The 288,358-nt window shown below is 44.8% G+C and overlaps 2 protein-coding genes across 13 annotated transcripts; one reads left to right on the top strand and one right to left on the bottom strand.

Annotated features, from left to right (window-relative positions):
* Positions 1 to 13,490: 13,490 nt before the first annotated feature.
* On the top strand, positions 13,491 to 185,929 carry TSPAN18 (tetraspanin 18). Of its 11 annotated transcripts, none has more exons than XM_080396768.1 (10): positions 13,491 to 19,094; positions 125,054 to 125,181; positions 160,064 to 160,151; positions 166,207 to 166,301; positions 167,076 to 167,270; positions 171,199 to 171,273; positions 177,202 to 177,300; positions 178,581 to 178,760; positions 181,269 to 181,352; positions 182,377 to 185,929. In XM_080396768.1, exons 4-10 carry the CDS (start codon positions 166,239 to 166,241, stop codon positions 182,422 to 182,424), a joined length of 744 nt encoding a protein of 247 aa, XP_080252894.1. In that variant the 5' UTR covers positions 13,491 to 19,094; positions 125,054 to 125,181; positions 160,064 to 160,151; positions 166,207 to 166,238; the 3' UTR covers positions 182,425 to 185,929. The 11 variants fall into 11 exon arrangements, with proteins under 11 accessions (XP_080252894.1, XP_080252896.1, XP_080252889.1 ...); XM_080396763.1 differs by lacking the exon at positions 13,491 to 19,094 and adding an exon at positions 49,888 to 52,308; XM_080396765.1 differs by lacking the exon at positions 13,491 to 19,094 and adding an exon at positions 52,344 to 61,403.
* Positions 185,830 to 212,240, bottom strand: TP53I11 (tumor protein p53 inducible protein 11). 2 transcript variants are annotated; one of them, XM_080396774.1, is made up of 7 exons: positions 212,027 to 212,240; positions 194,182 to 194,379; positions 193,013 to 193,071; positions 192,424 to 192,472; positions 191,894 to 191,993; positions 190,965 to 191,066; positions 185,830 to 189,780 (listed from the first exon to the last, which is right to left on the bottom strand). In XM_080396774.1, exons 2-7 carry the CDS (start codon positions 194,308 to 194,310, stop codon positions 189,647 to 189,649), a joined length of 573 nt encoding a protein of 190 aa, XP_080252900.1. In that variant the 5' UTR covers positions 194,311 to 194,379; positions 212,027 to 212,240; the 3' UTR covers positions 185,830 to 189,646. The 2 variants fall into 2 exon arrangements, with proteins under 2 accessions (XP_080252900.1, XP_080252901.1); XM_080396775.1 differs by having other exon boundaries at positions 194,182 to 194,554; positions 212,027 to 212,236.
* Between the last annotated feature and the right edge of the window lie 76,118 nt (positions 212,241 to 288,358).

Raw genomic sequence — 288,358 nt, forward strand, 5'->3', positions numbered from 1 at the left:
CCTAAATTAATAGCCTAGTCACAGCTGAAAAACCGGTCTAAACTGGGAGCTGAGCCCTTCAGTAGCTGCTGAAGAGAGGCTCAGGTTATAGATTAGGGGCACTACTACAGGGCTATTCATATCTCTTCATCCATTGCCTGTGGAACCCGAACATGGGCAACTCTTTTATACTTAGCATGCACAGTTACCCTGCCCTTTGATTAATCTCAAACTTAACTGATTCTTTCAAGCTTCAACTCTTGAGTAAGATCTGGAATGTCTCTTGGGCTATGCTTATTGCAAACACATGTTGGGGTGTAGACCACATCTGTGGTGGGGATGGGGGGAAAAAATGGTATGTGGAAACTTCTCTCTCCACTCCACCCTCTTTGTCACTGATCCATCTCCATGGTTTAACATTTGTGAGCTGAAGAATCTGTTCCCCAGGCCCTATTTCTGGCTCACTCTGCAAGTTATTCCATTTAACAGGCCTTGCCAAAAGTGGTTGATGCTAGCATGAGGGAAAAGTCTAATGGCTTTCAGCTACAGTATTCACATTAAATGCCTGCTATGGAGCTGACATTCAGTGTAATGATGGCTGAACTGGGATGTTCTCATCTCATTCAGTAGAGCCTGCTCTTACTGAGGTGTCACATCCTTCCCACAGTGGCAACACATACCATGAAAGGGTTGAAGATCTGCAGATCTTCCCTATTTACAGGATTATCTGGCAAATGATTTTGCTTTGCTGACTATACTAGAGACGTGCTGTTTCCACTTCACTGAAACCAGCAGATCCCAGACTACTAGGGTTTTTTTTTGTTTTATTTTGCATTATGGTTGGCTTGGATGTAGGAAATTCAGGTAAAATATCAATCATGTTGTCTGTGATGCCTGACACCGGACAGGCAAGGCTATTTCAAGCACTATCAAGTAACAATTGTGAAGAGACTCCAGAATTCCTTGCTGACAGCAGGCCGTTGGCCATGTTGGTTAAAATCAGGTAAGTGTGTTAGAAAGCCATGAGAATTCATTGCTGTGAAGCAGAAAGATAGGGGTGGGAACAAGTTCACATAAGCACCACTAATGTCTCAGTTTCCAAACTCTTGAAAGCCTGGGCACTCATAGTGGAAATCCAAGAGGCAGTTTCAGTGATAATACATAAGGTGGGAGTGGTAGGTGGCTCTGCCATGCCACTGCTCTCCACATCACTAAGGTGAGCACAGTGTCAGCATGCGATGGTGAAAGAGGGATGAATGTTACAGCTATTGTAGGTTCTATAAATGTAACTAGTTCATGATTACTTCATAAACACATAGTTAGTTCCCACCTAAATCAACAACTAAACACATTTGTTCAGCTCCTTCCCCACTGTGCATTACAGTAGCTTTCTGAGCATCTGATTTCTGGAAACTGCACTTTTCCCAGCAACCCTGGGACAAAGGTGAGCAATTCTGCTGCTCTGGTAGGGTCTAGATCTCTTTTCCTAGCTGCTGGCCCATGAAAGGGCAGAAGAGTCAAGCTTTGCTTCTGAGATCATTAGCAGACCACAATTCTGATCAGTTGTGGCTGGACAATAATGCCAGACTTCATTAGAGATTTCATCCTTTCAAAATTCCCCAGGAGCCAAGCAAGGATAAAAAAAGAGTATCTACCAGAGTCAATAATCAACATGTAGGCTTCTGGCAACAACATGCAGAATGAGGTACATCCTGGTGCTGCTCCCTAATATTCCCCATTAACAGCCCACAGGCATCCTGTGGAAGGAAATACAGCAGACCAAAGGCCAGGGAACAGACAAAACAGGAAAGGGACAAGCACTCAAGACCCCTTGCAAATGAACCTGATTTATTAAAATGCATCCCACCTTCAGTCAGAAGCTTTATCAAGTGCCCTCCTGACCCTTTGTCCCTCTGCCTCTGTGCTTTGAGCCTGTTTGCCCTGTATGCTGCCCAGCTGTGAGTGCTGCCTTAGCGTTTGTAACCATCACCATCCCATTTTATCCAAATTGCTTGCTCTTTGACTGAATCTTTTTCTTATGCTCCTTCAATTGAGCCAGCTGAATTTTGCTAGGTCTCCTGTAACAACTACTTTTTTCTGCTCTCAGTGAGTTAGGGAATGGAGGAGTTTGCCTTCTTTTTGTCATTTCTCTAACTCCTTCCAAGCAGCTGGAATTTATTTTAATAAAGTTCATTTCAATAGAGCCTGGAGCCATAATACATGAGGCTGTGATCTCAGAAGTGCTCATAAATTAAGTAGGGTCAGCTCTGGTCGATGCATGCATAGGAGATCTCCAAGGACACCCTGTGTGCTGATCGGCCCATGCCAATGATAGAGCAACTGCCAGACACTGTCTGCCCAGTAGGCTGTCTCTTTCAGTATGCAATCTCTAGCCACTGCCAAATACTTCAGACGAAGACGTATTATCCCTGTGGTGGGCAAGTTATTCTTGACTGATCATAATTTCCTTCTAGGCCTTTGCGGCGTGAAGCTGTTGCTCTGCTGTCTCACATGTGCAAGGGTAATTGTGGGGCACTGGACCCTAGCTGCTTACACAATGCCTGGACCACTCTCTGACACTCAGACCAAAGGTGTTCTTGTAGGCTGCCAGGCGATCAGCCCCATTCAAACTTCACTGCCTGTCCTGAAGGATGCATGTACCACAGAGATATCTCGACTTCATGAGGGAAGTAGCCAGCTTGAACATACCCTCTGCAATCTAGATAGGTAGATAGATAGACAGATACCCTGAATCTAGATGGTAAGTGTGCTTTTAAAAGATATACAGTCTTATCATAAAGACTCCAAAAGATGGTGACCTCCACCATTATGCTGTTGTGCTTCTAGCTGCCCAGAAATTACATCTTATTTAAATAGGATGGAATTTGTCTTGTTGAACTTCCAACTATTGCTCACATTATGTCTTTGTCAGAAAGACTGAAACGCCTGCCTGCTTCGCCTGCCTGCTTGCCTCCTCCCTCCTGTTAAATGCTCTTCTGTGTGTAAATCTCTATATTCAGCAATTATGTCACCTCTAAAACTTCCCTTCTGTAAGCTGAATTAATTGAATAGAATTAGCTTTACATTCAAAGTCTTGTCTTCCAGTTCCTGTGGTCCCTACTATAGATAGTCTCACTCAGCAATAAAGCCCGTGTGCTTTGAAATCCAGCAGTGTGTTTTTAATTCTGATTACAATAAAATCCACTGATTAACAGTAAAATAATCCTTTAGGCTATGTTTGACAGTAGTAGTTCTTCATTAGTGAACCTACTATTTTAACCTTTCCCCTCCCAAGTCAAGGAAGCTTCTGAAAATACTAAGCATTTTTTTCTAGTAAATGTTAACTGCTTTCCTACTACCTTGACCTTGACTTGGTGGTTGAAGTCAACGATGAGGCATGATCTCTTTTCTGGAATAACACAATGTGGAAAGAGTGCCCCTGAAAGAGCAGGAAGGTCTCCAGGTCAGTAACTTTCAAAAGCTGTCCTGTGACCTTCCCACTGTAGAGGGATCTACCAAGCTCAGAGGAACCCTCTTCCCTTCTTTTATAGTCTCCGGTGGTGTTGAGTGAGATAGGACTATTTGTTTTCTTTCTCTTGTTTTTCTAGTCCCTTTTCCTCTTGCCATAATGTGTTACTTCACCAGCCATGGAATTAGAGTTTGCACAGAGCTATTATTCACTGAAAGATTACATTCTTACATTCTTAGCACTGCTCTCTCTGCTTCCCACTTCTCTTTCTTTCAATTTCTTGATGCCTTTTCTTTTTATTTTTCTTTTTTTCCTTTTTTCCTTTTTTTTTTTTTTTTTTTTTTGCTTTGTTTCAGGATGATCTCAATACAATTCTAAAGCAGAAGCAGCAAGCTAGAGCCAAATGCCTGTTACAGCAGGCATTAGGTGGGCTTTTCCCATTGACAAAACTGCTAACATTTCTCATTTCTGACCAGGGGTTCTTTTTGCTTAGGTGTTTTTTTTTTTTTCAGCCTAGAGTGAGAATCTGCTACCTGGCTGAACTGCTGAGTGTTTCAGGTTTTATTGTTTTGAATGTGGAACACGTCAACAATAGCTTCTAGATAACAAACAGGCAGATGATAATCTCCAAGTCTCACTTGACTATGGGTTTGTTGGGTATCTGAACCTGAGTCTTTAAACAGGCCGTGACAAAACACACCATTTGTTGGTGTCATCAGTTAGCTTCATCATCTTCTGACTGTCTATGATTGTCATCATCTGAGTAATGTTGCTTGCGTGGCATAGTAGGAGTGACAAATAGTTTGGGTCTGGACACCGGTGATGATGCGTGCTCCTGAAGTTTTGGCTGAGCAATGACAAAAATCCAGCCAGATTTTTTTGTTTGTTTGTTTTGCTTGTTGCTGACTGGATTTACTCTGTAAGGGCTGTGCTTTATTTTCTTCCTGCAACAAAGAAGATACTCCTCAGCATACAGCCTGTGTTTCATTTATAATTTTTCCCAAGTTCAGTTTCCAGGGCCTGCTGCACACACCTGTATATCCAGTATCTCTTGTATTTTGTGCTGTCCAGTATCAGGAGGCTGTCACTGAGGTTTCCAAGGCAGCCTTATCTGATTTCAGGTATGCTACAGGAGCCTTCTCAGTAGCTATTAGGTGCAATGGATGACTGGGTTAAAGCGGCAGAGACTGTTACACTATTTAAATGGTTGATATAGGAGAAAGGTATACTTCATTGAGTTAAACCAAATGGAGAGCGGGGAGAAATTTAATCAGAAGTTCTAGACATGCAGTGAGAAGGAAATTTCAAACATTTTTTCTTTCTCTTTTGCAGAAACGAATATAATTCTGTGATAACATGTGATGTGTTGTGTGAATGGGTATGGATGTGAGTGTCTCTGCTTCAGAGTGTATCTCCATAATGTTCTACAGATATTTTTTTTGTTTCCTTGTTTGCTCTGGCCATTTCATTCCATTATTCTGCTGAGCCAGTAAATAGTAATCCGTGTGTTGTTTTCCAGACCACAATAAAATAGCTTATCCTGGATCACTGGACACTGCTTGATGGAGGTGTAGCATCCACTGTTTTGAGATTTACCACCTCTTGAGATTAGGAAGAGCTGGAAAAGGAAGAAAGAATGTGGTATCAGTACTAATAACATAAATGATAGTTTTGGGGTGATACAGAAAAGTCATTGGCATAAACTAGATCTAGGGGCCTCCCCTATGCCAGAGTGCACCAACAGGGTCTGCAACCTTCCCCCCCTTCCCAGCAAGAGCTTTGGCTGCCTGTGGCCCTGGCTAGCTCTGATATGTGCAGCTGTAAACTGGGGTTAGGCTGCTGTGAAACCAGCAGTGTGAGATCTGTGCGGAGCCTTGTCAGGGGTCTCCCATCTGGAGAGACCTGGAAGAGTGTTTGGGAGCCACTTTTAAACTCATGCTCCTCGTCCTTACTTGAGCTACACTACCAATACAGCTGTGCCTGACCATACTCCATGGTCCCTGGCCCAGTGGCTTGAACTGACAGCTTGACTTCACACCCAGCTTGCTTTTGTGGACTTGTCTGGTAACTGCTGGACTGAGGCTGACCCTGGTTAGAGTCACTGGACCTGCTCCGCTTCCTTGCTCGTGTACTGTAGGCCTGCAGTCTTGTGGGTGAGGGCACTGCCCTGCCTGCCCTGCTGTCACCCTCAGCCCCTTGCAGAGCAGTCCTCCCTTGCTGCTCTGACACCCTGCATCTGGCAAAGATACAAGTGAGATATGCAGGGCATCCGTGGCTTGTACTACTAAAACCTTTACAGCATCACATACCACAAAGCATTTTTGGAATGCATCAGAGTCGTTAAATGCTTGATTTGGAATAGTAATCACCTCCTTTCTATAAAGGCAAGATATTTTGGTACTATCAATTTAGCTGTTCAAGGTTGAAGGAGAAGGAAGAGCCTACATAATAGATGTGAGGAAACTTTTAAAGACAAGATAGGCTTTACATACATAATATCACAACTTCAGAGTCCACTAGCTAGCACTAGTAGCACATGATTTATTCCAAAATAGTTCAGTGTGCTAATGTATTTCAAAACATCATCTGTGCCTTTTGTGGGATCTTGAAATATATTAGGTTTATGGAAAGTTAGTTAACAGCAGTCCCAGCCTCAACGGATTAATGAACTACAGACTACATTTACACAGGTCCAAACTATACAAGAGGTACAGTGTCTCACACCGCCCTGGACATGTATCACGGGGTTCTGCACCACACACAGTTTTCAAATAGGACATCCTTATATTTTTTGTTTCCAGTCTAATCAAAGGTGCTGACAGCACTTCAGAGATCTTGCAGTTCATCTGAGAGAAGCCTTTACCACATTCCAGCAAGCAATAGGAATTACTCTGGTCATATTCCATGTGTGCTGGGCTAAGCTTATTTTACCATAGCCTTTAGGCAAGTGTTTTCCAGCTGCTCCTTTGTTTTCTGACCAAAGAGACTGAAAACAGGGTGAAATAAAAACATCTTACAGACCACTGGAGGAGATACAGGGAGGCTGTGTGAGGAAGGATTTTCTGGCTGTGATTCTATTTCTTGCTTCTAAAGCCCTTGCCACATTCTGCATTCCACCCAATTGCCCAGATGCAGATGCTAGCACTGCTGGGGCAGTCTGTGGGTCCTTTTCCAATCAGCAAATGGAGCAGCTTGCTGGCTGGGGATGACTGACTCATTGCCTAGAGATTCTCTTGGCTGCAAAGAGTTCCCACCGCACTGACTGAATGGACTTTGCTCACAGTAACAGGTCCTGACTTCTAAGATGAAGACAGTAAGGAAGGCAGAGTACAACCAACCAGATGGACCCCAGACTTCCCAACATGTAAGTATCCTAAACTATGGGAAAAACTCATCCATGCTTCTTGAAGTCTCCACAATCCATTCTTTGTGTCCTCTTCCAAGGCAGAACAGACAGTAACTAAATGAGACAACAATCAGCCTGTATATTTAATTAGCACAATGTCCCTTGAGTAGCCTGTTGCTTTTAGGCATAGATGTAATGTGCTGTGTATGACATCCGTGTCTTCTGTTTCTGTACGTTATTTCATCCATTCTCCTTTGGTCATTGGGAGATTATCCTCTAGATTAAAACAGGACTGGGGAAAAGTACTGATGGGATTTCAAAGGTACAGCCTAATAAATCTTGCTAATGCTTGGGGAAAGACACAGCATTTTGTCTGCCTCTTTGCCCCGCCCCCCCCATGCAGCAGAAGCTGGGTGAATTGTTCCAGGTGACTGCAATTAGAAGGTCCATGCTTGTGTCTACAAAGTAGGTCTAAGTACCAAGAACGTGAGCTTAGAAGTTTTAAATTCCCTACAGAAGCTGTAGGACTAGCAACTCAAGAAGCAGTTAGAAGTGCATCACTGAAGAAGAAAATTCATTATGTAGTGAGTATTGCACTTGTGCAACATTGTCAACAGAGCCATAGTAAGATATCCAGGCACTTGAGATACCTTCCAGTTCACCAAACCTGCTTGTCTTACTACATCTGCACTGCTACAGAACCTCAGCTGTTCCCCAGGGCAGTAGCATTAGTTAGCAGAGCATGAACATGTATGTTCCCTACTTGGTGCCTCCTTGCCCTGGCCTTGTAATTTGTCCTGGCCTTGTAATATGAGCCTCATATCAAAGGCCTTCGGGATTTCCTTGCTTTTTCTTTGTTCCTCTTGAAAAGATGGCACCCATTGAACTTTGCGCAATGCCTGCAGTAGGTACATAGCTATATTCTAACTTGTTTTCTGATAATCTCCCTCTTAGCTGTTGGGACTGCTTAAGAGTGGGGTCATCTGTCTGTGGGACAGTATTCCACGCGTCTTAAGAGAGAACTCATATTATTAAAATAATTTTACTATGCCATGTTCTGATCCCCATCTACAGGGCAATCACACCAGGCTCTTTTGTCTTCAAGTCTAATGATCTGGGATCAAAGCAGCTCAGATTCATCCTGCTCCTGTAAATTACCTACACTCAGCCAATGCTCAGCAGTCTAGTTCATTCCGTCAAACTTCATTTGGACATGGGGGTAGCACAGCAGCTCCTGATTCAAACATAGCTGTACTCTAATATGGTCTACATATCCACCTATCAGCAATGGCCCGTCCTATAATATGGTGTAAATTGCTCCACTACTTTTCTTATCTAGTTCCTTTGTTCCTGGTCACATTTCAAAAACACGGTTTCTTAAACTCTGATCCCACTTCTCAGTTACTGCCATTTCTGTTTCAGGGAGTAGCCTGCATTGACATAAGGAGGTGCTGATAACTCAAGGGGAAGCTTACTCAAAACTTTCGTTTAGAAACCAGTAAAATACGATTGATAGTTTTGCTTCCCCTGTGTATGAGGAAGAGTTAACAATTTCAGGACAGTAAAAACTGTTTCTAACTGAGACTGCAGCCCTTTCAGATTGAATGTTCTTCCTTGACAGGTATTTGGATGGGAGGACTTAAAGAGGCTTCCAAGCAGTAATTTGGAGGTAAGTGTTAACTAGTGGTTAATACTTTATTACAGTGCTAGAGGGCACTGTACTGTTGAAGGTGCTGTTTATGGATCAAATATAATAGCTAGGAGCTAGACAGTTCAATGGCTTGAGATTCCTTTGCACTTTTTGTTAGAGAGACATGTTAATCCTGACAGTGTTGTAACTCATAATAATTACACTCTTCCTGTCTCAGATATGCTGTGTTTAATTCTTTGTTGCCCTGACCTGTGGATTGCTTTCTTCTGAAGATGTGCAAGAAAATGTAAACTGCTGCCATTCTGGATTGAAAAACATTCTGCATGCAGTTTACACGAGGGCAAATGCCTACATGTTGTTCAGGCAACATAAATTCTGTTATGTCTGGAAGACCATTAGCATTTGCTTGTATAAGTACAACTGTAGGCAGCAGCGCTCCATAAAAATGGTCTTCTATCCAGTTACATCAGCTTTACAGTTCATAGATAAGGATGAAATGTACTTCTACCTGCTGTCAGTTCAGATAAACAGAACTTAAACCCCTTTTTACAGAATGCCACCAGTTGTCTTCTAACACTGTCACAAAGCTGGTGTCCATCTCTGTGACTTTAAATAGTTGTCACTGTGTGCACTTCACTGTTTTATGTTTCTCTGGGAAAAATTGCTTGTTTCATCTCTGCTGCTGGACTTTTAAACTGAAAATAAGAAATAGTGTCACTATCTGAAAAATTCATACCTTATCTACAAAGTTCTTACTTTTTGCATGTTTTGTTCACAGGCTTTTCATTAAGACGCTTCATACACAAAACATCTGTATGTTTTTCTAAAATATTATGATAGTTTTGTTTTTGAATCAGAATTCAATTTCAAAGTTAAACATTAATTTTCACTTCTGAAAATCTGTTCTGATTTTTTTTTATTCTCACTTTCTTTTTTTCTTACTAGAAAGGGAAAAAAGGAAGCTGGGAATTTTACCTGCTTTTTGAAAATATTTGTAATTATTAAATTTCCTACAAGTATTTTTATTCTTCAAGTTTTGAAACCCCATGTTTTCACTTAGAACTGTCTCTTAAAGTAACTTGACTAGTTCTTTTTTTGAACTTCAATCACTGTTTATAATGTAAGTTCTTCCTGTATATACAAAACGTGAGGAAAACTAAGTTATTGCTGTTTCTGGCTGATTCCATTACCTGAAATATCAGTCCCAGACGGTGATATCATGACAGCAAGCAAGTCTTGAATGATGAACAGTCTGTGTTTTTACATGACCCCAATTAGAAATGCACATGCTTAACAGATCTGTGAAATCTACTGTCCAGATCTGTTTCAATGGGAGAAAGTGCCCTGGGAAAGCGCTTTCTGACAGTAAGTAGGCTGTGGGTTTGGACTTGGGTTACTATCCAAGTGCAGTGAAGGGACAGCATGCAACTGATGGTCAAGGAGAATTGAAACTGAGGGTAGGCACCAACAGAGTAGATGCTGCTATAAAAATAACCAAATTTCATTGCAATTTTCTTTTTTACTCTCCAAATTGTAGGAATTAACTCTGAAGAGGGAAGATCACGCTGGATACCCGAGCTCTTTTCAGTGTCCTTTCCTGCCCTACAGAATATGGCTTCTTTTCCCACCTTGCATATATGTGCCTGCAATTCCCATCTTACATGTTCCCAGATGCCTGTTTCGAGTGCAATTTCTGCTTGACAGTGAACTGCTATTTTTCCTGCTTCACCTCCCATCCCCCAGCTCATGTTCTGAGCAGCTGTGAGGTGGGTTGATCCTTCCTGGAAAAATATCTAGCTGTTGGCCTGTCCTAGGAAGAGAGTTATCTATCCATGCTGCTCTGCATCCCATGCTTCTTTCTTCTTCCTTCCCTTTCCTTTCCCATCTCAGCTTCCCTTTTTTACTCCCCTGCTGCTGCCTCACAAATTATAGTTCTCTCATTTTAATCTCCACCCCACCCCACCCCTGCCTCCATCTTAATGGATTGAAGACATCAGAATTATGTAGCAAATTATTCTGAGCCCTAAGAATTCTTTTGAGAAGTGGCTGGGAATTTTTGACACATTGGAGTCTTCTGGGGATATTTTATGAGTGTACTGGGTTTGATTAAAATGGCAGTTCATATCAGGATAGAAAGAAAGACTCCAGCACTGTCTGACAGTCACCTGGAAGGTAGAAAAGGAACTTGAAGCTAGATTTACAACATTTCAGGAAGTTTCTTCCAGGCTGCATGCATCTCCATCTCCAAAATATGAGAAATTTTAAAGATGTCCACATACCAGAAAATGTTTACCTTACTAGCCTTTGCACATCTGCGATTAGTTTATAAGGGTTTAATTTTGATCTTAGCTCCTTTTCCTACAGTATGATGAAGTATTTGAGTTGGGTTGGTTCTTTTTGTTTTGTTTTGTGACACTGTCAGTGGCTAAAATCTTAATGCACAAAATCTTTCTTATAGGAGATCTTATCATTTTGTATTGCAGCAGAAAGGACAGACTTGGGTGCTACAAGATCTTGCAAAGCTGCAAAACTACTGGACTAAGTTAGCGAAGTTTTTTGCTCATAAGAAAGCCTTAGGTAAGAGTGACTGCAAATGCTCCTCATTAATGGATATGTGTTCCTGCTTTTCTGGCTTACTCAGTCCCCTTACAGCACAGTCACATGCTCCTGGGTGCCATTTCTGGTCTAGGCTTTACCCTTTTTTCAAAATGTTGATTAAGTATGGGATGGTGGCCAGGGCTGAAAGTGGGAAACAGCCAATTAAAGGATCAAAGTCAGGGAAATTAAGCCTTGAGAGGAAAGGGCACAAACTGGGCGGGGCTGGGAAGAGCAAGATGATAGTGGCCCTCAGGGGAGACACCAGAGTAGGAAACGGGACTAAAGTCAAAGAAGTGGAGGGCAAAACACAACTGCTCTCCCTTGAAGGGATTGTCTAAGATGGCAAAGAAGCAGCACAGGAAGAGAGAAAGGGAATAACTGTAATACATACAATGATTTGTTTAGCTACTACACTCTCAGTGGGGCCTACCTATAAGCAGGGCTGTGCAAAAAGACCTTCTAGTGTGGTTGGCAGCTGAGTAAGCTGCCAGTGAGCACTCCCACTTTGCTTCTCAGCAGCCTCCTGGCACCACTGCACTGCTACTCTCTCATCCTCCTTGCTGCCAGCGCCTGGGTCATTCCTTCCCCTAGTTCCTCAAAAGCCCCTGCCATCTGACCTCTACTCCTGAACTAATTCTTACGAATAGTCTTACAAACAGACCTGCTTTTGACAAGCTAGACCCTTGTTTTTAATGCCTTGACTATATGTAGTTTGTGACCCTGTCTAACTAAACCAAGTATACTTAACTTGGTGCAGCACAGCAGTAAGAACTTTCATACTTCGAACTACACTTACTCTGCTTAAGTCAACACGAGGTGACTTGAACAGCACTGAAATAGGACATTCTAAAGATAAAATAGAAGTGTCCTTCCTGCTTGAGCCTTACTAAGCCTTTTATTTTAGGAATGAGCTCATATCGTGCATAGACTGAAGTTGCCCAAGAGACACTTCTGTTGTAATAGGTTTTTAATGAAAAATGAGATGTTTACAAAACAGAGAAAATACTGAAATGTTTGTTTGCGTTGATTTTTCCCCCTGATTCATTTTAAATGGCAATATGCAAAGCAAAGTAATTTTTCTTGTATGTCACACTGTTTCATTAAGGCACTAACAGAAGACACTTGATCTAGAAATGAAGATAAGTTGCTTCAATCAGTACTAAGTAGCAGGTGCCCTTAGTGATTAAATGTAATAGAGTATTTCCATTATTCTATTAAGCTTTATGTCAGCAGTTGTCATAGTTCCTCTCATATCCTGAAATACTGTGAAAACATGTTCAGAACAACATTTCAGAATCTTGGAATGAATGCTTTCTTTAAGTAAGGAATATGAGGATTTTCACTTCATAAAAAAATCTATAAAATTTGTGTTTGGTCTATACCAGATTAAAATCCAGGAATTTTCATATTTCCTTTTCCTGTGAAGGATAAAATATTAGGTTTGATAGTATGATGTATTGCTGACACAGTGTAGGTGCTGCTCTGCTTCTTATTGCATTATTTGTGAAGAGCACAAAAGCACCTTTCTGCTGAGTAGTGTGCTCTTCCCTGCCCTTTGGTGCTTCTCACATGTATTAAGGGTGTTGGGGAAAAAACTCAATGCCATAAACCCATTACACAGCAAGCGAATTTATTACAGAATCATAGAATCATTTAGGTTGGAGAAGACCTTTAAGAACATCAAGTTCAACTGTTAACCCAGGATTGCCAAGTCCATCACTAAACCGTGTCCCTAAGTGCCACATCTCCATGTCTTTTAAATACCTCCAGAGATGGTGATGCCGCCACCTCTCTGGGCAGCTTGTTCCAATGCTTGACCATCCTTTCAGTGAAAAAAAATTCTCTAATATCCAATCTAAACCTCCCCTGGCACAACTTGAGTCTGTTTCCTGTTGTCCTATTCTTGTCACTTGGGAGAAGAGATTGATACCCACCTTGCTACAACCTCCTTTCAGGTAGTTGTGGAGAGCAATAATGTCTCCCCTCAGCCTCCTTTCCTCCACACTAAACAACCCCAGTTCCCTCAGCTGATTCTCATTAGACTTGTGCTCCAGACCCTTCACCAGCCTCATTGCCCTTCTCTTGACACGCTGCAGCACCTCTACGTCCTGCTGCAGTGAGGGGCCCAAAACTGAACAAAGCAGTCAAGGTGCGGCCTCACCAGTGCTGAGTACAGGGGGGACAATCACTGCCCTTGTCCTGCTGGCCACACTGTTTTGGATACAAGCCAGGATGCTGTTGGCCTTCTTGGCCACCTGGGCACACTGCTGGCCCATGTTCAGTCAGCTGTCAGCCAGCACCCCCAGGTCCTTTTCCCCCAGACAGCTCTCCAGCTGCTCTGCCCCCAGCCCGTAGCACTGTGTGGGGCTGGTGTGACCCATGTGAAGGACCCACTCTGCCCCCAGCCCGTAGCGCTATGTGGGGCTGGTGTGACCCACGTGAAGGACCCGGCACTTCTTGTTGAACCTTATACAATCAGCCTCAGCCCATTGGTCCAGCCTGTCCAGATCCCTCTACAGAGTCTTCCCATGCTCGAGTGGATCAACATTCCCACCCAGCTTGGTGTCATCTGCAAACTTATTGAGGGCGCACTTGATGCCCTCGCCCAGGTCATTGATAAAGGTATTAAACAGCACTGGTCCCAGTACTGAGCCCTGGGGAACACCACTTGTGACTGACACCCAGCTGGATGTAACTCCATTCACCACCACTGTTTGGACTTGGCCATCCAGCCAGTTTTTTACCCAGTGAAGACTACACCCATCCAAGCCATGAGCAGCCAGTTTGTTTCTCCAGGAGAATGCTCTAGGAAATGTTGTTAAACATTTTACTGAAGTCTAGGCAGACAACATCTACAGCCTTTCCCTCATCCCCTAAGCGGGTCACCTGGTTATAGAAGGAGATCAGGTTAGTCAAGCAGGACCTGCCTTATAGCAGCAGATACAGAAAGAGAAAAGCAATGGAAAAAATACTTGACTAATGATTAGGTCAGTACCCTGGGCTTTTAGCTGCCATTTAAATTTAAATATGCACTGCAACATGAGGTAAATAGGCCAAATGAGTCTACAGAGCCTTGGTAACGTGCAGCCTGAGACACTCATAGTAACATACCTTTACAAATGACTATGGCCTGGCTTCTTGTGGACAGCTGCTGGGAGTGACTAGCCTATATCACACACTCCTGCACAAAGCGTTGTGTGGAACAAAGTAAAACTGTAAAAGCTGATATAACTGTAAATACCTTAACGTGGGTTATTAAGGCAACAGCAAGGGGGCTCATGCTTAATGCATTGAGCTCTCTCGGTCCTCTCATTCACATAATTTCTGTATTTAGGTTTGACAGTATCTTTTCTGAGTGTATATTACATTACAGAAGTTGACAACTGTAGAATTCCAAGTCTGACAACCTTGTAAGTTAATAATGGACTTTTTTTCTCAAAGTAACCAGGAAGGCGGCATACACAATGACTTATCTACTTAATTGAAATCTGAGCAGTTAAGTTCTGTTTTTATTTCTGTCAGCACAATCCCAGTGAAGTCAATCATATGGAACCAAGTGTGCAATTCAATTCTAAATTGTTTGTTATATTCAATATGCCTGTTTCCACACGGGGTGGGATCCTACCAATCCAAACTGAAATAATTTAACTTCTTTCTCAGCCAAGCTTTCACTGATTTAAAAAAAAAAAAAACACATATTTTTCCTGACAACTGGTGCAAGATGGGTGAGATTGCAATTGTGTAGGAAACAGGGGTGGGGTATGTACCCTCTCCCACAGCCTAGCCTCTTGCAAAGTGGCAAAGAAGTGGGGAAGGCTTGTGATAAGCCATGGAACTCCTTTTGATTCATCTGCTACCAAAATAGTAATGTGAGTCTGTTAATTTAGATATATATCTAAGGGCCTGGTTCTGGTTTGGCTCACATCAACTGTTTGTTATACTAATGTGTAATATATACATTGCCAATTTTGAGATAACAAACAGCTCTAGTTCAACGTCCATTCTGGCTGCATTACTGTTCTGAGAGACACACTCTTTGCCCAGAAATAGTGAAAGAAACCCACAGGCTGTGGGCAGGAAAAATGGCATTCTTCTCAAATCTCCAGCTAGACCCATGGTCACTGAGAGCAAATAGATATGCTGGTGGGATCCTGCTGCTGTTCCACGTATTCAAAACAAAAAGGCAAATTTAGTGGCCATCTGGTGTCAGGAATAAGCCCAGCTCCTTACATTCTGCCTGGCCCCATCTGAGGATCCTGGCCCACATGCTGTCAGGCAAGTCCTGACTTACCTGCAGTACTGAGGAGTCCTCAGGGTACATTCTGCCGGCATCAAGTGTCAGCATTCATCTCTGGCAGTGAGTTTTGATTTATGCAGTCTGTGGCAGAAAAAGCTCCATAAGCAAACCAAAGGTATACCTCACCTTCCTAAGTCTGATGAAAGCCTCATGGATGCATGAGCCTCTCAGGCCACAAAACAGGGAAAGAAACTTAAGCCAGATTCCCATATTCTCAGGAGGTGGCTTTCCTGGTGAACCATCAGGAAGAAGGTAGTACTATGGAAGGTCTAGTCTCAAAACACAGGTATGCTTCTGGCCTGAATGCAGGATGATGAAGACCATGCTTTTTGAAAAAAGTCATACACCAGCTAAGGTCAAAAGGGACATCTGGATGTCATCCAGTCCAGTGCCCCCAGCCCCCCCCCCCCCCCCCAGACAAAGAAGAGTCAACTTTATTTAGCTTACTCAGGGCTTTGTATCCACTCTCATGTTGAATATCTCCGAGAATGGAGATTCCTTTGCTTCTTGGTGAACCTATGCCAGTGTTTAACTCCCCCATTACGTATTTTTTTACCCTGATAAGTAGCAGGAATTTCTCATTTTGCAACTTGTTTCCTTCACCTCTCAGACTGTCCCTGTGTACCTATGAGGGAAGTCTAGCTCAGTTTCATCTATGGATTCCCGTATATAATCAAAGACAGCAATAATATTTTCCCCTAACCTCCTATTATGGTGAAAAAACCCAGCTCTTCCAGCCTTTGCTTGGTTGTCAAGTGCTCTGGCTCTCCTCTCGGTTAATGTGGCCTCTGTTGGACTTGCAGCAGTATGTCAATATCCCTCTTATGCTGGAGTCCCAAAACTGACACAGTACTGCAAGTGTAGTCGCATTAGTGCTGAAGAGAAGTCAATAATAACCCCTGACTAGCTGGCTCCACTCTTTCTGATACAGCACAGTACATGGTTGGTTGCATGCGAAGGTATGTTGGTGGCTCATACTAGATTTGTCATCCATTAGAACCCCTAGGGCCTTTTCTGCAAAGTTGATTTCTATCCAGCTGGTGCTCACCGGGTAAAAAAATTCCCTGGCTGTGGTCAGGAGAAATGGCATTGACTGAAATATAGATTCTTAAACTGCTTCTCTTGCATGGGATTATCCTGTAACAGCTCCAGGACTTCAAATTTGTCTTTCTTGAAACTCCTTCAGGTTCATCTCAACCCATTTTTCCAGCCTGTTAGTGTCCCCAGTATTGATCACTAGGTGCCACTAGTCACCACGCACAACAATTTGAGCCTGGAGGTTCCTCCTGTTTTCCAATTACTTCATAGTCTACTTGTTCAAACCAAATCTCATCACTTTGACAATGAGGATATGATGGGAGACTGTATCAAAGACACTTCTGTGCTCAAGGTAAAACAATATTCCCCACTGTCCTCTCATCCACAAGCAAAGTATAGAATTTGCTAAAAAATGGTCACTTCATGATGAAATCCAGACACCAGTCCTCAGGGAGAAGTGCTGAGCATGTTCTCAGTGTTCCCCAGCTTCTGCCTTCCCTCCAGAGGTCTTCCATGCATAAGATCAGTTCCAGTTCATAACTTCATTCTTCCAGGACCCAAAGCTATACACTAGTTTCCCATGCAAAGCTCAGCTTCCACATGCTTTCCTTCTCATGACATTAAGAAAGACGCCAAGTACTTGGGAAAGTGTGTCCCAAACCACAGTTGCACGTAGGAAGTCTCCTTTTGGCCTCACTTGATAGGGCTTCGTTTCCATCCAGTATCTGCACATAATGTGAAGATGATAATGACCTTCAGTGGGGAAAGCATAAATGCTCTGTGTCAACCTGATAATCCCAGTTTATCTTGCACACACTACTAGAGGTGTTTATCCCTCCACCTATTTATGCCCTAGCATCCTGATGTCTCTCTTCTATTTGTCTCTAATGTACTAATCAGTGTGATCTTTGGAAAACACATTCAATTATCATTATTACCAAAGTGTCTGGAGATGCTGATGAAGTTCATGGTGCTGCTATAGCAGATGGTATCCAAGCATACTTTACCCAGACATTTTTTAGCTAAATAAGACAAAGGAAAGGCAAGATGAAAATAGAGAGTAGTGAAGAAACTTGCACAATATTGTTCAAATCACGACCAGACCCAGGATCCAGGGATTTAAAAATCTATCTGATCACATGCTAGACCACAGTTTCTGTAAACACACCATGGTTGTTGTCCACATACCTGTGTTGCTAGTCCATGCCATAGAATGCCTTTTTTATTCCTTTAATTCCTCATCAGTGCCCCAAAGTTACCCAGCTCTTCCTAACAGCTACCAAACATAAGATCAAATAAATCATCTCACAGGAACACAGAGGTTGTGTGAATAAATCTTAATCCTTGCTTTTGCAGGCATTTCTAGAACCCAGGTCCTATGCATATCAAACTTTCTCTGAGTCCTTTTGTTTGCCTCCCTAGACTTCCAAGTTAAGATTCAGTGCTGTGTATCTCCATGCTATAAATATCATAATTGTCCACTGGTCTCAGGAGAAGCCGATTGTGAAAATGCATGGAGTCTCCAATTTTTGACAGGCCAAATCTTCCTTCATTACCTGCAGAAGAATAGCTTCTCTTGCTGGTCTTGCAGGTTCATTTTTCTTCCCTTTCAAAATTTAAATTACAATATTCTGCCAAAATTTCCCTCAAGAAAAGATTAAAATATTTCTGGCACAGTTTATTAATCTGAGGAGTTTTGCTAAGGCGTGCCCTCCAGATATCTTTCTATTTCCCCTGCACGATCACCCTGGATGTGGCAATAAATACAGCCTGTGTTCAGCCACCGAATTAGTGCCCATGAAACCCTGGGTAAGGGGAGCTGGAGTGCTGGTGCTGCGTGTTTACTCTGAGTTGTGGGTTTGGATTCTGCAGGACCTGGAGGTGGACCCTGGCTGGAGAAAAAATGACCCAAGAACATGCTTCTGCTGCTGCCACAACCTTAAGGGGCAGGAAAACAAAAGCAAGGAGGAGCCCAGGCTGGCCTTGAAATGCTGAGTGGGCCTTTCGGAAGGAAAGGAGAGGATGAGGTGATTGGATTGTTTAAACAGCTGCAGTGAATCAGCAGCTCTCTTCCCCTGCCCTCCCCTTGCTGCACAGCAGCCCCCTCTGTGCCAAGTAAAACAGAGTAATCCCAGAAAGTGCAATCTACCACCGTGCAGCCGAATGGCGTTGCAGGACAGAACCAGCCCACAAACTCGAGAGAAAGGAAAGAGGTGTTTTCAGATGAGGTATGAAGCTGATGTGACAGTAGATCTCTTAACAGGAGCTGCAAAGAAGATTTGTACCAGCAGCAATGGAAAACAGGAGAAAAAATAGAGAGGGCAACACAGAAAAAGGAAAGGGCCAAACTTAACTTTGGCTTAAGGAGACACAACTGAGCATTATAATCACAGCGAAAGCTCCTTTCAGTTACAGCAGGATGAAATGTGCCGTGGCTACTGCTGCCATCTGGAACTTGTGGTTCCTGCTTTAGCTGGTTAGCCTGACCAGCTAACAAGCTGCTGCTAGCTAATGTGGCAGCTTCTTTGTCCTGAGTCAGTAGAGCTCTCTAGGAACTTGCAGCCTCTGGAGCCTCAGGCCACAGCCAGAAAGTTCGGAAGCTTGTAAGAATCACATAAAGAGGGAGCTTGTGGGCTGCTGTCCCATGTAGATCAAAGCCGTGTTTTGAGGAGAACCCCGAATACAAGGATCCATAGGAAATCGGTGCGAGAAACAGGTGAGTGAACATTGCTAATACTCAATATACAGTAGCACTCAGTTTATTGCCACAAAGTATCTAATCTTCACCCTGCCCCCCTTCCCAGCCGCTCAGCTCAGCTTTTTGTCTGGCTGCTGCAAAATCTGTTAGGCCAGTGCCCACTTAAGGATGGTTATTGCAGGGAGTGCAGTTAGAGTCTTTGTAATTGCTCAGCTGATGGTGTAATGGCCTCTCTGAGGATTCAGCCCAGCAACAGTAATGATACAGCTGGCCTGTCTTGCCTGATGGGATCATTTCCACTTTATTATAACTGTGATTTTCAGCTCAATAATTTCAGAGTATTTTTAGACCCTTTGAGATGCAAAAAATGTGCTGAATTTGCAGTGTCAGCTTTTTTTGTTTTGTTTTTGTTCCCTTTTAACTGGTGACCAGGAGAAAAATAAATTTTTGAGCAAAGTCAGGCAGGGATCCCCCACTTCAGCTTTCTTACTGCACCCGTTCCAGAAGAGAAGGGAGCTCTCAGCAAACTGCTGAAAGAGGTCAGTATGATTTTGGGGATAAACTGGTGCCCAAGCATAAAAGTGGAGTGTCAGCAGAGACCACCTACCATTCTGTCACCTTATGGAAAAAATGTCCCACAGAGAGGTGAGGGGTGAACTTGTTCATTTAAAACCAGACCGTGAGAATCTCTGACTAGAAAACTGTAGGAAACAACATAGTCCTAATTGTCACCACCAGCAGTCATCCTTTGCAACCTCCAGTTGCTAGAACCACCTCAACAGCCCTGTCCTTCTTCAGGTAATTTGTCTCCCATGAGTCCCCAAAAGAAAAAGCAAATGATTGCCCCTTGGCAGCTCCCAGAAGACATGTCCTCCTTCTGGCACATGATAGAGCATGACAGCTCTAACCTGTTTCTCTTGCACCTGTTTGACATGGGATAAAACCATGCCCTGCTACATCTAGGGGAGGGGGATGCAGCTCTGAAAGGCTGCTTCTCCTTTGACATGTACAGATCAGCAAGGGCTACCCTGTCAATGCCATTTCTGTGTATGTCTGCTTTGTGCTCTGGTATTAAAGCCCAGAACCTCAGGCATCTATTGGATTTTGTTCAAATGCTTTATTGGATTTTATGAACCTCATATACACCAGATAAACCATAGGAGACATGTCCTGGTGATATCCACAATAACCAATTAAAATCCCAGCCGTGATTTAACTCCATTTTCAATGAACTATGGAGACACCACTCTCTTTTCTATAGGGTGAGCAGAGATCTCATTAACTACATTTAATTGAGAGTGGCAGCTAGTGGATTTTATACATTAGGGAGCACTTCTTTAGACATCGCATCTTTCAAATGCATACACTGAAAAATTATAATGAATCCCATGATCGATACAGAATCATCTTTCTTGTTTCTAGTGTTGCTTCAGTTCCAAGGTTCCTTGAATAAATGGGCTTCAGTTAATAAAATTCAAATTTTCTTCACCCTACAATATTTTTTCCAAATTGACTCTTACTCTTTCCTCTTTCTTTTGGCATCATCATCATAATCAATTGGCCCTTCACAATTACCTAAATTTTTTTTTTTTTCCCTGTGCTTCATTTTGTGGATTTCAAAGCTTTCAGGAGCTGCAGGCAGTAGTTTTTAAGTGTATGATATTATTTCTGTTTTAGAGAGAGAATTTAAAGGAAAGCATGGTTAGGTGTTTGTCATGCTGTATGGCATACAGGAAGGCAGTGGTTAGGCTGTGAACCAAGCTTTGAAGCCACAGGACACAGAGCATAACACTAACAATAAAACATCTTTCCTCCATAATTCATGGAGATTCCAGAGAAGGTGTGTGAGCTCCTTCATGTTATTGAGTGAGAGAACCCACCAAGAATGTCATTTGAGGTCAATAATCCACAGAACGCAATAAAAAGGTAGTGGGAAGAGCAGCCATATGGCACATGCGCTCATACACATGCGTACACATACACGCACCCACATACACAAGTTTTCCCGTACTCTACTGTGACTTAACTCCTTACACCACCTTCCCTTGAAAACTGTATGAATGGGAAAGTGTGTGAGAAGACAGTATGTTAGAGACGGTTTAAGGTGGTGACAGCCTTTCTTCAATGAGCTGTGGTAACCCAGTTAATTCTACAAGAGTCAATCACTGTTTTGGTCACTTAGTACACAGTCTTTAGAGAATCATATTCATCATTGTAGGTCAGCTTCACCCTGTGGAATATCTCTTCTTAGGGATGTTAATTCCCTTTTGAGCATTGATAGCTTTGTAAAGGTAGTTACATACTTCTTCAGGACTTTAAGTCCTATTTTGATGTATGTTCAGAGCTTTGAGAACATCTGCTTTCTGACTGAAATGCTTCAGGCTTGGTCAGTGTTTAAAGTTCAATTGTTTTGGAAAGTTTGAAGAAATTATTTTGTTTGTGGTTTTGGGTCAGAAGCAAATGATTATGTCTGCTTGAGTCTAGCGACAGTAATAACAGTATCCCACTGGAGATGTGCAGGTAGCAGATTCTACCTAGCAGGGAAAGGGTTAAGAGCAGGAGGGCCAAGTTGCCCCTTCTGCCTCTTTGACTGGTTCTCTCTGTCCTCACTTCTTGCCACCTCAGATCAGTGACAGAATGTGCAGCTTGTGCTTTTGAGAGGCTAGAGACAGGGTGACTCACTGGCAGGAGAGAGGTGTGAAGCAGCTGCCAGGCTTTAATGCCATCAGCTCAGAGGCTAATTGTTTGCATAGCTTTGCCTTTCCCAGTGATCTTCCCCTGTGTCTTGTGTTCCTCATGTGGTTTCCATTAAGGTCAGGGTGGGGGAAGGGAAGCATGTGAATTATTGCAGTATTTACTCTCACTTATCATGTCAAAGCTTGGAGTGCTCTGTCCTACAGAGGCTGCAGAGAGTTGCAAGCAATGCACAAGGGTGGTGCTTGAGTGTTAACTGCACTGACTGAAAGGCAGAAATCTCCCTCTCCTAATCCTTCACAAGACCCTGACTATCTCCTTTTCTTACTGCAAGCTGCACAATAAGGAACACAAAGTTGACTCAAAAGTGTGTGAGAACTAGATCCTCCATCCAGCTGAAAAGAGCATGACAATTTGAACAAAGTGATAATCCATGGAATATAGCTACCATTTCCAGGTGGGAGGGATTGGGACTGCCAGCACAGCCAGCATGAGCTCATCCACAACAGGGCAAGGGACTGATCTCCCTCTGTTTCCCCCTCTTTGTGTGTGTTCTGTGGCTTGTCTAAGAACCAAACTGCTCAGTCTCTCTCCTGAGAGACTTTCTCTGGCAATTGGTCAACCTCTCGGAGTATCTCAGTTGTCATCTGGTCCCTTCTTTTGCATTCTATAAAATCAACAAACTCTCCACATGTAAAATTACTTTCAGGTAGTCCAAGTAAGGTTTTATTTCTCCCCCTTTTCCTTTTTTCCTTTCTGTGGGTGGGTATTCCTTGCCTTTAACACCCGTGGTAAGGGTAACTGGCAAAGCAAGTTGAAGTGTGGCACTATGTCCCTGCTGATTGGTCTCTTTTTTACTGGAGATGCAGCAGTTGCTGGAGTTGGGAGGATAGTCCTCTCTTAGGATGGGGTCCGATGATCCTTTTCTTATATGTGGCTCCAAAGTGTGCACCTCTTCTGGTGTTTTGAATATCCTCTTCTGCTAAGTAGATTCCGTATTAGGAAAGGGTAATGGATATAGGTCAGAGACCCAGAGCAGCTTGATACTGATAGGTGTTAAGAACAGAAAAGCTTGAAAGGGAGATGGTTACAGCTTGACCGCTCCTGCCAGGGTTTCCCTAGACAAATGCCCCATCCTCCTCATGCTTTGTCTTTTCTTTGATGGATGAAAGGGCAACATTACATGTATGGAGTAATTTTCTTTCTGTTACATGAATAGGTTTCTGTTGGGGGCTCAACAACTTGCATGAAAGAAAAAGCTGTCCAGAGTAAAGATGATAACAAGAAGGAAAAAGCACATCAAGTGAAAACTCTCCCCTTTGACAGAGACACCTGAAGAAGTGGTCTTACACAGTCTTTGTGTATATTACAAACCTCTGTAACACAGGGGTTGTTCCTAAAGAGGAGGCTATTTGTCTCACTCCAGCTTCCTCAGGGGATAGTTTACAATGGGGCAGTTCATAAACTGGCCTATCTCTATACAGGCCAAGAAGGAGAGAGAAGGAAAATCAAGGAGTGGAAGGCAGAAAAGTTCAACTTCTAGAATCTGCACAGACTAGAAATGAATCATGAGGCAGGCACAGCTCCAGCACTAGCCTATAAATTGACAGCTTTGTATCATGAACTGCACCTTGTGATGGCAGGAACATCCTGACATTTCCTTTGGAGACTGTTAGGCAAGTCTTCACACTCTAAAGCTAGAGTGGTGCAGTCCTCTGTACAAAGATTAACCTAGAAGCTATTTACAAAAACAGCAGCAAGCCCAGAGCAAACTGGGGCTACAGGTCTGGAGTGCACCTGGGACTGGGCACACCAGTGGTTGTATGTTGTGCAATGGTTGTATGCTGGGATATGAGTACAGGTGGGGTCAGAAGCAGGTGTATCACCTATAGATTGTACCTGTAGGTGTCAAAGCCAGCTGGAAGGTAAAACTATCAGCATTTTCAGCCTGTTCATGGTGTTGGTTTCCAACTGGACTGATCTCATATTCTTAATGTTTTCAGTAGAACTATGATCCTCAAGGCAATAGCACCCACATGCCCTGTTTTGCTTGGTGAAAATAAGCATGTGTGTAAAAAGCAATCTGCTGTAAACAGCTTTAGCTGTAAAGGAGAGCAGGCTGATCACCAACAGGCAGCAGGACAGTGCAGAGTACTGAAGGGGTAGAAGCCAGGATGCCTAGGTCCCAGTCTCAGGTCTGATTGTGTGAAATTGCTTGGTTTTTTCAAATAAAGACGCTTACATGCTTCCCTAATAGCCTAACATCAGTCATACCTCATAAAAACCATTGCTAAAAATACATAATTCTGTGAAAATCTGTTTTCAGTTAACATTACAGCTCTGAAAAGCAATTTAATGAAACAAACTAATTGCCACATTGGACTGGTGATGCGGGGCTTTCTGCAATTCTCTCAAGATTGACAGGGTTCTCTGATGTATGATAAGATGTAAGCAGCTTTCAAAGATTTTCTTACAGTGGGAGCATTTATAACAATATTATCTCCCATGGAGTATCTGGTATCTGCTAAGTCCCAAGCTCACACTGCAGTTTTACTTCATCACAAGATGGATGCACTTGGAAGGTTTTCTCTCCTATACCAGCCACTGATTTTTTCTGAACTTGTACAAGCTGCATAATTTGGGGCTAGAAACCCCTCTTCCGTTTGGTTTAAACTGGCTGGCAGACTCCAAGTTTTGCTGGGATGGTAAAGGGACAAAAGGAGAACTGGGTTTCTTATGCCTTGTTTCCTTAGTCAACCAGGCTAAAAACAGCTTTCAATGAAAAATTCCAACCAGCTCCAGTCACTACTTGGCATACCATCAAAAGTTGCTCCCTTGCTGTAGAGAAATAGGGCTTCATGAAGCTTAAAGAATGGGCTGTAGTCTATACTGTTATGTAGGCTGTGTTGTCTCAGATTTCTATCTGTCAGGGTCACCAACGGTAGGATAAAATGACAATAACTAGTAACGGGATTTTCTGAGAATATTTCTGAGTCTGTATTAGTGTGCTGGGGTGGAAGTGGGAGGGCATGAAAGGGGCAATTTTAGGGATTTTAATCTTCCTGAATACATAGAAAAACACCTGCAATTTGTTAGCAAGTCAGAAAAGGTGGACTAGCAGTTCTGACATTTCCAGGAAGGTTAGGAATGAAACCCATAACTAATCCAGTTTGCGAGGAGGATGTGGTGATGGTTTGACATGGGCTGGGCATGTGCGTTTCAGTATGAGATTCTGCAGCAATCCCAAATTCCAGCAGCAAAGCCTTGCATGTGTCTCACACATGATGCGCCTTCCTCCTGCATCTCCTGATGAAGATTTACTTGGTAAAGGAGAATCTCAGAGATGAGATGTTTGCTTGCAGGTACAAGCTTTTGTAGGAAAGAGTTCTCTGCACATCATTAGTCTGTGGTGAGCTGAGTGAGCTAACCCTACTGGCATCTCAGTCCTTTTCCAGTAACCACTCAATACATAGATGGGATTATTTTGCCATTCACCGAAGTTTCTTGTATGTCTTCTTCTTGTATGTGGAAGCAGAGTTAGTGCATTTTAAGGGGCAGTCTAGCATTATCCCCAGACCAGGCTCCCTGACTAAATACTGATCAGGCCAGGAGGGGCTCTGGTGCAGAGACAGCTGCTCTGGAGAACATGTTGCAGCCTCTTCCCAGTACCTTCGAGAAAGCACCGGTCAGGCAGATTGGAGGCTGCTGGGGGGCTCTAATAGGGATGGAAGATCACTGGCTTGCTGCAAATCAATTACATGCAGATATAGCCACCATTTCTAGGTGGTAGGCATGCTTGAAGAGATCCTACAACTTAGTCCTACTTAAGAAGAAATATAAAACCTTATGCTTAAGTGAGGAGTTTTCCATTTAATGATAGACCATTGATTTCTGAGGGAAACACTCTAGTTGTTCCTCACTAAATCTTTTCTCTTTCATGCATACTGGAATTTTCAAAGATAGTGAACCTCTCAATGAATTTAGAGATCATCATTACAAGACATAGATCTGTATGGCATAACCTGCCCAAGTAGACATCAGGCAAATTTCTTCCATCCCAGTCTTTACCACCACATGCTACATAGGGTTTTGAGTGACTCTTGTGGGATGTTGAAAGCTTGATCAACTTCTCTGGGTCACTTTAAGTCTGTGAGACTGCCACTATGCCAGTAAGTTTTAGCTGTAGTTTTTTAAGTTGTTCTTTCTGTTTTCTAGAATTAGGAAATCTATCCACATTTTTGTTAAAGGGACTCCTCCCTGTCTTTTTTAGCCAATAGAACTCAGATTCACATTGTCCTTAGGAAAGGCTAACTATTCTATTCCTTCCTTTTGGAGCAATGCACTCTCACTGGAATCCAGTCTATATGCAATGTCTCTGAATTATAATTTAGGATTTTTCTTGTGCAAGGTTCCTGTGTTATAAACTTGCTTCGAAGAGAAACATTGTGTGTTAAGGCAAAAATGAGATAAGCATCTATAGCCAGGGAAAACTGAAAGAATTTTGGATGGAGAAAAATACTATTTTTCTGTGAATCTCTAAAGCTTTCCTGAAAAAATTTCAAGCCATTCCAATGCCACTTTAATCTGTCGGTCCTGGAGAATTGTGCCGTCAGCTGCTTTATAAGTTGTTCGAAGCAAGGAAGACTGTATCTTTCTCTGTGCTTCAGAGACGCTCGTGCCAGCTCTCTCCCATCTTCTTGTTACAGTTGTATATGGGCTCAAACAGAGTCTGTGTACTCACTAGCTATCAGAAACAGAAGTTTCAAGCCTCCTGTTGCCAAATCCAAGATGTCGTGAAACATTCAGCAGCCAGGGAGGCAGTGGAAGCGTGAAACAGCATTTCGCCTCTAGGGCTTTGGGATTAGGTTTTGACAAGGTCATGCCAGTCCCAGAACAGGGTCAGTCTGTGTGCATTGGCTGAACTGAGGCACTGTGCACAGGGGGTTTTGGGGCTCTGAACTATAGCAGTGAAACTTGTAGGGACCTGAAATGCCTAAGCTGAGCTGAAGAAGGAATGATTAGTCTCTGATTCAGATGGGCACCACATTGAAACCACCCTTCCCTTTCTTTCATTTGCAATGATGAGAAGTTTTAAATGAGAGTCCAGGGCGCCCCAGCTCCCGGGTGGACTTACAGCAGGTGATGGCTCAATTCTGCATGCACTTTACAGTATTCTGGCCCAAGAAACAGTTTTGCTGTTTGGATACTAATCTGATGTCTTGGCCATCTGAGTGCTTCATGAACAGTTACCGGCAAGGCTCACAGGCTTTGGTCTATGAGCACAGCCTGTGGAGGCACTGCCTTCTTTCCTGGGTTCAGTTCCCTGCTGCTTCCTCCAGGCCTCCCTCGACAATCCTACTGTGGCTTCCATAGGGAATCTCATTGCTCCCAACCTGTTTTGCTGCAGCTCCCATTAGAATAAATATTCTAAAGGCACTTCCTACAGAGAAGCCTTCTCCTTTGCAGTTGCTCTCAGCACTTGCAAAGTCTCCCCTCCTCATGCATACTCACAGGACTTCCTTTTCATTCATTTCCTTTATTTGAGGGAACAGCTGGACAACTCCAGCTGCTTCCCTCCACGAGCAGTTTTGGAAATGAGGTGATAACCTCAGTCCTTCTTGAGCCTTGAGGTTAGCTGGGGGAGGGTTGCAGACTGAATTAAGAGTCTGCAAAATATTTGAGGTTAAGGGCAGAGAGGTTGAGAACCAGTGGAATTTTCCATCTCGCCTGGGCTGTATCCCTTTCACCCTGTGCTGCTTGTCAAGCCTCAAGGGCACACAGCTTGCCTACTTTTTTCCAATTATTGTAATCCTTTGGTAGTGTTAAAATGGGAAGCCTTCTAATTAAATCTGGAGTCTTGCACATGAATTATCCCTTAAGGGCCAGCAGGAAGCACTGTCAGAGGAGCAGCACATGCCGAGGCAGGGCAGGGGCATTACTGAAAGATGATTTTACTCAAGTACAACTCCTTTGGACTTCTCTCAGAGCACTGGTTTTGAGGAAAGGATTTGCAGGGCTACTTGCAGTGGAGCATAGGAAGGTTAAAAGAGGTTTCTTTCCTTGTGTATGTCCAAATGGGAAATAAAATTCACAGCCACGGAAATGAGCAATGTGCATCTGATCTACACTTAGAAAAGACGAAGAGCAGTCAACAGCCTTATTAAAGCATTGGGTCTTCTGCTTTGATTCTTGTTCTGTATGTGAAGAGGCAGTGATTAGCAAGGTTCAAAGAAAACTGTAGTAAGGATGAAGTAAGTAGTTTTGAAGACACCTTAAATATATATATTTAAGATGTCACCAAATATAGAGGAAGAATGTGATTTGCTGTGTGTTTGGATGTTTCTGACAGCTGTCAAAAATGTATTTCATCTTCTAGAAGTGTAAGGGGTGGCATCATCTGTCAGGTAATATCCTGCAGCTCTCCCATATACACTCATTTCTGGAGCAGCATGAGATCTGGAAGCTGTTTTGCACAATCTAATGCCCTGCCCCTTCTTAAGGCTACGGTCACTACAGTTGCTGTCAGGTTTCAGATGCTGTGGTAGCATTCTGTTGTCCCCAATGCCTTGAGCAGCAGCCACCCCATCTGTCCAGGCTGTTCTCTTTTGGGAGCCAGCCTCCAGATGACTAGCGATAGCAAGAATCTGCCTGGAGGAACTTCAGCCAAGCTGAAAGTAGCCTGCTTTTTTCCATGACTGTGGAGATGTGTGAGGGAGGTCTACCCTGGTTACTTACTTGTCAAAAAAAGGTATAACAAATGGCAGCATTGACTGCCCTTTATGAGGGCAGTGAGTGACTAGACAATATTTTCCTGTGGTACATCACCATTGGATTGTTACTCTTAAGTGGTCAATGAAAAGTAACTGAGAAAGCAAGCCATCTACATTTGCAATGTGGGGAAATTAGATAGTGGGCTGCAAATTAAAATATCCCTTTCTGTGGCTTTCTGGAATGTTCCTCAGCAAACATTAAGGGGAGGACAGTCTGTCTGTTTTGTCACCCCTCTTACCCCATTTTTTGAGAATCTGGGATAAATGTTTGTGTTCGTACAGCAGAAGAGTACAGGATTTAAGAGTGGTGCTAACCATGATCATGTGGAACTGCAACACACTTCTGTTGAATGCTCCCAAAAGGGCTCTGACACAATTTATTGAGAGTATGACTTCTTAATGGCTTTATGATTAGGAACCTGACTTTGAGCCCGAGCACCAACTGTTTACTTGCAACTGGAAGTTCCCAAGGTGTTGGCCACCACAGACATGGGAGAAGAAAGGCAGGTTAGTGAATCCAGACCCACAAAGAAAGACAGCAGAGGGTTTTTTTGCTGAATCATTGAGAAAAACCCTGCATTAATTAATGACAATGCTTCTTTCAGGCCAGTATTATCATTACGTGAGATCAATTTCAGAATTTATTAATGAGGGTGATCAGCAGGAGGCAGGAGAGCAGAGGAGATTGGCAAGTTTTTTATTTGTAAATTGCCATTTCAAATCCAGTTCAGCTCAGCAGTGATTTGTAGTTATTAGTGTCTGATATTTCTTGGTAGGCCCTGCATGAAATAAATTGGCAAATCTTTCATTCAGTTCACCCTCAGAAAAACATCAACCATAACTGACATTAATTGGATGCCTCATTGGCAGTCTTGCAGGGAGAGTGAAAACTGATGGAGATCATACTCTCATTTTTCCCCTCAGTTATCAACACATCCAGAGAAAAGGTCCTTGCAGGTCAGGTTCAGTGTATAGTGGTGACCTGAGCAGCAGACTAGAAAAACTTATCCTGATGTAGAATTAAATGAGATTTTGATACCCTGTGCTCCAGGGAGTGTAGTATTGCTTGTAATACACCAAAGTTTTTGTTTGGCTCGAGAGCTGGCAAGATCCCACCGCAGACACCTACTATTGGTGCCAGCTCTCTGGCAGTCTGAACTGTTATTCCAAGAGTAACTATGTAGATGGAGCATCTGTTTCTTCTCCAGGAACCCAGCTGGCTCAGAGTCCCAGCCAGACCAAGAGACAACTGAATATTTGTTCCATGGATGACAGTCAGGCAGTTTCTAAAGAAGAAAAGGATTTCCTATCAGGGACCATGTGTACAGCCTCAGAGGCTGATAAGAATGTTGTTTGTTTTTTATTCTTGAACTGGTTATTGGATGAAGAATGGGAGAGTTCTTCACCTCATAATCAGAAAAGGTAGAAGTTTGGAATTAGCTACCAGCAAGGGAAGACCACTTTTTTCTTCCTTATAAACACATTCCTCCTTCTACTCTAGCATGGTGGTTTGTTTATTTCTTTGGCACCTTTTTGGTGCAATTGTAGGACCCCTTGGAAATTCTCCCACTTACACACCTTTTCCCTAGGATATGAGTCCCTGGGGGAGGCTTCCTGCAGGCTGTTTGCTTAGACACCGGTGCACTATAATGTATGTCTAATTGAAATTGCATTAATGGTATGATTCCATTACAAGTGAGGAAGATGCTTGCTGCAAGAACACTCCCAGCGGGCCCTGAATCGGCTGCAATAGATAATTTATAAAGTGCTGTGGATCTGCTCAAAGCTCCAGTGTTAAGTACAGGAGACACAGGGCTATTCATTATTAACAAGACATTATGCTTTTTGCTCAGGAAGATGTGTGGGTCTAGGATGAGCTAAGCTCTATCAAAGGTGAGATTTGAGACTGCCAGTTTGGCTGAGCTATTCTTCAGGCACTGCCTCTAAGTCTTCACCAGTTTTTGAACTCTCTTTGAAAGATAAAGTTCACATCTCTGTTCTGACCAAGAGTTTCCTAGGTTCTCTTTGGATTTGCTTGCTTTGCATTGTAAGTTTTATGAAAAGACCAGGAGCGAAAAGAGCTAACAGCTGCTTTGAGGTAGGCCTGTTGTAAAGCAGCAAGTCAAGCTTCTCTGAGCCCAGCCTTCTCTTATCGCAAACCGCATTTCTCCCCTCACTTCCACTTTCTGCATGTTATTTCCTAGTCCACATCTTCAACAAGATTTTGCTATCTCGAGCATAGGCTTCCAGTGTTCTGACAGGAAGAAAGGTGTGGAGTAGAAGGAAGGTTTTGTGGTGTGACTGTAGGGTAGTGAAAGGGTATTCATCTTAGGAATAGATATCCAGACTAAACTATAGTCTTACACTGCAGAAGTGCCCAAGTGGGAGGAAGGGAGAAAGAAGACATGAAGGATAGAGGATACCGTCTGCTTCTAAATCTGCAGCTCCCTGCTCCTCTTGCTGTCATTCTCCATCCCCAGAGCCTGCTGCCACACCTGCCTGGGCAACGCTGCTCCCTTTGGCAGTTCCCATCTCTGAAGCAAAGCCCCAGCTTCTGCCTTCGGGGGAAGTTCAAAAACACAGACACGGACAGCACTTGCTGAAGAATCTGTGTCAGCAGAGAGCATGAAAGGAAGACACGCGCAAGAAAAAACTAGATGCAGATTTGTCCTCTCTGATTCTTGCCTCCCGAGTCCCCAGAACTCTGCTAGTGTACCTCTTCCACTGCATTTTCTGATATTATTCGTGCTAGTGTCCTGTCCTCCCGCAACAGAGCACCAGGAAGGTGACTTACCCATCTGCTCTTAGCTCTGCCTCAGGTGGCTGCACTTTACTGAAGCATATAAAGGTATGTTAGCAAATGAAGCTGCTTCAGTTTGGAAATTAAAGCAAAAATCAGTGAAAGCTGAAGACTTTACAGAAATGTTTTGCATGATTTTGCAAGGATGCTCCAGGTTATTTATCCTCTTCTCAATAGACTGTAGGAAACATTAAATGTTTTAATCTTCTAAAGAGAGAGAACATTCTTTGCAAAATTATCACCCTCTTGGTCTAATTGTAATTAGCTCTACTAGCAAGTAATTAACAATTGTTATTACAACAAAATTTGAAGGCAGAGGTGGAGAATCAGTATGACCTCCTTATTCTTCACCCGTCTCTCTCCACTCCACTCCACATATGTAGTCAGAGCTACCACCAATGTTTGCAGTAATATTGTAACTTTAACTGTGCATTTGAGAAGAAAGAACGGGAGGTTCTTTTGGCACTGAATCTTCCAAGTCTACACAGAGCTTTGGGTCTTTTGGCAGGAAGATGTGCATTTTTAAGGGGTCACACATTGAAATTGTCAGTAGAAAGTTTGCCCTCTAAAAGAAGAAACTTAGAAAAAATTTTGCATTTGGTTGTTTGTTTAGGTTTTTTTTAATGCTTTTTTATTTAAAAACAGAAGGGAAGTACATGGCTCAGAGCTTGAGAACCGACATTAGACAGCAGGGAGTGTGGCCTTTTCAGTTACTTTTTGGGTTGTATTTTTAGAGCTTGATGGTTGATCTTTATGAACGCCTTCCTCTCCTTCCACTGTCTTTTCTTCATCTCTCCTTTACACATCTTGAATACCTGTGGGAGCAGCTGGATTAACACCCCTAGAGACTTGCAGAGAGAAATTTTATGGGTCTGGCAACTCAGAATCTGATGCAGACCCTACCGAAAGTCATGGAAGAGAAGAATCAAAGTAGGGACATAGGCACAACTGCATTTCCTATCAGGTGCATCTGAACATATAGCTGTACCTGCAGAAACCCTTCTGCTGTCCTCCTGACTCCCTAGAGAGATCACTAGGGAGTGTGGCTCTATCATATTGGCTGTCTAATGTTGTACGCTGCTTAGCTTGCCAGTTTGCTGCTTATCACTGGATTTTTTTTAAAAGTAATTGGTGGCTTTTTACATGCTGTTTTGGTTCTCACACAATCTATTAACACCAGCGGACTAAGCAATCAAAAATCTCTGATAAGGTCAGTGTGGCTTCCCCTTACCACCTGTCCTTGAAAAAAGCCCAGATGGGCTGCTGTCGGCACAAACATGTTCAGAGATTCTTTCTTTTCTGCTGAACTGTTCTTGTTTCCTTCCTGGCTTCCAGGTATGCAGCCCAGAACCCCACCCTGGGAAAAAGTTTAAGAGCAAAACTCTTTGTCTTCCTGAAACCAAAAGCTGTAAATTCTAGTGGTTCAATTTGAAAAATGTATCTAAATGCTTTGAGTTTCTTAAATGAATTAGACTTGTTCAAATGGCTCAAAAGTCCTGTCATTTTCCTTTCAGGCTTGCTGCCACACAGCTGGGATCCTAGCAGTCCTGGCTGCCCAGGCTCAAATAGGGCTCCTTGGCTTCCAGGCTTCTTGCCAGGAAAATCTTTAGTATCCCAGCTGGAACTAGGTTTGCCAGGCTCTCAATTCTGCTCACTGATCAGGTACACAAGAGAACCTGTGAGGAAATGGGCAGATTTCTGCCAGAAAATTCAATTAAGCAAGTACATTCCCATGAAATAGTTTGATTCTGTTAAACTGGCATTTTTCAAATGGAAAACTGTTCTATCAGAAAGCTTATGTCTAGCTCTGCTCGTTAGTGCATCCATCCATGAACAAAAGGTAGGTTGTGCTGGAGACCAATAATTGAAATGCTTAAATCCCTTCTATCAAGAGCAGAGCACAGAGTAACGCTTCGGTGTCTGGTTTCATTTTAACCCTTTAATGTTTTCTGCAGATATTAAATCTTACAAGACCCCTGTTAGATAGGGATTACTATCCCGATTAACACTTAGATACAGGGCTGAGATAGGGCAGGGAATAACTTGGTCCTATAGTGAGTCAGCAGAGACTCTGCAAGAGCTCCCAGTCCTGACCAAGCTTTCTGCATCAGCTATACCAGCTTATACAAACCATTGCAAAAGCTGAAAGAATCAGTATTGTACAGAGTTCATGTTAAAGATACAGATCAGGTTCAATTATAACACTTTTAGAATAAATTAATTCCTAATTTTAACCTCAAAAATAGCAGCATCAGAAGACCACAGGGTAGCAGGCAGCCCTACAAAACAGTATCGACACCACCGGCTTCAGCCATGTGACATCACTCCACAGTCCAGACAGCAAAAACTACTAGGAAGCAATCTGCAATGTTCCCAGCTCTGTATGTATTGGGTAGAAGTACCTGTAAGTCTGTGCTGAACAGACAGTAACACACACTGACCATTTAACCATTGCTTTCCACTTGCAGCCTGCTTTCTTATGGCTAAAATGTTTATATAATTGTTTGTTCTGATACCATTTGAACCAATTTCAGTGAAATTTTTCAGAAGCAGCAGTATCAGAGATTATTAGGCTACTACAGATATTTTTTTGGAAGTAGAACAGTTAGGAAGAGGTAAGTGTCCTTTCAAGAAGAATGGCAATATTAGTTCACCTGCTATTAGACATCAGAAAATCCATATGAAGGGAGAGAGGCAGAGAAATAAAAAGCGTTAATTAAAACTCTAATTGTGGGACAAACTCCAACTGGATTTTGAACCATAGACATGAAAGCCAATCAACCCTAAGTCACCAAGCTTCTTCATTTATGGTGCCTGTGAGGAAGGCTTCAGCAAGGTAAAACTGCTGGCATGAAATAGTGGATATGAGTCTTCTGAAAATCAGAGGAGCTTTTATTAATAACAAGCATCTCTAGAACAAGAACCACTTTTCTTTGAAGGTTCTTCAGACTTCTCATGGCACTAAGATTTAAATTTTTTTTTACAGTAGTATTCAGAAACAGTCTTGCCTCATCCCCTTTACTAAGGGCTGAAATTGTTTGTCACAGACCTTCCATCCGAATCACATTTCTGTGCTAACTCTCCTGCCTGATTCTTTCAGCAGCCTCTGTCATTGTTTGCTGCCTTTATACCCCCAGTGGAACTGGATCACACACTCGCTTGTGCTGGGTCCAGGGCAAGAATTTGAATAGGAAGACTGAGCCTGTAGCCCCTGCTGACATCCCCCTCAGCACTTCTATCACTGGTTGATTTACATGCTTCTTGTTGGTAACCACTACCTTTCAGATTACAACTCAGAGATTTCTTGACCTCTTCTCCCATTTTATCCTGTTTGATGGACCCTTGCAGCTGAAGTAGATACAAGCCATGGGAGGAGGGGTTTATGAAAAGGTCCGCAAACTAAATTGCATTATATAATGAGACTGTTTTTATTCTTCTGCTCAGTTTTGTGCCGGATCAGTTAACAGCGGCATATGAATTCCTCATGGGTGCAGAGAAACGAGAGACTTTAGTGTTAAAAGCACCGAGACCCAGCAATGTCAAAGATATAATTTAACAGGCTCAAAGGTAAAAGGCAAATTCTTAGCTGGGATTCCAAGCAGAGATGAGGAGTGGGAGTTGCATTATTAAACACCTTGTGATTTTTGCATTGATGCAAACTGCTACCATTGTTATTTAGTATCATCTTACAGTCACTTTGCAACTGATGTAAATGACTGCTGGCAACTGATAGTTACAAAAGGCATCCAAGTATGAGATTAGGAAGAGTGTGCAAACAAGGAACACAGGATTCCCTTCATTTCCTCCTAGCTGGAGGAGAGAAGAATAAGGGCAGAAACACCTGAGCTAAGAAAAATTCAGTCCCATTGTCCATTAGATATTGCTCATTGAGGACAAAAATGAAAATGTGTTTTGGTTAGTGTAAGGCTGATCATTTCTAAATAAGATTTATTGGATGGTTACTAACCTGCTGCTAGAAATGAAGACATTTAGTTTGCTACAATTTTATTTTGATTGATTTTTGTTGCATTTTTATGTGGGCTTTAAGTGGTGTATAAGCCTTGAGTTAGGTTAAATTTCCTAAGTAGCGTATATCAGCTCAATGCATTTTAGCAACAAAGCAAAGTTTCTGTTTAGGGAACAGGGCCCTGCAATGTGTTCGTAAAGCTTTGTTATCCCTTCTACAGAGAATGAATAACCTTCCTTCCCACTTGCTGGTGTTCTTATACCAAAGATTGGTATGAAATGTGAAACATTTTTCCTGCTTTTCCCTTCTCCTGCTTACCTTCTAGGGAACTCGCTTTATAAACAATAATAGAATAGAGCTGGGAGTCCTTCCACACACAGAGAAGCAGGCCCAGTGAAGATTCTCTCTTCCATATGGCAGCATATGTTTCTGTGCATTTTCTGATAGAGCAGCCATCTCCCTGTGGCATTTGTGCATGGTATAATTAGCTGTGAACAGAAGTAGAGTGTTGATAACATTTTGCTGGAAGAATGCCATCAGCATGACTGTTCTTGGTATTGGTTTTCCGTAAGTAACACTGTCTTTAGAGAACAGTCATTGGAAATCTGTGGGCTGCTCTTGCACATCCTGAGCTCTTTTGTGATTTTATCATTAGTGGTCCCTAGAGAGCAGTCCTTTGAGTTTTGAATGTTTAACATGAGAGAAGTTCTAGCCTGTTTGTTTATCTGCTGCGTATCTTCTTGATTGCAAAGCCCAGCTGCAGATTGGCATCACAACTGGATATACAGACCACTCTCCGTTCTGACATACTTGCTCAGTTTTCTCCCAGTTTCTGTTGTCAGTACAGAATGTGGCAAAAAAAGAGGGGAAAACAAATCCAGGGATATTTCTCCTTAAAAAGCTCAGTCCCCTGCAGGGTCTCCTCCCTGCCTTCCCTATAACAAAATCTCCCTGCCTTTTTGCCATCCCATGCAGACAGAATCTAGTGACTACAGTGGACCACGCAAGAACTACCCAGAATGACATATGAAAATATGGTATACATATATGAAAATAAGTCTGTCTCAGAGAGTACCCAACAGCAGAGCTTCAGAGAGGAATGCAGAAAATGTAGGGTCACCACTGATGAGTAGGCCAGGGCAAATTCCATCTTCCTGTAGGCAATTATAGATTGGTTTATGGGATTATAAATTTTTTATCCATTTTACACTGTTTACGGTAACCTTGCATGTCCCATTATCCATGCAAGCATCCTATAACATTTTGAATACTTTTAATGTGTTGACTTCTGTGCTAATTGTAGAAGCGAGTCCCAACAGTTAATAACATGATGGTCAAAGTATTTTCTGATCATAAATGCACTGCTTTTGGCTTCCTCTTCTCGATTTGTAAACTCTCCTTCTGTGCTTACACAATGTTCGGTTTTCAGCAGAGCTGCTGAGGCATGTCTATAACATCTGTGGGGAAAGAGGGGAAGAACTAGTCCTCAGTTCTGAACCCATAAGCCTATGCAACTCAGCACAGCTCCATGACGGCTTCCCTGTTTATTTGCTCACCACAGCACTGAGTGATGTGGCTATGTTCCTCCTGAACCCAGGCTATTTCACAGCTTTGATGCCTCAGTATGATGCACTCTAGTGTTTTCAGCTTCAAGAACATCATGCAAGGTGTAGGCTTGGGGTCACAGTGCCTACAGTACATTTTTATCCTGCTGGTGGCTGCTCTGTGGCCATGACAGGTGGCCAAACACAGCACCAGCTCCTCTAGCTGGATATTCTTTAGCAACAGAAGTAATATCAGTTATTTTATTCTGCATATAGTAGGACTATATGGTCTCTCACACGCAGTCAGAGCAGGGACCCTACTCAACAGATGTTCTTGTGTACTATGCTGTCATTGAATAATGCAAACAGATTTTCAAAAGGAACAAAAGGATCCAAAATTTTAGACTGGGAAAGGAATCCTCTGTATTTCCCTGCCTTTACTTAGGATATGTCAGGGTGCCCCGAAGAAAGGTAAAGACTCAAACTGGCAGTTTCAACTCAGAAGGACTGACTGAGGTTGGAGAAAGGAAGGGTGAGTCCTTAAGACATGTTACAGTTACACAGCCAAGAAGATTTTAGAGCACAGAGTCTTCAAATGTATTTTGCTGAGGTACTACTGGCAAAGACAACAGCAGCTCTTGCTTCTACACAAGTAGGTTTTTTATGCTCAGCAGGTGTTCTTATGCCAGTTTAAAGCAACCTGTGTATCACACCAGAGCTTGAAAGCCCAGATATTCTAGACTGCATATGGAAAGTGAGAGTGGCAGGGAGCATATGCCTACTTCTCTGTATTTATCTGATTCGGGTATGAAGTCTAATCCTTGGGGCAGCATTTATTTTGTTAGGTGTGAATTTGGAGAAGCTATCAGGTCAAAGTAATGGGTGCATTTTTTAGATTTGTTCTCTGTTGCTTAACACCTGACTGCCCCAGTAGAGCAAAACTTACCAGATATTTTGTCCATAGTTGCAGGTAGATGCAGAGAAATTTGTCCTGACCTTTTGTGTTTCTGCAATATTAATAATGGTTTCTTCTTTGCTGTGTGTGCGAATCTGAGTTTGGCTGCCTCTTTGTTCTTTGTGGTAGGTACATTTGCTGGTGCTGTGTGATAATCCTAGAGTTTGTGTAATGTTTTTCACTTTATTCCCCAGCCCTCTTGTAACTCTAGAAGCCGAGCAAATTAATTTTTGGAGAAACTATGGCTGCAATCTCAATAACAACAGAACAAAAAAAAGTTGGAAAGTATAAAACCCTTCATTTTCTCAGAGCTTGTCAGTTCCTCAAAAAAAAAAAACCAAACCAACCAGGGGCACATAAAATTCTGCCTTTTCCTAGAAAAATCACTTAAAGAGATGCCTGGGATTTGTGAAGCCAGAACAGAGAAAAATAATGTTTTGGGGTTTTCTGCTGGACATTGACTGGAAGGCTCAGGAAAAACAAGGTCAGGTCCTCCATGTGTCCTGTGGCTGTGAAGCAGGAATGCTAGCTTATTTGAAGTAATTGGAAAAGCAGCCTGTAGCCCAGCTCCCACCCTCACCTGTGTTTGAACTACTGGTGAAAAAAAAACAGCTGTGTGTGCCCAGTCACACTTATGGTATATTCTCTTCCCCACACGATAGCACACCAAAGCGCAGCGGCTGTGGGGCTCCATCTGAGGTACGTTTCTTGCTCAGAATTCGGCAGTCACAGGGGTACAGAGATTTCCGGCTTTTCTGACCTGCAGTCTTGACAGGAAATACAGTGGAGGGAAAGATAAAAACAAGAAGGGAGCAAATGAGGTTTTCTCAGGCCAGAGCTTCTCTGCCTTGAATTGGTGTAGACAGAAGAATGGGAGGAAGCAGCCTTTGAGGGCTGCTTGAGAGGCGGGCTTCTATTAATAACCTTGTTTATGTGATCCCAAGGCATTGTTAGAGGAATTTCTGCAGACTGCAAATTTCTTCTCTTCTTGCTTGGGATTTACCCACCTCATTTCTTTATTTTACTCTAAACAGATAATTTTTAGAGAATGCTTGTTTGGAGGAGACTGCCTTTATACCTCCTTTCTCCCCCAACCTTTGGTGTCCTCTAAATGGGCAAAATAAGTGAGGAAAAATCGTCACCTTGCCTTATACTCACACTTAAAAGATCCTCCTTTTTAGCAACAGTCTCAGTTGAGGAGAAGATTCCCTCCTTTCTGCTGCAAAGCAAAGAATGCTGGCTTGTAATTGCAAAAGCCTTTCCGTGCCAGTTCTCCTCTCACCTGTGCTATTCACAATTAGCATTTCCTTTAAGCTCTCCCTATTTGTTCCCACCATAGCAAACACTCAGAAAGGAATCCTGGTTGTTTGTTCCACATCCTCATGAACAGCCATTGTTTGAAGCAGCAGTGGACAAAGGCCTGGAGAGTTAAAAAAAGACCATTCGACAGTAATCTTCAGCAGTATAGCAGAGTTGGAAAGTATGCTTTTAGGCAGTGATGTGTACTGTTTATTGGGATATATTGTAAAGTAGTGAGTTAGGGCCCACTTTAGCCTTCTCAAAAGAAGGCAACTAAACTCTCCTGCTATCCCTTTATTTCTCTTTTTCTGCTCCTCCCCCTTCCCAGAACATTGCTAGCTTCAGGTGTTTTCTGGTGATGATTATATGCAAAAACCCTTTCAGTGATACGAAGGGATGTTCTCAGCAAGTAACAGGGTGTCTCCGGGTCACAATTCCTGAGGAGCCTGGGAGTGTCCTTTATATCTGCTGCTACCACACCAAAGTTTCCACACCAAAACAAAAGGAGTTTTAACCCTTCCCAGTGAAAGCCTGAGGGGATGTGGAGGAGCACAGCAGATCTTGAAATTCAGCATCTGAGTTTGGTAATAGGACTGCAGCGTTCAAGCTGTTGCTGAAGAACTTTGAACACAGCTGGAGCAGATGGAAAAGACATTTACCTTGGTGCTGTTAGGATAGGAGAGCTTTTCTGCAGGGTTTGGGTTTTGTGTGGTTTTGTTTTTTTAAAAAAAAATCTTTGCTTTATATTTTATTGAGATACTTTCTATATTAAATCAAATGGGCAACTAAATTAATTCAGGCATGCAGCTTCCAGCAACAGTCCCATATTCACAGGGGTTTCTCTCTGCATTAACATATCATTGTTTAAAGCCAGGCCATCTCAGCAACTTATAGAGCAATGTATTGTATAATTTAACAGAGAACAGATATGGCACAAAACAAAGAACTATGGTATGTGAGAGAAGGGAAGGAAAGTGTATCAAGAAAACCCCTTAAAATATTACCTTTTCCCCAAAGTTTACCACAACCCCTACAGTCTGCCTATAGCCCCCAACACCCAGCAACCATGAAAATCTGTGTCACTTTGAGGTCTACTGGCAGCAACTTCCATTCAGTTTTGAAAAATTCAGAAATCCAAAGGCTGATACAACTGTCTGAGAACTGAGGCAGGAGCACACTTATACAGACAAACATCCTATATAAAGTATATCTTTAAGGTTTGGTGACCAGGCTTGTTATCTGTAGTTTTGGTATAGTGTGAAAGGTGAAGTCCATGCAATGTGAACTGAAGCAGACGTACAAAGTTAAAATCATCTTGTAAAGCAATTTTTTTTTGCCAGCTGCCTCCAGCTGCAGCTAATACAAAAAATTTTCAAATGAAGACAAATATGTCTGAAAGCTGCCCTTGACTCAGTGTAGTGGGTGGGTGGCTGATATCTCAGGAATTCTTCCATGGTGATATTTAAGTTTATTTTAGAGTGCACCTGTAAAGATCTGGGATATCAGAAGCCTCAGGTGCGTCCTCCCACGTGCCTCCCAGGAATCCCCCACATCCTAAAGGAATTGGTTGGCTGAAAGATTTACAAAAGATCCCATTCCGTACAGCCTTTGCTGTCCTCAGCCACAGCAACTGTTCTGCTGGTATCCCCTGTGCCTGAGCCCACTGGGAACCTATAGGAAAATCCTGCCTTCCCCCAGCTAGTAATCAGTAAGTGCTGGAGGCACTTTCCTGTATGTATTGACGCTATGTCTTTTGAAGCTTAAGTTCCCACAGTGTATAAAGGCTGTATCCCTCCCTTTGATACCAAATGAAGGCTAGGGTCACTGTATTTGACCTCAGTAACTCAAGGTTTGAAATGGAACAAAAAGAGTCAGTAACCACTAGAAGTGGCCCATGAGGTCTGATCTTGTGTAACACAATACTCCATGACAAGAGCTTCCACTGTTGCCAGAGCAAAAAGAATGTGACGTACAGCATGGGCAATCTCAATTCTTCACAACAGAGAATTGGGGCAAGCATATCTGTAGAGAGAGCCAGCGATAAACATTTCCTTTTACCCCATCTGTAAACCCCTCCAGTTTGATGAAATTGCCACTACTTGTCTAGTAACAGAATGTCTAAAGCCATCTGACAAAATTAAAATGAGTAGGATTTGCTCATTTTTGCGAAGAAATGTCCATGCACCAAACCAAATAGTTTAGTGTTTCTAAACTATTTTACGTGGGAGAGGCCTGTAAAGGGCTCCCTTTTCCAGCTTCTGGTAACCAGCAATGCTGACTTTCATTTCTTGGATCAATCGTTTTCATCTGGGTGATGATGCTTCCCTGGGCTGTGGCATTATGCCATCCCATATTTCATAAGCCAGTGTGCAGACACAAGGAGTCTGGATTGCTGGCCAAGTGTTGAAGAAGAAAATCAGCAGGTCTAATGTTGAAATTATTGATACTGTTTTAAAGTGGTCTAGTAAATACAGTGGAATCAGCCCTGTCATCTCAGTCAGAGCAATCAAAACAGTCATTAAAGCTTAATAAAGTTGAGTGATTCATCTCTTGCTGTAATATTTTCAATTACCCTACTTCAGATTTAACCTCCTTGAGAGTGTAAATTCTAGGCAGAAATGAGAAGGGCTGAGTCTGAATCCAGTGCTGTTTCCTGCCCCTACTCTCTTCTAAACTTTGTACCTTGTATTCCTTCTAGTACTGCTTTGCAGTACCGAGAGCGTCAAGCTCATTCTTGGTGAATACTGTAGATGTTCAAGCAGCTGCAAAACCCGGGTGGATGCTTGGCCCAGATAGTCTAGGATCTCATCTCCAACAATCCCCCATCAAACCATGCATCCTTGTATCATGCCAGTGGCAAATGTCCAATATCCAGTGCTGCTGGGGAACATGACAGCTCTGTCACACACACAGTGACACAAGGCACAATGCTACACAGAGACATGCAAATGTGGAAGCTAGCCAAGTGCCAACAACAGTGTAGACTAATGCAGATCTTCTCATTTATTCTGTCTGGCAGGTGTTTACTTCCAAATGTTGATTAAAACTTGGAACAGCTTTCTGCCCAGAAGAGAATATAGTTGTGTACCTTGAGTCTCTGGTACAGCAGATGGTAACAGCGACTGTTGTGGTGTGTTCAATGGTTAGATGTTTCCAGAGCCTCAGGTTGTTGCTTTGCTTGGCTGAATCCCTTTTCATGAATATTCCCTTTTGAAAGAGATTTGTTTCAAAAGGAGAAAAATATGGCACAGATAACTGTGGTCACCAGAAGAAAGAGCTTAAAGGCAGGTCCTTATTTCTATCTGCAATAGCAACAATAAAAAGACTGAGCAGGTTAGCTATTACATCTATGTATTAAATAAAAGGCATTCGCTGTAAGCAGAGAGTGTGCAGTTACTTCAGTTCAGCTGATATATCCTCATTAAGCTGTAGTAGCCAATTTACTTGCAATTGTTTCTCCAAGCCCTAAATCAGTGCCTTTCAAAGTGTGTTACTGCCATACCTTCCTTTCCCTCTCATAGAAGGAAGGGCTAAGACACTAATTTACCAAAGGCCAGAAAAACAATATTGACTAAAACATGAACAGTTAAAAAGTATACTTTAGAGTCCAACTGGACATTTTAGCTTTTTCTCAGCCCAAACAGGAATTGAGTTCATAAGAAATTTGGGACATGGGGTCAAAATATACTTTCCAAGTTTTTCTCTCAGTGTTATGTATTATCCTTGGTGATAATGTCCCTATATTTTTCTCACTCTCATGGAGACTTCCACCAGAAGGGATCGTATGTGCTTTCTTTGTGCGCAGGCTGAAACTATATTTCTGGTAAGGAATCTCTTGGTAAGATGAGCTTTTTAACAGTGGAATTCTGCACAGTGTTTACCAAGCAGTGGGACCAGGCATGTTGATTAAGTCCATCCAGTTTATCTGCTCCACAGCACCCCAGAGTGGGCAAGAACACACAAGGGTGTATGTCCAGACCCTGGAGTACGAATCAGCATTGTAGTAATGAGTCTAGATACTTTGATAATACCTGTAACACAAAAGGGCTAAGAAGTGACTGAAGAGCACATTGAGTGGCTCATTCAGACCTCATCTAAACCTTTTTGCTGTCTCCTGTCACTGAGGCACCAGCCTGACTGGGTATTATTAACCACTTAAAGCGCTTTCCTCGCGCTGATGGGAAGTGATTCAGAACTGCGCTGCTCTCCTCTGGGTGAAGTGGAGAAAGTATGTGGAGAAAACAGGCACCGCCTTGTTTTATTTCCTGATGGCTTCACAAAAATTGAACTGCCTGTGAAAAATGGCTTACTAAGAATGAGAGAAGATGTGGCTTTAAATCACCTTGGTAAGGTGCTTTAAATCCCCAGACCAGACAGTCAGATGTATCTTTCTTAACAGGGGCAATCAGACTCAGCTATGAGGGATCTTTCTTTGAGAGCTGTGCATACATTCTGCCATTCCATGATTATCTCATGTTTGTGGTATTGGCCTGATAATGCAGAAAAACACTGTTCTCTCACAGGGAGCATGTACTCCTTGACCCTCGCCAGAGAACCTTGCTTTTCACCAGGGAGATGGCATCTTTATGGGTAGGATGGAATATCCCTTTCTGGGGAAAACTGGTGCCTGAAATTTGAGACTGTTTTGTTAAGACAAAACTAAAATACATCCATTTACTTTGTACAGGAAATTAAGCAGCATTTAAATGAACTGTATTTATCCAGATTTCCAGTGATGAGTTATGTTCATTTTTGGAAAGCGCTGCATTCAGGGTGGAAACCTTTTAAGCCAGACTCCAAATGCATGCATTTCTGCATTTTCAGTGCCTAAATATTTGCCATTTCCTGCACAGGGATGCTGACATGGCATTAACTTTCTGTAAACATTCCCTGAAATGGCAGTCTGGGGATATTGAGCAAAAGGCTTAGTCTGGGTTATAGAACTGAGCATGACTGTGCTCTGGTGTTTGATTCAGCAAGAGAAAGATTTAGGTCCATTGTCCCCACACAATTATTATTTTTTACTTTGTATGGCATGTGACTCTGCCAACTAGTTGCAGAGTAAAAGCTGTTCTAGAGCAGTATTAGGGTTTGCTCTTCATTTTCAAATGTAGGGAAAGGCAGCAAAATCAGCTGAAGAAGGTAGTCCAAGATTAGAGTTTAGGATCAGCTTCTGAGCTCATATTCAGTGACAGAATTTGTGGGTGGCTTGTATGCTTGTACCTTGATTTTCTCCATATGATGGGAGAAATACCTAGCAGCTTCCATAGTTCTGACTTTGATGCTATCCCAGCACACTTTGCTTTCTGTTTTCTCACCAGGAGACAGAACATCTTGTCAAATGGAGATAGCTATGCTGGTTTGTTTACCTCCATTGGGGGTGGGTAAAAACTGCAGAGTTGGGAGATTCAGCAGGAACAGCAGACACAACCACCTTCCTCCATGATAACCAACATGGAAATAATCTTGACCCCATAGATGAGTGACTGCATCATGCAAAGTGCCTGGAAATCCTTGGCTAAGCAACAACACAAAGGTAGCATAGAAGCATTCCTGCTGTTCACTCAGAACTGCCCCCTGTGAGTTTATCTGTTTTTTTTTTCAAAAAGCAGAGGCAGCATTGTGTGGTGCCAGAGAATTTACCCAGACAATTCCACAAGAATAGAGGCAATTGCACTAGGAATTGCATGGCCAATATTTATATTCCAGAAAGAGATGAGGAGAGACCTTAGCAGTGCTCCCCATCCCTGCCTCTTCCTGTATCCTGAGCTTCTATATAGTGGTGGCTGTTTATTTGACACAATCCAGAAAATGTAAACAGTTAGTTTAAAATTAGATAGAAAACCTCTAGGGGAATGATGAAATAGAAACATCTTAGATGGCTGTGCTTATGATGTATGTTCACTTAGTAAAGGAGGAACAAGGAAGAATGCAGTGGCTTGTTTATCACTCATTAAGCGTATGTGAATGACTTGATGAAGTTACATGAGCATGATGTGCCACTTGCCAGTGGTCTGCAGAGACTGCGCACTCCACTGTGCCACGAAACCAGTTATTTTCATCAAAGGAGCATGTTGCGCTTGCATTATGCGGTCTATGAAAGCTGTACTTCTGTATTGTGGTGGCTTGGCCTCAGCTAACAGCCAAACTCCCACCCAGCTGCTTGCTCACTCCCTCCCCCAGCAGGACAAGGGGAGAAAATAGGAAGAACAAGAACAAGAAAGCTCATGGGCTGAGATACAGACAGGGGGATCACTTACCGATTGCTGTCACGGACAGAACAGACTTGACATGAGACCCCACCTGGAGTACTGCATTTGAGTCTGAGGCCCATAAGAAGGACATGGACCTGTTGGAATGAGTCTAGAGGAGGGCCATAAAGATAATGAGAAGGCTGGAGCACCTCTCCTATGAGGACAGGCTGAGGCAGTTGGGGTTGTTCAACTTGCAGAAGAGAAAGCTCTGGAAAGACCTTACAGCAGCCTTCTGGTAATTAAAGGGGCCAACAAGAAAGCTGGAGAGGGGCATTTTACAAGGGCATGTAAGTGATAGGACAAGGGGGAATGGCTTTTAATGTGAAGAGGGTGGATTTAGTTTAGATATAAGACAGAAATTCTTTACTGTGGAGGTGGTGAGACACTGGAACAGGTTGCCCAGAGAAGTTGTGGATGCCCCAAAGGAAAAGTACAAGAAGAAATGAGCAGCAGAGAGAAATCACTACATGCTGACCATAACCTCCCATCCCCTCCCATCCTCCCTGTGCTGCCTGGGCAGGATAGAGGAGTCTGAAATGAGGGAGTGAAGCTGAGCCTGAGCAAGAGGGTGTGAAAGGTATTGTTTTAATGTTTTTGCGTCTTTTGTTTCCCACTACCCAAATTATAGTTACATTTTTATTTTAATTGGCAATAAATTAACTTTCCAAAGTCACAGAATCATAGAATCATAGAATGGTTTGAATTGGAAGAGACCTTAAAGATCATCTAGCTCCAACCCCACTGCCGTGGGCAGGGACACCTTGCACCAGACCAGGTTGCCCAAAGCCCCATCCAACCACCATGATTTCCTTGTCATGATGTATCATGCTCATGTCTTGGCTGGTGCTTCAGCTGTAAGATCTTTGTGGTAAGGGGAAGTTGTCCTGATCAGTGTAATGCAGAGAAGGGATTTGCAGTTCACAACTTAAGACTTCTAGAGGATGCAGCATTATAAGGAAGAGATGAATCCAAACTCCTGTCACTCTGCATCCCTTTATACAGACACTGGGATCTACCACATTGGTCCCAAAGACCTCGTCACCTTTAACTGCCAATTCATAAGAAGAGAAACGCAAATGTAGTTTCTAAACTGAATGCACATGGAAAAGCAACACTCGCAAAAAAAAAAGACAGCCTGCCAGGCTGTGGCTGTACAGGTAATGAGGGAAGTGAACCTGGCTCCTTTGGAATTCCCTTATGCGCTTCTCCCCGCCCAAACCCCACAAATGCAATGGCGTGTTAGTGGCAAGGAAACAGTAAATCACATTTTTTCCACCCTGAGCTACAAGCTGCGGCAATCAGACCCATGGGAATTCAGACTTCTTCTCCAGCTCAGCTGGAAGGATTAATGCAACAGACTTGAGGGGGTTCCGCTTCAAATCCCAGCTCCCTTGCCTCCCTAATTACTTCCATGTGTATTTGTGCAAGGCTGCATGTTGTCGGGGGTCTGCAGGTGGCATAGTGACCTTTGGGCTATAGGTGGGTTTTCCATGCCTCACCATATGTTACATGAATGAGCCAAGCAGTTAGAAGGCAATTGTAAGCATCCACAGCCAAGCAATCTCTCTCTGCACAGTGACTGATGGATTCTGTTTCTCTACCCTCACTTTTCCCTTTATGCTTTCTCCAGCTGTGAAAGAAGAAGGAATTTCTGGCCTTAGTTTATAATGTTTAATTAAAAAGAAAAACCTTCATGCAAAGATAGCTTGTTTCCACAGCTTTGATGTTGGTGCCTGTGGGAAAGAGATGAGTTGGAAGTGCATTCTGGGTAACAAAATGTAAATGAGCAACTTCAAGCATTCTTGTGACTTCCTCAAATCTCAACATCAGTACAGCCAGATCAATATATTTTCCCAGTGAATTCTGCTGTGCTCAGTGTGCTTGTGCTGCTGATTGTACTGCTTTCTCCAGCTCCCTTAGGCGGCCTTTCCAAAAGTCTCCTCAGATATTTTTTAGCTTGTTCTCAGTGAGGCAGCTGCATTGTTGTGTGAGTGCTCTACAGGGAGTGTTGTGTCTGCAGAAAAAAGAAGCAGCAGTGGGTGCAAAAAACTGCCCATCAGTGCTCCTAGGGAGCACCCTGCCACTGGGGCAGAGCCTAGCTTTGCAACAGCTTCTAATGGTTCCTTACTTTGAATGTAATTGGGTAGTGCAACAGAAATTCCTCTTTGTTTTTTGCCCTTTATCTTCTTGGTGGGGGTTTCTGACAGAAAAAAAGAAAATGAGATCATGTCCGGTACTTTAGAGAATATGGAAAACCTGTCAAGGGCTTTTGGGGCAAAGGAAGTGGCTGAAAAGAATGGCTCACCTCAGAAGTTTGGAGTGCTGGCTACTGGTTCAGTGGGATAATTCACATCCACCACTCAGGGTATGTATGTCCTGCCTTATATTTCAGGCAGCCTGGAATAGAAAACATACTAATGTATGTTTTTCAGCAATTTCTTCAAACATGTTCTGCTAAGATTTCTGATCTAATTTCACAGGATTTCTTTTTTCACACTTTTGTTAAACTCACCTAAGATGTGTTATACACTGAAAACAGATGTATAAAGGCTGTATAAAGGGAATAGATTCACTGGCTTTGAATCTTCCTAGAACGAATATTTGCCCCTGGCTCTTGCCTTCTTCCTGCTGTTAGATTGTCACCAGGAGGGATAAGGCTGAATGAGAAGTCACTGCCCACTGTGGCAGCAGAGACTAGCCTCAGTGGGCATTGCCACAGGAGACTTGGCTCAAATGCCCTGCTGTCTGAATGACCATGTGGAGGAAGCCTTCTGGGATGGGTTGTGCTAGGGAGGACTAGTTTTGTTTATTGGTCTTTGCAGCCCTCATGGCTACCCAGCTGCATAGCCCAGGATTGAAATTCCTGTATGTGTCACTGGTCCTTCGGTGTATCTCTAAATGCTCACGACTATACAGAGCTCTCTTCAGGCAAGTCACGATCCTTCCAGATCTTGTGGCAGTGTTTTCAAGTCCTGTCACAGTTGTGCTGTCTCTGATCTTTTACCAGGTTTTTCTTGTGAACCACCAGAAAGTCTACCGAAGATGTGCTGCCTGACATGCTATTCTCCATCTGTGCCCCAAAGCAAAAGGGAGTCAGGATCTCTGTTTGGCCTTTTCCACTGCTCCTCCAGCACATCTCTGCCTGGGCCTGTTGGACAGGGCACCCTCTCTGGCTTTCCACTGTCTCACAGAATCACAGAACTGTCGGGGTTGGAAGGGACCTCTGGAGATCATCTAGTCCAGCCCCCTGCTAAAGCAGGTTCTCCTAGAACAGGTTGCAGAATTGTGTCCTGGCAGGTTTTGAATGTCTCCAGAGAAGGAGACTCCACAACCTCTCTGGGCAGCCTGTCCCAGTGCTCTGGCACCCTCAGGGTAAAGAAGTTTTTCCTCATATTCAGATGGAATTTCTTGTGTTGCAGTTTGTGCCCGTTGCCCCTTGTCTGGTCACTGGGCACCACTGGACGGAGCCTGGTCCCATCCTCTTGTCTCCCGCTCCTAAGATATTTGTATACATTGATAAGGTAAGGTGGCCTGCATGGTGGCAGAGGTTGTTCCCAGTCTCCGCTGGGTAAGAGAAGATGAGGCATGCGAGAGGTGTCTGAATAGATGTCAGGAGTGTCCAGCAATTTCTGACAACCTCAACTCACTGCTTGGTGCACTGTCTTAGAGGAGGATTCCCAAACAAGTCTGTGCTGGCTATGATGGCAATCATAGGTGCAGCATCTGTGGCTGTACCTATCTGCCAGCAAGATGGTTCTCATCTCCTCCTTGTAGCTGCGTTCTTTTGGGCAAGTCAGGCAGGAAATCTCCCTTTGACATGGCATGCAACCTAGGACAGATGTAACTGATCAGTGGGCCCCATAAATGGAGGCACTGACAACTTTTCTGTGGTATAAAGGAAAAATCTTCATGTATGAAGATGAAGATGGCTGAAGTGATTCAGAGCCCTCCAGGCAAGGTGCTGTGGTTTCTGCAGTGGTGGCTTACAGAAGTGCTTTAGCTAGTGTGGTTTGTCCAGACTGCATGTGATGGTACTGTGCATAGGGAAAATGGTATGAGTCAAGGTCACACAAGCTTTCTTCCCTAGAACCCCAGCTGAGGCACGCCCCAGCTTTCCCTAAGGGCTCAACAGTGGGGACAGTCAGAAAACTGGCCCAAAAAGCACTGTCAAGGCACTGTAATGGTCTGTTTGATACAGACCCCAGTCACTGGTGCTCTTTGTTCTGCAGGGTGTCAAGACTCCCCTCTCCTCTCACAAACCAGAAGGGACCCCCATTGATTCCCTGATTGTGTTTGTGGATAGGCTGAATCGGAGGGAACATATGCAGAGGACAGTGTCTGAGTAGATTAAGGCCATTTCAATCCATTTGTTTTCAAATATACCATGTTTGGTTTGGGCCATGTGGAGTTTGTTTGATAAAGGAAGAACCATACTAATTGAATTCTCTGGGTCAATGGCAGTTCACCGGGGGGGGGGTGGGTGGGGGGGGGGTGGGGGGTGGGGGTGGTGGTGGTGGTGTGGGGGGGGGTGGGCCAGGGCAAGGACTCTGCTATTAGGCAGGAAACTGCAAGAGTGTGGCTTTTCATCCTGGCAAAACTCACAGGTCCTGGTCCCTTGTGAGCCTCACTTGACAGTGGGAAGTCCACTGCCTAAGAAACTCACTGCATTGTAAAGATTTTTGCTTGATGCAGGAAGATAAATTGAGCTCAGGATGTGTTTCTGAGTTGCTAGTCCAATTTGTTGGCTGTGAGGGAAGGACAAAAGCTAGCTGAAGAAAACTGCTTCACTGTTTCAGAGCCAGTCCCTTCTCCTTGCAAACCTTATCAAAAGGAGCTTGGTGAGCAGCAGCACCTCCCCTTCCAGACTCCCTAGGCACAAGGGCTCTGTATCCCTGTGCTAATTGTAGAGAGAGTGAGCCAGCGAATGGAAAAAATTAGGCAAATATGGAAGATAGAAAACGGAATGAATGTCTCTACCGCAGACTGGAGATGGGACCACTATGACTAGAAGCAAGAGACGATGCAAATAATTATTAAAAAAAAAATCAATGAGAATAGCAGCTTTCATTTATCTGCTGGAAATTGCCACAGGCTATGTTCAAGGGCAAAATCTATAGCTCTGTATGTACATTCTAGTGGGAATATTCCATCTGCCCCAGTAACCTCTCTTAATAGTCCCCACTGGCTTCAGGAGAGGCTGGCAACATTGACTGAGCACGACTCTCATCTGATGTAATTGCCCTACAAATGGTAGGCGAGTGGAGGAGCAACGGGGAGTCCCTAATTACTTCCACAGAATATAAATCCATGATGGCTTTGACAGCTTCTGGAATTGAGAGCAGCATCCCACTGCCTGGCACACCTCATATCAGAGAACAGTTCACTGTAGTCCCACTTCCATCACCACCACCATCAGCTCTCTGGGAGGAAAGGGAGAAGCAGGAACATGTGAACAGTGTGACACTTGATGGAGAAATTGCCTATTAGCTACAGCAGGGCTGGCCTTGCAGATCCCGAGGCTCTGACACTACCTGAATTTCTGTGAATAGTTATGCCTTTGCTCCTTGGTCTGTGATTTGTGCTCTGTACCTAATACTCCTGTGAAAGACACAGCCTTACATGTGTAGAGAGGATGTCTTGTTATTGTAACGTCACATTAGAATGTGAAGAATTTGGTCCCCCATTCAGTGGGGACTCATCCTCATTAAAGTGGTGCATTCAATTAATCTTCAGGACAAATCCTGGAAGATGGCAAGTCATAAGTCTGTACTCCTTTTCCTCCTCCATAATTGCCCTTTATAGTGATCCCGCTAAAGGAAGCAAGCTTTAATGAACATGCCTGATTGATGAGGAAACCCATTGTGAACAGAAAAACAACACTTCCTCCTGCCTACTCTGAGAGCTGTTCCATCTTCCTCAGGTATGTAGGTATATATTCCAGCACAAATATACAGGTAGGGGTAAATTGCTTTGGTGTAGTTTCATCTTGTGTTAAAGTAATATGTTATGACAAAACATTTGTATCACCTGATGGTGTCTGAAAGGTGTTGAGGCAGAACTGCAATATGTGCAGCAAATGTTGGTGTAGACATGGCCCAGTAGCTATCATGATGAAAGATAGTGGACATTGTGGTGCTTGCCGTTTGGAGAGCACTTCAGTGCAGTCTTGAAGAGCAGTAGTTGTTTCCAGGTGATAGGATTAGTGGCGTCTGGAATCCAAGATCAGGGTGCTACAGGAAGAGGGTCTCGCTATTGTTCGGAATAATACAAACAGGAATGCCTGGGTCATCCGGGTATTTAACCAGCTTTTCCTACAATAAAGGATTATTGCTAATTTCACTGACCCAAATTAAACTAAACCACTGAATTCATGCAGCCTCTTGAATATGTATATATGTCTATAAACCTCATTCTGAATCTCACAGTTTGGATGCATCTGTAATGTAGTGGAGTTACTTTAGTCTTTACTGAAATGCAGCTTCCTTTGAGTGAATCACGGTAGGCTGGCAAAGCAGTGTTAAATGACACTCTGGCAGGAAGTAGAAAGGATAATATTTCAATGAAGGAGAATTGCAGGAAGTCAGTAGAATGTCTGTTATCTTAGCTGGAGCTGGCATTTGGCCTGGTTACTAAAGATAACACCTTTTTTTTCCTTCAAGACTTGTCACTAGCTGCTTTATGACCACGTATCTTGATTTACATCTCACTCAGAACACCTCCAGCTGCAGAGCATCATCAGTGCCTGGGGGTAACTCAAGGCTTCTGAACAGCATAGACAAAGTCCAATTTTTCAGCCCCCAAAATGAGGGACTGCTGCAAGACTGCTTTTTCCAGCAGGCAAGAGAAGAGTAGTGGGAAGGGGTGCAATTGTAACTGTGGGCTGAAGAGGAGAGCACCGGGGGACTGGACTTGCTATGACTACTGCTGCCAGACACCTGAGAGAGATCAGGTAAGTGACTGCTGCATCTGTTCCGAATAACCCTGACTCCTTCCTGAGCAGCAGCAGCCACAGCCAGCCTGCCCTTCCACAGCTCCCGCAGAGACTAAGGCAGCACGCTGTCCCTGAGCACACTGCTGGCCAAGGCAGCTCTCCGTTTTCATTATTTCTGTGACTGGCATCACACTGAAGTTGTGAATTCTCATCTGGCATAGAAGAAGAAAATCACATCTGACTCATAGGAATTGTTGAGATCTGGATTTATTTTCCAAGGCCTAGTCAGTGCTGGCAGTTGCTTAATTTCCAGGGCCTAACGGGACCGCTGTCCCAAAAAGATAAGTGCAAAATGTGCACAATGATCAGTTGGATGCTTCTGATATTTTTTTCAGGAAGAGGAAATAGTTAATTTTAGAAATTGTTGATTATGGATGGAGGTGTACTTTGTGAATTGCACACTGCCTGTCATGCTGAGCACTAAGGAAATACCACTCTGGCTTCATAAATGGTTGATGGGGTTACCAAGGGAAGTTACTTGTCAAGGGACATGTATTTACACTACATCTTGAAAAGCAGAAAGGTTATATCTCCAGCTGATATTCTTGTAAATCAATTTATGACTGAGTCCCTGCTGCCTTTGACAGGCTGCAATGTGAGCTTACAACTTCTCTTGGTGTCTGAGGAAAGTTGCTTTATTTCTACCACAAAGATTTCTTGTGATCTTGATAGCAGCTCATCTTGGGTGCCTGATTCCAAAGGGTTTAGAACTAGACATTTTGCTGCTTTGGTATTTTTGTTCACACTCCTCTTCAACACTTGTTTCCTAGTTTCCTTGAACTTCTCTTTCTCTGTGCTGCCAAAATGTCATGTGTGCGCCTGGAAGGCATTCCAGCTTCCAGTTGCAGAAGTGGGTCACTCCTCATACACTTACATTTACAGTCTTTTGCAGATGCCCAGGCTCTAAGCACAGGACTAGGAGAACCTAAGAAGTGTTGTCATAGCCTGTTGCTTTCAAAGATTCACAGTATTGCCAGCCATAATTAACTCTTATATTTGTTCTCTATGACTTCTACAAAAAGAGCTCTTGTAATGATTGCCCAGCTAAGGATGAATTATTAATTTGAGATGCTGAAGGAGATTTGTGTCAGAGCCCAGTTTTGGATGGGTGACTTGCACAGAGCTTAAAAGCATCTCTAGCTCATCGCCCTGCCTCATTCTGTATTCTGTGCCATTTCTCTCACTGCCTCAGGGCAGAATGTTTCAGAAAGTTGGAGTGGGAATATTTTTATTCATCCTGTTACATGAAGTTAATCTCATGTAGCAAAGCAGCTGTGTAATGTTTTGTATTAAATCTCATGTCTTCCCTTGGGTGTGATTAAAATTCAGGTGAAGGGTTTTTTTAATTTTATTTTATTTCCCCACTCCCAATGCTCTCAAGGGGCCATTAGGCTTCATTCTTAATAGCTTGCCATCCTCTTGCCTCTGCCGGTCCTGCTGCACACGCAACTGCACTTCTCTGACTGGTGAAGGGTGAAGGCTTTTTAGTGACTTGTGCACATGCTGCACATTATTGAAGCCATTTCTAGCTCAGGTGAAGGGACGACTGTGCTCCCTGGCGCATTGAATAAAGCCTTGGTTGGCAAATTCTGTATTTGCCTGATTATAGCCCTGGAACACAGCAAGTCCCAATTGGAAGGAGACCAGTTCTTCTATCAATCCCCTGGGCTTCCCAAAACTATTGCTTCATTTCAGTGGCTGTTTCCAAGGAAGCCAGAGTTTCCATTCTCATCCTTTCTAACATGTCATTGCTTCTGCTTGCAACAGATGTATTTGCCCCCATTTTGTCAGGTTAAAGAGGAAAAACCCTTCTGTCTGACTTTGACCCTTCTTTCCCTGCTCTGCTTTGTGTCTTTATCTGTAAAACTGAAATAAGATCGCCTGGAAGACAACATAGAAAGCTGATAGTGACTGAGGGAGGGAGGGGTTTACCTCAGGGATCCTTGGGGGAAAGTAAAGAATTTGAGTCAAAGTCCTGCAGAGAACACAACAGGGCTGGAGGCAGTGTGAGAAAACGTGCCTAGAGAAAAGGAGATGAAAGCAGGAGAGAGGCTGTGGACATGTACTGAGAAAGAGGAAGATGGAAATGTACAGACTGGATTGCAGACTGCACAGAAGAAGCTAACCTGAAGACTTGCACTGCTTCTGCACCTCTACTGGAGTGATTAAAACTGTCTTAAAAGCGGTGCTGCCGAAGTAGTTAGGGCAAACCCCTGTTCCCCTTTAAACTCCTTAGTCTTGACTCAGCCGTACATTTCATGAATTCAGAGAAGTCCAGTTAACATTTTCTTTTTAATGTCTTTTAACTTTCACAACCACTTCTGCAATTTGTTATCACAGCCAAGATCACAAGAGCTAAAACATGGCATGGAAGGCTGTGCAAAGTTGCTTGGTTACAAGAGGGAAGAGCAGAAAGCTTCAGAGCCTTTGCCAGGCTTCCCATATTTCTCAGATTTCAAGGGTTTGCTGGATTCAACCTTCTAGTAGACTGGAAGAGTGTCTTGGGGATCTTTCAGACAGAATCTAGATTCTGGATCCTTCTCTGATGGCAGCTTAGAAAAACAGGAAACAAGGAGATGCTGCTTTTCTCTTGCTTTGTAAGCTTTTGTGATGTGTGTACAATATGTTAATCTCAGTAGGTGGCTAAGGGCTACTTAGCTAAGAGAATGTGTCCTTGGCATTATTTCACTGAAATCAGTCTAGTAAAACCAGGGGTGGGGTTGGCTCCAACCTTTAATAAATTCACAGTTTATCTCTTCCTGATAGGAAACAGCAGCTGGTAACACAATGGTGTTTAATATATTCACAGCAGGAATCAGTCAGATAAGGGACTCACATAGTTCCAACCTGTGTTCCACAGTGGCCTACAAGAATCCATATTTTTCATCTGTAAAATAACCATATTTGTACAACAGTCATTCTGACTAATGAGTGTCCAGCCAGTGAAGGGGTTTTCATCTTCAGGTAAAGAAGCATCATGCCTGAATTAGCTGATAGGGGTGCAATCATGTGGTTTGATCACAGTTTAGAAGCCCTAAATTCTAATCCTGATGCCCACCTGATGAAATCCCTGCATATTCCTGGCATTCATTTGCTCTCACTTGTAAAAGTGGGAGGCTGATTAATTAGTGCCTGGTGAAGGGTTCACAAGGACCATTCATTTTATTCCTACATTTTAAAAAACAACTGATCTTAACATAGCACCAAGTCTGCCTCAATCCCACTGTGCAGCATTCAGCAATTTCACAGCTCCTATACCCAGCATGGATGCTCTATTCACTTACAAGTTCCCTTTTGCTGACAGAAGAGCAGGGCTGCCTCATGCACACATGCATAGAAGGATTCCTGAGACTGAGGAAAAAGAAGCAAAACTTGTGCAGTTTTATTTCTGCCCTGGCTGTGTGCGTGCTTGGAAGGGGGATGAATGGCGAGTGAAAAGACGTCTGCAGAAAAGTACTATGTTACAGAAAGTAACATAACTGAGAAAAAACAGAGAAGCTTCTGGGAACAAAAGAAAGCTGAGTACTTTTTGACACTTATCCCAATGAGGTTATAGTAGCATCACCATCCAATCGTTACTTCATGGACTTGTTAGGATAGGACATCTCCACCTGTCACTGGAGATCGGTCCACATCTTAAAAGTTACACCCTGCAAATTCACACTGAATTTGATCATGAAAAATTCTGGGTTCATTTGTGATGTCCAGCGACCTTTACACCACGCAAACTGAGGGTCAGTGATAATGCTGCAAGTCATTGACACTGTTGTTGCATTTTACAGCTTTCTTGTGGTCATTTTACACAGCCATGAGTATTTATCCTGGTGTTTAGGTAGTAGACAGTCCAACTTTCTGGATTTAATAAAATTCTATTTTATGTGATACCAGGAAAAACTTTAGATCCTTCCATGCCAAAGGTCATAATTCCAGAAATCTCCCAGCTGACCTAGTAGTGCCCATGTAAACCAACTTCTGCAGAATGGGGAATAGTTTTGCCATAGGACACCATGTTACCACCTTTCACCTAAGGGCCCAGTGGGATGACTGATTCGGAGTTCTGATGATGTGCTGTTTTGTTTTTCTCCTTAACCATGTTACATGTGCTTCAGAAGAATTTGCTTGGATGGCACCTTCTCCCAGGTTCAAGGGGAGCTATCACCACTTTTCTGGTTAGGGATCCCTTTCTACATATAGACATTAGAATCCTTTGCTTCAGTTGCCTCTCTGGAGGGAGTCATCTGGGGAGAAGGGAAGCAGTGAAATAATTTGATGAATGGTATCAATGTACATCCCCCAGGAGGCTTCCATATGTTTTTAGCAGATGTTTAACAAGTTATGGCAACACAACTGGCTGTGTTGAAACAAATTGCAGGGTGACCATCTAACTGTTGTCAGAAGTGAAGTTTTCAACACTTCCATCTGCCCCCTGGCAGTTATGGCTTTTCTCTGTAGATATCTGTGAACTACATAACATATCTTTGTCAGAAAAATAATAACTTATAACTGTCCAATAAAGTGTTATTTAATTAGAACACCTCAAGGAACAGTAAACCCTGAAGCTATGTTTGTTAGCTTTCTTTTTTTTTTTTAAGGAGAGAGGTGCTTTATAAAATCTTAGGAGAACGAAAATACCTTCAGGATTTTAGTACCAGCTGGAGTTTTAAAAATTCGTTTGAGCCTCCTCCCTTTGTATTACAAAAGGAACGCAAATGCAAATGCCTAGAGGCATCAAAACATAGATGTTTGGATGAGTAAAGCACCTCTCTGGGATCCAGGATCTCCTAGCTGATGTCATGTAGCTGCCACAGACCTCCAGTACTCCTTCAGCATTCATTTTTTATGCCTCAACTTCCTATTTGTAAATGCGGGTAACTGTTCCTCTGTATTTGTCTCTCTTGTATTTAAATGTGTAGGGGAAAGGGACTGGGCGGTTCCTGGTACAATGGGGGCCTCCATTTTGCTTGTCCTTAGTGCAAATTATTAAAAAGATTGTGGAAAACAAGGTTTGTTTCCATATAGGGTTCAAGAAGTACAGAAAAAGCTCACCTGCAAATTTCAGAAGAAATATGAACGTTGAGAACTTTCTCAAAGGGTGTGCAGTTAGAAATCTTGAGGGTTTGGCATAAGCTCCGTTTTAGGAAACTTAAAAAAGCAAACAGCCAACAGGATATTTTCTGTTTCTGATTTTTTTTTTCAGTTCAATAATATACAGTTTTACCTGTTGTTAGCAGTGGAGATGGCTACCATTTTAAATATGTTCATTTTGCTTTAAAATTATTCCTTCAATGCTGAATATTAAAATTGTTACAACGAATTCTCTTAATTGAGATTTTTCTGGGCAGAGTCCAAGGGTTCATTCAATTGTTGTTTCTGCAATTTTGGTTTTAGACACCACTGCCAGTTCTTTTGTGTAATCTTGCAAGTTCAAAGACGAGGAAGGAGGGAGGTGGGCAGGAAAGCAGTTAGGAAAATTATGTCTATTTGAGTATCCCAATGAGCATGAAGTGTTGTTCATGGATTGGATAATCTCAATAGGTGCATGTCTTTTGCCCTAGAAGCCTGCTTCCCATATTGTGGTCTGTGGGTCTGAGAGACATTGAGAAGTTGAGGTCAGATGTGAAAGAATGACAAAAACATGCTTTTTCACTTCAGAAAAACATACATGTATGTTACCATGTGATCAAATAAATATGAAAACAAAGTTGGGAAAAATAAATGTGTAAACAAATATTCAAAATGCAGCTTAGCTCTTGATTAAAAAAAAAATAGTATTACCATGGCAAAGCTGTATGAGGGGCTGTGATATTTTTTTCTCCAAAATGTCAGTTGTTGCTTGCATGAAAATGATTGGGAAATGCTGATATTGACAAAGAAACCAACTCATAAATGATTTAGCTTCAGTTTTCCCAACTGAGCCTGGGAAAGCAAAAGTGGGTTGAAAAATACACTGGCAAGTTTTTAATTATGATTTTAATAATGAAGCTTGAACAAGCTTCTCACTATCAGTGCATCAACTGCCCCCTCTCATGCTGTTTTCCCAGGCCTGATGGAGGGGCCCCGGGAAAGCAAGTCTGATGCAGATGAGAGAGCATACTGATCAGTGTAACTTCGGTTAGCACTACAAGTGATTGACATTTTGGAAAAACAAGATTGCTTACCTTGCTGTCTTTGTCCAGGAGCAGGTGATAAGGTTCAGACAGTCAGTTTGTCATCTTAAGCTCTTTGTGGCTAAGACCTTGTTTGTTTTGTGCTCTCAGAAGTGCCACTCAGTCTCATAGCAGAGTTAGTAACATGGTGTGATTTCTACTGAGCACAGATTGCTCCAGGAATGTGCCTTGGTTAGCTGGAAACAGTCTGATACTCAGGTTCCAGCACACAGATGCCAGAGAGTTTCCTTCTGCCCATCTGCCTAGACAATGAGTTGTGCTGTGTGCCAGTCCAGTGCTAGGAACCACAGCCAAGCTGGACTGTAGTTGGATTCCTGCTTTATCCACCTTCACCTTAAATTGGGAAAGATGTTAGTAGAACTGAGAGAAAATAATAAGAAAGGAAAGGGAGCAGTCTGAAGGCAAAGGAAGTGGGAGGAGAGGTGGGGAGGCCAGGGAAGGAAGCAATAGGGAAACTGTGAAGTTGAGAACTGAGATGTGAAACACAGACAGGAAAGGGTTCCTAACTAATGGGTTAGCTGTATGGAGTGAAATTCAATTATCTCACAATCCATACAGTTACACTGGTGAGGAACCTGCCCCAATTTGTTCACGGCTTCCCAACATTGTAGTTTCTGCTTCTGAAAACTCAAGCCTACCAGAATTGTAATGGAGAGACTATTTGGATTATGATAAATAAGATGTAACTTTTAAGGGACAGTTGGAGGGCTGCAGCTCTAGGCACTTCTGAAAAGGAAAAAGTAGCTTTAGTGTTATGGGCTAAACCATGGAACTATTTCCTTGTTCTGATTTCAGTTTTGTGATGTATTTTTCAGAAATGAAGTAAAAAAGCCCTCTCACAAGTTTATCTATCATAAAATTGGTTTTAATCAAGGTTGTTATGCTTTAAGTTCATAGAGGATATACTATATCCTTTACACATAACAAAGAATGTAAATCCCAGCTTTAAATGCAAAACTCAGTTCAGTGCTGGCTGGGATTCACAAAGCTGTTCCTTCATGACAGTGAAAGCACTATAAACTCGGGAAGCTAATTTTCAATAGCGGCCCCTTAAATTGCACAGTTGAGCATGTAAGAGCACTATTGTGTCTATGCGAGCATGTGGAAGATTTGAAAGCTGGGGTCACATATAGTTGACTTTTGTTCATTTACAAAACAGTTTCATAGAATCAGGATGGAAAACAGAAAACACATATAAGTCTTAGGGTACATTGCCCTGTACTTTTTTCCAAAATATTAGAATAATGTCGTCACTGGAAGGGGGTGGGGGTGGGGCAGTTGTAAAAATGCCAAGTGTCCCTGATAGGGACGGTGTCTTATCTATAGAATCTGGAGCTGTTTAAAACTGTGGTGTTTTGGGCAGGACTAAGACCACTGAGTTTCCTAGAAACCGTCCGCATAAGATCTGTGCATTAGGCCACAAAACAGGGGTAGGAGTTGGGCAGCTAGGCATATACACATTTTTGTGTTCTGTTCACCAGGTACACAGCAAAATTGCTTGGCATGTGGGGTCCTGAAATGGTCCTGTGACAGTGCAGGGGTAAATGTGTGAGATTGTTACAGGGGATTGCGGAGAGAGAACCAACAGAGCCCAGTTTGACAGGTCTGCAGAGCACAAATGTAATCTCCGCCTGCAAGAACCATGATCTGCTGCTCAAGGGGTATGACAAGCCAGTCTGCTGGAAAATAGCACTCTGAGTCCTTTGCAAAGGAATCAAATGAGGAACATGACTATTACCTCGTGTCAAACTGTGTCTAATAAAGAAATGGAAATCCCCTACTCTGCCACAAAGACCAAGGAGAGGTAGGATCATGCTGTGACACAAATAAATGAATAGTGAAAGAGAAATGGAAAAACATGGGCACAAACATTACAAGAAAATATCAGACCTTGAAATGATTGCCTGTCTTAAGCAATAGACTATAACAAAACATATATTACAAATACAATCTGGTTGTGTAATCTAGTTTTGCTGTTACACAGAAATAGATTTGGGACCATAACTGTTAAATTCTATGTCTATCTCCCTATTTTTATATCAGGTTAGGAAAAAAAAGAAAGCCAACACCAACAAATATCTGCACCTGGGGAGCCTTATAACTGTTCATTACCAGATACATGAGGCATTAGCAGAGATTTAAAGAGAGACGCTAGCACAACTTTTCTCCTTTGTGCTGCACCGTTAGACATTCCTGTTGTCTCTTGTTCTTCTAATAAGCTTTGGGGGTCCAGATCTGCACCCCTCATCTTGCAGAGCATCGTGAAATAAACAGGACTTCTTATCAGCACAAGGACACATCTGCATAGGGCTACTTGCAGGATCTGGCCCTTGTAGGATTGCTCTCTCAGTTGTTATATGTGAGTACAACGCCCGATGTACTAACCCATGCCCTTGCTCCTGAGCTAATGATTGTAACTGAGAGTAACAGCCTTACATCTGCACACTTTTTCCTCCCTCAATTTCTTTCCCTCCAACCCAGCAAGTACTTTTTTGGGCATCAGGATTAGTGAAGTGGGGGTTCCATAGGGGTTAGCTGAGTTGAACCCCCTCTGTAGAGTACCTGGTGTCTGTTGAAGGCTGTTGGACTTGGGATACAGCTGTCCTATGTGCAAGAGGCATTGAAGAGATAACCTCTTCTACGAAGTTACCTATTTTTCTGAAGTTTGTAGTTGTCAAACAGTTAAAATTGTTTAACTGGATCAGAAGTTATTGGCACGCACAGAGACGTATTTCCCTAGGAAACCGGACTTAGGAGGGTTGGCTTTTCCCGTGTCACAAATATGGGATCTTCATTCGCTTTGGCACACGTTTTTGAAAGCCTTTTTCTCCGACAGATCTTTGCATGCGTTTAGGCAGCTGGTACCTTAAGGCAGCTGCCACTAAGGTACCGGTCACAAGTGACCTCCCACCTTCCCGGTTTCTTTTTCTTTTGCACCCCGGGGATCGCCCCGGCGCCTCAGCAGCCCGTGGGGTGTTAGGGGGGCACCCCGCAGGCGGGGAGCCGGCAGCGCCCCTTCCCTCGGTGCCTCCTGCACGCCGGGCGGGCTCAGGCCTCATCGCCGGCGCGGGGGTCCCAGGCTGGCCGCCCCGGGACAGCCCTCCTCGGGCTGCCGCACCCCCGAAACGGCCGAGCCTCCGCGGCGGCACGCCGAGCGAGGAACCCGTGCCCAGGCTGCCTGCGGCGGCGCCGGCCCAGCCACCCGGGAGCTTCCCCGGCGAGGGCCGGGGCAGGCGGCGACGCGGGAGGCGCGGGGGGCGGCGGACCCCGGGCAGGGGCGCGCCCAGGCGCCGGGGCCGGGCCGAGCCGAGGCGGGCGGGGCTGCGCTGAGCCGGGCCGGGCCGGGCCGGGCCGGGCCGGGCCGGGCCGGGCCGGGCGGGGGCGGGGAAGGGGGCACGGCCGGGAGGTGGAGCCGGCTGCGCTGGCGGCTCGGGCGCTCCGCGGCTGCCGGGCACGGGGCGCGCACGGCAGTGGGAGCCCAGCGCCGCCGGGAGCCGCCCGCCCGCCCGCTCGGTCTGTCCCCGGGGAGCCGCCGCCGCGGGAGCCTGCTGCGGTCGCCGGCAGGTAACAGGCCGAGGTTCGCTTCTCGGTGCCCCGGCAGCGCGGCAGCCTTTCCTTGGGCAGCCCTGCCGAAGGTCCCGTTCCCCCGCCAGGGGTGCCGGCTCCGGCTTGGCACGGCGCCGCCCTCCCGGTGCCTTGGGGCGAGCGGGTATGCCGGCTGGGTTCACCCCCGGGAGGGGGCTCGCCGCCCCCGCCGCCGCGTTGTCTCACGGGGGGTGCGGGAGCGCCGCGGCTCCGCGTGGTGCTGGGAGTGCGAATCTGCCGGGGCTGAGGTGCCAGCCCGCCTGACAGCGGCTGCCGGGTCGCTCCCCGGCAAGAGGGCTGGCGGGGACGCGCCCCCGCAGTCCGAGCCAGCAGAACTCGCTCCGCTGGTAGCACGTCTCCGGGATCGGGCCCCGGGGAGCCTCTCGTGGTCGGTGCTCGGGTGGCTCAGAGCTTGCCCTCGGTTTTTCTGCCTTTTATAAACCCACCCCGCACCCCGGGAGCCCTCATACTGTAAAGGCAAGTGGAGGAGCCGCGGGGTGCCCGGGGCTGTGCCTGGGAGCGCTCCGCCTTATGTTTGTAGCGTTTCGGGGTGTGCCACCCACCTCTCCCCCCGCGCCCCGAAGTTTGGATGAGGAAGGTGGGAGAGCAGCCCATGCTTCTGACTTTGGTCCGGTAGGAATTTTCTCTTTCGCACTTGGCTGATAGGGAAACTGCAGTCCTGCCACCCTGGGCCAGTCCCCGCTTTCTAATCGAGATTTACAGCTGCAACAACACGTTAGTGAGGTACCAGCCCACAGAGATGTGTGGGTTTTATAAACTCTGCAGCTGGGCACTTAAAAGTTTTATCATAACTTTTGTATTGAAATGTTCTAGTGAGTGAGCAAACAGCATTTCCAGATGCATTGTACTTGGGTGGTTTTCTGTGAAGTCTGAGAATAGTAATTTCCTTTTTTTCTTTAGCACTTCTCTCAGCAGTTACTAAGCTCAGCCTGATTACTGCCTGTATTTCTATAGTAAAAGAAGATCTGAACACAATTAATAGATTCTAGGCACGTATTTCACTGAATAGCCAGTGGCTACCAAAGCTACTTGGGCAGAAGCGTGTTGGAGATGGCTCTGTGCCTGGCTGGGAATATGTAGCAAACTGTGAGTGCAGGCTCGCCCTGGATTTTTATTAGTGGGTTAAAAGTGTGTAGAGTTATTAAAGAGTTGTCTTAATTCAACAGGGTGTATCCAAGTGTCTGATGGATTCTACCAGTCAAGCACCTATTTTGGTATTTAGTGCTTTTGTGAACGAGCAGCAGTTGTTCTGTCTCAGAAGTGTACAAATTGAGAGCACGATAGCAAAGTCAATGGGAGAAATAGGCACGTTCTGGATCTTTTTCATAGTTTGGGGGGAATCTTTCAAATTTGACTGTAGCGTAATGTGCAGATGTGCTTCATTATCATCTGCTTTTGCTGAAGTGTTTGTGTAGTATGTTAAAATGATTCAAATGTTTGACCCTCCCTAGAAGGCAGTTAATGTTTCTGTATTTGTTGTGGCTGAGGTACAGCTTTTGTTGGCTTAAGCTAAAATATCATGCAATACAGTTGCCATGAATTTAAGCATAGCAGGGTGAGAGGAAGAAAGGAAGAGCTTGAACTTTTCTGAGATGTTGCAGACTGCCAGCAAAACCAAGGTAAAATTTCTACTGATTGTCCCACCCTTTCTGCAAAGCAGACCTTTGCCACAAAGGGCTTAGCCACCTGAGTCGTGGGTTTCGACCTGCGAGGGATGCAGGGACACCCTCGGGGCAGGGCTGGATGGAGATGGACCACCCGTTCAGATCCCCTGGGTGACGGGGAGCCGGGGGTGCGCGCGGGGGCTGCCCGGGCCGGGCCAGGGGGGCGAGGGCTCGGTGGGTGATGCTGGCAGTTTCCACGAGGGGGCTTTCTTGCCGTGCGGTGTCAGCCTGGCTCCAGCCCGGCTTCTGTAGCGCCGGCCGCCCCTCCGCTTGCCTCGCAGGTACCGGAGGAGCAAAATGAACTTGGGGGTGGCTTTCGCGCACAGGGTAAGTATTTCAGATTTCCTTTGTAAATTATGGGGAAATCCCTTTATTCCCCCTGAGGTGTAAGGGTAAGACATCCTGGGAAGAACACCAGTCTTCCGTTTCCAGGCTTGCTTAAAACTTAGAACGGATCCCAGCAACTTGATTTACCCACAGTGGAAATGAAGAAGAGGAGGCTGAGTGTGTTTTTTCACAAGAGAAGTGGTCTGAGTGTTTGCATCCTCTCCTCAGCTGATGGCAACGAATGACTGTATCTTGGTGTGATCTCATTTTTGGCTGCTTTAACATGTATTCTACTTCTCAGGGTGGGGCTGGGCAAAAGGGGAACGGGAATCATTGTGTGTGTATGAAAATGCTGAGCTATCCTTAAGTCCTTTGCCAAGTTGCCTGTGTATTGTTTAATTCAAATAATTTCATGCATGCAGCCTTGCAGGTCTGTTTTAAAAGGCAGAAACTGTATCTGTAACCAGGAATAATATTGCAGTTCATAAAACATGAGAAACATCTGTTACTGTGACTTCAATTTGTTCCTGTCTCCTTGGAATAACCAAGCTGACAGCTCAGACAGTCAGGTTTAATGTCCTGTGCTAAACCTTTGGTCCTGTGTCCCATGGCTAATTGTGACTCACAGAATCAATAAACCCAGCTCCTGCTCTGCTGCAGCAGCTCAACGGGGGAGCAGGAAGGGCTTCAAGCCACCTCACTGTGTGGAGCTAGTCCACACCAGCAGACAATGGTGGACAGATTGGGGTTTCTGTAAAACTAGGTCTACCGTGTGCGTTTGTTGTTTTCAGCACAACAGAGCTGGCTGGAATCTTGGTGTTCTCTGGGCATTAGTGCTGAGCAAGTGGGAGGGAGGGTCTGCACTGCTGTAGGGGTAGTATTTTCCCTCTTAACACCTTTTATCTTGCCTTAATCTATCCCAGGTTGAATACTGTAGGCAGTTGAAGTAAAGCCATCTCATGCTTTGATGTGTGTTTATTGGCTCTAGCATCTTGTTCTCCTGTCCTCTTTTTTTTTTTTTTTTTTTTTTTTATTTTCTTTTTCAGTTAGGATGCTCTCTTCCCACTCCACCTCCCTGGACAAAAAGAATTAAAGCACAGGAGGCAAAAAGTTAATTAAGTGACTGTATTTTTGTGAATAGGTTTTCTTACTTTGCCTCTGCCTTTCTTGCTGCCTTCTGTAAGGTCCCTTCATAATTAAAATATTATGACTATCCTTATGGTAGCCCTCCACTTGTGGCAAGGATCCTAATTTGACGTCAGTACAAAAACACTAGTTTCTGGCATAAGGGCAGATGACATTTCATCAGCTAGTGCATACCCTTTTTTTTTTTTAAAAAAAAGTGCTAAGACCATATGGGCAGATAATGAGTTTAAGCTGATAAACAGCTTACAGATTTGCCCAAATAAAGGACTTTCTTCCTAGAAAACATGTTTTCCTTTAAAATAAATAATGCAGTTCCTGTGTTTTTATTTAATTATCTTGAGCCCTGTCTGTTCTCACCAGGCTGCAGGAAAACAGACACCACTGCTCTGGGAACAGAAGCTACTGGATTTATGAGACCGTGGGTCTTAGATGAGGAAGGACTTGAAAAGAGAAGTTCAGATGCTACAAAATTGAGGCTTAAGGTATCTAAATAAGCAGATGGTGGTCCAACTTGTATTCGGAGACTTTTGTGAGGTAGTGCATAGTTCTTGACATCTTGAAGATGAGTCATTGCATGAGGTGGTAGTAGGTCCAAGGTCTGTTTGAGAGCTATAATAAAAACAGATAAATATCTATACTCCTTGCTAATCCTGTAAGGCTAAGGCTGCAGATGCAGTCCTTGTTTGGGGGTGTTGTTGCAAGATAATCCCTACTTTTGCTTTTTCAAGAGTTTGTGACTAATGTTAGCATGATTATTTTGTTTGTTTGTTTAGCTTAAACTGACTTACCAATGAAATGCAAGGGACAGATTTTTGGATCCATTTTGCTTGTATTTTTTGAGAGAAAAGCACAAGTAGTACAGTGAGGGTTGGAAAGTAACTTGCTTTCAGAAGTGGCGGTCTTTAGTTTTCACTTTAAAATAGTGACTCAAAACCAAAACCAAGTAGTGCATTTGCATGAAAGGACAAAGCCTGTGTATTTCTCCCCCAAGATGAATAGGAATGAGCTGTTTGAGATATGAAATCGCTCATTCCCTTTTAAGTTTTTTATTAGGAGTTCTCTCTCCCCCCCTCTTTTTTTTTTTTTTTTTTTTTTTTTTTTTTTCTTAGGAATGATTGTTAATCTTAAATGGAAGTAGCAAATGAAGGAAGAAAAGTCATTCCAGACATTTCTGTTCTTCCCAAAGATGCTTATTCCTTTTAAAACTTCCTTAAATGTTTTGTGTTGTCCCCTCCTGTCCCATCACTTCTCAGCACTGGGAAGACTACTGGACTTTAATTGTATTTCATATGAACATATGTTCCAGATGTCTAGAGCTTTGCTTTCCAATGGTCGCTGCTATCTCATTTGTAATTGATGTGACAGCTGCGTTGCATTTGGTCCTACTATTGCTCATGACTGCACAGTTCAGCATTCCCCTTGTGTCTGTTCCTTCCCCTACACCATTTCTTATTTTCTTTTCATGGCTCTTACAGTCTTGAGTTTCAAAAATGGTGCATGAGTTATCCTATCCCATAGTTCCAGAGGATTCAGGTGAATTCAGTGCCCACCAATTAGTTGATGGAACATATTTTTTTTTTTCCTTCCTCTTCCACCTCTCTAATGTCTTGCCTTGGAGTGTTTAGTAGCTGCTTTGCTGTTTATCGTTTCTGCATTGGTAAAGGTCTGTCATGCGCTGATTTAGTATAAATTGTCTGAGACTGAAAAAAAGTGGCTATAGGAAAGTGTTGTGTTGATCTTCTTTTGTTAACCACACCAGCAGTAAACCAGTTCGTCAGTGTGTTTTTATTCATTTTTGCACAGAAAAGATTTAAAGAAACAAATGATAAAAATATTTTACTCTTACAAAATGACCCCAAATGGGATTTGCTTCTGCACCTCTGCGACCTCCTGTTCTCTATTAATGGGCTTGAAGTATTTCCATTTTCCCAGAGTTTGTAAGAAGCAACGTGTACTCTTCCAGGGCAGCGGAGCTGTGCTGGAGGTGCTGTACTTCTTTGGTCTTCCTCAGGCTAGAGGGAGAGAGGCTCGGTATCCTGGTGAGTTGTATATGTGTGACTTTTCCCCCCATCTGAATTGCCTCTGCACATTTTTTGATACAAGAAGCTTTGGATGACCACATGCCTAATGTGAATGCTTCATATTTGGTGGGCTAATACACAGTGCATATTACATGACAGTTGAGGGTATTCATGTGGTGTCAGTTTACCAAATTCAGTCAAAAGAAAACCAAAACCAGTATCTTGTCATTGTCCTTGGAGATGGTGGAAGTGGGGTTTTGACTATCGCAGGATTTTAGTACGAGTCTTGTTCTGCGCAGCATTCCTCCTGTCTGTGTAGTCCCTCCAACAAGGATTCCAAGGATTAGTGAGTCCCTGGGGGTTCTTGTCCTTTGGGGCTTCTTTTGGCATCAGGATGTTCCCTTTGCTATATACTTACTAAATAAACCTGGTCTAAAATGGAAGTTTCCAACTACTTGAGAAATAAATTGTAAGGTCACTGTAGAAGAGTGAGTTCTTAAACCCAAATGAAGTTCACATTTTTTTAGAACAGTGTATCACTTCAGGAAGAAACAGAGGATGCTTTTGACTAAATGAACAGTGCTGATACAGAATCTCATCCATGTGCCTGGTTTTGTGAATATTAAAGGGGCTGCATGAATTTGTGGATTAGGGCTTAGGTCTGAGTTTGCTCTGCTCAGCTGTTGATTGACTGTGTTGAATTCATCTCTGTTCCTGCCCTTCCGTCTCCCTCATTTAGTTGGTGCATAGCCATGTTAGAGAGGGACTTTCTTGGAGTGTCTGTGGTGGCTAGTGCGATCTGGAGTCTGCCCTAGTTAGTCTTCTGGAAGCAGTATAGCCAGTATCCTCTTTACTTCTGACATCTGTGAAGTTAGTGTCAGGACAAAATCTTACAGTGGTGGTTGATCCTGGGAAAGTGGAACTGAATCAAGCTGCTAATGTGAAAATTCACGTAGTATAACAGAGATAATAATAGCTCATATTCTTTCAGACTTTTCACTTGAGTCATAAAGAGACTTAAATACATTTTGTGCCACCCCAGATGTCTGGAAAGCCATCAACAGATGAACGGAATGGGGTATGGGACTGTATGGTGACTTGTTGATTGTGGGTCAGAGGCACAGCCTGGCAGGCGCTCAGGGGCTCAGAGGCCCTGGCTGCACCTCGGATTGTCTATATTGTGCACGGATACAGTGCTGACTGTTTCTGCAGCTTTATGCTTCTCATAAGGCTCAGCAATAAAACTGTAATGCTAGCAGCTTTTTTTCATGGCTAAATGCCCAGTTTGAGGAAGGGTGATGTTGGTCATGTTGCTAGACATACATATTTATGGCCCTGTTTCATCTGTTGAATTTAATCTGTTGGGGTATTTTTAATGTTATTATGGAAACAGTTACTATATTTACTCCTTGTGAAAAGCTTGGTGTATGAGAGTCTATGAGGAGGGAGTTTTAGAGTAATAAGGATTGCACTAAATAAGTGTCTACACTTCTTCAGGAAAAAATGCTCTAAATGAACTGCCTGGCATCTTGCCTGTTCTTGAGACGTGGACCTCACAGGGCACTGAACTGGAACACGCTATGCTGGGAAAGCAATGACAGGGTTTGTTCTTGGCTCACTTGATGGCACATCTCGTTTTCTTGTGGAGCGAAGAGAACCAGATCTTCTCGTACAGAGGATGCTTATGCCTGTACTGGGCTGGTTTCTCAGACCCACTGAGAACCTGTTTCTCATGGAAGTCTCCGGGACCTGTGGGTACCTTTCAGATGAACTTCTCAAAACCCGTTGCCAAGGTAAATGAGATAGTGGTATGGAAATTCAATGGATTTGGAATGGGAGTCACTGTCACTGTTGTTGATGTGCTTATTTCTGTAACTATTTGAAAACAGAATGTTTTTTGATATCAGTCTTGCTGATAATAATTGGTCGGGCTTAGTAGGGGTAATAATGTGGTGGGTCCACAATGGACATGTGTAAGGAGTAATTGAGAATAAAGGATTGAATGTCTCAAAATGTTCTAAAGAGGGGTGGACTTTGTGTCCGATGTATTTCTTAACTGCTTCTGACTGCTCTTTGTTCTTGTTAATGTCAGAGGGGATTCTCGGAGCTGCTTAGAATGAGGCACTCATTTTTTGTTGATCAACAAAGCCTTTGCTTCTGATGGGAATATGGCAGAAGCACAGACATGTAACAGGGATCTTAGAGTTGCACCGAGATGTTTTTCAGAATAAGATACCGGAAAAGCTGAGAGCTAGTTCTGGAAATGCCTGAGGCACAATGCTGGAAGCACCAGTACATCTCTTTGACCTACGTTTTGCTTTGGCAGCCTGAGAATTGACAATGTAATACCTTGCTGATGTGATGAATGACTCTGGGTTCACAGCCTTGAAAAAAACCCTTCCAAACTGATAAGAATTTCAGTTTACATTGATGCTTTGCCAATTAAAACCAGATTCTCTTCTTTTGTTATGGGGATGTTAAGGGGAAGCATCAGTCAGGAATAACAGTCTGATGTGATTAAGAAAGAATAGGGTTTCCCCGGAGAGTGGCTGGATTAAGAGTTAGGGGGTTTTTGCTCTGTGTCTCCCCCCCCAAATGGAGAAGGTTTGATGCTTTGCATTTCGTGTGTTCATATTTTGATACTGCAGCAGGGACAGCTTGGCAGGAGAAGTGGCAGAGTTTAGTCTAAAAACATTAATTTTCTTTGTTAATGCTGCTGCAGACAGTTCCAAGTTTCAGTTGGTAGTGGATTTCTTGTAGTATTTCTGTAACATGATGCTCTTTGGGAACAGCTTTGAAGCTCTGTGCTGGCCTTGGGGAGCAGAGGGCGTTGGGAGGGGGGACTGGACTCTCACTCCCAAGTCCTATCACTGATTTTACTGTTCAGAACAGAGGTGTGCAATTGCCAGCATCACTGCCATCGGCCTGCTGTAGAGCCTCTCTGGCTCTGGGAAAGCGCATTTCTGAGCATCTGTTTCACCAGCTGTGAAAATGAAGACAGTACCCTCAGCATGTGGGTATGATGAACATTCTTGTTAGCTAATCTCGGTAAAGTGCATTGGAACTGTGAAGCATCATGGGCTGTTGTTTGAAAGTGTGAAGGTTTCAAGTGGTGTAAGCCAAAAGCTTACATCTTTACATGTTAGGGAAGAGAAGTACCAACTGTGAGTCCTTCTAGGGCAGCAGAGGCAAAGGGTTTGTGGGAAAGAAGAGGAATTTGCCTATAATGGAGGACCTGGATTTACTTGGAACTTTGTAAAGTGTCTGTCCAGGGCTGGATTTTGCCCTCATACCACAGGGTGATGCAGTTGCATTTCCTTTTGTTGTTTTTCCATCCCCCCTCACCACATACTTGCTTTTTATGATCAAAGCTCCAGTCTTTAAAGATATGCCAATGCCTTGTAATAATGCTGAGAAGATCCCCTATGGGGAACGGTTCTGATTAGACACTGAGGAATTCTTTAATTCTCTTCATACTTCGTACTATTAGGAACATCTTGTTGATAAAAGGTGTGGCTTTTTTCCCTTGCTGTTACTACTTCTTTGGCTCCCCTTCTCCCCAGACACTCATGCTTTATGCTCTCCCGTTGTGTCATCTTATATGAACTTTATTCCTTGGTTCTTGCTTTCGGTTTGTTCTTTTATCTTCTACAGCACTCAGTGAACACTTAAAAATAATAAATATTAATAATAGAGCTCTTTGAACCAGCAAGTTCTTTGCTGCTTAAACTCACCTTTTCCTGCTGCTTATCCCCTATTAAAAGTTGCTATAATCTGCAGATTGTAGCTGTAATAACTTCTGCAGCAGTGACTGGGTTTGTGACAAGCACAGGATTATAGCTCCAGGTAGGGAAGTGGCAGCAGGAGCAGAGATCCTCAAAGGCACAAAGATGTTGTTTCAATTGAAATATTCTTAGCAATAAAGGAACAGAAGCCAAAAAAATTAATGTGGGAATAGAGCTACCTATCTAAATAGCCCTTCTTACACAGGTTTCCACAGAGTGTTAGTGACCTATATAGGATAATCCTGTATCGAATCTAAAATCCTGTGTTTAGAGGGGGAAAAGCATTTTTTCTGGAGAACATAGTTTAAGAAGGCTGTACTTTTGGAGATGCTTTCAAGCCAATTCATAGGAAGTGTCTTAAATCAGCAAGACAAACTGTGAGAGACATCTGTGATATTACTATATGTTTTCTTTTAATTCCCTCTTCAGACAGATTTACCTCTCCTTAGAGTTACAGAAGAAAAAGATACTGTCTGCCCCAGTGCGTGAAGTTGTCCACATAAAGTACAGGTTAGCCTTTGAAGCTTATATTGCACATGTTCTTTTGGACATCAGCAACATTTTTACTGTCTCAAATCACAGCCTAAGGAATGAATACAGCAAACAGGAATTCAGTGTGTGAGGCTTTCCCACCACATCTCCTTTCCTCTGTTTAACAATACAAGCTACTAATTTAGTAGAAGAAGAGAGAATCTGAAGTGTCAGGGCAAACTTCAGGAAGCCTTATTTGTTTCTTCTACACGGTTTTGGCTTGGCCCTACTTAGGGGAGACAAGATGTTCCTAAGCAGAACCTCTCTGCTGGATGTGGGTTGCTTCCAGGCTTGTATCTTCAGCAGAAACCGCACTACTTACTACTTGAGGCTAGGACTGGCTGGGAGTTTTTCAAGGAAAAAATTTGCCTGCAGAAAATGCTGATTTGTTGAAACCAGTATGGCCTTGTGGGAAAGGGTTGGTCTTCACTCAGTTCTCCTTGGGTGAATTTCTCACATTTGGGATAGAATCTCTTAGTCAAAGCAGAGATGCTGGTTAGCAGCCAAGTGGTTTGGGTTTTTCACCTATGCTGTCACAAATCCAGAACAGGGTCCTGAAAGCAGGTTTCCTACCTGCCAGAAATGCATGACCAAGCCACAGGACTGCAGTTCTAGGGCACATGGGGTTTTGCATGAAGGATTCCAAGGTGGATTCCAAACCTTCATCCCTATGTGAAACGAAAAAATATTTTAAGTCTCAGAAAACATGGTGGGATGAGAAATTTAAGCTAAGGTGTCCTTACGTCTTTAGTGGCCTTGCTGTCTTGGCAAAATAATCAGCATGTCAGTCACAGAAGAGCAACTGACCCTGAAGCACTGCTGGTGTATTTTGGCAGGGTCAAGGTTGTACAAGGCTGTATAGCCCTTGAGTCCCTGCTTTCTCTGAGGAATATTATTAGAAAAGCACCTTAAGCAGCCAAGCAAAATAAGGCTGAGCGCTGCTGGTATGTTTGTGCCTGGGACATTATTGTTGGGCAGGTTAGGAAAAATAATGCTTAGGGCAAGAGAGGAGCTTCTTGGAACAGGATGAAACACTCTCCTGCTGGTTTGATTGCAGCGAGATCAGCAAAGGCAGGGGTAACCCATGGTTTCAGTAATAGATCTCTTTCTTCCCATTTCTTCTCTCCCCCTGTTTTATGGAGAGGAGAGGAAAGTGGTCCTCTCTTCAGCCTTTCTTAACTCCCCTTGGAGAGTGAGGCGATAACAGGAAAAAAGCCAGGATAAGTGAGGTGTGTGCTTAGCCAGGGCATTTGTTCTCTGTGGGTTCTCTCTGCACCACCAAAGCCCCTGGCTCTGCTTGTTCCAGAGCGGCTCAGCCTCCTGAATCCTGCTGTGCTGTGTGCTGCTTGGCTGCTGAGGGAGCTTTCGGGGGCTCCCTCTGTTGTAAAAGGTGGGATTGCAAAATTGAGGTACACACGCCAGTTATGATCATATAAGAATGCCGCTCTGCCTTTCCTTTGTATTTTGTTCCCCCTGCTTTTAAAACCGGGGGGGTGGCAGGAAGGCTGGGGTTTGAAACTTCATCATTGCGTAGAGAAAGACAAACCACTCCTCTTAAAGGCAAAACATTCCAGGCCCTTGCTGTGTATTTGAGGTTTAAATAACGGGAATTTCCTGTTTCCAAGAAGCCAAGTGCATCCTCAGATAGTCTGCTAACCTGTTTTAAGAAGGCTTTTGTTCATCTTGTGGTACATGAGGAGTCTGAGCTTGCCTTTTTGGTTTCACCCCTCCTTCTTCAAGTTAAAGTAGGAGGCATAAGGTGTGTTTATAGCACACAAAAGCATGGGGCGGCAGAAGGGCTGAGCTAGTGGGAACCAGAACCAGGATCTTTAATGGGTGCAGCACAGAGGAATCCACTACACACAGTCAGCTCTGGAAATAGTATAATGTCAAAGCACTCCTGGATGTGAGATGAGCTCCAGTGTGCCTGCCCCCCGGGCAGAGATGCAGACCCCAGATACGGAACATTGGAAAGAACAAATAAAGACGCTCTAAGCCTTGCTTTTATGGTGGCTTTTGGTGATAGCAAGGCGATACTTATTGTCAAATATTAGCTGACATTAATCTCTCAATACGTTTTCACAAAAAATTGATCTAAGAAAAAATATTTCTCTTAAATCTATCAAGTCTAAGTCTTCTGTCTTTGGTTGAAATATCAGTAGATTTCTGCCTCTTGCTTCTTCTGGCTACAGTCATTAAAGGAACATCTAAAGGAACCTCTAAGATGCTGATTGCTAAGGTTCCTTAGATCCCCAGGAGGATGAAGGTAAGCTGCTGCTTTTCGCTAGAGGCTTAGACTGTGCTGTTAATGATAGCTGACATTTGGGAATTATGCGAGACCTTTTTAAGGACTAGACTGCCCACAAAAGTCAGTTTGCATCTTCTGTATCAGTGAATAACCAGACTTCTTTGCATCCATTTCATGTCTATATTCTGTACATTTAATTATATTTATTGAGAAAAGAAAGCTATTGATTTAAGACTTCACACTTTTCTTCTTCTGAATCAGGGATGGAGAACTGAAGAACATCAGGGTAGTGTGAAAATAGTTCCAGAAAGTTGAGAACTTAGATGTTTGATTGAGCTGTGCTGCAAAGTCCTCCTGTTGAAGGGTCAGACTGCACTAGGCTAGCATTGTGGAGGGTTTGCCATAACCCAGACCAAGGCTGCATGCCCAGGTATTCCCTGAGACTGACTTGCAAAATCCTTTCTGTGGCTGGAGCTGTATTCTTGTGGTCTTCAATGCTGCAGTCTAGGACTGGTCACTTAAAGCTGAAGGAGCCCAGAAGAAGCCATGTAGTGGATCTGTTTCCCTTAGTATCCTACAAGATCACTCCTGTAGACTATCCTTTAGCATGAAGCTGCAATCTCCAGCTGTAATCTTTGATTCTTTATGAAAGTGCAAGGGTATGGAGTGGGACCAAACATTGATTTTTTTTAAATGGAATATGATTAAATGTAAGAGTGTCTGAGTCTGGCTATCTTGCAGCTTTGTAGGTAACTCTGCAGGGAGAAGATTTGTCACTTCCTTCCCCTTTCCTGTTCTACTCTCTCTGAGCTTTTTTCCCTGTCATGAATTCTGTCTAGTAAAGCAAGGATTTGTTCTGATACACTGTTGTTTAGCAAGGAGGTTGTGAAACAGATGCAGTTGTAGAAACTGGTGATAAGGTAATTTTCTCACCCTTCCAATAGCTGTAAATGCATTCAAAAGAGGATTCGTGTTGCTAGTAGCATTTGTTACAGTATGTGTACTCCCAGACATGAATCAGAGATTGACTGGTGGATAATGATCCAGTGCAGTGTGCTTGAGTGAACAGATTGGGCAGGCATCTGAACTAGCCTACCAGAATGAGTCCAGTGCTCAGAATTTTTCTGGCAGATAATCACTGTGACACAAAATAGAAACTATCTGCCACTTGTTGATCGAGTTCACGTGGTCCATGTTATCTGAACATCTCAGGGTTGCAAAAGGATTGTATCTCTGTAGTACTTTTTTGAGGCAGAGAATCCTGTTTACCAATTCCCATTGTACTGATGTAAGGGAAATCCAAATGATTTGTTGAGGGTATCACTGGAAATCTGTAACAGACTAGAAAATAAGACATCTTGTTTTTAAGGAAGAGCCAGTGACTCTTCCTTCATAGCACCTATCAAAATTTTGCTCCTTTAAAATATATCTCAGGTTTAAAAAATGGGAAGGGAATATTTCCAGTGTTATTGGAAGATTTTTCTTAGCTAAATAAATGGCTGGCTTTGCTGTTCTCTTGTACCCAAATGTCCTGTATTGCTCAGTGATATGTTGCAAAGGCTTTCTCTTCTTCTGACTGTGTTAATTGTGCTTTTACTAAATTTGGATAGAACGCCTTTTTCTCTGTAAATTAAATTCTGTTTGTAGTTGTTTTTTTTTTTGGGGGGGGGGGGCGCAGGAAGCAGGGGAGGGTTGTGTAGTTGTTTCTCATACAGAAACAAAGATCTTCTGAAGTTTTGGAAGGACTAGGGGGGTCAGTGGGAATTCTTACCTCTGCCAAAATAGTCAATATTTTGTGGTTTGGGATATGCATGAGAGTATGAGAGACTAGAGGTTGTGGTCCTGGGATCTGAACCTCTTTTTTTTCCACATTGTACTGCAGTGCACTTACTACTTTTGCCTTCTGAATGTCAACTTTTGACCTGTTAAATTCTCTTAGAAGTGTGCACAGGTTTGTAACAAGTATTTTTCTTTGAATAGACTGGCTTTTTCAGACTGTTTACCCCCAAAAAGGTGTTTGTTGAGAGGTTCTAGTCAAGCCTAATAGTCCTTAACAAGTTAGTGACTCCTCCAGTCCTGCCATGTAGCAGTATTTGAGCAGTGATGTGGTCCTGAAACATTTGCCTGTTTCCACTGCAGCAATCCTAATCAAAGCCACAAAGTGAGATGGCTGCTTTCTCTACCCTGAGGCACTCCTGGGTGCTTCCTTGAGAAAGTGATTTGCTCTGGAGATGTTAAAAAGGCACGCACTGTAAAAAAAAAAAAAAAAAAAAAACAAACAAAAAAAAAACAAACCACCATAAAACACCCCAAACCCAACCAAACAACAAAACACCAACAAAACAAAACCCAACAAAACCCAAAAACCCCAAAACTTCCCAGGCACAGGTGTGGAGCTGCTGAGTATTAACGCCAATTGTGCAGTTAAAAATCACAGCTTTGTTCTTGAGACTGTAATAGTGTTAAAAAATTCAGCCTTGATCTTGATGAGCGCTCAAGTCCCTGAGCTTGTGTTGAATCAGGGTCAAGGTTTTTAATTTGTTCATTCTTCAGAGATGGTGCGTACCTTCTGTGGCAGCTGAAATTCGGGGGGGGGGGGGGGAGGGCGGGGGGGGCGCTGTGTGTGCTCAGCGTTTTGGAAGGAAAACAGTGTGTGCATGTGTTGTGAGCTGTGATCTACAGAAGTCAGGATCTCTAGGGTGGCTGCAGTATCTAAGTTGATGCCCCTATAGTTGTTTCTTAATTAAACCCCAGACACTTTACATGATTTCTCTTGAACTTCAGGACTCTGCTTTTCTTCAGCATATTTGAGACTTCTAGCCTGGAACTCCTTGGAGCTTTATATTAAGGTATTAAAGGGAGGAAAACCAGTTGGTTGCCTCGAGCTGAGGAGGAAATGCTAGACTTGAAGGATTATTTCAATGCAATGAATTTTAAAGACTTTTTGCTATATGTGTGTGGAAAGCTATCAAAATGCTAATGGTTCTGCTGTCTTTTTTAACCCTTTCAACATATGAAGCTGTCGGAGGGGCGGTGAGAATAATGTTGCTCAATGGCAAAAGGACAGTCCAGCCAGAAATTAAGTTTAAAGTAGCTTTTCATCTGTTAACTACAACTTCTCCCAGTAATAAGGAAGAATGATGCACCCATCATCACCCATCAGAATAGACTCATTCGGTTATTTATATTAATTATATAAATAATTTTTTTATATTTATATAAGATATTTATTTTATATAAATACACACATATATAAATATCATTCATTTATTTATATTAAATATAATATATTCATTCAGTTGAGCTCATCTGCAGGTGTGGTGTAGGTCAGCCAGGTAACCAACATCCTACAGAAAAGGCTAGCACAGGGCTAAGGAGCTCCCTTCACCCAAAAAACCCAAAGTGAAGTTGGAACCAGGTTGCTCTGGCTGGATGACTCTTGCAGCCCCTTTCTGGGGTGACTCAGGAAGCTGTGTGGAGGTTTGGTCCTTCCCCACCTGGTTTTTGGGATGGGCACCTTGCCCCCAGAGTTGTGGATGCCTCTGTTGTGCAAGAGGTCTGTGTGGCTGCCAGGGCACAAGGAGTTCTGCCACTGACAAAGCAACTTATCCAGTCAAGAACATACCTGAGGGGCCCTGGGAGACAGGATGGATCATCCTGCCTGTGGCAGGTTGAATGCAAGTCTCCTACAGTAGTGCAGATGTTCTCTGTTTGCTTACCCTAGTTTTTCATCAAGGAGATTCTGATTCTCCTGGCTATCTTGCCTCACCATCCTAAGCAAGGGAAGGGGTGGGCTTTAGGTGGGCGCACATCTCGGAGTGTTTTCTATGTTTGCTATGTGGCAGCTGTGACCTGGGCAGCAAGATGAGATGCTGAGGTGATATTCTCAGATGCTGAGCAGATACTGTATTTGAAGTAGCTCTGTGTCGCTCTGGCTAAGCTGCTGTTGCTGCCCAAAGCAGCTGGGTTGGTTTGGTCTGCACAGGAGGCAAGCAGGAGTTGTCCTCTGGGGATGCTATGTGTATCTGTGAGGAACTTCTATTCCATTTATTTAGGTTTGGGGCTGAGGTTTTCGACATGCTAGGAATATCTCATTCAACTCTTACAGAGATTCTGTTCATGTTCTGCTTTGGAGCCAGGTAAATACTTGGATAACTGGCGACACAAATAACTGAAATTGTGAGTGTTATTAAACCCATGAGACTCGGTCATTCCTTTAGCTGGTCTGAAATATCTTAGAGCAATGGGTCTGTCTGTGCTTATCTTTTTAATCAGGACTAGCCAGGCAATTTCAGCTCCCTGGAGAGCCCAAATCACTGAGCTGTGGGGTTATCTTTGCCATTAGGGTTGTGGCTTTCAGGTTTCAGTGAACTTTCAATGTTTTGTTTTTTATTTTTTTTTTAAGGCATATTTACTGTTAAATATTAGCTGCCAGCTTATTTCATATCTTAAAAGCATCAGTGTTTTCCATTTTATAGCCAAGACTTACCACCTGGGGTCAAGAGCAAGGGCAGGCAGTATAAAAGGGATTGCTGCAGGGATCTGTTTGGGGTTGGTACTGGGAGGACGCTGGATGAAGCAAGGTAAAAGGATTGGATAGCAGTGAGACTGTGGAATAGGGTTTTCCTTTCTCATTCGGCATGGGTATGAAGAGGTATTGCTTTGCTTGGGGCATCCTAAACTAGATTGGATAGGATGCTGGGGAAATTGATTTTGGGGAAAACTGTTTTGACTTGGATTGTTCTAAATGATATGAAGATATAGCTGGTGAATAATACAGTAAGCACTGGGGTGTGTGAGTTTTCTAGTATGTGTGTTGACCATGATTTCCTGTGTGGCTTTTAGCAAACGTATTATTTTGAGACACTGTGTGTATATTTATATACTTGGGAGAAGGAAGAGATATTCTCACCCCACCCCCTGTATTTTTCCCAGCACGGACAGTTGCAATCTGCTTGTCGATCTCATGTATACTTAAAGGCTGTTTTCACCGGACTCATCCCTCTCAGATTCTTACATTTCTTAATGGATGGCTTTAGGTATTGCAAACAATACCTTTTAATAAGAAATTATTCCCCCCTGAAATGTTTGTGATTACTGGGGGAGAAAAAATGTAACTCGGAGGTTCTTTAATTTAGTTTCTTGTTTTCTTGTATATTTACTTAATATTTTAAGTATTAATATTTAAGTATATTAATTATATGTATTATATAGATAAAATTTTATTAATATTTAAGTATATTTTGGTTAATCGTGAAAAATTAGGACTGTATGCATAGATAGATGGCTTTTATTGTGTCCGTAGTTGTTTTACAGACAAAAATCTTAAACTGTGCAACTGTTTTGCAGTTCCTGTTTGGTTTTTTGTATGTGTGAAGAGAAGGGAGCCTGCGCTGCATACTTCCACCACAACCCCTTATTCCATGCTAGAAGAAGAAGGTATTGGCAGTGGGAAAAGTAGAATTTACAGAGGAATGCATGTACAAGACATATCAATGTCGCTTCTGTGATTAAGTATGCAGTTAATCTCTGCAGATTAAATATTAAACACAAATGCAAAACAAAATCCTCTACTATTTCTGAAGGAACATGCCATTTAGAGTTGGGCTTTTGGATGAGCCTGTGAAGCAGGTTGCTGGGCTGGCCAAAGGGTTAGCGGGATATGCAGGCATGGTCCATGAAGGGTATTTTTGGAAGGGGTTCGGTTCGGTCACCCTCCTTGATAGGCAGCAGTGCAGGTGTTTGTTTTATTTAGGGTTGCCTTGGGAGAGTAATTCTCATGCAGAATAGAACAGGAATCTCTGGCTTCTTCCTTTTATTTTTTTTAATTACCTGCATAATTTAAAAGCCCTAATTCTCCTTTCTGTTGGTTGAGTGAGGAAAGGAGGAGTGCTGAAATGCTTATTGTCAGAAACCACAGTCTAAAACTTGCAAGTTGCTATCTCACAGCTGTTGCCTTGTTTGCACGTACTAGTCTATGTTTCTGAGGTGAGAAGGGTCTTAAGAGATCCAGCCCATGACAGTAAATAGGGAAAGTTCCCTGTTTGCTCAGACTAGATATATGTGTGCTTTCCTATCCAAGAAATAGTGATTTGGTGTGTTGGAGGTGTTATGCTCTGAGATTTCAGTCTTCGTTGTAGCAGCAATTATTTCCACCAATAATATTTGTATTTCCAGATTCCCAGGACTGAAGACACCTTGCCCCAGGATATGCACCAGCATGATAGGCAGGACACCTTCTGGGAAAGGGAAAGTGCTTCGTTCAAATATTGGCTTAAAGTTAGGCAAAAAGGGTATATGAACCAGTCTGCAGTATTCCAGAAGCCAGGCAGTCAGTCAAATTACCAGCTGTTGGATGAGCTGTGGTTATTGTCCATGTGTGTGGTCTTAGCCCATGGCAAATGAAAGGTAATACAATTTAGCTGAACTCTATCATTGCTAAATCAAATTACCTTGCATCAGCTGCAGGAGATGAGCATGCACACATCTCGGGGAGCTACCATGGCTCAGTTGATATACAGCCTCCTGTTACTCCAGTGTACCATGACTTTATTGGGGCCTTTACGTGGGTGTCCTGGTGACCAAGCAATAGGTAATACCGAGTTGCAAGCAGACAGAAGATCTAGTTATGCCTCCAGTTAAAGAATATTGCCCCTAAATCTCATAACATTTTTAGTTTGGGGAGTTCAAGCTGCTGATTTGGAGTTGATGGAAATAGAGTTTTTCAGCAATTATTGTACCTACTTTAAAAAAAAAAAAAATTGCCTTTTCCAGCAGATGTTGACTCCCTTGCCAGTAGGGAGGTCCTCTTGTCTGTAAGAGGCAGTGGTGCCAAACACGTTTTTGTTCTCTTAGGAGTGTGTTTCCTGAAAGGTTCCTTTCATCTACAGTGAATCTGTGTGCTTTAAACACAGGAAACATTACTGAGGTCTTTCTAAATATGTGAGAACTTTTTTTTTTTTAAACTGAATTATAATTGTCCCATTTAATAGTAGACCAAGCAGCAGTCTGTTCTCATCTTCAGCTGCTTTGTTTCTAGGATCGGTACCTTGCCTAGGAATGCCAGGAGGTACTGAATGGCCTGATCTTGCCCATGGACAATTTGGCAAGCCTTGGAAGGCTGAAGACATGCCTAATCTGGCTGCCATAAATGGGGTTTGAAAGGCAGTTGGTGTAAAATAATGTTGGAAAGGACACAGGATGGCACTTTGGCTCCCCTGCATTTACAATAGGAAGAGCTAGCTGTTAGCAAAAGCTTTTGTAGTGATTCTGTGTCAGTGCAACTTGGACATGAAGAATTGCAGGACGTGCCTTTGCTCTGGTGGGCAGTAGGAAGGTCTTGCCTTGGTCTGACCCCATCCCCAGGGGCTCAGCAGCTGAGGCTGGCAAGATGGGGCATGCTGGCTTGGGAAGGTCTAGGAGGAGAAAGGAACGAGGGCTTGCTCAGAGGAAATGTTGAATCTTTTGCCCTCAGAAACTGATCCTGGCAAAGTGAATGTGACCATGGTGATGGGCAGTGCTTTGTGCAGTCCTAGTGGTTATCATCCAATCAGTTTGGTACTGGGGATGTGACACTGGCAGCACTGCTGCAGCATTATGGGGTCAGGGTCACAGATGCTTCTATGTCCTTGTGATTTGACCACACATCCTGTTTTCTTCCAAACCAGGGTTGAAATCTCCTGTTATTGGCTGCTAAAAGTTTTAGGCTGGAAATATTCCCATTCCCATCATCTCCTGGAAATAATTCCAGCTTGGCCCATTCTTTTCGCCAGCTCCAGTCTTTCTCCTTTACTGGGATTTTCTGGAAACCAAGGTCAGAATGTGTTTCTTAAACATACATGAGGTTTAGCATCTGTTATTTCTGACACAGATTATTGCACATGGAAGAATGCATGTGCAAGTTCATGCACAGCGGGCTTTCACTGTACAATGAAGATGTGGTTAAGTGGGAATTAGGATTAATACTGGATTTAAGATTCTCATAGTTGGCTGGTAATAACCTAATCTCCGCAAAGGCTGCAGGCAGGCTGGCAGCATTCAGCTCAAGGCTGTTGTTCGCAAAACCTGAAATAAATCCAGTTTTGATACTAGGAGTGCTTTAATCAGAGCCTTTCAAAATAGGGATGGGAAGATAGCATATACTGTGTCAAATGTAGCCTTTTAATTTCTTTAATGTATGACAGTCACCTAGGCTTCTAGGTCTGATGGGTGATTGGCAGTAATATTTTTGGTTTCCTTCTGTAAGAGCTTAGGGATTCTGATTGATTTTAAAAACGTATGAACTGCATTCTAAAAGTTGATATACCAGAGTCTCTGTATAGGCAGAGTGAGATACATCCGTGTAGGGCAGCAAGCACTTGCCAGTTTAGAGTGTTTAATGCTAGATGTCCTTCAGGTAAGGAGGAGTCACAAGAGGCCACAGAAGTGTGGAGCTCCTCGGTGCGATGTGGTCAGTTCAGTCCAGCCTGGTTCAATTGTTGCTGTGGTAGAGATGACTGGTGAGAAATGGGTTGGTGAGCCTGTGCAGGTCACAAAATGAACTGCTGCATTTGACATTAAGGCCCGTGTGGAAGACAAAATGTTTTAACATGTTCTTGCTTCTCCTGTTTACTGTGGCTGCTGTGCCATTTTCAGTGCACCTGGTCTTTACTGAAAGTCGGACATTTAGTTATCTACATAACTTGTATCCTCAGTTAAGTGTTGATTAAGGTAGAGTTTATGCAGGCTCAGCCCTGCATTTTCAAGCAGGACAGAGGTATAAAGTTTACCTATAGACCTATTTCTGATTCCTTGCTTCCAGCCTTCTCTTGCATAGCAGTTCTGGTTCTGCCTAAACTCAGAGCTGTCCTTTCCAAAATGCATTTCTATTTGCATCACTGCGAGTGATAGCCTGGCAGTGTCGTGCTTACTCTGTCTGCTTTTCCTTTGTTTTAAATCAACAACCCATCCTGTGGATGAGTCTCCTTTGCAGTGGGTACCAAAGGTCACTATAGTATGATGATGTATGCCACTGTCAGTCAAAGTTTCTGACTGGGCTGTTGAGGCTGGAAAGAGCAGAGACATACCAAATAGATCTGAGTGGAAAGCTGGTCCTGATGCTGTTGATACAATTCAGTATTCATGTTGCCAAGAGGAAAATGACTCATCTGCAGAGGTGATGATGAAGCGTCTTTATCTAGTCCTGAATCCACTCTGTCACTTTGTTTTTTCTTAAGCCTACTTATTCAGCCCTTACCTTGATGGATTTGATTGGTTTTCTGCTGCTTTTGTGTTGGTCCTCCTTGCTAAGGTTGCCTTTCCTCTCACTGTTGCCTTGTGTAGAACATGTTATCAAATAATCCTATTAATCTTCTTAGATAATCTTTAAAACGCTTATCATCAAGCAAGACATTTTTTCTGAGGTATGAAATTTTCTTGCATATCTAAAGTCACTGGCTCTTAGGATGTTAAATTGAGAAACGCGCTGAAGTTTGCCTTTCCGAGGCTTAGGGCCCACATGATGACTTAAGATATGAAAGACAACGTCTTTATTTAATTTATTATTGCAGATGTCTCTGCCCCGATTGTGTTCCGAGAATAAGAGAGCATCAGAAACATTAGGTCAGTTTGAATTCTCTGCAGGGGGTCACAAGTCCCTTAAAGCACAAGTTGGAGACAGGTTAATGGGAAAGTTTCTAGTTTAGTTTATATTTTGTTTTTAAAAACCATAAACCAGGCAAATCTTTGGTCTTTCAGCTCCATTTCTTCTTCTCTTCCACAGAGATTAATGGTAAGGAAAAAGTGGATAGAAAGGGAACCCAGATGAGCCCAGCACCCAGCAGTGAAGGTTAGCGGGGACGTGCATGAACTGTGCCAGCACGAGGTTTGTTTTGGTTAGTGAAAAGCATCCAACTTACACTGAGTCTAAGAGACCTTAACCCTCTGCAGGAGCCAAACAGCTTGGTTCAAGGCATGCAAAAATTCATGGAAGTGCCTTGTGAGCATCTTAAAACTCTTGCTTTGTTCAGTATTACTGCTGGCTGGAGTGTTTGGTCTGTGGCTTTTCTGGTGTGTGGTAGGAGGTGGCAAAGACTGCTTACACCACCGCTGTGTAATGAGACAGTGCCATGCTGGGTGAGGCCAGGGGCGGTGTGAAGCTCAGTGATTTCTAAGCCTGTAAAAATCCAGGAGAGCATGCATTAATGCTATCGCTCACTGTTCTAGCCTCTAGCAAGCAGATAGGGAGCTATTAAACCACTCTGAACAGAATTAGGAGTGAGGGGGAATATCTGTGTTACTGAGCTTGCATCAGTTGTACAAATAACTTGACAAAGAACAAGCACAATGATAGTGTTTAAAAAAACAAACAAGCAACAACCAACAATCAAAAAGCCCACACCAACAGCAACAACAACAAAACTCTGTCACACATCAGCAGGTGTGTACCCTAAACGTGACATTTCAAGAGGACTCAAGTTCTCATGATGGCTGGTTTGAACTGTGCAAAAATTGGGGGTGGTGGTGTGTGCAAGCTTACCTGGGCAGTAGCTAGTACGTGTATCCTGCTACTTAGGCACTCCTTGAAGATGAGGAATTTATGTTGGCTGGTTTGGCCAAAGCCTTGTTATTACAAGAAGGAAATTGTGCCGTGTCTCTTTTGTAATAGCGGGTAGAGATATATGGATGTGAGTAAACTGCTGTCTTGCACATAGTACCTTAGAGCTCAGGGTGATGGAAAAGCTCAACATGGCCCAACAATATGTGCTTGTAGCCCAGAAAGCCAATCAGATCCTGGGCTGCATCAAAAGAAGCAGGGCCAGCAGGCTGAAGGAGAGTGATTCTACCCCTCTACTTCACTCTGGTGAGACCCCACCTGGAGTACTATGTCCAGCTCTGAAGCCCGTAACAGTAGAAGGACATGGATATCTTGGGACAAGTAGAGGAGAGCCACAAAGATGATCAGAAGGCTGGATCCCCTCTCCTGTGAAGACAGGCTGAGAGAGTTGGGATTCTTCAGCCTGGAGAAGAGAAGGGCCCTCAGGGAGACCTTACAGCAGCTTTCCAGTATCTAAAGGGGTCGACAAGAAAGCTGGAGAGGGATGTTTTACAAGGGCATGTAGCAATAGGACAAGGGGCAATGGCTTTAAGCTGAAAGAGGGTGGATTTAGATTAGATATTAGGAAGAAATTCTTGACTGTGAGGGTGCTGAGGCACTGGCACAGGCTGCCCAGAGCAGCTGTGGATGCCCCATCCCTGGCGGTGTTCAAGGCCAGGCTGGATGGGGCTTTGAGCAACCTGGTCTAGTGGAAGGTGTCCCTGCCCATGGTGGGGGGAGTTGGAGCTAAATGATCTTTAAGGTCCCTTCCAATGCAAACCATCCTATGATTCTATGAGAATGTGTCTTATGAATGCTCAGTGACAATTTCTTGTTCTTTAAATTGAGTCAACTCTGTGCTCACCAGTGAGTCTGAGAGAGGCCCTTAACAGCACTTGAAGCTGTAACTCAAAGCTAACTGTTCAGAGCAGATCTAACTGACAATGGTGTGCTTTTCAGAGCATTTGTAGTCTTGACTGTGGAAGGCCAGCCAGTGTCACCACAGCTAGTACAGCTCTACCAACACTTTTTCTTTCAAGATTTCCCAACTGTGGCTAGGAATGCACAGCTCCTGCGCTCCGCTGTGCCCTGGCCAGCTCCATGTTTTGTTGCAGATGAATGTGGTGGGATGATCTGTAAACATTGCTGTGTGTTCTGATGGTGAACGTATGCAAGCTGCTTGCACAGTGTTACTCTTTTATCCCCGCCCCACACCCCCCCACGCCCCCACTGCCGATGCCTCCTGCAAGCTCAGCTGCTGCTTTATCACTCCTGATAAGTGGGTGTGTGATTTGAGGCAGAGCCATCAGCCAGAACTGAAGGCAGGCAGGAGTCCCATGTGCATAGTTTGGGGGCAGCTTGGTTGGTTTGTTTTTTTTTTTTTTTGATAAGCCTGTGCCTCTTGCGGCAATACAGTGCACACTTCTTTTAAACCATAATCATAATCCTCTTTGCAGCCGGCACTGCTATCCCCACAGGAAGCATTAGCAATATCACAAAGTGCGGAGACTTCATTGTTTTCCCCTAATCTGCAAAGGGAGCTGAGACAAGACAGAGGAAACTTTAACCTATTATGTGCCTCAGTGGTAAATAATTAGTTTTTTACTGAGTGGGAGAATGGGGAAGCCTCTTGGTTAAGATAAAGTAAGCACAAGGCTCACAGGCTTATCTTGCTCTGTGGAATTCGGGAAAGGACATGTCCTTGAATTTGCTTGTCTGGTGTGCCCTGTTTTTGTGTTTGGGGGAAATGAGTCTGCTAGAGCTGCCCTAAGTGACTGCTGGGTATAAGACATCTCTTGCCAGGAAATGTGGTAGCTGTGCTTTTGTTTAAGGACCTTGAACAAAAGGTTCTGGATGCTTAATAATGTGCAAATTTGGGTGGGTGGGGTATGGAGAAGGTTAATAGGGCAGACTAATAGAGGAGGAGCTGAGCTTGGGAGAGGAGAACAACACTGAGGACATGGCAGCAGACAGAGGGAGGTAAAACAGGAAAAGCTGCCCCTTTTTGCCATGTTCCAGTTAACTTGGTCACCTCTGACAATTCTGGGGTAAGTGCAAGCTGTGTCTGCTGAAATAATGGTATTTCCAGCCACGGTGGCGTGAGAGGCCACGGCACAACTCCAAGGGGTGTTGATGTGCAAGGCTGTGTGCTGTTAGAGTGCTGTCTAGACCCCAACCCATCATGAGGGAGGACTTGCTGTGGGAGTGCTTGTGGGTGGGAATTCATGTTGGGTCAATGCTTTACATTCGCAAAACTTCTCTTTGCAAGCTGCCTGCCGTAAAATCTTTCTTGTCACACTTGGTTCTGCAGCTGCAGCTGTGCTGCGCTTTCCCTGAAAAGGAAAAGCTGAAGTGGGACTGAAGCTTGGGGGGGCTGCCCTGGCACAGGGGGCACAAATCCAGTATGGCAAATGGTCTGCTTGCACGTGTGCCATGTCTCTGGAAGTCTTTTAATCTAATACATGACGAGAGCAAAGGAACAAAACAAAAGCGTCTCAAAAATAGCGTGAGATAAGGATCTGGAGAATTTGCTTTTTATTTCTCACAAGAGTCCCTGGAGACTTCTTCTTTTAAGGGAAGAAATTTAGCTTTCAAGGTCGAGTTTTCCCCCCACCCCCCTTTTCTTCAGACTTCAAAGGCAGTCAGCTGAGAGCTTCTTAGGAATGTTACATCTGTTCAGAGTAAATGTGGATCAGAGGGAAGGCACTTTTTTTCTCTTTCAAATTGTCTGAAATTTGTACACAAATTTTCTTGAGAGTGTGGTAAACAAGACACAACCTCAGTGGGGATGGATGGTGCGATATAGTGAAGGGTGGAAAGCCAGCAAGTGGGAGTAGTCCTCTGCAGAGACATGTAGTCGAAACACAAGTTTTATTTTCCTGATGCCTTAATAGAAAACATTTTAATGTCTGTGTCTTTAAATAAGATGTATTTGGAAATTGAAATAGAACAAATGGACCAAAACATGCCTAATGCCTGCCTGCTCCTCCTCAAACTCTTAGCTTGTGCTAGCTTTGTACCAGCTGACACGTTGTCTTTTCTTTTTATTAAATAGCTTGTCCTTTTGCTTTCAGTCTTAATCTACATGTATCAAACTGAGATCCATCAGTTTGGCTTTTTCACTCTTGACTACTGTTCCTTCACCAACTGACTGAAAGCCTATTCGCAGTGGAGGGGCTTTGGATCAGACATTGGATGTGCCACAGAAAAACGGCACAGCAAGCTTGGGGGATAGAGCAGGTGGGCTCAGAACTGGACCTAATTTAACACTGCGCTGCCTGTAATGGGTGGGAATTTATTGCTGATTTTGATGAAAGCTGATGTGTGGCATTGCTGAGAACATTTGGAAATCCTCTGCATGGTAGGACTTACGGACATGATCAGGTCTCAGACAGCCTTGTGCATAACTGCCTCTTCACATCTCAAAAGTGTAACTGAGCTCCAAATGGTTTTCACACCAATTATTTCCCTCTTGCTTTTGAATAGAACCAGGAGGGGGGTTGTTTATCCCATTTCCCTGGTGCAGCTGAAACTCAGAGCAGCAAGCTTGTGTTGGAGCTGTTGTTTCCTCTGCACGTTTCCCATAAGGAGGCCAAGGAGTGTGAGATTTGTGTTTCAGTGTGGGGCTTTGTCACATGCTTACCCAGGCTGAAGATGATAGAAATCTTGGTGCTGTCTCACTCCGGGTTGGATAAGTATGTTACATTTGTTGCTTTCATGGGGTTTTCTTTCAAACTAGGCTTCTTAACTAAAGAAGAGCAATATTTAAGCTTCTGAGTAAATTAGCAGAGAACTCTGGCTTCATCTTGACTAATCTGTTTAACCTTCATCAGCCCAAATATTTACTCTAGGCATTGAATATCCAGGCAGTGTAATTCTGATGCTAAAATTCATGCACTGAGAATGCTGCAGATTGACTAATCCTACAGAATTCCAGAAATCCCTGTCTGTATAAATAAACTTCCTGTATGAAGGATTATAACTAAAATGCTGTGATTTCAGATCAGCAAAGCAGACATATAGCAGTTGTGCTGGTCGCTTATGTATTTTTTTAAGGATGTGTAAAGAAAACTGAAAATAATGAAGCACAATGTTGTCATATACTGCAGGAAGGAAATTTACCTCTACCTTTTTGCTACAACTTCTCTTTTATCAATTTTCAAATTGCCATCAGCTTGATTTACCCAGGCTGTTGAAACTGTTACTGGTTTCAGGTATGGCATTTCTGGTGAATCTGTGTTTCCCAGGTCTTTGTCCCCTTACTTAAGCAACTGGGCAATGTAAAGTGTTCATGAAACTGCTGTATGTGAGTTAGTTTGTAGTTCAGTCACTGAAGATCCCCCAGCCCCCATACACACACAGATTCCCCTCCAGCTTCACAGCAGAGCCTACAGCATCTGGATTTACCAGAAACTAAGTTGACATCTCAAGTCTGGTCTGTCGTGTCCATTGCAGGGAATACTTACAAGCCCCCAGTGTAACACTGTTGGTATAGGTATGGTGTAAGCAACCTTCTGAGCAGTTGTCCTGTTACTATAGTAATTATTCTGTCTTTGTGAGATTTAAGTGCAGGCTTATCTGGGATCCTTATCTCAGAGAAGTTCTGCTAATATCCCTTGATCTTGCCCTTTCTGTTACTGTACTGTTCCAGAGATGTGAAGGCTGTAAACACCCGGGGAGAGGGGTTAGTTTGGCTGTTGTAAAGGGAATAACTAAAAAGAATGGGGTCAAGTTCGAGAAATAAAATCAAAACTGTCTGAGGAGGACTTGCCAACAGCATTGTTCATTAGGTTCATGGAAAACTAATGTGTGCTCTGCCATCTGATAATTTTGAGAGTAGACTGCAAAAATGAAATGGTAGGAAGGACAGTGGGATGGAATTGTTCCCTATCAGCGGGGAAGGATCCCTGCCGATCTCACTCACCGCTTTTTTGCATGTAAGATTCTGTGTATCAGTAGAAAACTAGAAGGAAGAAATTGCTGAGCCGTTGCATTGTCAGGAGGACATCTAGCCCAGAACCTGCGCTGTTCATGGCCACTTGATCCTAACCGATAATTCTCCCTGCTTGAAAGGGACCAGGAGAGGAAGAACTGCGCCTTGCTTTACTTGCCTGGTGCTCTGTAGGGAAATTCCTTCTCTGTTCCGTGCTGGGTTAGTCAGTCCTTTTAGCACTATATCTGAGGAAGAATCACTGCAGCTAGGCAGCTAATCTCACTTCTGTCTTCAGATAAGATTGTTATCAGAGTAATTGTCTGTTTGCTCCCCCTCCCGAGTCTAATCAGGGTGGGTTGTGCCAATACCTCCTGGGGCAGAGGAGCTCCGATGTTGGTTGCCCTCAAAAGAAAGAGAAAATCCTCAGCGTATATTTAATGTAAACTTCAGTTTTGTTAGATGTTCACGGGAAAATCACCTGGAAATAACTTGCTCAGACATGTCTCACGTGTTTCACAGTAATATGTTTGTTCTGGTTTAAAATCTAGGTCCAGGCAGGCAAGTTTCTGTAGAGCATACCGCAGTGGGGCTCTCAACGGGTAGTGCTGTGCCCTAGTGAAGCTGGTACTTTCCCAAGCCCTGGGATAGAGCAAGTTCATGACTGCAGAGAATGCATACTTTCAGATGTTGGCGTTTCAGACAGCAAATAATTCTGAACAATTAGTGCTTTTTCCCTTATTTCAAAGCAAATTACAGGATGGGTGGTTTCCTGATGGGGATAAAGGAGGCTTAGATATTAATTTTTCATATATCCTTCAAGCTGGGACTAGAGCTTGTCTCTTGATGTGTTTACCTGAGGAAGTGCACTGTGTTGTCTCTGTTGGTGAGCAAACTATAGGTAGTGCAATGCTCCAGTGAGATACAAAAATGCTCTGTGGCTTCCCCTGTTACATGGATGAGAAGACTGAGACACAGAAGTATGATGGGCCGCCATGGGAGTTGCCAAAGCAGGGTTGCATGGATAAGATCTGTGCTAGAGCCAGCATCGTTAGTGGCTGCTCCTGATTCCTGGTCTGTGTTACCATCTCCCAGCTCCAACAGCCAGCCCGGTATGAAAAGCAAAGTGTGACCCTGCCCTTAGTGGTGTTGCTGCTGTAGAGATGTTGTCTAGCTCAATCAGACCTGCATGCCTGGATAGCTTAATGAAGCTCTAGCTTTCCAGTGTGATACCTAAAGCAAGCTTAAAGGGCAAGGGCATACGACTGAAGAGAGTGCTCATAGCTGCTGAACTAGCTTGCCTCATATGTGAGAACCGCTAAGACTGTCTGATTCAATCAGGCTTAAAAGGTGTTGAATAAAGCAGGTTCTTTCAGGCACATGTAAAAGTCATCTTGGGGACCTTGAAATTGGTATGGCCACAGCTGCTTCTAGCCTAATGTGTGCTTGATGTGCTTAGTGTGGATATTCTCTAAAACTTTTATTGCATAGTTTGCTGCTTCCTGCTTCATTAGACTTCAAATCACTAATTGCAGTGGTAGCTTCATGGCTGTAGTGTCCTTTTTAGCAGGAGCTATAACCATTTTACGTTTGCTGGATGACTTAACTGATGTTGCTCTCCTCTTCACAAGGAGAGAAACAGAACTGCAGAGAGGAAGAGAAATAGAAAGAGGTGTAAAAGCTATTTTTGCCCTTGACTATACTGCACTGAAGAGATGCCAGAGGTAGTACTGTTTAGAAAAGTGCTTCTGGAATTGGAAGTAATACAACTACATCAGTGCAACTAGTAAACCGAGCCTTAAATAGGTAGGATGCAGTGCCCACAGTGCTGATGGAACTTGAAATTGCATCTCCACACAGCACTACTGTGTCACCTTACCCAGACATAGCTGCAGTGTGTTTGATTTGGGTCTGCTGAATGTGCCACAGATGTGAATGTCCAGCAGTAGACCATGTGATCCTGAAGGCCCCTTTGTATGGTTTGTGGCCTCGCACACAGGAGGCCACAAATTATTATTTTACTCCTCCTCCATTGCATCTGTGGCTTTGTGTGGTTTTTGTTGTGGTTATGTTTTGTTTTTTTTCCACTTGAAGTGTATTTTTGGCAGCCTTTGGCCCTTCAATAAGCTTTCATGCTATCAGGACCACAGCTATACATACATTAAATGTGCTTTGTTATCTGGATTAGAGTATGGTGTTCGCTTTCTTTGTAAGCAATTCATATTCTAGAATCTTGTCTCCAGTTATTCTTCTTCTGTAATGGCACTGAGAACAAGTGTTGTAATTTACTTTGTTACTTCTGCTGGTGTAGCACTTTGGAGCCATCCCTGATGAGATGCATCGCTCCCCATGTTGTGTTGATGGTGAGGTTGTACATTAAGGAGCTGTTGGCTGATTTACAAAAAGCTCTCTTTTGGAGGCTGGGAGCAGATTTTTCCAGAGAGCCTAATAAGCTGTAGTCACTGCCTGCTCCCCTTCCCCAACGTTAGACCTGTGCAGTGCCTGCAGAACATGATACAACCATGAGTCTACTCCCTTATTCAGTATGTTCTTCAGCTTATGGTTGCATCTGCCCTGTTTAATGCTACCCTCCAGTCTGTCACCCATAATACTGCTTATTCAGTGTGTAATAACTATTTTGAAGCTATAACTTAAGTATCTGTTTAGTATCCATTCATGCTGTACCTTGGACTGATATCCACCAGAGTGGTGAGTCACATACTCCTTAGCAGAATTACCAGGTAGGCCTTTGAATCCTTAAAGGTAGCTGTCCTGGGATTAATCTGAGTGTTCCCTGGTGAGTGGGGTCCACCTTGAAAATTTATGAAAGTACACCGATAAACCAAACACTAGCAAAGTAAATGTAGCAGGAACATACCTCAAGTTACTATTATTGCTTCGGCCAGCTACCATAAAAAGCTTTTCTAGACTTTATTAGCAAGTGAACAGAAACTGTTACAGAGCTGTCGGTCCCAGACTGTCAGCCTGGTCTTGCCACACTCGGGAGTACGTGACATGAACGAGGTGTTCCTGTAGCAGAGTTGGTCTAAGGACAGGTCTGTCCCTTGCTGCCTCTGACTACAATGCCTCCTGTCAGTAGCAGTTGGAGATATTGGGATAATTGAATATTCTCCATAAAGTAGTTCTACTCAGCCATAAGAATGGCCATGCATAATGTGAACAGATGTAACCAGTTTTGCTAAACAGTAGTTTTAAGAGAGACTATGTGGAGAGGTTTATAGTTGAGGCCAACAACCAATCCATGTGGGAAGCACGGTGTCAAAATAGCAAGAAATAGAAGAATAAGATGAAATATTTTACTTGTAACATTTTAGGCATGTTGCAAGGAGATTTGTCTCATTTTTATGGGTCTCCAACTGTCTGTGACAACGATCCTTATTTGGTTGGATTAATCCACAGAGGTTCTGTGCAAGCTATCAACAAACTTTACATATATACACACCATTTCAGTTGACTCCAGCTTGGAACTTGGTAGAAGAAATCTAACTGATCTCAGTGGGAGCTGAGCAAGGCATTAGCCTGCTTTTGAAAGAAAAATTAAACAGAAATAGTTTTGTGTAGATAGGCACTTGTGCAAGTGCCTGTGAGACACTTCCATCACAGAAGCTGCCCTTTACCTGGAAGGTGTGAAAGTCAGGAGAAAGGAAATAATCTTTTAACTAACTGCAAGGAGGCATCACCAGCACATGGGAAAGCACAGGGAACAGAAAACTGTTCAGGTGATGTGGGGAGTCAAGATCACTTTGAAGTGAAGCCAAATGTGATTAGTGTGAAGTTTCTGGTTACAATGCCTCATGGCCTTTCTAGGGTAGAGGGCTTGTTTCTAACCTTGCTTCCTAGTAAAGCACATCATGTTGTGTGTATTTAAGGCTGGCTTGTGCCTTTGGGTATTTCTAAGATGACAGATCTCCAGACCCCCTCTTTTCTTCTGTTGAATACTAAGGGGCCCAGTTTCTCTTGTTTTTTCAGATTTATTTCTCTTCCATTGCTTCCAGTCGTTCAAGTGTGTTAGTAGTATCACAGTGGCAGTGAATCACAGCAATGGCAGTATTTTAAGCACTGTAGTTCATGGCTTGCTTGTAGTGAAAGTCCTGTCCACTTGCACTCTGTTCCAAGACACTTCTGGTAGAGAGAGTCCTGTGTATAGAGGCCTGTCTTCCTATCTATACCCTTTTGCAAGTGGGAGCATGATGGCTATGATCATAGTTAGTACTGGGGTCTCCATGGGTTAAAACAAATCTAAATGTCACAAGTTAAGCTCTGGCCTACAGATGGTCCCAAATTGCTGGAAGTGCTCTCACCTCACTGGGGGTGTCACAGGAGGTGGGGACTAGCCCTGTTTCTGGGTTGGGGAGTGCTGCTGTAGCTGTAGCTGTGTGCCTTCCCAGAGGCCATAGTGCCAGATAAGTGTGGTTGTGGCTCCCAAAAGCATTCAGCCTTGCCTTGGATACAGCTTGTGGTAGAATTCTTTGGGAGTGGGGAGAAGGGAGAAGACTGATGCTCTCCTAGCCCTGTGAATTAGACACATTGGACTAGAAGTTCCCTGAGAACCTTTTGGTAAGGAACCCTGGTCATTCCTGATCATTCCTCTGCTTTTGTTGTGGTCTGTATTCAGCTCTCATTACCTTTGATGCTTGTACCTGAATAAGGAATTTGGTTGCTTCATTCAATAATAAAAATTGAAAGCTAGTTTCCTGATAGCTTTTTGCTTCATGTTTGCTGCTGCTTCCCATCATTAACAGCAGTAAAGTGGCATGGGGTGAAAATCAGCTCTAATTTGGGAGCTTGATTGCCTGTGTAATAAGCTTCTCTGTTATTCTTTGGCAGGAGCAACAGCTAATATAATTTTTTTTTGCTGTCACTTCTGCATGGGCCATGTACCAGCGTCAAAGTTAATCCCTCAAAATTATGTTCCATTATAAATCTCTCTTCACAGATGAAGTGGGTGCAATTAGGCAGAGAGGTCCAGAACCATTAAAAAAAAAAAAAAAAAAAGCTTGGAAGGACAAAAGCAGTCTGCCTGTGCATCACGAAGTGGTGTATCATATTGCCAGTCACCTCCATAAGACAGAAGCTCCTTGGTCACAGTGTACTTAGGGCTTATTTGGCAGTGACAGCATGTTCTGAGTTGACCAAGTCGAAGTTCCACATTTTTGTAAATGTAAGGTGTAAGATCTTAAGAGTAATCTTAAGCTATTTGTGTCAGTTCTCCCTCATTTCTTTTCTTCCAAGTACATACAGAATATTTAATGTCGTTATTCCTGCCTGAGCCCTGGGAAATCAGAAGAGATAATCAAGACCCTGGTAATAGGCTGACAAAATCCCCAGCATATTTAATTAGAGATTATTCTTTTGATGTTTGAGTTGATTTTTTGATGCTTGTTTTTTATCAGGTTACTCTTGGGTAACCTTCTGTATACTGAACACTGTCCCTGCTTTTGTCAAAGACCCTCAAGGTTTAAATGTACTAGCGTGGTTAAATTAGTTTCATTTTTTTAAAGTTTAGTATTAAATTCTTTTTGGCTAGGGAAAATGGAAATACTACCTCTGTGGCTGTAACATTCTGACTATTCTGTGCAGGGCTGTATAATGACTAATTTTCTACATCCCATTTAGAAAACTAGCTTGAAACTGGTGCCTGCTGAAAGTTCATTCTTGCCCCTTCCTAAAAGGGAATGATAGCAAGTGACTTAGTTCCTGGGGGTGGGGTTTGGTGGTGTCATGTCCACGCCGTCTTCTCACCCCCTTTTCTAGAATAAATCTTAAATATACCAAACTAAGGTGCATTTCTATTCTTATGGATCACAAGCTCTCTTTTCATCCCTGCCTTTTTCTTCAGGATGCTAAGCAAATGCTGTCAAGTCTGCACCAAGAATTGCATGGTCTGTGCAGAGAAATGAAAAGTTTGTTGCCAGAATCTCCTATTGAAAGTCCCATTAAAGATATGAATTATGTGGCTGCATATATTGAGGTTTTATCTACCTGTTTCAGAGCATAAAGCTTTAGAGACATTGAAAATCCATTCTAAAGTCCTCATTCAACTAAACTTTACTCAGGTCAGACTTCTTTGATCAAAGATTTTGCTTTACTTTCTGTTCACTGTCTTCAGATATTCTGAAAGGTTTTACTTTCAGAAATATTTAGTATTCAGTACTTCAGTTTGAATTTGATAGGATCCATTTAAGAAAATCAGCAAGAATTTCACATAAATGTCTCTTGGCTTATGTGGCAGTCAAACATGAGTTACAATCACAAGGACAGGGATGAGGTGAACATGAGAAGCTGCATCCAGTTTCTATCATAAATAGCTCAATGTAGCAATATGGCTTGCTATAAAAGCCACTTGATTTTGTTCAGATCTAGCCTGTTGAGCAAAGGGGGAAAATATATTTATAAAGAAGAGCTGTTCACATTAAGTACTACTATTCTGCACATCAGTCATTTGTCACCTTGTTAAATTCAGCTGTCCTCTAAAGGTAAATGGCTACTTGGCATGCTGTTGGCTCTCTTTGATCCTGTGCCGTGACAAGAGGATGTGTGTGTTCTCTAATTTATGTAACTTCAGTGGGCTTGAGTCTCCTTCAGGCTGCTGTGTTCTCTGAACCGTGCAAGCAATCATGACTTATTGCTGGTAGACCCAACAGACCTGCTTCTTGAGAATTCAGTGGCTGCTGACTCCAAAGGAGCCTCCTAGACTCCTCTTGCAATGTTTTGCCAAGTAGCAGTGGGACCTTACAGCACACAATTAGACGGCTGCATGTGGTGTTCTCCAGTATTCCTACTTCTCTTCTCCAAGTGTATTCTCCCAGCATGCTAAAATGTCTAAGGAGGGGGTCAAAGTGCTTTATATGTTAAACAGGGCTGAGGTCAGCACCCAGTTCTTAGTATTGTCAGTAATGAGTTATTGTATCACTTGTCAGCTATGTGTGAGAAAAATGTAGGAAAAAATCCCGAGGCTTTTCTAGACGATAGAATCTCCAACTGTGGCACTGAACCATGGAGTAGAACACAGGATAACAATGCACTGATGTTAAGCTATCTTGATGTGACCAGGAGAGTTTGTTTTCCTCTGTGAATACAAATACTGGAATAAATCACTAACGGGGATTTAACCACCATGGTTGTTTTGGCCTGGTTTCTGAACTTGGAGATAGGCAAAGAACGCAATAGCATCTCATTTTCAAATGCGTGACCAACAGCAACAGGGTCCTACGTGTGCTTGAGTCTACCGAGATAGAAGTCTTGACAAGCTCCAAACGATGAATGACAGTTGATAGCCGATGCTGGAACATGGGCCGTGTTAACCACAGGAATGGTTTCCTCTTCCTGCTGTACCAGAACAACTTCAGGCTGCTGTTTGGGGTGGCAGAGAGAATTCAGCTGCTTTGCACACCAACAGCTTGAGCAGTCAATAGCTATCATAAGCAGAACCCATCGTGTCTTGTGAGGGATGTGACTGTGAAGTAGCTGACTTCTGAAAACAAGCTTTCTGCAGATACTTTTTCCCATCTAACAACAAAGGTCTTGTTTGGGAATGCTTTTTGGCTGCAGTCCTGGTGACCCCCCTGGGAAATGCACTGTGCATTTGACTTGCACTCACCAAAGGAAAAAGCAAAAGTAACACAGCTGTAGTGATTTACTACGAAGTTTTGAGGCTAATTGCCTCGTATGTTTAATTAATAACTGACACATTCTGTCCCTCAAAGAGCTTGGAGAACTTCCATCTGGACCCCTAGTGATTACAGCCTGGAAGCCATCCCTGTAATTAAGGAGCAGGCTGTAGGAGGCCTGTTCCCATTATGGGCAATTATTGTGCTTACTACTTTTCCCCTCCTTTCTTATGAAAAGGCTGAGAAAATAGGGCTCAGAGACTAATCGGACATAAAACCCTGACTAAAGAGGTGCTTTGTGCTACCCTGTGGTAGAATGATGGGGTTATGTTTTGGTGCCAGCACTCTTTCTTTCTACAGGCTTCAGGAGGCAGGTTCCCCAAACGGCAAAATGCGTCTTACACCAAATTGAAGTATTTGTTGGTCAATATTAATTGCCAATGCAAGAAGTGCATTTTTGCAAAGAACTGGGCAAATGAATATTTCTACTGTTACTTCTTGGTCTCTCCCTCCCAACTTCAGACTTTCCCTAGGTTTGACAGCTGCTCATCTGTGAAGACTCTGGCTGGCTCAGAAGCCCTCAGAGCAGAGGATGCTGTGTCTTTAAGCCTTCCATACAGTGCTGAAATGTTATGACAGAGCATCTCACAGGGGGATGCGGTTTCCATGGCAACCCCACACTGTAAGATAAGCAAACTGGAATATTTTTTTTTTCTGAGAGGTTCAAGAGCAAGGAAGGAATGAGGCGATCTGTCAGCAGGCGAGACTTGAAAAGAGGAAACCATGTCCATTAATCCTGCAGCCCTGGCTGCTTTGTGTTTTAATTAGTGAATGTTACTATGGCAGAGAGCATGGGCGCCTCACCCTGTTGTGGGGTTTTGTGGGTTTTTTGTTTGTTTCTCTTTTTATATTTCCAATTAAAAAAAAAAAAATGGGGTGGGGGGGAGAAGCTTTACTAGGGCATTAAATGAAGGTCTGAAAGAGCCTCAGGATTTCTGTTCCAAAGCTTGTATACCAGGCCTGGAATGGGAAGTGGGGCTTGCCTGGTGGGAATGAATCTGCCATTCTCAAATTGAGAGTACATCTTAAATTTGTCTGTCTTGCCAGTGATGTTTAGCAAATATGGAAATCTCCCATACCCTTGAGTCCTTCGTATGTACCCATGGCGATGTGAAATAAGCAGGGGAGTTGTGACTTGCTTTTGTCCTCCCCAGTCTGCCCAGAGGCACTACCTGTTACAGAGCTATACTGCCTACAGAGCCATACTGCCTCCCCGTGCCATTGTTCTGGGGTAGTGGATACCTTTGGGATCAGTAGTTACCCTTAAGTGAGAAATCCTCAACTACTCAAATGCCACCACTTGTGAGAACGCAGGATACTGTACATGCTAAGAGAGTCAACAACGCGATGACAAGGACAGGGAATGTTCAGCCAGTAGTGAGAAGGCAAGCTCCCACCCAAGCTGAGATGGCATCTTAGTAATTGTAGAATCTCCTGGTAGCAGCTAGTGCACCAGCTGGGTAGGAAACTGTGCTGGCCTTGTAAATATGCTGCGTGTAGGAGATTATTATGGAAAATATTTTGACAACCTTTATTATTTTCAAACACTTCTATGTGTCACTAGAAAATTAGAGTTAAAGTAAATGTTATTCCAATAGCAGTCTTTGTCTGCATGGTTTCCATGTCCATCCTTCATGCAGTACTGCCTGCTCCTTTGGAGGAATTAAAGCCCACTGTAAATCTTCATGTGGAATGAAAAGAAAATTATCCTAATCCTTTGCAAAAGGAATACACCGAAGGCATTCTTCACTACTTTCCTATAAGCAGCAGTATCTCAGCCTAATTTTCAGGTGCTGGAGCTTACAAGGAATTCTCAAAAATGTAGTTCCTCTTACTTTCCTGCTATGTCTTCTTCAATGCCTTTCCACTATGATTTGTCTCTTTTGGGTTGTGTGGTGGTGTTGGGTTTTTTTCCATTTGTTTGGTTTGGGTTTTTTCCTCCCAATTAGGGTGCAAAGTTGAAATGCCATAGTGGGTATGTAGTACTCTGCCAGTTTGAATTTTTTCCACAATACATGGGCTGGAGGACGAACTTTCTGTTCCTGTACTAGGTATGAGGTTTATTCTTAAGGGGGAAAGGAGATGTCTGTGTCCACTTCACACGCTAGCTTTTTACCCCTCAAATATTACATTTGTTTGGTCTTAGGTCTTACCTCTTTGTTTGCTCTGCCATTAGCTTTTCTGGGGATTTCACAATTCATAAGCTCAGCAGATGGCATGGTGTTGCTATTCTTTATCAGGTGCATAAAAAGGTTTGGGGATTTCCTTTCCCTGCAGTTTTGCCCCTGTTGTTCCCTCCTGTTCCTCTCCTCTTGTGCCCAGGACAAAACAGGTGCCAGTATATTGCATAAGGCAGGAGATAAGTTTCATAGCTAAATACGATGCTTTGCGAAGTATATTTTTAAACATCATTTGAGTATCTTACAAATGGAAGAGAATCAGTAGTAAAGGTTTGAAAGTCAGCAGTGACAGCTGGAGCAAGTCAGTGCTTGTACTAACATACCTTTCAGCCAAGAAGTTTGGGGCTTGCACTTTCTCTGTAGAAGTTGTGCTTTCACATGTCTTTACTATCAATGGCTGCTATTCCAGAAGAAATCTGACCAACCAAGGAGTAAATGATAGAAGACACTGCTGGTAATATGTTCCTTTGTGTGGGAGCTCTCCCATCTGGTTCAGTTTGGACAGCCTCCATCTTTTTCAATCCTCTTTCACCCACCCTGGTTTTCAGTTTAGCCATGCAGCACTTGGTGGGATTTGCAAGCCTTCGTGCAGTAGGGCAGGGACTTTATTCCCAGGGGAAGAAGCCCAGGGAGGTGACTTATTTGAATAAAATTTGGATCTGTGGTAAAGCAGGGTTTGAAACAAGTTGTCTCACAGGTTCCACTCCTAACTACAAACCACTGGACTCTTCCTCTGCACTAACATCACGTTCTAATGCAGATCAGTGAGAACTAATATTGCCAGAGAGGGAAACCCTCTGGTGCTGAGGTGTTGCATGGTACTGCAAATTGACTCTTGCAGAGCTGAGATCTCTCCTGTTCTGTTTGAGGTTGCTGTAGTTATCATTTCTGCCAAATGAGCCCAAGCTCTTGAAGAAGCGTTCAGCAAAACACACTGCAGATTGAAAACCCTCAGAACCACTGTTCTGGTTTTGAGTACTTTCTCCTGAAGATTGTTTTCTCCTGTGGGTGCAATCCATGTAGCAGGAATAGCTGTTAGCAGTTTGAAGTCAGGGGCTAAAGAAGATTTATACCTTATGTGGGAATTCAGGGCTAGGGCAGAGTGGTATTTAGCCCCTTGTTGAGTAAGCCATCAAAAGCTGTAATTGACAATAAGCAGGGTTAGAGGCAGCTTAATTTCTTTGGAGACTGTTCTTTTTATTCTTTCTTTTGGCTGTATTGACGAATTCAACACTCTGATGAAGATCAGCTTTATTTAATGTTTTGAGTTAAGCTGCCTCCATGCCCAAGGATGATTTTTGCCTGTATTGGTAAAGAAACTGCTTTTAACAGCTTAGCTCTGTTGTACCTGTGCTGGCTGGAACTGTGGCAGGCAGGGTTTGTGATCCTGATGGCTGAGGCAGAGCAGATCAGCACAGCTTTCACTGCCCACTGCCCTGTGAGCAGGGCTTGCTCATGGTTGCTTTCTACCCTGGATTTCTCAATTCATGGCATTCTGGCATCTTCATAATTTGGCTTGGCCCGAGTACCATTAAACCCTTGTACGTTGCTTGGGTTTGTTGTCCCTCAAGGTACTGCCAGCTTGGAATCCTTGCCAAGCAAAATTAGACTGCTTGCTTCTTGGCTCTAAGCACCTAGTCATCCCAGCCCAGCAGAGCTTTGTTTAAAGAACAGAAATAATTGCGGTGCCACACAGATTCCCAGCAAGCATGGGCAGTGTTCGTGTCACAGGGTGAATTGGGGAGTGAAGAAGAGCCCAGGAGTAGCTGCGTGCCTCATTCAGTTTGTTTTTCATAGGAGGGGGTGTTTAATCTTTCAGCGAGCAGGAAGACTATCCTGTGTCTGCCCTGGCCTTTTTGGTTGAATTTGGTGCCCTGAGCTTAGGAAAAAGAGCAGCTGGAGAGTATTAGGCTCTGCTCCAATTATGATTTCCAGAGGGCCAGTGTTCCACAGCTAAAGTTAGATGTTTTAGCTGATTACTTGCTGACTCATCATTTCACATGGTTTCTTTCCCACACCATTTTTAACCCCACCCCTCCTCCTGGAGATAACAAATCACTTGTGCATCTGAGTAGTTTATTTTTAGATAATTCTTCTAGCCATTGCTGTTTCACACTTTTCCCGGTTTAGCAGTTGTGCCCAGCACCCAGGTGGTAAGCACATTTCTGACCATGAAGACATTGAAATACAAAGACTTCTAAATCAACTAATGTCATCCATATAAAATTCTGCTTCCCTCACCTGCTTACCAGTCAAACTTCCTTAAACTCTTTAGGAAAAACCACGAGTGATTAGGTTCTTAAACTCTCCTTACCTGTGTTGGTGATCCTGAGTTGAGTCGGTGTGTCTGCGAGCAGCAAGGAGCACAGAGCTTACCCAGGGTCTATCACAGCTGATTTGGAGGAATTTTGCTTGCTACTACAGTTGCATACTAGCTTAGCCTGGAAGTCATTTAGACTTAAAACCGGAGATGTGCTGCTACTAATGAGGAGCTGCCTTTGAGTGGCTTGTTAGTGGGACTGTTGGCAGGCATGACCCTGGTAACACAGGGACCAAGTGTGTGCAGCTTGGATGTGCCCTGCAGAGTCCAGCATGAGTAGAAGTGCATGGACTTCTGGGCAGGCAGGTGCCTCTGAGCACTCCAGCTCTCTGTAGCATCTAGACTTTTCCTGGTTCGTAAAAGCATTGCAGGGAGAAAATACACATAAGACACCATGGTCCTGGTGTTGTAAGGGAGTGCACAATCTTGAAGCAAAATTCTTTCATTTATCTTTGTATTTAATTTGCTGGTTCAGCACAGACCATGCTGGTGCATCCTGTTTACGTTCAGCTCTGTTTGGACATCCAGCTTAATGAAAGAACACTGTAACTGTGAATGCTTGCAATAAAAAATGTTTTCATAGTGTTTTCTACAGAATAACCCTTGGGCCTGGAGTTTTCCAGTTTGAGTAACTTCAAGGCTTTTCCTAGTGTACAGAATTTTTTGAAAAATTAAAAATGACTGGGAGCTGTATTTGTGTTCTACAAATCTGGGTAATAAAATAGCATTAATTTATTTAAACCTCTTCAGGCAATTTCCCACAAAACTTCCCTGTTCAAAACCTGTTTGTTGAAGCATGTGTGAATGTATGTATGCTCTTTAAAAAAATGCCAAAGAAATATTTTGGTGCTATGACACCCCAGGACCACAAATCAAATTCAATGAAAAAAATCCATAGGTCAATGTGTTTCATGACATAAATGAAAGATGCTTTGGAAAAAAAACAGAAAGAGGAGCCAGTATTCCTTCTGGATAAGGCCTCAGCCTGAAAACATGAACAGCAAATGAGTTTATTATTGAAGCCATGTACATCAAAGCCAAGTTGACTAAGAAACTCTCTGACCTAACCTACAGTTGTTGTCTTTGTTATTATTAAATGTCATGTGGTGGTGTGCAGCTAAGAGACAGGGTTATTTTTCTGATCAAGAGTTTTATAAATCTGATGAAAATAGTCTTCACAAACCCCTTGATCTTTGCATTATGCCTGTGTGACTTAGGTGAACCACAGACCTTGGTTGTCCTCTGGTGTGATTTTTCACTCTTAAAAAGATGGTGCAGAACCACAGAAAGTGGGGAGACACCAGCTTGGGTAGATAATGACCTCGGGGTATTTGGCTCGTAGGCCAGAGGAAAAGGAATGGAGCGCTTCTGCAAGACAAATATTTTCTTTTGACTATTCCAGATGATGTTATTTGTGGGGGGAAAAGGCTTCTTCAGAAAGAGCAGATACTGAGCATATGTCTCCATTGTCTTCAAACTTGCATAGGACCATGAAAGTTTTAAGGAAAGCTAGTTTTCTGAAATAGAAACAAAAAATGTTGGGATCTGATCTTGATTTCCCTGCTGCTAAGACCTGGCTAGAGCCAGGACGAAGTTTTTAAATTTTGAAAAATTCAGAGAACTTTCTTTTCCCAAGATCAGTTAAACTAGGATTTCTATTTATTTGGGAGGTGGGGTGGGGAAGGAAGCCTGCCCAGTTTCATGCACATTCATTGATTACCATGCTGTAGTGTCAGCTCTTCCCAGACCTCTAAAATCACTGTAAGTAATTGGGTTAAAGTCAGCATTTATCATACTTAGTTAGCCTAGATCTAATCGTTCTTTGCACAATTGTTTGCTGAATTGCTTGGCATGTCTAACCTTATCGGCCCTGTTAACTTCTTATCCCCATTTGACAAATCTAATCTCTATCTTTCCTTCTGCAAGGAGAGAGACAGGCATCCTTAGAGGCTCCTGTTACTTGCTGTGCAGATAGCTAACAGGCATCCCAGAAACTTTCAGAAGGATGCTTGCAGCTGCTAGAGAAGATTGGAAAAGGTTTCAGGTTTAATGGGCATGGAAAGTAGGATTTCTTGTCAGGATGGTGTGTGCATTTACTCAGTCTTATCTGTTGTAAGGACTTCAATTTTGCTGTTTTAAAAACAGAGTTAGGAAGTCTGCTAAAATTAACAGATGTCGGCAGTCAGAGATTGCTACAAGCCTAGGGTAAAGGGTATATATGCTGTTTCGTGCCTTTCACAACCTATGCTGTGGTGTCTTGCTTAAGACACTTTCCTCTAAGCTCATAAAATCACTCTTGGCTCTAGTTATTTTCTGAGAGTATGACTGAGCCACTTTACAAGAAAACACTTACAGTGTGGTGCTGGAGTTGCACACCAGGGACCTGATTTTTCCCTCCTTCATAAACCAGGAGTGACACCACCAAAGCAAATGGAGTCACGGGGCTGTGAGAGTGAAGTAAGCAGAAAATCCAGCCTATATTCTGTATCATATGCTCATTTAAGGCTATCTTTGCTGTGAGAAATTTTCATTAAAAGGAGGGCAGGGGGAGATATTTTCTGGCCTTGCACATCCCTTCCTTTGGGGGTATCAGGGAGTCTGCAGGCACGCACTGAAGAGCTAATGTCTGCCACAACTGAGAGAAGTTTGATTCCCCCGCCCTGTGTGTCCGCATGCATAATTTTACAGAATTCATTTTCTGATGCATAATGCTGTTATTTGCCACCCTGACTTCCAGTGTGCTTGGCACAGCTCAGGAGTGAGAGGATTTTTTTTTTGTTACCCTTAGATGGAAAGGAGACTCATCCTCAGTGCACACGTGGAGCAGGGACCTTTAGAGAGTACCTTCTCTTGCACTGGGCATGATGATCCATAAGTGACTAGCCTGCTATGCTGGCAGCTGGGACTTTAACTGTTTGTATACTTCAGTCTGTTCAGAGAGGGAAGGGCTTATTTATTTATTTATTTGATTTTTCAAAGGGGATGTTTCCTCAGATGTGTTTCCCCTGAGATCTGTCGTTCACAATGGGACTCTGCATTGGAGCTGGGGCATGAAGACCCCGGCAGGATGCTTGGCCCTTCCCTCCTATCATCTCCAGCTTTCCATGTAGTACTTGGCAGTCTGGTGACTGTGTGTATATGCTGTCCCCACATGTAAACCTTAAATTACAATTTGAATATAAATATCATCTTTTAGATCTTATGTTTAAGGCCTCTAGCCTTTAAATTCAGCTCTGTGCTGATGGCTCTGCTGGTGACTGCCTCTGGCTCATGCTGCAGCTGGGCTCAGGCAGAGCCCGAGGTGTTTCCTCTGTGGAGGGAGGTATGCAAGGGGCACAGGCCCCAAAGTCTCTTCTTTTGCTGCCTTGAGGAGGGCAGAAATAGGGGATCCAGTGTGTACCTGCTCAGCTACCCCCTTGCTATGCTCTGCGGAGCATGCCATGCTCAGCTGCTGCCGAACTCCTCCTTGGAAGCTGGTTGCCCCTGCAGAACATGCCAGGGCTGGGCTGTGTCTCACTTTACCTGTTTAAATTGGCAAGTCCTGCTGGCTGGAGGCCAGACCAGTGCTGTGCTGTGTTGATATGGCTGCTCACTACAGCTGGCTACCCAGAGGCTCGGAGGGGCGGACTTGTCTTCCAGAAGATGCTGATGGGGATAACAGCCAGTCTCCCCAGCCTCCCTGGAGGCACTCCTTGAATGCCGGACAGCATCCGCTATGCTTGTGCTAGGAGGGGAGGCACCAAACTCAACTTGGTCCTACTGAAGCTGGCTGGGGTGAAGTGGCATAAAACTGCAGAAGGGGTCAGGCAGTCAGTCTCTCAAACCCCGTGGCAACACATGGGGTGAAAGAGATGAAAGGAGGAACTGCCTCCTGAGTAAACCCAGTGTTTTACAAGAGAATAAAAACTCCAGGCTTCCCAGTGGACTTAATTCAGAATTATGTCTCTCCCTTTTCTTTGATCTGGACTCTCCTTCATACTAGGTATCTGAACAAAGACCAAGGAGTGATAGAAATCTCCTTGCACTGCAGAATGCTTTTCTTTTAGTTATCCTTCTTCTATCCCTTTCTGCTCTCTTCTCAATGAAATAAAGGCATTAGATAGCATGCCTTAGAAACTGAGGAATTAAAATACATGGGGTTTACAGCCATGTTACCTGAATGATGATTTCAGAGTATGGGAGAAAGACCTGGAGTAGAAAGACTTTGTGTTCAGGAGCAACAGAGGTTGGTTGTGTTCTACCAGCACTAGTATTGATGGATGTTTGTAGCTGTGGCCTGGACATCCAAAAGTTACATGCACAGAGGGCAAATTTGACAGTCAGGCCCAGGGAAGCTTTGGAAAAAATAGTAGTAACATAGTTAGCTGCTGTGGCTGCATGTGTGGATGAATCTCTGCTTCCTCCAGCTCCCTTCAGTGGGAATTGAGGCAGGCTTCCTTCCAGTAATGCTTAGAGCACTATCCTGGGGGATAGATTCCCCCACTACTTTCATTCTGGTGTGCAGTGGGTGTGACACATTATTATGGAACTAACAGCTTGGAAAAAAACCCAGGTCTGTTCATTCCTATCTATGGTCTCAGACAAAGGCTTTCGTTCATCATCATCTGTGGCCGAGAAGCATGAAGTTTGCTTTTGCAGGATGGATTGGCACTAGTGTGGTTGGCACGGTGGAGCAAGCCACTGCAATAGCTGGCTGCCATACAGGACTGATATCTAGCAGGTGGCTATCAATTGGATATGAGGCTGCTATATTGCATGATGCAGGCTGAGCTACCTGACAGAAAGCCGCTCCCCTGTCTGTCAGTGCAAAGTTCCTTTTCAATTACCTGATTATCCTAGTAAATTAAGATACATTTGCAACTAGATCTCCAAAGTTTGGAGTGCCTGGTGGCAGCCCTGCAGAGGGGTTCCTATCTCTGCTTTTGGGGCAATCACATTAAAACCAGCACCTCCTTACCAAGGGAGAATCTGGGTACTTCAAGCTCTGCTGGTTCCTTATAAGCTGTGTTCTTTTAGCCCCAAATATTCTTTGAACACTATCTTCTTCAAAGCTGCTTTTCAAGTAGAGTGATTTAAAAACCAGGAGAGATTACCATGGAGTGTTCTCTCTCTTTTTTTTTTTTTCTTTTTTTTTTTTTTCCCTCTTTCATTGTGGTTGAGAAAGTTTGAATTCAAAATGTTTTGACCAGCTTTGTTTCCAGAAAAGAGTCACCAAATATAGCCGTGTTCTCTTCAGTATAAGAAAGGTAAAAAAGATGTAGTGCTTTCACAGTGATCCATCTGCTGATTGCTACGTGTACCAATTGTCAGTTTGAGATTGATGGCCTTAGAATATAAATCCACTGAGGCTGGAAGAGTGCCTTCCTTTGCTTTTTTACAGGGCAAAGTGTGTGTATTGTCTGTGCTGAGCCAGTGGTGAATAATGATGAGTGACTGCAGTTAGCATCAGAGCTGGGGGAAGCCAGGACTCACCAGCCAGCCTGGGTTTAGTAGCGCTCGCTCATGATTAATCAGCTCACTTTGAGCCAGTGACGTTTCGCCTAAATGCCATAGTCTTTTTTTCTTCGCAATTATTTTGAGGTCTAGGAAGGTATGCTCTTTTCTGTGGAAATTCTGTGAAGTTGGTATTTAAAACCTGTAAGATCTGAGCTCTAATGTTTTGGGTTTGTTATTTTTTTTTTAATCTGAGAAGAACTTTTGGCTAGAAAGCACATTAGGGTTTTGTTTTGGGGAAAAAAATATCACTAAAACAAGCAAATAACCTCTCCTTCTCCTTCCAACTTGCTTTGTTCTGAAGAGGATGAAGTGTGACAGGATTTTTACTCTCTTCAGTGTCTGAAAATCAGAAAATGAAGGGAACTTGCCATGCCTTGTTCCCTATTGAAGTGTGCCTGGATTTTTCCCAGCCCATCCAAGTCCTTCTGTTGTGCCTGGTCCATCTCGGAGATGGCAGTGAATCTGCAGTCTGTCACCTGAGGAGGTGATCAGGGTAAAGGCAGTAGTAATACCACCTCTCAGTTACATCTCATTTTAGACTTCCTTAAAACTGTATGTGCGGCAGTCCAGGACCTGACAGGAGTGGATGGAGGAAAAGGATTAGGGATTCTGCCTAATCCAGCTCAGAACTCTTGACAGCACCCAACAGAAATTATACCCCGCCTGCTTTTGCAGTCTGTTCCTTACCGAAAGCAAAGATTTGTCCTTGGTGGCTACTATGAAGTAGAGAGCTGGAAGTCTGACTGTATCACTGAACAGCTCTGCATTTCATGGGTATCTGGAGTTTTGTTTATTATCAGCTGTGTTTCATTTTGGAAACACTGTTGAATCCCTGAAATATAAGGCCCCTGTTTCCTTTGGGGAGGAGAGATTTGTAACTGTACATGTGGTGGCAGGTGGTTTCTGGCAGCATGTTTTCCTTTCAGATGTTTATGATTCTGACCAGGTTCATCACTGCTATTTGTAAAATCCTCCTCTCATTAGGCTAAAGCACTTCAGAATTTTAGGATCTGCTGCCTTTTTCTGTTTTCCCGTATTCCTTTTCCTCCCCAGCCACCTCCTGTTGTCTCTGTGCCGTGCTGAATGAGCCCCGCTGCTCTTGCCTGCACCTGGCTGTTGCAGGTTACCAGCGCAGAAGCCTCTGCAGAACAGTGCTGAGGAAAGCAAGTGTCAAAGAGGTGATGGCGATGCTTCGCCGGGAGACTGACCTGGGTCACTTAGCCTTGCTTGGGGGAGTGAGGTGCTGGTTTCTACTCCCTGCCTTGCTGATACCTCAAGCGAGTTTTTGCTGCTTTGGTTCATGGGGGAGGCTGCTGCTCTGAGGGTATCCTGGCTTGGGCAGAACAAGCTGTGCTTGCAGAGCTGTTAGGTGCTGTTTTCAGGAAGGAACCACAGGAGAGAGAAACCGCCTACCTTTCGTTAAGAATCCAAACTCCTATTTAGAGCTTACTCTTCTATCTTGTGTTGAGGATTTTATAAGTTTAGATGAGTTTGGGTGCCTGTTGAAGCTTGAAAATATGGTATTTTGTTCTAAAGGCAATATGGAGAAAATGCAGTACTTCGAAATACATTTTTGAGGGCTGAATTTCTTAAGGGAAACAAATTGTTTTTGCTTGTTTGCTACTGTTTCTTCTGGACTAGGAAGACAAATCAAAGTGAGACTAGACTACTAGAATTACAGTGTGAGGAAATGAGAAAACGCTTTTTGATCTCAAATGCTCAATAGAGAAGCACTTGCCAGCAGCACCAAATGGCATTTATTTGTCAAGTCCTAGGCAGAGGCCAGCAGGGCCTGGAAACAAACACAGGGAAGAGGTACCATCCTATAAACTTAGATTCAACATCTTCGCTATCAGTCTTCTTTTACCTATGTAATATGAAGGTTATTAACTTGACTGCAAAAGGACCTACTGGGGAGCCAAGTGTCACGTGGAGGGCATTATTGCATTTTGAAAAGAGTTTGTGCTGGTGACTAACTTAATAAATGTATTAGGTGCCTCTTTAGATCTTAAGTGGTAAAGAAGCATTGATCACCTGGGGCGATGGGGTTTGGGGAGCTTGTTTTTGATGTTTTAATACGAAGTCAGAAATCAGAGCTCAGAGTTGTTAATGAAAGGAGCACATACATTTATTATTATTATTATTAATTTTTCTGTCTTAAAGAGACCAAGAGGGAGTTGATACAGAGGGCTGAGAAATAAATCATTAGCATCTTCACATTTTCACTGAAGATTAATCTAGGGAAATGAGGCTGGTAGTTGTTAAGCCCCTTGCATATTTGCCTTGTGAACTTTTTAACTTGATCCCGCCTTATACTTTTTTTCTAACCAAAAAAATTTCCACTTATGGACTTAAAAGGTCACAAGGTTAAGCAGAAGTCAGAAGCTGATTTATTGTGTAAGTACCCTTAGTAGGCATTTTGGCCAATGCTGTATGAAAGTTATTTTAAAGTTATTCTATTTTTTTTCCTTCCACTAGGCCTGTGAAGAGATGTGATTTTATTATTTTTTTTTCTTTCTTTTCTTATATGCCCACTCAACTTGCCCCGTGCTTGCTTTGCTGAACCTCACAAGGTTCGAAGTGTAAGAATGATTTTCTGATTGTATTCAAGTAAATGTCTGGCTTGGGGGGGTTGGGTGGTGGCAGGTCTGATAATATTTTATGCTGACCTCAGTATTCACGTTTCGTTTCTCTTGCTGGTCAGTACTAACAGGAATCTTGTGGTTGTCAGGAGCAGATGGCAGACGGGAGCAGGGCTGTGCTGTGCGAGGGAAAGGAAAACTATGGCTGTTGCAATACAACACAGAGTGAGAGCTCTGGCTGAGGGGGCTGTGTCAGGTATTTAGAAATGCTTCTTTAGTGGAGACACAAAACAGAGATCATGACTGCTTATGAGCACTAGAGATCCCTCAACATGTGTTGCCACAGCAAGTGCCTTGGCCAGAGTATCTGAGGTAATTAGTCAGTCTGCCTGCATTCCTCCTGCAACCTCAATTAATTATGAGGTTCTCTTTGACTTCTGGTCAAAATCATTCTGCAATGGTGTTATAGGATGTTAACCAGCTGCCACCTACTGCTTCCATTGATACTTTATAAATACTGTACAAAGGACTTAAAAGCAAGGTCTCTTGCTTGTGAGTGTAAGCTCTACTCCTGATCTCTTCCTCCCTAAGCACTTGGTCTAAGAAAAGGACGGCACGATCCTGCCTGTACTGGTAGCAAATACAAACGCTACAGCAAGCAAATGCCTTTGTATGCAAGGGGAAAGCTGTTGCTTTTAGTGTTTCATCCTTTATCAGCTGAAGTACAAACACAGGTCAGCAAAGAGTCGTATAAGAAGAATCAGTGGGAAGAGCTCTACTGAAGTACAATTTCTTGGGCAAGGCTGACAGGGAAAGTAGGTTGTATTTTATTAGACCTATTGATATTGTTGGGGGGGGGTGTGTAATCTTTTAGACTTGCAAATGTGGTTTCGCATGTCTGAAATACAAGGATCAGCCTTCAAAACTACATAAATATATGTTGAGAACACTTTACTAAACTCAAGGAATGTTAATCACTTAGACCATCTGTTGGAGAAAATGTGAAGCTGGGACAGGTTAGGGTATGTTAGTGAGAGAAGAGGTAATAAAGTTATCTCTTTAGGACAGGGTCAAGTGACCATTGTAAAACTCTTTGGAGAAACAAGTTTTAACGGCTTGTTTTTCCTAGCGATATTACAGTTCCTTTTTAAAAATGAAGGGTTTTTTTTAAAATGTATTTTTTTCAAGATACATTTTCTGTGAGGCCCAAAAACTGACGTGTTGGCTCAGTATCCTCATGACAGCAAAGTTCCTCAATGTATTAGGAGGACGAGGCTGGGGGCTTCCTTGGCTGCCCCCCTGCCTGAGCTGGGAGAGCTCCAAGGTGTCCCGGGCAGACTCTGCCCAGCCTCTGCAGCTGGGGCATGTGAGACAGTCACACTGCAACTTTAACCTGAGAGGAAAGCAGGGCAAGAAATATGAAGAAAAACAGTTAAAGTCAGTCACCCCCAGATGTCTGTCTGGTTCCTAATAGCCAGCTGGCTGAGCTTTTCAGCCTGACAGCATCTCTTCCCCTTAAACATGTTTTGAAATGTTGAAAAATGGTTTGTATGTCATTATGACACTGGCATTTCTTCAGGAGGAGCTCTCTGTTTGTTTAAATAAAGCCCCAAAGGAGGTGCTTGTTGTCTTAAGACTTCCTTTGACTGGTGACCCAAACAGGAGAACAGAGTGTCCAGGGAAGGGACATCACAGAAGCATGGCTGAGTGCTGGCAGAAATGTGATTAATCTTGACTAGACAACCGTGCCAGAGCCACTTCCAAATTGTTGGACTCCATGCTTAACACGTAGTATATTTGTGACCAGTCTCCTGTCCTTTTCAATTACCTTCTCTCTCCCTCTCAATTTCAAAGGCATTAGTCTTGTTTGAATGCTTCATTATACCACAGTGATGTGCTAATGCCAGTTGTAATCTACCCTTGTTACAGCGTGTACTGCCAGTGAATCTCATGCAAGACAAGGGGAGGTACAATTAAGGGAAAAGCAGTATTTAGCAAAAAAAGTAACCATCTGCTTAGGTTACCCTATGGCTTTTTGGGAGAAGATACACCTGAGGGCAAGTTTTTCATCTGTTCTTGTACCTGATCTGAAGAAAACAGTACAAGTGTTTGAGACCATCTGTAAAATATACAGGAAGTATGTTAAGTCTCTTGCTTGTTAACATTTCCCCAAATGTGTAATTTATGGAAGGCTGTGGAGATGAGATGTTGTACTGCTGAAGTGCAACAAGCAGGGAGCTGTAAACCTTTTAGGAGAGGCAGGTGGCAGAACCTCAAATGAATGAAGATACGTGACCCAATGAAGAGTAAGAGAACCCTCAAATTGCTTGGGAGGGAGGTTGTTCTCCCCCTTCTGCTGCTCTGGTTTCTGTGATTTGACAAACTTGGTTGTTTAGTCAATGTGGCTAGTGCCTCCCAGATCATCTACTGCAGTGCTCTAATCTCAGGTCAATAGGAAAGGAATAAAGGTTCCTGTGTGACACAAAGGATATCGCTCACCATTCTACATTGATATGCCAATAGAAGAACTGATAAAGCAAATGAAACTCAAAATTGATGACAGAAGTAGAACCATGAAATTGTTAAATCTTGCAAAATCTCTGCAGCAATGTTGGCTCCTACCATTCTATTACTGAGGTCAAGGAAACCTAATGCTTTTACAAGACCTGTGGCTCTGGGAATTCTCTCCTCCAGAATAAGACCCTTCTAAAAATGTGTTTCCTGTTGCTGTTGGAGTAGATCTCATCACAGTTGAACAGGGACAGCTTTCCTTGTGTCCCATAACCTGTTGTTTTCATCATGAACTGGAAGGCTCACAAAGTTTCCATCAGGAACTGCTGGTGTGAAACTAGGGGACTGAGACTTCTTGGCGGCTGCTTCCTGCTTCTCCATGTAGTACTGGGGTAAATCCAACAAAAAATTGACTTACAAGTGTAGACAGGTCACCAATCTTACTTTTCCAAGTGTCATGTCAAGCTTGGGATCCCTGCCCTGCAGTTCTTGGAAAGCGCTTAGGGTTTATTGGAAAATCCAGCTCTAGGAAGGCTTTTATCTATCTATCTATCTATCTATTTATTTATTTTTCAATTGGACAATAGTAGCAAATCGGGTGCTTTACATTTTTAAAGAATTGAAGAGGATTATGCTGCATTGAATTGAAGGTGTCACTGCTCTTCTGCAAATCAAGAGAATGAAATTATTATCTGCTATGACCATCTGTGGGAATGAGATTGAATAATGGCATTAGTGCATTCAAGTACGGAGTCATTGACGTCAGATTTTGCTCAGACTTTGTGAGAGCGAATCAGACTACTTAGCCATCAGGTTCAATCATCTTGCCTCCATCACTCATTAATGGTTATGCCTTGGGGATAAGCAGAATTATAACTAAAAATATTATCCTAATACACCTGATCAGTTACGCGGTGTAATACAAGAAAGAAAATGCCTTTTCAACCCCCGGAATACTTACTTATGTCTCTTCATGATGAATCATACATGTTTTTGTGATAGCTACATGATAATTTGTAGCAATTTGAAAATATAATTTTCTATGTAAGTTCTTCTGTTGACAAATTGTCTACAAATAGCTTATTGACTCTTCTCAATTGCATGAGTTATTTGGAATATTTCGTAGGTTGTTTCTTGGTTTGCCGGTTCTTTACAAGCAATTCCTTTTTAGTATTCAGTGGCTGTTATTCAAGTGCTCAGCTTCCAGCTGCACAATTTAGTTTGTATTTTGACATATAGGTCACACAGTAGTATTTCTGCTCCTCGTATTTCATAGGATCTAGCTTCTTGCACAAATATTTGCATTGAATTACAAAATTCTTATTCTGCAGCCATTCTTTACCATTTGTTTTAAAAGGAATGTTTCAGTTTCTGCTGGTAATCTTATTTACAAAAGTATTTATGGAAATACTAATACACAGTGGACATTACCATAAATGAACAAATTTGCTATACAGCTTCAGCTATGCACTCAGCTGCATTTTTATTATTTTGATGATGTTTGCCCATCTTTCTATGATATTAATATTTTAATCTTTATAATACTTTTTGCCCCTAAGTGAAATTAAGCAATTATATGAATCCACATATGTATTGTTAACAGTTATAAGCATTTCCTGTGGAAACTGCATGTAGTCACCTGCATCCTCAGCACTAGCTGCCCCCTGCCTTATGTGTGTCTTTCCATCTGATCTGAAAAAGTTTCTAACATTTAACATTAGTTAAATGTTCCTAGAACCCAACAGCTCTGTTTAAAACCACAGTGCCATGTCTATAAAATCAACAGATAAGTAAAATTCAATGCTCTGACTGGACAAGCCAAAGCTATTAAATGAGCAATAGCTGGCTGCTCTCCCAAGTCCCAATGTTTGTTCTGTGGTCTCACAGATCCCTTTCTTCCTTGCCCTCCCCAACTGCCTCCCCACACACACTCTAAAGACTGAAGATTAAAAGATTGCAAGTGTGGAGACATTTCTGTCCAAGAACTGCATTGCAAAGCAATGCAGAGAGCATGTTTGAAATTCTTTTATACATTTCTAAAATAACAGTGAGAAGCATGCTCTCTTGCTGTTCAGAGAGAAGGGAAAACTAACTGCCCTTGAAGAACTGAAGTATCCAAAATATACAATTTCTTTTAATTTTTTCTTAGCACAAGGACCATTTTGAAAACACTTCTTTTTTCTTTTTTTTTTTTTTTTTTTTTAAAAATATATTTTTTTTCTTCACATATTCAAGTAACCACAGTGCAAGGCATTGTGAGTCTGACCTCTCTGGATTTTGTTTGCTGTGCTTCCCTACACCTCTCACTGGTCCCTGGGGCCTGGGAGGGTGTTTATTACAAATGAATGTTTAATGTCTGCCTTGAAGAGCTACTTGTCTGGCTTGGATTTTCTGGTTGCAGTGCTCTGGAAACAGCCGCACACAGAGAAGGACCCTGTTGAGCATTATCTAGGCACAGGGAGATGCTCTTGCATCTTGTGCCTGTTCTTGTCTGGCTGGTTGGCAGTTTAAGAGCTTGGTGAGGAGATTATACTGATTATTTTGTTTGACATTCTTCATTGCCAGTTAACACCTGGTACAGGAGTGTGAGCTGCGGGGACAGGACAGCTGGAGGAGTCCTGACTCCCTTGGCCCTGGGTAGGAACAGGACAGCATGGAGGAGAAGCTCATGGTGAGCCAAATGCTTCCTCCACCTCTCTTGCTCCTGAAGCTAGGCCCAAAGGGGAAGGATGCCTCTGCTTTTAGGCAGTTGTGCTGTAACGTTGCTCTGACCACTTCCATCTGGGTTGGCAGCTGATGCCTGAACCTCAGTTTGTCTACCTCACCTGCCTTTCATTTAAATGCAGCTGGCTTATGTCATAGCTAGGAGATAGGGTGGGCTGAATGCTTTAGCGACATGTATTTTCGAAGCTCTGGCAAATTCACTCTGGGGTGTACTTCAGTGAGGGACATGCATGCTACATGTCTCTGTCATTACTGTTTTGAGACTGTTGCTTCTATCTCAGAAGAGGTGTCTGAGGCTTTCCCTGGATGGACTGGAGCTGTTGTGAGTGTTGGGAAACCTCTCAAAGGCTGAAACCAATCAGTACTACTTGATTGCACCATCAACGCAAAGCAGCTGTTTCACAGCCTCCTAAGGCTTTGTCCTTTCTCCCAGTTGCTGGACTCACGTTCCCATGTGCTGGAAAACATTTTTCAGCTGGTGGGAATTATTTATTCATGGTCCTAGCTTGATCTGTCTGCAGGCTGCTGTATCTTGCCAACTGGTAGCCAGACATTAGAGCTGACTAATCATGGATTATAAGCAGCAACTTTCACAAGGTGAGTCAAAGGGAGCAAAGGTTTCCCTTTGGAGGAGCTCTCTCCAGCTTATCGCATCTAGGAGCAGCTTTCTGAGGGCCTTTAAACACCTAACTCCATCCAAAATGGAATACAGCTGTCCAGAGCAGGTAATTCTCTCTTAGCAGCTACCTTGTAACTGTGCTGGGAGCCTTTTTTTGTGCCCAAGAGTCCAAAACAAATAATGCAGCAGAGTTTTTGTGCAGTTGATAGTTTCCTTGTCAGGGTTTCCTGACTGCAATCCCTGCCTAATTAGCTGGAATGCGTCTCCTTTAGGCTCATGTGGAATGGTGCAGTAAAAATCAAAGTGCTAGTAAAAGCTCCTGTGGTTGATAGTAAGGCCAATAGACTATTTTTAGTTCACGCCCTGTCTTAGTCAAACACTTTTACAAATAGCATTGCTTTTGTCTTTTTCCCTGTCTCTCAATCTCACTATTTCCAGTCTGGTGCAAAATGCTGAAGTGCAGATGTGCCATTTATTGAAATGCTGGAAAAAAAACCCCAACCCTGAAGCCAGGGGGTTGGGAAGCATGGGTAAGGTCAGGTGAAAGGTAAGGCCAAGTCCATTTTCAAGACATGACTTTGCAGGCAGCTGTGTAGTAGAAAAGCTGAATGCACGTGCACGGTCCTGGCTGGAAGCAGTAGCCCATGCAGTGGCAAAGAGTATTTGCAGTCCCATCGTCAGGAGGACACCTAGGAGTCAGGAGTCCTCTCTATTGCACAGGCTGAATAAAAAGTTGCATTTTGGCTTCCACAGCCTATTACATGACCAAGCTCTGAAAGCAACATAGTAATGTCAGCATGTCCAGTATTTTGGAAACACTTTTAAAATTGTGGGATAATGAGCAAGGCAGAAGTCTCACCATTTGTTTCAATGTAATCAAAAAGTTTTGGGAATGGGTTAGATTTTTTTGCTTTACTTGAAACACTTCCAAATTGCCAGATTTCCAAAACCAGTGAAGCATTTTTCACCTGAGGTCTCTTGGATACTGAACTTGATACACTTGTGTAGATGCGTTCCCAAACCACTGATCACTTCTGAAAGCTTTGTCCTTCCCAGCGAAGCTTCTCCCTATCCATCTGTTTGGGGTCTGGTTGTGCCTCTGTTGCAGACACAGTTTTGCTCTCTGTTTCAATGGAATTGCTGTTTCCATTGGCTGTCTCTCCTCCTCTTGTGTTCAGCAGGCTCAGAAGTGCTCCTTCACTAATCGCTTAGCGGAGTCCTCCAAAAGGGTATTCTCTGACAATACCGTGTTTTTACAACAGAAAACTTTTTCCTCACATTTTAATAACTGTATTAATAACTGGGAAAACAAGGAAGCAATGTTCCTTTGCTGGCACACTATGACAGTGAGCTGAAGAGCTAGCTTTCTGTGGCTCTCAGAGGGGTGGCATCCCATTTCTCCAGTTCTGGGACATTCTTTGGGAACTTGGTTCATTCAGCATTGTTGCAGAACCTGCAGGGGATTTTGTTCTGCCTATGCCCTGTAATAACAACAATAGTCCTTGAACTAAACTGCCTGACCAGCTCCATACTTGCAGCTTCCATTACGCTACTTTGCTTTCAATTGCTAGTTGTTGAAAGCTGTTGAATGAGAGGGTAGAAGAGAAAGCCAGTGTGATGGACTGGGGGAAAAGCAGCTGATGAAAAAGTTTGCGAATAAATGGGGCATGTGCCCTAGTAACAAAAGCTGGTATGAGTACTCAAAAGCACCATCATGAGAAAACACCAGCTAGAAGTAAATAGCTGACTTCTCCCTAGTCAGTCCATTCTGATGTAGTATAATTTTGCTGAATGCCACGCAGTACAAAATGGCTTTAAGGTGCTTGTACAACTGACCCTTAGCTAAGGAAAAAATTACCTCACCTCTACATTTCTGTCATGTGTTGGAATTGCTGATACATTTACTGGTAGTCATTTTTCTTTTGGACCATTGAAAAGTTTTGACCATTTTTGATATTGCATTCCAGAAAAAAGTACATTAGACTTGCTCCTCCTGAAGAATTTGTGATCAGAATTTTTTTGGTTTATGTGGTGTGGGGTTTTTTTGGTGGTTTTTTTGTTTGTTTGTTTGTTTTAAACATACAGGGAGTAGAATGTAAAAAGAAAAGCATAGCTTTTACAATATCACAATTTTCTTTTTTTTATTTTCTGGGAGAATAAAAGAATGGATGTATCTGTTTGCCTTGTGCTAACTTGGATTTCTTCCTTTTCTTCTTCTGCTGTTTTGCTGACTCTGTATGTTCTTCATCCCTTCCAGTTACTGGCTTTCTGTGATGAATTGGTGCGTTTCTATAGTGCAGACAGAGTAAACCCTTTTGAGGCCTTCAAGGGTTATGTTGTTAATAGTTTTTACATTCTGGCATCTGATTCTTCATACGTGAAAATCTAGTAGATAATTTCTGTAGGGCTCAGCTCTTCATTTACTACACTTCCCTACTGTGAACAACCCTATGGCACAATGACAACATAATTTCCAACCAGGTCAGTTAAACTGTACTTCCATGTGTGGTATGTGTCATTGCTGGCTTGTTCCAATAAATTTTTCTTACTGATAATCTTTAAAGCTGCTTTAATTGACTGACTTGGGAATTTTATTTGCACTGTACCCTTCTATGGTAGCCTTTATTCAGAGGTTAAGTTTGGTAATTTGCAAAAATCATATCTTGATTTGTGGTCTATTTCCACCTATGCACAGCTAGGGCCACCTCAAATTTTATGAAGAAAGCAGTTAAGAGGAGCAGAAGGTTGGGCACTGAGTGACAGAACTTAGGGCACAGTAGCACATAGGTAAGGATACCTGACTTGCTCGGTGGGGAGAATAAAGGAGGTCATGAGAGAGGTGGTGGTTTTCTCTGTATCTTGGAAAATAACTTTCCTTTTCTCTTTGCACTGAACAATCTGATTTCATGTGCTGCTCACAAGATTCATTAGTCTGAAGGGCTGAAACCTTTGAGCCATGTGCTGGATGTTTGCAACATGATGAAAATGCCAAGATATTGGTATGTAATAGCTTTGTTGCTTGGTCAGGAGGATTTAGGCAGGTCTGCAGACACTGGGGTGGAATTTTGCAAGCTTTTACTCTTCATTTCAAGAGGATAATAGAACAGCATTGCATGCCCTTTTCCATAACTGGCTGCGGCTTTCTCCTTGGCCTTTACCATTTGATTATTGGTTTTTGTGTGTTTTTTCCTCTTGAAATACTACTGCTAAGCCCTTTAAAATTATTGTGTCTTTCAAGAAAAACAATCAAGTCTTAAGAAGCATTTTTGGGGGGATGGGGGGGAACCTGGAGTTTGTTTAAAGAAAAGGGATCTGAAGAAGATAAAGCAGAGATATCAGCTATGCAGAACTAATGACGCATTCCAAAAGAGAATTGAAGAGCTATACAACTCCATGAAGTGCTCTGCTCTATACTAGCTTTTTCACTGAGAAACCTTTTGAAGGACAGAATCACACACACATGTATTATACATTAAAATCTGTAATGCATGAGAGTATATTTGGATCTAATGCTGTATGAGGAAGCCCATGGCACTCTCGTGGAGCAAGCAAATGACACTGAATTCCCTAGGTGGGAATCAAAGCCTTTCCAGACTAAGCTCACTACTGGCAGATGTTTGAATTGCTAGTAACAGACATACACCCTTGTTGCCCATACAGCGTGGGCTGCCTTGAATGTCTGTTTTCTTTCCACCCTTGGATGCCTCTGTAATTCTGGGAACATACTGCCCAAAGGTGTCAATGTGTCTGCTCAGGTGAATCTGGGGAAAGAGATACAAGAGGCAGATGAGAGCCTTAGAAAGGTATAGGATACACAATGGCCAGATTGTCAGAGCTAATAGAATGACAGCTTGAGTGTGAAAACCCAGGTGCTGTGACAGTACCCCAGGGATCAGCCAGCCCTTTATTCAAGGGAAGGGGAAAGAGCAGCAACCCGAAACCTAAATTAACAGTTCAAGCTGATAGAAAGCATTATTTGAGTCAAACAATAAAGAATAACTTGAAAAAACGCTTAGACTAACTGTTGTTTGTGCACCACAGATTCTTCAAACACAAGAGAAACTAAGGAAGTAGTGGTGCTTGTTAAAAGATGATGTAAAATTATTTGAAATACCTATTAATAATGCAAATGCTTCTGTTAGGCATCCTGCTTCCTTGGAGTAGGCAATTTAATCCTATTGCTCAGGAAGTTCCAGTGGCTTCTTTTTCCAATAGATTTAGGGCATGGAGGACATTTGGATTAATGAAAGGCAGAGATGGTGGGAAATTACTCTGTTGTTATTAGCCTTTGGTAAACCTGGGCAATTAGTGAAGCCTTTGCAAGAAGTATCTTTCATTTCAATGTCATTGCAAAATAATTGTCTCATCTGGTATCATCTGTGTTGATTGGTAACACACAGGTGATACATGGCACATCTACTTCGGAAGCACATGCACTACTGTGGTTCTGAGTTGCTCAGCTGAAGGCCTCATGATTAAGTATAATAAAAAAGAATACGAAACAGCATATGCCAGCATTTGTTGTTCATTTAAGGGGGGAAATTGGCCTCTTTGGGGCAGTTTTTGGGTGCCAGCTGAGAATCCCTAAGCTCCCTCCCCCTGAAAATGAAAAGCACACCAGTAGGCTGTGGACTTTGCTTTTAGGGATGAACTTTACAAGCTGTGAAAGAAAGAACTCTCAAGGAAAGATAGAAGAACAAGAAGGGAAGAAACAGTGATCTCCATACTGAAGGAACAGGCTTGAGACTGAAGATGTTCTCTTCTCAGTTCTGTCATTGGCTTTCTGTTTGACCTTTAACACCATTAACTTCTACTTTCCATCTATAACAAGGGAAATATTAGTATTTCCTTTCTTTCCCTGCTTTTTGTCTGTTCAGGCAGCAAGTGCTTTGGGCAGGGGGCTCCTTTGTGCTGCACATAGTAAAAAGCTTGGTTTTGCAGGGGCTTATAGGACTCTTGTGATACAAATAACAACCAAGAGGCAGGAAGATGTCCAAGGGTGTGTTTTTGGAAATGGGACAGTAGTTTACTTGTTTTTCCTTTTTTTTTTTTTCTCTTTTTTTCTAATTTTCTTTTATTTTTTTTTTTGGCAGGGGCAAACTCCTTTGTCTTGGTAGCCAGGGAAGTGAAGTTAATGCATTTCTGAAACGTTGCTTTTAGTAGCTTGGCACAGTTTGGTGTGATGCTTAGTAGGCTCGGTGGCTTCTTTGTGGCAGCGAGTCCCCTCTTGCAGTGGTTACCATGAGTGCATCGCTGTTTGCCATTCTTGTCATTGACCACAAATTGGGCAGTTTTTCCATTGCAGGGAACAGGAGAGAATCTACGTTATTTTGTTAGAACTGAATAGCACTTGTGTGTGTTAACAGTCAAGCAGCCAGCAGTGCTGGTGGGGAAATCAGTAGGGTAAAGGAGGTGGATTTGGTCAGTGCCTGACCGTGACATTTGATGTGCACCCAGACGTGTGCTGGCTGTTCATGTTCCCCACTGAATAAACCTCTGTCTCCATCCCCATCCTTAATATGTCTGAACACAGGTTTCAGAGGTGTGTCAGATCAACCTGGGGCACTGGGTGTAGTGGCCTACAATCTCCCTGGGCATAATTTCTGTGGAGAGAAAGTTATTCTGCTAGACAGGTATGCGCCTTTCATTCTTAGGCATCGTGGCAATGGTTTTCAGCAGGGCAAACTGTGGTTTGCCCAGTCTGGTCTGTAACTGGAGCTGCATCTGCTGCTCCTGGGAATCCCAAGCCTCGCATCTGATCTGGAATGCCAATGAGCCCATATAAAGCTGTTAATGTCTGTGTGAGGTTTTTTAGTCCTCATTACCAACCTGATAGAAAGATAATTCCTCAGCTGCTGTTCCAACCTGTGGGATTTTACCCACTTAATTAATTTTCTTTCTTGTTAAAGAAGATCTCTTTATGCACAAGAATCTGTGCTTGACTTGCTTTTGAGGGACTCTTCTCATGCCTATATCAAAGGCGCACAGAGGCCCCAGCGGCTGGAGGGTGAGCCCTGGGGGCAGCATGCTTGTGGAGGCTGAACTGGGAAGCACTGCCTTGTGTGCTGAGGGCAGGCTTCTGGAGGGAAGCCAAGTCTGCACAGTGGAGGGGACCCTGCTTCCCTTCCCTGCTCCCTGCTTTTGCCACCACTCAGCAACAAAATGGAAACTTGTGACATGACCAAAGGATAGCAAACTGCACGCTGGATGCCTACCGAGAGTTAAAAATGCCAGCCTACACCACCCTCCCCAGCGTTTCATCGTGTCAGCAAGCTGTCTATGTAAATAAATAAACATATCAAACAATAAGCAGATGCCTTTTTAACATGCACTGTTTCAGGCTGAGATATCCTTTCTGGTGCAGCTCATCTCAGCATCTGTCAAGCTAATGCCAGCTCCACAGCTCCCTTTCAGTTGTATTTAATGCACAAAGATTTTGTTGTGGTAAATGTAAAATATAATGAGGAATTGCTTGTTTTACATCTGTTTTGATGTTACTTGTGATGTTGTATAAAATAAATGGGAATGCTTTGTGTTCCTCCTGATCTCTGTGTCAGTATATAGGGTAAACTCTTGTTACTTACGCTTGATGAAGTGGATGTGTAAGATCGTGGAAGTATACACAGAGGAAAAACAAAAAGTCGTTTGCAAAATACACCACCACTGGGGCCCCAAACCAAACAAACATTAAAGTGGGGAGGAAGCTGTGATGAGGGTTGGATTTAAAATAAAAATAAAAGAGCTTATTTCTAGCAGAGTCTCTTGGACACCTTAAATCAAACCAAACTCAGGAGCCAGAATCTAAGGCCCCAAGGGTGTATCTTAGTGCAGTGTTGTGGAAGGGGCAGCTAGGTTGGGCTGGACCTTGTCTAACCCAGGGTCTTGTCTCTGATAGCAACCAGCAGTGATTAAAGAGAGTGTAAGACCAGGGCAACTAACCAGGAGAAATTCTATGTTAAGCTTTTGTTTATTTTTGTTTTCATATTAAAAATCTGTTAAGTCCAGATGACCTGTAGTCTACTGGCTCTACTCCTCTTTTGAAAATTCACCTATAGGGCTAAAGGAGTGTTGGATCCCATGGTGCTGCTGTCCCTCTCTGTCCCTCTGCATCAGCCTTGGAGAAAGTACCTGGGTTTTATTGTCCTTATTCACGTTTCACACATGCTACTGCTTTTGCTCTAGTCAGATACAAAGGAATCACACTAAAAAACCCCACAAAACAAGAGAGTGTTTATGCAGGTAAAAAGTCTAGAAGACTGCTCTCTGTCAGGCTTTTCTGCGATCTGCTGAGAGAGAGAATATTCCTGCTGCTTGAGACGCTCAATTGGATTAGGAGAGGAGGATTTAGATGACCTGAGATATATTCTGTTTCTTAATATTCCTTGAATAGAAGATGATTGAAATCTCTCATGTGGACAAGTACACACAGAAGACAATGCTATATTAGTGACTCTAAACGTATTAGAGCTCTCTGCTTCTGATCACAGTGGTACATCAGCTGGAATAGTAATAGGGAATGAATGGTTTTTACCGAGACGGACAGCACTGTTCTTCCATAATGGAAAGGGAAAATTGGTACTGAAAATGCCATTGACTCAAATTTTTGACTGTCAGTACACCTGCGTGTGATGCTTCCCATCTGGTGGTTTCAGAGCACTTTACAAACCTGAATACATTTAATTTTTTTCCTCACTGCTTCCAAAGATTGGGGGTTACTATCCAATATTGCATGTTTGAAAGGACTAGGACCATGTTCACTAGGGTATATTCCTGTCAGGCAGCAGACACTTTGTCCTGTGCAGAAGTAGATGGATATGTGCAATTTTTGCACGTGGGCACTTACACCGCTCAGGTACTTGCCCTTCCTCTTTAAAGAAACCAGAATGTGATCGATGTGCGTGTATTTGAAATGTCAGGTTGTACAGAGCAGGGAAGAGGCTTGTAAACAAACGTCCACAGGGGGACACTCAGCTGAAGGTGGAGTCCACTAGAGATGCGGGCAAGAGTTTCTTGCCCTGCTCACTAGACCGCACTGCTCCTCTAGTGCGTGTAAGATGAATGCCCAGGGTGCAGCATGCTCCTCTGTCTCTGGCTGAATGTGTGGTGCTGCTGTGTCCCACAGAGCCCTCACCCTTGTCCTGGGGAAGTGTGAAATAGCACGTCTGTGGAGAGGGACAGGGGACTGCTGGCAGAGGTCTGATACCCACATGCATGGCAGGAATTCCTTTTCGTGTGGTCTGGTGTGACATTAGCACTTCCCAGCTGGCTTATCAGTGGTTTTGTAATCTACTGGATTGACAAATAAATGCTACTTCAGCCCAGTACGGCTGTCTGCTCCAGAGAGCATGACAGAGAAGGGGAGCTTGAGATGTTTGGCTGCAGCCCCATTTCAGTCTCTTACAGGGCTGCTGGAGGGACTTGCTGCAAAAGCACCTTCTCTGCCAGCTTCTCATGACCCTGGAGGAGCTGCTAAGTGCTTTAGTGCAGGGGGAACACGGATGCTCCCTGATGCTGCACATGGACAGTTGGCCTTGGCTTTGGGCTGCTGGAGGGACTGGGCAAGGTGGAGGGTTGGGGTCTTAAAAGAGAGTGAAGAAGCAAGGTAGACTGGGGAGGAGAGAAGTAATACTATCAAATGGATTTGTGTGGCGCCAGCTTCATATCTGAATTGGAGCTGTCAGGGAGAATGAGATCCAGACTCTGTGCTGTTCTCCAGAGAGAAGCCGTTACAGAGCGATTGCTCTGTTAAGTGCTGGCTCCACCCCTGTGCCCCAGGTTTGGCTGACTTTTGCAAGGAGAAAACCAACAAGATCTGGCATGATCCTTTCTCCTTTCCGACTGGCTTTTCCTGCCTTTCTGCACGCTTTGATTTACTTTCTTTCCCTTGTTTATTGTTTTTATCACCTGAGCATCTCCCACTGAATGCTTCTCCTGGCTCTGTTGGGATCTTCAGCCCACCCTTACCTGCCTCTCAGCTCCATCACCTTGCCCTGTTTTTCCTCCTCAATCTTTTCTGGCTCCCTCCTTTCAGCATACAGTTGTACTCTAACATCTACCCAGTAAGTGAACATGTGTGTGCGTGTATTTGTTGCATACAGTACAGGAAGGCATGGGGTGTGTGTCTTAAACATTTAACTACCTTTGGTTTTTCATGTACTGCTCCATCCTCTGTTCTGGGACTTGCCTTTGGGGGACTCACAGCATCTCTTGCTGGTGTTCTTGTCCTCTTCTATTTCCCTGGTGACTCTCCCTGGCTGCATAGGGGAGCAGGAGGGGAAGATGCAGAGTGACTCTGTGGCTCCTTTCTTATTCTGCTGGAAATAGTCCTGTCCTCCTCCTACCTTCTGGTCAGAGCCCTTTTCGGGCCAGTCTAAATGGACTGGAAGGTAAGGAGGAGGATTTGGCCTTCAGTTCAGCCTGCCAGGGTCTTCAGGGACACTGCCAGGTGTTTTCCCTCACCTCCTTGAGAAGGAGCTGCTCTTTACTTAAGTAGGAAGAAGTAATTAAAGCAAGGTCATGGTCCTCTCCTCAGTCCCAGTACAGAGGTACGAGTCAGGTATTTTTCATTGCTGTTTCTGACAGGTTGACCAGCCTGGATCACGGTGCTAGGGACCTGAAGCAAGGATCCTGACTGATGCATGTTTAGTACGACCTGACTTCTTGAGAACAAGTATTTCTTTGAAGGCCTGTCCCCTCAAAGCAGCACGCAGGTAAGGCAGATGGTGCTCCTAATGCTCAGGTTCAGCTGCTGCTGGGCTCAGGGCATGCCGCAGTGGGCTGAGCAGAGGATTTTTTCAATTCATTTGGCTCAAGGGGGGCTTTGTTGCCTCTGCCTGCAATGAAAGGGTGAAACCTTGCGTTGTATTTTCGGCACAGGGAATGTTTTCCAGCAAAAATGTACTTTTGGAGGGTCAAGACTGTTCATGTGATTAAGATAAATATAGGCTAAAAGTGTGGGAGGAGTATGCTGAAAGAAGAAAAACGTTACATGTGATGTATTAATAAAACAATACTTAAACCTCGTGTTCTAAAATAATTTTATATTGAAAATTACCTTAATTTAAACAGTTTTTTTGAAGAAAAGGAATAAAGTAGTATTTGTTAGGGGGAAGGGATTAAGTAAGAAATTAATTTAATCATTTAGTTTTCAACTGGACAAGATGTTTCAGGTCATCCAAAAGTGGAAAAAAACCAAAAACCAACAAACAGAAAAGCCTTGCAGTTCTAATTGCTATGCCTCATGGAAACCAGATCTAGAAAAGATGAGGCCATTTAGTCCAAACCCTTAATCCCCTACTAGTATGTAACATCGTTCCCAGCAGCTTCTACGAGTCCTGTTTTAAATGACGGGATTTTCCCTTGTCCCCTTGGGATACTATTGCACGGTCTAATAGAATTAATCTGCTTACTTCTCTTTCAACCCCTGACCACTGCAGATGCAATTAGTAGTAGGCGATGGGAGGATTCTGTTTCCTATGCTGTATTATGAAGGCTTAGGGCTGCATTGTGTTAAACCAGACATCAGTTGCAAGCATGTATGCATGAGTGTGGCTTATCTGTCAGTACTCATTACAGCCCCATAAGCATCTCTGAACTTTCTACAGTCCTAATTCAGGATCTGATAAGGCACAGACTAATGTATTTGAATGCCTCTGAGAAAGATAGCATGATTAGAAACTGAAATGAAATGCAAAGGTACATGCTGCTTGTGCTAGAGTCTCTCAGAGGCAATTTACTTTCTGCAGCATTCTCTGGCCTCATTTTTGATTTTTTTTTTTCAGACAGTTTGGTAGGAACTGTATGAAGTAGCTTTTTGCTGTGCATGGTGCTGCTGGAGGTACCACTGCACCTTTCCATCTGTGAATTTCAGGCTTGTCTTAGATGAATGTTATGGGCTTCTGCTGATGTCTGCTGATGTTTACTGGAAGGCTCCAGTCAAATAACCAGTTGAATATAAAGACAAAAAAAAAATGGAGCAGGAAAATCATATCTGGTCTCAAACTGTGCCAGAGGAGGTTTAGATTGGATATTAGGGAAAAATTCTTCACTGAAAGGGTGGTCAAGCATTGGAACAGGCTGTCCAGGGAGGTAGTGGAGTCACCATCATTGGAAACTTTCAAAACACAGGTAGATGCAATGCTTACGGATGTGGTTTGGAGGTGGACTTGGCAGTCCTGGGTTAACAGTTAGACTTTATGATCTCAAAGGTCTTTTCCAACCTAAATGATTTTATCAGTCTATGATTATTTAGTGTGTCTCCACTTAACACAGTACAGCTTCCTTCTGTTTTGCTCCTCGAATTTGGAACAGTTTTGGTAATGAGAACTGTTAATCAGTTTCTAAAACACATGGATGGAGTTTCAACCTGTTTGTACCTGGAGACTACAGCAACAGCTGTTTTTTAAAAACTCTTTGTATTGACACTTGGATTTATCCATTTCCAAAATGAATTAAAAAATGCTTCCTAATACAGAAAGTGACTACAGTATAATTGCTGTTGGATTTTTGAATGAGACTACAATGTGAAGCGGGGCCAGGGGTCCTGAAAAACTGCATGTGCCAGCCTTCCACATGGGCCACGTCTGATGGCACTAAAGGAGAAGGTTATAACCCTGTTCCTCCTCCCTCCCAGTAAATCCCTGACTCTAACATGTCATAGCTTTCCCAGAGCATTTCAGCAAATAGAAAGCCTAAATGTAAACCTAGCCACTGGTCCAGTGTTCCATTATCAAGATAAGTTAATTAAGCATATTAAAATTGACTAGATTGCCTGTGTTTTTCAGATCAGAATTTCTTAAACGCTGATTGAGTTGCAAAGCTTTGATGTGTTCAATGAGTCTGGTGCTAATTTGCCCGTTGTTTTTAATTGGTTGAAATTCTTTTCTAGCATGGTGCCTGGCTGCTTCATGTGGGTTTGTAGGGTACTTTAAAGGATGGGGAGGTGGTGACTGAAGCAAGGTGTAATGATTCGTAGCACTTGAGATCATCTGCAGCTTATGTTCCCTGTCCCTGCTTTGCCAGTCAAGCTTTATTCCAGTGGAAGTGTCAGTAAACCCAAGGCAGATGGGTATGTTTCTCCTCTGTTTTATCCTTTTCCCTGGAAGCTGGTCTTGCTTTTGGCTTGCTTTTTTTTTTATTTTTATTTTTTTGTCCTTTCAAAAGCTGCATTTTTCAAGCAGAGAGCTATTGACCCCTTTCAGTGCAGTCACAAAGAAATCCAAGATGAAATGGAGGCTGAGGGCCTGCAGGGAATGAATGAATATATATATATATATATATATACACACACACATATATATATATTCTTCCCCCCCCCCCCCCCCCAAGTCATCATCTTACTGCATCCCCTGCCAGGCTGGCTATTGTTTGAGACTCCACATGGGATACTAGTTGCCATATTAGGAAAATGGCATCATGCTACATTCTTTCAAAAAATTGATTTTTTACAGTTGCCTTTTTTTTTCCTTGCTGAAAATTGTTTTGGCTTTTGTGGAAGCTCTAGGCAAAAGGAGGGTGGTAGCCTATGGTATGCATGTATACAGTCTTGGTCTGTGCAAAAGAATTTGCTTTGGCTCTTTTGCTACGGTTTAGGTGATTAGGCAAAGCAGCAATAGCAAATGAGGTTCAGCTACTGTGATAGGAGCAGAGGATGTTGATCTGCATTTTCCCACATCTTGAACTCAGTAATAATCCTCCTCGCCTTTTGTTTTTTCTTGCTTAAGTAGATGCTCAGGCAGTGGTGCAGAGGCATGGAATTACAGAAACATAGAATCATTTAGGTTGGAAAAGACCTTCAAGATTATCACATCCAACTGTTAACCCAGGACTGCCAAGTCCATCACTAAACCATGTCCCTAAGCACCGCATCTACACATTTTGAACTCTTCCAGGGATGGTGATTTCACCACCTCCCTGGGCAGCCTGTTCCAACGTTCAGTGAATAAATCTTTCCTAAAGAACAGTGTGCCCCTCTGTGTTGCTCTTCATTCACAACCTACCATTTAATCAGTGTGTGCCTCTGGTCCTGATGCAAGGACACTTGGACTCTTACAGGGGGATCCTGCCTTTTGCTCCCAAGGTGCTCCCCTCCAAATTGTCCCCGTTTCAGTGCTTGAAAGTTTTAGGTGAAAATCCACCAGAATTTTATGATTTGTGGTTGAGAACTGGGACAAAAACAGTACTGCTGAACTGGGGCTTCTGTTCCTCCCCATTGCCTGAAAACATGGTTTGTGAAATGGCGCTAATCCTCATTTTGCTGTGTTAGATGAGGACATGGGGCTGCACAAACCTGAACCTCCTGCTCCCCTTTTGTGCTTTGTTCATTCCTGGTGATGTGCTGAGTGATGCGCACCAGTTTGGGCCACCAGCTTCCTCTGCTCTGCTTGATGTCCAAGTCCACTGCTGGGGACGACCATAGCTTCATTATCCCCAAAGGCAGCTGTAACATTTGAGCCTGTAGGAAGCAAGGCTGCATGCAGCGATACTTTAGAGGCTGAGATGCTTCTGCAGGCAGCAGGCTTGGGTCAGAACATGAGCCAGCTCAGGAAAAGGACTGAAAATGTCCCTGAGGTTTCATTTTTGTTTTGTGTTGCAGCCATCACTTGATGAACAGAAACTGCCCACTTCTTGGAAATAAGTCTGAACTCCAAAGAAATCCACTCAGTGACTTGTGCAAAGGAACAGCTGGAGCAACATGAGCATAAATAAGGCTCAATCTCCTGGCTCCAGAAAGCAGAGGCAGAGTCTAGAGTGGGAAAAGCATAGGTCTGGGAGCTGGGAACACAGCCAACTCTTGGAGGGGAGTGAGCATCTGCTTGTGTGTGTGCACGTAAGAGTTGGGCACTCTGGTATCAGTAATTGGGATACAGTCTTCAGCGACGCTCCCTATGCTTGCCATCGCTTCTGACTCCCTGTGATACCCTGTCGATTCCTATAAAAATCTGTTCGGTGACTGGTAGTGTTGCAGAGTTCTTAAAAATAAAAGCAGACAAAACCCCACTCCTTCTTAGAAATAGCAGCAACAAATTTTTGGGTTCATTTGCCACAGTCATGTCATAACACTCAATCTGTGTTATGCTGAGGTGTGATCATGGGAGTATAAACAAGGAGAATACTTTCTATGAACATTATTTTTTTCAGAAAAGTAATGGTTTGATATTGTTATTATTATTATACCTGTGTATGCATTGGCAATACACGCTTTTTGCTTTTCAACATGTTGAGTAATTGGACAACTTGTAAAGAAATTGCAATTTTGTGAAAATGGAGTAAGGGCTTTTTAAAGGCTCAGTATTTTTTGTAAAAGCCTGGAAATGGAGTCTGCATTGACCAAAGGAAGCAGATATCATATTGAGAAAGTTCTAGTTTTCTTTAATTTTTCTTTAGGCTATGAGTTAAATTGTTTGAAGAAGCTGTGCTACTCTTGCATCTCTTCAAAATGAGTCTCCAAGAGAATCTTCCGGTACGATAAACTGTGCTTATACTAGAAATACAATTGTGGAAGCCTCCTGGGCTTTACTGAGATCCTTGAGTTTGTATCAGTATGGCAGGGGAATGTCCTCATGTAGCTTTTGCTTTATGAAAGGTAATTTGGTGCCTCCCAAATGCTGTCTGCTGTGGTATTAAGAGGAGGTATCACTCACAGCAGGCAGTGTGAGACACGATGCCCCATGTGCTTGGTTCTCAAATTACTAGTGAAGCGGCTAATGACTGTTGACATGTACATGGCTGTTGTTGGACATCTGAGTTAACATTGTGCAGATAAATGGGACGCTCCTCACCTCAGCTATTGTTTCAAGCTCTCTGCAAACTCCTATGCATCGCGTCCTGGTTACAGTCTGCTTGCATTTATAACTGGCCTGATAACTGTCATGGCCAACAATGATATGTGTGTTGTATGCATGCTTATAAGTGAAAGATGAGCGTAAAGGGTGAGTGTCAGGTCAGCGATGCATCCAGAGGTACTGGGAACAGGGTCACATTGCCCCTTTCAGTCTTGCTCCAAGCGTGCCCGGCCAGCTGCGAGCCTCTGGCCCTGAGGAGCACTGCTTGGGACCTTGGCTGCGGCAGCAGGAGGTTTCAGCTCTTAATTTCTGCTGTTGAAGGTGCTGTAAGGTAACGTGTCAGGCTGTAAGTGGCTGCTGACAATGTGGCACGTGTTTACCGCTTCTGTCTCTTAAGAGTCTAGAGGTGACACAAATAGCCAGAGGGCTCCAGCGTCTACAGCTGACTCTGCCAGAGGCTGACTGACCTTCTTTCGGAGAGGTACTGCCCCAGAGACTTGGAGCTGGGGCTTCCGATGTTAACCGTGAGGACCGGTTTTGGCTGTGTGCGTTTTCCTATGGAGTCGGGAGCGCGTGTGACTTGTAAATGATAATGAAGGAGGAGGAAACAAACTGTCATTAGAAAAATATATCTGTTAGTTCCTGTCACGGAGTTCTAATGCCAGTGGTAATTTAAATCTTTTTTTGACTGACTATATCATAGGTAAAGTGCTTTGTCAAGGGAAAATGGGGTTTACCTGATTTGACAGGGCAGGAAAGCAAATCTGCCTTTCATCGCTGTGCTTAGCCTTGGGTGGAGCAGCTGAGATACGGTATCACTCAGAATGGCAGCAAAGGCTTTGCATCGCTTATTGTGAGACCTACAGAAGTACATTTGCTTTTGATTTGTGAATTTTAAAAAATATTGAGTGAAGCTGGGGACTTAGTTTAAGAGCTGCTAGAGCTATTCTCTCACTGTAGAGATTTCTGGGGAAGCAGATGTATGAGGGGTATATGTGTGTGTATGTGAAGCTTTTTTTCCTTGAAGCTTATGAGTAAAAGCTGGGATCAGTGAAAGGCGATAACTGTTAAAATCAGTAATAAGGAATAGTATTACCCTATAAGTAGTGAAGTGGGTTTGGAGAGTTTTGCATTCAATTACTAGCTCTGTGCCTAGCCTGCATTTTGACAGTGTGAAGTAGCTTGATTCCTGTCTGCCTGCCTTCCCCATCTGTATGAGGACAGTAATACAGCTGGTAAGTTTTGTCTTGTAGAAAAAGGTGACAGAAGTATTTTATTTTGTGTAGAAACCGGCTTTTGTAGAAACTTTGCATTCCTTTTCAGGGAAACCTGAAGATGAAGAAGTTTTCATTCTGGAGGGTTTAGCTTTTTTTTTTTTTTTCTCCTCCTATTGCTCCTCCTTTCTGTGATAAAGCACAAATGGGGAAGGGAAGAAAAAAAGGAAAGAGGTAATCCAGAAATTAGGTTCATGTAAAAAACTGCCCATCAAAAAATGTCAGTACGTCTTGAATTAAAAAAATAAATTGAAAAACACTTGAATTTTAAACTTGCAGAATATAAGAAATGTTATTATTACTCTTGAATGCCCTGACCTTTTTTTAAAAGCTGAGATTTCTTGCTTGTATTGCTGTGTTTATTTAATGCAAAATCTTGAGAGCTTTTTTGCTTGAGAGTAGCTTACATGTAGGTCAGCTCCTGGACAGGCTTGTGGACAGTGAAGATCATGATAATCTAATGGCTGATTTGTCCTTTGTGAAATGACTCATTCTCCAGTTAGCTTCTAGTGGATGTGGGGTGCATCCTTGGCAGACAGTACATTTGTTGACAGTACTGGTAGATAAGAAACTAGGGATTGAACAGCCTTGGACATGCTTGTGCTGGACACTCGGTGCTGTGTGGCAGGAACTGTAAGGTAGACATAATGTTTTGTGACGAGATGACATGGGGGATATAATGGCAGTGCTCTGCCTGTATTTTAGCTTCAGTGTCCAGCTCGTGGAAGTCTTGAGCTGACCAGCACTGTCTGCAGCTGTTACTTTTCTGAAAAAAGTGAAGCACAGCACATGTGTGAGTGGACCAGCCCCCCTAGCAGCATGTGCAAAAATAAATAAATTCCAAAGAAGTATGTTTAAGCAACATAAACTTCCTTTTTTAGTAATTTGTGGAAGGTTTATTTTCAAATCCCCAACACTCACCAGGTGCTAATTTTCAGATGGACTGTAGCGCTGGCTGGAAGTTTTAAAGTATGTTGGAGCTGTAACAGGCTCAGTCACTGCCTGCTGCATGGCACGAGCCAGCCCCTCAGCTCAGGAGGGCAGGAGGGAGCTTTTCCTGGGAACTGGCTCTCTGTAATTGCCATCTCAAACTGTTTCTGGCAGCTTTCCCTGGTGACTGTTGATGGCAGGATATTAGTTTACAGCTACCTGACCCACTGGTTTCCCCTTGTTCTGCAGTAGGGGTGTTTATTGGGCTTGGCCATTTCTGCCTGCTGTCAAGGTAGCCCTTGCTGATGCTAGAGACAGGCAGACAGACACCCAGTGCAATACAGATGACATGTATGTTGAGGTAGAATTTGTCAGTTACTCTTCAGACTGAGCTGGACCATTCATGACCTTTGTGGCTGCAAAGTACATCCAAGAATACATTCCAAGGAGGCTAAAAATAATATCCTCAATTTTAATTTATTTCTCCCACAAGTATTCAGTCAACAAGATGGAAAGCAATCAGTTTGTCCTTTTTTTCCCATGCTTAAGTGTTCAGATCTCACAAAGAAGTTACAAGTTTATCGCAAGTTATTGGCTTGTTAGTTGAGTTGGCTTAGTGTATAGATCACGTTACTGGAAAGTGGGATCACTTGCCAGAACTGCCTTTGTGTTTCCATTTCCCTTTCCATCTCCCAATTTTGCATGTTATCTGGTAGCAGCACTGAAGGCCAAACTCTCACTGAACTGATTGGAACCAGGAGTTGGCATTCCACTATTCCACCTCCTTCTGCCAAAATCCAGTGTTCAAAATAAAGACTGTACGTTCAGGCTATTTACATGAATACAATTTATGGTCATTTAAAATACCTGAAGATCAGTACAGCAAAGCTCTGATCCTCCTAGTGACTCAGTATGACCACACAGTGGTTAAAGTTGAGTATACTCAACAAGTTTTCTTAGGAAAAGTGGGTAAGTGATGGTGGCTTTTAAAAAGGAGTAACGAAATTTTTGTTGTTGTTGTTATTTTGTGGGTTTTTTAAGATACAGTTAGATATGACTCATTTGGAAAACCTCAGACTAGCTAGACGTAAGTGTAAACTGGAATCTAGACGTTTAGGACTAGCAATACAAATCCCTAGGGGTACTCAGTAGTCCTGAGTATTAGGTGTACAAAGCTAAAAGTGCTGCCTTAGCTGCTTGAGATCTTGGTCTTTTGCTATATGTTTTTTATATTGACCAAGAGTAATCGTAATTGATGGAAAGTGTAGTGACCTGATGTTTCTTCTCCTATGGATAGAAAATCAGCTGTGTGTATCAACTCTGTGAATCACATCTCTGTGCTAGATCATTTATACAAAAAGCAGAAATTACACAAACCTTTTTCCAAAATCTTGACAGAGACCATAAATCTTCATAAATTCAAGTTGAAATTAAGCAAATAGTTTCAGTCAAAAAAAGGGTTATGTATGTATTTGTAAACATCAAAATATTTACAGATTTTTTTAATGAAACATTTTTTTTAGAAATGCCAAAGTTGATAATTTCAACATTTAAAAATGAAAACCACATTTTCCTATTAAAAATTGATCCAAACATTTTATAAAAAGAGGTCTTGGTTTGTTTGGTGCGGTGTTTTAGGGGAGGGTGTTGTGGTTTGTTTTGGTTTGGGTTTTTTTAGTTAGAAAATAGAAAAGAATAAAGTTTCATCTTAGATTGAACAAAACTTTGGGGAGTTGATGTGAAGAAATACCTTTGTATTGTTTTGTTTCAGAAGAAAAATCTTGCAGTTCAAACTGAAGCAATTCCTCTGCTTTTTTTTTTTTTTTTTTTTTTTTTGTTGGTTTGGTTTGTCACCCAAACAACAAAATCTGTTGATCATCTAGCTATGTTCTTTCTGATAATACTGATGCAGAGTAATTTTTCTTGGGTTTTGCTAATATAAAATTTGTTTGTGCCCTATCATGGAGGAGTTTGTGGTTTGTCTGGCAGGAGAATGACCATTAGAGCTTTACTCTTGCTTCTGCCGAGTTGCTTTTGTCACTCGCAGTTGCAGGTAGCCTGCTTGCCGTAGCTTTTCTTGCTCCTGTTTTCCCATCCACCTCTGAGCTACTGAAATACTCTCAGCTGCAAGTCAAGGAATAAAGCATGGGTGCTCATAGTTATCATTAAATATTTTCTTTGGTAATTCTCTTATTGTATCCCAGTGACTTGTAGCTGAGGATTAAAATAACTGCCCTCAGCACCAGCAGTGGGCTCTGTTTGAAACCTCCAAAGGATATTGGTTATATTTTGCCTCTCTTGCCTGTATCTCTCATATGATGCCTTCCCCAACGAGTAGCTTGCTTCTCCCAAACCCAGGTGATGCTGTTACTGAGGAATTTTGGATGGATACCATTATACACATGTTGGAGGTGCCCCCAGATCTGCGGTTTGAGCTTTGATTTAAAGGGGAGGAGATGCAGGAAGGGAATGTTTTTAGTAAAGACCTAGGCTGTAGTACTCTGCAGAACTGTTTTAGATATGCTCATCAGGCAGGGAGGTCTGTGGGTTCAGTGGAGGGCTCAGCAAGCTTTTCAGATGTTTCCATGCACTGCTCAGGGCTGCTGTCCCAGGCACGTACTTCATTAATGCTTCTGGGAAAGGCATTCTGGGAATAATCAATCAGCATTGCTCTGGGTTTCTTCTCCATCAGAGCTGCTCTGTCATGTCTTGCAGTGTGGTTCATTTTGGTTTTAATTTCTGAATGAAGGATCGATTTGCACAGATTGTTGTAAAATTGGTGTAGTTGGCTGGGGAGTACACACTCTGTATGTAGGAACTGGCCTTCTGCTACTAGAGCTGCCCTTTGCAGCAGTAGTGGGAATTGGATGCTATGAATTAATCGCCTTGAGGACACCTGTATAATGCGCACATTGGCCAGTCCCTTCTGATGTTCCATGTCATTGCTCACAAAGGAGCAAAGGACTGTACTTCTTTTCCCCCAGAGTTCAACCGGAGGTGACACTATATTCCAGGGAGGTAGTTCTTTAACCTGTCTTAATGAGTAACTTTATACTGTGCAGTCTCCTACGACAACAGCTGTCACCACTAGAAGGAAAAGAAGCTCTTTGGCAAGGCAGCAAGGCTGTACAAATTGTTAAGAGAGGAGGGAAGGCACGGGCAGGGAGCTGAGGTTATAGCAGGAGGCGTGAGCATTCCCAGGCTCCAAAGAGTGCTCCTGATTTTTGCATTTCATGCACCCCTAGGTAGTGTTTGTTTAATGTTTCTAGTCATGGTGAATGAAAGCAAAAAAATCCCAACTGGATAGTGTATCAGTACTGTGACAATGAGGAAGGTTAGACTTTCTGTTGTGTTTTCTGTAGAGCATTGTATCTTGAATAATGTTTATGGCTAAGATGCTCAAATGCTGACACAGCATCAAATAAGGTGGGAAAGGGCCATTGTGACATCTTTTTCAAACTAGACACAGGGCTTCTTTGAATTAGGTCTGGTTTGAATCAGAGCATCTTAATGCAGCAATTTGTCATACATTTATTTCTTCTGTTCATGGTCATTCTTCCCCATATATCTGTAATTGTATGATGTCCATATGGCAGCTCCAACAATTGTCTGGGAGGCAGCTAGCACTACAGAAGCTCTGTGATTATAGTTCCAGTTCTCTGTCAGATAACTTTATCCTCTGCAGTTGTTTTGAATGCCAGTGGCCTTAGATCATCGGTGAATTGAAGATGCTCAGGGACCAGGTTTGTGCGGTTTTTAGCTCTTGTCTGTAACTTTCTTAGTTCATGGTGTTCTTTGGTCTTCCCTCAAATACTGAACCTCACTAAAGTAAGACCATCCCAATCTCTGCCAACATCAGCTGTACAGGGGAGGGGAGTGGAACAGGGTATCATGAACAGGGAGGGGAGGGGAGTGGAACAGGGCACGTAAACCTGCCCAAAGCACCATGATTGAAATCTGAATGTCACTGAAGTTGGTAATACTCCCACTCCCCTCTTTGGCACTAGAAGTTTATCCCCTTACTGATGAAGAACCTCTTCCCTTTGTGAATGTAAGATTTAATGGATCATTTGCTCTCAGCTGACCTTTTCTGCTACAGACTGTCTTTGAAGCCTGGCGATGTGTGTGCATATCCATTAATCATGACACTGGTAGGCTGTGCCTGGCCAAAACACAGCTCCAGGAATTGCGACTGCTACCTATAGGTGGCTAGTAAGTTTGGAAATTTCCTGCAGTGGGAGGAGGTAGACCTAGGTGGGAGCATACACAGCTCTGAGAAATATAAGGAAGTCACAGTAAGTTTGGCCAACTGTCCCCGGCGCCTTCCCAGTGAGCAGTTATGGGAAAGCACACAGCCCAAGTAGATCTGGGAACGTGCTTTTGTTGTCAGCCAGTAGAGACCCTGCCTTACTCTCTGCCCTTATGCTTTACAATTAGAAAAGCTCCTTCTCTCAGGCACTCTGTGAAGGCCAGTGTGTGTGTGTGTGTGGGGGGGGGGGGGGTACCTGCCCCAGCCGGTCCCCCTGTGCATTGCAGAGGTTTGCAGAGCCTCAGGGATGCCCGTTGCCTGGATACAGGGCAGCCCTGCATCCCAGTCCCCCACCCAAAGCAGGGGGCTGCGGGGGGAGAGCTGGGGGAATTAAGCCCTGTAGGCTCGGAGGCAGGAGCTTTTAGTCCAACTGATGCAGCTTGTAAGCTCAGAGTTTCCTTTTACTTTGCTGTTATTATTATTATTTATCATTATTATTGATAGGAGAAAAGTGCAACCCAGCTGCTCAGCTCAGAGATCTGAGGGCTCCTGCAGGGTGAAGCGCTTCATGCCACTTAGAAAACCAGCCATTGTGCTGTCTCTTGAATAAGCATTTTATTTCACATGCTTGTTCTGAGCCTCCTGCTGTTGCTCACACTACAACTGCTGACAAGTAGCCATCCTGGCAACATGACATCAGAGCCTGTAAGCTGCCTTCCCCCTGGCTAAGACCCTGGGAGAACAATATGAAGAAGGCTGTTGAATATTTAAAATAAAGTATTTCCTCTTAAACATGAAAATGCTCTTTGCGCTTCATATACATCACTGCTTGGTGACAGTGATTGCCCAAGTCATGCATTATTCCTGTGCTCAGATAGGACAACACTAACAGTACTGCAAGAACTTTCTCCTTTCTCCTTTGCTGAGCACATGGAAGATCATTAGTTGGACGCCCTGTTGATTGGACATGTGTAAATGTCTATGAACTTTACAAACTAGGATCAGTTAAAAGGAATTGTTAAGTTCAGTTACTTTAAATTTGAATAGTTCCTATTGTAATGCTATGGGTTTTGCTGTATATGCCGATGACTGTGCTGTTTCAAACAGTGCTTGGGAACAGTGTCAGTAGCATTAGTAAAATAATGGTAATTAAACTTGAGATTGAGATAGGATGCAAGATCTCTAATAATGAGCCAGGATCCTCTTGTTCAAAGCTCTGTACATTTGCATGACAGAAATACTATCTGATCCAAGAACATGTACACTCAACTAATATAAGATAAGAAAACAAATGAGTATAATGCAGTAAGGGAGAAATTAACACCGAGGCACCTTTCCACTGACTGTACTAGGTGCTTTTAAATAAGTTCCATGTTGGGTTTCTAAAAACACATTATCATAACCTCCGTGGTATGGAGCTCAATGATGGACCAAGTTTGTTCTACATGAAGATTGGCTCATCTTCGTTGCTGAAGGAGGTCAGCACCGAACTTTTAGCTAATATTAGAAACAAAACTGTTGGAAGACTGAAAACCTGGAGGGTTTCAAGACAGACAGTAGAGGGTCAGGAAACTTGGAGCAATTTTTCCTAGGTCTTCAGAAAATATTATTTATGAAGGTATTTGCATCTCTGCAGAATGAGTGCAAAGCGATTGATGGCACAAGCGTATTGTTCTGATGCTGTAGTTCACACCTTTGTATTTCTATTTACACATGTATGAAGAACGCCAGAGGATGAAAGATGCAGCTCAGTGAGACTCCTTGTGAGGTGACTGTTGAAAGGCCAGGCTGAGGGTTAGAATCTGCTTTGTCTTGGCTCTGTGTGTCTATAAATATACATACATATATATGTATGAAAATATGCACACAAAGCCACTGATTGTCACCAAATAGCACTATTCACAGAAGCTTAGTATCTGCTGCAAGCAGAAAGGACAAGCCCTTCTCTTTCCTAATGAAGGCGAAGTTAGATGTAAAATTGCTATAGACTGGTACAGGGTTTTTGTCATAAAATCTGTTTATTCCTCTCTTGTCCCTATCTCCATAAAAAAGCTTTGCTAGGTGTTTTATCAACTCATTTGTTGAGGTAAACCACGTACACGCTAACTAGGGGTGTCAACAAAATGCTGTATTTTGATCAGATTTTAGTATTAGTGTGCCTCTGACCTGTTGGGTTAAGCACTGTACACCATATACATTTTTCTGTTTAAAAGTCAAAACATACGACTTTCTCTGCCCTGATTCTGCTCCCCCGCCCAGTATAGACAGTAGGCAAAAGGAGGCTGCACAGTTTCTGGAGTGAAAAAGTAGATGGGAGGAGTGAGTGTGCATTCTGGTTCCTGCTGAAATGAAGAGCAGAGTTACATTTTTGGGAACTATATTAGCATGAAGGAGCTTTAAAAGACAGTGACCAGAATGGACATAGAGATTCTTAACCTCTGTAGAGAGATCTGCATGAATGTCAAGGCTGGGCTGAAGATCAGCTTTGTTGAGAGCAGGAAAATCATCACTACTCAACTGCCTCTTTGCTGGGAAAGAAACCTCATAGCTCGCAACATACAGAAAGACAAATAGTTGTGGAACTGCAACAAATTCTGGTTGAAACAACTGTTTGAAAGGGTTCTAAAGCAGAGTTAGCTATGCCACACCACTTCCTCTCCTATCCAGCCTATGTTAATAAGTGGTGTGATAGGAGTTGAATTGAACATGTGCAGTATTGAAACACTGGATTTAAAATATGAACCTGATTTTAAGTTTTGTTTCAAAGAACTGTTGGGAGGGTTTTTTCCACAGCATATACAACAGGTAGATCCAAAAGCTATAAAAAGCTTCAAGTCTAGTCTCAGATTTTTATTTAGTGAATCCATAGGTAAAGTATTCACTAAAGAGTTCAGCAGCGTGCTGAGCTGCAAATCCTTTGGGAAACTAGAAGTGTGAAACAGGCTAAAAGGCATTGCCAAAAAAGGCATAATTATTTTTGTGAGGTTAAACAATTAACCCCACTTTCTAGATTCAGCGCCATCCAAAATTCAAAACTTGAAACTAATGAAAGGGAAATGGTACAAGATCAGTGGACTGCTGTCTTTCCCTCCAGCTGTGGGACATCAGAGATGTATAAGCCTTTTTTTTTTTCTGTGGGTTTATTGAAAATGCTCTCTTATCTGAGTGATGTGGAAGGGATGGGATGTTGCAGCTGTGTTTGGGCATGACCTCAGTTCTTTCTGCTGGTCTTTCATGACATTGTAGAAGCTTCTTTTGCCCATTATTGATTTTTATTGTTGTTGTTTTGAAGCAGTTTACCTGGAAAACGTAAGGTCTTGGTTGCCTTCAGAGTGATTTATACGATGATGATGATGACGAGTTAATGTAGTGATGTCATATGCATACTTTTAGAGTTAACAGAATTACGTTTTTAAGTGAGTATGACAGTGTACCAGCCTATCAGAACCAAACCCACCGTCGTATCACTAATCAGACGAAAATGATTAGGAACGAATGCTAAATTTAGATTCAACTGTAATTTACAGGATTGCTTGTTTAAAGATGACCCAACAAAAGGAATCTTGGCTTTGAGGATCATCAGGAAAATTCTCTTTATATATTATGGCTACGTAGCAACCAACTCCAGAGATGAGTTGCTCGAAGTGACACATCTGATTTATTAGCCGCTGCAGCTTTGAGGGTGTTTAGGATGTTTATAACAGGGTTTTTTTTTATTTTAGAGAGAGAAAGAAAATACTTTGTGGCTTCTAGACGTGGATGATTTCTGTGCTTACTTTTGGTTCTTAAACTGTGCCAGCCTGTGCTGCTTGGTGTCACTTGCACTTTCCCTACAAAGGGATCTGAGGCTGGTCATTAGGAGATCCTGAGTGCAGTGCCCCACCGCTTGCCCCATTGCAGTGGGGCAGCAGAGGGACAGCACTGCAACAGGGCTTTGCCAGAGACAGGCAGGTAGATCTGGCAGGACAAAAAATTCTGCCATTATCCTGGTGGGAATTTCTGAGCAAATAGTATTCATGCTCCCTGTAGATCTGTTTTCTGCTGTTTCTGGTATATCAGTAGGTCTGCAGCTGGTTTTTGTTCTGCCACTTAAAAATATGGCTGTATCAGTGCATTGCTATTAGAGACTATCTCTCAATGTTGGAGTACTCTGTGGAAGATGTTACAATATAGCTAGTTAGTGGAAGATGCTAGAATTCAGCTAGTGTGGAAGATGCTAAGATCTAGCTAGCTGTTTTATATACTGTTTGCCCCAGTACTCTCTTTCATGCTAAGTTCACAAATGGTTTCCTAACCTGTATGCAGTGGAATTGCAAGTAGCCCATTGAGTAGTGACATAAGGAAAACACTGATGCCTTTCACTGAAAAACATTGCTTTCCAGACTGGAAAGACTAAGACCTTTAATCTGTGTAAAATGTTGCATCATCTTTAAGTTAGGAGTGTGCACAAAAGATGTGTTCTGCTTCATCTATCTCATGAAGCAGATGTCAGATTTTAAAATTTTAGTGAGATTCTCTTCTGTTGTGGTCCAAAAATCTAAACCCTGCCATAGTTTTAATTAAAGAAACAGGTAAAAAAGTTCTAGATTGCTATCACTACAAGATGCATTCTCCACGAACCACCTTGGTTTGCCCTGGTGAAATTTTTAGGGCAATAGCCTAACAATTAGGTTGCTTGTGTTCCCTGGTGAGAACTGAGAAGACCAGGAATGTTGGCCTGAATCTTGTGTCTGAGGATAATGCCCCATCGACCATACTTCCGGCTAGTTAAAACTTTCTCTCTTGTTTTGATTAAAAGTTCCGTCCTGGATTCACAGAAATATCACAAAACATGCTTGTTTTCGAGTCTTACAACAGGATGAGGAACAATCCTTTGTCCCCAGACTGAAAGACATTCTCAGCTGACAGATTCAGGCTTCATCTGGAAGATGCAACCAGCTCTCAGAAAGTCCATGATATTCCATGGTGCAGAACGATAGGAAATAGATGAGTAGTTCCCCCAGACTCAGCAGCTAGAAATGCTGTTCAGATAGTTGCTTTTGCAGAGGGTTAGAGTTCTATTCTGTGTAGTATCTGAGACTAAGCAGCTGTTCATGTATCAGTAGTTCATATATCAACAGCCCTAGATAAGCATAAGATTTCACTGTGCAACATCCCACTTGCTCACAGTTTGTACTGGAAGGCAGTCTCTTTTTAGCTAAATAGAAAAGTAAAGCTGTAAAGGTGAGTTGGGCAGCAGGAATACCAAAGATGAAGAGATTTCAAGAAGTTACAAAATCTCAGAGCTCATGTTTTCAGCTTCTGGCTAAGCTGTCTTACAAAAAAATTTGCAGTTCAACCCTTTTTCTACCATTTCTGTTTGTGCTGAGGAAAAAGGAAAAAAAGCTAGTGAAAGCAAATTCCTTCAGATAAGATCCATCCCTTTAATCCACCTATATTGCCAGTATAGGTTTGTGTTTTGCACGGCCCTGGATAAAATGAACTGGATATCCAGCATAACCAGAGAACATCCTTGCTAGGTTGACTAATAATGAAGAAAAGATGAACTATTCTTCTATAAACTGTTCAGTATTCTTGGCTGATTCCCTCCTGCTCTCTATTTTAATATCCTTGTCAGCCTGCTGGCAAGACGCTGAAGCAGCACGAGCCATCCAGCTAAAATATAGAGTAACCAGAAGTTTCAATCAACTCAGATTTCCTTGAACACTCACTGGACATTCATTCCAATTCCTATAAAAATGTCTAGGCAACTCGCTGCTTAGTGTTTCACCTCATTTTGTAGCTGCTACTCTACAACGTTCTGATTTTAAAATGTAATTTTACAAGTGTTACTTTTACTGGCTATATTTTCTTTTTCATTGTGCATTTTTAAATGCCAAGAGTATGAGCAGAGCAGAAAGAGGACCAGTGTTGTAACAGGTAATGCAGACTTTTGGTCATTCTTGGTTCTGTTGCTGTTAAATATATTTCCACTGCTTCAGGTAATTGTAAAAAATAGTATATTGTGAATATTCAAAATATATTCAAAAAGCAAGTCAAGTCATTATTTGGGAAGAAATGTTCTCTGCTTGGTCAGATTGACTATAACTAAAACCTTTGCTGGTCTTATAGCTCTGGGAAAGAATATTCTATTTTCCTTTCCTGAGAAAACCTGTATGGATACAGAAAGTACCTCTGGTAAATCAAACCTGTCCAAGAAAAGGGGAGGGTTTCTCTCCTATAGACACTTTCATCTTTCACAAAGTTGTGGGGTCCCAGGATCCAGCAGGGAGGTGGGTGCTTCAACTCAAGACACAGGTATATCTTCAGAAGAGTCTGGGTGGAATGTGGAACCAGAAGAGGAGGGATGTGGTGTGGAGACTTAGTCAAGTGCGGCAAAAAAAGCAACACAGGGGTGCCCAGAGCAGGGCCCATTGTGGGAGCTGCGTGAGAACCTCCCCCACAATAAAAGGGTCTGAGAAGGGAATAGCAAAGGGGTTTATACGTTAGAAGGGTAGCTGGCTCTGTCCCCTTTGCAGACAGCCAGCACACCTCAGATCCGTGCCTTCTGTGTTTCCTGTTCCTTGCTTTCCTGAACAGTAACCTCCCCATGCTCCGCTCATAAGTTTATGAGGAAAAATGCAGGGGCAAAATGGTTTATTGAAAATCTTATTCTGAGTGGAGCTGTGTTAATAAGCTCGCATGCCTGATAAACCACCTTCCCCTCAACATGATGAAAAATAAATCCCACTGAGTCTTCAGCATCCTGCCTGAGTCACTACTTCCCCACGGCAGAAAACAAAGCACGTGAAAAAAGTTTGTTTTCACATGGCAAAGCAAAAACACATCCAGTTCTCATTTGAGTCCAGGAGATGTTTCTTCTTTAATGTAACATGAAGCCAGCACAGGTGAGTTGAACGATATACAAATTGATCTTTTTTCTCTCATCCTTTACAGAAAGCATCTATTAATTTCAGTGGGACTTATGCCCACATACGCTTTGTGACTGGAGCTGCCCCACAATGTATGAGGACAAGTGACTGCTAGCATTAGGGCGCAGGGAGGGTTTGGATGTGTGAGTCAGATTTTCCACAAGTGCAACTCCTTATCTGGCTCCAACGGCCAGCACCAGTGGGACTTTGTCCTGCTCCTATCTTCCCCATCTGGCTGCTTGCACAGACTCTCCCCATCACTTCTCTTCTGGTGCTTTTCATCCCTTTGTGAAGCCCTAGCAAGGGCTTTGGCATCATAAGGTTTCTACAAATAATATCTGCATCTCAGGAGGGAAACAGCAGAGTACTCCTGGTTCCCTGAGGCTTTATAAATGCTTTCCTAACTAAAGGCAGTTTATAAACCTGCTCAGCTCCAGAACTGCACAAGTTTGATGGAAATTCTCCAGTTATGATGGGTAAGAGAGAAGAGTGCGACACTTCGTGCTAGCAAATGACCCCTGGCTGTAGGCAGTCTGCTAATGCTTTTGAATGAACTACCGCTGCAGAGCTCAGGGCTTGAGCCAGAAGCACAATAGAAGGTGCATTATTATTATTACTGTTGTGGTTATGGCAGGTAATTTTACTGTTCTCTTTTACAAATGTAATGGTTTGTTAATAATGTCTGATTTGGGGATATAGTATAGTCTATCAAGTAAGGGTGGCATAATGGCATTAATAAGGGTAATTGAGGTTGTTGCTATAATCTTGTTTGCTCTTTGGTTTGTTAATTGAAAGTGACTTATCTTAATATATAATAGAAACAATGTTGTTCCTCTGTGAAGCCTGTGCATCCTGAAGGAAAACGGGATGTGTCAGTCTGCGCTGTTTTATACCTTGTTGTGGTATCTGGACAGCAGTGAGTGTACAGAAGTGGACCAGTCTAATATGTGTCAGGTATTGTGTCTCTTTGTTTATATTTTGTATAAATAACAGCATGTGCTGTTACTTATGGCTGCGCCTGTCTCTTGTTGCAAGACTTAGTGTGTAAGACTGGGATGTGTGTGATTGATTAGAGAGCTGTTATGGGGGGAAGTGGATACGAGAGGCAGACAGGCTGCTGGGTGTTTAACCCTGGAGAAGAAACTTGGCATTTCATCTTCTATCATTTGCCCGTAACTCCAGTTAACATTAATTATGGAGATACTTATGTGAACACCCTGTTAGCCCTAATTAGAGTTAATGGAAGATATGCGTGGATATTAACAGGGCAAGAGACAACCCAGCTTCCATTTCTAAGGTTAAATATTCAGTAGCTCCCTCTTAGACAACTCCAACATCCTATAATCATGCAGTCACACTTATGCAAAATCAGAACAGTTTCTCCTTCCTCACCCCCTGCCAGTTATGGCCACCTTACACTATCCTTGCTTAAAGAGCAAACAGCAATGCAGCAGTGACCTCAGTTACATTTACTCGTGTAATTATGCTACCTCTCCTCTATTCATACCGTACCTCAGAATCAGACTTTATTAGCAAACCATTTGCTGTCCCTTTTGCTGTCCTTTTAATGAATGCTAGTAGAGCCACTTAAGAGGAGCTGGAAGGACTTGGCTTTGTTCTGAACAGGCACTTTGTCATAAAGACCTCAGAGCCTGAGCTCTTCTGTAGGTCATGTAATATCTGGGGTCTTTAAAGTTCCTATCACCATGCTATCATTTGAAGCTGTAAAGACAAAAAAGATGTTCCTTTCGCTTGCACTCATTAGCTATCTTCGTTATTTTGAAAACCAGCATTGCTGGAGAGCTGAGGTTGCAAAATTTACAGGTTGTCTCATTAACCTGCTGTTGTATGTGGTAGCATGTCCTTGCCACTAACCTCTGCCCAGCAGGTCGATGTCCTCGTGGGAATTGTCTTTTCAGAACTGACTTGGAAACTTGTAACCTTCCTTGAGAGCCCTGAGCCTGCCTTGGGTGGTGTCACACACTCCTCAGGGCAGGATGTGCTACCTTGTGGTCCATTTCATTTGCCATGGACGTACATGATGATCTCGGATGGTGTATTGGGCAAAAACTGTGGTTTTTTTGCCCCCGCCTATGATCTCTTACATAGTTATGGGGTTGCCTGGTCATAGAGTCATAGGATGGTTTGTAGCGGAATGGATCTTAAAGATCATTTAGCTCCAACTCCCCCACCATGGGCAGGGACACCTTCTGCTAGACCAGGTTGCTCAAAGCCCCATCCAGCCTGGCCTTGAACACTGCCGGGGATGGGGCATCCACAGCTGCTCTGGGCAGCCTGTGCCAGTGCCTCAGCACCCTCACAGTCAAGAATTTCTTCCTAATATCTAATCTAAATCCACCCTCTTTCAGCTTAAAACCATTCCCCCTTGTCCTATCACTACATGCCCTTGTAAAACATCCTTCTCCAGCTTTCTTGTTAGCCTCTTTAGATACTGGAAAGCTGCTGTAAGTTCTCCCTGGGGCCCCTTCTCTTCTCCAGGCTGAACAACCCCAACTCTCTCAGCCTGTCTTCATAGAAATGGTGCTCCAGCCCTCTGGCTAACTTCACAGCCCTTCTCTGGACTCTCTCCAGTGGGTCCATGTCCTTCTTCTGTTGGGGGCTCCAGAACTGAACGCAGTACTCCAGGTGGGGTCTCATGACCGTCTCTTATTACCATGCAAGTACAGCGCAGGGCCCCTTTGAATACCGCTTAGTCGCAACCTTATTACTTGCAACCTGTAGTTCCAGGGTGCTCGCTGGCTGGAGCCACAGAAGCAGCATCCCACCAGCTTGCCAGCTGCAGTGGCTTTCTGCTTTTCCATGAAGCAATTCCAAGCATAAGGACATGTGTGCTTGGCCCAGTCCCGTATGTGCCTGTTTGCAGGAACTGCCCAAGGGCCCGTTGCTGATGGAGGTGCCCACTGTTCACACCTGTGGAGCAGGTGGATGGTGACGAGACTCTGGGGCTGGGACAAACGCTCGGACTCTAGGGCAGGGTGGGAGGTCAGTCTCTGTTGATGTTGACCCAGAGGATGAGCTGCGGGAAGGTTGGTAGATTTTGATTTAGCCACTTGTTAGTTTATTCTCTTGATGTTTCTGTTTATCAATTGTGTTATTGTAGATGCCTGTTTTATTTTGTGGTGGCTACAGAATCTGTTTAGCTTTGTAACTAATACTACTTTCTTGATTTAATATGTAAAGTAATGTTTTCACAGCTCAGATCTACATGGACTTTTTTCCTTTTTTTATTTTTCTTTTTCATTTGTGGGTGTGTATTTTTTAATAGCTGTGTAAAGCTTTAAGTGCCTGTATGGAAACTGGTGGGACAAAAAGCCTTTTGATGGTATTTTGCTCTGGGATTTAACGTAAGCTGTATTGGTTTCAGAGCTGTTGCTGGACATTGTTTAAAGTGGATAGATGATAAAGAACCTTGTTCTATGCTATGCAGGGTTGCCAATTTAGCTCTTACCTGCCTAGCTGAAGTGGCAAAATCCCCTACTGCAATATGGCTTGCTCCAGTTCATGGGAAAGAACAAGTTTTTTTCTGGTGTATCTACATTTAGATCTGTTAACAAAAAGGATAGACACATCATCTTTATAATGCAGGGTTTTTTCCTTTTTAAAGTTTCTGTGAAATTGCTCGTAAAGCCTTCAGATACAATAGGAAAGAAACTGATGCTATAAAGGGAACAGCCATGATACATCATTTTATTTTGGCTAGAAAAAATGTGGCTTCTCTTAGAGCAAAAGCTGCCTCTCTCAGGCCATGGTCTGGTTGTGCGGTTGGGAAAATGAAACATGCTCTGAGTGAAGATGTTGTCAAACCCACCATGGTTAACCACCCTTTGCCCCAGGCAAATTCCCATGTTTTGATAAGCCACTACGGCTACGCTGTAAAATGGAGGTCTCCAAGCAGAGTTAAGGTAATGACCAGAGGTGGTAACTTAAAGCTGCCATCATGAAACAAATCCTGCATTTTCTGTCCTTAAAATAAACAGAGGATGTGTGAAGTAAACTCCTCCTATCTTGCCTGACTCATATAAATATTCTTGAAGCAGATATTCAAAGTCTTCAGCCAAACCCTTGCATATTGATGCCTTAATTAAAATAAGTTTGTTTTGTAGGTTAATTGCTGATACCATATCCACCAATGTAGTAATTTTTTTCCTGTTAAATGGCTGAATTAGACCTGACATTAAAAAAATACCCTGTCCTAAGATGGATTTTTTTAATTATTATTTAATTTCTAGACCAAACAATAGTCCAGTTGAAGGAACTAATTTCAGAATCACTGAGCCAATAGTAAAGATTTAAGTAGCGAGCAAGTCATTATTCTAGGTGTTTGGTATAGGCTTAGCGGTATTACATTGATTTACAGAAATTAATCCCCATGATCAATACTGACAGATTCTGTAGTTATCTGGTCACCTCTGACCTGCCTTCTTTACCAGAAGGCTATCCTGACTATTACCCCAAAATGCTTTGGAGTCACCTAATTAATTTGTAATCTTCCTGGGACAGCAAGGGAAAGAGCAGATAAGCATTAATTGAGAAACCTGTGTGATTTCTCCCTGGGATAATGGAAAGATAATGTATTGTATGAGATGTCTCTCATCAAAAAATGTATTTCGGGAGCTGGTATTTCATACAGAATATGTAAAGTGCTTAAATGGGGGCTTGCTTGCTGTTCACTGTTATTCTTTCATTCATTCTTTTTGACTCACAGATTTGTTTGGATGCTTCTGAGGAAAATCAGATTTGTTAAATGACAACTCATATGCAAAAATCAGATGACAAAAAAGATGAATATTCTATGATATACAGTGCAGATAAGAGTGTCAAGACAGCGCATTGCAGAAGAGAGGGGAAATTAGGAAATAAAAGATAAAACACAGCCTCTTGAACAAAATTTAAAGCAGTGGAATTGACGAAGAAGAGAAATACCAGCAAGCTGGTGGTGCTGGTGGTTCAGTCAGTCAGGGCAAGGTGAGCCCATGCTCATTTCCCCAGCTGCAAAACTTTGGGGAAAGCCTACGTGTCTCAGTGCACTCATCCTTCTGGGCTTCAGGGGGCTGAAAGAGGGAAGCTTAGCTCCATTTATGACGTGTGCTCAGCTCTGATGAGCAGCAACATTTAAATAGCAAAACTGATGAAGGACAAACGGAGTCAAGGCTATTCTGCAGGGTTTTACAGGGTGTGCCAGTGTCACCACCTGCTTTCTGCTTGGCCCGTAGGGAGTGTGCAGGCTTAGAAAAGGAGCTCAGCCTATCGAAACAAGAGGTCCCTAAGCAGATCCTGCCTCTCGCATTTCACTCTGCATCTCCTGTACCTCATCTTCATTTCATCACAGTCAAGCTGCAGTTGCCTTTAGGGCACCCGGGTGCACAGCTTGAAAGAATGAAGGTTAAATATGGGCCCTGAGTGGGAGGCAGCTGGTGCCAATCAAACAGAAATATTGGAAGCTAAATTTACATGAGCGCACCTTATGTCCACATTAATATGCTTCATCTAAAAGATGTAAGAACAAACCTGTTTTCCCAGGGCTGCAAATAGGTGCTCTCTTATTGGGGGAAGTTTTGCACTGCAGCTTTTCTGCTTTGAGTATCAGATAATTGGAAGTGCCAGCCTCAAACTCCTGATCAGGTTTGTGTTGACTGGAAAACTTTTGTTCCTGAGCTACTTTTGAGGGAGCAGCCGTACACCCTGCATGTTCTAAAAGCGCTCCCACATCCACCTCCAGACTTCATTAGCAGCCTGGACAGCTAGGATAATACCGATCCTTGATCCCAAGTACCCTGTAGACTCTCTTGCTTCTGCTGACCTCCTGGAAGAGCAAGTTCACACCGTTGACATTGGGGAACAGTGGGCAGGGTGGCGTGTGGGCTGCTGTGCTGAAGATGAAGTTTCAAAATACATTGGGTTGACAATAGCTACCAGCTCCTAATGAGGATGCCCTTTCCCTCCAGTACGCAAGTGCCTGCAGTGCAGCCTCCCTGTTGTCTGGGAGCCCTGGGGCACTGGTAATGCTGGTCAGTGAGGAACCTCAACAGTGTTGTGAGGGCTTTCAAGATGAAGTTTTTTGCTTTGTCTCCCTTCCTATCAATAGATCGTTGACTTGAGATCCTCCTGGTGAGGAGGTGACAGTGTGAACCTGCAGAGGAAAACTGTACAGGGTGTCTGTGTGAGGGCTGCAGGAGAGCGTTTTTGGAGACATTAGCTCTAGATGGATACTTCCACAGTTTTGAGCACATCATTGTGGAGAACATGGCAAAGGTGGACTGCAAGCCATCTGATCTTTTTCTGTCCGGTTGCCATGAGCTCAGAACTATGTGGTTCATATGAAGGACTCTACCTGGGGTTTTGTACCTGAACTTCTTAAAATAGTACTACCATTCACTCAAAATGCTTGTTTTCATCTAAAGGTGATGATATTTTGAATACTCTTTTTCTGGGTACTTAATTTTTCGACTGCGTTCAGTACAGGCAGCCTGGCACTATCTGAACTAAATCTCTTGGATTCCACAGGTGGCAGGTAAGTGTTGTTAAATACAGGGGGTGGGGGACAATGAGGACACACCAACTTGAAACGGCTTGCTGGAGTCTGTGAGTTTCTGTGAGAGATGTTAGTGGAACTGTGGCTATAAAGGGGTCTGAGCACTAGACAGGGGACCACAGAAGCTGCCCAGGACACTTGCTGGATTTCCTAGAACAAAGCCTCGTCAGCTTTATAAAGGATAGTGAGCTTCATAAAGGACTTTCAGACTGTAATGTGGAAAGCAATCTAAGGCTTAAGTGGTATTAATGTTCTGATGCAAGGTGGCTTGTGCATCCTCAGACATGCAGAATGGTGACCACAAATCGTGTTTTGAAATTCATCATAAAACCTACTGTCAGATGTGTTTGCACAGCAAGACTCCACAATGTTTTCAGAAAGATTGTTCTCCCCATGCTGACAACAGTGATGAGAGAAGACGCTGTTAAACGCTGTGTCACTTGAGACAACTTTTCTTGTCTTCGATGTGCAATTCAGAGCAACTCTGCAGTCTGACTGGGGTAATGCCCCAGCAGGACTGTCTTTTCATGCTGGGAATAGCTTGAACATCCTGTTGTTCTCTATGTTTTCTCACCCCGAACCTGGGCTGTTTTCCCTGTTTGCCCTGCAAACCTGGTTTACATACTTGTAAAATATATGCTTTTTAGCTGAAAGGCAGCATTGCTTTCAAATCGCGTGCTAATCAAGAAAAGAGACACAGCAGAAGTGGGAGTATATTGAACTTCAGCCGCTGAAAACTGGTGTGATTTTGCAGTTAGAATTCAGCCTGGTCCTGGCTGGGCTGACACGGAGTTTAGACTGTGGAACCCCGCCCCTTGCAGGAGATCTGGTTTTATCATTATGTTCTGTTGTCCTCCCTAAAAAGATTGCCTAGGCTTTGTAAAAATGGGAATTGCCAGACTGGGTCAGACTGTGTTCTTGCTTCTTTTGGGTGTGAAAAGCAAGGTGCTTAGCAGCCCAGCTACAAATTGGGTTTTGTACTGTTTTAAGGCCATGTGAGCTGCTCATGCCTTAATCATTCACTGATCCATTGGGAATTATTCCAGCTCCCCTGCTTTAAATTAGAGTTTTTATGTCTTCAGTTTCATCAATTCATCAGCATTCAGAGTATTTCCATGGTTAAATTTGCTGTTTCAGCTTTGAAAGAGCCCTTATGATACCCTAGCAGTGCATGCCAGTTCTTAGGGATGTGTGTGATTGATGGTGCTTCAGGTTTTGCTCCAGGCTATACCCAGTCTGCTTGCAAGTGATGCTGGTAGTGAAGTTTCCACTGCTGCCAGTATGTGTTTCTTAGATTACAGCAGAGCTAAAAACCTGAACCACTTCACAAGGAGAGATACAATCCTTTCCCCCTAAAGCTTGCAAACCTTAAAACAAAGCCTGCCTGGGGAGATTCTTTGGCACTGTATTGAATATCCTTGCTGAGAAATGGTTTCTTACAATTACAGCCTTCCTAATAGGCACCGTGGGTAGTATCAACACAAAGCTATCTGTATGACATGGTTTGACCTGCCTTAACCCCAGCCAGTCTCCTGGAGATGCCGAAAATATCTGCTCCATACAAAGGTCTTGCCTTTCAGGCAGAGTAGGAGTGGTTTGTTTAGAGTTCTAGCTTTCTGAGAGGAGACGTTATGCTTTTTGTGGGTGAAAGTCACCCCACTGAGGCTATCTGAAAGACTGTGCATCCATGTCATCAGGACATAAGCTGCTGTCTTTGTGTGCGAAAATGAATTGCTCCCCAAGTCTCTCAGCTTAAGACCACTGCAGATGCACTGTGACTAGGGAATAAGGATATTTGGGGAAAGCAGTGTATTGTTCATGATGTTCCATTCATTAAGGGGGAAAAGGTATGTTCTTTTAACTTTTAGCTAACATGAAATATTTGACCCAGATTCGCACCTTAATGAAAACTAGATCCCTGATAATGCTAGGTTTTTACATCCTTAAAAAATTCTTCTTTATAAAAAAAAATATTTTCTCCCCTGAAGAAATTTTAAATCTGTCAGCAGTGTAAGTGGGATTTGGATCATCCTCTGAGCAGTTAACTGGTAAGGAGATTTCCGTAAGGTTACTCAGTTCCCCTCCCCGTACATGGAAGAATGAGGTTGTTGTGAGGGAAGTGTTGTAAGTGGCAATGGGAGCAAGTTCCCCCATATTCTTACCTCAGCTAGGGAAAGCTTTACCTCCTCAAGACTCTCCAATGCACATACCCCTTATTGCCTGGTTTTCCTGCGGTGTGAAGTGGATGCTTCCAACGCCAGGAGCCCCCAGAGCAGCGTGTGTGCCCCCCTGCCATGCTCCGAGCAGGACTGCAGCGGGTGCAGCAGGGTGGCCGCGTGGCGTGGGCACTGTGTGCTCCTCTCGTTCATGAGAGCTGCAGCGTGGGCCTGCCCATGTCATTGCCTAAACACAAGTGGAGGAAGTTTCATTAGGCACCTGTTATTTCGTCTGGAGAAAAGGAAGCTCGGGGGCACCTTATGGCTCTCTACAACTGCCTGAAAGGAGGCTGTAGGCAGATGGGGGTCCGTCTCTTCTCCCAAGTGCCGAGTGATAGGACGAGAGGAAATGGCCTTAAGTTGCACCCGGGGAGGTTTGGATTGGATATTAGGAAAAATTTCTTCACCAAAAATGTGGGCAGTTGTTGGAACAGGCTGCCCAGGGAGGTGGTGGAGTCACCATCCCTGGAAGTGTTCAAAAACCATGATGTGGTGCTTAGGGACATATTTTAGTGGTGAACTTGGCATTTCTGGTTTAACAGTTGGACTTGATGATCCTAAAGATCTTCACCAACCTAAATGATTCTATGATTCTATTTCTTAATTCCTGGAAGTGTTGAAGCGTGCTTGCCTGGGCTCGATGGCAGCCAGACTCCCCGTGACTGATGCTGGGAGAGGTGGATGTGTTGCTATGGTGCTGGGAGGTGCCTCCAAGCCCCACTGCTCCAGCAGCTGAGCCGGCTCCCAGCAGCATGTCCTAATTGCGGCTGTGCAGCAACAAAACAAATACTCAGAGATTTCCATGAAGGCTGTAATCAAAGGAGCATCCCTTGCTTTTTAATATGTGCTGAATGGGTTCATTTGTAAGCTTATTACGACTTCAGAGAGAGAAGCTATTAGGGTGATCATTAGCTGCCTGTGCGAATAGCAAGGAAAACTGTGGCATGTTCCAGAATAACCCCTTTTTTAATGTCTGCACTTTCAGATGCATTAACAATAACCAGCCATGCTGTCTTTCATGTTTCCCTTGCCATGAGTAAGGACAAAAGAGAAAAGAGAAGAGGGACAGTGAACTGCGTGCTTTCAAATAAGTTCAGATAGGAAGAAAAATGAGGTGTTAAGAGAGCAGCAAATTCGCTAGCATGACATTGTGTGTCTTGATGCAGTATCTGTTATCCACTGGGAAAGCAAAAGCAGCTGGGAGACAGCCTGCAAGTCTTGGCTCATATCTCACTCGGTCCCTCTACTCCTGTCATCTATGTATGAATTGTGCTGAGGGTCTTTTGTCTGCCTGGAACCTGATGGTTGCTGGAGCGCTTAGATTAGACATCTTTTGAAGGAAGAGAGAACATTTAGAAACACATATGCCAAGATTATGGGATTTATTAACTCTCCTTTATTTTCCTGCAGAACATCTGAAACTGTACTGTGGGCTGTGGCTGTGGTTCTCTCTCTGCTCCTTCTTACTCTTTCTTGATCAGAAATACCTATAGTAAAAAGATGCTGGATGGTTGGGTGTTCATGACTTAATCGGGACAGGTGTGGTCGAGATCAGTCAGATTTACCTTTCAAACTACATTTTAGCTGTGGGTTTATGTCTTAGAATAACTTAAAGTTGCTGATTACAGTGAAACCCAGTTTAGATTTGCACATGGAATGTATATGAGATGTGTATCAGTTTGGCTATAAGCAGGGTAACTTAGACTTCATGTCTACCTCTCTTGCCTAGGTCATTTCTCATGACCTTTGCTGCGTTCAAGTTTTCCTGGATGTATCACACCTATACCTTGTGAAATGTATTTATTTCCTAAATAAATAAATAAATCACTTTGTGAACTCTGTGGAATAAAGAATTTCCTATTGTGTTTAGATTTCATGGCACTGTGGGATGCACTGTTATTATTCTTGTTAAAAACATTTTAAAATGACCAGAATCAGATAAAGAATACCAATTCTCAGATTTTCAGCAATATTATTTTCTGGTTTATTTAGTATTACTAAGATCCCTCATTTAAGATCTGCTTTTCTTACAGGATGTTTTTCCAAACCTTTGCTTTTCTAGGCTGCCTAAACCTGACTAAACTGTTTTGGTTTTTCTTCTGTGTAGGCAATTACTGTGAACAAAGACAGTTTATTTTTCAATATTTTTTTTTGTAAAATGGTTAATGCATTCAAAGTTCTGTTAGGGATTTATTTGGTAAAAGCAATTAAGATTATTAGTCTCCAAACTAAATGGTGTTAAAGGGTGAGTTTCTTTTACCCCACCTCTGCCTTATGAAAAAGCACTGAGAACAACAACAAAAAAAGTAAGTTGACCTACTGATCTGGAGCTCCATTCTGTATTAAGATATAAAAGCAGGGGTTTCAAATTCCCTTGTGTGCTAGTTTTGGCTGGTATAGAGTTGATTTTCTTCATAGTAGCTAGTATTGAGCTATGTTTTGGATTTGTGCTAAAAAGTGTTAATTTTAATTATTCAGGGATGTTTTCATTATTGCTGAGCAATGCTTATGCAGAATCAAGGCATTTTCTGCTCTTCACATGGCCCCACCAGTGAGCAGGCTAGGGGTGCTCAAGGAATTAGGAGGGGACATGCTGGGACAGTTGACCCCAACTGACCCAAGGGATATCCCATACCATATGGTGTCATGCTCAGCATCTAAAGCTGGTGGAAGAAAGAGGAAGGGGGAGACACACAGGCTCTTGCCTGTGCCTCTGCCCAGTCAGCCTGGGGCTGGTTTTCCTTGCTAAGGAGAGAACGTCATCATTTTTTTCACAGGACAAGACCTTGTGGCTCACAGTAATCCATTTTTCCTCCTCTGCACTGTTTCTCTGAAGCCTAGGAAGTATCAGGAAACTTCTTAAACTATTGGAAATGATAGTCTGAGGAGGAAAGGTTGCCACAGCAACTGCCCAGTGTTTCTGAGATGTATTCTGCTTCTTTGAAAACAATCACAAATGCCACAAACTGCTGAGACATTTGCTGCAAACAAAGCAAGGCTGTAGAGAAAGAGAATAGAAAAGAGCACCAAGGACTCAGTTGTTGTAAAGGTGAGAAGTGTCAGGCTCAGGGAAAAAGTGGCAGGCATTTGCACTTCATGTTAAATCCCCAAAGCGTCTGGAATGTCGTGCGAGCGTATGGCGTGTTTCAGCACTTGACAGTATCTGACATGACAGTGGATAATGTCATTTGGCTTGTGATGCAACTCCATGATCCACTCAGAAGGGTGACATTTATTCCATCCTGAAAGGAAATATTTTCAGACATAGGATGCCAAAGTTAGCCACCTCCCTTCTCGTATTCTAAATAGACTTCTTTCACTCAAAGAGTGTAACTTGTCAGCCAGAAGTGATCAGCTTTTCATGGGCTTGGGACTGGTCTCAGTATGGACTGGTGAACAGAGGTCAGGAGATCTAGCACAGCCATTCCCCTTTTAGCTTTGGTTTTCTTATCTGCTGAACAGAATTAATATTGTTATATCATCAGTGCATATAGTCTTTGGGTCATCTGTTTAGAAAGACAGGCGATCAGTACCATATGATTCCATTGTGCTGCAGTTAATACAAGTGAAAGTACACCTGTGAGCTATCTGAGGACTTTTTTTTTTTTAAGGAACAGAACTTCAGAGTTGCAGGCTATCGGATGTGTTGTTCTGTGCATGGTTATCTTCTTTTCTGAGACGACTGATGTCTGTGTGTGAAAAACTGTGAAAGAGCCAGACATGATTACCTGTTGAACTTTGCCTGGGAAGGGGCCAAAGTGAGCAGTTCATGTTTTGACGGTGCTGTATGCATATTTGTGCTAGTTGAAATGGAGTGGTTTGTGGCCTGATGCTATACTGGCACTTCATGTACCCGAGCACTTTTCCAAATGTTACAGCATTTTGGAGAATACATTCTGCTCTGGGACTTTTGATTTTCCATTTTGAATAGCTATGTACATGTGGGGGCTTTTAGCTTCATATGATCTCACATATTCTATGCACATGTTGTGCAAAGCTGCAAATATGAAACAAGGTAAGTGCTGTACTATTGGTTTTGTTGCAAAGCTGGTGTTATTTATATGAAGCTTCAAGAGGTTCAGTCCAGCCCTCTTTTCCCTCCTGCGTGTGACTGATGCGCTCTTACGCACAGCCTTTTGGTGGCAGAAATAAGTCTTTGTTAAAAGCAGACAAGAGCCAAGAAGGGATGTGGCCCAGTTGTCCTGAGTGCTCAGCACGGGTAGGAAACTTAGGGTAGTCTTAGCAGCAGCTCAGATTCATTTAAACACCATCCCAAGCCTCATATGATTTTAGTGTTATAAAAGCCAATCCAGTTATTGTTGTAAGGTATAGGATGCCCCTGAGGGCTTTGCTTACTCGACTGTACTGAGGAATTAAATGCTTTCAGGCAGTGCAACAACCTCACTCACGGCAAGGCAAGGCCAGGCAGTCATCGCTGGTAAATGGGCCCATATTACAGTGACATTAGCATTTTAATGCAACTAAAGAGGAGGTAGATTGACTGTAATTTAGTATCTAGTTGCACGGCCTTGTGCAGGTCCCCTCATCGCTGCTCCACAGGGGCCGATTATAGTTACACAGTGCACTTTGGAATCTAATTGGATTTACATGCAGTAAAGTAGTTGTGTCACAGCAATGACTCCACTATGCAAGCACTAGGAAATTCCAGTGCAATTAGTTATTTATGCAGGAGCAATAGTTACAGGATAATGCATGGAGATGACAGTTTGTGCCAAGCTCCAGTTCAGGAGCAGCAAAGGTTTTACTTTTTTCTGAAGCCATTGCAAGGGAATGATATTAATCTGATCCTGCTCCCACAGAGATTTTTCTCCTCACCCTTCACCGTAAAAGCACTGACCTGTTGCAGAGATCCAACAGGATGTGACTTCTGTCTTCAGCTTCTTTTGTCTGAACATATGAGCTGGCGTGTGTTTTGGTTTTGTTAGATCTTGGAGATGCGGTGAGCAAAGGGGACTGTGGTGGTGGCTAGAGGCACTTGTGAAGCAGGACACCTGTAAGCCGTTCATCTGGTGGCCTTCCTGCACTAGCTAATATGCAGGAGATTGGATTTCTCCCAAAGACAGGCTTTGCTTCTCCATCTTGCGCTTTCCATTAATTTCTTATTTTGCTTGCTACCTGTTGTCTACATCAGCCTCTTTCTGCCCCCTCCTTCTTTGCTCTGGCTCTCCAAAATCTGTCTTGCTGCATGAGGCCAGCAGGAGTTACAAGTTAGCTGCTTTTCCTTCATCAAAGCCTGCTCCCCACAAAGAGCTGCTCTAAAAGCAACACATGTGAACAGTAGCCAGTGCTTGGCAAGGAGACTTGATGCGATGGTTGTGAGATGAAAGAGGAGGCAGGACAGTGTGCCAAAGGCAGCTGCTCAGCCAGCTGAAGCAGCACAGTTTGCACACGTGCAGCTTCAAGGAAGGAGGCTTGGCCTCAGCCATTGCTCCAGCTTTCCACTGTGTTTCCCCAGCGACTGTAATTAAAGACATCAGGTTGCTCAAGTCACAATTAGGCATGGTGGTTTTGCACTTTCTGCAATTCTCCCTAATGACAGAATTGTAGCTATTAACCAGAAAGTCTGTTTGGCAGGGACTTCCTCCCCTTTAGGGCCATAGAGTAAGATGGAGCGTTGCTATTGTTTGGCACCAAACACATTCTTTTATCCCTTCTGACACAGCACCTGCTGCTACCTACTGAAGCATTTAAGCTCTTCCTCTCTGTGGTGCTGTAATTTCTTTAAAATATTGTGACTTAAGAGGAATAAAAAAATGAAATTCCTCTCCCACGCAGACCTTTGAGGGCTTGTAGGGATGTAATTATATGCACACGCAGTAGGAGCAGGAATCCTATCATTCTGTTTATTTTCCTAATGATAGGTTTATATAGCACAGTGTCATCTCTGCTTTAGAGACATCTTCTCCTGGCAGCAGCTATCCCAGGATAGTGGCATCACAGGAGAGGACAACTGAAGAAATTGTCTCTCAGTTGCACATGCAAAACACAGGATGAAGTATACACACGCACAAAAGAAATAAATAAAAAGGAAAGGGTGGGCACTGGGCTCTGACTGTCAAAACGGGCTGTGACGCTGTCTCTTGTCCTAGCTGCGGACTCTCCAAGCCCCTCTCTGGATGTCCCTGAGCCTGCTGCAGCCGTCTCCCAGCTGGTCATGCAGCACCCTTTGAACTTCCACACGGGTGGCAGAGCTGTACTGATCTGGGGCAGCCTTCATATGCAGTATTGTAAAGTGGGGCAATTCAACACTGCTCGGCAGATGCCTTCAATACTTCGCAGCAGAGATGGGTCAATTGGCTATAGATGTTTGCACCCTCCAGATTTCAAAAGGGAGGCCATCCCTGCTCATCATTCAGAGATGTAGGTCTACAGCGACAGAGGAAGAGCATTAAATAAGGGATTAATGCAAAATAAAAAGTCTATGAATATTCATTGAATGTTTTATATTGTAATAGTTTCAGCCACCTTGAAACTCCTTGTTCGCTTCCTGCCAACAACAAACGATAGACTTTTACTCACAGAAGTCTTAATGGGAGGCAATTTTCAAAGGCGCATCCACAAATGTTTGTAGGAAACAGATGTTAAATGCACCCCCTCCAGAAATCATGATGAAATGCTGGCAGTGAGAGAGCAGGGATAGACCCAGGTGACTCATCTGATCCCTCACAGGGAAGCAGTGGCTTCAGCAAAGCTGCCAGTACTCCAAAACTATTTGCGAAGTATGAGTGAGTGAGTGCTGAGCAACCCTCTGTGAATATTGGATCCTTATGGCATGGGGTGCTATTTAAATAGGTAAAGGCCGCCCCTTCCCCATGGGCCCTGCAGCATGGAATTGGGACTGTGTTGGATGGATGGAAAAAACAACCTGGGAGAAGGTGCCCTGGGAAAGCAACAGTCGAACAAGCGTGCTTTGCATGTTACTCTGTAGTTCACCTCACCTTTGCTTAGTGATAAGTGTCATTATCAATGTGCAGGCAGGAATTAAAATTTACGGAGAGAATTCTAACTGTTAGCTGAAGGGAGGGCAGTGGTGGTCTGCACCTGGGTCCCCCTGCTTGCGCTGCTCTATCTAAGCCTTTGGGCGGGCAGCACGGTGGCTGTCCCGTTCCTCTCTGTTGCTCCTCCCAGGTGGTGACAATGAGGCAGAGGGAGAGGAAATGGTTTGCTCAACTTGGCGTGAGAGCTGGCTGGAATAACGAGGGATAGTGCCCAGTGTCTCAGCCCACTGCTCCTAATGGCTGGGCTGGGCTTCCCAAAGATGCATTCCATCTCCCTTCCTCTGCCTTTTCCATTTTCCCGGTAAATGGGCTGTAAAGTCACAGCAGATTAAAGTTTGTCTAAACCTCCTATAAAATATTGAAGGTGCAGCTGGTATTAATCTAGTCCTGTTGTGGTATGAGGTGCATGTGTAATGGGACTATAGATTTACATGTGGTCTGTGGGCATTTAAAAACACCTCAAAGGTTCTTAAAGAGATTCTAAGGAATTGGATCCCTCACTGAGTATTAAAAGCTCTTCATTAGTGCTAATGCACACTGAATTAAGGTGGCAATTAGACTGAGCATATTTGTCAGGATGGTGTGTTTTAATAAATTGTGTATTTAACATGATTGCATTTTATTGGCTTCTGCAGTAATTGCATATTTCTCTTACAGGACAAGCTTGGCTAGAAAGAGATACATGGGACACACAGATGGTTAAAGACTAGAACAGACACTGCTTCAAGTCCCAAGATCTGTGAAGGTGAGTCCTGTTTATGGCTCTTTCTTTCTGCATGCTAGATGCTTTCTCTGTATCTCTGTCAAGGCTGGTTAGGTGTAGCTATGGTGTGCAGGAGAGGGGTAAGAAACCCACATATCATCTCCCATCATATCACCTGTGAGGTGTTCTGACTGCAGCAAGTTGTCCCCCTTCAGTCTCCAAATTAAACTGCCCCTATCTCTGTGTTATCTAGAGGAGCAGCCTGTGCGGAAGTAATACTCCAAGAGAGTTTTCTGGAAGGCACCACCTGTTAAGAGATGTTCTCTTAGCAGACCCCACCACCTTGGATTAAAGGAATTGGGTACTGCTTGCAAGTAGTGAACACAGAAATCCTTTTGGGAGGGGGTACTCCATGAAGGAAGACAAGCATGCTAAGCCAGGTCTCCATACCTGCAAGCCAAAGGATGGGCTGCCATGTTGCAGGGGAGAGGACACAATGGAGCAATGCCAGGCTGTGGTCGTCATTCACCACTGGTGCATCTTAGAGCTTTGGGGACATTTCTAGTGACATCTCAGCTGGGACAAACTCTAGAAGTTGGTCTATTGGTTTGGAAGACAACCTGGCCCACATTTTCTAATTCCTTTAAAGGCTGTCCAGCAGTGGTTCTGGAGAGCTTCAAATATGTCTTCTGCTTTTACTTGATTGCATGTACACATAGATGTGATTTAGCACCATTTGCTCCTCAAGCCATTGGCTAATATTTTGTAGGAGGTACTTAGGTTTTAAAGGAAGCAATGGATGAGTTCAGTGGACAAGATCTTCATGGATGTTGACAGCAAAGAGGTATTCATGTTAAAAGAAGATATACGTGGACAACATGATGGAAGTGACGAAAAAAGTGGTTTGCATGAGAGTTGGACAAGGTGACCTCTAGACATCTCTTCCAATCTCGGTTATGTGATTTCTCTCAAGTATTTGAGATGGAGAGATTGTGATGAGCCATCAGGCAAGTGCGCAATGTCTGAATTTATTTAGTGAAATACAAATAGTCTGCAGAGGTATGTTAGGGGTGGGGATTACATGGTTGGAATGGTAGGCAATGAAAATGGTTCACACACTTGTTTTCAGCAGAGGGCAGGAGTGGTATGATATGGAAGATGCAAAGATTGAGACTGGTGAAGATTAAATGATGCTCCTGAGGGTTCTGATAGATTGACATATCCAAAGGATGCTCCTGTGTCCAGGTTACCTTTTGGTGAAAGGAACACCTCGGACAGGTGTTTTGAAAAATCTTTTCACAAGGAGGGTTGTCAAACATTGGCAGAGGTGCTCAGGGATACTGTGGTATCTCAGTCCTTGGAGATATTCAAAACTTAACCAATGTGACCCTGAGCAACCTGTTCTAACTTTGAAGTTGGATCAAACCTCATAACTAGCCCAGGTTGGAGGCAGTGGGTGTTTGTACTCAGTGACATCCACAGGTCATGTCCAACCTAACTTTTTCAGTGATTCCATCTTCAAGGAAAAGGTAAAAGAACAATTGAAGTGAGACTGCAGGTTTCAAACCAGTGTGAAAGGGATATGGGGGTAGAGGGAAATGTCAGTGGTGGCAAAGAGAAACTTGGAAGCAGGTTTTGGGAGTGTGGTTGAGCAGCTGTCTTTAGATATCTGGAGTTCAAGGTAGCTGCAAGGCGTACAAAAGCAAATGTCAGAAGTAAAGAAATAAATGGTGGCTGGAGAACAAAAAAATGCATTGCCTTGTAAAACTAGACTTTATTCCTAACTGATTACAGCAGCTGGGGTATGTTTCCTGGCTATACTGCTGGGGATTTGTAGCCTCCCCATCACTTTGCAAGATAAGATTTGTATTGTAGGGGGAGAAATGTAGAATAATCTACCTAAGCAAAAGCTGAACATTTATAGCTACGTTTCAGACCAAAACAAATGCATCTCATATGTCTCACAGGTCTGAGATGGGACAAGCCAGGGAAAGCATCTGTCAGCTGCTGTCTTCTGCAGTCCTGACTGTTAATATTTGCTTAGCATTAAATGTCTCCTGCAGAGGAGAACTTAATCTGTCACAGATTTGGGGCCTAGAGGAGGGGAGAGAAGATATTTTTAAAAGGTAGATTAAGACATATGTGTTCAGTTTTTATTGCACTTGCATCAGTGTGTAGTAGGAGTAACTTGCAATATTTGCCTTTTTTGTGCATGACCTAAAAAGAAAAGCGGAAGGAGAAAGCAGGTCTGTGGGTCAGGATTGTCCTTTCATGTCAGTTACTTTCTCCATGCAGCCTGTCATCAGGGAATTCAAGTACCTTCAGCTCGTTAGTCAGGCAGCAGTTGGAACAAAAAGTTTTCAGAATTTTATTATTTGTAAATAACATTACTTGAATTTTGCTTGCATTGTTTGTAAATATCATTAGTTATATACTTTTCAAAGTCTAGAGCACTAGTGCATGTACGAACTAGATGGTTATGTATTTCATATATGCTGAAGTGCACGAGCTCTGATATGAAACAGGTTTAAGTGCTACGTAAGAGCTCAGATCATGCTTTTGGTTGATTTGACCTGTTTTAATCAGCACAATCACAGAATCCAAAAGCTGATCTTGCATTTGCTGTTTGGGAATCTGGGTACCCAGCGGAGACTGGAAAAGGTGTGTTATGATGGCATGTGGGAAACTCTCCAAGCTCTAAGTTCCAGCACTGAAACAGTTGCTCATAGCTCCTGTTTCTCAGATTAGATCAGTGGGTTGGCATTTTTTGGAAGTTTGCATTGAGCTCTTCTGATGTGGAAGCTCTGATGTGCTCTGTTCTTGGCTTTGCCAGCCCAGACCTCACACTGCCACCAACTTCCCTTTGCACATCCTGAGATGAAGGACTTTGGGATTTCTAAAGCCCACTGGGTGTGTTCCTGGCTTGAAGAATAGCACGATTAGTGGAGTTGCTTTGCTGTGTGAACATGGTGGGTTTAGAAATTACAAATCTGAGCCTAGCACCACCACTGGGGACAATTTCTTACCCAGGCAAACAAGGGTGTTCTCATTTGTCGAAGCTGAGTGTGCATTTTAAAATGAAAACGTTTTAACATGCTAGGTGGATGCACGGGCAGGAACAGTGCAAGGAGTCATAGCTTAGGTTTCTCTTTGAAAAGAAAAAGAGGCATGTACTCGGCTCGTGTGAATCAGAGCAGTTTCAAGGGAGCCTGCTTGTCTTGCAGAGGAAGCAGACCCAGACATGGAAATTAAAGTAAGGCAGGAATGTGATTTATCAACTCTACAAAGCAGCAAGACAGTCTTAGGCTCAGGAACTGCTGCTTCTTGGACCACAGGCAATGTGTTTCATGTAGGTGCCTCTGCAGTGAGATGAGTGTGAACAATGTGAAGTGGCACAATACGGCTAAACTGGTTTGCTTCTTATACCTTTCTTACCTCAGGATACTGGGATACTGTGGGTGGATGCTCAAAGCAGCAGGACTTTGAAGTTTCTCAGATAACTTTCAGACTTTGGCTAATATACTGAGATCTAGCCATCCTTTGTTTCATTGGAGAATAATTTTTTTTGTGTGGTGATGGGAACATCTGGGAACATGTGGGGCACTTGAAGTTCCAGTATCCTATTGATTTGTCTGTATTTTCATATCCTCCTCTACTATAATGTCTAGGCTTATGGGTTAGTGGAGCTGAAGGTTCACCTTTCCCATGAAACTGAAGAATTCCCTCCCCAGCTCCTCTACCCTTCTGGACTTAAAAATCTTTCTCAGATTTGCAGACGTGGCTTTAAATCAGGAAGCTGTGGGCATCTCCTCCAGGCCTATGTCAGAGCTCTGTGCCCATCTCCTGCAGTTGTGGTCTCAGCTTTGAGTCTTTTTGGGCTGAACAGTTGTGTATTCAAGGTATAAGAAAATAAACTTTGTAAAGCAAAATATTGCCCTTGTTCTCAGGTTCAGATTCAGACTTTTGTTTCTCCAGAAGTGAGGTGAACTGTAAGACTGGCTTTTTGGATCTTCTCGGGATCCCTCTAGCTAAGGGGATTGCCTGGGCAGTGCCCAGCCTGCAGAGGCACACTGCTTTCCTGCCCCAGGTATGTGAAGATGCAGAGGGAAAGCAGCTGCATGTCCACATGAGCTTCTGCATTGTACCATTTGTTTCTCCGCCTGTTTTGCCACTAGGAAGGAACTGATTTGATTTTAAACCAAGTCAAAGAAGTGCAGCAAACACACACTGTATGATAAAAATCTGGCTCTTACCTTAGGCAGCCCCTTGCTGGGAGCTCTGCCTGCTATGGGTTTTCTCAGCTTTTTGGCTAAAGCAGAGCAGTTCCCATGGTCACAGAGGGAAGCACCCTGTGAGGCTCTGCAGCACCTACAAGTTTTGCAGGTTAACAGAAACGATGACGGAGTGAAAGAAATAGTTTTATTTCTGGCCTGGTGAAAACCTTGGATAATTTTTTCTTTTAAGTGAATTGAATGTGTGTTAATAACATAGCATATCATTGGGTGCAGGTCTGTTTAGGGAATGGCATTTGCAGTGGAGAAAAGGAAAGAGATGGGTTAAGAAACACATGGGCTTTGGGAAGGCATCTCTAGGGAGCTAAGCAAACTTGTGCCTCTGTGTTTGTGTATGTATGCATCCACCTGGGCATGGTCACATGACTGACTGCATTATCACAGAATTACAGAATATTTGGGGTTGGAAGGGACCTCTGGAGATCATCTGGTCCAACCCCCTGCTAAAGCAGGTTTCCTAGAGCAGCGTGCACAGAGTCGTGTCCCATCGGGTTTTGAACACCTCCATTGAAGGAGACTCCAGAGCCTCTCTGGGCAGCCTGTCCCAGTGCTCTGGCACCGTCAGGATAAGGAAGTTCTTCCTCATATTCAGATGGAACTTCTTGTGTGGCAGTTTGTGTCTGTTGCCCCTTGTCCTGTTGCTGGGCACCACTGAACAGAGCCTGGCCCCGTCCTCTTGACACTTGCCCTTAAGATGTTCTGTAGATATTGATAAGATCCCCCCTCAGTCTTCTCTTCTCCAGGCCAAACAGGCCCAGCTCTCCCAGCCTTTCCTCACAAGGGAGATGCTCCAGTCTCCAAGTCATCTTCTGTTTCAGTGAAAATTTTACTATTTTATGTTTTTATTTGTCTGTCCCTCTAGGGTACTTGGTGATATAATTGCATATTGGGAGACATGGTCACTTGATTAAATACCAAGCAGAAACTTTCTTCCAATGTAGTCTCAGTGGTCAGGATTTATAGCTGCTCTTCCAATAGAAGTACTGTCCTAAGCAGTTTGTTGTCGCATTCAGACATGGAGTTTCAAAACTGGTTAAGATTCCTTAGCGCTTTTTCCTGGTCTTAAAGGCTTACTGACATGGATCCGTGGGCTCTGCCTGCAGGAGCCCTGCGCAGTGAATGGTGCAGAGACGACCACTCCGCAGGCGCAGCAACATTTCACACTGCGTGACAAGCAGGTGTTTGCCCCAGGCTGAGTGAATGTGTGAGGACAGCCTCCTCAGGCCCCCCCACATCCACACACTGCAGGCATTCCCAGCCCAGCTTCTCCAAATGTCTGCAATTTTCCCTGGAAGTCTTGTCCATGTTTGTGTGGCGTTCATTCTGTGCAGGAAGGTTGTAGGGAGCTAACTGTCCCAAATGCTTGCTTGTGAGTCTTTCTCATGGGCACAGCTTATTCCAGCTCCCGTGTCAATATGACCTTTTGTTGTGTGAAGTAGGCAGGTACATTCAGTGCTTCTTACACTTGACAGGCTTTAACGACTGAAGGGAAAAAAAAAATCTTCATGTGCAGAGGGGTGGTTTTTTTTCCCCCAGCATCTAACTCTGCAAGCAAAGCTAGAGCTTTCCTCTCCTGTGACCTTCCTCTTCACATCTCTGTCTGTCTTTAGACCTGGAAGAATGCAAAGGGACTTAGCAGCAATCATAATCTCTTACTAGCCTGTGCTATGTTGCCTTGTTCGGGTAAGAGATGAGCTCTTCTGTCTAATGAACTTCACAGGATCTGGGGGGAGATACAAGTGGAGACAGGGTTGTGTCATTCCAATGCAAAATGAGTGTGCTAAGGAAGTTCTGTTTTTTTGCAGGAAGAATCGGATCAAGGAGCCTGAAGACGACCATGGAGGGAGACTGTCTGAGCTGTATGAAGTACCTGATGTTTCTTTTCAATTTCTTTATATTTGTAAGTATTTAGAATCCACTTTCTCTCCTGGTTCCTCCTGTTTCCAGCAGCCTGCTGCTCCCCAGCAGGACAGGCTGTAATTTGGTAAAGTTGCCATGGTACAGAATAGTCCCTCAGCTTTGCACTAACAATCACTGAGGGTTTTGCAGCATCCAGAGATGCTCAGACATTCAGCAAGCCAGTGCAGCAGTCATGCTGTCTGCGTTATTCCTGTCCTTGGCAAGGGAGACCAGAGGAAAAGCTGTAACTAGTGGTATACATGGTCTGTCCTTGAATGACAGGAGAAAGTGTTTTCTAGTCCTGGGTGCCCTGCTGAGGTTTTTTTGCTAGGAAATAGTAATTTTCCTACCAAACATAGAGTCATTCTTGGTGACCATGTTGCTCTTGTCTTTGACAGGAAGGGTGGGAGCACCCAGCCACCCTGGCCTCTGGCAGGGATGGTTCATGTGTGCCCCTTCACTTGGCTGTCCCCTACAGATGTGGCAGCAGCTGGAGACTTTGTCTTTCAGCATTAGGGAGAGAGTAAACAGTTGTTAGAGTGACATGTAAAGGAAGAACAGTGCTTTTGCTGCTAATGGCTCATTTAGTAAGCAAGAGTTACTAACAGCAGCGTGTAAGCAGTTACCTGCTCAGCAGAGTATATATGCCACAGAGAAACATGAATTCTCCAAGTGAACACCTTTGATCAAAAGATAGCAGTGAACCAATTTTTTCTGCAGCAGTTGTTTTGTGTTGACCTGTCTCCCTCTCTCTCCTCTCCCTGTGCCGTGACAGCTGGGAGGAGCATGCCTGCTGGGACTTGGGATCTGGGTCATTGTGGATCCCACAGGTTTTCGAGAGATAGTGGCTGCCAACCCTCTGCTCTTCACAGGAGCATACATCATGCTGGCTATGGGAGCGATGCTCTTTTTGCTGGGTTTCCTCGGCTGCTGTGGTGCCATCCGTGAGAACAAATGCCTCCTGCTTTTTGTAAGTGTCCTTGCATTTTCTGTTGGCCTTGTGGTGCTTCCCAAGAATTGAGGTGACTGGATAGATGGTGCAGTGATTAGCGTGCAAATGGGTGTCTGTTTTTGTAGCCGTTCTTCCCTCAGGTAATAAATAGGCTTAGGATACTTCTAAACACAGCTAGAAATATAAAGAATTTGCTTTTTCCCTGTGAGCCCAGTGGGTATGGAGTCTGGGAGTGTATTCTGATCTTGTTAAGCTTAGTTTCAAAATGGTCCTATTTGGTTGTTTGGGTGTTTTTTTATTTTTTAGAAGTGACCAAATATAGTCCTCTCTTGGCCATCCAAAACCCACTGCTCCACTTGTGGATTCATTCCTCAGTGGTTCACAGGAAAGCAGAAGGAACGTGTAGAGCAACACACCTGTGTAGTGGAGCCCCCCACGTCAGCAGAAGTGCACAGCTCAGAACTGCGTGGTGGCCTGTCATTGCCACCACCATCTCAATAGCTAGTCACTCCCTCATGCAGCCTAGTCTACTCCAAAAATGAACCAGATTTGTTATCTTTGGGCAAACTTGCCCCTGAATGATAGGGTTAAATTTTGGCCTGTGTGTTCATCAAGTACTACTTAAAAAGAGCTAGCCTCTAAAATAGGTCATTTCTGACCTCCACCGTAAGTTCTGATGCTGCAGGGTTTCTAGCCATTGTCTTACTGGAAGGAACTACCAGGTATGTATTGAAAGACAAAAAGAATTAGTTTTATTTTTCATTTTTGTCAAATGTGAACTTTTTTTTCTCCCTCTGGGTCTTTTGGGGTTTGTTTTTCTTGTTTGGGGATTTTTTTTGTTGTTTGGTTTTGGTTTTGGTTTTTTTTTTTAAATCTTGATCTTACGGTGGTTTGTTATGATTGTATCTTGCACAAGCTGGTCTTGTCTCTAACTTTAAGTAGAACAGGAAAGTCCCCGTTCTTGTACACAAAACCATTTTTTCCTAGAGACATGTGTGGCTTCACTGAGAAAAATTCCCTCTAGCCCTGGGCTCATCTACCCCTTGAATTCATAGCCTGCAAATGAAAGCCCTTTTCTGGAAGCCGTTGTGGGTTTGATTTCTAGTGACTCACTTCAGAAGTAAATCATAAACCCAAATGTATCACCTGTGAAGTCATGGAGATCTGCCCAGAGGAACCTAACAAACTGCAAAGGATCGGGCCCCATGAGCCTGAGGTTGCTTCAAAGCCTGTCTCTGTCAGACTAAGATACTAGAAGTTAAGTTTGATGAGAATTATTGATTGTAATTGAATAGGAGAGTAATTTTTTCCAGTTTGGACCATGTCCAGTGAATAAAGATTGGGGACATGGCTGGAGGAAGGGAGCCCTGGGCTATGCTCTTTCCTGATTTAACGTCACAGAGTAACATCACAGTTTGAATGTTCCTTCTGGTGTTTTAGTCATATGCCAGTGCACCTAATTTTGTGGTTAATACTTTTCTGTCTCTTAGAGATAGTTCTGAGCCCCGCTGCTTTATTTATTTACTTTTGTTATTATTTTATTTTATACTTGGAATGTGAGAAATATATGAGCTGCAAGTAATGCTCTGGACTAGGAGAAATTCTAAAAGTAATTACAGGATGAAGAATTAGTGTTCCACTTTGATCAGGTCTTCCAGGGCTTCTGGTATCAAAGTCAACTCTGTTAAACACCCTGTCATCTCATGTCCAACAGCAGTGAAGCACATGGATGAGGATCTGTGCTGATACCAAGTGAAAAGAGATATGTTGCTAATTTCTGAGTGTTTTGGGGGCCGCACCAGCTGACGTTAAAATGCATAAAACATCTCTGGAACCAGAAGTCTGATGGGAGTAAGTTTTAGGTGTTGAAAAGGCAAACCGTTCATGAGTATATGCCAGAGAGACCGGGAACACCTTGCAAAATGGAGAGTGTTAGGCTTCCCGGGTTGGTAGCTGGGGAGAAGTTGCTAGATGAAATCAAGTCTGCTTACAAAGTTGTTAAAGAATTGACGAGCCAGAGAGCTGCTTGAGTGAGAACTCAGTGGTGCATAATGTATATCTGAAGCTTTTAGTCCAAATGTAAACAGAAGATTGAAGGGACAAGACAGATGCACAAATGTGTGTTCCCTTGGTTCTGGCTTCTATGGTTGCAAGGACTTTTATTTTTCATTAAGCTGCTGATCTTTTGGTAAAAAAACATCACTGTGGAACCTAACATGTTGCATTGAGCACAAGGCTGTGAAGTGTTTCTGGATTTCCCAGCATTCAGACTTGACTCACAAAAAGGAACAAAAATTGGCCCGCAAATCAGACATTGAATAACTTCTGGATTGTCCTGAAGACCCTCTGACTGCAAAAGAACTCCATAAAAATTAGAATCCAAAGTGCTGTTGAGCATACAACACTGCATCACAGGATTTAATTCAGCTTTGGAACAAGAACAGTCCACGTTAGCTTAATTTGGCTTAGTTTTGAGTACAGACGTCCTGTTTTGCACTCTTGTAAAATGGGTGCTGTAGCCCCTGAAACTTTTCAGGACAAAAATGTGGATCCTTTGGATTAAAGGCAGTTGCTGCTCTTTTTGGAACAGCATTGCTGAAACTGGAACAGATGAGTTGTGAAAAAAGGAAACGTGAAACATTGATTTGTGGAAACTTCTAATAAACCTCTAACCATCTCCAGGAGCTAAAGCAGCATTTCTGATGAACATGTGAGACCCCGCTCCTCAGGATGTTCACCTGGAATGGGGCAGGGGGGTACCTGTGTTCAAGTGTTCAGTCTTAAGCATGAACTTGAATGTGAGGCTGCTATGTCCCATGCATTAACCAGCTGGCTGTTTAAGTGCTCTCATAGATCAGTAATCGATTTAATTTTGGAAGGCAAAACATAATAAGCAGATTTTTACTTTCCTCAAAATGTAGAATGAGAGCAAGTTCTGAAACACTGATGATCCATCAGCAACTTCTCATCAGCCCTAATGGCTGTTCATGTTTTTTCTACAGTAACAGTTACAAATCTGTAATGCAGACCGCACAGTGTAAGTCTAAATCAGTTTGGGAACGATAATGAAGCCTATCAGAGATAATCGGGGAATGGCTGCTTCTACATCTGCACAGATCTGTGCCAGAGCTTGGGTGAGCATGTGTCTCCCAGTAATCAGTAAATGAAATGCAATTAGCAGGGTGATGGGATTAATCACTTGATCACCACCTTAGACCTCTTAGTGACTATGCTGAGATCCCTTGATGGATGATGATGTGAATTTGTAAAGCATCGTTCATTCTCATCACTTGTTCTTTGCCCTCCTGTGGTGAAATTAAAAGTGTCTCAGAGCAGGAAAAAAGAAGCCACACAGAAAACTCAAGCAGTAAGAATACATTATGGAGTTAACTAGTTCAGCAAAATCAAGCAACAGCATTCTGTTAGCAACTGAAGTGCCTGCTCATCTGACTCTTCTTGTTTTGTCATTTGAGCCCAGGCTCCTTTTGTTTCCACTGCAGAAGCAGGAAGACAAATGGGACAGGGTGGTGCGTGCACATTTCCAGTGGGGAAAAATCATTATAGCTTTGATAATTGACAACAAAACAAGATTTTGCCCACTCCAAGCAGGTAGTTTGAATTCTCTCTCCATTTACCAAAATGTGCGGTACACAGCATTTCAAACACTGTTTATAAATCAGTGCTTGGGGATCACAATGGTACTTCTGGCTCCATCTGCCTGCCTTCTGTTTCAGAAGGACCTTCAATAACCTTCTCACACATACACACAAAAATTTCAGATTTCTCTTGTGTTTATTTCTAACTGTTGCTTCAACCACCTTCATTGGTAATATGCACCGCATGTTTGTTACCCTCCATGTAATGTGGTCTTACTGTATTTTGGTTTGGTTTGTTGGGTTGTTTTTTTTGTTGTTGTTTATTTGGTTTTGCATCTTCTCTCTTCCAGTTCTTCATGTTTATTTTGTTAATCTTCCTGGCGGAGCTTTCGGCTGCAATCCTGGCTTTTATCTTCAGAGAAAATGTAAGTATCTGATGGTGGGCAGTCATCCGAATCCCGTTAGAATTGTGCCCAGCTAGAGCATGGTATTAGAGGGTGGCTACTTCATTTGTCGAGCAACTGTTTGTTACAAATACCGACAAACCTGCTTCACTACTGCCCTCAGTCTGCCGAACTGCCAGCAAGCTGAATGCTAACTAGCCTGGCATGTGCAGGGTGGGTGGTTTATACGCACAGGAGGTACACACTGAGGGACTGCTGAAATCCTGGAGTTTTTAGTCTTCCTGATTCTCTTGAAGCCAAACCAGTTGCACATTCCAACAGAGGAAAGTTTTAAATAAAGTCACGCTAAGGTTAAAACCAACTCTTTTAAATATAGAATGTGTTTAATATTAATATTAATAGTGAAACCTGTTTTGCCAACAGAGCCAATGCTTCCTCTGCAGTGCAAAAACTGTCTTGTGCATCTTCTAATCACATTCCTTCCTGAATTTTTATGTTCTGGTGCTCACCAGATTCCTCTCAATGCTGCTTGTAAGGTAATCCTCCTGATCTGCCCTAAGCAAGGCTCCCCCTTTTGAGTCTCATCAATGGAGCCTTTGCATATTGCCCTGCTTACAAGTTTCTGGTCCTTCTCTCCACAGCTTTGTATGATGTAGCCTTTCTTTACTCTGTTGCTATACATATTATTCTATGGCTACCATGCCTCCCCTATGCTAATATTAAGCTTTTACTACACTAGCAGTAAGCATAGTCTCATTTCTGTCTTTAACCAGCAAAGGTTTGTTCATTCTTTTCATGTTTGCACATGGGCAAAGAGCCTGACTGAACTAGTCCATCCTTCTGAAGTCATCCCATTTTTGAAATATGACTGAGTGATGGCTGTGAAAAAAATATTGGCCAGTAGAGATGGTCACTAATTACTGTTAGTATCCTTTTTTTTGGCCTCTGACAGTAGTAACAGCATGTACAACACATTCCCTGTACTGAACATGACAGAAATGTGGCATGAGCATAGAAGGGCCGTGTATAAGGATGGTTTTCCTGAGACAGGATATACTTTTAATTTTATTCAGATAAAAAGATTTTGCTAAGCCAAGAATCAAGACTTAGGAAGCTCACGGCAAGACAATGTGATTGTTTCTGCAGTAGGATGGTCTTGGGGAAGGTAGTAAGAGGATTTCTGCACCACCACCACCCTGTATAAGCTGGTGGTCTGTTGGCTTTGCCTCAGATCTGAAGGCAGTGGCAGATCTGAACGGCACTCTGTACACACAGCAGGTGCCCCTTTCCAGCTTAGGCTTTGAGGCCATGCCCACATGGGAACAGCTACTGCTCCATAAATAGATTGCAGCATGGTGGGGTCTGGTGTGTTCCGGTCATTACAGCACTGCTGTTAGGAGTTTTTAGAGAATTTCTTTGGTTCAGCGAAGCCGCAGACTGCAAACGTAGGAACTGCCCTGTAGACCCAGGCACAGGCTTCATGACACAGAGAACATGGTCCCTGGTGAGCAGGGGCTGGGCAAGCAGCTGGCAGCTGACTGCTCCCACCTTCCCTGTGCAAAACTGGTAAAAGATACAAGAAAATATCCAGGCTTGCTCTGAGTCCTGGGGGGTGGGGGTGACTGCAGGGCTGGGGCTGTGTCCTCCTCCCTCAGTCACGAAGAGCCTGCTTACATCTTGCTTCTGGGCAAAGCATCAGTACCTTCCACTCCCATGTAAGCCGTGGGTCATATAAGGACATGTTATCTTGCAAGATAAGGTCACAGTGGTTATTCCAGACTTCTGTGGCATCTGACAATGTTTTGTGAGATAAAACTTGAAGGGGAACAAACTTCTGTCTTTCTTGAGCTTGTCTCCTTGTCTGCATCACCAGCTTCCCACTCTGCCAGAATGACTGACAGGAAGGGCTTAAATGGGAAGGAATGAAGAACATCAAACCCCAACATAGCTAGGGATGGCTCTATGCGGGAGTTAAACTCAGTCTGCAAATTCTTGTGGTTTGTTCTCTCCTCAGGTTTCTTCTGAAAAAAACCCAAACAACCAACTCTTGTTTTGCTGTTGCTATATATTTTGGTGGTAGCTCCTCTGGCTTGATAACTACTTGTGGCTAGTTTTGTTGTCCTCTTTGGGTTAGGGTGAGGCTAGATGGCTGGCCAGGATGTCTGTGGGGACAAAAGTGGTCTTTCAATGACCCCATGTTAGGAAGAATTCTTTACAGTAGCAATGTAAGGTCAGGTTCAGTTCTGCTTTTCTCTTCCCTGTGAAACGAGTCACTTTCAAGGCATGTGGAGGTAAAGGCACATTTAGAAAACCTAAATTTCTTGGAAGCTTACCAAGTGGGTTCTTGTGATGGTCATTGCACCAGTCCATATGGCTGTGGCCCCACTGGGTGCGTAAAATGAGACAAAAGAGAAAGGCAGGTTCTATCTATTTGCTTTCCAGATAATGCTCAGTGCAGCTTTCTCTTGCTTTTCTCTAGCATTTTACACCCAGACTAGCTCCCAAACACTCAATAGAGTTAAATTATTAATCGCTGAGGGAGAGAAAGAGATTAAGAGACAAAAATAAGGGAGAAAAGAGATGTTTTCTGCTGAGATTTGACATGAGAGGGAAAGTCAGTGAAGCAGAGTGTAGTGGTAAGGTGAGTGAAAGTGATGTTTGCAATGGTGAGCTACTGTGATCTGCAAGTCCACTTGCACTTCCAAAGAACTGTTTAAAACCAGTTTGTGAAGAGGAAGGCTGTTGTTAATCAGCTATGGGAGTACCAGAGTTTCTCTTCCTTTGTAAAGGAGATTTTGGAGGGTGGAGAACCTTTTTTCATCTAGAAGATCCCCCATAAAATAACATTTTCTGTGAAGCATAGAGAGAGATTATGAAAGAATAACTTCACTTACGTACAGGAATTGCTCTTTATATGCCCTTCAGAGGTCTGGATGGGAAAAACGCTGGAGGGATATTTGACTCTTTTTCTTAGTGAATTGTCTTAACAAGCAAGAAAGCAGGATGGTGGGAACAGATAAGTCCAGAGGCAGGGCTCTGGATGGAGTCAGGATGCTTGGATTTTTAGCCCCAGTTCTGACACTGAATAAGCAAGTCACTTGGGTTCCTGATACCTCTGTTTTCTCAGACATAAGGCAAAAACTAAAGAACATGAACCATCCATCCCTCAGTTGAGCAGTTGGGGGTCTCTTGGGTAGAAGGCACTGTGGAAGTGACAAGTGCAGCACAGGTTACCTACAGTACAAGCACTGTACTGTATCAGAAAGGTTAGGATGCTCTGGCAGATACAGCCATAGACAGGAGTGCTCCCTGTTTTGCAAGCAGGCACCATGAAGCCAGCTTCTTGCACAGCATTCCGTATTCTTGAACATAGTGCTGCATGAGAAGGCAGTGACATTCCTGGCCAGTGCTGGCACACCTGTTTTATGCAGAAATGCCGCCTTTTTCGTAAGTCCCCTTCATCTGGCTGCAGTAGTCCCAGCCAAGCTATTTTTTGAACCTGTGCGACAAAACAGTCCCACTTCATTCACTGGCATGTAAACATTCACATGCATGTGCTGCTTCTGTATTTGAGATGTTCCCCCCAGCACAGCTAGAAAAACCATGGCTGAACAGCCTGTTATTGTTCATGACTCTGGCTGATATAACTGTGTCGTCAGAAGTGTGTGCGAAGATCTAGTTTGCTTAGAAGGTCCTTTGCTCCCTTCTGAATAGTTCTTGCCATAGTACTCCAATGTGCACAGACCTCATCAGTGCCGTTACTAGCTTCAGCAAGAGGGGGGCTGGAGGCACATGAGTAGGGCTGTCTTGTTGAGTGTTATCCTCCTTTGTCAGCAATTTTTTGAAAGAAGAAAGATGCTTCTGCTGATTTTTTTCCCCCCATTATTCTGAACTTCAGATGCTCAGGACAAACAGTTTAAGAGCAACAAAATGGAATCAGTTATTTTCCTGGCAAACTTACCCTTCCAGCACTAGGCTTTGTTTTAAGCCAAGTCTCGTAAAAATCGCACACAAACTCTGAACAATTTCCTCTGGGGTTGCTGCTGTCAAAATAAAGGTTTCACTTTATATTTAAATGACTCTTTTTTTTTTTTAGACCCAGCCAAAGGCAGCCAGCTGGGATTATTACCAATGGTAATATCAGTTTCAAAGTCTGTGCTTCAGAAACAGACAAGCGTCAAAAAAAGTGCTGCTGTCTCTGCAGGGTAGTATGCTGTGTGGATAAAGTACGCAGAGAAAGGGGAGGAAAGGAGAATACTGAGGTCATATTTCAGCATCATCTAATCTGACCTTCCCTCAGTGCACCAAATTCCCAGTGGAAAATGTTCTCTGGTATTTTAATATTCAAAAGCAAAAAATGAGTTAATAGCTGTCCCATAAAAGTAATTTAGGTATTTAGTGGCATATCTAATTAAAAGGTAGTGAGACTGAGCTACCTGCATCATTCAAGTCTTTGTTACAAACTTTTACCCACTATTGATTTAGTCATTAAATTTGGCCTTAATTTGTATTTCTAAAAGAGAAGTCAGTATTAAGTGGTATTTGGGGTCTTTTAAAGAATCACCACAGCCCTCTTTTTTTTTCCTTAAATTTTGTGATGCAGTTACAATGGAAATAAACAATTTTGTGCTTGTGCTTTTCTTCCCACCCATGCATCTCATTCATATGTATGTGCGATATTTCACGTCGCATGTCAAAAACCCGAAACCAACTTCTAGCAGTATATGTTACTGCATGTGCACTGCTGTATGAACAACAGAAAAAAAGAAAAAGGAGACTTTTTCAGGCAGCTTAAGCAGCTTAATTCCTGATCCTGCAGATATGCAACCTAGAGCAGTGCTGTACGCAGCCAAGTCCAACCCCCCTCACTGAGCCTTTGCAGTGGCGGAGAGATTTGCCTCTGTGGATCACAAATCACAATGTATTTTGGAGAAGGGACCACACAAGTGAAGACCTATTGGGAACCTGAAAAGGGGATTCCTTGAAGTTTTTATCCTGAATTGATAGAAAGGCAATGAGATTGAATCGTGTTAGGTTTGTATATTTAGTAGTCCTCCAGAGAGTGATCGTAAGTAAATGTAATTTCAAGGTGTCTTAACTTTTTAAGAAGACGCTGAGCCAAAATGTTCAGTTTTTCTGTTTTACTGTAAATGTAAACAGGAGTAAATGAAATTCCTTTTGTTTATATTGCTGACCTGAGGAAAAATGTTTAAATTATCTAAACACTGGAAATATATAATGAGGATTTTTTTTCTTCATGTGTGTGGGTGAGTTTAGATAATCTAAAGCATTGTCAGGGAAATAGTCCTTCTTTTCCAATTTGTAAGTTGACTTGAACATTTCATATTTGTTATATGATTTTTATTTCCTTTTCATTCCCAGAAAGTTTCATATTAAGGCTTTATTCTGCTTTTTCACACATGGAAGTAAATTCAGAGCAGTTCCCCTGTTGTTAGTAGGAAGTTAACTGGTTTGAGATGAAAAGTGAGTGGAAGATCATGATGGCAGACCTCATGATGTAAGTTAAAGATCTCTTTGAGTGTGGATTGGAAGTTCTTTCTAAAATCTATTTTAGTCCTGTTTCAACTTATGAAGCACTTTCAAATAATGCTGAAAATTTTTAACAACAAAACCTTTTAAAAATTAAACAACCAACCTTTAAGTGTAAACATTACCTTACAAGTACAGATATAACTCAATCCTGGTTTTTAATGAGCAACAGGTTTATTCAACAGGTGCCATTCACCCTGGATGTAATTACAATTCAGCCAGTGGCTTTTCCCAAGTTTGTCCTCTAAGGTTTGCAAAAGAAAAATAAAAAAGAACAAAACCAAAACAACCAAGCAACCCTTAGCATAACAACCCTTAGCATTCACAGAAGGGAGATTTGGGAAGTGCTTGAGAAAGGTGTTGGCAGTAGCCTTTACATTTCCACTTTGTGCGTTTCAGCTGACCAGAGAGTTTTTCACCAAGGAGCTGAAGAAGCATTACCTGAGGAACAATGACACGGACGTCTTCTCTTCTACCTGGAACTCTGTTATGATCACAGTAAGTCAGGCTGTGCCACTCCCGCACTGCCCATGGCCAGTGGCTGTCAACACGGTACTCAGCCAGGACCCTCAGCTTGCCCAGGGCCAGCCAGCTTCAGCCATCCTGGCACGTCAAGCGCAGCACTGGGGTTTGTGGTGGTGGTGGGAGGTAGATGAGAATTTGGCTGGCAGCTGGTCTTTCTCAAAGCAAGCTGCCGTCGGTCCCATGAGATGCTCCCAGTGACTGAGTCAGCCTTTGTGGTTTGCCAGAGCCTGAGGCATTTGACCTAACTGGGTACCCCCAGCTTTTGAACAGCGAGCACGGAGCCGTGGAGCTGTCTGCAGCTGGACATCGCTGCATTTATCTTGGACCTTTCACCTTGCAGACTGCTTCAGAACTATTCCCAGCCAACAGCAGCCAAAGACTGGTGCTAACTAATGACATTTAGTAGCTCTTGTGAAATGAGTTGGTAGGTGGCAGATTAGGCAGGAGTGTGCCTAATGGTATATTTTCAGTATAGAAATATTAGCCGTCAACATTGACTTTCTTATTGCAGTCCTAATCAGGCAGGTTACAGATTGACTGTCATTTGAATTGGAGTTGTTATTATCTACTACAAATTCTCTGTGTGTTTGTGTGTACACATGTGAACTTAGTGCTCGGTACAGCCCACGGTGTATCGCTTTAGGATTGAAGAGTAGGATGTCAGGCTCTGCAGATGAAAAGTCAATTTTAATCTTAAAAGAAAAAGATGATTGCTGCCCTTTGTGCTGATTCAGGACTTTAATAAAGACATTTCCTTTTGCTGACTGAAAGGAGACAGAGTATGACTTGAATCCTTAAAAAGGACCTGACTTGAATCCTAAAAAGGGACCTTACTTGAATCGCGTAGCAGTGCCTTAGAGCAGCCACAATCCCAGCCATTAGCTGTGGGGTGAACAGGCGGGCAGGAGCCTGGATTGTGCTGCTGACCCCCTTTACAGACTTGCTGGGTGATCTCAAGCAAGTCATTCTGGATGTGCTCCAAAGTCCAATGTGGTTCATGGCATTATTCCCAATGGTACCTTAGAGTCTACAGTATGACGTGGGAACAGGGGGACATTATAAAGCAGCTTTGATGAAACAGAAGATCCAGGGTACAAGCACAACCCATTTCTTTGGAAACAACAGTTGTTTTGTCTCTGCTTTGACTAAAACTTTGATCTCTACAAGAATAGGTCTTTGGTAAATTTCTCATATATGCTTTTCAGGACAAAGTGTCAACTCTCTCTTCCTTTCTTCTCTGTGCCCCTCTGTAGTTTGCCTGCTGTGGAGTGAATGGACCAGAAGATTTTGAATCTGTCCCTCATTTTCCATACTCCTCTTTGGAAAAGGCGACACCAGAGGCTTGTTGCCAGCGAGAACTCCAGAGCCGGGAAGGGATGTTTGTCAACAAGGAAGCCTGCCTCACAGGCGTTGAGAGGTTTCAGAATCGACAGGTAAGAGAAGCTGAACACTAGGAAAAGGAGTTCCACAGTGAGCGGAGAGATGGCTGTGGTGGTCGTGGGTAGCTGGTGAAGCCGGCAGGTTGTGCCATTCTGACTGTAGCTCACATCCTAATTACGCTTCTGTTGACAGCTTTTGAAGTTATGGCATATGTGTTTGAAAATTCCCTTTCATTGTGTGCACTGCTAAGTCCATGTTGTGCTGTATCAGCAGAAATATGAAGATGTTCCCAAGGGATTGAGAGGTGGGGTGGAAATTTACGTCAAAGGAAATTTTACTGTGTTTCTGAAGGTTAGTACTATCTCTGAGAAGTTAATTAGAAAGCCAGCACAGGTCAGCAAGGGTGGGAAGAGGTTGGCTCCCACTGGCTGTGGCAGTGGCTCCAGTCTAGCCCACAAAGACTTCTCGCCAACAACATAAGCAACCAAGGGATCAAGGGTTAAACAGCCACAGAAAACCATGTCTGTTTTCCAAGGAACAGGAGTGTTGGAAAGCTGCATTTCTCTCCTCTTTTACTCTTTACAGTAGAAAAAGGGCATTTCTTTTGCCAGGCCCCTCTATTTGACAATTTTTTCCTAATACTAGACTGGAACAAGACAGTTCAGTATAAGACATTATTGACACTGATACTACAGTGATGTTTCCTTACAATGTCACCAAGGCTTGAAGTTTTAAGAAACTTTCTTGCAAAGTTCCTGACTGTCCACCTCACTATTAGCAAGCCAGCTGAGCTCTGTAAAGACTGCGTATAACAAGCCTCCTCTTTTCTCCAGGCTAGGCAGCGGTCCTCTTTTCAGCACGCAGTAGCAGATTGTGAGAGTAAAGGAGTTTGGAAGCAGCGTGTGAGCTGCTCCTTGCCTGGCAGCTGGAAATGGCTGGCAAAGGCACTCTGGGTGGGAGATCACAGCAGACAGCACCGTACTGCAGCTGCCAGGTCTGATTGCTGTGAGTAGACGGGGAATAGAGAGAGCGAGAGATGACAAAGAGCAGGGAGGGGAAGGGAAATGCAGTTTCGGAAAGAGCATTAAAGCAGATAACGGATTTAGCTTTCCCTAAGTGGTGATGCTGAGGCCTACCACTCCTATGGAAAGAGGAGGCTTCCTATGAGTCCTTGTCACCGCAGTGTCTGTGGGAGAAGCTGTGCGCACAGCGAGTGTCACCGAGCACACAGGGAGGCAATTCTGTAAAATGGGAGAGATGCTTTCAAGCAGCTGATGGCTGAATTCAGGCATTCCTGGAGCAAAGTCAGGCTCTTGGGACACCATGCTGGTAGGATAGTGCTGGCCACACTTGTGTTCACCCCCCTTTGTAGCCAGCTGAGCGGGGCATGCTGGAAGCTGGGTTAAGGTTGGACTTCTGGCAAACACCCAAACATTTCATTGCTGGGTAGGATGCTTCTCCCTGAAAACTGGGCTGAATCATGGCCCAAACAGAGCTGCTGCTGAGCGGTCTCATGTTGACAAAAGCGTGGTTAGAACAGCTCGGTTACTGCCCGGACGGTCTGCACTCCCTGGGTCTGCCGCATGAGTGGATCCTCTCCGTGCTGCTCCTTGCTCTACCCTGGTTGTGTCTCACTGGCAGCGAGCAGGGAATGTCATGGACAACAGTATGTAACTGTCGTGCTGTCTTTGAAGTTCAGACATTTCCTTTATGGGCAGAAGGAAAAAATCAGGTGATTGAATCATCCCAGCAGGATGACATTAAATGTGTATGTGTGAAAAATATTCTGAGTGGGGAGGAGAGCTACTTTTTACATTGGACAAACTCGGATCTACTTTTCCTATTTGCCAAAATCTGCTGGTGGATTGGAATTTTAGGCTGGGAAAGCTGAGGCCAGGATAAACTGGTGATTTCTAGAAACATCCTGAAATCTTTGCAGAAGATTTACCTGCTGTTAATTGTATGAGCAATAATAAATGACATTAAAGATGATGATTAAACTATGCTGCATAAGTGGAAGGATTGCTGTAGTGCATGGCCCTGGGTTATTAATGAAATTGATTCTACTACAGCCAGAAGGTCAACAGGTGTTCATCCATGCTCCTTTGGGGGAAGGCACAGAGAAAAGGTCTTGGGGTGTGTAAGAGCTGCTGGCTATGACGGGATTCAAGAATCTCCTGCCTTGGCTTTAAATAAATCATCCTTTTACCTAGCCATCCTGGACTGCCTGTCACCTGCCCTGAGGGTCCTTTCCTCTGGGCTTAGCATGCCCTTTACAGAAGGAGTGCTTCTCCTGTGCTGGTCCTCTCTGCTCTGCAAGAAGTCACAGTTCCTTGTGGTCACTGAGGGCTTGCGAATGTGACTGCAGCAAAGCCTTCCCCTCCCCAGCACTGTCCGGTGGGTCTCTGCCTGCTGTGCTGTGGGGCTGAGTGAGAGGGTGAGAGGGAGCCATGCTTACCGTGCCTGGATCTGAGAGCGCCTCTTGTACTGATGAGGGCTATGCTGGGAGAACAAGACAATGTGCTGCTCAGGTGTGCCTCACCATGCTTTGTCCTTTCTAGGGCTGCTACACTGTGATCCTGAACTCCTTTGAGACCTATGTGTACCTTGCAGGAGCCCTTGCCATTGGAGTGTTGGCTATTGAGGTACTTAGTGTTGTGTGACTTAGAAGAGCAGTGTCAGTAGATGTCCAGGTAGATGTCCAGCAGGGAGGCAGACAGGCAGGTGCTCCCCCTTGCCAGGGGAAGCTGCTTCTGCGAAGTCCAAGCAGATTAATTAAAATGTGGTTTTGATAGCCTGGAAAGAGGCAGGCGCTTGACGAAAGGCAGGGAAATAACTGGTGCTGTGTACCTGCAGTGCCACGCGCGTGCAGTGCTGCCTCGCATTAGGCTCGCTGCAGGGCTGGTGCCCTGCCACACTGGCCACAGGGTCTTTGGGGACCCACCGCCTGCCCCAGGGCCCCACACAGTCACTGCCTTCCTTGCAGAGCACCCCAGTAAGCTGGCTAATCTATCACTTGGTTAATGTGTTCAAACCCAGCTTTTGCTTTAAAAACTTCTGTTTAGAGCCTGAAAGTGTATTGGCTCCAGAGCATCTTCATTATCCTTCATTAGTACCTGACCCTTTGGCAATGTTTCTGAGGAACAGGCTTCTACCAGATATAATACTAGCCCAGAAGCGATGTCCCTGCAGTATTGCCGGGGAAAGGCTGTGTGCTTTCCCCAGTCCTGTCTTGTGCAAAGGAGAGGGATCTGGGCAGAGGACTCCAGCAGCCCCCACACATGCCATGCTGTGCCTGTTCCAGGCTATGGCAGTGAAGTGCAGAGCAGGGATGGTGGAGTCTGCCCCCCTGCTTACACCAAAGGCAGTTTGGGAATGAAGCCAGGCTGCTGCTGTAGCTACAAACGGGGCAGGGGGAGGCAGGGAGCGGGGGCAGGGCAGGGGAAGGGGGGATCGCATTCAGGAAAAATAAAAAAGTTTTTCCACTGCCTTCCGCGGGTGGTGAAAAGGGTTCCCCTTCACTGCCTCACTGCCTGCGGGGCAGGAGGGACTGACAGGAGTGATCCCAGGGCCAGGGAGGGCTTTGCCGATCTTCTGGAAGATGCAGCTGACTCTTGTGGTTCTCTGTTTTGTTTTTGCCCTCTTCTCCCCCCCCCCCCCCCTTCCCAGCTGTTCGCCATGATCTTTGCTATGTGTCTCTTTCGAGGGATCCAGTAAGAGGTGGCCCATGAACCACCACGTTCCCCACATGCTCGGAAGAAGGAAAATCAGAAGAAACAAAACCTGAAAACACCCAAAAAACTTTATTTTTTTTAACAAAATGGGGTAGGGGAAAAAAAAAAAAGAAAAAAAAAGAGGTTGTAATATATGAATGACCAAAAGGATTGTACTTCAGGGGCTGGAACTTTGAGGTGATGTGCACTACACTGTACACCGGACCCTTGCCCAGAGCCACCCGCAGCAGCCGTGGAGCAGGAGCCCAGCGCAGCTGATTGCACTAGAGACTGATGGAGCCGGCCGGGCGGGAGCGGGAGGACGGGCACAGCTGTCTCTCCTGCAAGGCCATGGCTACCGTTCACGACTTTGTCATGCTTTAGACAGCAAAGGACTGAAGAACAGACGTGCAGGGGCTGGATGAGCCAAAGTCTGGACTGTCCAGGTGGGTTTGCAACAAACAGTGGTGGCTTACCTAAGAAGTAGGTAGTCATCGTTTGCATGGTTCTGGCTTGAATTCCCAGCCACGAAATGAAAACACACATGCTTCAGTGGAAGCTCTGCCCTCGTCACCTGAAGCTTGCCAGAGAAGTCAAGCACAGCAGTGAGGCTGGCTTTCCTCTGGAGCCCCAGGCAGGGGCAGCATAGTCTCATATAGCAATGGGATTCAGCTAAGGCTGGCTGATGGTCGAGAATTTGGTGCCTACCTTTCTGTTTTTACTAAGATTTACTGTTCGTTGTTGTGAAAAAGAAAGAAACCAAACGGTTCCCTACTGTCTTTCCATCTCCTGGGAAAAATTATGGCTCTGGCCAAGAATCACTGAAACTGCTGCCTTCCTGAGAAGGCGAGGAAATATCGTTTAAATCTTGTCAGCCTTTGCCTTTCCCTTCATACTTGCAAAAAGTGGATTGTGGTGCTCTGTTAGCATAAATATTTGCAGTGGTTCTTACATGCTTTCCAGCTCTAAGGGGAGGTCCAGGCACGGTGCTGGATGGAGGAGGCTGAGGTTTGTCAGCCACTCCCACGCTGTTTGCCTGAAAGAGTCTTGTGGCGTTACTTCTGTTCAGAGGATTTCCTGCAGGATTCTCCCATGGGCTCATGATGAAAGCATCAAATCAGAATTGTTTTAGTCTGCCTGTTAGTTGAGAGTGTTTCCTCCCCTGAGATAGTTTGACATTTAACTGACGTGTCATCTACTAAATCATTTGGAAGTGAACTTGAGAAAGATGCCTGGGACTGGACCTTGGTCAGAGGTTAAGGTGGAACTGCTGAGGCCCCAGGCAGGCTTTAAGAGCATCCAGCGGACAGCCAAACCACCCCAGCTGCTGCCCCAGGGACTGTGGTTATTGACCCAGACAGGTCACTCTCCTCTGGAAGCATCAACTCCTGTTGCCTTAGTTGTTCATGTGGTTACTCCCTGACCCCAAACTCATTTTACTTGGGGGAGGACAGAAGGGGCTGTGGTTTCTTGTTTAGCTTAGGTCTTTTTACAGATTTTATAGGTTCAGATTGTGGAGCACTTTTATATAGGCTGAAACCAGCCCCTCTGGAATCGTGCCCTGACTTTGCAGCAACAGGTATGTTGCCTGGGTGTTCCCCGACACCACCACACTTGGGCTTTCCCAGTGGCACTGCACAGGCTACAGGGAAGGAAGGAAAGCAGCAGAAAGCCTTGTCCATGACAGAAAAAGATCCTGGTTAAATATCCAGATTGGGGAATGAAGATGCTAAGGAACAGGAAGGAGGCATTAGAGCTTTTCCAAGTTTTATTTGAGAACAATTTGCACATCAGCAGGAGAGGGCCTGGGCAGGTAGAGCTGTAGCCCAGCCGGTGCCGCAGTCAGCATATTCCAGCATTGTAATAGGCGGCCAGGGCTACTGAGCGGCCTCAGATGTTGCATTAAACCTTGTGGAAAGCTTTTCTGAACTGTTTCCCTCTGGATCTTCTTTTAATGAGGCATTTTAGCATTAAATCCTGGTCTGTTGTTTAATGAAGGAAAACAGTTACACTAGCCAAAACCCAGCAGTATTTGTACCCAACAGCAGGTGCTGTGCTTAAGATAGGAAAAATCTGTTGCATCTGCTAGTCTTGCAGGGAATGGGCTGAGCAGAAGGCGAGCTTATCTGTTCTGCTTCTGCCTCAGGAGCTGGTGTCAGTGACTGTTCTGGGAGAGCAATTCTCAGGGGATGAATAAACCATCAGCAAAGACAGTAATTTGGCTGGATGTGAGCAAGGGAAGCAAACTGCCTCCCTCAGTCTCCAATTTTTTCCTTTACCCTCAGTTTATTATGTAAAGACCTGGCTGTCTCAGGTCAGAGCCTGGAAGGTGAATAACCTGATTTGGATATTTGGGTACCTGCATGGTGGGTGGCTGAAGGAAGAAAAAACCAAAAAGCCTTAAAGCCTTTTTCTGCTACCAGTGGCACGGGGGAAAAAAACATCAGAGCTGGGGGAACTGGACCAAAAGCACCGAAGTGCAAAGTGATAAATATACACACTTGAAGCAGGACCTCTGCTTGTTTCTCTTTGGCGTTCCTAATTCTGTACTTATTGCTTTGTCTGGGTTTAGCTTTCTCACTTTCCCTCTCTCCCAAATGGTAGTCCCTGTACCTTAAAAAAGCGCTCTCATTCTTCTGTTATTCTGGCCTTTCTTACCTGCTCCGATCCCCCATTGCTCTTTTCTGGGTGAAGACTTCAAATCCTCTCTGCAGCTGGCTAGTGTGCCACTGGGAACACAGCTTGAAACCCCAGCAAAGGCCAGGCAGCACATTTTAAACAAGAATTGGAGATAGCTGTAAAGATACGTGCAAGTCTGAGAAGACCTGTGGAAGGTGGTAAGAGGCAGAAGGCATTTCCCCCTGGGGAATTTAACGAACAAGCAAGACCAGAAAGCAGACTCCTGCTGTATGGCAAAGCATGTAAATTTGTTGGTTTTGTCCTTTGGTTTTGTGGCTGCCCCTCTGTTGTACAGTAGTTTTCAGAACAGTAGGCAGGAGAAGCAACTGTATTTTTATATTTGTTTTTAACAGTTCTGGTGAGTATTTTGGGGTAAGGGGCTCAAGCTAGATTTGCTGCTTGCTGGAGAGCTCCAGCAGGCTGGGGACTGGAGGAAGCTGCCATGCTGCTGCCTCCTTCGCTGTAGTACAGTGACCGTGGCCCAAGGACCTTGGGTGGAAGGAGTAAAAAGCAGCTTGTGCCTGTGAGCCCACAGCCCCTCTTGGTGCCCCTGCCTCCTGGCTGTTATTTAATGCTCAAGTGACTGTCACAAACGCCTGGGAAAAGGGCTACGTGTGAAATAACGTTTGAAATCTATTTTAAAAAAACAAACTGTAAATGTTCTTTTTATTAGATAGTGGAGCTAATTTATCCTGTATTCCCTACTGTAATGCTTTTTTATATTGAAAGGTTTGGTAATATAAACCAGAACACAAGCCTGAAGCACTCTCTGCACGGTTTTTGTGTGCTTTTCTTAAAAAATTAAAAAATAAAAGAAAGATATTGTGACAGTGAAGTGAAACGGCTTTAATTTTCACTATTTGCTTGGTGTTAAGTACAGTCACTTTCCTACCAGAGGAGAACGAATGAACTTGGGTACAGCAGCTAAAATGAGGTATAAACTGAAGTGTCCCATTCTCTTCCTCACCCCTCACCCCCTACCCCCAAGTAAAAACCCTTGACCAGAAAGGAGAAGCCAGCTTAGGACAGACAGAGCCTCTCCTTAGTATCCAGCTCCAGTTTGCCAAATAGTGGTTAGGCATAAATAAGGCGATGTAGGGAGTTATGTGAATGACAAGCTTTCTTCATCCTCAAACGCGAGGGCTCTATGAATGCAAGGGTTTGGGTCTACCTCTGGCAGAGCAAGGGGGTCAGCCTTAGTCCTGGCCTGTGCCTGCTCAGAGCACAACCTCTGGGGAACACAAGTCCTAACCCTGCACAACATTATACAAATGCAGGTAATTCATTGCAGTCTCCCTTGGGAGATGGTGTTGGTCCAAGACCTTTCTCACAATTTAACAGATAAGGAAACTGAGGCCCATAAAGATGGAGTTTTTTTCTCAGCAGCTCAGTAGCAGATCCTGAAGTGATGCTTCAGGCTTTTGATCCCACATTATATGCCCAACTGCCACTTGCACCTGTGATGCCAGCACTTCTGTCCTTAAGGATGCAGTTCTGTACAAATGTTCCAGCATCCTCCTTCCTTTCCCCCATTCACAACAGAGTGAAGACAACCAGGCACAGCTGGTTTCTGGCAGCAGTGCAGATGCTCTGCCCAGGCTCCATCTTCAAAGCCACCCTGAGAAACTCCCTCCTCGACCTCACCTGCTATTCAAATTCACTTCCTCACAGGGGCTTGGCCATGTTTCTCCTGCAACACCTTGCTAATGAGAAGAGACCATGCCAGGAACCATCACCTTTTTGTAGCCATTGCCAAGCAAAGGCATCCATTTGCCCCTTCTCACTTAGTTGTAGAAGAGGTGTAGAGCCCCAGTCCACTTCCACACTTTCTACACAATCCATTTATAGCAAGAAGCATGAAAATAAAACTTCTTAATCTCTTCCCTTTCAGGACTAGATACCAAGTAGCATGAAATCTCTTACCACTGATCACTCTCCCAGGCTTCGCTCTACACTGGAGCAGGAGACATTGACTGGCAAAACTAGAAGTGGCTCACTGCTTCAAGTTTTGCAGAGGCAGCTACCAAGCAGGGGACCAGCTGAATCTGACCTCACCTCATTTAAAGCTCCTTTGGAAAGCTGCAACTGCTTCCCCCCCACCCCCCCACCTGATTTAGCCATCAAGAAGTCTTTGGAGAACTGCTCTTACATAGTGCAGTAACTCATTTCTCTCACCTGCTGGATGACATGTCAAGGTACACTAGGTACGCTAATCAGTGGCCACCTACAGACCCAGAGTCATAACTAAGTTCCTAGGACCTGTGGCCAACACAGATGGGAAGACAGTATTAAGATGACCTTCCACTTCCTTCTTCTGCAAGATTGCTTTTGCTGTGGTCAGTTTTACTTGTCTTTCCTAGAAACATTATTTCCCACCCCCCAAAACCAACAAGTCAGTGTATACATTCATGTGACCCCCCAAAACACAAAGAATCAAGCTTCACGTACCTATACCCACAACTACAGCCAAAGTACTGGACTGAAGCCATTGCAGCTGCCTGTGCAGGTGGTGTGCAGGGTGAGAGCAACAGCCACAGCATGCCATGCTCCAGCTCCCACACACAGCTTATTTGTGGTAATAAGACCACGGTCGGTCTTGTTTGCGATACTCTCCAGGCTGAACTTGATCATTCCCTGCTTCACAGGGAAAAGGTTTCCCTCTTAGAGCCCAATTCTTCCACCTGAACAGGAAGGCTCCTCTTAAATACAAGTTTTAGTTGCTCACTATCATATTTTGGAAGCGTTGAAAGTAGCTTGGCAGGCATGTGCTGTTGGGAGGCTCCAGAATTTAGCCTGCTTCTGGGATGTTGCCTCTCCATTTGATTTACTTTTTAGGAAAAAAAATTAATATATATATAGTTGTGATGTTTCCTGGTTCAACTATTTCCAATATTCTTACCTGACAGACATTTTGCATGGCCAGTAGGTACAATGCACACAGTGTCCCAAGTTTATACAGCTGCTTCTAAATGCCAAAAGCACTAACACAACATACAGTAACTACCTGCTACCTTCTTCTAACTCTAAGATATTAAACAGCAATAGTCGTAGATCCCAGTCTCACCAGTAGCTCAAGGGCTGTTGTTCACACAAGCACTTTTGTTTGCACAGGCATCTTTCTACTGGGATTTTGGAACATCAGCTCTATTCCAGGCCACGCTTTGATCCAGTCAACAGGAGTGCATGAGTAAGAATTCCATGTCCTGTACACAGACCTTCTGGCTTTAGTCCCATAGAGAACAAAAAATGCCACCTCCAGCTGTGGACATGGATAATCTGCAAGGAAAGCACTAGGAAGTAGGGCAGCCAATGCTGTTAAGCCCAGGTGGTGTTGGAGAAACTGGCCAGTGAGTACTAAAGCACATTTAGTCTGTTGTTGAGTGAACTAGCGAAGGCATAGATGCCTTTGCGCACCCTGCTCCTTGCTGTTCTTCATCTCAGTTAGGTATCTTAATACTACAGACTTTGGTCCTCTCTTCTCAAGGTCAGAAGAGATGTGATGCCTGCACATTAGCAGAGCTGGAACACCACCTTCCACAGCTGTGGGCTCATCTCTAGAGGCTGCTTACTGACCCAAGCAGCTGTACTGATGCTCACTCTGCTTAATAGTGCTAACCACAACAGCACTCCAGCCCCTGCTTAACTAAAGCATCAGATGCTACCTCATGCCCACCACTGCTACTACTATCAGTGAAGCTGCAGGAAGTGTTCTGGGGTGAAGGGGACAGGACCCCAACGTAAAAAACTCCACAAAACGTCTCAGGCAAGAGGATGTCTTTGTGCTCAATGGGCTATCTCCAATAGCTTCATTCACTTCTCTCAGACTGTAGTTCAAGCTGCTCTGCTGTTCCCAGTGCTGTCCCTGCAAAGGGAACAAGAAAAGGGTCTCCCTCTTCTTTTGCTCTATCTCCTGCCAAGCTTTGCACAGCACCAGTGCAAAAAAAGACAAACAGGGTGGCACCTCTGGCAGTGAGGAAAGAAGAGCTGGCTGCAAAGCACTGAACTTGACCTAGCCCTGTCCAGCTCCCTGCTACCTGGGCAGTCAGTACTTACTAAAAGGGGAATGGGCTGTACGCAGGGGCATACTCCACCAGGCAGGTGCAAGCTTACCACGGGGAATAGCAGAGTCCTTCGTTGGTTTTCTTGCCGCCCTGTCTCCTCAGGGATTTGGTTTCAATGTGCTGGTCTTACTTTGTGCTTTGTTCCAGTGGGTTCAGAGTCCATGATCCTATAGGCCAGTTTCCCCTGGGAAACCAGCTCTTTTCCCTGAGCCTGCCAGGCTCACACACCTCCCTGAGCCATCCTCTTGCTGCTCCTCACCTCCCACAGAGGGACTGGGGGTCCCACCTGACACCGCTCCCTGCCCCATGTCACCTGGCAATGCCATCAGCACTGGGTTACACACTGATTCATGCCGGTAAGTGGAAAAGAAGGAAACCACTTTAGAAACAAAAGGGACTAACAACAACAAAAAAGTTATAATTATAATGCAAATTTACCGACACAAACCCCCCCTCCCACCCTTCCCATGACAAAAAGTCCAGGAATTAGACTTTCTTGGGACGGCGTCCAACTTGGTAATAATAATAAATGCTGATGAGGATGAAGAGGGCTCGGCTGACCAGGAGGAGCATGGCACCTGTGGCTATCCGGCTACTCTCAACCAGGGAGACAGTGGTAACTGGAGGAAAAGGAGGGAGACAAGGCAGAGGTTGGTGATGAAAAAACAAACGGAGACAAACAGCAGAAAGCTGTTTCCTACTGCCCTCTAACGCAGCCTCTTCGCAAGACCAGAAGCTTTCAGCGCAGCCTCACAGGCACAGTGAACCCATAGCAGAGGCTTCAGCAGCTTCATTTCACAGTGCCTAAGTCAGCCAGGGGTGCATGTTCTCCAGAGTTCTCACAGAAACCTTGTTTTCAAGGCAGCCTCACACGGAGGCAGCCACAGCCTGAAACGGTCACTTGAGCAGATGTGAGTTTCTGTGCACTCGGGTGTTAATTGTGGAAGCTGCAGGTCCCCGAGTTTGCTTTGTGGCTTGACCACTTCAGGGCTAATAAGCATTTTTCAGTTTTAGGAGCATCTACAAAATGTGCGTAGTCCATACACGCTGCTACTTTTCTGAGCATCTCTTTTTTGGCTGCCCATACCTAAACCAGCTATCTTATAACACAGTTAGTGAGCTACCAGTGTACACATATGAGAACGCCTTCATCATTAAACATAGATAAACTCCCTAGAAAAAAGCCAAACTGTTACTTTCCGTTTTGGGTAAGACTGAGCATCCCCCTTTCGTACAGGTTGCTACAGTCTTTTCTTGTTTGCCCCAGCATCTAGGGAGCCCACTCCAGGAGATGACCTGTGCTGTCTATGAAGACCAGCATGTTTTTAGGGAGAAGTATAAATGAGGAAGATGTTTCCTCTGAAACCAGGCACCCTTCAGTGAGCAGCCCAAGGCTGCAGCTACTCTACGGGAAAGGAAAGGGCAGAGCAACTGGCAGGGGCCAGGTCACCTCTGCCAGTCCTGCAGAGCAAAGGAGACCTCTCCAGCACAAGCGAGGCACAGCACAGGAACAGCTGGGGATCGGGTGCCCCACGGCTGTGCCAGACAGGCAGCAGAGGCAGCGCCTTCCCCATCAGCTGAGTCCACTGCAATTCCCAGGGCCTCACCCCGCAAATCCCCCAGCCCAGAGCTTACCCCATCGGACCCAAAGGCACTGCTCCTGTTTTGCATTTGGTCCCACTGCTCGTGCCCGTTGTCCTGCCTGCTTCCACTTCTCCCACTGCCCCGCCCCATGGGGGTACACAGCATGCACCCCCACCCTTTGCATCCTCCTCCTCCCTACTGGATGGCTGCACCTACTCACCCAGGAACTGCACGGTGAAGTAGCACGCCTCCATCAGCAAGGTCCAGCGGATGATGACTTTTTCAGCCGTGTAAAGGGCATTCCACATGATGAGTGAGATACCTGCGGAGGGCCAGCAGAAAGCCTGAGGGCCAGTGGGGATCCCCGGGAAGGGGCAGCCCACCCGCCTGCTCCCAGGTGAACCATTCTGGCCTCCCGTGGGAGGATGGAGGGAAGCAGTTCTGCAGGCAGCTTCGTTCCCGTCGGCTGCCGCATTTCCAGCGATCCCCGCGAGGTGCTGCTGCAGGCTGCGGGAAGGAGCCGGGGCATCCAATCATAGAATCATTTAGGTTGGAAGAGACCTTTAAGATCATCAAGTTCAGCATCCCCCCCATTCAACAGCCTGCCCTCAGCCTCCCCTCAGCAAAAAAAAACCCCATAGCTCGCAAGCACCTGCCGGCCCTTTGATGCTGGGCACCTCGCAGGGTGCTAGCCCCAAAGAGGAACCTGGATGGGCACCCAGAAGGCGCAGTCCCTGCAGCCTGGGAGCACAGCACCACAGGGTGCAAAGCTACACAAACCCCGTGCAATTCCTCTGCTCATTTTCTTTTCCAGGCCATTTCTCTAAGCTCCCCTCAACTTCTTGTCCTTTTGTCCCCTGTCTTTTGGGCTCCTCCTGAGATGCCACTGCTTGCCCCTTCTCTCCTCCCACTCACTCCCACGAGGGTCTGGCCCCAGCCCACCTCCCAGCCCAGCTACAACCTCCCTTTGCTGGGGCACTTGGAATACTCTCCCAGGTATTTAGAGCACACATAGCCCTTCTTACCTTACCTGCAGCAAGCCTGAGCCATCACTAGGAAAAAGCAGCAGAAGCTGAGCTTTTCAAAATACCCCTAAAACAATTTCTTTGCTAACAGCAGATGCCCCAGGTACAGCGGCACAGCACTCACTGAGGAGGGCTCCTCCATAGAGCCGGATGGGCGTCTTGCTGCTGCTCACCGATTCCTCATCAAAGATGGCATCGTAGAGCTGGTCAGGGAAAGTGAGGGCCTGGCAGAGGCAAGGGAAGAGACTCAGCAGCCTGCACTGGCCAGAGCCATCAAAACAAGCCTGCTCAGGCAGCAGCGCTGCGACATCATGCTTTTATGGGATTGGAGCTGCTGGCCAGGAAATTGGAAATTAAGGAGGTGCAAGAAGTATCAGCCCGTCAGCTACTGGCTTCACGGCCGTCTTCTGTGGCCAAGGCTGCGGTGCCGTGTGTGGTTTATGACCCTGCTAATGAAGACAGACTCTGGCGATGGGAACAAACTGCCAAGGACACTGCTGGCAAAGCCCATTACAGAGACACAGTGAGGGCAAAGACCTCATAAGAGAAAGCAGCGGCAGCTGCTAGGAGGGGGATAAGTGCCGGGGAGCCATGCTGGGGCACCCCTTCAGCAGCCGGGAGCTGGCGGTGCCCAGGACCACGTCCCTCACTTACCATGATGGCGACCCCAGAAAACATGATGGCGGAAACCAGCTGCCAGACCCTGCATGAGAGGGAAGACAGAGGACCCGGCATGAGCACGGGGGCAATCCCATCACTCACACTTCACAAAGCATTACTGGCTGTTTGCTCAGTCACCAGCCTTCGTCCTTCCCATTCGCACAACCAAGGCAGCCAGAAGCCTCTCGCGGGAGGACTCAAGTCCCCACACCTCCCTAGCTCCAGCCTCAGCACGCAGACCGGCCTCGCTGGCGAGACAGAGCCGAAACCCCCCTCACCCAAGGGGAGGAGGGAAGTGACACTGCCAAGTGGACAGCACAGAGGGGGTCCCCCCCACAGGACTCACCACCCTGTCACACATGAGACCAGAAGCTCCTTCAGCCCCGTGGTTTCCAACACCTGCTGTGGGACAAGAGCTTGAGGGTCTCAGGCTGATGGGGGAAGAAAGCAGAGCTGGTCTGGTCCCACAGCAGGCAGCAATGCTGGCACAGCAGTAGAGCTGGTGTCAACAGCCAGAGCTGGCAGGGATGCTGTGACTGAGGCCCCTCAGATGACCTAGCTCCAGGGTGGCCCAATATCTTACCTGAGCCCCAGTGGTTCCCGGACGGCAAACTTGATTTCATTTCCCAGTACCTGGCTAATCTGAAATTCAAACAAAAGACACAAGATGACTGAGCAGACCCTTCCCCAACCTTTAGGCAGTATTTGCCAGCCCAAAACCACACACCTAACCCCATATGGGAGCTTATCTCTAAGGGGGCTGGAATGAGGGTGAGGACAAGGGATCCATCTGTGACCCTGTGGTCCGATCTCTTGCTGAAGGCTGTCCTGATTTCCATCAGGAGCTGCAGCCTCTACTGCTCCCTTACTGGGATCAGCCACCTGCAGCGTGGGGCAGGGGCAGGGTCAACATTAACTCTTGTCTTCTCTTACCTATATAAGTAGGGAACTACCTCCTCCCACACACCACCTGCGCATCACATCCCAATGGAGCACAGGCATCAACAGAGCCCTTGGGGTGTCACAGCATCCCTCTGGCTCTGGCATTCGCACTGCCCAGAGCGATACCCAGCCGTGACCACCTCAAGCCACACAGACAAGAAGGCTACACAGACCAGCAACATGGAAAGGTACTGGGGGAGCGCTTTTAGGTGTGGAGAGCTCTTGGAGAGCTCTGTGCTGCTCCCCACACGCAAGTAAGAGCTGGGCAGTGCCCTGCCAGCAAGTTTTCCAGGGCACGTCTGGGACAGGGCTCCTGTGGGACTCACACGTGTCCTCCAGCTCCGGTATTTCACTGAAACAGGTTTCTTTGCAATTCAAACCCCTTCTGAGAGGTACTGCTTAAATTACTGCTCCAATGTCCAGGCCACTGGCTGGTGGGCATTGGTGGCATCATGGTCCTATGACACCAGCTCTAAGCTAGCTCACTGGTGTCTTGGCTATACAGTTTCAGGAACGGATTAAAGCAGCTTGAGGGCAGAGCTCACCCCATTACCACAGAAAGCCATTCCTGTGCACTTAGCAGGTGGCATGGCCCATTGCTGCTCAAAGGCAGCACTGCTTGTCCCACTACAGCTTCCACCCTGCCCTTTACAGGAGCCCCATGGAGCTGGGAGACCTGTTTTTGCCGAAGAAGTTGCAGAGGTTAGATGCTAAAAAGAGAAGACAGAAGACACACCACCTCAGTTTCCCAGGGAGAAGGTCTCCTTCCCATCATTACTGCACGCAGGCTTCCCTCTCCCCTGACCTTACCTTTGAGCGATGGACTTCACCATCATCGTCCTCCCCGCCAACACCCAGGATCTTGCGTGTCTTCAGCCTGCTCACCAGGTCAGTCTGGCTGTGCTTCTTCATCAGCGGCGGGGGCTGCTTTGCCGCCATGGTGGTGGCTCCCCACGACCAAGCCCTCACTGGCGAGGTGGCACAAAGCAGGCACGGGAAGTGGCTCCACTGTCACGTGCAATGTCAAAAGGTTCAAGAAAAAAAGAAAACCAATGACTGTCACAAAATCTTCCTGTTAGGCCAGCAGACAGCTCCTCATCGTCCCAGGGCAGGGAGCCCTGATAGCGGGGCTGGCCCTGGCTACAGGTGGCTCATCTCAGGGTGATCCTGCTGTCATTGGCATCTGCCAAGGGGGGGGGAGGGAAAAAAAAATAAATCAGAGTAGTGTGGCTTTAGCATGGGCATTTAGCTATAAATGCTTTTGACCTACAAACCATAATCTAGCCTATTTCAGCATGAAATACCCAACAGTACCTCTTTGCCATTTCCCAGATTATGGGAATTACAGTCATTGAGTGATGCTTTGCCTTTTGCCTTTCTCCATGCCATACATCACACCCTTCAGCTGCCACTTCAGGCCAAATACCGCAAAAGTCTCAGTTATTTATTTGTGTCCCCCCACCAGATGCTGCAGACCCCAAGCTGTGCCAAACACACCTGTCCTTGAAAACAAGGAGCCAGAGACTTTCCTTAAGGATACGTTGTTTTCTGGGAAATGGAACCTGATAGCAAATAGAAACTACAGATACTATCTAGGATAAGAAAGAACAAGACAAAGATAACTGATAGAAGCTATGGTGGAAAAGATAACTTCTGCCTTGGCATGGTAGTATAAAGGTAGGAGTGTAAAGAGTCCCACGAAATCATCCTACATCACCCTGCAACCATAAAACCCTGCAAACCCTCAGTTAGGAAAGCCTTTTCCTCCAATTTGTCTTCATTTCATCTTGGTTCAGCTGAACACAAACATGTTTTTTCAATTTGCCACTTCGCCCTCCCAGATAGCCACCAACACACCCCCGCTGGCACTAGGCACAGCTAACCCGGCCCAAGCAAGCGCAGGCACCAGCAGTCCATTGCCCCAGCTGAGCCCTCCCACGGCTGCCCCAGGAGGAGACGACTCACAGTCACATCTAAAGACTTCACGTGTCTTCAGGGAGTAATGAAATGAGGTGCCGGTTATTTTGGCATGGTGCATGCAAGTGCTGTCCCGCTGCTTTGTGAGGGATTTCCCTCTTGCAGGAAAACCCTTCCCTGTGGTTGTCCAGGCACGAGTGGACAGTCATGCCTGTGAGTGCCCAACACAACCCTTTCTGTAAGGCAAAGCTCAGAGGTCTTGCTGGGGCAGTGCAAAGGCTGAGTCCTGTGATAAAGGGTTTAATAAGACCCTTTCGGCAGACCACAGGCAAAATGCTTTTCAGGGAGGCAGTTCAGCTACTCACAGCTTTGCAGGTGCTCCTTTTGGATTGCAGTGGGGTTGTTTCAGTTGTGGTTTTTTGCTCTTATTCCACTGACTAAGCCCAGAGGCAGCACAGACCCAGATACATCTGCCAGGTCTAGAAATATTTGCAAACTGGGACAACAGAAAACAACCACTCAGGGAGGAAGGTGGAAGCTGTATACTCATGCCTACACTCAAGCACATGGCAAGCAGCTCAAAAGGTGGCTGCTAGTAGAGAAGATTTACCATGTCTGGAGTTTGCTGATCCAAATTGTCACAGTAATTTGTGTGTACTCTGGTCTAAATAATCTGCACACAAAATCCACTTCAAAGCCAGAGTGATGTGTCAAAATAAAAGCTTGACCTCTTTTTAATTCACTAGTTTCTTCAGTACTTTCTGCTCCTGGCAGATCCAGACTCACAAGGTTGGATGCTGAGTGGTTTCCCATCAGAACAGCACTGCTGCTAAAACCAGAGAAGACCTGTTGCTGTGGTATTTTTAGCCCTATCTTCTGCTCCAAGCTATCCAGCCCAATTCTGAAGCAACACCCCTCCGCTGAATGCTCCTCTCTCTCATGCTGAGCCTCAGGACCTCTCTGAGGCCATCCCACATACCTCATCTGGCCCAACACAGCTCCTGGGGCACAGGGAGGACAGTCCCAAGTAAAGGGCTGGTGCTTGGTGCCCCAGGTATGCCGCGCCATCAGGAGGACCCTCACACCCCTGTAAAGGCACTGGGTACCTATTCAGCAGCTCCCCCTCCCCTGCATGCTTTGGTGGGGAGCAAAGCAAAGTCCACAAAGACTTGTCAGCTGAGGGAAAAGTCTGGCAGAGGGTTTGAGCAGCAGCGTCCTACTGGCCCTGTGCCACCAAAGCCCTCTCCAGGGTTGAGAGGCCTGAGGCTTGCTGGCCTTGACAGGACTTGTGGTACTGATCCTGCTGGCCACACCAGCCTGGCACCTCTGGATGCTTCTTGGTTCCTTGCCAGGGAAAGCCTGCTGCCCATGCCTCCTGCTCTATCCTCACAGTCTGAAGAGGCAGAGGAAGGGAAGACAGGATGGGGAAAAAAAAGACACCCCCACCTCCCCCCCCCCCCCCCCCCCCCCCAACATCTTCATATCTAGAGTATCTCTCCTGAGGGCAAGAAGCAAAGGAAGGTAATGGGGGGTTGAGGGAAGGACACTGTGACTCACCAATGAAGACAGCAATGAACAGCTCTGATTAGAGTTAGTTTTGCAACTCTGACCACAGGCCAAAAGATCAAAATTTGCCTTCATCACTCACCTTGCCAGTTGCTTTCAGGGCAGGAGTTAGTGGAAAATTATTCACATCACCGTTAGCACTGCTATCCCATTAAATATTTCCACTAATTTGTGGTAAACCACTGGCCAAGAGACAGGACAACACAGGCCAGATACAAATGCTAATGAAACAATCAGAAAGGCCATTCTGGTACATAAAACCATACTGCTACCATGCTACACACAGCTACGGCATGGCCCTGCAGCCAGTCCTATGTCTCACAACCCACATCTTCCAGAGAAAGAGCCAACCTAATGAATACTGAATGTTAATGAATGAGCTAATGAATGCATTAGCACTAATTCAACAGCATTCAGATAGAAGATGAGGATTTAGAAATGTTATACTTACATTAATGTATCCTGACACAATGACAATTTAGAGGATGTTTTTTATTAGCCTGTGCATTTTCAAAGGGAAACCTCCACCTCCTCCTCCTGCAGTTCTTTCCTCCTTAATCCTTTTTCTAAGCATCCCAGGGGCTGCGCGGATCAGTCGCCATAAACAGGCAATTCCCACTCCCTGCCACAGCTCTCGGTGATGAGCAGTGCCTATGTGCAGTTGAAAGAGGGATTTTTTTCCTCCAAAATCCCTTTTCTTCACAGACTCCTTTCAGTATGTGTTCCCTCGCTCAGCTGTTCAGCATACTGCACTCAATTTTGATAGCTACTGCTTAGTGGTGCAAAGAAACCTCACTGGTGCCATGCTAATGATAGCTCAATCTCCCCACCTCCACAGCTCTTCCCCCAGCATCTCCGTTTCCCTCCCAGCGTCTGGAGAGCAGAGAAGCTCTGCAGCGCAGGAGAGAGGAGACTCAACCGTACACGCGATGATGCTGCTGCAGCAGCCAGAGCTGCGCACCCATCGGGGGAGGCACACGGTACTGCGAGGGGGAACCAGACCTCATTCCTGCAAGCACCTGAAGTTGACTGCCTACAGCTTCGGCAAGCCACTGCCAAGCAGCTGATGGGTGGTATCCTGCCCACCTGCAAGGACACTGCTCCCCAGGGGCCCTAGGGACAGGGCTGATGCCTACTGCTAAGCGGGATGTTGTTTCAGTGGCACTACCATCCATGGTGCAGCCTTTTACCTGACAAAACAGTGCTGCTCGAATTAAAGGAGTGGTACTACAGTACCTCTCACTCCAAGAGTTTGGTGGCACTTCCAATTTGCAAACAGAGGAAAAGAAAATGAACTGGTTTCAAGGCAGGATAAGGAGTGAAAGGTTTGCATGTCTAAGCTGGCCACACGTTTGTTCAGCTCTTACCATGTGCAGGCCAGGGAGAGGACCCTTGCTATCCTGTTATAGATTTCCTAAGTCAATACGCCTGAGACAACATCTTGAGCCCACCTTGATTTGTTATGCCTGAATTAACCAAGAAGGTGCAGCAGATGTATGCCCTTTGTAACAGCCTAACAAGGCACTTGCCATGCCTAAGCATCTTTCATGGACAACAGGTTGAGAACCACTAGTAAGTATGAAGCAGCAGCACTATCCCTTTACAATATTAGAGTTCCCCAGGAGCATCCTGGCAAAGCCCAGGGGAGTTCTCCAGTGCTGCAGCAACACAAAGGTGTCCATACATGAAAAGAGCACCCAGGGCAGCAGCTGCACCATACTCTGCTCTCACACCCAGACTGCTGCCCACAGCATTTATTTCTCTTGTGTGGGCCCAGAAGCCATAATGCAATTGTCCATCCAGCTCTTCTGCTGTTTCTCCAGACTCTGGTGGTCCTGCCTCTTTTCTGGTAAGGACAGTGCCAGGTCCATAGCAACTGCTTTGGATGACCCCATACCTACAGTATGAGACAGTGAGAAAGACTGAGCTCAAACACACGGGCAGGGCAACAAGAGGCAGTGGATGCACAGGTCAGCACAGTCATACAAGAGCAAGATCAGCCAGAAAGGGAAAGGTAACCCTCCACATATAATTTTCAAGCAGACAGCCATGTCTTCCCTCTTCTTGTCCACAAGGCTCATTAACAAACTATCTCAGTGTCTCACAGCCTCACCTTACTGTAGCCCTGCACCTTCAGGACAGATGATACCCCCACTTTGAAAGTACAAGTAGATTAAGGACAGGACAGGATCCACAGACGTACTAAGTACCTTGGCACTTACAAACATTAGGCTGTTGCCCAGTCAAGTAGGATTTAAGACTCCCCCCTGCCCCCGAAGGCTCAGTCCGCTCACTTTTACATGCATAAAATTTCTTGGTAACCAACCTCAGACACTTCAAGACTCTGAAATCCCAAGGGATGAGGCAAATCCCGTGTCTAACTGAACACCACACCTGAGAGCCACCAAGCATCTTTGTGTGTCTTATCCAAACAGTCTAATAAAAGTTTCCCTAGGAAGCCCACGGTGGAGGAGATCCCAAGCCAGAACTCCCCATGTAACTACCAAGGTACAGCTACATTCATGCTGTATTTCAACAACTGCACATCCCAAACCCACAGTGATTGAACCAGTTCCCTGCCTAGATTTCTATCAAGAGCAGATATTTAGATGATTAGGACCCTCTCTGCCACCAGCCAGCCATGACAGTCCATCACTATCCCCATCTCACAGTGGATGTCTTCCATGTCAGCTGCAGCACACAGCTTTGCACACTCTGGGCTAGCAACGCATTTAAAACCAATAATGGAATAATTTGCATTTTTTTCTGGGAAGAATATAGGGCTACCCATGCCTTGCACAAGGAGTGTTAAGTTCTCTACCCTAAAGAAGAGAAACTCTCCCAAAGCAGTTTCTGCAGGTCAGAAATCCTCAGACACCTGCAGGGAATGAAACTTGATCAAGCCAAAAATAACCTGATGCTCAGGCAGTAAAAAGAATTAGCACTCAGCCACCACAGCAGCATAATGCAACTGCTGCTCCCACTCAGCCCAGCACAGTCTGTACACCTAAGCAACAGGGATACTTCAAATTTCTCACCTGTAACAAGCCAGGTACATAGGACTCCCTTCCCACATAAATACCAGCCGCACAAAAGGCTCTTTGCAACACCAGCAGGACACATCTCTTGCCAGAGGTTCATCCCCAACTCTGCCCCAGCCCTGATGCTTCCTTAAGCAGCTCTAACAGGCACAGGGACACTGCATCCCCCCTAGGGAAAATGTACAAACCTAAACAGTAGGTCTCCTGCTCCTACACATGATGAAAACACAAAGCAAAATCTTTAGGTCAAAGGGTATCTTCGATGAGTGCCTCCAAGATCCTCTTACAGACAAAACCCAAACGACCCGTGATGCACAAAAAGTCACCTCGGCACGTCCAAAGCTCACCCTGCGGGTTAGATGTGCCCCACGGCCACATGCGCTCCAACAGTGTTTGTGGGTGGTGCAGTGCTGCCCACGGCCACAGAACCTGTACCTACAGCAATCACCAAAGCAACCGATAGAGCCAGCATCGCCACTCAGCAGGGGACAATGAGCCTCTGCAGCCTGCCAGGGAGGTAAGAGTTAATTTGTGCTGCTTAGTCTGTTACCACAGCAGGCAGAAAAGGACATCCAAAGCTTGCACAGCCTTTCCTAAGCATCCTGAACTCTCCCCTCTGCCTGTGTTAGGGCTGCATCCCTGGGCATGCTCAGCCCCTGCACGCTCCTGCCCGCTGCTCTCCTGCAGCCCTGGCTCTCCACCTTCTGCTTGAAAGCTCCCCAAGGCCATAAAAATCACCCTGCCCCAAGAAGCACTGGTATTGGGGGCCAAGCTATAGCATCTGGGAGGTATGGCCCAGCTCAAGGATTTTATTGCCCAGAGGTTTCAAATTTCCTTCTGCAGAGACCACAGTCAAGTTTCTTTCCATGTCACAGGATGAGTTACATTGCAATCAAAACTCACAAAATGCTTGTTTTCCCCAGAATAAGATAAAAAAACCCTGTTGCTCTACTAGTTTCTCAACGGGGAGCTGTGATTAAACACAGCAACCACATTGCTGCCAGCCTGCTAACCATCACCTGCAACAATGCACCAACCCCTCCATGGTGAGCCAGGGCACCCAGGCTTCACCTCAGGGGAGCAATGCTTGTTTGCCCCTTGCAGCAGCTCGTAGGGCAGCTTGTGACACACTGAACATGCTCAGTTCCCAACATGGGGGACAAACAGACTTCCATGTTCTGTCCATCATACACATGCACGCCAAGCAAGTACAAGCTTGGCCACACTACCCTGTTTTCTCCAGCAGCCCATCCTTTGCTGCCAAGGAGTGTTTTGGCTGCAGATAAATCTGCTGCTTCAGTGGCTCCCATCTGTATTATTTACATAAGAGTCCATCCCCTTCATCATCATCCTCCCTGCTGCCGAGGCTCTCAGCCTGGCTGGCCACTGCAATCCATCACCTCAGAGCTGCCCTTGCTCTCCCTGATACCTCCAGCAACTGCATCCCAGCTCCACGCTGCAGCCACCACCCAGCCCCTCATGGTCACCATGGATGGCCGCCACCGAGCAGTTAAGTTTCCCATGGAGCTGGGAGGATGAAGAGAGAGGGAAATAATATGTATTGGGATTGGGTGCTGTTTTTCTTTAAGGGCATTAAAAAAGAATTCCTCTTTGATTTCCCAGCTGTCTTAGACAGGTGTTTGTGGGAGAGAGTCCCAGAAGCTTAGCGGTCCATCTGTCCTGCAGATTATTTCAACAGAGATGCATTAAAAGGAAAAATAAAACCCATATGCACACACACACACAAAACCACCAAAAAACAAGTAAATCAACCCTTGCTACTGGAAAAGAGCAGCCTTAAAAAGCCAGGAGAGCCCTTCAACCAAACAAGGCAATACAGGTCAGTTTTACAGAAAATCTGATGCAACTCTGTATTTCATCTCTGCCTTACACCTGAGACACGGCACAGGCTCAAAGCAACTCCATGGAAAGTAGCCGTGGGACCAAACACAGGCTGCTTACCCATGACACCGCTGAATACTGGAGCATCACAGTAAAACAGGGCTTCTTGGCACTTCTTCCCCAGACCATCTCAAACCTCCCCAGATTTTCTTTCCACTCTGCCCCCAAGCACCTGACACTTTCCTTTCACAAACCCTCCAGGAAGCCGATGACCTTTGTGGCCAGCAATCCTCCACCTCTGTCCCTTTCCAGAACTCAAAAGAAAATTGTAAGAAATTACAGTCTGGAAGGTTCAGCCCCCTCAGCCACACGCAAGCACACCCCTCTGTACACCGTCACCGAGATGGTGATTTCAAAGCCATTCTTGACAGATTCCCTTGCAAAAGAAGATGAACTACACGTCCAGCAACATTATTTCTCTATCTGCAGTCCAGAAACTTATCCAGCATAACGCAACTACTGCTATTTATAAACTAAGATGTCTACAACCATGAAACAGAAGATGAAGTGGGCTGTGCACCCCAAAACCAGGTTCCCAACCTGTTTCATGCAGGGATTTGCAGCCCCAGCCTGAGAACAGCTGCTCAGGACACCCTGACACCATCAGAAGGTTTTCTTCCATTTTTGTAGAAAACAAAGAGTTCCTCTTCTCCCACAGCCTGTCATGATACCACCAGATGTGCAGTCTACGCACACACAAAGCGGGGTGGGGGGGTGGGGGGGGTGGGGAAGGGCAGACGAATAAATTTGCATTAAGCAAGGAGATTGCCTTTTGGTCTAGCCAGGATATTTCCTGAGTCCCAGGCACGTAGGCACTCACAGGATTCACACCTCTCATTGTGCAAGCAGTAAAGTTTGCTTCTACGACACAGAAATCCTGTAAATCAGGCCTGATATGAAATGGCCCAGGTGACCATCAGTCAACAGCTGACTTGTCACCAACCCTATGTTATAGGCTATTTCCCATATCCAATGGTTATATCCCCATCCTGTAAAAGCATATTATTTATAGAAATATATATAGTTAATAATACAAAGTATATTAATAAATCAAGTATATACAAGATATATATATATATTTAAAAGATAGTTTGATTTGTGTGGAGTTGCTTAGGGTCCTGCTCCACAGTGATGATCTCTTTACACTGGTTAGTAAAGACAAACCAGGCTGCCAGACCAGAGAGTTTTGGCATTCACCTATATTTCAGTCTCAGGGGAGAGAGGAGCCACAGGGAGCAGCCGGTCCCAGACTCTCTGCTGGGAGATGTCAGAAGAGCCTTGGCTCCTGCTTCTAGGTTAACCATTTACTGCCCTAGAAACCAGTACTACCTTTCACAGAATCTTAGGATTGTTTGGGTCTTTGGGTCAGAAGGGACCTTAAAGATCATCTAGTTCCAACACCACCCCACCCCCCGCCTCTCCACCACGGGCAGGGACACCTTCCACTAGACCAGGTTGCTCAAAGCCCCATCCAGCCTGGCCTTGAACACCGCCAGGGATGGGGCACCCACAGCTGCTCTGGGCAGCCTGTGCCAGTACCTCAGCACCCTCACAGTCAAGAATTTCCTCCTTATATCTAATCTAAATCCACCCTCTTTCAGCTTAAAACCATTGCCCCTTGTCCTATTGCTACATGCCCTTGTAAAACATCCCTCTCCAGCTTTCTTGTTCTCCCCTTTAGATACTGGAAAGCTGCTGTAAGGTCTCCCTGAGGGCCCTTCTCTTCTCCAGGCTGAAGAATCCCAACTCTCTCAGCCTGTCTTCACAGGAGAGGGGATCCAGCCCTCTGGCTAACTTCACAGCCCTCCTCCGGACCCAATCCAACAGGTCCGTGTCCTCCTCATACTGGGGGCTCCGGAGATTAATTACAGCTCTCCCATCTCTCATCCCTGCACTACCAGCCTACAGACCACTCGGACCCATCACTGCCACTTGGGAACACATCCTCACATCCTCCCAAAAGATTTTGCCAATATTAAGCCCTGCTCATTTGCATGCAGTTACAGCTCCAGGTTTATCACTCCCTTATGGCTCCTAAGACTTGAAATAAGCACAGACATGCAGACAGGCTCTGGAAGCTGCTTAGCAAAAACACGATGGAGAAGGCCTCCCAACAACACACATACTACAACTACTTGGTAGCTTATCCCCAAGTGGCAAAAATCTCTGACACCTTAGTGGTTTCTATAGCAACAGGTTAATGCTACGAATGTTAGATGCAAAATTCCCCGTGCTGGGCAAACAGAAGCTAGGAGGACAGATTTAGAAGAGGGAAACTTCTAAATAGCTGCTGACAGGGCTAGCACAGGCTCTGCTAATTCACAAGGGGGTGGTGAAACAATGTAAAAGAAATTCCTAGCAACCAGCTAGTGGGGCAGCATGTGGTCCATGGAGACATGTCTAGGGATCACCAGCCCCCAGCATCCCCCAGAACAAGGAGGAGCCACAAATATCTCTCTCTCCTGAAACAAAGCACTTGGAAGTGAACCCAGCTGTTTTCAGGAACAGAATTACAGTCCAGCATACAGGGTAGGAAGCCTGAAAGAGTATAGGTTTGGTAGTGCTGCTGCCCCTCCATGCAACCAAGAAAGAGTCATTTAACCTCTCAGACCTCAGTTTTCCCAGTTGTCTTTGAAAATTAAACCTACTGCCCAAGTTCCCTTGGCTCATGCTCAGCAGGTATAACATTTCAGAGATCACTGCCCAGACACCATACCCCACCAGTGCCAGCTGCCTGCTTGTGATACAGCACGCTGCTGAGGAAGGCTACGGACTCCTGTGCAGCACTCTGTTCATTACACATGAAGTGTCAGCGGCAGGAATGCCCTTCCGAGACTGAGTAACAACCAGCTTAGCATGACATCAATTTTTTCCTGTCTTCATTCCTTGCTGGCAGGAGAAAGCACTGTGGAAACCTTGGGGTAAACCTCACATCAATACTGCTTTCACATACACCAGAAGCTCTCAGAAGATCCTCCTGGTCAGATTAAACCCATGCGTAAAACCAAAGCAGCCACAGATCAGTGCGGTGCTGTGCAGGGCAGGAAGGCAGAGGGGAGCCCACTGCACTACCACGAAGTGATCACTCTTGCCAGTGTGGTTGTCAAGTCAAACAGTCCTGAAGAACCCACAGGCTTTCCCCACAAATGCCACCCTCGCTCCCCTGGGAGCTCACACCAACCTGACTTTGCTTTTATTTGCTGCTGAGTCGGGGGAAAACACTCTGCATGCACGCGTGTGTGTGCACACATTTGTTTATGCATGAGCTGTCAACCCCTGAATTATGCACAGATCAACAAGGCTCTTTGAATTCCCCCACTGTGAAGTGTGTGACATTTAATCTCAGCTTTCCTTTTGGATTTCATAATGTGCATTATCAGCAATGGGTATTCAGCACACAAGTACCCTTTAGAAAGCTTTCATCAGAAAAGGGAAACAATAAAAAGACGACTGAAAAAGACAACGCCTCTGATGTGCCAGAGGTTCTCCAGCTTCCGCAAGAGGCCAGTGTATGTGTACTGTGAGGATCACACACAGTCTGTCCCCAGCCCAGATAAAAGCATTTCACAGGTGGAGAGAGTGGGGTTTGGAAGCATCAAATATAACATGATCCTGTCGCTCTCCTCACTCCCTCTTTTTGGCTCTCTGGGAAATAGGCAGGGTGAGCCATCCCCCAGAGGTGTCTATTTTAGGACAGGATGCATCATCTGCAATGGCTTACCTCTTTCCACAGACCACAGGAGGAACCTACGAGATGAGTGAGACTAGGTTTTTGATTGCTTTTATATGGACAGACAAGATATTCTTGATCCTTGCAGTCAGTTTTTCACTACCCAATCCTAGGCAAACACCACATCACTTTTGTCCATGTCACAGGATGGAGTCACACTTCGGGATTTAAAAAAAACTAGACAACAACCTGCAAGGAAAGGGGTTCCCTTCTCTTCTGCTGGGCACGGAGAAGCTACGTCCTAAGTAGCTCTTATCAGTCACAGCTAAAGAGAATGCACATCAGCCTAAGGAACTAAAGCAAGATTTCTCTTTTTATAGTAGAGGGGAGACAAAGGGGTGGACGCCAGCGTGTGACATCAATAGCCTTGGTGACAGGGGATATCTGAGAAAAACCAAGAGGCCCCACAGTCGAGGAGCTCTTTTCCCATCTCACCTGGCACATGTGAGAGAAGTCTTAGGAAAGAAAAGATAATGGTAGTACTGACTAGACCTTCTCTCTACCTTCGTTTGCCTCCTCTACTCGGGAACAAGGAGGCAATGGGGACATCCAGGAAGCCAAATGCTAGTGGCACCAGCACTGACAAATCAGGATTTCATGTAACCACGGAAAACGCAGTTGCCAGATGTCCCATCTCTACTATCAAGGGTTGTTTAAGCATCTTCTTTTGTTTCTACAATTTTAAGTCTCAGATACTTGGATACAACAAGCTTCAGTAACATCAGCATCACTTAACAGCAGCATGTGTGTACACACACACACATAGTGCTTCGCTGCTGTGTGTGTACATACACACACATCTCTATCAGCAAGGACACAGCACAGCCTCCTGCTTAGAAGAGCTCATGACATAGAAGCGTCAGGTTTTAGTCAACACTTTCCCTGTTACTTTACCTGTAATGTCATTCCCATGCAGCAGTGACTCTGGTGGAGGTTGCAGCCTGATCTTTTCTCCCCCATGTTCTTTGCAAGTGCCAAAGACAGACACTTGGTTTGCATGGTGATGTGGTGCAGGGAATAAATTGGCTGTAGGAGATAAGCTCAACTGCTTTATCCTTCCACCATCCATCAACCCTCAATGCATCCTACTTGTCCAGATATTTAAACAGTGGACATTTGACACAGTTCATGGAAGGGACTTGTTGAACTCATGATGTACAGTATCTGGGGTTTTGCCAGCAGACAAGGCAAGAACACATTCATACACCCCGATGAGCAAATGGTTGCACTGGGCAGGGCAATGGGGGACAAGGGTGGGAAGATGCACTATAGGTGCCTGCCTATAGCAGGTGCAGAAGCACACCAGATCTGTGGCCAGCACTTACAGAGTCTCCATCAGCAATGCTGGCACTGAAGACTGCTAAATTTTACTCTCACTTACCAATGAAAACAACCTCAGATGTTCTAAATTCTTCAACCCTGTTTGGTGTAGCCTTTGACTCCTGGCAGACTTTCCACTTTCTGTGAAGCAATCTTTGGGCGCTCTATTGCTATTAATCAGCTTCTACAGTAACTTTTCTATGTAGGCCACAGAGAAAACTTTGGTGAAAAGCCAGTACCACCCAGCTCCTCTGGACTCAGTATTATACTTCTTGAGTTTCCCTCTCCCCTCGGCAAGGATGCAGCTTGCATTTCTACCTCCTTGGAATACACTGAGCATTCACAATGAATGACAAACCAGGCAGCTAAAATCAAATGTCCAACAGAAGGATTCAGAAGGACTTCAACCTATGGATCTTCAAGACACCTTGTTTCCTAAGAGAACAGCCTGCTTCCTGGAACTCCTTTACTGCTGCCAATATGGCCACCCATTTCCACAACATCATCCTTCCTTAGGGCTCCATAGAGCGTGGCAGAGTGCCTGCACCCAGACTGTGCCCATGCCATTGCCCATGTATCCCTCACAGCTTTGCAGCAACACGGTACAGGAGACCAGCAAGGCTACTGCCTAGAGGGGTGTATGCCCTGCACAGCCAGGCAGGATGAGACAGACAGGAAAACTGAATTAAAGGCACCTTCTTGGCTGTAAGGAAGATGAATTAGGAAGAACAGCATGCACAGGCTGACCTTGGGAAACTGCCTGCTCTTTGTCACAGTCATTTGCATCTACAGCAGGCCGAGCTGTGAGCCCAAAAAGAGACTGCAGTGCCCAGCAAGGGCTGGAGTGATTTTAGGGCTGAGCAGTGGGATCCCTGAAATAACCTTTGTCAGCTGGAAAAGTCTTTCCGTGACCACAAACAACTGGATACCTGAGGTTTGCGTTTCACTCATAAGATGGCACTACTACAAAAGAGCACTTCTGCTGCCATCATGGGTTACTGAATGAACGCGTGCTCAGACAAAAACACCAGCTGAGTCACCCACAGAGTTTCCTGGTTGTGGGTTTTCTCTGTAGGTCTCTGGTTTGGCTGCTGACATGGCCTCAAACTGTTTACTTTCTCAACCCAGGCAGGGTAAGGCTAAAAACAAGAGAGCTGCAAGCCTTTGTGTGCTGCTCTGCCTGCACCTGCATTCCTCCTGCCCCTCTGCCAACCGGCAGTTGAAGTGCTGCCTGATTTTAATAAGAAAAGGACTGGTTTCCCTCCTGAACTCAGTGGCAGGCAGCTGCAAAGGGGACTACACACTAATCTCCCTAGAAAACACAGAATCCCTCCAGACAAATAATTAGGTTGCCGCTGGCCAGTATTATCTGACACTCCTTTGTGCACATCTCCCACTACATCAACTCATACTGCTAATATCACTCCCCATGAGACTGGACTACTGAATCACTGTTTGATTTGTTTCTAACTGCTTTTCTCCACATGCTCTCCTTGGAGCCTTTCACTTAAATTATCCCAATCCAATCCCTGACAAACACTTCTAGGAAGCTCTGCAACAACAGAGCCAGATACCAGTCCCTATGCTCAGGCTTCTGATTTTGGCCCCATAGGTTCAAGAAGTGAGCATACAGTTTCTGACGACCATCATCAGCAGAAGCCTCTCACCTTTAGCACTAAACCTAGTGACTATTGTTTTGATCATTTCTCTGTTTTGGCAGATCTCTCCTCCCTCCTCCCCACAGCCACAGTGGCGGTCAGGATAAATCTGGGCTAGAGCTTTCTTACAGACTGTGGCTTTGGACATCCTTTGGGTCTTTGACTTTCCCCTGCAAGATGAGCTGGGTAAGGGTCCAGCCAAGGTCTGGTATAAATGAGTCCGGGACAGTCTAGGCAAGGATTTCCCCATCAAAACTAATGCACAAATGTGCTCAGTCAGTTCCTGTTTTGCATACAGAGGGACAGAAAGAAGCATACAGATTTAGCTAACAGAACACATACACACACCAGGATGAAGGCGAGAAATGTACCTACACTGTGAAACCCAGAGCAAAAGTTTGCCGCCGGGGTTTTATCAGAGCCCTGGGAGGCAGGGCCGTAGGGCTCGCAGGCACTTCTGCGTGGCGGGTCATCCGGCAAGATCCTGCGCATCTCCCAGGCTCATTTTCTCCATCTGTTATCCAGGGGCAGCCACACTACACCAGCACCACAGATGGGCACTGAAACACACTGAGATACATTAACCCTTGCAGATGACACAGAGCTTCACAAACAGAAGGAAACCCAAGACAGCCAGAGGAATTTATCATTTTCCTTCATGTTGAAGCATCAGAATGTCTTTGCTTATAGCTGGATTTGTCTTTGCAAACATCTTTTTAGCATCCTGAGCAAGAAATCTTCAAACATGCAGTGAACTTGTGCTAGCCTGCGATCTCCAGGACAGAACCAAACCTGTATCTTCCAAGGGAAGGCAGGAAGCAATGTGAATGGGGAACACCTTGTCACTTCTTAAGTGTTGGTTTTCCTGGTCTGGAGAAAGTCTCGATGCATTTGGGGACCAGCAATGGGTCTTTTCCTCCCAGGACTTGTTTTCACGTTCCTACATCAAAAATACAAAACCCAGAATACCTCTTTCTATAAATAATGTCCCAATAGTGCCAAGGTCACCATGCTGTACCCCCTGGCGCCAGGCCAGAAGCAGAACATAAACAATTTCCACATCCTTCTGGTGTACGTGTGCTTCTTTTGCCTGTGCCAGGGGAAGGCTTGAAACCAAAACGTAGCACCAGGAAGACAGGCACCCCCACTTCACGGTGCCATTGGCCTCTTCTCATTTTTGCCAGCCCAGAAGAGCCTCCAGCTCCAGCCAGGTCAATGTGCAGCCTCCTGGCCAGCCCCGTGGCAAGGCAGCCCATCATGCCTGAAGCAGGGCTGTAACAGTACTTAACAGTTCTTGTTTGAAATTTGGGTACTTATTGGATGAGGACCAAGCACACGCGTAGCAAGGAACATTTCATGATCCAAACAGCTCAACGTGATGCTTGTAACCAGTATGTGGAACCATCCCACCCAGCCCCTACTATTAAACACTTTGACCTTCAGAGAGCTGCAGAACAAGCGAACACCAGCTGCAGACATACTCTGGGCATTCTGCACACTTCAGCACTCACTGCTCATTGAGAACAATAGAAAAACATTTATCTTTGGATCAGGCCCCAGCCTCTAAGCTGCTCCAAATGGACAGAAAACCTCAGGGCAGGGCATCTCTGTGGTTTATTCTCCCACAGATCAATGGCCACCCCAAGCCCTGCCTTGATGTGGGTCTCTGGAGATGTTCTTGTGCTCACATCGCTCTAAAATAAATCCTCACTACAGTCCCACAAACAGAAGAAATCAATTTCCCATGAGACTGTACAGCAGACATCACCTTTTCAGCCTCCTGGCTGGGACAAACCACCTACCCAGAGAACTCTCTTGACTTTGCTCTACACAGCAGACAGAGAACAAAAAAACACAGACGCATTCTAAAGCAACCAAGTCTCACTCTTTCCAGCTGCCATCAGTACCCAGCCCATCTCTACTAAGGGCGCCCCTGGCTCATGGTGTCCCTTGCAAATGGCTGTACACATATCAGGTGTATTTATGCAACGTAGCCAAGATATGGTTAGGGCTACTTGAGGTGCCCAGGCACCTTCATGCTGACTCTTAGGATCTTGTTTATTTTTGGTTTTCACCAAAACCTTTCTAAGAAGTCCTCCCGGGGGGACTCCCCGCATGAAGCATAATTATTATTTATTTGTTTAAAAAACACTTTCCTCTTCCATAGGCCCTGAGCATCATTATTCAGCAGGCTCTGCTTTAGTGCAAACAGAGTTACTGAGCAAGTTATTTATGCCAAGTCCAGAATAGCCAGTGTTCTTGCATACTCTGTAGTTTCTCATGGCTCAGCTGTACTGGTGGTAGCCCTAATGTCAACAAGGCTTTCGCTGCTGCTGGCATTTGTAACTCCTCCTCTGCAGGCAGAGGAGATTGATTAAATGGTACTTGTTTAATCACTTGCAGCTTGGGCTTTGCTGGCCCTGTCTCTCAGGCAGCTGCAAGAGAGACAGGGACATTGGTCAGGTAAGGGAAAGGCATGGTGGACTCCAACTCCAGGCAGTGCTAGGGCTGGGCAAGGAACAGTCACTGAGTAAGGTGCTGCTTCTTCCTCAGCCTAGTTTGCTCAGTCAGAGCTGTACTCACCTGGAAAGCCTAGACAAAGCAGTGCACCTGCTCAGCTGGGACAACTGACATCAGCGGACATCTAAGCATGCAGGGATGCGTGACTGCCTAGGCAGGGTATGCAGAGCCTGCTACAAGCTGCCTCACCTCTCCTCTCTCTGTGATGGCAGGGGCTCTGTCCCATCCCCTGGCTCCTTCCTCCAACGCAGCACTCTCATCCCATGCCCAGCCTAACCACCTCCCTGTCCCCCATGGCCAAGCCCTCCCTGCAGCCAGAGCTCCTCAGCACACCTTCAGGGCTGCATCCCATGGGAATGCAGCCATGCCAGCCTCCCTTGTTCCAACCCCAGGCACTGCTTAGCCATGAAGCCTGACCTCCCGGCGCACGCAATGGTCAGGACACAGCCTCCCCTTTCAGACACCTGAGGCACACATTGAGGGACCGTGGTCCTCCTGTGGCTCTTCCCGAGCAAGCAGAAAAGGATGGGCACTTTCAGGAAAGAAGCTACACGGGACCCCAGCCCTTGACTGGAGGAACAGCCTGAAGAAAGCCCTCGCCATCCCAGCCCAGGGACCCACCTGCACATCACCTCGCATGGCGACACGGCTACTGTGCCGTCCCGTGTGTCGTCGTCGTCCCCCCCCCGCCTCCAGGTAACCTGCCACTCTCCCACCAGGATGCTCCACCACCTCCTCTTCCACCCATCCCTCCCGGACGGGACGGAGACGCTCCCACGGCAGCCGTGCGCAGCCAGCACAGGGGCTGCCCTCTCCCCTGCCGCCCTGCCCGTCCGTCCGTCCGTCCGCCCGCCCCCCACCCGCGCTGAGGCCGGGGAGCCCCCCCCCGAGGGGACGCCCGGGGGGCCGGCGGCCGCAACGGGCTCCCGCGAAGCGCAGCCCGGCCCGGGTCCCGGCGGGGAAAGCGGCGGCGCGGCGGGAGGGACGCGCACGGTACTCACCGCCCTAGCGCACGTCCCGCCGGCGCCGGGGGCGGGTCCCGAGGGCTCGGCGCGGCTGCCCCATCGGCACGGCACGGCACGGCACGGCACGGCTCGGCTCTCCGGGGGGGCGGCGGGGGCGGCCGGCCGGCGCCGCGCAGCCCTCAGCGGCCAGACTGAGCCCGGCCCCCGCGCCGCGCCGCCTTTACCGCGCCCGCCCGGGCCGGCCCACCGCGGGCGGGGCCCGCCGCCGCCACCGCCCGCCCGACGGGGCGGCCCCAGCCCCGGCTCCGCGGCACCGCGCCGGCCGGGCGCCTCGGGGAGCGGCGGCCGCCCACCCGCCGGCCGGGGCGCTGCGGGGTCCCTGCGCGGGGTCCCTGTGCGCCACGCGCGGTCGCCCCGTGGTTTATACGCAGCTGCCGCGTGGGCCGCGCGTGGCCGCGGCTCGGCGCGTGAGAACAAAGAGGGCGGCCGGGGCCCGGCTCCTGGCAGCGGCGGGGGGGCGGGGGCAGCCGTGGAGATGAAGCGGTGACGGGGAGCAACGGCCCTTTGGGGAGCTGCGGGGGGCTCACGGCGGCGGGGGCCGGGCGGCGGGGCGAAGCGGGGGGGCGGCGGCCAGGCTGCCCCACTCCCGCTCTGCAGCACGGCTGGGGCCGCGGCCGTGGGCGCTCTGGCGTGGGCGCGTCGTTTCGAGGGCTGTAGTCAAATTCCCTGTAAAAGGCAGAAAAGAATAAACGTGGGCGCGGGGGAACACGCGTATTTTTTGCAAGTGAGTTGGTGCACGGGAAGGGCCTGGCCCCGCTGCTGCACAGAGAGCTGCAGGACCAGCTCCCCCCAGTCTCTGCCAGAGCCTGCCAGGAGCGGGGCTCGCATCCCTCGGTCCCTCTGGAGGGATGCTCGGAGAGAAGAATGGGCGTACTGGCATCTTAATGTTGCCATTAGCTCATTAGCTCGGACTCTCAGATGAGGCTGGAATGAAAGAGTGTGACAACGTGGTAGATGGCAAACATCAAGGGGCGATCTGGACGTGGAGGGGTGGCAGCAGAGCAGGGGGCTGCTCCATCCTGATGCCACTCCTTGGTTTTCCAAGTGAGGTTTCTGGTATGTTTGTTTGACCCAGCTCATTTCACTGACCCGGTTCAGAGGTTGGGGGCAAGGGACAGGGAGAGAGAAGCAAAGACAGGTGGGCTGGGGTGGGAACCTTTGAACTCGCTTTAACCCCATGGACAAACCCTAATGGGGAACAGCATCCTGAAACTTCCAGTGGCATGAGGTCACTGGAAACACAAGGGTGTCCTTTCAGAAACTGAAGCCTCATCTACTGGGAACTGGGCTGAAATCTCTTATTTCACAGAGGCCAAGTAATGAATCTTTGGGAAACAACATTTCTTCAGAGGGAACATCTGACATTTCAATAGCTGGTTTTGCTGCATAACAAGGGGGGAAAAAAGCTGAAGATCTTATATTTTAACAAAAGAATCAAAATTCCAAAACAAATCCAGTCCTGACTTGGAGCTAGTGAAACATTTTGCTGTGATAAAGTTCAGAATTTTCAGTGTGATTGTGCCAGAATATGTAAAAGAGATGAAATATTATATGTACTCCATCTGGGCTTTGTAGCATTGAAATATGATAATATAATACGAAAGCACACAGAGCAAAATGAGAAGGCAAAACTGAAACAATCATGTTTTACATTATTGAGATGAAATAACTATGATATTGTCAAACAAGGGAAGTCAAAATATGTCATGCTGGCTTTCTTGAAGATAAATTTGCATTCAAGGAGATGTCTTGAAATGGTTTCAAAGAAGTAATGAGCAGACAGTTTGCCGAGGATAGCTCAGGCTGCTGCATCGGGGTAAGGTGTTTCAGAAGTACTTAATGTCATTTTTCAAAAGTGATTCAAACATTTGTGTCATCCCACGTCACAAGGAGCTCCAGGGTTATCTCTGGCACATATAAACATGCTTTTGAAAATATTATCCTTGGACAAGATGTTAATTCATAAATGAGAGCCAGAGGCCTTCTGCAGCAACTGCTTTATTTGAGACTGCCCAGATCTCCCACCTACCCACCTTTTCCTCATTCAGAGGCCTGGGAAGAGCCTTTGTCCTCCCTGCCAGGTATTTCAACAACAGGACAGCTGCCACAAATCGTGCTCTCAGCCCTGCCCCTCTCTCTGATGCTGTATCATCAGGGCGGATCGTCACTGCATTAGTCCTGGTCTGTGCAACTGCGGTTTGATAAGTAACCTCGGGCTTTCATGTGCATTCCTCCCTGGCTCCCCAAGCAGCAGGCGGATGGCTGGATGCAGGCAGCATCCCTCCTGTGATTCCTTGCAGGCAGGCATGGGGTGTGACACAGCTCGCAGGAGCAACTTGTGAGAAGACATACAAAAGGCAGCGGCTGGTTTGCAAGAGGCTCTCACCTGTGCAGCGTGGCAACCTTACACAGGTTCAATCTTCATTTTCCTTCACAGCAGCTTGAGTATGTGTGCAATCAAATGGCAGCGTAGTACTGCAAGCCCGAGGAAATTACAGTCACCAGCTCACTGTCCCCCAGGAGCTTAGGCTAAGCAGTTGGTGGAGAAGGAAGGATGAAAATTGAACTCTGAGCTGTGGGCCTGGGGGAAAGACCAGGACAGAGATCTTGCAAACAAGGGCAGGGAGTTGGGGAGCAAGGAGAGGGTTGCATTCACCACTGGTACCTATATGAGCTGGCTGGAGCCTGGTGCTTGGATGAGAGGGAAAAGGGAAAGGAAAAATGTGGGAACTCTCTCTAAGGAATGTCCCACACTTGCGGGAGAGTCCATGGAGAGAGGCAGTGGCTTGCAGAGAGCAGGATGTGGGCTCTGAGGTCCCTGGGCAGTGGCAGGGAAAGGAGAGGGTGGCCCAGGCTGCCTCCCAAGCTGTGCTCATGAATATCTGATGGAGGAGCATCTGCAAAGGAGAAGGGTCTCCAGCTCACCCCTCATCAGGGAGAAAGCCTTTTGTGTAGTGTGTAGAGCCTCAGACCAAAGGCACAGCAGAGCCCTGTTTGTGCAGTCCTGGGCTGGCGAAACACCAGCCTGCCTCCTGCATCTTCAAATAGGACAGCCCGATAAACATGATGCCTCTGAAATGTGCTAAGGCAAATACATCGGTAGGATTTGTTATGTGCAGTGTTGAACACATTAAAATACATGCTGAGAGGAAGCAGCATGCAAACCTAGAGCACAGGTACCCAGTTCTGTTAGACTGTGTGCAGAGCAAGCCCCTGGGATGCTGACAGGGAGGATTTGGCTCTTGCCCGTCTTGCTGTCTTCATTTCTCTCCAAGGCCGGTTGGAAACATGGAGGGGGCAAGTAAAGCCCATGGGTGGCTCTACCTCCTGCTCTGCCCTGGTGGGCTGACCACTTGTGTCATCTTCTCATTGAGAGCCATGTCTGGTAATACCCATGAGGGGTATGAGTGGGTGCACCCTGCCTGTGAGAAACCCGGGGCAATGTATGGAGAGGCGATAAAGAGAGAGCAGGGTGCTGTGAGGGGCCGGTGCTGGCAGCGAGATGTGCTGCTTCCTCAGATGCCCCCTCCCGCGGTCTGGGAGGTGAAGGTGGTCTCTGCCCGAGGGGCTGGAGGCTGCTGCCACCCTAAAGCAAGCTGTCTCCCTGTGTAGCACCCAGTGAGTGCAGAGCTGCTTTATTCAGTTATGTTAGCGATACACTGGGTGGAAGGACAAACTCGTTTTGTGTAAGGGGCTCGGGGAGGGCAGCGCGTCCTTCTCAGCCCAGGGAAGTGAGGCAGCTAGCTTGCATGCAGCAGGCAACTGCTTGCAACAGCGAAGTGGCAGAAATAATCAATACTCTGTAATGAGTCTGTTTTTTTATTAGCACCTCTCACAGCTCTGGTCATCTGTCCCCTTGTGTCCCCAGGGTGGGACCGCAGCCCTGCAGGTCCTGCGAGACAACATGTACCATTTGGGCTAGGATGGTTTCTCATGGTGGGACATAATTCAGCCCCCAGGGTGGGGCTGGAAGGTAAAGACAATGATGGGGATGCCATCTTCACTGGGAACAAGACCCAAGCTGCTTTAACAGCAAGGTAGCCTTTTTGTCTGGGAAGGGAAGCATGGAGATCCAGTACGGGGTCTGTCTCCCCAGGCTGCTCTCTTCTGAGGGTGCTGCATAAGCAGATGGACAGACGGTGCAGGAGAAAAAACTGTTGAGAAAATTCTGTTTTCTGATCTGTGAAAAACGGTGAGGCCTAGAAAGAAGAAAAAGTAGGTACCAGATTGGCACAAACTTTCTGTTCTTTTTTCAAGGAAATCTCAAAAACTGCTGTTTCAGGTCAAGGCATTTTGATTCAGGGCATGCAAAGTGTTGCATTTGAACCTCTGTCTCTGAAATAATTTTGTGTGTACCAAATTAAGCAGAAAAATGAAGTGCCATTAGAATAAAAACTTTTTAAAAAATATCTTCAAATTTTACCTGAAACAGCATAAGACATGCTCAATGTTTTTGCTGAAATGGCAGTTTTTGGGGGGTGGGTGGAACCCACAAAAACCACAAAAAATTAAAGTCAACAAGCTATTCCCAGTATGTCATCTGAAGGAGTTGGAAGGAGTCTGTGTGCAGCCAGGTATCAATGAAAGGGGCTCCAGCACCTGCATGAGGCTCCTACAGGATCTTTGTTGTCTCAGCAGGATGGGCACAAACACCATCCCTGTAAAAGGAGGTCACATCAGGACAGAGCAGTCATTTTTTCCCTCTTTTTCTTGCCCCTCTGCAGCCTCCCACACCCTTCTGGATTTTCACCCTTGTCTTCAAAATTCTGCAATGTTTTTTTGCTGTTACCCTATAGCTGCTTTTCCCTCTTACTTACCCCATTGGTTCTGAGCCTCTCTGAGTATCTATAAGTGTCCTCTTTTCAGTCCTTCTGACTGAAGTATGCGATTGTATTCTTGTCCCTGTAGCATGTTGAGATAGTGGCTGACTTCAGTTTTCACCCTTTAGATTGTCATTTTCTCACACTAGGAAATATTTCCTAGTGTTTCCTTTGAAAAAAGCTACAGAAAATGCACTGAGTGGTACATCTGCAAGGTGTAAGGTCAGAGGGGATGATTAGACTCTGTCATCCAAACTCCTCTATCTACGACAGCTTCTTGAATTTCATCTAGTTAGAGCTGTATTGAGTGTGACAACTTGTACTTCTCCTTCACTGCAGCATACTTCCCAGGAAGGTGGTCAGGACTAGCTTTTACTGTAAAGCTGCTTTGAGAGGTTACCTTCCTGAATGCTGATGGCCTCCCGTCAACCCACAGTGAAAAACCAAAGCAGTTTGACCCTGTGTCTCAACCTGGTGGCATGGGTGATCAAGTGCCTCTCCCATTCCAGAAACATGTTGTGATATTTAATCAGCCTCATGGAAAAAAATGTGTCTAATTTCTCATTGGAATTTTCTTGGTACCCATCTCTGGCCAGTAGTGTGCCCCGTACTGCTGGCTTAAAGGACACAGCATGTCTGGAAGCAAGGGGGGACATGCTCTTCTCAGTGGTGCTGGGCTTGCAGTGATGGAGCAAATGTGTGGAACAGTTGTGTTAGATGAGGTATATTTTGAAGCTGTGGCACCACAATGTTTTTCCACATGTGTTTTCTTCCTCCTGGGCATCTGTTTTTGGCACTGGGCAAGTTTCTTCCTTAGTTCTAGAAGTAGCAGCTTTGTGGCTTCTGTATCTAAAGGTCCTATGTTCAGTCTTCACAGGGGGCTACTCTGGGAGCAAGTGTATAATATTATATCGCCTGCTGATAAATGAGACACCACAGGACTGCTTCCTGGATTAACACTTAGCCTGTCTCTCGAGTAAGTTACTTCCCAAGCCCTCCTTGGTGCTCAGCAAACACTGAGCAACCTGATTCCCCACAAGGAAAATGAACAAGCTGTATATAGGACACGAGAGAAGTGTAAATCTGAATGGAAAAGTATTTTCTGAGAGTTGACTGTCAAAGTGCGGCAATGTTAAGAGGCAGCCGGTATTATCCCAGCAGGGTCTGTTGCCTGCTGGCGTTCCCAGGTGCTGTGCTGTTGACAGCAGCATGGTGATTATACCTGGGATTAGATTTCCACACAACTGTCATAAATGGTCCATGATTATACCTTGCACTGTGCTCCTGCTTCCCTGCGCTGGCAGGCAGGGTGGGCAGCGGGCTGTGCTGGCAGGGGGCCATGGCTCCTGCCCTGTGGTTCCTGTGGCTCCAGGGCCCCACACCTCTCCCACGGCTGGAAACTACAATGGCTTTAACCCTGGGATGGCAGCTGGTGCAAAACAGGAGAGAAGGCAGTGGCCATCCTCTTGCCCCAGCAGGAGAGAGGCAGCAGGGAGATATGCAAGTGACGCCCAGGGGGACCACCACAGCCCCTCTGACAGGTTCAGCACCTGCTGTGGCATTTCCATAGGGAAAGCAAAACTGATGGAGAGCTGTCTGCAGGAAAAGAGCTGCCTGTGCTTTGATTTGCAGGTACAGGCAGAGACAGGTGGCACAGGCAGGCTGCCCGTCCTCTGGTACCCAAGAGGAGCACATCTTTACCCACCAGTGAGGAGTCTCCCAGACAAAACCATGGAGAGAGCACTGGGAAAGGGGAAAAGGGCTGTGGAGAGCAGTGCCACAAAGATGTCAGAGCTAATGGGGCAAGGTAGAATTTCCCATAAACCCAGGCACCACGCTGGGATCTGGTAATGCTCTTGCCCATCTGGAAGGCTGTGAGTGACGCTGAGGGGCTACAACAATAGGCGCTATAGAAGCAAATGAATAACATAGTGAAACAGGAACAGAGCTCCCTCCCAGCCCAGTCCTCTTTGATTTGAGCTGGGAAATTAATTAATAAGCCTTGCTTGGAGCCCTCATTTCTAAGGGCAGCTGTGCTGGGTGCTCTGGGCACAGCCACGGAGTCCCTCCGCTGCAGAGCAGCTGTGCTGCCACCACGGCGAAACCAGGAGCAAGGGCCTTCCCTCTCTGCCCTGACCACCCAGCCACCTCCCAGCCTTGCTGCTGGGGATTCTGGAGGGGAAGGAAAGCTGAGGTGCCAGCTCAGTGGAGGCGTTCCCAAGCCGCAGTGGTAGGGAGGTGCTACCAGGCAGCTGGTAGCCATGTGCCCGAGCTGCACCCCATGCCAGCCCCAGTGCTCCCCACACCTCTGCCCTGGGCAGCCCAGCTAGTGCCCCTGATGCTCAGATACTACCCCTCCCTTTTCTATGCTAACATAAGCCAATTTGGTTAATGATTACCAAGTGCTTTGGGAAGGACAGGTAGGTGAGCAATGCCAGATGTTGGGGTAGGCATCACAGTGGTTTTACATTGCCAAATACGAGGCTGTGTAAGTTTTTCCCTTCTAACACCTTGCTTCAGGTTGTTCATTACTTTTCTCACCTTATGGGCTGTGATTTCCTGAGCTTGATCTCCAACAGAAAGTGAGATGCTTCTCCTTTGTGTTAATCGATTTCCTCTGCTGAAGTTTTGAAAAAGGGGAGAAAGGAAAGACATGACTTCTGCCTTCTGAAAAGGATGCTGGCTGTCTCTTGTCACAAAGCAGGGAGGCAAACGGCTGTTGGGGCCCCTCGAGAGCCAGGTTTTGGGGCTGGCACGTACCTCATACACGTGCTCCCCACAGCCTGACAACTGTTAAGCAGCAATTTACTTTTTAAGCTGCAAGGTAAAGACTTCAGAGCTTGTCAGTACAAGGCTGAGAATGAAAGACTGCAAGAAAACTGAACCAAATGCCACTGCAGACCACAGGTGTCTTAACAAGGTGTATCTCATTTCCCCAGGGTTCTCTGCCTAAAACACATGCAGCATATGCCAGACCAGGTCCTGATAACCCACTCTGCATTGGGAACCCCATTACAGCCACCCTGTAATACTAGATGGCCCCTTTCTGGATCAGCTGCTGGATATAATAGTTTTCATCCTTTTGTTAAAGAGTAGGTGCATCCCCAGCATCCAAACTTAGTGTGTGTCTCATCACTGAATAGCCCTGGGGTGCTGGTGGCTGGGGAAGGGGCTTTGTGCCTCTCATTAGGGCTGACAAGGACAGAGGGAGAAATCTACGTGGGCAGGAGGGGGATCTGCTCAAACCACAGCTCACCGGTCAGAGAAGCTGTGATCCCCAGGGTGGCCTTCCAGAGAGGAGGGAGGCAAACCACCGTGGTGGAGCCTCGCAGCAGGATTTCCCCCTGCGACCTTAAATGACTGCACACAGCATTTATAGTGCTGCCCGCTGTTCTCTGCATGCATGACGGGGTCTTTGTAATTAATTTATATGAAATGCACAGCCAACCGTACTTACACAGCGTACTACGGATTAAATTTAACATCAAAGAGCAATAGTGAACGTTTCTTGGCATATATAGGCCACCTAGTTTAACATTTCAGCCACCTCTGTAGTTAACTGCTTTGGCCCCTGGATGAAGCCAGGCAGCTGCCAACAGCTGGAAGGATCCAGCTGGGCAGGAAGAGCATCCACTGCAGAGCTCTTTGCCTATGTCATGCTTTTAGAGCCACGGCCACTCAGGACAGCTGCCAGCAACATTTAAAGCATGACAGTGAAGGTGAATATTCAAAGCAGGACCCTCCCCAGAGCTGAGGTTGGTGGTTTGCTGCAGGTGCAGCTTCCCTAGTCAACAGCCAGGCCCTTCTCAGAGGTGCTTGTTTCGCCGGCTGTGATCTCTGACACAGCAGCGCTGCTGCCCAGCAAAGCAGCTCCTGTGCTCTTGTTGGTGAGGCAAGGTGGAGCATCGCTGTCTGCTTCTAGTTGTTCCCAGTTTGCCTGTCAGTGCAGCCAAAGCGGGGCTTGAAGACCCAGAGCATGCCCACCTTGTCTCTTCAGCTTGAAAGCCCAAATTCAGGACTTCCCACTGGTGGTGCTTTGGTTTTAGTGGGGTCCCCTTCCAGTCCTTCTTGCAGCCTCCAGTGTGGTTGCTACTCCATCACTGCTACTGCAGCAGCATCTCAGAGGAGCAGCCCCTGCCAGCAGTGGGTGTCCCCTCCTCAGCCAGTGTGGTCAGCATGCACCCCCTGGGAGAAACGCAGCCCATGAGCAGAGCCACTCCTGGCCCACAGCCATTTGCTCTGGGCTGCCTAGCTCCCCTCTCTCAGGCACTTGCTGCCACCACCTCCATGAGCAGTCACACTCCCAGATGAAACCAGGATGCACACATACACCAGTGACAGATTTCTTCCTCATGGTAATGGTTTATTTGACAGAAACACAAAAAATTCATAAACAGTGAACCAAACCCAGGGCTTCTTTAGCAACTGCACAGTGGGAAAGGGACCAGCTTTGCTCACTGGAAGACAAGATTTATATCAAAAAATAAATTGCCCTTCAGTGTCCCTTGGTGGCTGGGGTGCACTGGAGCATGTCCCTGCAAGAAAAATGGTGCTTGTGAGGAACATGCTGTGACAGGCTGTCCAGCAGCTGCCCATGGTACCAGCAGGAGAGATGCTTTCAGGGAAAACAGGACAAGTTACCAGGAAATACCCTGACCCAACTTTCCTGCTTCTGCCCCTGCACCCCAACATGTCCTGCTGGGTCAGTGTGAGCTGGGCAGTGAGGAGCCGCAGGTGCCTGTGGGACCCTGTCCAGAAGGAGTCTCTGATGCTGGAGGAACCAAAAGAAGGGAAAGGCACTTTATAAGGAAACTGGGAGTTAGTGGGTGGCTGTTCAGGGTCAGCAGAGTCCATCCAAAGCTGGTCTCGTGCAGCACCAACCCGCACCTGACAGTGCAGGGTATGCGATGGGGCCACAGCCTGACAGTGTTCAACCAGCCCCTTGTGAGCGAGAGCTGTAACCTGTTGCCCGCAGCCAGATGTTGGGGTTTGCAGGGTCTCATGCCTCTGCTTTCCATCAGGTGGAGGTCAAGCAGTGCCGGCTGAGGCTTGCCAGCTCCTTTCCCTGCCAACTGGGAGTGTCTGACACTACTGCAGCTCATATTGTAGCTGTAGCATTTGCCTTGCAAATGGTGGGTAAATGGCATGAGCTTAGTCAGTGTAAACAAGGGAAAGTGGAAAAGAGAGACAAAATGTTTATGCGGGTTTGCCCTGGTGACAGAGCAGGGATAAAACCAAATTCCTTAATCCTTTGTTGATGGGGTTAGCATTGGATGAGAGGTTGGGTTGGTGCTCAGTCACTTGCTCATTGTTCAGTCACTTCTGCCTCTTTCACTGCCAGCATGGATGGATGCTTTTTTTCTGTCACCAAGAGGTTGCTGCTGGCCCACCATCTGCCCTGGCCATGGGGCATCCTGCCTGACCTGTTGGACATTGCTGCAATTAGCCAAGAGCACTTGGCAGCTCATGGCTGGATCCTGAGGACACCTTTCCCTTGGAGAGCAGGGCCCTGGTGGCCACCTAGCGAGACGAAATGTTCCACTGCCTGCCAGCTATATAAATATAATGCTTGGCACCTTTACATATATACTTTTAATGCCATGAATGCCTTTGCCAACTCTCATATTTTCCAGCATGCTGAGTTCTGTTCTCAGTATCTATTTTGCCAATCTTCTAAACATGTTTTCAGTCCCACTAGGGTAAATAGAAAGCTTCCTGCATCTGGCCTCTTCGTGTCTCTGGGCACTCAGACAGCTGCCCTTGTGCTGGAAGTGGGGCCAGTTCCCAGTGCAGCTGTTCCCAGGGTCCAGCATCCTCTCAGGCAGACAGGAGAAACAGCAGCACTGCTCAGAACAACGGCTGAAGGGAAGCAGACCTCTTAAAACTGGGATTCAAAGTCAGGGCTAGGTTTGGGAAGAAGAAGCTTGGGAGGAAGAACCAAGAGGTAATGCTGGAATCATCGGGCAGGTTCTTCATTTTTAAGTGATGCAGACTTTGTCTTGTCCCTGCCCATCCCTGCAGCCCCAGCTGCAGGGCTATATAGACACCTCTGAAGCAGCAGTTGTAAACAGTAAGTGAAACCCTCCATTGTAGCTCTGGACAAAACCTAGGGTTTTCCTCTTTGGCCAGAGCCAGTCCAGCACCTATGAACCACTTCCATTTTAACTTGGGCTGCAGTAGGATGCTGCATGTAGTGCTCCTGCCTCATACGTTTTAAGCCTAAATGATACAAGACGTAAACAAGCAGCACAAATGGTGACAAGTTGCCTTCCTTTCTAATCACTGAAATCAAGCTTTAAATACAGATTCATAATAACAACAAAAGGCAAGCTTGAAATAAGGATTTAGACCTGGCCATGTTTCCCGTCACCCTCTTCCTGAAATCTCTATCTGTAGCCAGAAAGGGCCAGTTTAACCACCGGAGGAAGCTCACCACAAGAAGCCGTCTCTGGAGATGTCTGTCATTCACGATGAGCTCCTGCCCTCACTCCTAGCCTTGACATAGTGCAGACCTAGCCTGAGTTTTAAACGCTGTACCTCTATTCCCCACACAAAAAGACAGGAGAAGTTAAACCTTGTATCAGCGGGCAGCGGGACTGCAGAAAGCAGCTTTCCTTTTCAGATCTGTGGGTCATGCCCTAGGCCAGGCACAGCTTGGGCAAAGCCATGGGGTGGTCACATCTGCAGGCATCCAGGCAGAGTGAGGCCCCGGCTTTGCACACTTGTCCAGTGTATCCTTGTGGTCAGAGATCCTTCAACTCTCCTCCAATGCCCACCTTGCTGGGAGACAAACTGACCTCTGCCCACACTTTCTAGTAAAATCACAATGATATTTTTCCAAAGAAGGGTGAAATATAATTTGTCTGGGGCACTGGGAGGTGAGTAGGGCCAGGTAATCAGGGAGACAAATGGCATAAAATTTTAAAAAAACACTGTCAGGGAGATAAGAGCCTGCTTTATGGGAAATATTGGGAACTGTTTTGAGGGAGTGCGATTAGCAGTGTAGAGCTCTACCTTTGTGGGAAAGACGTATGGGAAAGAGTGAGACCTTCATCATTTCAACCCAAACTTGCTTACCACAAGTGTTAGTTCCAGCTTGTGTTTGGGAGTGGATCTGCAGAGGTTATGCACTCCCAAATTACACTGAAAGTAAGTAGAAGGCAATTATTACTTAGCAGCTTTCCTAGAGTAAACATCTGACAAATCTCACTCATTTTATTAAGAAAAGTCTTTATGGGGAAATACACCCACACCCACCCCCCACCCCCAGTGTTCACACTCGTTACTCCTAAAGTCCAAAGTTATTTGCCCCAGAAACTTCAGCACAGGTTAGTGGAAGCATGTTAGCTTGGTGTCCAGGGACCTAAGCCCCTGGCAAGGTTCTACAATATCTTTTTAACCCTTGTATCATCTAAGGCAATTTTCTGAGAGTTTATTTACCTACTTTGATTTGTGCATTAGTGCAGAACTTTTTTTGCTTATACAAATCCATTTCCTCAAACGTGCTTTATTACAGTGAAGCAATCATCGCAGTTCAGCCTTGCACTTCCTTATTCAGCAGAAACAGCTCAAACAAACAACCCAAACATCTTCACTTAGCAAAACACCACATCTGCATCGTTCTTACTAAACAACAGAGATTTCCATTGCCTTTTTTTGGGTAACAGCATGTCAACATACATCCAACCTAGACCCACACTACAGTGGCACTGAGTCTGTAACGAGTTGCACACTGGGCTGGGGGCATGTGCCCTTCCTCCAGCATTATTGATGCTGTACAGTCGAACGTACAGCCACGCACCTCCCTCACTGCATGTAGGGGTGAGGGCTGCAGAGCATCACCCTCCCCATGGCAAGGCTGTCGCAGGTGTACTTCATGCCAGCAAGGTAGCGTTAAAAAAATCTCAAAAAAAGCCTCTGTCTGGAGGTATCAGCTATTTCCAGGCAATCCTGAGCAGGACAGGGTTAGGGATAACTGTACAAACTGTTCATCCACTTGATGAATTAACATGAAAGAGCAGAGATTTGAAGGCAGGAACCCAGCAACTTATACTAACATCAAGGCTGCTGCTCAGGGCAACTCCTGCAAGATGTTCCTGCTGTCACCAAAGGATGATTTGGGAAGAAGAGTCCAAGTGCATATAAACGTTAAGGAGGGACACATGTCACTCCCAGGACTCTAGATTCAAATTTGCAATTGTTTTCCCCTCCTCTTTTAGTGGGTTTTAATGTTACCTGCAAATGTGCCATTAGGTGGACTTGTACCAGCAAAATGAATCCTCTGATTGTAAAAGATCTTAATTTATTTGGCTAAAAAAAGCCTCTAGACACTCAAGAGAGCCTTTGCCTGGATTATACCAAACAGCAGTCACCGTAGCATTTTAAGCTGTCTAAGGCAATGTGTACCTTAAGGTAAAAGATGAGTGTTTTGAACTGGCTTCATGAGCATTTAAAACTCACATTCTTATATCCAATGTGCGCAGCATAAACAGTGGATTCATATTTTACAGACATGAGCTTATTAAGGCTGACCTAAACCTCCTGGTGTAAGTAACTGCCAGGTTCCCCAAGGGGACAACCAGGAGAATGACGATCAATTAGTCAAAGCCTACTTGCTTTAATCCTATAAAAGGAGTTTAGTGAGATCCAAGCTCACACGTGTTGTTTTTCCATCGTGTGTTGCTTTTGGCAATGTGGTACCCCAGGCTTTCTCAACCCAGTGTGGCAGGCCCCCGCTGCTGCCATGTTGTTTGTAGGGTTGTCCGCTAGACTAGGCCATCAAAACCAGCCTTTTGCTCAAACTAACCCAAGGATAAAGCACCTTTGTATGGGCTGGATTGCTCCAGCACCCCAGCAGTAGTTGGGCTCACAGCTTGGGGTCAGACCAAGCAAGGAGGTGGGCAGGGCTGCATCCCTGGGGCTAGGACAGAAAGGAGGGGAACAGGAACATGGCAAGGGAGTGAGCAGGGACTTCTCAGGGTGGTGAACAGCTAGATTTGATCCATTGCACCTGAAACTGTATCCTGAAGAAACCAATGCTTGTGGCAAAACCCAGCAAATAGTGGTGTAGCTGGGCTTGGACATGCTCCAGGGGATTTGCTCTGGGAGAAAAGAAGAAAACGATTTTTTCCCCAAAAATAAGAGAGTGGGAGACAGAAAAAAACAACAAAACCACCTTGAATTCCAATGGATCCTTGCCATTTAGAAATAATGTAGGTTGCATCTGTTTTTTTCCTGTAATACAAGAGAGAAACCAATTTAATTCCACTTGTAGTGAAGCATAAGATTAGATGGAACTAAATATGTGTGTAGGCTGTTTATTAGCAAATGGAACTGAGCAGTGAAGGAAAACAAACAAGCTTGTTTTAGGGAGACTTTGTCACTGTATCACTGGTCACAGGCTCCCCAAGGAAAAGCAGGCAAGCTTCTAATTGGACTTACGCAGCAATAAGCAGCTGGCGAAGATCCCTGCTTGAGAGTAGGAGAATTATGAAATTTGGCTTCATTGAAAAAACGTGCCTAATGGTGGCAACATCTAAGCGGTTTGCAAGCATTGGTCATTTTGGGAATTGGTTACCTGGTGGTCAGTGGGACTGCTAGCACAGCTGGGTGGGTGGCTGGGTAGGGAGGGTTCAGGAAGCTGAATTGGTCAGAATACTACCCCTGTAAAGTAAAAGAGGGACGGGTTTATTTCCAGCAGTTCGGCTGCTGGTGAGAGACTGCAAAAGCAACACTTATTTTTGCAGCGTTGGTACTTTGGCTGCTTGGGCTGCGCCATCACCTAAGCATGCAGCATGAGGGGGCTGCACCACTGGGTGGAAGTGTGAAGGACGCAGGAAGGCAACCCCCAATTTTGCTCAGTTTAGGCTGTTGGGGAGGCATACCCCTGGGATGTTTTCAGGTGCTTAGCGGTTAGTTAAAGTGCTCTGACTGGGAGAATTACTGCTCTGTTCTTCTGCAGACCACCTCTCTGGTGACAGGGATGCCTCGTGAGACATCTCTGAGCAGCAGTGCCTTGCTCTAGCAAAGTAGACTCACTTCATTTGTTTTACAAATTATATTCATACATCCCAATTTGATTTTGATTTTTTCCATCAAAATGTAGCTATGGCCTAAAGTTTGCATATGTGATGTTTTATAAGCCCTTTTCTTCCAGCAGACCCACTACCCATCCTGTCATCTCCATCTTGTTTAAGAATTTGATTTTTCCTTCCTAGGCATACTACTTTGTACTTGTCTTTATTGAAGTTCCTCCTGTTATTTTCAGACGATTTCTTTAACTTATCAAGACCACTTTGAATTCTCTTCTTACTAAATGTGCCTGCAGTTCCTCACAGATTAATACCACCTGCAAATTTAATAAGTATGTTCTCATTCCATCATCTAAGCCATTAATGAAAACATTGAATAACATCTGCTACAGGAATGATCACTGCAAAATCTCAACTGATGAATCATTCCAACTTGACAATTAAATGTGAGCAGTTTTAAGCTACCCTTATACTCAGTCTATAGAAACTGCCTTTGGGCTTCGCTTCTCTAACTTGTTTATGAGTATGTCCTGTAATACCGGTGTCATAAACCTTACTGAAGTGAAGACACATGACACTGACTGCTCCTGCCTTGTCCACAAGCCCTATTACCTTGTCAGGAAGGAAATTGGATTGTGTTGATGTGATTTATTCTTGACATATTCCCACTAACTTCAACTTTTCTCAGCCTTATCATTTAGGTTCTTGCAAAAAATATTGGTTTATTATTTGTTTCAGGACTTTTTCCAAAAATAAAAGTTCAGCTCATGGCCCATAACTTTCTGACTCCCACCATTCCCTCCCTTTATTCAAATGAAAAGCTTTTTCTCTGTCTGGGGGCAGGATTTGCAAAAGCTCTCCACCATGGCCGTTTTCTTCAAGAGAGTAGCCCTAAGTCAATGGCTCCTTTGGGCTTTTTGAAAAATCTCTTCATCTGCACAAAAGACTATGAAAACCAGGGAGGATGCTGTTCCTGCACTGAATTTTTTTAATGCTACTCGTTTTCGTGATATGCAAAACAGGGGGACTGTTCCCCTCCGCTCTGAGTGCCAGGTAATGCCTACTGCTATAACAGGAACAGAGGTGCTCTGCTGCAAACGCACTGAGCCCACTCATTCACCCACCGCTGCGCTACGAATGTGTGCCGCTCATCGGCAGGCTCACCAGCTGCGCTCAGGTTCAGCAGAAGCCCATTTGGCTGATTTTAGAATAACTTGCTTATTGGTTAGCTTCTTCTAAAGAGAGCTCGGATGCTGAGAATTAGTAATGGGTGACCCCATTTGCATCTTTCAGGAGGACAATGAGAGAGGAATTAACAGCACCATGATACCGCCAAGTATTATGATGCTAATTTTTCATATAAAGGGTCAAAGGCCTTCAGGCAGTTGTGAAAGGGAGTCTTTCTGTTATCCCTTGCCCTCCCACTCCCCACTGCATTTTAATTGGCAGTGGAAGCAGACTACACATCAATGACAGGAACACTGGGAAGAAGCCGCAGTCCCTTCACAGCCTCTCTCTGCCTTCCCTGCCTGTTCTGGGCATGAGATTTACAATGTGGCCACCAAAAGGTACTCTCACTCATTCATTTTGGTGGTGCCAAATATGATTAGAGCTGATGTACCATGGTGATGCCCATGCTCTGTCTGGGTGCCCAGAAGCAGCTTCACAAGAGCAGAGCACTGAGTCTGGCCCCGCTCCTCCACGAGGCGGCTGCCCACAGCGACCACCACCTTCTGGAGCAAACTTCAGTGCCATGCTAGTAACCCTACAATAAGAGTTTTACTTTTGGTGGTGGCTACTGATAACTGATAGCCTTCAAACACAGCCTGACATGACCGAGCTGATATGGCAGTGGGATAGAGTAACTGCATCACAAGAAATCTACCCATTAGGCATAACATATATCAGGCCTCTAAAATAGATGTAATAGGGGAAGACAGGAGCAGCAAGGAAGGAAGGGAAGGCAGATATGTACAGCAGAGGGGTCAGCCTGCCGTGTGCATGTGTCCATCTGATACCCTTTCATGCTATATGTGCCTTGAGGAAAACCAGTTCACGTGAGCTTCAGCAGGCACAATCAATGGCTTATGTGAACAATGGTCCAGACACGGTGGCTGAAAGAAAGCCTTTATCAGTCAGCACTGTTAAGACACAGCAGCTGAGCAGCTCTGGGGTTAGACACTGAAAAAACCCTGACATATGGGGAGGCCAGCCTCTCCTTTTAACCCTTCCCCAGCCTGACAGATTGGGGCATGAAAGGGAGTCAGTGCTGCAGACTGAATTGCCAGAACAGGCGGTGACTGTGGGCAGCCATGGGGAGGGATAATCCTCCAGGAATGAGGAGGAAAGTTTCCTTGTTCCCAGGTGCTGGTGACACAGCAGGTGGTATGGCAGGATGAAGGTGCCAGCGCAGGTTTACTGCTGAGCATCCCTGCCACTGTGCCCACCAGCATGGCCATGCTACTGCCTGGGGAGTGTGGCTCAGGGCTTTTCCACCCAACAGGCAAAGAAAAGGAAGCAGTTCTCAAAGCTATGGAGCAAACAGGTAAGACCAGGTGACCAAAAACATGGGGATGAGCACTTCTCCAGATGGGCTGCTTTGGCTGGGCATAAAATGATTTGCAAGTGGACAAAAGAAGGAATCATGCTTTTTCAAAAGCACTTTATAGCACGGTTCTCCCCACTTCCTCCACAGTCCTGGGAGGCAGTGAGGACAGCAGTGGGCATGGGGGTGTAGTACATGGGGGACATCTATTTTGCATTCTAGGGCTTAGTACCTGCTCTTCACTGGGTAGCCAGCGTACCTCCCCCTCACTGATGGGTGCATGAAACTGGTCCTGTTTGGGAGGGCTGGATACAGGATAGGAAAGGGCTATGCAGGCAGTGAGGCTGGAAGGGAAGACTGGCTTCGGAGAGGCAGGGTGAGTGCAGGAAAAGGTCTGGCAAGATGCAAGACTGGGCATGGCTGGGAGATCAATCCAATGCTGAGAAGCAGGAGCTGGAGGAGACACCATGGGCAGCAGAGGCCAGCAGTATATGGGGAGGTGGAAATGGGGAGGGGGCAGGCATCGTATCATTTGGAATTAAACCTTTGGGTTACCTTTGAGTTATTCTATCCAGCTTCCAGCAATGCCTTTGAAAACCTTACCCGCTAGGGCCAGCATTGCTGAGCCCTGTTGGTGTGTGTGCTGGAAGGGCTCAGCCTTTCACCGTGCTTGCAATTACTGATGGTGAGAAATGGATTTTCTGCAGTCAACTAAAGCCTTATTAAGTTGATATGAATCCAATCCAATAAATGATTCCAAATTAAGTTGGGCAACAGCCTCTGTATGAAAAGTCCAGTTAATGAGCAACCGTTATATCCAGAGGGTGATGGGTGGGTGGAGGAGGGGGCTGAGCCGTGCACAATGGTCTCTTAGTGTCATATTCTGCACAGAGGGGATTTTTATTTATTTTTCTCCTTTTTGATTCTGCGATGACACAAAGGAGGAGAAAATAACTCCTTTTCTACCCCCGAACTGGAAATGAATGTTGCAGCTGTGCAAGCAGCACCCGCCCTGATTTGCCTGAGAGAAAGGCCCCAGTGACACGAGGGGAGGCTCCCATCAGCCAACAAATTATATTACAGGGGAAGAAAGATTCGAGTCTCTCTTGTTTGACCGAGTTCGTTTATTGAACAGTATTAACCCTTCTGGCTCCTGCTTTGTTTGCTGGCTTGAAGATATCCCCCCATGGGCTCCCTGGATGAGCTGGCGGTGACCTCACCCGCTTCCTTGCATGGGTCGGAGGGGCACCTCTAACCTCCGAATAACCCCGGCATCTGCTGTGCCGCCTCGTTAGGGGACCAAGAGGTAACGCTGCATGGCCAGCTCCCGCGTGCCCTACATCAGTAATTAGCTTTCCAAGGGGAGGACTGGGACCAGCTGAAAGGGAAAGAAGATTCATTACCAGCAGTGGGGAGGGAAGGGGTTTCATTCCTTTGGTAACCATGCTGGCTTCCCATAGGATCTGCCTTTAACATCTTCCTTTTGATTTTCTTTTGCTAAGCATAAGCTGAACTATGGAGATAATGCATCTCCTGATGCTTTCAGCAACATCTTTGCAATACAATGGGGTATGAGATGCGATGCTTAAGGATTCATTGGATGAATCAGTGGACCATGGTACTTCTTCAGAGAGAAGTGTAGGGAAGTGAGGTGAATGTTTCTGACAGTTAGATAGCAGCTCCTAGCTGGAGATACAGAGAGAAGTGGGATCCTGGGCTGGAGAACCTCCCAACCTCCCACACCCTAGAAGAAACAAGAACTGGACAAGAAAAGAAAAGGAGATAAAAACTGAACCAAACATAGGAACTACATAAGTGCTTACAATTGAAAATAAATTAAGATTTTCTGTGGTTTAAAAAAATGAATCCAGATATTGAGAAGTAAAATGCAGAGAGGCATGCATTATGGATGGAAATAACAGAATGAGTCAGGGTTAAAAATAGGTAAATATTGAGAGCATGCGATGTTTAGCATTTACTAATTATGAGAGCAGGAAGGGATTCAGACCCAATCAGCAATGAAAAAAGAGCATTTTAGGGAACAGCATCCCTCCCTCTGCCTCCCCAATTAAGCAGCTTTAGCTGCCGAATGGGACAGTCAATGACTAGGAAACATGCAAGGAAGAGGAAAGGAAAGTGACCAAATGAGATGAAGGATCAGGCGTATTTGGAATTGGACTTAATTGTTACTTGAATTAATAAAAAACATCCAATTTCTAGGTCAGACCCTAATGCTTTTGTTTTCCATTTTATTCTCCTTGGAGAGTAGTTACACAAGTCAGTGTAAGGGTAATGGTCTACAAGTCTGAAATAGGCATCCGCAGTCCTCCAGCGGCCGAGATGCTGCATCCTTCCCGCCTTCCCCCCAGCTTGCGTCTAATCTGCTTGCTGCCCAAGAGATTCTTCTGGACTACGAGTTGCTCAGAGCTCTTCCTATTTGTCTGTGCAGCCTCGGAGCTGCAAATGGAACAGAAAATTGTAAGAATTACTAGTTTGAGAGAGAAAACTTGTCCTCTGTGAGAGTTAACATGCCCTCTTGGATTTGGGGAATACAATTACATAGCTGTGTACAATGAGGAGGATTGATGCTCATATTGGAAATAGGGAAACCCACAATAACAGGACTGAATTCAAGAAAATTGCTCTGATTTTTCATTTATGAAAGGGAGAGCAGCGTTCCTCATCTGTCACTCACTGCAGGGATCCTGAGCCTTCTACACTATTATGTACTGTGTGTGAGGGATTGAAGAGCTTTTCCATTATATTGAAGATTATTCTCCTTCTTTAAATAGAATTGCAAGAGAAATAAAATTCAGCTGCACCTTATCTTACAAGAAGTGAGTGGGACATGTTGAGATAGTGTCTACTGTGATTTATATGCTCCAATCATATCTGAGGAGGAGTATGAATAACACTTGCTGTGAAGAAGAGACTGTGGCACACCTGCTTCTCTCTTCATTATTGATCCCGTGGGCAGAGGGGTTTTGCCATTAGCCTCTTTAGCTTCATAGCCACTGGCTCAGGCAGGGACAGTGCGAGGCAGGGTCATGGTCACCCAAGGAGGGACCTCCATGGTCACTCCAGGTCACTCATCCATCTGGGTCCAGGGGAAATCTCTCTGTGCATCACAAGCCCCAAAACACCCTGAGACAGAGTAAGACCTTCATTGCATGGGACCAGCCTCCTTTGTTTGTGTGTGACATAACAGAGTATGTTATTGATAGGAAACATAGAGGACCCCCAAAAAGGTGTCTTTGATCACCAGTGGGCCATTATAACACACCAGAGGAAATTGCTTGCTCCTTCTTATTACCACCAGTTTAAGCAGTTTGTTAAACAGTTAATTAAAGAAAAGCAATGTCTGCTTGTGGTCTACACCTTCTAAGAACATGGAAAAAATAGCTCAGATGAAAATCTGAGTTTGCTCCTGACTCTCATGGTTAGAGATCACAGCTGCACCGGCTCCCATTACAAGCCCACAATGTGCAGCACCTTACACCAATCACCCAGCATGCTGCCAAACCTTACTCATGACTCCAAAATAATGCTAATGTTACAAGAAGGTGCACTGAGTACTCTAGAAACACCACAAGTACATGTAGAGCACCAGTGACTCTTGTTTCCACTTGTCCAACCCTTTATGCCAATGCTTTCCCCACAAAACTGAAGTGCGGGGAATTAGGTGTTCAGGCATGGATCCTGTTAGTTACTCGCCATCCCCCTGCACAGCAGGACACATTTTCTTTTAAGACCTCTGGATTATTCTGATCATGACAGGATCTTGGAGGAGCACTGGGGAAGGTCAGACCCTTTTTAGGCTCCATGTCATGAGAATCATCGTGGAGGGATGCAGTTCTCCAGCACAAAAAGATGAGATGGATTATCTGACAGGAATAATATGGGAGTTTTCTTGGACTGACAGAATAATCCCCATTTTTAATTAATTTAGTTACAGGCTATCAAACATTTACACCTGAGTCCAGGCCATGGTGCCAGGCCAAGTGTCATCTGTCCTAGCTGCATCCACCAAGGTGATTATGGAGCAATTCCCTGAGCTGCCTAGTCCTGCTTGTGGTAGTAAGCCCCCAGTGGTCCAGAACACCTTGATAGGTGCAACCAACCCTTCAAGGCCGATTTGTGTTTCTAAACTATCTGTTTAAAAGATGAAAACCTTGCAAATCACATGGTGCAGTTCCCTCTCCAAGAAACTTTTGATGGCATGAAGGCATCATTCTCTTTGCATGTCGTGTCATTGCCCTTTTTTAATAAGCAAAGTACACAGCAAAGTACCTGTGGTCTCAATCCCATGTTTGTGGCATCACAGCTGGAGACCTTGGGATGGCTGTGTTGTCACAAAACAGAGAAGTGTAAGAGCAAGGTGGAGGGGTAAGCGATCGGAGGAGCTGAATGCTGTAGAAATGTGGGTCCTGTTTTGAGATAAGTGCTGCCATAAGCAAAAGCAACACACTGTGAGCTGTGCAGGGGTGGCATGTTTTCCACTAATCCATGTACTGCTCTGACTTACGGTTTTGGGGTCATCCAGGAATCCCTGATGGAGACAACAAACAAAAAGGCTCAAAGGAGAAAAAAAAGGTTAGGCAAGACTCTGTGTTACCCCACATGTGTTCCCAGCTTCCCAGACTCTATATCATCCTAGCTCAGCTCTCATGCAACATGTGAGAGGCTTGTCTGCAGGCATCCAAAGAATATGGTGTTTGAAGGAAAATGAAATGTAAGTAACAGTGCCTTTGAATGGGCTGGTTAGGATTCAAAAGCTGAGGTCAACGTTTTTCTGGAATTTGGCTCCATTTCCAAGACTGTTAGTGAGCTGTCCTGCACAGTTTCTGCCTGGGCTGTTAGGAAAGTGTTCAGAGTGAAGGAGATGATGTGTTATTGTTTCCACAGAGATACAATCTGGGCCGCCTGGCTCAGCCACTCGGAGGCTCCTTCACAGTCGGTATTAAACATGCAGTGACCATCTCAGGCCAAGCACACAGCTCCACGATCCAGCCCCGATGCTGCTGCTGCAGACCCTGCTGGGTTTACAACCCTGGGGATGCAGCTCCTCTGTATCTGAGGAGAGTGAACGCTGGGACCCTTCTCATGGCTGCTACCGCTCTGTTAACCAGGCAATGCCAATCTGAAACACATGTTTCTGTTAGGGGAAGGAACAGAGGAAACACAGGGAGGTACTTGGAAAAGGCAGAGGATACAGACCCAGAACATTTGGGTTCCCATACCACCTTAACCAAAAATTTGCAATGCGACAGGTTGGCATTTGTATAATTTGTAGGCAGGAGGTTCAAATTTGAGTGCCTTTGCTGCTTTCCACCTTGACAAAAGGCCCTCACCAGCACCATCCCCCAAGCTGACCATCTCTTTCTGTGCTGGCATTTCACTGCCATCACAGCGTGATGTGCTTTCAGGGCTGTAGAAAGGGGTCCTTTGCCCATCTTCCTCCCTGAGCTGAGGGATGCGCTGTGCAGCTGGCTTGTTTGACTCGATTTGATAGCTCAGCTCCCATCCTCACCATGATATCATGTTGTTGCTATGTCTTTATGTTTGTGTTTGTTTTCCTTGAGCTACTGCCTTCAGTGTCTGTTTCTGTTGGCTACACCAACCTGCTCTGTTGGCTGCCAGATCCCGCTTCAGTCCCCACACAAACTCGAGGAAACAGCTCTGTGCAGCTGCTATCCATGTGGATTCACCTGCAACCCCCTGGAGACACAGCCACATGTGGCAGTGAATGCAGCTGCCCAGCCCCTGCCCAGGCATTACACCCACCGTGTACATTGAGAAACCCTGCTCCCAGTCCCTTCATCCATCAACACCTACCTGAGAGCTTACAACAAACCAGCCAGAGCCACAGCCCAAGACAGATGATTCAGGCTCTTGCAGACATCTAAAGTGTAAAATCGGGATGATCTTATATCATACGTGAAGCAGTGAGCAAGAGCATTTGTGGAGGGAGAGATATTACCTGTCATGAGCATCACTCCTACAGCACGGAAAAATCAAGAAACCTTTTCAGGGAGTCTTATACTTTGAACTGAGATCTAACAGGCATGATCCTATGTATTTATTTATATTATTAATGAAGATATCAGGGAATGCCAATTAATTTTAGTGGGTTGGAAGTTTTCGGGGGGGGGAGGGGGAGGTAAAGACTGGGAAATTATTATAACCCACCCTCTCTGGTGTCATTCAATGTGCTGAATCGCATTATGTCTGAGTAGTTCCACATGAGCACCGCTGAGTCAAACCCAAGATTATATTTTGTCTTGAACAAGCCTGTCTCATTTTCTAATTTTGTGACATGAGCTACACTGGTGCATAAGTGGGGAGCAAATATGATGAGTTTATAAACAAAGTAGGGAATATGAGTCAGATCCAGCATCCAAGTCATTGGAAACAAGCCACGTACTCTCAGGATTGTGATTGTGGATATCAGCAAGTTTTGCTGGGCCCTGTGCTGGGGATGTGACTAGTAAAGAAGACCTGGGATCCTGCCTGTTGGTGAAAAGAGCAGAAGTCTCAGGCCAATGTGGTCACTAGAAGGCAGCTTTGCCTTGCAGCAGTTTGTGCTTACTGTATGGAAAGAAGGACAAGAAATCTGTCACCTTTTCAAGTCTAACACTGGCTTTTTTTTCCCTCCTCCCACAAAATGCCCTTAGTGGAACATGCAGTCACAAGCCTCACTAATTGGCTTCATCTTGAGGATAAAGATTTCCTTTCTGAAATTGGTCGGCAAATACACTCCTGGATTTGCCAAATTTGGACAAGCAACACTTCTCTTTTCTGAAGTTATTGGGGATGTAAGTTCTCCTACTTAGCCTTGAGGTTTAATAGCTTTTAGAGGCTCTTTCTTCTGAAGAAGAATTTATGTATGTTATAGGGCATTTTAATTAAGAGGATATAATAACCCGTAAGACCCAAAGCTGGATCCTACTCTTGTCTTCAGGCCAGCTAATGACCGACCACCCCCCTTAGTCATGCCCACAGGAAGGGATCCCAGTGTCTGGAAACCGACAGACCAAGGGGCCCTGAATTTGCAGTGGTGAAAGCATCTTTGGCAAATTAGTCTTACTTCTTTCCTACTGAAAACTGCTGTCAAAAATGTTGAATATTGTTGCTACGTGGCTGGTTCTTCTCCTTGACAATTTCTTGTCCTTTTTTTTTTTTTTAGCAATCTTTGTGGTTTTTGCAGGGAAGAATCCTCTCTTGGCCACTTTTATTATTGCAAGAACTACGGAGTAACATTTTTTTATGTAGAGAACTGACCAGGGCAGGTTAATTGGTGCTGTTTGCCTGCATATAAAATGTTTGCCAGCATATAAAATGTTTTCCATGCCTTCACCCTTTTGAATGAATACAGCTAGAGGTGCATAGGTTTTTCGTTAAAAATGTGCATGAATTCAAATTAGATAAAGTTGATTTCAGGCTCTTCCTCTTGTTCAGACATCGGTGTCCTGTAATTTGTTCATTAATATTATTTCAGACATCTCTGTAATAAATGTGATAAGTTTCTATTAATTTGTTTGTTCTTCATGATGTAAAGCCGAAGTCTGCTAGCAGATGTAGACCGCCTAGCTGAGTGGGTCAGAAGCATAAGCCTGATGATTGTGCAGGGAAACAGCATATTTATAGGGTTGTAGATGAGTAACTAGAATATCCAAAATGCAGTGTGGCTATTAATTGTGACCCCTGAGCTACAGGAGCATTTTGACCCCTCTTTGCCTCGAGGAATGTGATAAAAGGTAAAAAGGCATTTCGATGAGATGCCAGCTCATGCATAAACGAAGAGCTGCCTCTGGTTTCCTGGGTTCAGGACAGCAAATCTCATTCAGTGCCAGGAGTGGAGAAAGCAAAGCTGAATATTGCCTATCATTTCATTGCCTTTGTGCTTTGTGGCTTGAATCTCACAAAGCCCGTTTCAAGGAACCCATTGGGATCTCTTGCCCATTGAGACATTGACAACCTTTATTGCAGAAGAGTCTAAGCAGACATTGAGCCCATCAGCTGCTTCCCCTGGCTCAGTGTATAGTCCTTTCATACTGTTCTTTTATTAGGTTGTAGCTGTTCCTATGTCTCCAGTGAACAGTGCTTCTTTGGTATGAAACTGCTATCAGCAGTGACAGTTATGATTACTGTCCTCACTTCTTTTGATTGTTTGTATTACTCCACTATTTATTCACCTGTCATGCCTTACAGAGTATTCACCTCTGTTTTGGATCAAGTCTGCTTGTCATCAGTCCCTCTCCACAATTTTCACAATCTGTCTTAAACCAGACTTGAAATGTGTAATGCAAATTGAAATAGTTCTTTGAAATCACTTTTGTTGTGATTGATCTTATTTCACAGAATAAATTCAAAGGAAAATAAAATCCCCAAAACCCAGAGCTAACACAATTCCTATGGTAGTTTGAATTCAATAGCTAAGGAATTAGAATAACTAACACAGATGACCCTGACAAAAATCATATTTCCTTTGTCTAGCTTAGCCCTACAATGCAAAGAATTAAAAATGGATGGTCTTGAGTTCAGTGCAGGAAGTTCTAGCTAGAAAGACTAGCAGGTCCTCTGTATATGTTGTAGACCCCATGCTGCTGTGTTATAACAGCAGCATGGAGACCGTATCAGAGCTGCTGAAGGATGAAGATGATGAACAACAGAGTGGGATTGTTGCAGACAAGGATGCTCCATGATCCTGCTTGTCTGTTTGTGTCTCCTCACAAAACCATGCAAAAAATGAGATAAGAAGGGCTAAGAGGAGCAAACAGACCACCTAGGCAGCCAGGAACGAAGGGGAATATAAAAAGAGGGAGCTAGACTTGCAAAATCTGAATTGTGCGTGGTGGAGTGATTGCATGGGGTGAGGAGAGAGACTTGATGAGAGATTATAAACACTTCAGAACAGCAGCAGTGAAGGAGGGAATTAGTCACACCCACAGAAGACAGTAAAACAAAAAGAAAGAACTGATGCTAAGGAAGGATTGGTTTTGCAGCTCTCTGCCACCAGACACGGACTCCCCAGGAGCAGGACAGCATGATGGAGTCCTTGTCACCAGCCTGTCAGATAAGCAAAGTGCAAACTGCTGGCATAGCCCAGTGATGCTCCTGGCAGCTCTCCTCGCTCTAGTGGCCCTGGCAACGTGTGTGGCTCAGTTACTGACTGGGAGCCATCGGAGGCACAGGGATAATCTTGCTGTAATTGCATTCTGAATCGCAGGGAAAGCTGCTTGCCTCCCAATAAACCTGTGTGCAGCTGAGGGTAAACAGAGATAAAGGAGATTATCTGCCTCCAATTTAGGCAATACAGAGTTAACGGACTTCTTGTATATACTCAGCAGGTAGGTTTATCCACTTTTTATTTATAACTACACCATTTAAAACAGTGCAGTGGTGCTCCTCAGGATGTGCCTTGGCACTCTGCCCAGAGAAGACCAATCCATCCATCATTTACCTGCAGCACTACATGGGGATTTTGCCTTGGCCTGACTAGGTGTATCAGCCATAAATAAATCCAGCAGTAGCCTGAGAAATTCTTCTTGGCTTTTTCCCTTTGTCAAATGAATATGCCACAACATTCACATTGCAAATAAACTCCAGAATCCCAAGATTGTACCAGTACCATCTTCTGCACCAGAGAGCAGCCTCATTTGTAAATCAGTTTGGCAATGCTATTAAAACTCTTTCTTTGCAGCCAGAGATGTTTCCTAGAAAAACATGGCAGCATCTGTAACTGCCCATTTGTTTGTACCCTGCTAACATGCTGTACTCGCCAGCACTTTGTGATACTTAGCGTGGATGGAGCTCAGATGCAATAAAACCAGAGCACAGAGCAGCAGTTGACACTTGCCATGCATGATAAACAGAGGGAAGGAGAGAGGTGAAGCCCCTGAGCCACACTGGCTCCTCCAGTGGAGAACTCGCTGAGTTGTGAAGCAAGGGGATGACTGTTAGTCGTGGCATGGCTAATATCCCTGTGCCTGCCAGCACAAAACAGTGGTAATGTGCTTCAGTAATGTCTCAGCATCTTCTGCAAATACGTGTCAATACATGAGGTAAAGGACTCTCAATCCCCCCCCAGCATGGTTTTATTAACATTTACTGCATACATACAAAAGGTGCAATTGAATTGAATTAATCTGAGAAAAATGGATGTTGTTGCTGCATGGTGTTTATGATTGGAATTAGTCAGTTACTTACTTGTAGGCCACAAATGTTTTAGTGTTTCAAACATGATTATTAGTGCTTTGGGTTTGATTTTGTTTGGAAGAGAGAAAAGTCGCGCTCTGTTTTCCAATGAGCACCAAAATCACTAATTGTTTTTGAAAAAGGATCCCCACTCCCTACAACTTTGACATTTTAAAAATGTATACCAAAATCTATATGTCAAATGGATCTGTATGCACTGAACAGGGTACCTTTGCCACGAGAAAATGTGGAAATGTTTCCATTTGATGGACTGGGGAGCAGCTCAGCCTCATAGCTCTTTGCAGGAGAGCAAAGACAGGCCTGCAAGCGAGACCATGACTCTACCTTTTCAGTGTGTCCATTAATGGCAATGCAGAGATGCTCTTGGTAGTAACAAAACATTTTGAAACAAAGCAAAGGCTTTTATTACATATTAAAGTCCCTAGTGTTCTGAAGTGGTGGTTTGGATACATTGCTGCATCAGACACATCCCGTTACCACACAAGCATGCAGGTAAGGAAAAGAATTTTTCATGCATTTCCTTGCTCTTTCCTCAACATTTCTAAGTGGTAAGTGGCAAATATGTGTTCAAGCTCTATTTAATGCGACTCATCTTTGATTCACCTTGCTTCATTCAAAGATCCGCCCCCTTCCCACCTGCAAAGCTCTAGGTGTGAGAGAGGTAACAAGCCATCTACTGACCTGCTACTAAAAGGTGTATTAATTTCCACTAGGCAATCCTGTGCATACTCCTGATTGTATGTGGGTTTTCTCCTTTGAATTAGAGTCTGGCCTGAAGCCATATGACAATAAGCAATGGAAAATGTTCCAAGAATAGATAGCTTACTGTTTCCCCTTTGTCAAACATTGCCACATGGGGAACAGAGAAGTTGAAAGTAGCAGCAAATTATGCAAAATGTTTGAACAAGAATTACAAGATGTGCCCAGATAATGACATATTTTTTTGTTTGCAGTCTTATTCAACTGTGGAGCGTTAAAATGAGCCTTCTGTGGTGCTTTCCATCTTAGGACAGGGGCTCTCTCAGCATGCTGATCAGCCCAGCCCTGCAGTGCTCCACCACACGCGACATGATCATCCTCACCTTCATCTAACCATCTCAGCTCTGGCTGAGGCATCATGAAAGAGGCTGAAAACTATTTTGGTCAGACCAAAGACAATGTGCAACTTGTTTGCTCATTATTATTATTATTATTATTATTATTATTATTATTATTGTTATTGTTATTATTATTATTAGTAGTAGTAGTAGTAGTAGTGGTAGTGGTACTAGTAATGTGTTAGAGATCTGACAGCTGGATCTGATGTTACCTAGTCTTAAACATTTGCACAAAGCACAGATTTCTTTCCTATACTGATATGAATTAATTTTTAATCCCTGAGGGATTTTGGAATTGGCTCTACCCATATTAAAAAATAGGACCATTCCTGGGACAGGTGCCATTACAATTAAGTAGATGAGTCTTCAGAGGGATAGGGGAAGAGTATCCAGTCCTACTGATAGGGAATGGGACAAGGAGACTTTCATATACGTTTATGGCCAATAATGAAAGTGAGCCTACGGGTCCTAATCCCATGCTGTTGCTTTAAATGTAGAATTGGCCTGATCCTTCCTATAAATGTACAGTACAAAATGGAATTTGTGCAAAAATTGTCACACGTGCTCAGGGTTCATTTCTCATGCCGAACAATTCACGTCCCAATGATTCAGCTAACAATACTGCCCCTCTGCTGCTCTACAGTGCACAGGTGTCAACACACTAGAGTCGAGTGTGCTAACATGCCAAAAAAAGAGACTCTCTCCCACCATCTTGCAAGGCCACCTGTACTGGGAATGCAGTGAGCTTGCAGACTGTCCCAGGATGGGATAGGTGCATTTTGGGCTGCCCCTTGTCTTCAGGAGCTGTTTCACCCCAAGGGAGCAGTTGTACCCCCTTCCGCCTTGTGCAGCACATTTTGATGGCTATTCTGAGCAGAGACCACTTTCCTGACCTCTGTAAAGACAGAGTGTGCTGGTCTTCATTAGTAACAGTGATTTCATTGATCATTATCTTTTCTCTTAACAACTCGTGAGGCTGCTGGCCTTTCCCTCACTGTGCACCGCACCTGTCAGGGCCAGGCTCTGAACTACAAGCTCTCTCCCAAGAAGGCTTTCTTCTTGCCCCAAATCCTGCTTGTCCTTGAGCTGATGTTGCTTTCTGCCTGCATGATGGTCAGGAAACAGAGTAGTTATTTCCTCTGCGGGAGGCCCTAGTGGCAGCTCAGTAGTACTGTATACCTCCATTTTTAAATTATCTCTGAATTTCTGAGCTGTATCGACCAAAGTTGGTATTTTGATACAAATATGGCTAAAAGAATCTGCTGTCACAGTTCGACTAACTGTACCAGTTTTTCTAATACAAGGCATCACCTCTTTTATAGTCCTTGCCTTCTTCTGTTGATGACCCCCGCTTATTGTGGGTGATGGGGGAAAACAAGTGTACGAATGGTGCCAGAACAGACCAGACATTTTGCATTTCACATATATCACACAGCTTTATTTTTGTCTCACTTTTCAGCTGTTATCACAGCGTTTATGGAAGAAAGGAAATGTGTGGATGATTTGTGGAGGAACAGAATGTGCCTTGAATGTATATGTGGGTTTCCAGTGACTTAGGAGCTGTCAAGAAAAGTATTAAATGCTGCACGTGAAGTTGTGTAGGGCAGCCAGGTTTAACTTTTACCACTTGGGTAGGGTATAGCAGGACTTTGTACACTGCCAACGTGTATCGGGTTTGTGTGGCAAGATTTTGGTACCGGGGGGGCTGCAGGGGGGGCTTCTGTGAGAAGCTGCTGGAAGCTTCCCCCATGTCCAATAGATCAAATACCAGCTGGCCCCAAGACAGACCCGCCACTGGCCAAGGCCAAGCTCATCGGTGACAGTGGCAGCACCTCTGGGAAAATGTATTTAAGGAGGGGGAAAAAACCCTGCACAACGGCAATTGCAGCAGGAGAGAGGAGTGAGAATATGTGAGAGCAACAGGTCTACAGAGACCCGGGTCAATGCAGGAGGAGGGCCGGAGGCGCTCCAGGCACCAGAGCAGATTCCCCTGCAGCCCATGGCGAAGACCACGGTGAGACAGGCTGTGCCCTCAGCAGCCCATGGAGGGTAATGGTGGAGCAGATCTCCCCCTGCAGCCCCTGGAGGACCCCACACCAGAGCAGGTGGGTGCCCAAAGGAGGCTGTGACCCCTTGGGAAGCCCGTGCTGGAGCAGGCTCCTGGCAGGACCTGCGGCGCCATGGAGAGGAGCCCAGGCTGGGGCAGGTTTGCTGGCCGGGCTTGTGACCCCGTGGGGGACCCAGGCTGGGGCAGCCTGTGCCTGAGGGGCTGTGCCCCGTGGGAGGGACCCACACTCGAGCGGGTCATGGGAAGGACTCACGCCGAAGAAGTTTGTGGAGAACTGTCTCCCATGGGAGGGCCCCTGCTGCTGGAGCAGGGAGAGCGTGAGGAGGAGGGAGCAGCAGAGACAAGGTGTGATGAACTGAGGGCAGCCCCATTCCCCATCCCCCTGTGCCGCTGTGGGGGAGAGGGGGGAGAACTCGGGGGTGAAGTTGAGCCTGGGAAGAAGGGAGGGTGGGGGTAAGGTGGATTTTTTTACATTTTTTTTTTTCTCATTATCCTACTTTGATTTGATTGGTAATAAATTAAACTTATTTCCCCAAGTTGAGACTGTTTTGCCTGTGACAGTTAATTGCTGAGTGATCTCCCTGTCCTTATCTTGTCCCACCAGCCTTTCGTCATATTTTCTCTCCCCTGTCCAGCTGAGGAGAGGAGCAATAGAGTGGCTGCGGTGGGTGCCTGGCATCCAGCCAGGGTCAAACTATCACGCAAAGCTCTTTGAGCTTTGCCTTTTAAGAAAAGATATATGGGGCCTTATGACTCTAGCTTGTTTGGAATGAAGCAGCGTGACACCACAGGCAGAATGGTGTAGGGAGAGGAAATGTCAAGTCTGAGCATTTAAAGCACAGCATTTCCAATGTCATTCAGTTAATTTGCGTGTCTCAGCTCTGGGGGTATATCCCCCCACGTCAGTCAGCATTTCTGACCCATAAAAGCCAATGCGTGGGCTTTCAGCAGGGATAGTCAAGAAGATGGTGAAGAAGTGGATGCATGAACTTGAGAAGTGTGAGACACCACCTTTTGGCTACTACACAGCCTCTTGCTTTCCAAAATGTTTGATGGATTATGAGAAAGGCACAGTTCAACCTGGTGGGGAGAAAATGCACAAATTATTTGCAATGAATGAGGAAATACTTGTTTAGTCTCTTCTCCCTTGACGGTATATTTTCATGTATTCTTTCTTTTTGTTTTGTTTTGTTTTGTTTTGGTCATCAAACAATATTCACAGCTTTCTTTTTAAAATTCCTTTTGGACTGCTAACAATTCCCTGCAAGTCAGATTCTTTACTGACACTGTTCAAAAAAGCTCCCACTGCACCAGCGTGGTGCTTCTGACATAAACGCTGTGTGAATAAGTCCAAAGTTTCTTGTTCGTAGTTGGGCGCACCGCTCTGACAGTCCCATTCACAGCCTCCATGCCAGGGTATCTATCCTGTGCCAGTGTTCAGAGGAAACAAACCCCAGCGAGACAAAACCAGGCCAAGGCATGTTAATTTAAATGAATATTCAAGAGGCATTTTTGGCAACGACAGTCCATCTTTAGTTAAAGGTGAAAGGCTAATTGAAGACAATTAGCTTCAAAATGCATTGCTTCACACTGGTCTTGCTGCTGCATTGCTTCTCCCCCTGCACCCCTCCATGTGCCATTCACTTTCGCTCATCAGTTTTGTACACAAGAGCAGCTACAGTAGTCGGAAAAAAGTCCACTTAGTGCAGTAACTTCCAGCAGCCTACAGCAGGAGTTCAGAGAAAGTGTATAGCAAACAGGAGAAGCACAAGTTCACAAGAGTGAGCTTTCTGAGGCATCAGATTTTAGCTTCATGTAATTTAAACTGCATGAGCTTCCAGTGCTAGAGGTTGAACCCAAATCACTGCATTTAGTCACCATTGGTATTCCCACAGTTGATAGGCTTGCATCTTGAAAACCATTTGTGCTTTTCATCAGGATGCTGTCCTGTGGCAATGAATTTTGAAGTTTAATTACGGTACAGCAGTCATGCATTTTTCTCATCATTGTGAATATAGAATCAAAGTACTATTTAGGTCTGAAGGGACACATGGAGGTTGTCCCCACTGAAAGCAGGGCCAGCATGGACTGGGGTGCTTGGGGCTGGGTGTGTCCAGACAAGGTTTGAATAGCTGCTGGGGTGGGGATTGCTTCCAGCAGTTTCCACAGGTAGGTGAGGTATGGCTTTCCTCTGCAACAAACATGGTAGTTTCTCCCTTCTGTACCATTTATATCTAATGGCATGGGCAACAGAAATGCTGGTTTGTGGTTTCTCAGGTCACCTCCTCAGTTCTGGTTTTGAAAATGGTGTCACGGTTCCCTTGCTCAGCGCTTCTGGCATCAAGACCAGTTTAAGCAGCAGTGTTGTGGTTTAACCCCAGCCAGCAACTAAGTACCACACAGCTGCTCACTCACTGCCCCTGCCCCCCCATCCCAGTGGAATGGGGGCAGGAATCGAAAAAAAGCAAAGCCTGTGGGTTGAGGTAAGTACAGTTTAATAATTGAAATAAAGTAAAAATAATAATAATAATAACAAACTGATAATAATTTTAATGAAGAGAAGAGGGAAAGAGAGGAGTAAAACCCAAGGGGAGAAAACCAAGTAATGCACAATACAATTGCTCACTGACAATACAACTGCCCACTGACCGGTGTGCACCTTCTCCCTGGCAGAGCATGGGAAACTGAAAAGTGCTTGACTTAGGGTGAGCACTACTTAGCAATGACTAAACCATCAGTGTGCTATCAACATTATTGTCCTGGTTTCAGCCAGGATAGAGTTAATTTTTTTCCTAGTGGCTGGTACAGTGTTGTGTTTTGGATTTAGTGTGAGGTTAATGTTGATAACACACTGATGTTTTTAGTTGTTGCTAAGTAGTATTTATACCAAGTAAAGGACTTTTCCAGTTTCTCAGGCCCTGCCAGCAAGAAGGCTGGAGCGGCACAAGAAGCCAGGAGGGAGCAGAGCCAGGACAGTTGACCCAATCTAGCCAAAGGGGTGTTCCATACCACAGAACATCATGCTCAGTGTATATACTGGGGTCAGTTGGCCGGAGGGGCCGATCGCTGCTGGGGGACTGGCTGGGCATAGGTCAGCGGATGGTGAGCACTTGTATTGTGCATCGCTTGCGGTTTTTTTACTTGGGTTTTATTTCTCTTTATCTCTTTGTTATCTCCCTTTTAATTACAATTATTATTGTTAGTAGAAGTATTAATAATTTTTTTTTCAATTATTAAACTGTTCTCAATCTCAGCCCACAGGTTTTGTCCTTTTCTGATTCTCTGCCCCATCCCACTGGGGGCAGGGAGGGAGCAAGCAGCTGTGTGGTACTTAGTTGCCAGCTGGGGTTAAAAACGACAATTATTCTCACACTAAATCCAAAACACAGCACTGTAGCAGCTACTAAGAGGAATAACTTTATCCCAGCCAAAACCAGGACAAGCAGGTAATAGCCCAATATTGGTAGTTCAGGAGTATCATATTTACACTCCTTTTAAGGTGTGGGTGAAGGGTGGTCCTGGTGATTTGTTACTGTTCATTGCATTAATTTGTTCCAAAATTTCCCCTGCATTTGAATCTGAGAGGGTTTGACTCAGACCCTGTACAAAATAACTCTGCTGTAGAAACCTCCCTGAGCTCCCCTGCAATAAAGACTGATGCAAATCATTTCCTTTGTTTTCTTCCGATGTTTCTCCTTTGAAGCGCTCCTTTGACACCTTTGTCAACTGTTGGACCCAGCAGCTCTGTCCTAGGCTGACAAGCTCCAGCAGACAAAGTACGTGACTGCTTTGGAGACAGAACTGTCTTTTCACCATGCATCTGATCAGTAACTAGCATAAGGGATCTCAGGTCTGATTTAGGCTCCTGAGGATTACTGCTGCTAGCCAGGTGCTTTTGTTTGCATCTAGATTTTCTAATTGTTTATTTAAAAAAAAAAAACAACCAAACACAACCAGTAAAGCATCCCAGGTCTGATCTGCAGATGCCATACTCATACACAGCGGGACAGCCTGGTTTTTGGGGCTGTGCCCCTCCAAAAAAATGTTTCTAGGTGGTAACTGCCACAAAGAAATGGCTGTGGCTTGTCCCACACAGGTATAACTTTCTTTTGGCAAAAACAATTGGAAGCAATAGGTCTGCAAACACAAAGAGCTTTTTGCGTACCTCTCTGAATAAGCACATGCATTAAAGAAATGCAATGACAATAAACTTATTATCTGCCTACACAGTCCCAGACCTGCTGCCTGTGCAGTGGAGCTCAAATCCAAGTCCCTTTGGCAGAAACAACAACCAAGCTGCAGATACGGTGCCATGTCCCAGCAGTGGTACGGGATGTTTCAGGTGGCATCTGCACGCTGTGCCCAGCGAGTAACATGGTGCTGGCTGTGTTGGGAAGCGCTCCTCTTGCTGTAAATGTTGCAGAAAGGGTTTTGGGGTCACTGGCTCAGCTGTACCTGTCAAAAAATTGCTGTGGACTGCACTGGAAGTGACACCATCATATTCACAACTTCAGAGACAAGCTAATAAATTAGTGGTGGGTGTTACTACACAGACTTGCAATGAGGGATCTTCTGGAAATACATCAGTGACCAAACTGGAGAGAGTAACAGAGCAGTCTGTCAAGAACAGAAATCACTGCCCTCCACCTGATAAACAATAAACACACAACAGTTCGCACTCATGAATGAATTGATTTTAAACTTATTTCAAGAAAGGAAGTTGTATTTGACAGCTAAGGAGCTAACCCAACCTTGTGCATGACCACCTAGCTACGAAGGTTAAAAAAAGACAGGAAATATGTGATAACATAGGCAAGGGGCTTCTGAGATCTCATAGATTTTGCAAGAGCACAGAAGGATCAAAGCAAAGCAGTAATTTGACAGGAAAATAAACAGCCTTTTTTCACATCTTAGCAAGCAAGTAAATAGATAATTTATGAAATAAAGTGTTTGGAGAAGCAGATCTAGACCTCTGTCACACTGTAATCAAGGTGTTTATCACAGTATTGAAGCATACATACGCAGTAATAACTCATCATCATTAGGTTATATTGGGCAAAGCAATGTGTACCTTGATTGCATAATAATTAAGCAGAGGCACTGCAAGGTTTCTGAGACAGTGAATTCAATGTGGTACCATCAGAAGTCTTCCGTAAGTCTTAGATGTATTACAGGGATGCACATGAGCACCATAGAACTAGGAAAGAATCAGAAAATGGGGATAATTGCTGCCTTTTTTGTGAGGCAGATTGCATTTCAGAAAGAGTACAGAGAAAAAGGACACCTATTTAGATAAGACTAATAATACTTTTCTATTTAGATAAGACTAATAATACTTTTCCTAGATTTTGGGCAGGCATACAAGTATGCACCACGTCCCATAGATCATAACCATTTTTGATATTAATAATGCATTCCAGATTTTTTGTAAGGACTTTACTGAGCTTGTGTATACATAAAAGACTTACCAGATACCAGGAATAGATTGTCCTAGGCATGACATGTCCAACTGTGCAAAAATAATTAGTCTAGGGCATGAAACCTGGTTTCTGTCAGCTTGATGGATTTTACATCACCAGGCTGTTGGAGCTGCTCCACGCTATTCATCAGTGCTGGGCAACATAGCACGTTTTTACATTTCAGCTTTTGGATTATTTCCTTATGTGCAACGACACTGGGGGAGTACAGAAAGACCCATTTGGGTTATCCTGGAACTGATCTGAACACCAGAAGAAATGAAACATGCTGCACTAGAATGGTGTCATCAAAGTGCACCTGTTAACTAGATGCGCTGCCTTCAATAGGTAGCCATCCTTGTGCAGCTCTATTTTCCATAAGGACTCTCTAATTTAAGTACAGGTCTTGGACGATTGTCCCTAAGTGCTGGAGAGAAACCTATCTCACATTTTTATGCATGAAATGTACTTTGGCAGGGTAGAGAAAATCAGCAGAAATATTAATTTCCCTGCCTCCAAAGGCAGCGTGACTGGGCTAGATGGAAAGCTGAGATCATCGCTGTGGGTAAGAACACGCAAGGCAACCTGTCACAGCTGATGGCCATCTCTAGCCTGCTCCCTCCAATTTGCGCAGCGCCTACCCTTCCTTCTCCTGCTTCCACATCACTGGCACCTTGCATCTCAGTCCAGAAGTGATGGGTTGGTAACGCAGAGGCAGGTGTGGATGCTCTGAAAGCTGTAGCTGCAAAACTGTGCCAAGATGGCTCAGGGCCCAGAGCTGTTTTCTCTGGAGCTGAAGTGCAGAGAAATCTGACAGCCTTCCTGGTGACTGAGAACTTCAGTATGAGAAAGAATTTGGAAAAGCTGCCCTTAAAAAGTTTGTTTCATCTTTCCCAGAGCTGACAGCAACCTCACATAAATGGGCCAGGTCAAGCTTTACAGCAAAGTATAGCATAAGCACCCCTGGGGACAGCAGCACATTCAGTAGGTGCGTAACCAGTGCCGTCCTTGCTGAGGAGTTAACTTCAGGGGATCACCAGCACTGCTGGGCTCACCAAGGCTGTGGTGCACTCACAGGTGCTCTAGAAAGCACCTGGTTTCCAGCACTCCTGGAATGCTTTGGGTGAAGCTGGGAGAGAAAAGAGGCACTGAACTTGCAGTGAAACTCAGGGTAACTCAGGGGGCCACGGCTGTATCTGCCCCATCTTATGCTTGTAATTGCAGGGCCACTTGCAGGTGTCATTAAGGAATTCATGTTTTTTCCTGCTATGTGTTTCAGAGAAATTCCAAAAATTGGATGAGAGTATGAGGTATCCAGCACAGAGATCTGCAAATGAGTATGGTGCCAGGCAGAGCAGGGCCATCTGACCTGCGTAACTGATGTTAGATCACCAGTACTAAGCAGTGACAGTTCTTGTAGAGATCTGCCTGAGAAAGTTCAACCCCTAAAATACCAAATTTCCACTGTCCCATTGGGACCTGTTGCAAAACTGATGAAAGACAAGGTATAATGATCTGATTGCATTAAAAATTATTCCTACTTAGCCCCCAAAAGTCAAGAAAAAATGTCCGCAAGGCTCACCTGCTTCCCCTGGCTCTGGGAGAGTGAAAACGTTCATCTGGACTTTGTATTTTGGATTCACCATTAAAATTAACGTGGAGAAGGAATTGCTGGTTGTCATCAATGGCAAAGGTGGACAACCACTAAAGCTAATACTTGTATCAAATGCCATCAGTGGTTAATAATGGTTAAGTTTTTTTCTGTCTGAGATGATGAGTAGCAGACTGCAATATTTGCCTAGAGTTCAGCTAATTGAATGGCACACATTGTGCATAGCCTGTATGAAGCTTAAAAGCTTTCAGACACAAAATTGAAATTATATTGGCATCTAAATTTGGATTAATTATCTTATCCTTAGTTAATATTAGTCACGGTGCTGCTAATATATAACATCCTATATTAGTACCAAGAAATAGCATCATCTTGTGACTGAGTCTGTACTGCAACATCTGCATGTTTTCATTGAGGTGCAATGTGGATGCTGGACCAGATCTGTTGCTGGCATCAGGATACATTAATAAGAGTTTTGTTCACCTACAGCAAAGAGTATTCTGGCTCACAGATGTATATACATGAAACAGAAGCAACATGGGTGATTAATCATGAGCAGACAGTCAAGGGAGAAAAGCTGTTTCTATTAATTTATTCAGAAGAAATCTGACTGCTTTTCTAAAGACTCTTTTACTTAAGCAGGAGCTATTACACACACTACTGTCATAAATGGATAAAAGTCTGTGATGTCTTACGGTTTAAGAAATCAAATGAGGCAATGGCATAAATTTTGAGATCCTAAAATCAGCTTCATTTTAATACCGCTGGATCAGAGGTCATGTCTGTGATTTTGTGGTCTCTCTTGGTTTTGCATGTTCCACTTGCCTCTCACCTGCCCAGTGGGATGGGTCTCTGTTGGGAGCTGCTGAAATCCAGCTGGTTTCTTGGCTTTCAGGGCAGGGTTGGAGCAGCACTCAGTGCCCATGGAGGGCACCCCGGAGAAATGGGCAGGAGTCAGGGTTGCCTTTTCCTCTACCAAAAGTTCAGCCCGCCCCATGCTGGCAACAGGGCTGGTGGCACTGCCAGTTTGAGGCTGTGTGCGTGGGATGATTGCTCGCAGAGATGTGACCATGCCCAGAAATGAGTGGATAGCATCCATAGGGGAGACCACAGCTGCCAGTGGTCTGACATTGTAGCCCTGGCTGCCTCTGGCCCTCACCAGTACTTCAGAGGGCAATGCAAACAACCTGCAGTGAGCTATCCTAAAATAATGGGCCTCAGGTGAATATTTTGCCCTTACTCTCTATTAGCGCATCATTTATGTCCTGGAACGTGACAGCTTATTTGCCTCCCAAATTCTTGTAATTTTGCAGCTGTGATTTTAACCTTTGCTGTAGTACTTGGTGGTATCCTCCTCTATACATTGCACACTCACTCCCTGGGTCCTGTTGAGCTCCTGACTTAAATACCAGTGAGTCTCGCAAGCTGACTGTGTCCTGTGTGAAAATGACACTTCTTTTCCACAGGTTTTGCATTTACTGAGCATCAACTTCACTGAATGTCTTCTTCTTTTTCTACTAGGAGAAAGCATTAAAGATTTACTGTTTCTAGCCTGTTCATATTTCACGCAGTTGCAGCATGTCCTTCCTACTCATTTTCTTTGTAAACTAGACATTTTCTCTTTTCAATCTGTCTTCCCATGAAAGTTTTCCCATGCCTCTAACCAATTTTTTCATCCCACTCTTATATTACTCTCTATCATGGCAGAAAGCAGCTTTATCCTAACAAAGGTTGAAAGTGCTTTTCTGGTCTGTAGCTGAATTTTTCAAGGGCTCAGAAATACACACATTTACTTATGCAGCCTGCAAATTTGTCATGAATCACAGAGATACTGTCATGAATCACAGTGCTGGGCATCCATAAGAGCTGGCCTCTCCCTGAAAAAAAAAATATTTCTGCTTTCCTAGTTAGAGTCTTACCTCTTGTCCTCCAAAAAAGTGAGGAATTCAACATATAGTTTAGATAATCTTCCCCTGGGAGCGTGGCCCTGGAAGGATGCTGACAAGGACCTGGATGCCGGTGCATGGGAGGGAAAGGGCACTGCTGAGATGCAGGGCCATGTGCAGGAGGAAGGGCTGCATTTTCCTGGTGCTGATTTCTCAGTCCTCATGTTTCACAGAGAAGACCAGGTGTTGAGGTGACACGAGCTGGTTTCTGCTGGGATGAGAGCAGAAAGCCGCAGACCACAACGATGTACCACAGCCCCACAGCCACCAATGTCCCGTGAGGCTGCCCACAGCAGCACTCCCTCTTCTCCTCCAGGCACCTCAGGATGTGGGCTGGAAGAGGAGGAGATCTGCTCCCAGCTTCAACTATCCCAGCACTAGGGTTTTTAGACAGGGCTGTGCCAAGTGGCAGTCATGCAACTCAGTGAAGCAGCTTATGAGAAGGATTTAGGGATCGTTGCATTTCAGGAACTTAATTTAAAAAAAATGCACAGATCAGCTCCGCTTGGGGAGGAGGAGATCTGCTTGCCAGCATGCATGTTGGCCCCCTCAGCTCTGCAGGGGCTGCAAGGTGATGCTCATTTGTGCCATGAAGTTGTTCTTGCCAGCACAGACTTGATATCAGGTGTTAGCAAAGCCAGTGGTTGCAGACTGGTTTGGGGAGCTGCATCCACCTCCCATTGCCATCACAGAGAGCAGGAGTGGGTGTGCTGGCATAGCCAACAAGATGACAGTCTGTCTTTGTAGACTTCTTGAGGATTTTCACCCCTTTGCTAACCAAACCATTACAAAAAAAAACCATTTTTCACTAGCTTTGTTGGAAGTGCAGGACTGGAAATTAGAGCTGCCTGCAGCAGATGCTGGTGTAAAAATGTGGAGTTTACGAGATGTCAGAGTAGGAGTGAGGGGATGTGGGGAATATCTGTGGTTTATACTAGTCTCCATTAAAATTAAGTCAGTCTGGTAAGTTGGAAAAGATGTCGAAGTCCTTGCCTCTTTTTTTCTTTGTTAGAACCGAAAATTTCTCCTCACTCCAGTTTGAGATTATTTACTTATTTTCTGCAATGTGAGATTTCTGCTCAGGTTTTAACAAAGGACATTCCTTAATAACTAGCCTTTCTTGCTTATGATGCATACTGCTTGCAGGGAAACTTTTCTTTGGGGTTACCCCCACCCCCCTGAATAGCAGGAGGAAGAACAGTGAATTCTCCCTTTCCATTTTCAGCCATGGTAATGACAAAATCCAGGGTACTAGGAGACTCATCAAAAGCAGCTCTGCTAACATTTGGGTGTTTTCCCACTTAAAGTGAAAGGTTTAATTTAGAAATCATTTCCTATAATGGCACTGAATAAAGAGAACTTCTTTCATCTGCCCTTTGTGGGAATGGTTTCTTTGTGCTGGGTTACTTCAGTGTGTACTTTCTTGGAAATTTTTTTTTCTTTACGGAGCAAAAGTTTAGCTTAGATCATTTGGTGGGATAAGTGAGTGTCTGGAGGACAATCACAGGCAGTAGCAGCTCTAGTGCTTTTTAGCTGATGGGGAATTTAATAGAAAAAGTTGTAGTAGATGTATGTGCATGTGCATGCACACACACATGTATGTAATGCAGTGGAGATCTAAGAGAAAAACAGTGTATAAAACACAGCCATGTTGGGTTACTCATTAACAAGACAATATTAACAAGGTGAGGATGCTTTCTTCTGTCTGTCCCTTGTCACACTCAACCCAGGTTGCTACATGCTTGTCTCTTCAAGCTTGGAGAATGCCAGCAAAAACCCCACTGAGGACTACCGCACAGCAACACAAATGCGCAAGAACTCAGTAATGTGAACTTGTTATCTGTTATTACAAGTTTGAAGGAGTTTTTGTAGTTACCTTAGTTGCATAAAACAAGTAGACCTCAACTGAGTTGTGCCACTTCCGTCACTTTTAAGAAAGAACAACAAAGAAAAAATATAATAAAATTTATACATTTCTGCTGGGTTTCTCCCACCCACCAAGGCAGGTGCTCTCTGATCATAGATGTTTTTTCCAATGAAGTGGGGATTTTTGCAGTTGTTTGTTGTGGCTGGTGTGTGGGTTTTTTACAACCTTGTAAAACCTGGTGTGTTTCTGGGGACAAGAACATATTCTCTGTCACAGGAGCTGTACTTCAGGAAGCCTCAAGTAGGGTGACCTATTTTGGGGCATATGGATTTTCACTGTGACTGCAGAGACCTGGCTTATGTGCCCAGATGCAGTACTGCCTGGCTATATGATGTTCACCAAATTATTTATTCTCCTGTCTCCTATTTTATGCAGTTAAACGGCAAGCCATTTAGGTCAAGACCTGCTATTTCCTACCCTCGCATAGAATATCTGGAATGCCTGCAGGAAAAATGAAAATCAAGAATAATATATATTTAAGTAGAGAGAGAATACCTCCCCAGTCACAGAGAAGTTGAGTGGTGTAACTGTAAGAAGGGGTGCTATATATTCAGTTCTCATATAGTGTATAGCTGGCTTTACGTTAGTGTTGATCCTGTTCATCCCTGAAAATTAGAGATTATTTTTCCCTCTCTGTGAGAATTACTTGTAACCTGTCCTCCTCCACATGACAAGCTGATGTGGCTCCAGGCTTGGACAGAAAGGCTGTGGACCCCTGGCTCTTTCCAGCTGTGCCCACGCACGACAGCTATTCTCTCCCCTTTGCTCCAGATGACAACCTTTCCCATTCTTCTTCTCCAGCATCTGCTGCCTATTTTGATCAAGCCTGCCTCTTCCTTTTCCTTTAATTGTGTTGAAGAAATGAAAAACATTTGGCTGGGAAATGTTTCCTCAGAAAGGCAAAAATATGTTCCATAAGCAATGCTGAGCTTTCGGCTTCCTGCACAAAGCAGGACAAGATCCTTTCCTCTTCTCCTGTCTGGCCATTTAGAGGTGATCTGAGGGTGAGGCACTACAAACGATCAATCAGAAAGGGACCCCCTTGACTATTCTCTACCCCTGGGACTGATTTGCAACAGGAATTTGAGAAAGGATCATTTTATACAGCACCTATGTCTAGTGCCATGGGTCATCACCAAATTTCACAATTCTCCTCTCCTCTGCGCTTCACACCTTCAAATACATTTTATCTTGACAGGACAAGAGGAAACAGCCTCAAGTTGTGCCAGGGGAGGTTTAGATTGGATATTAGGAAAAAAAATCTTCATGAAAAGGGTGGTCAAGCACTGGAACAGGCTGCCCAGGGAGATGGTGGAATCACCATCCCTGGAGGAATTAAAAAAAACACGTGGATGTGGTGCTTAAGGACATGGCTTAGTGGTGGACTTGGTAGTCCTGGGTTAATGGTTAGGCTTGATGATCTCAAAGGTATTTTCCAACCTAAACGATTCTACGACAATAACAAGTCTGCCCTGTTCCAGGAATGACACTAGGATACAGTTTTTTTGACCATGCTAGAAGTTGGAGAACATCTGGATACGAGTAAAACCTGCAGACAAAATGTGTGAGAAGAAAGCAATACATTTCCCTGATCTTTGTGCTCCTGGACATCTTTTCCTGAAGAGCTATTCCTCAGTGCTTGGATTACTGTCCAGCAAATGCCTCCATCATGTGTTGTCAGTGTAGCCATCCAGGCAATGGCAGCAATACCTGACAGACAGTGGGATACACTGGAAAAATGGGTTTCCACATGAAAAAGGGAACAAACAGAAGAACGTGACAAGGGTCACTAAAACGGAAACTAGCTAAAGACAAACCAGGAGGAAAGGATCATCTGTCTTTGAACGGAGAGCTAAAGCACTGGAGGGGGATGGCTTAGGAAGAGAAAAAGCATGCACCTGCACAGCCAGGATGAGCAAGGAGCTTCTGTCTTCCCTGTCACCATCGGGTGGTTGGAAAAAGTCCAGACTGAGGGTGTTGGGGGCTTCAGGGGCTCCAGCTGTAACCTCTGTGGTCAGCGCAATGGTAGCTAGGGGCAGGACCCCTCTGACAGCCATGCTCTTGGGGGCAGGTGGTGCCAAGGGCACGTCTGAGGAGAGGCAAACTCCCTGAGGGCTTTTCTAGCCCACCAGTGACCCATCGAACCGGATAGCCATGCTAGGTAAGGTGTGCCCTCCCTGGAGCTGTAACGGGGAAAAGGAGAACAGAAGCAAAGTTTCTCTATGGTTTATGAAACAGTTGAAGTGAAAAATCAAGCACGTGCCTCCGTGCCCTCACCAGCAGTGCTCATCAAACGGCTGTTGCTTGCCCTTCGCTGTCATACGTAACCTTTGGCTTGCATTTTGCCTTGAATTCGGGGATACAATGTACGAACCGTCTTGCTTGCACAGCCCTCTTCCCTTGATGCCTCTGAGGATTTCCTGCTGGCTGGGGCTGCATTTCCTTGTTTTGTTTGTTCTATATATACGTGCATTTTTGAGGTGCAGGGTTATTTCAGGCAGAACAAGACAACTATGTGGGACGGCATTTGTAGCTGTCATTTGAGAAGGCCATTGTGAGTCTTCATTAGGGCTCATAAAGTACTCTAAAGCTACACAGCACTAAACACAGCTTACCAGTTAATGCTACTGCTGGATCTTCCCCTCCCTCTTCCAGGCTGGTCTCTGCCTTCTGCGCACACAGGTTTTGTATAAACTGTATTTCCATCTGTTTGGCTTTGTGGACATGTATCAGATTCCCTTTCCTATGCTGAGTTACACTAGCTCTCCACTTTGCCTATGCCCACATCCCACTTCTTTGTTCTCCCTAAACTGGCCAAATAAAAGAGTGTTCTGATCCATTGTCACTCCCACAAATATTTTAAAACTTTACATTGAAAAAAATCCCTGCAATTTCCAAACCTTTTCAGTAAATTCAGAAAGTCCCTCCACAAATATTGCTTCTCATGCATAGAAATGTTATGACAAGATCAAATAAGAATATATGTGATATTTCCCAGATCAGAACATTGAGTGATGGCCAATTTGGCTTCTTTCTTTCCTCTACAATTTGCAGGCAAAGGAGACAGAGGGGAGCAAGGGCCTGGAGATGCTGCTTGCTCATTGTGAGATGTGCTTATTTGCCATAGTTGATAGCTAATTGTTAGCTCTGTTTCTCCAGTTCTTCCATGGGAACTGCCCTGGGAGGTGCTGAGAAAGCTCGTGTGTTCCAGTGAGCCAGACAGCCCTGCTAGCAAGAAATTTATCTCCCAGGAAGACTATTCAAGTCAAATAAAAATTACCACACAAACCAGACAAACTTCAGATTTGCACTGAGCGATGGATCAACAAACCATCAAAACCAGAGCACCGTGCTTTGGGAGAGCAGCACCAAATCCCAGTATTACAGAGGGGAAAGCAGCAGAGCTCCATCAGTGCCATGAGTCAGTTCTGGTGGTGGAGGATGCACTCAGCTGTGTCTCTGAGTTAAGAGCTGGCCCAGTGGCACAGTAACCCTTCCCAGTACATCGCACTGGCTTCTGAACAGGCACGGGGTGCACTGGTGCGTGTTATCTCAATGGCATCTATTGCAACACACACGTGCTTTTCTGAGAGTCACCTTCCCCGACTGCTGTAATGCAAGGGTGACACAGCCATCTACCCCTTTCCTTCTTTCCCACAAATAAGCTTTATTTATAGCACAAATATGTTTATTTTAACAATTATTGTGTTAGCAATCATGTACTTAACACTGCACTCCTGTTTTATTGGAACTCAAAGAAACATTAACCATTGTTTTTACCACTAAGTCATGGAGAAGTGAAAGTTTTAATGCAGGCTTTTTAAAACTTTTCTCCTCCTTGAAAAGCACCACATAGCTCTCCCCACCTGCCCTGGGCTCTTGCACAGGAACCAGGTCTAGGGCAGCTGACAGAAAGCGTGAAAAATCTCAGTACACAGCGATTCTGCAGGTACAAACCCCGCAGAAGCAGGAGCTGAATGCTGTGCATAACCCCTGTGATGCCAGAGGAGGAGAGTGGCAGATGAACTATTGTGTGCCCCCCTCCAACAATTCATCCAGGGTTATATCACCTTCCAAATCTGACCCAAAGAAAGCACATTGCTGATGGCAGGATATTAGTTCTGTGGATATGCACATTATGAGTTGACCATATGTGGTGCGAAACCACCTGCCATTTCTTGCTCTGGGAATGAAATAATTTTTAAAAAGGGGTGGAGAGAGAGGGAAAGTGTATTTCCTGCAAAGATAACCTTGCCTCTCTACACATACCAGGTGCATATATACTGCAAAGTCTACAACAGACATCTAACTAAGCCTGCTAATAGGAGATTAAAGAGCACAAACCACAACTTTCCCCGTTTTTGCACTTGAAGAGGCAGGGAGAGGGGCAGGTTTCAGCGCTCACTTCCTTCCAAGTAGCCTTGCATTCTGATGTCACTTGGAGACAAAACAGGAATAGCCATGTGAGTGAAGAAATGAGCTGAGGGAAAACGAGGGACATGGTCATCACTGGGATTATCAGATAACAAGGCCACTGCAACCTGTTCCCTGTCCCTTGCCTATCTCATCCCTTCTCTCTGTGCTCCAATTCGTGTTGACACTGGGGAGTTTATCTAACAGCAGATGTTTTTGGGGACCATCATGGTTTAACCCCAGCCAGCAACTAAGCCCCACCCAGCCACTCACTGCCACCCCCAGCAGGATAGAGGATAGAATCTAGAGTAAAAGTGAGACAACTCGTGGCTTGAGACAAAGGCAGTGTAATAAGTAAAGCAAACACAAAACAAGCAAAGCAAAACAAGGAATTCATTCACTGCTTCCCATGGACAGGCAGGTGTTCAGCCATCCCCAGGGAAGCAGAGCTCCATCATGTGTAACAGTGACTTGTTAAGACAAACATCATCACACCAAATGCTCCCAGCTTCCTTCTTCTTCCCCCAGCTTTAGATGCTGAGCATGATTTCATATGGTATGGGATATCCCTTAGGTCATTTGGGGTCAGCTGTCCTGGCTGTGTCTGTGTGTCCCTGCATCCCCCCTGGCTTCTTGTGCACCCCCAGCCTTCTTGCTGGCAGGGCCTGAGAAGCTGAAAAGTCCTTGACTTAGTATAAATACCACCTAGCAACAACTAAAAACATCAGTGTGTTATCAACATTAATCTCACACTAAATCCAAAACACAGCATTGTACCAGCTACTAAGAAGAAAATTAACTCTATCATCCCAACAAAAACCAGGACAGAGAATAAAACCAGTAGTTTTTTCAGTGTTATTTGGCACTAAAGAGTGGGCAGCAGCAGCAGCCTGCCTGGAAAGTACTGCTCCATGCTCTGCCCCTGCAGCATCCCACAGACCATGTACGGGGACCCCTGAGCACAAGGGCTCCCCTGACCCCAGGCAGCAGAGACTGTACCTCTTCCCCACTGCTGTTTCTCATAAGAGTCCTGCTTCTGTTTTGTCTTCCATCACTGCAGATGCTCTGTACAAACCAGGGCACTTGCTCCCATCACCAGGGCTGCCTGTGTCTCTTCCAGCTGATTTAGTTTTGCTTTGTGGGTCCCTGCCGAGAGGAGGGAGCCTGTGATGCTTTTGAGCTGTGCTCTAATAAGCTGCTAAACAGCAGGCCCCTGCTCTCTCTCGGGCCCGCCTCGGGAAGGCATTTCCCAGGCATGCAGGCAGCATGACTCACCCTGCGCCAGGGATGGAGCTGCTGGTGGCCATGGTGTCCCTCACCAGCAGCCTCTGCAGGGGAATGGCCCAGCCTTGGCTGCCATCTCCACCACTGTCACTGCTCTGCTTTATTTTACCCCTCCCTGAAGGGCTAAAGGGTGGTATTTAGGTACTTCCTTCCTTGTTCCCAAACATGGGTCACCTGGGGGCTGGCAGCTAGCTGTGCTTGGCTGGCCCCATAGGAGCAAGATGGTGGTCTCAGTTCAGCTTCCAGGTGATGGGCCTGCTCTGTCCTTTTAATTCACACATAGCAGTGAGAGCTTATGCACTGCCACTCTCTTACGTTTGCAGTGTGGGCCCCTTTGAGACTGCTACAGACATCCTCTAGGTCTTTATCACCCACACTTCCATCCCACAAGCCAGCTCTTCCCACAGTGTCAGAGAAAGGCAATGGACAAAGCGAGGGACAGACTGGAAGCCACCACCGCCTCAATATTCTGCCTTTCTGAACGCTGTTTGTTTCCTTGTCAGCTCAAAACAAGAGCTGAGCTTTCCCAGCCTGAGTCAGTCACCAGCTGCTTCATGCAGATCATCAAAGACACTACTGGAGACCTGAAAACCTGCATCTGCACCGCACAGTCTGCACCTCCAAGGGTGCTGGTCCTGCAGCCAAAGGCTTCCTGCTTCCCATGCCGGCTGCTGCTGCTGCAAAACCAGCCTGGTACAAGCTGGGAGAGCTGGGAGCTGTGCCAGCTCATTTGGGACCTGGGTGGTGAGAAACGATGGTGACCAAAGTGGGTTTTTCCATTGTCAACCTACATGGAAAATATTTAAAATACAAAGAAAGAAAACCCCAAACCACAAGCCAGACTGAAAGGAAACAACATGGCCAACAGGGTGGGTTGTTTGGGGTTTTTTTTAGAAATCAAAATATGCACAAATTTAATAAGTCTGTGCTCTAACACATACATATTTTTTCAGTCTAAACTGGCTACTTTAGCTGACAAGTCCTTGTATGTGACTTGTCATGTTCCTGCCTTTTTGTTTATGCTGGACAATGCCACTTCCAATTGCTGATGCCACATCTCAGCCATGTGAAGAAAAAAATTATTTTTTTTTTAGTGAGTTTTTACCTCTTGTGTACTTGTTAGCTCCCCATTCCTTTTCTGTTTTAGGGAAAAAATATTTTGTGTAGATTTCAGCATTACAAAAAAATCTAAGTTACACAGTAAAGAAGATTGTCTCCTAACTGCATTTAGAAGCAGAGGGTGGTTCTGTAACACGTAAGCAAAAGCCTCATAATTTCCTAATGACCTTTACCAGTCACATGGCTATAGGTTCCGGAAATGAATATGAATAAATATAAATATCTGGAGGAGAATGTGGATGCAGGGTCTGGGGCCAGAGGCACAGTTGTCTGTCCACTGGGAATTCCCTGCTACATCTCACCTATAAGAGAGCAGAAAGCAGCCCATCGCTGGCGGCATTCACACCACTCTGACCCAGCTGGGTCCATCTACCTCCCCCAGGAAGGCTGGCTCTCGGGGCTGCTTATGGCCACAGCAGCAGATCCCAAGGGCAGTAGACAGCTGTACCATTACCTCTTTGGTATTTCTCTGTGCTGTGGGGCTGGCTCAGCTGCTGCCCAGTGGCTGCACACGACCGGGACAGCCCCAAGCCCCACATCACTTTGCAGCTAAGCAGCCCAGAGCCCTGGCCTTTGGCATTTGCCACCCAGGCCCTCCAAAACTGAGGCTTCACCTCTGCGCAGCACCTGCCTCTCAGTGAAGGCAAAAAAAGCCTGTGTGATGGGGCTTTCCCTGAATACTGAGCTTGCACAGCTGTGTTCTCTGTTGTTGACGCTTAGAAAGGACACTCCAAAGCAGCTTCTCCAATGAGCACAAGCTCTGTCCACCGCAGATACACTCGGCTTCGCTTGCAGGCGACACGGGGGTCCCTGGGGCATCACTGGGGGCTGGCTCAACAGGAGAGCAGGAGGGAAGCAGCCTCTCTGCAGGCTGGCTTGGATGCCTTCCCTCCTCGCCAGCTGAGCTGCTTTTCCCACATCCGAGGAGGACCGGCCTGTGACTCTCCTGTGCACTGCTTCCCCAGGTTTGGCCATCACCTCTCCAGAGCAGAGCCCTCCTCTGGGATGCTGTGGATGGCTGTATCAGCCCCAGCGATGTCTGACAGCCATGCTGAGGAGCTGGCAGTGCTGGGAGCTCTGAGGGGTGTTAATTACACTCTTATTTATTTAGATAAATGTAAAGTAGGCTTGCAGCTGGTGACTGGCTTTTTCTCTCTCCAGCGCAGAAACAGCTGCTGCCTACTGCACAGGCCGTGTCCCTCAAGTCTGATTTAAGGGAAGCCCTGAAGGACTGAAGGGACAAACGTATTTCCTTGAACTAACTCTTCCTCCAAGAACGTTGTGACAAGTGGGCTGTGATTTAGCCATGGCTTACCACAGGACATCTGTGCACAAGACCTGGATACATCTACCAATAAATACAGCTCACTCATCACCACTTTGACCTTAGGATTTTGTTTATGGATTCTCTCATGATTAGAAATTTTGACCTATTACCAGTAGAAAACACTGTTTAGGTAGGCAGTAGTGTTTTAACAAATTGCTTGTCTAATCAGACCCAAATGATGTCATAGCAATAGCAGCAGCAATCCTGGACGTGGCTTCAGACCTGAAATGTTAAAGCCTTTTGATGCTCACGGTTCAGTGGTCAGCACGGAGAATAGATGTTTGTGCCCAGAGCAATGGAAAGGGAGGGGACTGTGACTCATCATGTCAGCATGGAAGTCTCTGGGAAGCACGATTTGGCCTGGTCTGCTCCCCACCTGCATCTTTCTGGTCTAAACACTGATGCTGTCCACTCAGTTTAAGTTCAAAATACTTCCGTGCTTCCTTCCAGGAAGGGGCCACATGTGCTACATCTGCCAAACAGCACATAACTACAAGCTTTTAAGGCAGCCCGCAAGAAAGGGTGGAAGAGAGGAAGGGTGGCAGAGTCTGTTGATATAACAGAGACTTCCCAGGCATCTCTGTCTCCAGCAGCGATGTTTTAGAGTAGGAGAGAGTCCAAAAGGAGCCGGAGGAAGAAAACAGGTGAGTCAGTAGGCACATCGACCCTTGAACATGAAGATGGTAAAAGCACTGTGTACCTAATGATGTCTCACTCATCTTGCTCTCTCAGTCTGTCTATAATGTATTAGGACAGCTGTATCGGAGATTACTTTTCTTCTTCTACATTGTTAAAGACAGGCTGTGGACCATTTGATCCAGATGTCCTCTAGGTTCCTGGAAGAGTCTTGATAATCACAGGAGCAAAAAGGCAACTATTTATGGTAAGACTCAGACAAATTGCAGTATTGACAAGCTGTTTGCCAAAGAATTGCTCAGGAGCAGATGGGGAAGGAACCACAAATAGATATGACTTAGCATGGAAATTCAAGAACCTTGGATGCATTTTGTCCATGCTAAGATCATATGCAATGATTTTACTACACCGTGACACAACATGTCTTCACCAGCCTGGTTATAAAGTTATTTCAAGATATCACCTTTCTGTTACTAAAACAGGATGTTCTACATTACAGCTTGACATCATTTTGATATGTGCAAAAAAAGGGTACTCTGTGGCTCACAAAGAGATTCTGAATCAGATAGCTTGATCCATCCTTCTCCTTCTTACCTCTTTTGCTTCTAGATTCTCAGATCTAGGCAAGTTTTTGTTTGCAAGCCTCTTTTATGGACCCAGTGTGTCAGGCAAGTCAATCATCAGTTTCATCTTGTTTCACCACAGACTGACAGCACTATCTGTGTGGCAGCTGGCAAGGTGGAGATACATGGAACAACAGTAGATTGTTTCCCGTTAAGTGTATGAAGTCCTGAACTCAAATTTGAGAGTTTCTCCCATATGAAAAGCTCCTTCAGAAAGGGAAATGTTGACAAATGTGCTTGTTCCTAACCTGTTAAGTTGGACATGTCCAGAGTCTACCCTTGGCATGTGATCTGGAAGTGAATGAATGAATGAACATATGTCAGAGCAGGATGTGTGATGCACCAGGTTGACAGGGCATGAATTGTGGCTGCAGGCTTCCTGTGGCCTAAATTTCCCAGGTGAGACTATGAATATGAATTAGTTGATCCCTGAAGTCCTTCATGGAAAAAGATGAAGGTGGCCTTGCTGGCAAGAAGGACGAAGTGTACTGACTGCCATTCAGAAGTCTGTCCTGTTGGTATTCCTAGCTTAGTTTGAAGCACAGACTACTGGAAAGCTAGCAAGAACACTCTCACATGGCATTTCCCAGAGTCAGTTTTAGACTCAGAATAAAGGGAAATAAAGATGGTAAGATCTACTGTCTGCGCTGTCAAGGACCAAAATCTAACTATGTTCCAACAAGCTTCTCAAATTTTCATAGTTCTGTGGTATCAGAGATGTTTTTCTAAACCAGACTTCTGAACTGTGCACAGTGCAAGCTGCTGTCTGTTGGGCAAAAAGGGAGGAAGTAAATGCATATTACAGTTAATTCTGTTTGTAATTAATGTGACATTTTATGGTGTGTGAAAGTAATTTTCTCCAAAGATATTCGATATGGCAAACATAGCCGACAATTTAATGCAGTAGGAAAATAAAATTGGTGCATTAGAGGCAGGCTTGAAAGGTTTTGATGAACTGATGTCCTTATCCAGTATGGCAACAGCTGGGACAAGTAACTACCCTGTTCCTGTGGGCAGATAATCCCTTCTATGATGGTTTAGAGATACAATTTACCACTGTCTCAAGACAATGCTTTGCAACCAGGGAGAGATGGTACATGCCATGGATTTGCAGGTAAAGTATGCTACCTAGAGCTATATTTTTGCCCTTTCCCACCTGTTTCACACACAGTTTGCAAGTATAGTAATTCATTAAATAAGTAACTTTCCCTTCACATCAGTGCAGCCTGCTCCTGCTCTAATGCATCATATACAACAGTGTTTAATGTACTGAAATGGTGAACCTGAGTGTTCAATATATGATTCCTTCCACTACAGCAAGCAACAGTGACAAAGTTTAAGATCCTTCAGCCACACTATATTTAGCTTTTTTAAAAAATTAAGATTTGTCATGGAAGAACAAATTGTGTCGTTCACAGGAATAATCTCTCCCACAAGGAGCACTTTGAACAATGGAGATACAAGTGCTATAATTACATACACTGCAAACAATCAAATCACATCACATTATTAGCTAAAATAATCAGGGCTAAATGACAGAGAGTTAGGCACATATGCTTATACCTCAGCACCTACAGAGCATATATTTTCCAGAGTTGTCTGAGGTATTCTTTTCCTACACCCTGCACCGAAAGCGTTACATCGACCCTAGATCTAGCCCTAAATCAACCTCTGCAGGGACTGTCCCCCATAAAAACCAACAGAAGATAATCACACAGAGATTTACACATCGTATTGGTTGGCTTTTGCGGCCTGCTGGGAACTTGGAGCATACACAGCAGTGCTGTTATTTGGACCCAATTATATAATTTCAGTTAAACTACAATTTCAAGCCAGACTAAGTGTATCAATGCGCACCATCTCCACACCTTGACTGTGTATCTACAGTTATCCCCAACTCTGGCATGCTCTTTTTAGGAGCTCTATTCCTAAGAGCCCCAGACATGTGTCACTGTCTCTATCAGGCATTGGGATATCCATTGTCTTCACATACATGTTTGTTCCCCAACTAGACTGATAAATTATAAGAAGTAAGGAACAGAAGCTCCCGTCCATTTAGAGATACTAAATATGGTGCTACCCATCTGTTCACTAGGAAGAAGCAGGTTTCATGGGCTATTTACAGCCCATAAGGAGGTAAGATTTGTTGAGATTTACCCACCTGGGACAGGAATTATTTTTACCTGCCAATGGCAGAACTGTGTCAGGCAGAGCACCATTAGAGAGCAGAAGGGCTAAGTGGTTCACTTATCAGGACCAAGGGTTGCAGGGAGTCCTAAGGGCAGGAATATACTCAGCAGAAAGCCTGCTGAAAAATGTTTAGGGGTTACTGCATGCTGTGCAACCAGCACTTTAGGAGACGGCAAGTAGGTAGAAAAAGCTTGGCACAGGAACAGGACACAGCTTTGGGAAGCTATTAGAAGAAAAGACTTTACTCTGAAGCTTTTTGAGTTGGAGTAACTACCTACATAACTGAGGAGCAGAAGCGCCTTGCAGTGAGACCACAGTCATAGGAGTCTGTCTCTAAATATAGTAACTATTTTATCAGTACTTTCATTACAGTAAAGTCAATGTGATTTTTTTGTACATAATACTTCTCTATTGCTAAGAGTGGTTTGAGGGATTAGCAAACTATCATCTTTTGTTTCTGCTGGGAGCAATAGGCCAAAACGGGGCTAATGCTCAACTCCTGGTGCTCAGAGCTCTCATGCAAGACCAGAGACTGCCAGGACTATGCAGACTGCTCTCCCACTAAGCAACAAGACCACTTTCGGAGGCATAAATCCCATGGCATCATAAATCATCCCTAGACTGTAAAGTAACCAGTTTCCAATACAGAGGGTGATCAAGTTTTTTGTTTTTATGGTCTGCCTCATAGGACCTCAGGGTACTCTCTGGGCTGGCTGCCCCTGTAGAATACCTCTGTGGTTTGAATGCATGTTTCATTTATATGTGCAAAGATAACAGTTGCCTTTCCCAGGCTTTCTTCCTCTTTTTTTGTCAATGTAAAATTATTTTTCTTCCTGGAGAATTGCAACGAGGAAGAAAATGGCCAATTTAGGCTCCTTTCATATTTTTTTTACTGTGACATAAATATAGCTTCCACCAGCACCTGCTGTATGGTTGTGTTTCTCCTAAATGTGCATCTTCTCAGACATGTTCGTTCTTTTGGGAAGGGAAGAGAGTAATAGAAAAATTATACCAATGTGGCCAGGAAACAGGAGAATAAACGAGGTTGTCTCTGGTTCTCAGCTTTTTCTCTGCTCTCCACACCAGGGAATGCTGCCCTTTAAGACCACATGCTGAGGTCTGTGGCATGTGAATGCCATTCAGAGACAGGGACAGGTGACGAGGATAGGCCAGGGGACAGGCAGAGAGAAGGGCAGCGAAAGAAATGGCAGCACAGCAGTGACCTTCAGAAAAAGTAGATTTATTTGCAGCTTAAGTGTAACACCAGTGGGGAAGATTACTTTCTCTGCAGTTCTTAAAACTACTCACCTGCTGCCTTGAAGAAAAAACTTCAAAGCATGCAGTAGGTCCTGCCTTTTCTCACAAGACCACCCAGAAATGCCTGTTGTGGTTTGACAAGGCAGCATGTGTCCCTGCGTCACAAGCAGATCCATTAAGGGTTGAACTGCTGGCCACCAAATTGCTCTTATGTGGGCTAACACACAGGTCTCCGATGCAGCAATTTATTGCTGTTATTTATTCTAGGCTGACTTTGAATGAACCATCTTTACACAAAAAAGCTTTGTACTTTGGCCTCTCAACTGCTGCTCCGTAATAGAAAGCCAAGCAATACATTGAAGTGAGCAGAGCTCAATCATGCTTTAACTTTGTGTAGAGCCACAAATCTACAAGGGCCAGGGCTGGCAGCAAACCCAAGGTTTCCCAATATGTAAGTCTGCTTTGCCATCTCCTGCCATCTGGAAGACTTTTTTTGCTTTTCCCCTGGTTACAAATATTCCACAGATTTGGGTTCTGGCTCCAAGGAAACTGTCCCTTTCCCCCAGCTCCAGTTGTGGGTGAAGGTTTCCTCAGCACCAGCTAGCACAAAAGCTTGCTTTATACTCTGGCATTAACTCCAGCAGTCACGGTGCTGTGCGAGAAGGCGTGCAGCCTGGAGCAGCTCATGTCTCTTAAATTAACTGGCCTCATGGCTTTACTTTTCCTTTCCTGGTCTCTGTACTTTGTCTCTTTTTGCATTCCTGTCCCCAGGCCAAGATACTCTTTCTTGTCAATCTGTATATTTTGGGTTTAGTTCAACATTAGACACACACAGTTTGTCACTGGTGAAGCCTCTGCAGGATGGGTTACTCCATTTAGAGGAGTCTCCCGGGAGACAGAGATGAGATTTATTTCTTGCAATATCCAAACTTGTACCACTTGTACTTTGATCATGAGGAAACAATCCAGTAGCGATGAGTTTGATGCTGACAGGTCACAGCTGAAGGCTGCTGACTGGGCAGGCTCCCAGCCCAGGTAAAGCAAGCAGGACCCTCAGGTATGAGCCCTCTCCTGCCTTTCTCAGCATGAGCTCAGATAGCAGCCGTGAGCTGTTTTGGTTCATACCGAGAACCAGCAGAGGAATCATCAAGAAAAAGAACATGAATATCTAGAGACAGTTGGTGCTCATCACATTAAAATGCTGCATTTAAGGAAGATGAGTTTGGAGGTTTTCCTATCTAAATACCAAACCTATTTGAAGATCAATTCCAACTTTTTTAAATTAAGCCCCCTGAGAGTGGACAGAAAGCTGCAAACAACTCCTTGAAGGCTGCCTTTCTCTGCTTCTCCCTCCTCCGCAGCATCCTCAGCAGACCACCAGGACTTCCCCCCAGCAGGGACATGGGAATCAGCCCACAGGGTGCTGTCAGCTGGGGACTTTCAGCTGCAGGTTGCTGAAGACCAGCAATCATTACTAACCCAATTCACATCTTTGGGTTTCTTTTTTCTCCCTTCCTGCTTCTCAATGACACAAGGAAGAGGTAATGATATAAACAATTAAAAAATAAGTCTCCCCAGTACATCCCAAATAAGTCTTTAAGAAGGTGCCAGGTGGAGATGGGGTTGACAATTAGTGAAGGATATAAATATTTTACCTCTGGGAAGGCCCAGCCTGGACAAGGATGTCATACAGAGCGTCTGCTAAAGGTCCTGTGCTAGCCCTGTGCTAAGCCAAGGTCAGCCTGGGCTGGCAGCTGGCACCTATCAGCATGACCTGCAATTCCCACACCTCTGGTGGTCACCCCCATCCCCTGATATGTACCAGGGACCCTTTTCAGCTCCCCAAGCACCTCAGTTATAGTTTTGTAGCTGCATTTTGCCTCCTGAATGGGCTTTTATGGAGAAAAGCTTGTTTTATAAATGCCCCATAGGTTGCAAGCGCCTGCAGTGTGCAGTTCCCCATTTGTCTGGTGTGGTACCCTCACAGCTTTGGTTGTACCTGCAGCAATGCCCCCAAGCGCACCGGCAACGCTTCAAGCAGCACACGGGCAACCTAGACCAGTGGGTGCTGAAACCCCCATACTGCCTGATCACACTGTGCAGTGTTGCCACAGCAGGAAATTACAGACCCTGTCACTTGTTCAGATTTTTTAAAAGGATTAAATTTTTGCATGGATGGGATTTGCATGTGAAATGATACTCATTAGGAAATAATTATGAGATAAGGCCGTTGTGCTTCAAGGCAAGGCTGATTTCCATCTGCATCAGGAAGAAATCACTGCCCTCCCACTCTTGGAAACACTCTGTGATGGTAAGGTCATGCTTTTGTCACTGGTCATTGAGTCAGAGATGGGATGTCCTGATTCAGCAGGACCTTTGACTTGTCCTTAAATAGAAGTAAGACATATGTGAGGGACCAGTGCTTTCCTCTGGTTTGGAGGCGAGTTAAATACTGGTAGCGTTGCACAGTCTCCAGGCTCCAGTGCCTGTGGCTCTAGAGCTCCATGGGTAATGGCTTTAAACTGAAAGAGGGTAGATTTAGATTAGCTATTAGAAAGACATTCTCTACTATGAAAGCCTCCCTCTCCCTTTCAGAGGGCAACCAGAGGAGGCAAGCCCCCCTCTGCCCAGCCCCATTGCCCTGCTGCAGAGGGCAGAGACATCAAGAAGGAGCAGGCCAGCTCCTCTGGGTCTGCTTTGGCAAATGCATGCACACTCCTGGCACTGCAGTGTCACCAGGGACTGGCTTTACAGCTCCCTCATCCCTGGGGCAGAGCCAGCCACTGAGAATGATTCATCTCCTGCTTGGCCTTGCTAACAGTAGAAATGGTAGCCAGCTTGATGGCTGAATCAATTAACATTTCCATTTTGATCCCCATTAGGATCAGAGTCCTGGACGCATTGGGCAGGTATGGGCTTTACCTGCACCTCTTAATGATGTGCCTTCCCCTTCAGGCTCCAGCTTCATGCAAGAAGAATGTAAAAAACTCCAGCTTCTCCCTGGCAAAGGGCTATTGCCTGCCTTTCACTTGCTCCCCAGGTTTGCAGCTACAAGGTTGCCTTGAACGAAGATCTCCACGTGTGCTTGCAACAGGCTTTCATAATGGGATAGATGATGGGAATGTGGGATGAGAGAAATAAAATCTGTTCTTTCCCCGTGTGTTTGCTAATGATCGAAAAGCCAGAATCTGAATAATGTCCAATTCGGCAACACTTCAAATGGCATGGGATGAACAATTTGGCATGGGCTGTGAATTCCAGGTCTGATTCATGAAAACTTGGATACAGAAGGTGCACTGTGCAATGAAAGCTAGGGAAGGCAAGACAGCATTACATCGGACAGTGAGCTGAGCAACAGGGGTGGTTCACCTCTGCTTTACAGAAACATCTGCTAAGAAACACTCTTTTAATGTGACTGACATTGCCAACTGCCCTGCTCTTCTCTTGTGGACATTACCTGCGTCTTTGCAGCAAAATTCAGTTTAGGTATAAAAAATTTCACCTTTTGTGCTAGTGGCAATATAAAGAGCAAAGCAATATGGAATTTGGTATGAAGGATTCATTGAGATAATAAAAAAATGGATTGCTTTCCATTTGAAGCAGATACATTACCATGACAATGCAGCAATGAGGCAGAGGTGTAGGAGCAGCCTGACAATGCAGAGAGGATCCTTCTCTCTGGAAGAACTTCCCACCCAGCTTCAAAGCACATGGCTGTATAGTGAACACGAAACCAGGTTCCCATCACAGTGGTTCGGACCATGGTGTCAGCACCCCTGCTTCTCTCTCTGCCACCTCTTTTAGAAGAGCCTAAGCTGAGAGTGTTGAATCCCTGCTCTGCCAGGGAGTGAGACTCAGGGCAGCCGTGGTCGTTCTGGTAGTCATGGGGTCAGTGGGATGGTCACCTTTTGCTCCAAACACATTACTTCTGCTCAGACACAACTGGAACAAGGCCAGGCAAAACTAGCATTCCTTGTAATGAGAGGAAAAGTCTTTGGGGTGAACCGACCCAGGACCTTACGTCACAAAGGGAATTAACTTGCAGTACTGGGAACAAGATGCTGTGAATGACTTCTTCACATATTTGAGACTTTGTTGTCAATAGGAACCTGCCAACAAGCAGTCTGAGAAGAAGTAAAATGGTTAGGATGTCTCTAAGAGAAAAGCAGATCACAGCTTGGCATGAAGCTACTTTGGTTGGCAGTGCATAATTGATGTGAAATACATTACAAGCCAAAAACCAGATAAATCAGCCTGTTCTTTAGGGCACTGACTCTAATGGGGTTTGAACACTTTCTGTTTCTGGCTGAATTATTCTGATGTGTGAAGTGTGACAGATTGAATTGCTGCCCAGTATCTTATTAGGTTTATTTACTAAAAGGCAAAAAGCATGGGAAGACAAGATAATCATACCCGAAGTCTGCGTACCCCTCCCTACTGTCTCCCTCACCCGACAGTGCACCAACATGCTATTAATTTTGTTAGAGATCCATGAGAAATAGGCGGCGGGGACTCCTGGCAGACAGACCATTGGACCATGACACTGCAGCATTGCCAGCACATTCCCTGTGGCTGTCCCAGAGGCTGGCGACCCCCACACAGAAGCTTGGGGCGGGAAGCAGCCCGTACCCCATAGTGTGACTTGGGAGGCACAGCCAGGGTGCTGATGCTCTGCCCTGCTCAGGCGCTGGGTCTCGCACTCTCCTGGGTAGCGCTTGTTGAAGCACATGCAGTCGCCTTTGGGGGAGGCAGAGAACAGGGAGGGGGCTGGAACACGACCAGCTTTTCCGCTCTTTGAGAGAGAATTCAGACTAATCCCTTCTAAAGGGGAAGCTGTTCCCCTACATACTCAGCCCTTCCCATCCAGAGAGTCCCCAGGCATTTCAGATGCATTCTCACAGCCACACTCTGCACATGAAATTATATCTGTATGTGAACCCAGAGCTACAAAATGAGGAAATATGCTTATTAAAAACATATTTATTACTTTAAAGGAATCCTCAAGCAGCATTGTTATTAGCCTGTAATACTGCTGTTTGCTCCCCATTGCCTGTAGTGCTCTTTCAGGAGTCAGAAAAGAACATTTCTTTCCCTGCCAATTTTCTTTTTTTTTTGCTTCACTAAAAATTTAAGGGTTAGTAATGGTTCCGTTCATGCCTGCATTATTTTTTAAGAACTCAGCACTGCAACAGGAGCAGCACTTGTGCAAGTTCTCAAGTGATGCTCTTGGCAAGATTTGTTCCAGGCTGTACTGAAACGAGATCCTTAGCCTGCAAAGAAGAGACAGGGGTTTTCCTACCCTGTTTACAGCTGCTGTAACAGGAATATCCGCAAGAGTGACTCCTGGCAAGGCAGGCCACCCAACCTATGCTTTAATCCACAGATGAATTGCAACTGGACCTGCTCTGTGTGTGTAACCTGCTGGCGGAACAGCAACCCTAACCCCTGATTCACCTCCCCACCAGAGATGGGAGCAGAAAACAGGACTGCGCATCTTTGCACTCTGCAGCAGAGAAGGAAAAGAGCTGGCAAGAATCTAACCCAAAAGAAAAATATAGAATCCTTTCTTGAAAATATTAAAAAAATACATTAAAATGTTTCATCTACTCAAGACTTGCACCCCTGTGCTGTTCTGAAAAGACTCCATCTTACATAGCTAATGAAATTCTGTTGCTCAGTGTATGTGCTTGTCTCAGGGAGACTAATGCATTACCAGTGTAACTGAGTTTTCTTTAGTTCTTGGATTTACAGGCTCAGATCTGTCATTTCATCCCAGTTATGCCTGCTACAGGATTCAAGTGAGGGTGCTTTTGGATGAAGGCAAAAGAACAAAGCTGGCTTTTTCCTCCAGCTGTCCTTCAGTCCCTGATCCCCTAGTAGACATCAGATCTCAAGTTGCACTCAGCCTATCCTATGCCAAAACAAATATAATTAAAAACATTGGCCACATAATGAAGCAGAAAGAGTAAAGGTCTTAATTCTGGCTTGCCCATACCTGAGATAAATGCTGTAAACACTGGGCTGCTTTGATACTTTTGTAGGATTTATATTTCCTGGCTGTGGGTCGTCTGGGGGAGGGGGTGGTGTTATGGCTTTTATTTTATTCTTTAAAAAAATAAATAAATCTTTCAACAGTTCTACATTTGTTCCTTTTTTAAAAGTCTTTCTTCCTGGTCACCTCTATTAGATAAATTGGAATTCTTCATTATTAAGTTACAAAAAAACCCCAGAAGAATGAATTAAAGGGAAGGTTAAGGTGAGCAGTGAAAAGTAGCAATATTTTTAAAAGAAGGGAGAGCCCATTTACATCAGTGGATTTGGGACTTTTGGTCACTTTTATTTACCTAAAGATGCCTGTGTTCAATCATCTTTTAGCATGCATTAAGAATATTCACAGTTCTCTTAAAAGCCATGTCATCTTGATGTGACATCAGAGCGCCAGAGAATAATTTGGGTTGGAAAGGATGCCTGAAAATCATCTGGTCCCAGTCCCTGTTCAAAGCAGGGCCAGCTAAGGTCAGGTTATTTGCCCTTTGTCCAGCCAAGCTGTGTGTATTTCCAAGGATGGAGATTTCACAACTATTTCAACCAGGCAGCCTGCTCCAGTGCTGCACTACTTATCACTCTTGTGAAACAGCCACAACAGAAGTTGTGCATTCACCTCAAAAATTCAGCTCTGGTGCTCTAAATGTAATCCATTTAGATTTATTTAGGATCCAGGCTACCAATCCCTCCCCTAGGTCTGGGAAGCTTACATCCCAGGAGACTGCTGTTCAAATGCCACCACCAAGGAAATATTTCAGGCAGGTACAGAGGATGATGTCCCAGTCCATAAGTGACATCTCAAGATGTGCATGGGGTGGATTGATTGTGTTTGGTTTCCTCCGTCCCTGTCCACCCCAGAAGCTGATTCAGGAGCAGTGACTGCGTGTGTCCTGCTGGCAGCAGGGCTGGTGTGTGACAGCCAGAGAGTGACCTTTGCCTACAGCTGGTTCAACCAGAGGATTTCTGGTTGTTTAAAATTCCCTGTGACCCTTCCTGCATTTAGAACACTCTCTTCTCTTGCCAGAGACTGGAAAGCAGCTAATGGGCACTATCACATATTAAGCAGCAGGAGAGTGGGATGCAGCTGAAGGCTCAGTGCAAGCCAGCCCATGTCCCAAGAAAATACGAAATAATTTAGCTGCCGGATGGAGTCAGTGCCTACACTACAGTATGTCTAGCACAATCCAGGCATCCAGCACAATGAAGAAATAAACAAGTGTTTAAAATACTGTGCTACCCTGGATGGTCTTTGTCTGTCCAGAGAGAAGGCATCCAGCTAAGCAACCAAGAGATTCCCAGTAAATTGTGTTTTGCATTGTTCTCTATTTATAGCTAAATATAAGGTCTGAGGGAGGAAATTCTCCAGAGATCTGCACCTACTGCAATGAGTTCGGCAGCTGGCATCCCTTGTGCCTCATGACAGTGTTGTCATGAAGAAAGGTGACTGATGAGTAAGCCAAGATCTCAGGATTGTGAGAGCTCTTGAACTGGATCTACAAGCGTTTGGGCAGCCACTGAAGTTCAGAGAGGAGGAAACGATGTTTTGTGCCTCTGTAGCACTAGATAGCCTCTTCCCTCCCTGCTAACTGAAACTTCTAAGAGACCTTCAAAGTCTGAAGTTGGGCACAAAATATTCATATTACAACCCAGTAGCCTGTCTCAGCCTCACTGCTTTGAGGGAGGCAATTGATTTGGGAATAGAAAGGGATATTTGAGGGTCATCTTCCCTGCTCTGAGTTTCCACAGGTTTCCAAACTCAGGAAACTTGACATACTGTCTCTGGAGCATCCCAGTGCATTCTGTTTATGAAGAGAGAAATTAAACTGCTCTGTATGTGTAGTTATTGCCATACAGACTTGTCTGTAAGGGCTGGGGAGGCAAATCTGGAATCTTTTAAACAGATTTTGCCTTAAACTTACATTTCTCCTATGTTAGTTTACCCACATAGAGTCAGTGTTGATAGCACATTTCACATCTGCCACCTATCCCCACATTAACGTCTCTTAGCCTTTCTGGTAATATTTTAAGAGTAGAAGAGATCAAATACCTGCATATAACTATGAAGCTAAAAGCCCACAGGAAAAAAAAATCCACAAAATTACTCTACAACATTGTTGGTGGAATCTGGATTAGATCCGAGTGAAACCGTCACATTCACAAACATATTCATTCACTAGTTTTGTTGGTTGTGTGTGCAAAATGGTGGGGTGGCAAGGGGAAGTAGAGGGCCATGTTATCTAGTCTGACTCTGTGAAAGACCAAGTAGCTGTGGTTATTTGTCCAAATGTCTTGCACATGGAAAAAGCAAGATCAGGACTCAAACCTGACCCCTTTTATATTCACACAGCATCGCATGGGTAGGCAGCACTAGGGACATTACTGTAACAGCATTTTCCAAAGGTCAGGGTTCAAGCCCTGGATCCAAGTTTTGCAGCTTTTTTGCATGCGGGCACACGTAGGCTTAAGATTACTTTTCAAACCTGAGAGCTGAGACTGAGTAGAGACAGCCAGTGATATTTCTCCAGCAAGGAGTTACGCTCCATTTTCATATGATTTTGTGAGCCTGGAGAATTACCCTCTTCCCAGAACAGCTGCCACTTCATACACCAGGAAATATTTCTTAATAATTTAACTCAGTTAATGCGGCTTTTATAATAATTGAAAGCTATGGCATAGGTATCCACCTGAAAATTATATTCACTATGGGTCCCCCATTGTATAGGCTAATTCCTCATTAAAGAAAGGAACTGAAGAAAAGCAAGTGCCAGTGATTGGGGATTGTGAGCAGTCAGCACACAGTGCAAAAAAGCAGTCCTTGTAATTACAGTGCCAGCCTGCACAGCTGGGGAAAGATAGCTGCTACTGCAGACAAATAGCATTAGTAATATCTCATTTCACACAATGTGGTGAAGGCTGCTAGTGACAGAGGGACAAATACAATTAAAGCCTACATTCACCCTATCTTTTATGATCTACCAACAGCATATGATCTGGTCCTCAACACCGACAATGAGTACATTGATCAAGCCATTTTTCTTGCAGGACACCCAGATTTACCACTGGCTGAAACTAAAGGTTGTGTATCTTTCTTGTGCCAAAGGGGAAAACTTGGATCACAAGGATAGCATTGTTATGAACACGTTGAAGCATTCTTAACAGAAAAACACCTTGCATAAACCATATTGTTTGCTGAGCACTTTGTTACTGCAATCCTGAACATATTTATGACAAGTCCTTGGTTGGGGTGATGGTGGGAAGCAGAACTGGTGGGAACCAGCAGAGTCACCAATCAAGGAAACTGCAATTTTGTTAAACCTGCAAGGGCTCACAGTCTGCTGACAGCTTGAATATGCCCTAACCTGCACCTGAAAGTTGGAACAGCTCTTGCAATGGACTCTGAGGACCAGAAAAAAGTGACCAGAAAAAAATTAGAGGTAGTGGATCTCAAAAAGATATTGCTGTTCTGAAACTAAAATTGTTGGTAAGACCGTCTGGCTAGGCTGCTCAAACAGGTTGTCAGGCTGAATTGGCCTTTGCCTTCTGGGTTTAAAAGCTTGGAGTCTATAAATATAGAGAACAAACAGTGTAAGAATTATTTCAAAATCATAGGTTAAAATTAATTATCCTTGTAGCAGAGCAATACTTTGCTGTCTTATCTGCTGCAGCCTAATCAGATTACTTGCATAAGAAACTAGGCAATAAAATGGCACAGGAAAGCAGGACCCAACGTCTTGCAGAACAGTATGGACTCATTCCAGAAAGCATTCAACTGGACATTAGGGCTAGAGTCAACCATCATGGTTATTAATGCTGCCATAACTTTTGCTGAGCCTAAGAACAGCTCCGGCTCTGAGAAAACCAGGCATGTCAGGGTTTGTATGAACCGAGGTAAGAGTCTGCTTTGACCTCCACCAGCCCATTTTCTGAAGCAAGTGCCAGCTGACTGCAGACAGATTTTCTTTGCCTGCACTTGGTTCAGTCCTGTTCAGTCATCTCCCTGCCCTGAGAGATCTCACCCTGGGAGGTATTTTTTGCTTTTTCACCTAAATCTGCTTCTGTTGCTATGGTTCTCCCACTGCCCATTGTACTGCTTCAGCCAGCCTGCTCTCCCTCCTCATTCCTTATCCCTATAGCTTGCCATGGCACATTTCTCCTTCCACTATCCTCATGGAATTTTATTATGCAAACTTCTTTCATCTTTCTTTCCACTTACCCAGGTCACTGATTTTTGTCACTGCTCTTCTCCAAGGAGCATGAGAAATAACTGGTTTGCTGACAGGGCCATTATGAGCTACTGTGAAATTTATTATTTTTAAAATCAAGAAATAATTTTAATCATAAAAATTCTTTGATGTAAGACACTTCCAGAAATAGTGATTTCAATCCCCTCGCAGCAACACAAACAGGGAGGAATTCCCAAAGCCAAACAAACAGCCAGCTGCCAAATGGTGCCAAATTTTAAGGTTGCCTCCTCGCAGCTCCACCCCAGCTCCCCCAGATGTGTCCCTGCCCATGCCTTGGTAGAGCATTCAGCACAGCCAAGATGGGGCCTCATCAATCACCTGCTCAGCTGCTGCATCCTCCAGGGTGTAAGGAGCTGCTTCAGCATATCTGATCTGCCCAGGTTTAAAAATTATTTAGAGTATCTCTTCATGCCTCTCCTTTGCCCCCACATGCACTTATTCCATGCTCTATTGAATTAACCATCCTGCTGGATGTTGTTAGGATTTACAGAGCAGCACTGTTAGTACGCTGGGAGAGCTGTGAGCTCTGGAAAGAACAAAGGAAATGGCTTGTGATTGTGGGTGCTGCTTTGCAAAAGCCCCTGAAATTGTTGCTACTTCTGTGCATGCAGCCAAGCTCCTAAGGTCTCCTGAAGTTTGGCAAAACACTCACCCCATCTGCAACCCACAGATGTGTTTGGGTGAATCCATCCCCCATATATACAAGCCGCAAAAACCTGTTCATCGTGAGACAGTTCAGTGTCTACTGGCAAATTAAAGAAGAATCTTGTTTGCTGCAGCTGCTGGTCTGATGGAGGGCTTAGAAATGTCATCTTAGGTCTCTCTCTCTGAGTCCAATGGTAGGGTCTTCCTGCTGTTCCCATGCCAAAGATAAAAATGGACTTCCTCACGCTGTCAGAAGGTTCCTGCTGGCAGAGAGGCCCTTTAGGCAGCCATAAGATGACCCCTGCTTTAAGTTCCCACCAGCCTCGAGCAGAGGCCTGGCTGCCAGTGAGGTAAGGAGAAGAGTCTGGCCCCACGGTGCTGCTGGGGCTCAGTGCAGAATTTGTTTCAAGTTCTTCCCCTCTCCTGCCATTGCTAGATCTCAAAGGCTGTCGTGCTCCAGGGCAGGTAAAAGAATTTAAAGAAAACAGTGACCCTTAGTGTCAACACACACCAAAGGTGCAGGCAGTCTTTTTTCTTTCTGCAATGCCTGTAATTATTTTAATCACATTAAATATAGCATTTGCTGAGCACGGAGTCTGTGCCTCGGTTGCTGTGATTATTCAATGCGGAAGTCCTGCTGAGCTCTCCAGCTGAAGCAGGGCCAGCACTGAGCTCCTCCAGATCGATAGGCTTATGCCTGGCCAGTGTCACTTTGTGCCAGAATCCTTAGCACAGGGAAAACCGACGGCAGTCCCTGCTGTGTTGCCAGGATTGCACCAAGCCAGGCGCCTGCCCTGCTGTGATGCTGTGCTCTGCAGGGCCAGGCAGCCTGAGGGGTGGTCTGGGGCAGCAGTGAGGAGATGTGGGGCTCTTCTGAGTTATGGGGACCCAAATTTGTGAGCAAGACCTGTGTGATGAGAAGATGAGGCTGATAACTGAATGAAACCTGCTCCGCACAGCACAGAAAAACTCAGACAATTTCATGGAAATAAAAGTCCAAGAAGCCAAGCATGTGCCAGGAAGGGATGAACCAGAAGCGTTTTCTCAAAGAAAGTGGAAGGATGAGTCCCCACGGTGAGCTGGAGTTGCCTTTCTCCAGAGAGATGCTTTACTATCTTCCAAAGCTGACAGAGCCAACCTGCTACCCACCCACCCGTGGCTTACACTCTGCTCTGGGTGGGTGAAAAAATTCCTTCACTTATTCTTACATCTGGGGCTATGTAAGAGAGAGCCTGTGTCAGGGGGTTCTGCTCAGGATGTTTCAGTAAACAATCCCTCTTGGATCAGGGCAGCCAGCGGGAAGGGGACTAACCAGATGAGTACAATGAGAAGAAGCCTTATCTGCCACGGGCTGAGTGTGGAAAGGGACGCCAGCCCCACCAAGATGAGTTTTTCTGACCTTAACCAAACAAAAGAGAACAGAAATTTGTAATTCCTAGAGATTTTCCCTCTCAAAACAAATTGCACATACAAGTCTTTTTTGCCTGCGGTGCAAAGCACCCCTCTGGGTGCTGCCTGCAGCAAGGCTGCTGGAGTCTCTCCCAGGCGGCAGCAGCACGGCCACCCCAGGCAGCTCGGCTGCGCTGGCTGGCATGGTGAAGTCCAGAGGGATACACGGTCCTCACGAGGAAAAGAGAGCAAACGCTGCAAGGATGGGCCTAAGGAGGCCGAAGGGAACCACCTGCATTGCTGGGAATGCAAGAAAAAAATGGCAGAGACCAAAAGAGCAATTCTAAGCTAAGCTGCTGAATTCCTCCTGGGGAGGATACGCCTCCCCAGGAGAGCTGGGCCATAAAATATGTTTTGGTTTTTTCTCTTCCAGAAGGTACTGGCTAACGTTTGCCAGCAGGAAGGCAGCCTCCCAGATAATAGCACAGCCTGAATTCACACGGAGAGTGGAAGCCCAGCTGGGTGGTTTCCCTTTTCAAGCAGATTTCTTTAGCACATGGATATTTTTTCACCACTACCATCACTGTTTAGCAAATGACAGATCTGCTGGAGTGCCTCGCAGACAGTTTTGATTCATTCAAGGCCCAGCTCTGTTTCCCAGAACCATAGCTGCTAGGGACAGAAAACTCCATTTTCTCCATCTGTTGGGCACAGAAGGACTTCTTTTGCACCCAAGAATATAGTTTTCCAACATTTAATTGCTTTGTTTTGTAATTGCTAAGTTTTGTAAGTGATGAGGATGTCCCTACTCCCCTGTGGTCTGTTGTCAACACCTCAGATGCATCTGGCTTTGCCTAGCCCTAAAATTTCAACTTTGGAGAAGTTCCTCAGCCACACATTTGTGCCTCTTCAGCCAGTGCTGCTCTCACCAGGTGCAGTGCTGACACCATTATATTGTACCTCTCTAATTCTTTTGCACCCCCTAAGATTTCAAAGTGTTTACTGGACTACAATTACATGTAAGCCACTTGTGGATTGTTGAAGTAACGGTATACCGTAGCTCTTTCATAACATTTTTCTGTATGTCCTACCTCCATTTCAAAGATGAGGGTGCCAGCTCTGTCTTGAAGGTGGTGAAGCTGATGCATAAAGATACCAGAATAGTTTTCCTGAACCCACATTGTCAGGTCCAGTTCTTTGAATCCTCCAGGCACGCTCTGTCCCTCTGACCCTTCCCCAGGCCTTGGGGACCTGCTCATCCCTCGTGCTAGACCATGATAACTCCTCCGTTTCCTCACTCTGTGACAAATGGTGCTAATCTTTGGTGCTACCTTTGCCCATATCATACATAAATTTGTCCCAGTACCAAGCCTGCTGTTTGCACAGGCCATTCATTAGGGATAAGTAGAACAGGGAGCCATGAATGTTGCTAATTGCATATAATTACAGATCCTAATTCTCTTCTTACGCTGTATGTGTGTGTCTGTTTATAGGGCAATTAAGCAGTAAATAGGATGCAATTAGAGTGATCTATGCTGAAGGGCTGCACTTGTCACTGAGTGCTGAACTGGATGGACTCCAAATGGGGATGCCAACTCCTTTCACTGGAATTCCCCCAGAATCAAGATCTTGTCAGGTTCTTCAGCTTCAGCCCTGACCATCAAAGGTAATTTTCACAAGTTTGTCTTGTTCTGCTGCCACTGTGGCAAACAAATGTCTCAGTAACGCACTGTCACTGCTAACTAGCCCCTCCTCTTAGTTTTCCTTCTTCTTCCGTTCCTTTTCTCTTGGCTTAAGCATATGTACTACCCAGAAACATGTGTCACAGCTTTAGGTCAGGGTCCTACTAAACCAGGATTTTGACAACAGCCTGAGTAGGCGGTGAGTGATTAGCTGATACCAGATGTTCACACCATTCCCTGCATGAAATGAGTTTCTAGGTCTTGGTCTGGACAGGAAAAATCCACTGTATGTAGCTGCAGTTAGACTGGGAGCCTCAGGGGAGTGAAAATTGCTTTACTCTCCTGGTCCTGCCTGCTAGAATGGAAGACGTTATCTATTTTTACAGTGCTCAGCAGAGGGAGTGTAAACTGGTTGGAGCACCTGAACACGGCTTCTGTACAAAAGTTAGATAATAAGAATGAAGTTGGCAGGGAGTGCTGCAGAGGAAGCATTCCCTACTGCTGCCTTTTCTCTCAGTTCAGTGAATAAACAAACCTCAAGTCCCCACAGTTGTCAGTCTAGTACTTTTTACCAGAACTGGCATCTTAAGCAACACAGATTATGTTGGGTCAATAAAGTCACTGCTAAGAATAGCTGTACAAATATTGCTTTGGGCTTTCAGTAACATTTACCTGTGAGATTCTCACATCCTATCTACAGAGGTTACTCAAACAGTCACATTGTTGAATACAACCAATTTTTTGTCTAGCTTTGAAAGCAAAATCTGACTTCAAGTTAGACTTCGTATGCACCAGATAAATGTGTCAGATGAACTCTGATTGTGAAACCTTCCTGGCTGTTCCTGAGGTTGGATAAAACCATGACGCAGTTTCAAGAGATTTTGTTTTCCACTCTGAATGTTTACTGTATAAGTCAGTATCTCATTTTAGTTCCTAGTGCAGAGGTGCTACTGCTGGCAAACTGAATGGCACTGAGATTTGGAAAGCCAACTATGACAGAAAATAAAACATCACATTTTGATAGTTTTCATCCACAGCTTGCTGGTTTTGCAGAGGATTTCTGGGTTGTTCGGTGCAGTAAGTTTGGGACTGCTTAGCACAAACAGTTATTTAATGACCTCCACAAAGAGGATCAGGAGGAAAAGTCCCCAGTTCCTAACATCCCTCAAGTCAAAACTAGCCCAGAAGGTCACTCAAAGGAAAGATCAGAGATTAAAAAGCCTTTAGGCAGGCCTATCCCTCACCTCCTTTTCAGGGAAAGTGAAAGTCACACCAGAATGGGCAACAGCATGGGAGACGCGCAGGTATTGCTACTTCTTGGGTACATCCATGCTCACCAGGCAAAATGAGTTCTAGATTTCAGGATTTTCAGCTTTTACCTTTAAATGTTGGACAAATAAATCCATACTTCCTTGAGCTTCTCACCAGGCATAGAAGACCTCTGCTCAAGTAACCTGCACGTCCTTCCCTCCCATCGGAAATGGGAGTGGGACAATGCCATGCCCATTCCTTCATGGTGAACTTGTGGAGACTTCCACCTTTAATGTTCCCTTCATAGGAAAGGACTTGAAAAGGAGAGAGGTCCCAGGGTTGTTAGCCCTGGTGATGACTGTCAGACTGGCCTACATTTGGTCTGGTGAGAAAGCAAAATGACAACGCTTGGCAGAGCACCCATGGACATGGGAAAATCCAAGACTGAAGGAAAGCAGCTTTTCTGTTAGATGTGCAAGTGGTCTCCTCATTTTCCATTGAAAAAAATACCTGAATGATGCAGCCTTGCCTGAGTCCATTTAAAACCCAGGCATCAGCTGCTAACTTGGGACTGCTAGGGACACCCTGGTTCAACCACTTCATCTCTGGAAAAAGAACTGCAGAGATACCTAATGTCTCCCAGGCATAAATTCAGAATTTGATCACGCGTGTAAAAGCTAGAGCTGGACAAGACTAGCACCCTTATACTTTCATAGGTGTGAGCAATCCCAGCTTCTGGGAGTGAACACTTTGAAACTGTGGGAGCTCTGAAACACCTGAACTGGAGAATGCAGAGTGACCTCTTCAGATCTGCACAATCTTGACCTGAGTCAAGTCTGGCACAGCAGCTTGCCATCTTAATTCACTAGCTTCTCAGCTTGTTCCTTCCTGCTCCCATTTGAAAAGGGCTTGTTGATCTTAATCCACCTACCTCAGACAGCTCAGCACAGCTGGAAACTTCCACCACACACCCTGCTAGCCCAAACGAAACTGCCTGACATACTGAGATTACCTGTGAGATTGCTTTTAGCAACTAAACGGCAAGCCCCTTCCTGCCCAACAGAAAGACAGTGCCTTGGAATGGCTCTTGATGAATGGCATCATTCAAAGATTTTCCTAGCAGGAGAGAAAATAAAAAGCCATGAAGGATTGCATTAGAGACTGAGAAAATCCTACCAAAGATACTAGGAGCAGGTTCACAGAAGGACACTAGTGCAGCTCCTGTCATTGTGTATTCAAGAATAGGAACTGGATTATTGTCACGTTAGACCAGATTTTCTCCTTGAAACTCTCTTGACTGGAAGTTTTCTATCCCCATCCCGGGTTGAGTTGTTGTAGGGAGCACTGAAGTTCATCTCTATGATATCGTGTCTAGAAGAGCTGGACATAGGCTCCATGGATGTGAAAGATTTATGCTTTAGCTGGCAAATGTCCAGTGGGGGTGTTAGTCATGAAGCCTAAAGCAGCTAATATCCTTTTCCAAGGAGCTTTTATTCACTGGATATAGAGGGATGCTGAAGCAGCCAGCTTTCTTATCCCACCTGTAGTGTCCATGCTGTCATGATTTTAGTGATTCAAACACTCATCTCCTACTGCAGTGATGCCTTCTCCCTTGCTGCACAGACAGCAAATAACTATCTGATCAGAGCCACTTTGACACACCTCATCTAGACTGGAAATGGCAACTTGGATATGAAAGAGTTCATTGCTCGTGCCCAGCAGTGCTATTTTCAGTCCTGGTGTGTGCCCAACGGCACAGGTGAGCAGAGCAGGCTGGCGCGGAGAGGCTCAGTGAAAGAGCTGCAGTATCGCTGTGATGGTGTTTTCCGCTGAAAAGAGTTAATTCCCTACCATGGCGTTCCTGATACCTTCATCTTTTTCCCACAGATATTTGAAGCACATAAAGAAAAGTTTGTCCAGGGAAAAATGTCATGCATCTATTTGTGCAGGGCACATTCTCACAGCTATTCTAAAAACCTTGGGATGGGGGGGAGGGGAGTGATGTGGGCATCATGCTTGCCTGGGAAGAAAACCAATGGCACTCCCACATTCCCACAGTGCAAGTATTTGAAAATCATTAATTGGCACGGTTAGAGACCGTCCATTTGAGGTTGTCCCGACTGATGTGTTTGCAGGACCCATTTAGCAAGCATTTCAAAACAGGGGGAAAAAGCATTTCATTTTTTGGTGTTTCACAAATCCAAAAGGAAACTAAATCCTGCCAATAAATGGATCTTAGAAATTACCTTAGGCTGCTCTAAGCCCGTTCAGCTTTCTGAGTTTATTATGCTAGGAGGTTAGGAAGTGCCTATTTCACAAAAATTTCACAATTTTGGAAAGAACTTAGAAGAGACAGATTTGACAGAAAGGGCTGAATACAGTCACCCTGAAAGTGAAGCCCCATGAAGCTGTGCTTGCTAGGAGTCCTCACATTGTGGGTCCCTCCAGCAGCGTGACCCCTCCTTGCACGCCCAGCTTTGGCCACCCACAACAAACAAGGGCAGCAGCACTTGCACTGCATCACTGTCAGAGCAAGCCTCAAACCCACCTCACTGGTGAGCGTGAAGGGAAGCCCCACAGTGCCACGGAGCAGCCACGCAGGGGTTTGCACCCGGAGTACAAAACCCTTGCTTGGAAATGGCTGGTGGGGAAACTCCCTCCCACCCACTCTCAACTCTTCAAGATTTCTCACAGATTTTTCTTTGCCCTGGCACTGGTGTTGGCAATTGATCATGTCCCATGTCTCACATGCTGGCCCTGTGTTTAATTTTAACTCTTTTAGTGGGCCTAAAAACAGTCAAACGTAGCACTGTATTACAGAGGAAAATGTTTATAATCACTAGAAATAGAGCATTATATGAATATGAGTAGTGGTTTACCATGAATGAAGAACTATAACAGGCATCTTACATCATCTTTGCTCTAGTTAAGCTAAGTGGAATTTAAGTGATGTACAAATACTGGAGGTGAGAAGACAGAGATGAGTCAGGACTTTCCATGAGAATAACGTCAAAAGATCCAGCTTGCTGGCAAGGACCAACAGACATACTATTCACCTTACTTAGACTAAGGTAAGATAGCAGGAACATATTTAATTAGCTCATCTGGAGTGCAATATTTTGTGTTATTAAGATCATAAAAAAGGGGTCTTATATTGAGACTGAGTTCCTCTGACCCATGTCCCTGCAGAGGCTCTCATCTGCAGCAGCTGATCCCTTCCTAAAACCTCATCTCTGAGTTTAACTGAGGTAAGCCTTTCTTCCTTAACAAGGAATCCCTTTTATGTCTTTGAATTAAACCTTGCTTGTGATTATTTCTACATTTCTTTCTTATTTTCATTATACAGCCACATAGTCTGCATTTGCATCTATTCCCAACAGGCCGGCGCGTGAATTCGCTGTATCACATCCATGGTGTGTTGTCCTTGGCTCCTCAGCGTGCTGTGTGGCCGGACCATTAGCTAATCTTCTACTCACCTGTTTCCATGAAAGCCAGTTCTCTTTGAGGTGGCTTACATGAACTTTTGTAGCTTTCCAGCTAACATCTGGGGGTTAACACATCTCTCCTCTGGAATGCCAACCTCCTAGAGGCAGGAGACGGGTCTTAAAACACCAGAGACTGAGATAAGCACACAGCTGCATGTTTCTATTCATACAGACATTCTGTCAAATACAGATAATTGGATATTGATCCATACATTTGCATGAGGAATCAGAGAAACTGTCTACAGAGACCCTGCATTTTAGGGGCTAGCTTGGATCCCTTCTCCCTTTAAAATGTCGGTCTCCAGTCACTTCCCAGAAGGTGACTCTGTACCCAGAGCAGTTATGGCTGCAGATTCAAGCAAAAAAAGTTAATTATGAATAAAGACAATGGAGGAAAGAACTCTGTTCTCTGTCCTTTTGGCATTAGGCAATTGCTGCCCAGCTCATTTCAGAGGTTTACACTTTTTTTCATTTAGCAGTGCCTGGCTAATTTCTCCTGGTGTGGAACTAGAGCATCATCTACTACCAGTATTTACCTTCTCATTCAGGAGCTCTCTTTTAAACCTTGTGCTTTGTGGCTGCCTCTGGTACATATGTTTAATAAATATTTAAATTCTGGAAGGACTTTATACTCTGTGCATCTTTTAAAACCATGTTGTCAGAATGCCCCTCCCATGAAGTGCTGGTGGCAAAGTGCCTTATCTCCTCTGAAAGCTTTTTTGACTCTCAGCTGTACTCTCTCTTGTTTTTTAGCCAGGCTTTGAAAATGACATACACAAACAACCAGCTGCTAGATATTTATGTGGAACATTAGCATTGCAATTAAAGGGAGAGAAAAAGAAGCTCTACTTTGGGGTCCTTCAGAGTTTCATTACTGCCTGTTCTGCTCCATTATTGCATTTCTTTGAAAAGTGAACTGCATTAGGGGGCCCAGCTGCAAGCAGGTCCCATTGATCCCCAGCTGCCTAAGGAATTATCCATGCTAAGCCAAACGACTATAGTCATGATGAAGGTTATGAGTGACTCCCCATCCCTATCCATGGCTTCTTCCCTCTGGTCAAATAAGCATGGTGAAAAAAGGTCCCAGGCTGGACGTAGATTCCATCTACAGACACAGAGGCTACACTGTCATCACTGACTTACTAGCAGGTTGCTTACTATGTCCTAGGCAGGAGAAGCCTGCAGTGTTGGTGCCTACTGCTTGGGTCGGACTGATCCATGCTCCCAGTCCTGCCATTTAAGCCTGTATTTCTTCTGGACAGGCTTTAGCTGGCTAAATTTCAGCCCATGCTGTTGAAAGCACTTTTAAAGTGTTTATCACTCAGTCCTAACCAAGTTCTTGTGGTCCCAGCAAGCAAAGGTGGAAGGAATGAACCTTGAGGACAGAAGATCCTACAATCTGAACTGTATGCCAACCAACTAGGGAAGGCTTTTTTAAAAAAAAAAAAAATTTAAAAAAAAATTGTAAGGATTAGGATAATTTTTAATAATCTTGTGGTAACTGTATTTGTTGTGATGCTGTAGCTGAGGGATCAGAAGCGAATGCATCCCAGGCAGTGGAGTATACTTTTATTTCAGAGAAAGCTACTGGGAGAGGGAGTGCTACTGCCCTGCCAAATACACTGTCTCCAGTTGGTGAGCAACCAGAGCTAGGGAGGAAAGGGATCACCAAGTTGGCAGAAGAGCTCAGCCTGCTGTTGTGCATCTAGCAAGCAAAACGGATTCTCCCATCTGCCACACAAGGATACTGGAAAGGCTCATGAAGCATTTGTGGCTTAATAGCCTTGTGGCTGGCAGGAGTTCATGGTGGCCAGTAAAAGTCAGAAATGCTAATGACACATTTCCTTAGGACAAGAGACTTGAGGGAGCATTACTCTTCACTGTGGTCAGCAGAGAAGAGGAGCCAACACAAGAGCTGAGGGTGAGGAAGGAAATGTTTTCCTTCCAGCCTTCCAAAACATTTCACCACCAAAACCTCACGATGCTCCTATGGTAATTTTATTATTTCCATTTCACATATGAGGAGAATGGAGGACACTGTGGCACACAGAGTGAAAAATAAGTTTCCCAATTTCTGTTTCTAGCTCTGTGTCCAGCCGTTTGTCTGATTTCCAAACCAGATACTTACCCTGATCAACAGCACTTCGGTTTATCTCTGCAAAATAGGAGTAAAAAAGAGCTGCTTATAGGGGGATTGAGAATATTCCATCACTGCTTTTAAAGCAGTTCTTGATCTGTTTTGAACAATGATGTGTATATGAAAATAATGTTACTATTATTAGTTTACACTTTGTAACTAGAGATCTCACATGGCAAGTAAATGCAGTCAGAAAGCCCTATACCCGCACTCAGGATCTCACACCCTTTGACTGGCTGCTCTCTGCCTAGATGGAGAAGTAGTTGACGTTTGCATTTCAAGAGTTTTGCCACCTGACAGGATTTAATTAAAATCTGCTTCTACCCATCAGGGTGGCTGTCCGCACCCTGCCGGCACCAGTCCTGGCCACAGTGCTGGTAGGAGAGCTGGCTGCACAGGGCCGTGCTGGGGCTAGGGTTTTGGCTTCCCTTTCTCCCTTGGTCCAGGGCCAAGATGTCTCCCAAAATGCCTGAGAGCTGCTGAAGAGGTTCCTCACCTGCAGCAAGGCTGGCAGCACTAGTCAGGCTTCCCTCTGAGCTGTGGATGGACAAACAGTGTTGACAGTACAGCATCAGAAAACACTGCCTCACAAAAACTGAGGTATCTTGGGGGAATACTTGAGTCAGTTTTTAAGAAAAATGTTGACCAAAAGGGTTTCATAAGCAACTTTATGATTTCGTTTTGGTTTGATTTTTGTGAACTACTTTGCTGTCTTCAAAATGTTTTGGCTATTAGTTTATTTTAATTACATACACATGAAACAACACATATGAAAGTATATTAAGAATGACATTACATTTTTACCTATACTATGATATGTGTTTACATTATAGAAACAAAGTATTTTAATTATAGATATTT

The sequence above is a fragment of the Falco punctatus genome (assembly GCF_963210335.1).
Source record: "Falco punctatus genome assembly, chromosome: 7".
Lineage (NCBI taxonomy): Eukaryota > Metazoa > Chordata > Aves > Falconiformes > Falconidae > Falco > Falco punctatus.

What these genes read in the sequence shown, in the direction of transcription:
- TSPAN18 (XM_080396768.1), top strand. Translation starts at nt 166,239, where the DNA reads ATGGAGGGAGACTGTCTGAGCTGTATGAAGTACCTGATGTTTCTTTTC. An exon ending in TTTTCAATTTCTTTATATTT is followed by an intron (nt 166,302 to 167,075) that starts GTAAGTATTTAG and finishes GTGCCGTGACAG; the next exon opens with CTGGGAGGAGCATGCCTGCT. An exon ending in GGAACTCTGTTATGATCACA is followed by an intron (nt 177,301 to 178,580) that starts GTAAGTCAGGCT and finishes GCCCCTCTGTAG; the next exon opens with TTTGCCTGCTGTGGAGTGAA.
- TP53I11 (XM_080396774.1), bottom strand. Translation starts at nt 194,310, where the DNA reads ATGGCGGCAAAGCAGCCCCCGCCGCTGATGAAGAAGCACAGCCAGACT. An exon ending in CGGGAACCACTGGGGCTCAG is followed by an intron (nt 192,473 to 193,012) that starts GTAAGATATTGG and finishes CCTCTCATGCAG; the next exon opens with GGTCTGGCAGCTGGTTTCCG. An exon ending in CTATGGAGGAGCCCTCCTCA is followed by an intron (nt 191,067 to 191,893) that starts GTGAGTGCTGTG and finishes GGCCCTCCGCAG; the next exon opens with GTATCTCACTCATCATGTGG.